The sequence below is a fragment of the Diadema antillarum genome, unplaced genomic scaffold (assembly GCF_040938485.1).
Source record: "Diadema antillarum isolate AM-2024a unplaced genomic scaffold, OU_Dant_1.0 seq00001770_RagTag, whole genome shotgun sequence".
NCBI classification, from domain to species: domain Eukaryota; kingdom Metazoa; phylum Echinodermata; class Echinoidea; order Diadematoida; family Diadematidae; genus Diadema; species Diadema antillarum.
In genome coordinates, this window is record NW_027272451.1 from 21,354 (window position 1) to 290,808 (window position 269,455).

The window sequence follows — 269,455 nt, forward strand, 5'->3', positions numbered from 1 at the left end:
CTTTTCAAACATACAGAGTTTAAAGAAATACAATAATGAGAATATAGATATCATTGAAAACAGAAAGTTCGTCTGTAATTATCAACTAAAAACGAAAGAATCATAATGCGTTGTCATTATCAAGTTATGGTCAATATGCCATTTGGAAGGTCATACCGAGTAGATTATTTCCGGGAGACAGTCTGGACAAAGACTAAAGATGATGACGACAATGGCCCAGGGAGTCCACGTGATGAACATGGCGACGATGATCAAACCCAGCGTTCGAATCCCTGATGAATTACAAAACATACATGCATTGAACAACTACGTTTAAGAAACACCTATAAAGAATGGGGCAGGTGTCGTGAAGATAAGTATATTATTAGATGGAGTCCCTAAGAAATCCTTATGTTTTGATCGGACGGCTCCACAGAGAAGAGGTAACAATCTATCGTTCCCGAAGGAGTGTGTCGAAGAAAGAAAAAAAAAGCAACAGTACCCGTCTATTCCAGTATGAAATTGACTGAACACAACCGCTGTCTTGAACAACGAAGAGTGATCATCTTGCATTCTTTGCACGGTTACAGCTCGTTATTCCGAATGTTCGTTTTTCCGAAGGCTTTTTAGTCCGAAGATTCGTTATTCCGAAGGATCATTTTTCTGAATTTCATTTTCGGATGAACGAATATTCGGAATAAGGAACCTTCGGAATAACGCCACAAATGTTCGGATTAACGAACCCTTTTTCATTTTCGGATTAATAAGTCTCTAGGTATAGGGAATTTGTGTGTTTCGGATTAACGTCCCTTCGGAATAACGAACCTTCGGAATAGTGAACCTTCGGAATAACGAACAGCACCCCTTTGTACGATGTTTGTTTTGTTTTTGTGAACGTGAATTTTGTGGCACTGCACGAAATTCGAATATAAACACTCTTCATCTTCGAAAATATTTTGAATCATATGCCTCATACCTTTTATTCGCAATTTGAATTCATTACACAAATGAAATGGAAAACAATAACTTAATTTAGTGAACCACAAACTAAATGAAATTAAGAAGGCATATTCAAGAAATTCACACCATTACAACATAAACTTGGAAAGATGAATTGTACGATGTTTGTTTTGTTCTTGTGAACGTGAATTTTGTGGCACTCAACGAAATTCGAATAAAGAATCATTAAAAAAAATCTTTTAAACACTCTTCATCTTCGAAAATATTTTGAATCATAATTATGCCTCATACCTTCCATTCGCGATTTGGATTCATTAAACAAATAAAATAGAAAAAAATAACTTAATTCATTGAATCACAAACTAAATAACATTAAGAAGGCATATTCAAGAAATTCACACCATTACAACATAAACTTGGAAAGATGAATTGTTTTGTTTTTTTTACTCACCTTTTCTGTTTTGCGACCCAATGTGCCTCCTTTGGGCGAATTCTTTAGAAGGTCTGTCGTCTGCGTTTTTCGTCCAGTCACACACGTTCTTAGTTTCGAGATGTTCCGCGCCTTTCCCCGTCTTGTTATCGAGAGATACAACGGAGACTTTCGAAAACTGGGGCCTCGCCTCGACCACGGCAACATTGCGATGGTTCCTTTTGCACGCTGTGACAAACCCATCATGATCCCTGGTGTTATGTGTGTAATTGATTTGAAGAGTGTGATTTTGAGGAGAAATTGGTGGGTCCTCCGTGTATTTCCCCAACGAGGGAGCGGCAAGTGATTTTGGCCGCTCTTTGTTGACCAGCGATATTTTTGCTGTGGACGAAATCGAATGTCTACCATGGAGCGCATTGGTTGGTTGTTTCACGACCATGGATGTTCCCTCCGTGGATGAGATGCTATAGATGTTTTCCCTGGTTACGCCTGCAACCGAGTGGGAGCGCGCTCTTAGCTCTGCGTCTCGCACACTCTTCATCGCAGGGAGCAAGGTGTTGACCGACTTTTCTGATGTCCATCTCCTTTTAAGACTCGAGGTTTTATCGACATCGTCAATGCAATCATCTTGATATGCCGGATTTATAAAGGTGTACTCGATGACGGAACCACGAGAAACTAAATCATCATCTGCCGCCTGCCTCGACGACGAAATGAGGTACCCAGATTTTGACGCTTCAGAATGATAAATTTCTTCGCCGAAGCTATCCCTAGCCATTTCTGATGGGGCAGGATTTTCGAGGCTGTCGGGCTTGGGGGAATTTTGAGTGGGCATCGGGAAAGAATCGGTACTTAGACGAGACGAGGACCGAATTTTGACGGCAGGTGTTCCATCACGGCAATCCGATTCAAACATGATATTTCTCTTTCTGCTCAACGAATGCCAAATAACCAGACAGATCTTGGCGTAGAGGAGGGTCGTAGCTGTGAATGGAATCCAGAAAAACAAGACGGGTGAGATTATGCTGAAGATGAGGCTCTCCACGTAATCGGGTAAGCAGTCGTCTGCGCCGGAAGTGGTGTTCGAGCCCAGCTTTGTGTCGTTCTCGGTCGATTCATAATAAATGGCATCCCACAACAACGTCGGAGGCAGCCAAATGAGAACAGGCACGAGGTACGCGATCGACACAAGGAGCAAAGCCCGCGACCGGCGACGCCAATGGGATCTGTGGTGGAACGGGTACACCAAGGCGACAAAGCGGTCGAGACTGATGATAGCAACGGAAACGACGCTGATGTGGCTAAATGCGTGGTCGCAGAAGGTGAAAACATCGCAAAAGACATCGCTGAACGGCCACCGCCCGGTAATGAACACCACCCCGAATAGAGGCATGTTGACGGCTCCGACAAGGAAATCGGCGAGCGCCAGACCTAGGATGAACTGGTTGTTGTAGGTTCGCAGCGAACGCGTCGTTGCGAACGCGATGATTACAAGCGCGTTTCCGACAACGGTGACGGCCACGACGACGCTGACGAAGGCAGCGACAGCGGCTCGTTGACCGGCGGAAAACTTGTTCATGACTGTCGGATCAACGTGTATTCTCGCCATTATGGCTCCTCTCACACCAGTTTATTTAAGAAAATCAATTATGCCTGCGATGTTTGCGCACGCCACGATAATTAGGAATGGCAATAAAACGGTTTCCCTGGTCAAAAAGGAAAAACATAATATTTGAGTACTTTGCACTTACGAGTAAAAATTGGGGTCAATATAAGAAAACTTATCTGGCTGGCTGCGTCGCGTGCGTGATTGCCGTTTTCTGGTGAAAGTGTCCATGAGCTGCAAACGTTTCTCGTCACACCAACAGTCGCCGGTTGATAAGCGTTAATGATTCATTCACTCTTCCCAGCAATTATCTCAGAGACGTGACGTCCCCGTGCACGATACAGAGTACACACCTGATTTCAACCGCAATCGAATTTGATGGAGTCACGAACGCTTTTCACCCTTGGAATTTATGATTGGTTTAGAAGAAAAAAAAAGAATATGTACAAAAAAAAAGTTTGTTTGCTGTCCTTGTCTTCTAGCGCAATGCGTGGTATTTGTTAAGTCCATCATCATCGGCGTTGGCGTTAATAAGTTACGAGGGCTCCTTCAGTCTGGAGAGGTGTGTATATATATAGTGATACTCATGCGCCTGTGATTTATCCACATGATTGGCTTCATCTCAGTGCCAACCCGAAATGAACTTCGCGGAGCGTCCACGGGAGAGAGAAAAAGGCGACGTCTGTAGATAAACTTTGCCTACATGGCGATGGTATATGAATGAAATGCATGGCATTTACTTCGGAATACAGATGAAGATTACATACTCGATTCCATTCCATTTGTATTCATATTCCTCAAATGAATCTACATCTAGTAATCACAATGATTACACCGCGTATTAGAAAATATCAGAGGAGTGTTCGAGTATAGAATTCAGTCATCTTCAGATGTCACAGTCCTCCCCCAATGTGAAAGGAGAAAAGTATTAGTGAGCTGCGTCAAGATAACTTTGCTTAGCATTTACACCTTGGCGATTCTTCTTTACTGCACTGGAGGGGAGATGAAACACCGAAAATGTGCGTTAATGCCATCACTTATGTCTTGTCCTGGGATAGAGCGGTGAAAGGGTTACTTAGTAGCCGATAAGTAGTACGTGCCGCTCGTGCAAATGGTATGACAATGCATAATGCCTCATCACGAAAGAATTGTGAGAAGCAAAAGCTTGCTAAAGGCAACGACTTTTTGCAAGAGAAGATATTTACTTCTCCGAACTTGCTGCGCATGCTCCAACCAAATTGCAATGGGGGACAAGAAAAATGATTCCTCCCTATCAAATGAATTTTCCTGACCTCATTTTTGGTAATCTCGTAGATCTCTTCAGAAAGATGTCCGTAAGTAAATGACAGATCAATTTCAGATGGCTCGAGAGTGGGATTCAGCAAATAAAGTCCGATTATCTGATGCACTTTGCAGACATGTGGGAATGGATATCAATTTGACGAGTTAAACGACACGGAAATCACAAGACGCAGTCCAACCTTGACAAGACTCAATTCAGTATGGGCAAGGGGAACCATGTTTCCAGAGCTCTCTGCTCTTATTTCTGATTTCTGAATTTGGAATCGTGGGTTTGTAATTCTCTCTCGAAGATCTGATCCAATGCTCTCAACTGGACTCATATGTATAAGTGTATTAACCGAGTGGTGTTCATTGATCTGTATCTCTCTCCCATAACCCGTCCTTGTAAAATATCGTGTGCATAACATTAATGGTCCTTGTATACGCAGCGTCTGCATGTTCTGTTCATTATTTTGTCTTTACGATTGGCCTGACATCGGAAGTAATTTCAATTCCATTAGAATGGGGCAACTTGTATTGAGTCACGACTCGTAAGTGGTATCACAGGGTGACAATCATTACGGTAAAGTATTGAATGCACTCTACAATCATAACATGCACTTGCGATGGCAATCAAATAACATTATCATTGCTGCCGTCAACCCTTAATTGACTGGTGAGTGACGGCATGAAAAAAAGGAGGATAAAGAGATAGAGAGAAAACGATATTTTAGATATAAAATGTATGTTATAAAGGAACAGGAGACAGAAAACAACGAAAAGAAAAAGGACTGACGGACGAGGAAGCACGTTGAAAATATTTGCGTACACTCGGTACACGACGCATCACCTCATCCTACCGTCTGTTCAGGTAATATGCCGCCAAGTTACATTATGACTTCATGTAGGCCTAAGACTTTACGTCGCAAAGTCAGAGTTAGCAATCTTTTCTTTAAAAAATAGACATGACGAGAATAGTTTCTGTAGCTTGTTCTGAAGGGCTCACTAAAATGTAGTTCACAATCTAACTTAATTCAAATGGAGCAGAAAGCAGTAAAGATAAGTTGTAATTTCTATCTCTGAAATGTTAACGGTTTCTGCTGTGAAAGTTTTTTTTTTCTTTTAAATCAAACTGACTTTTTATCGTTTTCTATTTCCATTCATCTTACTTATTCAAGTGAAAGAGTGCCCCATATAAAGATTTGTATAGCAGAAAAACTTCTCTGGCGAGAACGAGAAGAAGAAGGCTAATGATAAAACGTTTTCAGTCGTTCTCTGGTCTGTGATCGAGGCTAAATGGTTCGCGAGAACAAAGTTCAATAGAGAAGAAACTGCTTCAAAAGAGCTTTTGGGCATAATGAGATATAAAACTCGGTTATTATGCATCAAGTCAATATTTTCACTTTCTGTCTATCGATTATCTGTCAGCCTCTTTGAGAGGCTAGGTTCTTGCATTCTAGCATGCACTTGTTTTGACGAAAGGTCAATGTAATCAATCAAATAAAAAAAGAAAGAAGGAAGACACACAAACGGGCTGGCTTTGTAGATTTTTGTACATGCTTCGTCTGAAACAGGTTTAATAATTTGATTCAGAGCAGAAGATATTTATGTGTGTGTGTGTATGTGTGTGTTTGTGTGTGTGTTTGTGTGTGAGAGACAGAGACAGAGGCAGGCAGACAGACAGACAGACATTATAGAGAGAGAGATGGAGGGAGAGAGAATCTGAATATTATTGGTATTAGTCTTTCTAGAAATGGCAAATGAACAAGACAAAGTGTCGTTGTGTAAGCAGGTCGAAACGCGATTAAGTGAGCATAGAGTATTAAAGGAATGGCGACAATGATAATTTTCATAATTACTCGGATATCATTTTTTTTTTTTGGTTAAATCACGACTTAAATCAGAACATATTACGGAGTAGTATTGCAAATGAACATTCTTTTGTGCAGAGTCTCCAACGTAATACACATCGAAATAGGTAGTGAGACATTATTAATAGATATGTCACTCTATGAATTATGAGTCATTGACATATCATTTTTACTGCATTCTTGATCGTGTGTATGTATACATGTATATATATGTATATATATATATATATATATATATATATATATATATATATATATATATATATGTATATATATATATATATATATATATATATATACAGTATGTCCCAAAAAAAATTACAACGCGGCCTTCCGCAATGATATCTTTAAAAATAGTTAATGAATCTTAATAAAAATTCAGGGTATGAGACTATAACTCACTGCCCACATCTTACAGAAAACCCCATTCGATTTGCTTCAGTGGTCAAAGAGAAATACGGAATTTTGTAGAGGATATCGGGAATCTCTTCTGTCCAAGTTCTGTCTATTGTTCACACACAAGATCATCGAAATGCTAAACTCGGAAGAATCCGATTCATGACATGCTTTACAACAATCCACATTTCTCTGTGACCGATTAACCAAATTGAATGGGGTTTTCTGCAAAATAGAGCTAAGATGTTATACCTTAAGACTCTGAAGTAGCACATACACAGGTTAATCATAATAGGTGTTATCAATTCGAAAATCTGATTGTAATTTTTGGGGCGACTTACTGCAGTATGTCCCCAAAAAAATTACAATAAGATTTTCGCATTGGTAATGCCCAACATGATTAAATTTTTCAAATACTACTTCAGGGTCTTGAAATATAACATTTTAGCTCTATTTTGCAGAAATCCCTATTCGATTTGGTTATGCGGTCACAGAGAAATGTGGATTGTTGTAAAGCATGTCATGAATCAGATTCTTCCGCGTTTAGCATTTCGATGATCTTGTGTGTGAGCAATAGACAGAACTTGGACAGAAGAGATTCCCGACATCCTCTACAAAATTCCGTATTTCTCTTTGACCGCTGAAGCAAATCGAATGGGGTTTTCTGTAAGATGCGGGCAATGAGTTATAGTTCCATACCCTGAATTTTTATTAAGATTGATTCACTATTTTTAAATATATAATTGCGGAGGGCTCCGTTGTAATTTTTTTGGGGACATACTGTATATATATATGCTATAGTGAAAACTTTTAGCAAAGAAAATAGGTTTTCATCGGGATTCGAACCCGAGACCTCCGGATTACAAGACCAAACTAGGGCTTTCAATAGCTCAGTCGGTAGAGCACCGGTCTAGTAATCCGGATGTCTCGGGTTCGAATCCCGATGAAAACCCATTTTCTTTGCTCAGAGTTTTCACTATTTATCATTATTGTGATTTTGCTTCTGGTCAGTTTTCCCTTTCTTTGTTTCAATATATATTAAAAAAAATTAAAAAGCTGCATCGCTTCGGCGATCCCTCGCATTTATTTCCAAGTTGATTTACATCCTTTGGGTTTATGTCAGGTTAACGTGTTTGTGTGTGGCACACATACACACACGAAAGCTTCTGACCACACGAGCAAAGAGAATTAAGGGTTATGGGACGAATACCGACCTAGGGCTTTCAATAGCACAGTCGGTAGAGAACCGAAGAAAATGAAAACCCATTTTCTTTGCTCAAAGTTTTCCCTATTTATCATTTGTTTCTGGTCAGTTTTCTCTTTCTTTGTTTCAATATGTATATACATTTATCTATCTATCTATATCTATCTATATCTATCTATATATATATATATATATATATATATATATATATATATATTTATATATATATATATATATATATATATATATATATATATATATATATATATTTATACACTGTAAAAACATCGGTGTTAGATTTAACACCACGGGTGTTAAATCTAACACCGATCAAACTTTAATAAAGGACCACACCCACAGGTGTTAAAAATGCACTGTGATAGTGTTGAAAAGTTTTCACCTGACACTTCGTGGTGTTAATTTGACACTGTACTGGTGTTAATTCAAAAATGACACCACATGGTGTTGATTTGATATTTGCTGGTGTTAATATCAATGGTTTAACACCCGTCCAGCTTCAATAAGGGACCACACCAGCTGGTGTTACTTTGGTGTAAATTTATTTTCACATTTTTTCAAAAATCTAGTATTTTAATGTAAAAGTCTTGATCGTCTTGTTTAAATTAAAAATCAACAAGAAGTGCAGTTACTAAGAAACTCTTCAAAAACCAGTTTAAAATTTGGAAATGACACCCGTAGGTGTTAATTTAACACCATAAATGAGCATCGAAAATTTAACACCAGCTCGGTGTTCACTATTTAACACCGGACTTTTTGCAGTGTATATACATAAATATTTATGTATTCATATACATAATACATTTATTAACATATTTATTTATTTTATGCATTATATATTATATATGTATAATTCATGTAATACATGTATATGAGATTAAAACCTAAAATGGCATTAAAACACGCTCTTTCCTCGCCAGGATAAAGCGTTTTAATGCCATTTTAGGTTTTAATCTCATATACATAAAATGTATTATGTGTATATATGTATGTATATATGTATACATAACATATACATATATTAAATAGTGTTTCATTACAAAATGTGACTGGTTAATTGGTACCAAGTAACATTCATTAATTTTGTCATAGTTCACGGTCGTGAACTGTACCCTGATTCTTTCACTGAGAATCCTGTGTTAAAGACATCGGAATGAGCCATCTTTTCTTACGAATGCTATCGCTTTGCAATCGATACTTTTCTTTTCACGAGCAAATGATAGAATCGTCAAATGGTTAAGGAAGAGGAGCCAATGTGGTTTATCGATGCCGATAAAGACGGACACGGCACTATCGATTTGATTAGCCGATATTTCAAATGTGGTTGTTTATCTAGCCTAGCCAAATCAAAGTTATAAATTCGCTTCATTTACTACAACAAGTGGTACATGTACTTTTATGCACTATTCTAGACAATGAATGCACACTCCAAATATACTTAACGTCCCTGGTGCAATTCTATTTTCCCTCGGCCATCGGCCTCGGTGAAATGAAAATGCACTTGGGCTAATTATGCATTTGTCGTGCACATAATCGAGTGTAGCGCATTCAACTGTTCAAGGTCATATACTATTTATGAAATATAGCCTGTATCATTAAAACACCTACTCAATACTCCGTTGTGCCCTTCACGTAGATACAGGGATCTAATTGCATAGGTACAAGGGCATTAGCAACCCCCACACGTAAATCTTAGACTTTTAAATGGATCTTACAGGTTGTTGGGTTGGGGATTATTTTGTTTATCATTTATCTATTTATTTTAGGGAGTCCAAGTCTCCCCCCCCCCCCCCATCAGTCTCCAAGCACTATAAGTCCCATATCATATCTTCTTAAATGATTACAATGGAATGGCTATCGCGGAGAAGAATACACTAAATAATATTCTTTTATTCCTGAATTGTTACCAAAAAACAAAAATCTGTCATTACTGATAGCTACTGCTACTATTGTTATTATTAATGCTATCTTAAATTTACTATCAATATTGTTAATATTGCTTTATAACGATAGTAATAATGGATCAAATTCATCTAGATTGATAAAACAAAAGAAGATATAACTTGATACCATTTCTTTGCCTCTCCAATATATCCGATACCTCTAAACTCTGACCTTTAAATATGATGTTTGGAATTTTTACCCAATAACCTTAAACAATGTAAATCTATTCATTTATTTAAAAGACAGCTTAAAGATATGATGTTAACTCAGTATGTGTCCGAATATTAGAGAATGTTAAATTGCTATTTATCTGTTGTTTGGTTTTGTTCTTTTTTTTTTCCACCAGATTTCTATTCAGTGACTGGTTTAAAAGCGAGACATTACCATCTGAGAAGAACACATTGATTGAAGTTATTGCCTTCATGCTCATTGTATATGCGCTCTCAATATAAGAGAAGTTAACCCTTAGCTTCATTTGTTTAGTTACTCTTGTTGTTAAAGGGATCAGTGGTGGATCCAGATGGGGCACACCGGGCGCAAGCCCCCTCTTTATATTTTGTTAAAACAAAAGAAATGAAAAGAAAGAAAGGGGGAGGGGCCGCTGGCGTCCCCTTTCATTTTGTATATCTAAAGGCGCCTCCCCTACCGGAATTTATGGATCCGTCCCTGGGGATGGTATAGTATTGGTTGAGGTAAGAATTCGGTTTTCAACCTTATGCGAGATACTTACCTTATGCGAGAAACCACATTCTGCATGAAATGGTAAAAAGCGTACAATTCTAAGAGGAATTAAATGTTTATTTGATGAAATTGATTTTGAAATGGCAGACATCCAAACAGAAAGTAAAACACAGCGATCCTAAAAAAAAGGTGGGTCCCACCTTTTATCAGGATCACTTTGTTTTGGATATTTCAGCCAGTTCAAAACAGATTTTCATCAAATAAACTTTGAATTCCTCTTAGAATTATATGCTATTGCATATTTCATAAGGTGTTTAACATTATCTTAAAAAAAATCATCGAAAAACGTTGGAAACCTCAAGACCCATCTCAACCCAAAATGTACCATCCCTTAAAAGTACATGTAATTGCGTAATCATTTCAGTGCGTTTACTTGATTATTTTCTCCCTCGAATTTGTGCAATATAGGTTGATGGCCCTGTATGAAATCAAATGCATTCATCAATTTCTGGTCATGCATGCCCAAATAAAGTGACATCTATGGGAACGCCTGTTGGAGATTCACAAGGAGAAATAGCACCCGTCACTTTACCTTTCTCGTATAAGGTGATTATGACCTAAATCACTGCTAAATGCGTACATACTTAGTAATATGAAATCTTTAATCCCCTCTCTTTGTGCAGTGTAAGATTTGTAAGATTTGTATGATTTTATTGACTCTATCGACCCCCTCTCGAGGTATGAGAGTACAAATACATTTACAACATATGAATACAAAAATGTAAGTGATAATGTACATGTACATGTGAAAATAACAGATATAAATAAATATGTTTACAAAACAAGGCGTAAAGGACGTTTACTGTAAGTCACTGGGCGAGTCAACTATCGAGGCAACAGTGCACAGACAGACGCAGTATGGGTGCACGAGGTCGAAAAAATAATACAAATAAACGGAGAATATACCCCAATACAATGTATGGATTCGATGAATGCCCAAATATATTAAGTTGAACACATCACTGAAGTTTGAGGAAATACTATACAATCCACTAATACGATCTAAATCTGTCAAATTTTGGTTCGTGTTTGTCCGATTTTCCTCAAACTCCAATATGTTGAGCCGGTATTTCTGTCTTCACTGAATCTATGCACAAATTTGGGTAAATCCCCCCCCCCCCCCTCCCTTTTCTCCTATTACCAGTATCTATCCATATGACGAAGAAATGTTGACCCAATGCTCGGGTGCCCGAACTCTACCCGTTGCCTGTATATTACCCATGAGATGGCAGGAAGAGCCATTACTTTCAGCCCTATTATGAGTCCATCAATGCTAGTATTTCAAAATTCACGGCTTCTCAATTATTTTCATTTATATAAGCTGTGCGTCTTTTCATTTATATATGATCTTATAAATGGTTATCTGCCTCATTCACCTTCTAGATATTCAAATTCATGAAATTCTTCCGTCGAGAGGTAACCCGTTTTTATTCAATTGATTGGCAAATTGCCCTACATCGACGTAAATAAGCACTGAATTGATCAGTGTTTTAATAGTAGCCATGATAAAAAATCATGGGCGTCGAGTACGTACGCCCATGATTCTTTATCATGGCTACTTCTAGATATTGTTCATTATTTTGTATCTCATATAATGCCGGAAGTATTACAAGAACTATAATTAAGACTAATTACGGAAAGTTTTCTATGTCATCTGCTGGTGTATCTTTATGGAATGATCTGCCGTTACCCATACAGGATTGCAGTTCAACATACCCATTCCGTAGATCTTTTAAATCCCATTTGTATTTTTATGTGTGCTTTCGCCAATGTCACGGTTGAAGTATTATAGAGTAATATATATTTCCTTGGTTAGTGCAGTTATATTATTTTAGACCAATGCACATAATTATCAATTAACACTTATAGCAGAAGATGTATAACCATGTCAAGTTTTTAACTCCATTGTCATGTTTCATGTACATTGTATTTTCAAACCAGAGCTATTTATTGTACTGTACTTATTACCTTTTTAGAACCTTTGTATCAGACAGGTTGTCAGACTTGATGAGCAGTCATGCTATTTTCTGCAGTACCTTTTATCCTCCATTCATTCATGTGTCTTTTGTTATAAATTACTAGTATGCCATGTAGACATGAGAATACAGATGATAATAAGCTTCAACTTCAACTTCAACTTCTCTACTTTTCACTATTCAGGTATCCCCGTCTTTGTGCCCATTACATTAGTTTCTGTCTTGTTATATTCCCTGTGTGTTGTCCCCCTCAGCCAAGTGATATTGAAAATACGCCAAGTTAAAGTTGTTTATTTGTGTATGTGTGCATGTGTTTGTGTGTTTGTGTGTTTGTGTGTTTGTGTGTGTGTGTGTGTGTTGTTGTTGTTGTTGTTGTTGTTGTTGTTGTTGTTGTTGTTGTTGTTCTTTCAGTTAGACATAAGGGAGAACTTAAAGATATTAGTTGTACCAATATATCACTCAAAGACCGTTATCCCAGTCAAAGAAACTGCTTGTCGATGACGGTCTCATTCACCTGTGTCTTATAATACAATGCAGTGTATTTGCGTATATACACGTACATGTATACGTACGTCTATTTCTATAATTACTCTTATTTATATTTTGACGTAAATATTGCTGATTTTGTCATGATTCAACTTGTACAAGTGTAGAAATAAAACAAACTGCAACTGAAACTACCTTGAATATCAGAAATCCTGATACGAATTATTCACGCGTCGGTAACTGCTTTGTGTAATTATTTTCCTTTTGTCTATCAGATGGCATTTGAAGTGATGGTAGTTGTCATTATCATTATTTTTGTCATAAATGTAAGTTTACCTAAATGAATATTACACTAATATTGTCTTTTTAGAGGTGTAACATAATACTCCGCAGGAGGTACATTTTCCCTAAGATATTACACTCTCCAGAAGTGCGCAGCGAGGGGAAAATTGATTTGTCCTTTTCAAATTGTTGAACAGCTGATTCGATAAATTATCACTTTGTATAATGCATTTTCTTTTATTGATGGCAAAAAAGGTTTAATAATTGAATTGACTGGAAAAAAAAAATAACTCCCAGGTTACTGTCAAGTGTCATATGACGATAGACAAAGCAATATTTGTTATAATATATGGCCTACATGAATACACGTTTCATTCCAGCTCCGTCTGCAGCAAGTCAAATTTTTTAAAAAATCATATTACCTGATGTGGCATCACGATAGTCTATAACAATTTCAATCCTCACTGCACTAGTCACGTGAGTGTATTATGACCCATCACTGACGAGCATTTACGTAGACCATTAAATACTAGGTGTTACAAAAACATTTCCCACTTTTGATCCTTGATAATTCAAAAACTATATATCAGATAACACTAACATTGATATGAGCACAGGGGGTATTGGTGTGTATAGGAGTGTGTAGTTGACATCCAGACAACGGTCTTGGACAATGGCCAGGATTGGAATGGTCTATTACATATTCATGAGGAATTCCAGCTAGTCTTTATTCATTCTGAAATGTGGTGTATGCAAGCATATGGAAACATGTGTATACTTTTATCATGTGCATGCATTTCACCCATTGCCTTATTCTGTTCAAATGTATGCAAATTGGTTGCTTTTCTGCTTTTGTGTTTACGTCCCAAGCCCTTGAAAAAGACCGGTAACTCGGTCAAAAGCTCGGGAGAATAAAAGGCTATTAGTGAACATACTGCGACGTCTGCAAGCAGTCATTCCTCCGTCACACCTATACATAAAGATAATGCAGCACCCACAAGGTACGAGGCCAAGCCCACTTCACCTTATACACGTTGTATGTACTATTACACGTATACATGTGTGTGTGTGTGTGTGTGTGTGTGTATGTATTTTTGTATATTCTTACATAGGTTTAAAGGGGACCCAACCCCAAAGAGCAATGTGGATTGAGTGAAAGCAGCAACATTAGTAGAACACATGCATCAGTGATAGTTCAAGGAAAATCGGACAATCGATGCAAAAGTTATGAATTTTTAAAGTTTTGGTGTTGGAACTGCTGGATGAGGAGACTACTTCAGGTTTGATATGACGTACGAGTGGACAACAATATAAAGAAAATATAAAGGGGATTCCACAAAAATTCATTTTTCATGAAAATTACATATTCCATCAACTTGATACTGACATATGTTAAGGGTAGCAATTATTCCCCTTGCTTTCTGAAAGCGGTTAGTCAAGTGCTCTTTCATTATGCTAGAAAAGTGAATTTTTGTGGAATTCCCTTTTATGCTTTATTCATGTAATGATGTCTTATACCAAAGGCATGAATCACACGTTGTATTGTGAAGATACTTTAACTGCAGTCATGTCACGCTAGCACCATGCACACACACACACACACACACACACACAGAAACACTCGCGACATAAGAATTTCTACCTCCGAAACCAGTCCCTAATGCTTCTCCCATCCCCAGCACCCCCCCCCCCCCCCCCCCCCCCCCCCCAAAGAAAAAATTCCAGGCACTAACACTCACAAATAAGTCCTTGCATTGAACAACAAAACCGAAACTGAAATTTCATTTGACGGTTTGAGCATCCAGTACAACCGAATGACTGGCTATCAACTCATATCAGCATTCATCATTGTATTTCCTGGTTGAGAGTTGCTGGAAAAAAAAACCAATGCTTTGAAATAAAGATGTTCTTATCAAACCTTGGTGCACATATTATACTGTATTTGAGGAATGTCCAGTATGTGTGCCTGAACAAAATGTCGTTAATAGCTCTCTGGCAATCATTAAGGAATTCCTTCTTTCTTTCTTTCTTTCTTTTTTAATAGCTAGAGCTGTAAATACCTATGTAAGAGTTTAAATGTATGCTGGCAAGTGTAGCACCTATAATACTTGATTTCAAAAAGTCATTTCAACTACAGTATTGTCAAGTTGACACGAATGCCTTTGCAACAACAAAGACCACAGAAGCATGTCTAGAGACCGGATGTCCCTAAACCCAAAGCTAAAGAGTATGATATTCCACAGACTTACAAGAGTTCCAATTAATTTTCAATACCTAATTATTTCACAGAAACAACAAAACATAATGGATCACAGAAACACAACAGTTAGCTCAACATCTTAATTTATTTCCTTTTTCTATATACAAGTTTACATAAACAATCTGTACACATGAGCTTCAGAATGTTAGGTTTTTTTCATCAGTCGTACATCTAGCTTCAAACAAAACTAATGTGCGCCATGTACTGTCTAAAATACAGAGATTTTGTACACAACGTGAATAATATGCTAGTAAAATACACTCCTGCATTTTTTTTTAAAGTTATCATTTTTTTTTTCAAATTTTTTATTTTTGCCTTCTCCAAGCAAAATGTGGTGGATGGATAGTCTACACGCTTATAGTACAAGAACTCATCGCATTACATCAAAAGTGAAGATTGGTGTACAAAACGAGATGTAAGAGACGAAGTTGCTGAAGGGAATAGTCACATCAACACATAATGAATATCAAAGCCAAAATATGTATCATAAAGTATTTTTTTTTTTTTTAGATAAAGAATACACCATTGCTTTGCACTGGTTTCAAAATATTTCCAAAGAGAACATATTCACCTCTTATCACTTTTGTAAATAAATTCAGAGACACAACAGAACACAAGGTTCTTTTGATAATCGATACATACAAGTTCTTTCTTGATTGTATATAGTCTATGTTCCTTTTTATACAAAATGTACACTGTCAAAATTTATATTGATAAACCTTCACTGCCCAATTGTCAAAAATAGTTTTTACTCTGTTTTGTGTTACCACATTAGATAATCAAACACAGAATTCATAAATATAAACCTACATATATATTTCAAACACATTCCCTTCATTTTTAGGTTCTTCAATTCAATCAACTCCTATATACATTAATGCCTCACCTAATTTAAAAATAAGAAAAATCACAAGACAAAAAATTTGTAGCTATACATACACCCAATCTGCAAATTCAAATTTGTACAAGTCAGTATATATATTATCCATTGTCTGTGCCACACAACATCCAAAAACAAAACAATAGAGAAAACGAAAAATACAAACATGGCTGGTAACTTTTGTAAAACAACGATTTGTTCAGAACAGGCAACATAAGTTTAAGACAACCCAACTATACAGGTCATCAAATAAAAAAAAAAAAAAAAAACCACACACACACACTCTAAACTAATATGAAACAATGCACACAAACCATGTAGTATAATGTCAGTGAGTGGCTTTGTACACAAACTTACACTCTGTCTCACAGCCTGGCTAGAAAAAGTATATATTGTTCTCTTCATATGACTGTCTATGTATTTACACAGTTGGTTTAGCCGGATTACATATAGAGTTGTATTTAGGAAATGACCGTACAAGATTTCAGGGAGTAAACACCGCACCTCTTCAATTAAACCTTACATTAATTTCTACACACTACGAAATTGAACACTCTGGCTCTACATCTCAAGGAAAAAAAGAAAGAAGAGTTAAATGATAAAATCTATAGTCAAATTACTGAACAATGAGCCACACACGCAACAGATGATGTGTGAGATAGGCGATTATCATCTCGAACTCCTGCAGCCAAAGACCTAGTACACACAACAAATTGGATAAGGAAGTTGAGTATATGCTCTTCCCCATACCTAAAGGATAAAAAAAAAAGAAGACTAATAAAAGTGTCCACAACAACCACACAAGAACATGTCTGGTTTGCAAAATTTCCATTGTTTCTCTCTTCTTTTGTTTTTGACACGTAACTAACAAGCATTGAGCATCTTAATGCCATATGCATTTGATTTCTGTTTAAAAAGAAAAAAATCCCAACAACCTAAAAGATTAATTGTCAGATTCCATCCCTCCCCAATGCTTTCTCCTATTTTATAATGGAGAGTTCAAGGAGACATCTGTTTCATAGTAATAGACTGTTTGACTGATGCATTTACATTCTATGAATGTTTTGTGCACAAAAGTTGCCCTTAACCAAAAAGCATGCAGGAGACTTGCCCTACCTAGCAACAACTAAGCGAATTCCTGCCAAAGGAGCTTGATTGGAGGGAGCAGGTGAATGAAATGTTTCCTTGATTGGCTATACGAAAAGAAACATTCATGAATTGTAGTACGTTATACAAATGGTCTATTGTGCTGGGTATGTTATCCCGATCCCCTTCCCTCTCACACTGCTTCCTCACGCTTCAGCATGCTTTAGAAAGTAACATATTTTTCCTCTTTTCACGCAAGTAATCACTTAGGAATTAAGAGCATGCCCCTGCCTCAGCTTGGAAATCCCCAATTCATGATCATCGAACATTTTGGCTGTTTCATAGTTCACATCAAGATCAAATCCAACTTGTCATATGAAGGCTGCTGAGTCGAAATGTCAACTGCTCCACACACCCTAACAGCCCTGTGATCAAATTACGTAACAGTACAACTACATGAAAAATTGAAATTGATAATTGAAAGTCCATAAGGTGGATGGATGTCATATATCTTAGTCAGTGTGGTGGTCAATTACAAGAGTTGGAAAAAAGGAACATACAATGTAAGCATGCAGAGATGCAGAGCACAGAACGCATTCATCGTGTGGCAAACAATGCGTGACAAAATTGATGGCAATCAAAACAGACCACCATAAATAAAGAGTACTATTCCTGGACAGCACAAGAGATCACGGTCAAACAATAATTTACTACAGGATGTGACACACGTTCATTGACATAATTCGATAAAATTCCCTCCACACAAACAACCCATGAGTTACTGGCACGCTAAAAGCTCCCTGTACAGACGAATTGGGCTACACGTATTCTAGCAATGTTAAGTAATTTCTCGTTATGCCGCTGAGGTGAACTTGCTACTGACCATATCTGACTTGCATTACGACTACCACGGCAAATAATCAAGATCCGTTCCCCTTCCTTTCCATTCGTGACCTTTCCATTTACCTTCCTAGCTCTGAGGAATGACTAACATTATACAGATTTGTTTGGCCAACTATTTGAACAAAGTGAGATTCTGCACACTCGACCTAGTTGACAAAATCTTCTATAGTATACCCTGAGTTTTCTATTTAAACGTTTTCCATAATTGGTAAAATCAAAATGCAAAAAAAAAAAGTGTTTTCCATTGACAAATTGACAATATGAACATGAGCAATTTTGATGTTTCAAAAATCTGAAAGCATGAATGATGTGAATTTCTGTAATTTACAATGCCACGTTTGGGTTTACCCACTTCTCCATCCACGGAAACATCAAGTATGCTTCAGATATAAATGTATACTCTATGGTTGAAGTTTCTTCCTTGGCCAACTGATGATCCAGGAATTCAACACACTTCACCATGCATAACTTAATATCCTTATGAAACAATTCCCCCTAGCCTTTTCATGTGCTTTGTTTTTGTTTTTCTTGAACATGCCCTCATAGTCTGCGGGCACAAAACTGTAAACATGGCATAATCAGTCATTTTTAGACTTAACAAGGTGACATATTTGGGAAGGCTGAAGTTGTGACATTGGCTCTCAACCACTGGTTTTTGGTTTGTTCTGTTATTTTCCAATAGAGAACCTAAAACTCTCCTCATACTCGGATAAGAGTCTGTCACTTCCAGCTGCATCCTTTGTTGACATCGGGGGTGTAGGTACGCCTCATCATGGGTTGCCCACTCATCGACGGCTTCATGAAGCTGTAGCCCGGGTACATGCCCTGGTTGTGGATGGACTGCTGCCTCGTGGCTGCCATGTTCACCATCTGCATCTGCATAGCGGAGGGTTGCTCCATGAAGCCTGCATGGTTGCCGGCATGGAAGTTGTTGGACATCATGCGTGCCGGCATGCATCCGTTGATGGGGCCACGGGGGTGTCGCGGGGACGCTGGGTAGCCCCTGTAGTAGTTGTACTGGGACGCGTTGTACTGCTGCTGGACCGACTGCATCACATTGTGGTGGTTGGAGGGACTGTGGGTGGGGGGTCCCTGGAAGTGGCCATAGTGTTTGTAGTTTGGGTGCATGTGCATGGCCTGCGCCGCGGCACCCGGTGGCTGGGCGGCAGCAATCTGCTGCTGCATGTGTGGCAGGTGTTGGCCATAGTGTTGCTGCTGCTGGTGTTGTTGCTGCTGATGGTGAAGCAAGGCAGAGGAGTTCATCTGGTTGGCATGCTGCTGCTGCGACATCTGGTGCTGGTGGTGCTGCTGCAGCTGCTCTGCCCTCTGCTGCTGGATCGTGGCCACCCGTCTCTCTGGTCTCTGCATCTGCTGTACCATGGTTTCGTGCCTGGCCTCTTGCGCGTGAGACGTCATAGCATCCTGGCGGTGCTGCGAGAATGTCCCTTGGCGGTGGGGCGTCCTGGCATCTCTCCGCTGCTGCGTGACGATGTCGGATAACTGGGGCGTTATTGCTTGCCTCTGAGAAGTCATGTTGACATTGTCCATGATGTGAGGGGTCATGGCATCTTCTCGATGCGGGGTGGTGGTCTCCTGCCGCTGCACCACCATTGCCTCTTGCATATGAGGTGTCATTGTCTCTGAGCGGTGCGTAGACATGGCCTCTGTCATGTGATGGGACATAGTCTCCGGTCTATGTGGAGTGGCAGCATCTCGCCTCATTGTTTCCTGCATGTGCTGAGTCATGTCAGTCCTGTGCGGGGTGGTGGTGTCCCGCCTGGCATCTGCCATATGTGATGCCACACTCTCAGGTCTGTGCCCCATCATTTGATCCTGTATGTGGGGGTTCATAGCATCTGGTCTCAAGGCCGCCATCGGCTCTTGCCTCCGCTGGTGCATGGCCTCCTGCTGCATGTGAGCAGCCATATTGGTCTCTGGCAAGTGGGATGTCATGGAGTCGTGGCGGTGGCGAACCATTGCCTCTTGTCTGTGGGGTGTCATAGCGTCCGGTCTCTGCTGCGTGAGCACACTTTGCCTCTGCTGTGTCATTAGGTCTTGCCGCTGCTGCTGCTGCTGCTGCTGCTGGGGCTGAGCCTGGGGGACATGATGCTGGATGGCCGCTGACCCGTGACCCTGCATGGCTTCCATGCTGTGTTGTTGTTGCAGGTCTGGTCGAAGTTGTCCCATACGCTCTGCACCATGATGGCTCAGGTGATCAGTGCTTTGAGCAACCCGGTGATCAACAGCAGTTTGCTGCACAGCTGATGATTCCACACCCTGATGTTGCTGATGTTGTTGTTGCTGCTGCTGCTGTTGCTGCTGTTGGTGCTGCTGTTGCTGGATGAGTTCACCACCAGCTATGGATACCCTACGCTGTGGTGCTTGACGGTGGGCTTGGGAAACGGGAGGAGTGATATTCCTCTGCATGTGTACCTGAGAATTTTGAATGGGGGGAGTTTGTACAGGGGGCGGAGTTGGATTCTGAGGTGGGGTCAGGTTGGCTGTTGGCTTTGGTGATCTGGGAATAGTAAGAGGAGTATTAGGCAAAATATCATTGGTCAGCTGCTGAAGTTTGGCTAAGCTACTTGTGGATCCATTGCGGTTCTGGCCTTGCTGTCCACCCGCACCAAACATGACGTTATTGTTGGAGTTATTACCATTGTGGCCAGTGGGAGAACCAAGTGGTGGCTTCATGACACATGATGACTGGTGTTGGCCCATCGGTGAACAGACTTGAGGACTGCGCATCTGGGGGCTGCACACTGGAGCACTGTGCATTTGAGGACTGCATGACGTAGCTGAGGTAATGACTGGACTCTTCACTGGCGGCAAGCTCATGGCAGGGCTGCATGCCTGGTTCGTGCTCCGCGCAGGACTGCACGTCTGAACATAGGCCGGGCTGCACACCTGGTTGTTATTGAGTGCAGGACTGCATACCGATCCACTGTTCATAACGGGGCTACACACCTGTGCATTATTCAAACTAGGGCTGCACATGGCGCTGTTGTTCATTGCTGGACTACACATCTGGGCACCCATGGCCGGACTGCAGACTTGAGGGCTCTGCATGCTATTCAACTGGTGTGGACTATTCATTTTGCCGAGCTGTGGACTGTTCAAAGAGTTCCTCTGAGGGCTTATGCTAGGCACTGGTTGACCCATGCCAGGTCTGCCTGGCGGGCTCGTTTGCTTGGGGCTGTAACCCTGTGGCTGGGGTTGCGGTTGCTGTTGCTGTTGTGGGGGCTGACCCATGTTAGTACTGCACATATCCCCGTGAGGACTGCTCAAGTTGTGATGCATTTGTGGACTGCTTAAGCTACCCATACCCCTCACGCCTGCCATGCCTGGATTTCCCATCACATCTGTCTGGTCGATGCTAGGCGGGTCAGCAATCTCCATGCAGATGCTGTACCGCTTTGTTGGGTTGCTGCACGGGTGGTATCCCATCTGTGTGCTGTGTTGAGCCATGTCCCCTGAATGACCGTAGTCTGGCATTCCCATGGACTGCATGTTGTCATGCGGACTGCCACCCATCGGGTTCTGCAGGCTACCTTGGCAAGACTGCATGTTCTGGTGGTGCATTGGCATCTGTCCCTGAGAGCTCATCATTTGAGACTGCTGGTCTGCCTGGGCACTCTGAGCTGCCTCCATGTGCTGCTGGCCATCAAGGTGTACATTAGTGTCCATGCACTGTGCCTCCACTTGATGGGGAACCTGGGTCTCCATATGCGGAGGTGTCTGGTTCACAACTTGCTGGGCCTGCTGATTCAGGAGTTGTTGCTGCCCAGCCATCATCTGTGGGCCTGCATTCAGAACACCTGACACACTGTCAAGCATTTGGGATGTCGCATCAATGGTCTGTGTGGCATCCATGGGGGGCAAGGTGTCAATGACGGGTGGAGTTTCCATGGACTGGGGTGTTGGCATTGTGTTGGGGATGTCCATGATTTGCCTGTCGATAGCTTCCTGGGCTTCCATCTTGTTGGAACCTTCCACAGAAGACAAGGCAGAGTTGATGCAAGGAGGCGACGTGTCGAGGGATTGGGGCGTGTCCATGGGTGGAGGCACATCCACACCCGAGGTATCAGGTGGTAATGATGGAGCAAGGTGTTGGTCATCCAAGTTAAGAATGTCCATTTCATTACAATCACTCCTGGGCCTCATCTCCGATGACTCGCTACCGCTGAAATTCTGAAAGTCAGACTCTGAGGTGACTGGATACGGAGGGTTGTCACTCTCAGGCATGCACTGAACAGCTGCAATGTCATCCCTCACAGGACTGGAATCGATCTCAATAATGGATTCAATAGCCTCAGCTGTCTCCATGTCCTCCGCCTCAGTAGGTTCCATGATCTGTCGCGTGTCTGGCTGACTGTAACTACTGTCCATGTCACTCTGCATATGGCTGTGCTCAAGCTCTGCATTGTCCTCCATGTTGTCCTGGTGACTGTTGTCATCAGAAGTTTCTGCACATTGGTCACTGAGGGTACCATCGATCTGTTCCTTGGATATTTCTTCACCACTATTCTGTTCGTGGGGAGGCGTGTTTGGAGTTGAGTTTACACTCACTTCACTACCTTCAGGTCTGTTCTCATCAATCATCGTCAATTTATGAACCTCTTCATCAGACTTTGCATCCCTAATATCCTGTTCAGTACTAGCTGGCATTTCGTCATCAAAACGTTCTAGGACAGGACTGGGGTTATTGGACTTGGGGCTGACTACAGGTGAGTCAACCTTCGCAAGGGTTGGTGGTTCACTATGATCGAGCCCATCCTGCTCTCTGACTGAACTCTCCAAGGTTCTGGGTTCATCATCTGCCTCTTTCCTGTTGTCTTCCTCCTTTTCATCCTCTGATGCCGATGCAGAGGATGAGGAGGATGAAAATGAAAGATTGATTTCTTTTTCCTCACTCATACTTATCCGGGGCACAACAGTATTCTCTACATCTTCTACCACTGTCTTCTGAGTACTGAGTTTTTCAGGCATGTCATTTATGTCTGTATCATCATCACCATCACTGTCATCTTCTGTTTTATCAACGTCCTCCTCTTCCATACCTTTCTCTGCAATTGTGCACTGGATTTCCATTTGTTCATCAGCCTTTACATTCAGGTCCCTTGGGGGTTCCTCCTCATCCATCTTTTCAGTGTTATCTTCACTTTCAGTATCACTGCTCTCCGCCCGCTCATCATCACTACTCAACTCGGTATCAGCCTCTCTCCCCTTCTCTACCTCCTCTTCATCAAGGGCATGAGAATTGTCATCTAAATCACCGTCGGAGTCATCGTCATTGACAACGTTGCCAGTGGGTTCACCCGAATCTTCAGTCTTGCCGTCAGCATTATTCCACATTGGACCATTACTCTTGGCTGGTTCTTCCGTCACAGATGGCTCTTGGGTGTCATCGTCACTTTCGCTACTGCTGTCTGAGCTGCTGCTACTGGAGCATCCAAGACCGTTTACACATTCCTTTGCGTTGCTTGTGCTCTTTGAATCAGTCTCTGGCACAGGTTCCTTGCTCCCCTTGGTATCGGTGGCAACCGACACTGGCTTGGTGTTATTTGCATTTTCGTCTTCTTTTTGAGTTCCCGCTTTACCTTTTGCCAAGGTACGAAGTGCAAGATCGTCATCATCACTGTCACTGTCCGACGAGGAACTCATATCTATGGGGGTGTACTCCACACGCTTGCTCCTTTCAACCTTCAGAGGCGGTGGTTTCTTTGGTCGATTAACAGGTGTTGTCATGCTCAGCAGCCTCTTGAAGTCCTCCTCATCGTCAGATGACGAGCTCGTTTCATCAAAATCACTCAGAGACCCGGGTAAGGGTGCAGGGATTTGGGTGCTTGGCAAAGTGGAGGTCTTTGGTGTAGAAGGTGCAACAGGGGGAGGAGGAGGAGGAGCTAGCTGGGATTTTGGCTTTGGCTTTGGCTTCTTCTTCCTCTCCCACAGAGGCACTCGCTTTCGTCGTCTCCTGCGCTTCTTCACTGCTGGTGGCCCGTCTTCAGTTGGTTTTGCCCGCTGGAGCCCCCTAGGCCACCCTCGCCTTTGCTCTGTGGGGGTAGCGGGCTCTCCGTTTTTTGGACGCCCTCTACTGTTCGTGGTGGTCGACGTGGAACTGACGCTGGGCCCCGCTGCCTTGGAGTTGGCGGCTGTCAGGGGAGGCCTGCCCTTTGGACGTCCGAGCCTGGTCTGTGGCTTTGGGTCTTCAAAGTCACTGTCGGGGCTGCTCAAGCCACCGTTGACTTCCTGTACATGTTTGGCTTTGGTGTACAGCTTTCCTCCAGCTCCTTTGCCTCCTTTGGCTGCAACAGAACATAATCCATCGATACTCATATTGAATCCATACCAAATTTCATATGAAGACACAAATAGATGAATTCAACATCCCAATCATTGCACTTTGATATCTTTCAAAATGTGGGGGAAAAAAACTCTTCTTTAACACCAAAAGGACATTTGACTTCTGGAATAAATGCTGCACAGAAAAGAAGGGGTGACTTAAGGCAACTATTGTATCAAGGACAAAGGAAATTGTAAATATAGCCCATTTGCCATTTTTATTTCCAGTCTTCTAGTCTATATATGTATGCAAGCACAGTAAGTTGTGTCATTATTTCAAGAAGTCAAAGCTTTGTGTAATTCTCCTGAGTTGGATGGCACATTGAAAAGGTTGATTCATTCACATACAGAGGACAAGAAAAGTTAATATTTGTGTAATCAAAAGTGAGAGGAAGCAAAATACATTAAAGGCAAAGCTGCTGAAGAAATGCAAAGCTGGGATATACTTACAGAGAGCCTTTTTAGGGCCCTTCGTAGGTGCCGTCAGTTTGCTCTTCAGCACGTCCTTAGACTTTGAAGGCCCTCTGAGGGGTGACTTCATCTTGGATTTGGCAAGCTTGGGTGGGGACAGTTTGGCTTTGTCCATCTGGAAAACGGAAGAGACAAACTGAAGCATTATTCTAAGAGTAATTTGGTGGGCAACGCAAACTTAACCACACACACACACACACACACACAAATAGTTGTTCCTTGGTCTTTGCCAAACCTGCTGACAGTGAACCTGGTGCACGGGATGTGTGCTGTTTGCTTTGACTCATAAACTGATTTCCATCATGCATTTGAAACAAATGAGGGAACATTGCGAGTGACGTCAACGCTACTTACAGCAACAAGGTGCCTCAAGCTGGTATCCCACTCAAAATAGCACTGTATGAATGAATAACCCGTACTCGTGGCCAAATATGGCAAATCTACAATGACCTTTATTTCAGCTTTTCATTTACACTGCATGATTGACCCGAGAGTCTGCTGCATGCAGCATTGACAACAGCCCAGATGCACAGGAGTGTTGGAGTGAATGTAACAAGACAAATATTGTACCTTTTCTGTGGTGGGCATTCATAAAGTAAAATGTCATGTTAACTTTGCATGAAGCTAGAAGAGTCTGGTCGTATTTCCTGCAGTATTTCTTTTTGAAGTTGCCTTGCAGCTATTACAGAAAGGTCACAATTTTTTTGAATGTTGCCATGTTTGGTTCAGACAATGTGAATGGCCCATACATTTAAAACTGCATTCAGGCATTGGAGGTGCAAAGAATGTGAGTCATTCGAATACTGTATAACTGATGAGATAACTATGATTACAATGAACACTTTCAGTGCCGTAACTCGTTGTGGGCAAGTACAGACTAACGCCACTTCCCACTTACCTTGGAGTTCTTCTTGTTTTTCAGGGGCGACTTCAGCTTCTTCTTCAGAGTTGTTCTGAGCGTGGCACTCTTTGACCTCGCCAGCTCAAGGTCTGGTTTGAGAGAAGCTAGCCTGTCCCTCTCAACGATGGGATCCAGGGTGGGCGAGAGGACGCCCTCGCTCTTCTTCCGTTTGGGGAGAGGCTCGTCTGCTGCTGCCACCACGGACTCCAGGATGGGGATTTTCCGGCGTCGCTTCCGACCTCGTTTCCGCCTTGTGTACACCTGAGGAGGGGTGGGGGGGTTGAATTAATCGGTTCAAAGACCTGGTACTCATCAAAATCCTCCTAGTAAACAAAACAGGGCAATGAATGGCACTGATATTGGCAAATCTAGCTCAATTTCGACTTTCCTCACAGTATTTTTGCAATTGATCTGGGAAGTCACTGAGGCTAAAAAATTTTACTGCTTCTCATTCAAAAATCTTAAATTGTTATCAGAAGATTTTCTTGTTGCAAAATGTTTGATTAAAAGCAGGAATTTGAAAACTTTCAATTTTGGTATCACCTCAAAGTCACAACCTGAACCAGTCTATGAATATTTGCTCACTATGAGTCTCATTCATGTCAGCAGTACGGGGTAATTGATATCAACTCTACATTAGCTACAAGTTGTGAGATGTTGCTAATTTTCTTTAAAAAAAAATACATTCAAACAGTGACATCTAAGTTCACTTCATACATTTTGAAGGAGGGCATTTTAAAGTAAATGCCAATCTTTCCACACATAACAAACAATGTGCTGATGTGCATTCCTACAAATACACAAGTCATCCACTAATTCAGCTACTCAATGAGATACAGTGCAATTAGGAATGGCGAAATGATGTCAGACTTGAACATGTTCACATGGGCATTGGAAGGATGTTAACAACCACAAAATACACATCTGACAAAAGAGAGTTGTGCACTCCAGATGCATGCATAACACTAACATGTCTAGTGCCACTACAAGTTGTATACAATACTGTTCAACATAGCATAGCATACTAACAGATAGATGGTGATCTACAAGGAAACTAAAAAAACTATAAGGACAAAACTAAGAACAGGATCTAAACAATAAGAAAAAACAAGTTAATACATTGTTGAAAAAACATAGCAAAGACTTTTAAACAATTGTATCATCTAGCCATTAGGTGAGCTGAGATGTGAAATAAGCCTTATGCCTTACTAATATGCTAATGGGCCTTGGACATTTGTTGCCTTGACTATTGTTGTATTTTTTTTTTATGATACAGGAAAATACAAAAAATACACAATCGAATTATTCTGATGGAATTGAATTGGAAAGGAAGGCAGTGTAGAAAAGCATTCTGAAAGAGGGACTGGATCAGCCAAGGCTATTACTAATGGGGGACAAAAACACATGACCTTGGTACTGTGAAATGACCTTGGCATAGCACACATGCAGGGGAATCACCACAACGTACATGGACCAATAAAATAAACCCTCATTCGATTATTTTATTACTGAAAAATGTATACACTGATATGTTTTCACGCAGGGTGGAGTGCATCCATCTCAGGGATAAGGTGACGCAGATCAAAGTTTTTGAGCAAAAATGCAAAATACCCATGAAGTTTATTCACCCTTTACTAAGCCAGCATGCAAACCTGTCTCCCATTATAGTGCCATATTTAGATATCAAATGTGTCAAAAAAAAAGTTTGAAAAATATAAACGAATAAATAAAACTTTACACAAAAATGTCAGAGATGTTTCTTCACCCTGAACTAAAACCAGCATGCACACTTGTCTAAAAAAAAAATACATTCAATATTTGAAAACAAAAAACAAAAACACAGACCTCATTTCAGTCAAAAATTTTCCAATATAATATGAGAAACCATACACTTATAAGTCTGAAAACACATCAAGCCAACGGCTAAGTCATTTTCTTTTTCTACTTTTTGTGAACTGCCCCTCATTTCATTTTTGATGATATTTTACTAAACACGTAAATGAAAAGAGTCATGAAAGTCATCACATGCTAGATATTGCAAAAGCTTATTAATACCATACTTTTTTTCCCACGAACGTTAACCTCCAAACTCACATCTACTAAAGGATTACACATTGAACTACTACTAGGCAGGCATTCATCAACAAGAGCAAAGAAGGGTGGAGCAGATAAAAATTGGGATTTTATGTAGTCTGAAAGGACGTATGGGAGTTCTTCCGCATGGGCTTCCTCTGGCTTTTGGCCTGGAGAGGATGCTACATTGGGGAGGATCTATGTCGGGGCAACACAGATTCTACGAGCAAAGAAAAAACCGTGGCAGGGAATGCTACATGGGAGGAAACAGCACTCGGGGGGGAGGACGCAGTGATACTGATTGTCATGTCAAAACCAGCCAGAAGCCCTCCTCTCACCTCCTTGGTTAGATCAGGGGGAAAACTATCAAAAGTTTCCTCCAGCAGACGGGAGTGGTCTTTGAACTGCATTGGGGGCGGGGCAGTGTGAAAGAGGAAGAAGAAAGAGATGAACAAATGGTTGAACGTGTGTCTTTCTTTTGTGACTGTGTGTTTATGTGTGATGGTGTTTTTTTCAGAATATATTTCTTTCGATGTTTTGCCTTCATTTACATATTCATTAATTCGATGGAATTATTGTAGTTGATTTTGGTGTGACAGTGGACATGAAAATGTCTGATTTTTTTTTGTTTTTTGGTGTGAATGATCACACTGAGAATGGCTGTCTTATATAAATTGAATGAAATAACATGAAAACAATGGGTGAGGAAATATTCTTGTCTGTTGTAACTAAATGATGAAATTTTGTTACTTTGTATAGTAATACCAGTTTTGAGTTAATGTCTTTGGTATTGTTTGAATGGAATCGAGTAAATATGGGGGAAAAAGTGTAAGTGCGTGTGTGTGTGTGTGCGTGTGTGTGTGTGTGTGCGTGTGTGTGTGTGTGTGTGTGTGATGACTAGCATTTGCATGTGAGACACACAGAAGACTTCTAGTTTGTTTGACCACTGTTCTGAAAATTTTGCACATGGTTTCGTGTGAGACTGATCACAATACGCCCCACCCTTGTGTGAATGATGAAAATGCACAGGAGTGAGTACAGATACGGCACAAATGCAAGACTGTTTAACGAATACAGAAGTAAGCTGGAGAATGAAGAAAGATGAATCTAGGACAGCTGTCACTCTCGGGTGCGGACTGTATGCCGGAATCAAATCAAATTTGTCGTTAGCATTCATTCGTCAGACAACCAGCACAGACAACACAAATCGTCCCTTCTCAAGAGACAGTGTCTGTGTGCAGGGGTAAAAAAAAACCCACACAAATTGACATAGACTCATCAGTGGCCTGAAGGATTGGAGCTGGATGCATCTCGCAAAAAGTGGACAGCAGCGTCCCAAATTTGTTGGCTTTTCCCGCTTATAGATGTTTTCTGCAGCGTTTCCGTTAAAAACTGCATGGATCGCAGAAGAGATTTCGCAACCGTAATGAGAAATGACGGAAGCATAAGGGAACATCAAGCAAATGCGTAAAATATAAGCTCTGTAACCCCAAAGATGCAGGAGAAAATGCTGACTTTACTACAAGTAGTTTCTATCCTAGGAAGGAATAAAAAAGATGGTGAGAGCATAGTTGGTGAATCATTTTTGCTACACATGTAGAAATGACAGGGTATAGGGAATGAAATGAAGGTATGATTATCAACAGGCAAAGAGATGATCATAAACAGTGGCACGTAGGAGCTTTATCATCTACAAATCTTACACAGATCTATAACACAAGCCTGAGAGATTTTCTGCAAGCACTGCAAAACTTCACTTTCTTTAGTGTGCAAAATAAGGCTGGTGAAAGCAAAAATAATTTACCATACTTCTCGGTCAAAACTTAGTACAAAAGAATTTTTTCCTCAAACAAATAAACTTGCTGTGACTTTGAACATCTAAATCTGATGTAATTTTTACTTTTTTTTTCAATATGATCATTCAGTCTCATTCAGTCAAGATTACTGATGACACATTAATTTATTAAAAGGATCTGGGTTGAACTTTTCTTTTTTTCCTTTTTTTTTTTTTTTTTTGGGGGGGGGGGGGGGGGGGGAATTGAGTGTAACATTCAGCACAGAAGAAAATGATGTAGACACAATCTTAAGAGTCCAAGACATATTTTAGAAGTAAAGCTTACAAGATCGTAAGTTGGTCGCACAAAAGATGAAAAAAAAAAAATCTCTCGCTTGCATTTCCTTACAGAGAAGACAAATAGTTTCTTTCTCTTTAATACTGGCAATTGCAGATTTCTCTAGGTGGCAATTCAAAATGGATGCTCCCTCTCCAATGCAAGGTTATAAATGCCAGCTCATACAAAGCGCCCAAGCCAGCAACTATGTGGTTCTCATCCTTAAAAAATCAGTCTTCTGCGTACAACTTTAGTCGCTTTGAATATCCACCATTAACATAAGAAAAAAATATACATACACACAGTAATGTGAAAGTGTCTTACCTCAATATCAATTACAAAAAAAAAAAAAAAAAAAAAACACCTGGTAAAAAAACCATCCTTTCAGAACCAGGAGAGTTGGGGAATCCAGGAAAAAATATTTGGGCATCTTGTCATGAGGCCTTCACAGTTTTATTATTTTTTGCTTTTCCTCCCAATAAAGGAACAGCGCGAGATGTTATATGAAAACTTTGTGTCATGAAGAAGGCATCGATGTTGATTATCATTAATGACATCAATTCACATCAAACAATCACTTCTAAGACGACGACAGAGTTAATCACATATATTCTCGTTAAGACATAAAAAACACACTGATATTAGCTGAAAAGAGAATTTCCTCTAGATTTGGTAGAGGGTACAGAAGTTTACAAAGTATGCCCATGACGTAATCCAGACAAAAAAAACCCCAAAAAACAACCAAACAGTATTCTTTGCACATGCATTTCCTCCACTTGAATTTCCAAAGATTCAAATTTCCCCTTACTTCCCTCTCACATAAAAAAAAAATTGAAAAAAAAGAGAGATGAAATAGAGCAAATATGTATTCTTTTACCCAATAAAAACATAGTAGGTTACTTGATACTGTGTTGATGCTCCATGCTGATAGCTTTCTTATGTCCTTGATGGTCCCAAGTCAACTTCCCCATGCACATGCATTAGGAAAGGGAGGAGAGAACCAAGGGAGGGGGGAAGGTGGGGAACCCAGGAGGGAATATTTGAATTTGTCAAAAGCAGACAGGCAGAGGTACAACTGTCTATGCGAAGGGGTGGGGGTGGAGCAGTTTTTCCATTGCCACAGAAGACCGGCTTTTCGCTTGCAGGAGATAAATATCGATAGTTGCAGAGAGAATTTAATGTAAAGATTGGCGATGTATTCATACAGCAGGTGCTAGCTGCAATGTAACCGACTCCATCTGCCAGTGAGCTAGGGAGGGGAGGGAGAGAGCGACCTCGAGAGAGAAATAATGAATGCTACAGACTGCAGCCTTTGGCAGACTATGAGTGGTGGATGTGGTTGTCAGTGACACAGAAAGAGAGTAGAGAGCAAGAAACAGACAGAAGAAAAAAGAGAGTACAAGTGTGTGTCAAAATGCTAGAAATGAGTCTATACAGTTAGCTGACAACATAGACCCGTATGGCTGTGCTGAACCTCACCTGGTTAGTTAGTCTTGGAGGACAGTCACAGTCCTCCGCGTTGATGGAGTGGGGGTAAAGTAAGCAAGTAGACTGTTACGGGGAGGGTGGGCAGTGCAGGGTGGGGCAGGGACAGGGGCAGGGGCAGGGACAGGGGCAGGGGCAATCATGGGTTTGCATCAGGGGGAGAGAGAGAAAGGGGGAACAAGAAATGGTGATAGGAAATTATACGAGGGAATACTTTCAACACAAATTTCACTTTAATTTCTATAACTTCGGCAAATCAAATGGTGGCTGTTAGAAGCATGGAAATAAGGAGTAAAATCCTTGCATGTTCTTGCGGCAAAATATCACACAGGTTGAAACCTTACTTTCTGTCTTTATTCAACCAAAGTACAATGATCCAGGTTTTTCTGATTTAAACAGTGTTGTAAATCCTGACAGGACAACACCTGTGGCTTCAGTGTTGAAATACAGCATCTTTCATTTTCAAGAATCATCCTTGTCAATTACATACCTTTAGGCTTTTCCATCACAAACAAATGATAGAGCAGAGGTGAAAAATCACACATTTGGGAGGCTAAACTTTAATGTATTACACTGTTTATGATCACACTGTTTATGATCACACTATCTGCAAAATCCCCACCCATTTACAACTAGTATCTTTCAATCCCGACAAATTCACACTAAAAGATGGCTTTACACACTGTGACTGCTTAGAAATTCTAGAAACCTATTCTATTTCTGTGCTGCTGACAGTAATCTGATATTCATCACATATTTGCTCCATTATATAGATGTATATTGCAGTAAAGGTGAACTAGTGTATACTCTCAGTACAACGAAAAAACCTAGAGGGGAAAAAAAAAAAGAGAATCAATGTTCTTCTCTCATCCAGGATAATGTCAGAACAACTACATGCAACAATAAAAGGGGAAACTTTCTCCAAATTACCACAAATGTTTAGATGTGGAAAGCCTCCTTATAATTGCCATCCAGATTGCCAGGTAAGCCTATCTACAGATTAGCTCTGGTATCCAATTAGTTCGGTCAAATTTCTGATCAAAGTGCCAATAGGCAGAGTGGTGAGAAATTGAGGTATGACTGAACTTCTTTTTTAAGCCTCTTTGAAGGCAAAATGCTTGATTCAGCTGGAACAGACTGTGATTCATCTGGTAAAATCCATGACTGTACACAGGAAGTCTATACTACGTTTCACACCATGACATCATATCTTTTTCTTTTATTTTTCAGCAATGAGTCAAGTTTCTTTTTAAGATCAAACTAGCATCACACAATCAAGTTTAAATATCTCCATAAGCAATCTTCCTTGTGGAAAGCCAAATCATACCACAATCTAGTCATATCTAATCCATCATATTCAAGCAGCTATTTTTATGACATGCTTGTGCAGAACTTAACTCTCTTCTTCCATCCCACATCTTATTCTTTCTTTTTTTTTTTTTTATTAGAACAGATTTTTATAGAGAAATCCTTGCCAATGTATATGAGTAACAACTTCAAAAATTGGTCACTCACAGACACTAAGTTTCATGCAAACATCAATCAAGCGCAGGGTGTTGTTATCTCTCAATCTTCACTTTTGTGCTGGATGTACTCCGGATAGTAGTAAAGACACATTACTGCATCCAAGCCTTGCTTAGCTGTGTCTTTATTATTTTTACACAGTCTCTTCACCTAGTTTTTATCACCTCCTTGAGATTTTTTTTTTCCCTCTACAAAGAAGGAAGCGGGCAATTATGAGATGCACATTTAGCATCATCCCACACACCAGCTGCTCAAGTTGCTTCATAAACAAAAGGAAGTTAGCGCGCTGGAGAGGGTAGGCTCCTGCGGTTGAACTTCATCTGGATAGGCATGCATACACCAATGCCACTTAAAGGGTATGACATGACTCTACTTGAGATGAAAATAAAGTAGCATAATGACTAGCGATGACAGACACTGGCAATGTTTGGCCCCGTGTTTTCACTGTGCATCATGTTTGCAGCGAGAGTCTCTCTCTCTCTGCATGGTCCTTGTGTCTTTTGACAGGGTTCGCTTTGCCGCGGGCAGCGGAGGAAGAAACGGAGATCGTCGACGTCACACTCACCTTCTTCTTCTTCATCTTGGTCTTGACGGGGCTGGCGTCAGCCGCGTCCCTGGCGAAGATGTCTCGCGTGACCGTCAGCTTGTTCGGCGATGAGATGCGCGGAGAGAGGGAGCCCTGTCGTCTTTCTCGCTCCATGTCACTCACAAGGGCTCCCATCTTCTGGACCTGGCAGGAAAAGGAAAAGAAAAAAGAAATGACAAGTAGGTGACTTGAAGATGATTGCTGGTTTGTTGCTGCTTCTCACTGAAATAAAACGTCTTCCAAGACCTTCCATCTCACCAAGTCTTATTTCATCGCAATGCATTCCGCAAAACATATACTTCAGTACAGCATCACTTTTATGCAAGAAGAAGATAATGCATCGTGAGATTGTTATTCTGTATTTTCAATTCAACTGGGAATCAGTAGTGGGCATTTGCTATCACAGCTACCGATCTGATGTCACTCTCAGCGAATATGAATGAAAGTACTCAGAAGCCCACCTACCAAGCCTATCTCCTGAGGAGTGAGAGGAACCACTTTAAATTCCCCTTCACCTCCTGCCAAAGTTTGGAAGAATCTCACAGTGCACTTTCAAGAAGTTGGAGGAAAAAAAAAATAAGGGAAGACCCTTCAGTTTTTCCTTCCTTGTGAGTATCCAAGTTCAGGGGATTGACTCACAGACCAAATGGGGCCACCCTGGATCTGAACGGGCTCCAGTTTTACTCGTCACAAACCTAATTTAACTCAAGACGGCATAACTCAGGACAGCCTTTGGCTTGCAGCGTGCTTCAAGGAAAGGAAGCTGCCCTCACCTCTCTCTTCGCCTCGCGTTCCTCCTCCAAGACCGCTAGTCCGCTGACCACCAGCGGTGACCAGCGCAGCGACTCGTTGTCCAGCTCGATCCGCTTGTTCTTGCTCTGCTCCAGCTTGGTCAGGTGCCGCGTCAAGAGCTTCTTGCGTATCCTCAGCACGACCCTGGTTGCCATGGAGATAAAAAATACCCATCTTACAGTGGAGGTCGAGTGTTGATGTTAATAATGGCACGTTGACACTGACGGAAAACTAGTAAACATTAATGCATATTGAGGAAGTACACAGCATAATCTTGAGTCAAATGAATTTGCAGGAGAGTTTCCAAACATATATCGTGGGCAATGAGCATTGGACGATGAAAAAGAACAAGTAGACCACCAACCCAATGCTTGGTGAGCTAAACTTGAAAGAAGGACAAAGAGACACAGACATTTATGAATTTGATTGATGGTTAACAGAAGCAAGATCTTGTAGACAGAGACTGTCCATCTGACTCATAAACTGAGCTTGCAAACAAGTTTTGCGTGACCACACCCCTCAAAGAAATATTCACTGTCAAAAGTATTTAAAAAAAAACCACACACAGAAAAAAATCTGAGGTTGGCAAGCAATTACAGATAGGTGCACTCTTTGGCAAGATTTTAATTTCACTGGCATGCAACAATCACATTTGGGAATTTATCACATGTAGTTTACCCTGTAACTGTAATGAATCGTGTCTGTTTCAGAGACCGAGAAAGTGCACGAAGCCATGCCAATGAGTCTCTGACGATGAGAGCAATAATGAAGAACAGAGAAACGTTCTGGGTAGGTGACCTCCGCATCATTAAGTTTTGTGGGAAAAATTCATGTGTTCTCATTTACAGTGGCACTGGGTTGTGTGTCTTTCACTTCCTTCAAACGTGCCCGACAAATTAGCGCTGGTGATAAGAGTGTGTGATAGCTATCATTACAAGCGGATAACGAGCAACATTTGACGATTGCCTGATTTCACATCGAAACTCGGGAGGGGGGGGGGGGGGGGCAAATAAATCTGCCCACATTCGCAAATATTTCTAGAACATTCATTCTACTGCCTGGTGGTGCAAGACATGTCTGATATTTTGGGCTGTTTAGCTAATTTCTCAGTTCTCAATCAAACTAGTCTCCATGTGATCATTCTAAAGATGAATAAAAGCAACATGATACCTGTTCCTAAAATACAAACAAAAAAGGAAAAAAGGAAAGAGAGAGAGAGAGAGAGAGAGAGAGAAAACAAACAACAACACACGACACTTCTGGGAAGTGCATCTCTCTTCATAATTTGTTCCAGGAAATGATGCAGCAGTTTCCAAGACTTACCGGAAATAAATGTGTCACGCAATAATGTCAATGTCAAACAGCAATGGTTCCCTCAACACGCCCCCAAATAGTTGCAGAGAAAGTTAAAAACCCAACTTATCTTGCCTTTGTCAAGGCTTTTCAAATTTTGCCTCCCCCTCCTCCCAAACCACCACAAAAATACTGAGAGACGTTAGGAGCATACGTGGTATTTTTAGCTCACCCCATCTTGGATTTGTGACAGTGTTTCTCAAACAGTCTTCCCTACATTATCTGGTAATTAAAATGATTGTCAAATGTCTGAGGTGGTAGGAAAAAAAAGAGTTAACAAGAAAATCATGCCTCTAAAAACCTCAAGGATGAAATAATCTGGCCATATACCTGGAGCAAGCAGCATTGAGGAATGAAAAAAAAAAAAAAAAAGAGGAAAAATATCTGCCAAGAAGGTAGATTTTCGCTCCAAAACCGCACTCCCAAAGGTGGCTTACGGTGACCTTTTGCGAATATGATCTAATCTTTTTTATTTTCTCCTTCCACAAGCACCACACACGCAACCGTGTTATCAATACCTTCTACATGTTCCTCATGAGGCTATAGGGAAAAAAAAAACCTTATCGTAGTCCCTTGCATACAAAAAACTGCATGAGAAAAGTTATTACGCATTAATGTTGGCAATCTCCCTCTGTAATGCAGACTTCCTAGTCAGTTGTCCAAGAAATGGGCAATCGACTGGGAAAACATGTCAATCTTCATTTCAACACAATCATGTGATATTTGAAACATCTTGCAAAGGACTGGGGTGGGGTTGGAATGATACAGGGGCACTCCCAGGAATACGCACAACCTGTCAACCAATCACCCTCCAACACTTGTCCACTTCAATCTTACCGATGAGAGGGTAATTTCTGCCTAATCGCATCTGTTGCTTCCAACAAAGCACTGGAATTATTATCATGGGCCAATCCTCAAACGCAGTATGAACGAGTATTGACAACGAAACCACCTTCCACAGGCTCAATCGTCAATAGTTTGCTGGTTCACCTGTCATCTAGGTCTTAACATGAACACGGTTCATACTGCCAAAAATGTTGCATCTATCCAATGACACTGCCCAGAAAAAAATAAAAAGGGACAAACATTTACATATAAAGCACAATGTACCTACTGTGATAATATCAAGCTGTTTGTTGTGACTGGATAGACAAATGAATTCATCCTAATCCACAAATCCTTCATGCTCCTAGAAGCTCCTAGTTACTCTCCTCCTTCTACACCCTCCACCCTCGACCATAGCAAATCAAAGTTGTCAAAAAGAAAATAAATCTCATAAATGTGACTATCACTTACTTGTCTCCATGTCTTCTGAGCATCTTCAGGCTGGTGAGAGTGGCCGCGATGTCGTGGGGACACATCCCCGTAGACCTACTGATGGCTGTGAACGGGCGGAAGATGCGGGAATACGATGGGGGAGGGGGAGGAGGGGAGGGAAGAGAAAGGGGTGGGGAGAAAAGAATGGAGGACAAAGGTTGTGTCAATTCTGATGATATTATCATGCTGGCATAGCCCACAGTCGGTGACGGCAGGGTGACGGCCCACCGCCGACTCAATTGGACAACTGGCCGGTCGTGTGAGGCGAGCGACAAACACATCGAGCCTCTGTTGACTGGCTTCATGTCTTATTGATGCATGCACTCACTACTGTAAATTTGATCAGTTGTTCTCTGAGAACATCGCCGCACTTTGCAACCTATTCTTGGTTCCTCTCTTGCCATTTCACGAGGATGGCAAAGGCAAGCCGGAGATCTTATTCGTCCCTGGGAACTGCATCCCTGCAGCTCTGAAAGCGAAAATTAAATCTCGCCTAAAAAGGGGGATCATTAACAAAGGATTCTTTAATCTACCTCAAATGGCTAAAAAAATTAAATAAAATACTTGAAAAGCCAAACACATAACACACCCCGGTATGGCCTTGCTCAAATTACTGACAAGGCATTAACTCCACAGTTCTTTACCCTATCTGTTTTAAAATGAATTACTCCTTTATTTCAACACCTTGCCCACGTCATCTCCTCATCACGCACCTGACATGCACGCTGATATTTCATCTTCTTGAATATGCATCGCCCAATGATGAGTCTGTTGCCGAACACCAAAACAAAATTTTGACAATTCCGCAAATCAGCGCAGCTGTTTCCAGCATAACAACTGACTGCAAAGTGACACCTTGTCCAACAGAATGATTACGCTTCAAATCTGATGCCGCCCCCGGTATGGGGTTTGTCGTCTCAGCCAAACAATCATCACGCCGTACTGGAAAAGCAATACTCTTGTCATGTCAAGCACTTGTTGGAATGGTACTTCTAGGGTTACCATTGGCACGTCTCGGCATTGTATTGACCTTACAATCAGCCTCTAACTGATGATTTCATTTGAAAATGTTTTTGTGGTTACCCTTGACTTGGATAGACATTATTCATCAGCATACAACCAGTTCTCTCTAAAAAAAACACAAAAAAACACCACCACCACCACCAACAACAACAACAACAACAAACATGTTTCTCATGCAAAATGTTGTTTGTTTGTCGTTGTTGTTTTCTGGTGTGTTTTCTTTCAATCAGCCACAAACACTATTTCTGAGAAAGCAAAATCCTGTTGGCTACTTTGGCCTGCCAAGTCCCTTGAAATCTCTCTCCCTTCCCTATACTCCATTTCTACACCCCCCCCCCCACAAAAAAACCCTCCAAAACAAAAAGACAAAGAAACAAACAAAACAAAGCTATCCAATGCCCCAGCACACCATGCATGATGGTTACTGGCCAGCTCTGACCAGCTGACCAGTCATAGTCACCTTTGATGGTGAGCTTCTTGGAGTCCCTGTTCCGGTGCAGGTACTCCAGGATGACGCTGCGCCAGTAAGAGCTGTAGCTGACCTTGCCCAGGTCGGACAGGGGCTTCTCGGGCGTCCCCGTCTGGCCCTCCCGCCGCGACAAGAGGTAACCTGTTGACCGACAGCACAGGAGATGACCATGATTAGAATGTTGTATTTACTTTGTTTTGTTATGTGAATGGCACGACAGTGAGTCAGATACCCCTTAGACTTGTATATACATGTATATCTAAACTAATGACCTAGCAAACTATAAACGAAAATTTATCAAACTGCAGACGGAATGAAACCAGAATTTTTTACGGAGTGTACTGTAGTTAATAAATCTCGCACATTCCAGCATAATTCATTGAAGAAACAATGCAATTGGCATCACAGAAAGTGACACTCTTGCAAGAAACAGCAAACATACAAACCCATGATTAACTCACTGTATGGTTAAACAAAATGACATCAGCTTGAAATCTACAAAGTTCTGATGAACTCTCACTCGGCCCTTGACTTCAATATAACATTGCTCTACATCATAATGAATTTGCTTGGGGAGGGATCTTAGGCAATCATTGTGGAGACATTTGAAAAGCATCATATGACATTTTAAACAAAGAAAGAAAATCTACTTTCAGTATGAAATCTGAGCTGAAGGCTGTTTTCAAATCCACAAGTCTGCTTTTATCACTTGTCATCGACTGGTCAAACACCAGACATGGTCACAGTTACACTTCCTGGAGTTACCCATGGGTGAAATTAAGTGGAAATCAAGACTGCTTCATGAGAATGAGCTCCTGTCTGAAGGACTACAAATTCTCAACAAAGTACACTGTACTTCTCTGTCAGAGTCAATCACATCTCACCATAGTTCCTTGGGGTAGTGCTTTCCTGAGTTGGAGGGTCAAAATACCCCAATATCCCAAAGTACACAAGCATATACATGTATGTGCATATCGTGATTACTTCTGACTCAACACTGGCCTGACACATACTTAGAGTGCCTCTTTTTTAACAGATGTGACAAACTTCAAGTCCTGCATTTATTTGTAATCAGTTCCAGGGCTCTATATTTGATGGTAAGAGTTACATATTTTGCCAAACCTTTTGGACATCAGTATCATGCTAATCAAAACTGTTTTAGTCCTAGGGGGTGAGAACAAAAACTGGAATAAAAATTCAACTCATATCATAATAATGATGACAAGTGCAATTTTGGAGCCAAGAGCGGCGAACAGTCACTTACTGAAGTCGATGAGGAACCTGCCGTATCCTTTCCGTTGGTACATCGGAAGCGTCATGATGCAGGACACATTGTATCTCTGTTGACAATGCTTTTCCTGACAAGACAACGGGGGACAGCAGCACATTTGATTAGAAATTTCAGTCGAGCGCTCGCCAAGAGAGGAAGATCTGCTCCGGCGAAAAGCTTCATCACCTTGCACATCATCCTTGCTTATTAAATTTGGGACATCTCTTTCGAAGAGGCTGACAAGCTCCAATATTGACATAATCGTCACATATTCATCGGGCACGAAGCCCAGGAACTTGCATTCTCTCTCTCTCCTCCCTCTCTCTCTGTGAGAAAACTCTGCCTTCCATGCGGGCCGTCTGAACAGTACATGGGTTATGATGAAATGCATCACTAATTGAGCTGGATGCAACATAATGAAATAATAATCACTTGTCTTTGGAGCATTCTCAAGGTCTAGGCAAACAGATGTTACACTTACTGATACGGCTCAAAGAGGAGTGCTACTGCATGTCAATCTACATCAAAGTTTTCATGCGATAGTCCGCACTCTGTTGTTTCCCTGGCTAGTACGGGAACTAATGCACAACTACAAGGTCAATTTGTTTATTGATCACTTGTTGGGACGAAGGGACGCATGATAAGGTACGTGTAAAGAGCTCACAGGTTGATGCTAACTGTATTCTGTTATCTCAACAACACTTGATGGTGAGCTGCAGGCAGAATACCAGAAAGATTTCTGTCAGTTAGGCGTGATGCAGGGTGCTACAAACCCACTTTGCTGCTTGCCCAAGACAACTAAAACTCACTTTCAAGCTAGTCAGAAGAATGGGAACATGCCTGTGAATAGAATGAGGCCTTTGTCCTGTCAATACCCATTTTGGCACGAGGGGGGAAACATGTTTTGTAATGCCCTGCTGGATTAACCCATTACATGTATCAAACACCAATTTTACAACTAAGGAAAATCACAGAATGTTCCATTGGAATCTTTGCAAAGTGTATTTTCCAAGGTTTTTGACTCCTTCCTTCAACTACCTTTCAGGACATAAAATCTTTGTACAGCAGCACTAAACGATCTGTCACGGTTGCATTTCTTGATCTTTTCTAGCCCTCAAGCAGAACAGTTGTACTGCATCTTTCTCGAGACCGGTTGGTAGACCAGACTGAGTCTTAAAACAAAAGTAGGGTTGAGCATACGCCCCCTCAAGTACCTTGGAAAAGTAGCCAACAAGATGGCAGCCCTTGGTGTCATTGACGGTGAGGACATAGAACAGAAAGGGCTCCACGTCGTAGTACAGCGTCTTGTGGTCCAGGAACAGCTTGGCGAGCAGGCACAGGTTCTGGCAGTAGATCTTGCTGATGTTGCCGTCCACCTCGAAGACGGAGAGGTCCCCCTTGCGGTAGATCTCGTTGGCGGGAGGGTGATACCAGCCACACTTGGTCTGGATTTGTATGGGGTTGGGGGGTGGAGGGAGATGGATGGTTGGTAGTGGAGATTAACAGATTTGACACAAGGAGTGGAAGGAAAGCAACTGATGCAGAATATGATGTACATTTTGTCCATGCACAGACCAATGGAAATACTTTTTGAGATCACCTAAAAGTTCAGCCATCCAGTCAGTGGACTGGCTGTAATACTACTATTATCAATGGAAGCCACTATCTTGCTTATTTTGAATGATATGAAATGGCTTGCACTTATTTCTGGAAAATCATGTGGGGAGGATCAAGGCCCCTTTCAAGATGTGACAAGCACTATTCACCACACATACACACACACACACACACACACACACACAAAGGAGACATTATCACTCAACAACACAGTCCAGTTCTGTCATTAGTACAGGTCATCCATTCAATTATTTGTAAGATTTGCTGTGATCATAGGTACACTAAGGAAGTTGGGGAAAACTCACCATATGCCTAACAAGAATGCTTTTGCTCTTCATGTACTTCAGGCAGAATTCACACAGGTACAGCTTAGGTAACCTGGCATACTCCTGCGGATACGGTGAAGTGTACCACGTCTGGATCTCGTAGCGGCCAAACTCTATCGTCGATGGCGACTTGACGGGCGGCGGGGCATTGGGTACCCCAGGTACTTGGGTTTTCGAAGTGCTTGGTCCAGGGGTGTTTGACGTGCCCGCACTCGTGCTGGTGCTTGCCGTTGCCTCGGCGACAGCCGCCTGCTCAGCCTGTCTCGTTTCCTGGTGTCAGGTAAGAATAATATTGTTAATCCAGGGCCAATAATGAGAGTGATGTTTTGTCAACATTTCATGCCCTAATGCATACACCTGGATACCACAATGACTTTCTATCTAATATCTAGTGACTCAAAAGACAGATATTGCACTGTCGGTTCAAAATGTAAACCAACATGATTTTATTCCATGAAACATTTCAACAACACCTTGTGAACATGCTTATCAAAGGAAGATCCTTTGGACCACCAGTGCTAGTCTACTTGACATGACGGTCGGGGGGAGGCAGGGGAACAAATACTTCACACAAAGCAACATGCAATCTTGTGTCTTGTGTCAATTCCTTGAATATCTTCCAAATTATAAATCACACCTCATTGAGAAACTGACACTACATTGAATTTAGTTGGTCACTCTACTAACCTACATTTATATCCAGTACCATTGAGGGTGTTGATGTCATTAAAAAAAAAAATGTATCATGGGTAATGATTTCCTCTTTGGAACTTGAATGCACTGGGAACCAGACAGGCTCTTTATACTGCTCCACAGCTTTAGAATTTGCCCCCTTTTGCTTTTTCACCCTTGGATACCTTCTTCCTGTTAATAAAGACTATCCTTTTATCATAGAAAAAGAGTTTGAATGTTCATTTAACTCAAAGCCAAGTCTACTGAAGTGTACCTTCAGTCCCTGATGAAGGGGAGATGGCAGAGATTCAACTTCGCTTTATATGATTCCAATTTTTCTCACACAAAACATTCAAAGTGTCACACTTTGCAAGCCTAAGTGTTTGAGGAAACACCATTCCCTTTCAGCTGTTCCTAATTACTGGCATAAAAGCATCCTGGCATAATATGGTATTTTCTCTTTTTGTTGTCCTAAACACTAGGCAGTGTCTGCTAAAACATCTAGAGCTTGGCAATACTTCAACCTGGGAAGTGCATTCGCCTGGAGTGGGAAAAGAGCATGTACAGCTTAAATGTGACAATACAGGTCTGCCCTTCCGAACACAGGAGGTAAACAACGATAGCAACAGGAAGAAAAAAAGCTCACTGCAATCACAAATAATGACAGCATCTCAAGAACTATGAGAGCAGAAATGATGAAATAGACCAGATAATGACCAGACCCTTGGTTAGTCAACTCAGGGATGATATTTGTTTTCTTTTTAATGAAGAACTGAATGAATCTGAACACAGTGATACGACAAGGCATCAAGAAGTAGAATTATAATGACACTGTGAGAATTTTCACAGCAAAGGATAAATCTATTAGAGATTAAAACAACACCATGCATACTAATGTGCTGATAAGGTTTAGGCAAATGTATTCCCACATTGATCAATGATGAGACTGCGTGAACAGTAAAACAAATGATCCAGTCGATGACTCACAAAAGCAAACTAATTACACTAGTCTATCTGTGTTTATGTGTGCGTAAGTGTGTGCTTGTGTGTACTCCTCCATTCCAGATTTTCATTTCATTTCATTTCATTCATATAGATATTGGTTTTTGTAATTTTTTTCATGAACAAAATTTTGCAGAGAAAATACATACACAACATAAAATGAGACTGAGGGTACATTTTGATTTTGTGATATGAAATATTGTGATATAATACAGGTTTATCACAGTTAATGAGCGATACTATCTTCTGTTACAGAATGTTTGATGGGGTTGAAGAGGTTGACACAAAAGGCAAAGCTTGAGAGCGTGACAACCCCCTGAAAGAAATCTTGAATGTGCATGAGGGACTGGGGATGCATTTGAATGTGAACCTGAATCAGTTTAAGGGCTATTTTAGCCTGTTTAAGTATGTCTAATTACTATTGTTTGCACAAGGGTGAGGAATATCATTATGTAAGATGCTTCCACCACTTTTTGTCAAGCTACAGTGAAAGTCTGCCTGTCAGAGAAAAGAAAAAAAAAACCTACCAAACAAAGATAATGGGGAAGAATACCTTTGCTGAATTAAAAAAAGAGAGAATAAAATGCATGTAGTTAAATAAATAGAATTAAAAGAGATATATATAACTAGCTTTAGACAGAATCTCTATCATATAATTCCCCACACATGACAAGACAAAGCAAGCTAAATCAAATCAACACAAGTTCCTTTCAAACTGCTGTCCAAGTTTGTATTGCAATACCAACGTCAAAGTCACTGTTTTGTGGACACGAGGGACTGAGATCGAGAGGGAAAGATGCATAAGGGAAGAAAATGAGAGAAAGAGGGAGAGATGGAGAGAATGAGAGAGAGAGAGAGAAAGAAAGAGAGAGAGAGAGATACAGGAGGTGAGAGGGGAAGTGATCAGGATGTAGGATGAGCTTGCTACACAAATTGGAAGCCCAATGGGGAAAACCTGACCCCAAATACTGACTACAGCAGATAAGGGGACTGAACAACGACAAAAAAATGTGTATCATAGCATGTTCACACGGCTTGACAGCAGCTGTTTTGCGGGCTGTGCTCATGCTCGGGCAGCCCAGTGCTGGGGCGCGGTATTCAGTCGAATGAATGATTTACATCGTCGGGGGCCCCGAGAACCCGATATAATTCGCACGGGCGCGTGGGTGGATGCAGCAGCTCGTGTCTGCACAGGAAAGAGCGATGCAACGCAGACTAATCGCCGCTGGGTAACATGACACTGCAATACTAGATCAACAAGTTGGGATAGTTGTCTCAATTCTGTATCTTCTCCGGGAGACCTGGTTCCAAAAATATGTTCCCCATAGCCCCTTCCATGTGCGTATAGTTCTCACGAAAAGATGTAGTACCTGCCTTGGGACTTACGTAGACCTGCAAATGCAATGTAAAGCTACCATATACTGTATTTTTTATTTTGGTCAATGACAGAACAAAAACAAATCAAATGTGTGCATCCCTTTTCAAATAAGGATGCTACAGATGATAGGCTGTGAAACAAGACACTGAGAAGTAGCTTTCAATCTAAAGGCTTTGCATGTTTTTCAGTGACTCCCTGCCACAGTTCGAGAAGCTGTCCAGGCTAAATCCTACATAATTCCATGCAATTAGCGTCCAACTCGTATGTTTTGGTGCACTGAAAACTACAGCAGGCAGTAAAACTCATGGATATGCTTTGAAAAAAAGAAAAAGAAAAAAGAGAAGCATAAAGGAGAAACTTTTCATATCAATAATATTATCATATTTTAGCATTTGCTGCTCAGCAAATCTACCTAACAAAAATAAATTGGTAGAAGTGAATATAAAACAGAAGAAGCTAAGCATCACCTCCTATATCATGTTTTAGAAATCAAATTATTTACTATTTTACTAAATTGGAACACACCACCAGACCGTGATATTCAAATGGTGTTTTGAGAAAAATGGTTTGGAAAAAACATGATTCACATTGAAGGTCAGACTGGAAAAAAAAACAAAAACACCTGAATAGCTGGAAATGTGTTTGGAGACCAATTTACACGTTGTCCTTAGTAAGTGTGAAAGCATTCATTGTAACTCATTCCTCAGGCGACTATTCATGGGAACGATTATCAACGTTTCATTCATCTCCATTTCATATTTCCGTGAAGCTGTGGAGCTGTGGGTCAAGCTGTTAGCTAACCATCACTGTATTCAAATGATCCACTTGACGAACTGCGGGGAGGGAAAGAGAGAGTTTGATGCGTAATGACTTATGAGGTCAAGATGCCCTAGATAGTCTCTTGTTTTTGTTTTTTCTTCTTCATCTCCTTTTGCATCACTGTCATTCTGTCCAGTTCGCATCATCTCATATCACATATATGTAATGAAAAGCCTCTGCGTGAGTGCTAAGCAACGCTGCTGAAAGGCTCAAGAAGGTGTGTACGATACACAACAATCTGGAGCACCAGTGCTGTCGTCGGCTTACGTCACAGAGCTCTCTCTCTTTCCAGGGACTACCGTTTTAATCTCCATGGAGTTATCAATTCACAGAATCGCGACATTACCGACGCAACTCGTAAAATGCTAGAAATGTGCAAGGGCCTTTGATACGCTTGTTGACAGCCGTATGGTGCATCTGAAATAACAAGCCCTTTCCATTAGCGGTGGGGAAAAGGGGCACAGAATACCGAACACAATCGGCATGCAAAATCTGATGGGTATCACTGATTGAACCTAATTCGATGACAAGCTTAACGTTCCACTGCACTTGAGGGTGGCGATTTTTCATGCGGGCGCAATGGGAGAGAGTGGAATTGCTCTGCGCAACACTCGAATTACAAATTCTAGAGTGCATATATGACTAAACGGCAAGTGGCACGATTGTAGCACTGGAATAAAGAGGGAGGGTGGGGGGAGCTCCAATGGCTCAATTATCCATTCATTCGCCAACCCGCCCAGCATGGGTGGGCAATGGGAGATGGCCAAGTCTGACCCAGTTCTGGCCAAGTAGGTTTGAGTCGATGGGATGACTCAGATGGGCGAGAGGAGATGCTGACAAATGACACGCTGCGACTTTAAACAAATACATGACACTCCAGTCCTGAATGGTTTACGGGAGGACGCCCCTTAAAGGAAGTACTTTCTTCGCTGACAGTGGTAAGACTACACCGCCAGAGTCCGAACACGCAAAGCATGTGTATATTTCACATTCTTGAAAACAAGACAAATTCAATGAATTGTCCTTACAGTTCCCAGGCCACAGTTGGTTTCGCTTTCATGCGTTTACCACCAGGTACTCGAGTTTTCCTTACCCAGAAATGTAAACTTGCACTTAAAGGGAGGGTGTGCAATAAATGTTGTCAAAACTTCCCAAACCCTTCTGGTGTGAAGGGCATCAGTATGTTTCTGCAGTCTCCCATTTTTCATAGATCCATGTTTGTTTCATATGAAATATTCCTCATTGTCATTTAATACCTCCTCAGCCCTGAATTGAAAAACGCACGGCAGATATGTTGACATGAAGCAGGAAAAAGAACCTTTACACACACCAAAAAAAAACCCGACCCCAAACATACACACATTTAAAAAAAAGAAGAAGTTTTTCTTTGACACATGGTGATTCACATCCATCCCAATTTGACCTGCAAGTAACGGTGTCAGGGTTAGTGAGGTTGTCAAATTACAGGGGAAAACGGCAAGAAAACTTCCTCCATTTCCCCACGGGGAAAACTACCCTCTACCTTGATTCCTCTTTCTATTTCCACTGATTGAAAAACAAGCTAACAAATAAGCCTGAAGAACTACCAAACATTTTGTTCTGGCAAAGGAACACAGCAATTATTTGGTATTCTTGCTAATGTCTTCGTACCCAGGAGGTCTGAAAGTTATAGGGGTTCAACGAGACATTGCTCAAATTCCTGGACTAACTTTGAGCACAGGAATCTTGCCTGATTGTATAGAAAGGCAATACTACACTGGGGACATCAAAAGTTTTCCCTACAAGGGAGGAAAAGGTCATAAAAAAGAGAGATAAAAATATGAAAGATGAGAGCAAGATGAAAGAAAACAGTAATAACCATTACAAAATGACAGCAAACAATACCTACATGTAGGTCAGACAATTGGTATGTCAACTGCCTTTTAATGTGTCGGGGCAGGTTTGTAAATCCTAATTAGCCCAACATGGAATGGCTGCGGGAATTACACCACAGCCAAGCAGAGCAAATTTTCAGAATAGAGAAGATACAACAAAAGACTAGAGGATGTTCACAGCTCAACTCTAAAGAGAAAATCTTGAGTCATTATTTTTTCATCTATTTTTGTAAGAATTATTGAGATGAAATATCTGACAAATGATCCAATATCGTACCATACTTCACAGAGACACCCATCAAAATGCTGACATTGCCTCCAACCTGTATACATCCCTAGAACCAGAATTACTTACTGGGTAGGAATTAGAACGAATGGTATAAAATTTCCCTCAATGAGAAGGGAAAAGTTTGTCTGTCATTAATCATGAGAGTCGGGTAAAAATTAATAGCCTTGATATCCCAGTCTGGCCACACTTCACAGCACATTCTACGCTGACAATACAACGTTACCTTGACTATAACACTTTGTACCAATATCCATGTCACCTGCTATATTTGAGCAGAGGTAATAGTCTCGTATCCCATTACTCTTATTAAGCCCATTAACGAGGGATGCAACACCTTCATACTTTGGCAGCGCGCGGCCGCCTTGCCATAATTGCCGCGGCGAAAAATGCCCCAGTCTGTTTGCGGGACCACTGATGGCTTGCGCTGCTCGCCGGGGCAGAGTCGATCTATATGTGCGCAAATAATGAGCTGCACAGAAATGACAATCAAGCTTTCGACCCTGGTTGTCTCTCGTCCGACCCCCATCCCCACCCCCACCCCCACCCCCCTTTCCTCCGTCCCATTCTCCCCCTGCTTCTTCTCTCTTCTCATCCCTGGGGATTTCTCATACCCTGCATCACACAGCGCCATGGCAACAACCAATCTCCTTTTGGACTCGGCGCTCTCATTAACCTACCAACCTGGTGTTGGCATTACAGTATTGGATGTCTCTACTGCTTCCTCTTATTCTCCTTCCCCCCCCCCCCCCCCCCCCCCCCCCCCCAGCTGGCAGATGGCTTATTGTTTTGCTGGGCTGTGTGCGAAGAGACCACTCCAAAACTCCGCAGTGCCTTTTACTTTGGTCTATAACGTCTACGCTTCTGCATGAGGTAGACTACGAAAGCCTTCTCCTGATGCACTACATGAAATCTTGTAAAAGATCAATCCAGGGATTTTTAAAGTAAGACTGAGAGACAGACTAGCAGGCGATGCGGATTCACAATCTACAACTAAGAGCTGGTGGAGCACACAGCCACACAAGAAAATATTGTGTATGCATTAACAAATGTTTCTTCCGGCACAGTCATACAAATGTAAATTATACCCGAAATTTATGAGGGTCCCCCCCCCCCCCACCCCTTCTATCACTATCTGTGTAAAATTATGTTTGTAAACAATAAATGATAACTGGATCTATTCACGAAAGTGCAGATCTGCACATGGAATAAAAACAAATTAAAAAATGTTTAGTATCTAATTTTACTTCTGAAATCGAAACTGGTCGAGTCATTTTTTTTCCCATCTAAGATCTCTTTATCATTCTAACTACCAGCAACTCTGCTTCTTCCCAGAAAACATTCATATCAGAATAATGCACAGATAATCTTTATTACTATTCCAAAGAATGGCCTTCAGAGTTATTACAGAAAAAAAAAAAGGAATCAGGTTTTCCATCAAATCCACAAAATGCAAAAAACGACCTTGCTGTATCCACATTGAATGCAATCTCTCAACGGGTGAAATGTACATGGCATGGGGGGGGGGGGGGGGGGGGGGGGAAAGACATTCATTTAGACAGGCGGATGTATAACCATATCAGTATTGTAGAGAGTGAAAAAATGTTCAAGCTACAGTAAATACATGATTTTACTGCTACTCATGCAGATGATGTCTTTAAGTCACAAGACCACTTAAAAAAAAAAAGGATCTACGCAGTCTACTCAAGTTGCAGTCCCTTAAAATTTAAGGAACAGTATTGGAGATGATTCAATTGTTCCCAAGCCAAAAGCCTCTTCCCCCCTCCCTTCTCTGAAGCCAAGAAATCTATTGTTCTACAGATATCATTTTTGTGTGTGCGTGTTTCTTTGAGAAAGGTATCCCCCATCCCTTTCCCCACCTACGATTATGCCTCCTATAGGACATTGCTCTTCTCTGAATCTATATATAAAGTCTGGCGACAACAAATGCAACTGCTAATTTGCCCAGAGATGGAAAACTTTTTGACGTTTTCCTGAACATAGATATAGCATAATCTTTCCTGAAGTACTCAACCTCCATTGATCTGTGCTTTTTATTGGATGTGCATTTATAACCCATCAAGATCCTACTGCACCATTCAAAGCAAAGTACTCATATGTCTAGGACTGGAATAAACTTTTGAGGGGGAGGGGGAAGTCGTGATCCTGCAATCAAATCCTGATTAGCAAGGTACTGTATATAACATACATGCATCTATCCTGATAAACAGACAGACAGAAAGACAGACAGACAGACATACACACACACACACATGAATAAATCAATCGGTCACTCAAATGAAAACATAAAAAGGCAAATTTGATATAACAACTAGAAATGTCGCTACGGCGACTGATGCCTCCGCCATAATGCATGATTCTCCCAATAGGTGTATAGTACAATGTCTTCACAATGTGTGATGACAGTTTCACATAACTGGCAAAATATCGAAATAACAGGTTTGTCAGAAATATCTTGAATGTTGGCTTTCCACGAACTGGGTTTGCTATAATTGTCTATTAAAGAGTGCAGGTACACATATTTGGGGAATTGAAAATTTTTACTTGACTTCTGACCGACCTTATTATAACTTTATGCATTGAGTATAATTTTCAAGGTATGAAGAAAGAGTGTAATTACAGTACAAAATATATCTTTTTTTTTTTCATTTAAACTGGACCTTTGACCCTTAACCTTTGACCTTTGACCTTCTGGCTGGAAATTTCCAAGAGAATCTTCATTAAGTAATAAATGTACATATATTACATTTTAAAACTAATAATGCAATCATTGCATATGCTAGTATATGAGGGAAATAGTAACATTTTGAGGAGTTGACCTTGACCTTTGACCCCTGACTATTGACCCATGACTCCTAAATTCCCTAGATAATCCCTGCCAGTCAGTACATGCATATGTACCAAGTTCCATGAAGATACATTGAACCATTTGCGAGAAAAGTGATATTGCAACATTTTCACCTAACCTTTGACCTTTTGACCTTTGACCTTATGACATGAAACTCTCTCTGGAAAATCTTTACGCAGTAGTACATGTCTACACTAAGTTTCAAGAAAATAACTGCGGGCATTGCATAGATATGGGGGAAATAGCAACATTTTTAGCATTTGACCTTGACCTTTTGACCTTTGACCTCTTGTCAATGTCACTAAAATCTACTCAACTAATTGTCCCATCATACATCATCCTTGGATTAAGTTTGGTGAAAGCTGCTTCATCCAGTTTTGAGTTATCACGTAAACAGATAAATTTTAGGATTTGACCTTGATCTCTGACCTTTGACCTCTGTCCGATTTCACTGAAAAACTAATCAAGTAATTGTCCCATCATACATCATCTTCCAACAAAGTTTGGTGAAATTTGCTCCATCCAGTCTTGAGTTATCGCATAAAAGGATACAATTTCACGATTTGACCTTCACCTTTGACCTTTGACCTTCAGCCGATTTCACCCAAAATCTAATCAAATCATTGCCCCATCATACTTCATACTTGGACTAAGTGTGGTAAAATTCCAGCAAATATTACTCAAGTTATCGCGTAAACGAAAGCGGACGGACGTACGTACGGACGTACGTACAGACGTACGGACGGACGGACGGACAACCCGAAAACATAATGCCTCCGGCACCACTTCGTGGCGGAGACATAAAAACATCAGTGACACTGTGTAGTGCTGCACTTTTTGAAGGTGTTCTTTTTTTGTTGCTCCTTGTCCATATGGGAGGGAGCACAGCATTTTCAGCGCTGCATCATGATTTTGCTACAAATATGAATAATATCTCATCATGCACTTAAGATGATTAATTCAGAAATGATTACATCCAGTGGACAAAATGCGGAAAGTGATCTCATGATATTGCGTATCAAAATAAAGCCAAGACAGATCAAATGTAAAAAACAAAAACGCACACACACAAACCCCCCCCCCCCCCATGAAATATCATCAATTTTTTAGATGCTTTCATGTTTTTAAAACCTGTACCCCACTACAACATACAAGGCCTTCTGCTTGGAACAATGCAGAGCTGACAAGGACATTCTACTGCCGAAAGCAGCAGAGTACGCATTACATTAGAGTGCTGTTTGATCCAGATGATGTGAGAAAGAAAAGGAGAGGAGGAGGAATGGAGAGAGGAAAGTCTAATGGTGATGCAAAACAGTCTGCTCAGCTCTGACCAACTTGGAGGGATTTACCCAGTATGAGGCACTTGCCTCTTGAATATGCAAGTCACAGATAAAATTTCTTTTGCCCATGTCATCTGCAAACAAAACTCATCAGCTAAAAAAATGAAAGGGGGGGGGGGAATCTTGCTTAAGATTCAGCCATAGACCCAGTGAGTACCCCTCCCCCATCCCCACATTGCTTCCTCTAATTTGAGGAGCAAAATTTGATGGGAATATTTCCCAGATTGACTCACTGCAGAGAGGAGGAAACAGAAAACAACAACAGCCGTGGACCGACAGACACTAATCTCGCCCCTCCAGATACGATTTCAGAATTGGGCAGATCAGAAAACAGATTGTCGGGTAATCTTCCATGTTTTTAAAAGAAGGAATTGAAAGGTGGATTCGAAAAATTTTTACTTCCAGAAATTGAGGCAGATGAAAATGACTGTTGCCACGGCAACAGAAGGAGCTGTATCTAATTTTGCGATATTGCCAAGGGAGTGACGTCTTTGGTGGGAGGAGGAAGGTGGGGGGGGGGGGGGGAGACGGCAGGGGGATAGGAGACAGAAGTAAGGAGATTGGGGTGGAAGGCCCTGCCTCTTCCTATATGCTCTCCTGTGTTTTGACAAGCGTGTAAATTGCCTCTGAAGCGACTCGACGGTCCATTGGGCAGATGAAATTCGCATGGCGAACAGATGATCTAATAATATCAAGAGTCTTGCCTTTTGCAAAGTATAACCAAAAAAAGAGCGAAGTTCAAATCCCTTACAAAAGATCATCTAAATCTTAACCAACCCCCCCCCCCCAAAAAAAAAAAAAAAAAAAGGAGAAGAAGAAGAAAGAAGTGTTTTCTTTTTTAAAGTGCATGTATTTTATTTCTGGTAAAAGCAATAAACAAGATGTGAATGATGAGATTCATACTTTTCACAGAGATATCAAACTTTCCACACCCCTCCCCCCATCCCTTTACACAGGTGATGGAAAAGGGGAAGAGATATGGGAGAAAGGGAGAGGACTAAAGGAGACAGGATATATAGAAAATGCTAATTTTGTCTCGATGAATAAACATTGGTTTCCACTTTCATATCCCACTAGCAGTCTAGACAAGGATCAACGAGGATCTCGTACAAGTTTTTCATGGATACTCGAGCAATCCACATCTGAGTGTGATTGTAACATGCTATGGCCCCTGGCTGTTACTGAAATCTAGATACAGGGTCTATCTTGAAGAATTTATGCTCTCTGGATAGAACTGTGATGAGTGGATCTCTACCTGTCCATTTCTTGGTGTTTCTTCAGATCTAAGTAATTCCTTTAATTCTCTCATGTACAGAAAATGACAGCAGTCCCCATTCTGTCTTGCAGAAACGTACAGTATCCCATACAACTTTTTTGCTCAAAAGAAACATCTGGGCACCGTTTCATGAAAGTTGTCAGCGCTGACAAATTGTCACTCACTGACAATTGCCATAGTAACAGTTGGTGACAAGAGCGTCTCAACCGATCAAAACCAAGGATTTTACTGAAATTGTCAGAGACTGACAACTTGTCAGCGCTGACTAAATTGATGAAACACCTCCCTGGATGTCCAGTGACTAGACTATCACCAATCAGAGACTATACTGTAAAAGTGGATATTTTTGTGTGACTAATTCTTTGTGTTCACCCGGGTCAGAAGAGTTTCGCGTGTCTTTACTTCCGCAGAATCAAGACATCAACTTCTGGAGCATATGGCACGCAAAAATATTCACATGCTGTTATTTTCGAGCTAGTTTCTGGTTGCTCGAAATGCGCGAAAATTTCAACACCGACAATTTTTTCGCTTTTAGAGTATATGCTCGCTCTCAAATCCTACTCCTCCCGGATGTCATTTGATGCTTACTGCTGTGCAACAGGTATGGGAAAACACTGTTGGGGTTCAGTGGACAAAGCAACGGCGTGTGAATCCGAGGTCAGTGGTTCAAGCCCCCCTGGCTGTGGCATTTGTGCCCGTCATATGCCACGCGATTTATCATCATTGCCTAATCCTTTGGAAAAGACCTAGAGCTGTCATTCCTTGTAATTGCTTGCTTACAAACATCTATTGCTTCCATAGCAGCCACTTACAACAAATCAAAATACATGATACTATCAGTTGTTATGTGATAGATCAAAGAAGAGTGAGAAAATCTGTTGCCCAGTCATTTATAAAGCTGAAAAATTCTTTCTATGTACTTTGGTTGGTCTGAAGTTATACAGACAAAAGTTTTCTTTCACAACTAATGGAAGTGTTTGTGACAGTCTCACATCCTTGTAATGCAAATGCCTGCCTAGCCTTTATCGATTTTCTGTCCCTCTTACTGTTGGACTCTGTTACAGTCATAAAATTGTCTGTACATTTGATTAACTTTCAGTTTTGCTGTATTCAGTTTTCTTTTGTTTTGTTCTATTATCTTTTAAATGTTTGAGTACTCACATTGACTACGAGATCTCGAGAATAACATTCAACTCGAAGGACAAGAGTGGCACAATTAAAACTCGAACACGAATTGGTCAGTTGATATTCACGTATTGAGTGTTAGTGGTTAATGAATGGGTGAATAGTGGCAACATGCAATACGAACATCGGTGACAAAAACCAACACAGTGAATGAACACATGTTATTTTGGGGACATTGGCAGATTCACATTATCACATGGTGCACTTCCCTAATTACAGAAGAGTGTGTGTGAGAGAGAGCAAAGCAAAGGCTGTTTAAACTGGAACGATAGATATTGCAGACCAGTGTTCCAAGTACCATTCTTTCACACATAAATAAAATGTGTATATCAGTTTTATTATTTACAAGGCAGGTTGAGTAATCTGAACAGACCCCTTTTCAGATTCGGTTTACAAATTTGATGCACTGGTGACTTGGACTGGATAATAATTTCTCTGATGGTGCATTTGAATTCTGTGAGGGATAGCAATTTGTGATCCACTACCAAACAAACTATTGAACATTTTGCTGTTCCATACATGATGGAGAAAAGGCACGGGTTTCTCCTAATCATATCACTGCGTGAAAGCAGAATTGGTAATTTTCTTTATCAGTTTTCTGGAATGGAATGGCATTTCATCAACCAAATTGTACAATTCGTAGGGATCTAATCCAAGATCTTAAGAGTAAAGAATTTGCGGATGTCACGTAGCTGCTGTTGATGCCAAATACTGCTGTTCAAAGAGCCGCCTTTTGTCGATGAAATCATTTCCACGCTGTAATTTCCAAGAAAACCATCTCCTCGTCACGTCTTTTGGCCCGAAAAGACGGCAGCAAATTTTTGATTTGTCATCCTGATCCCCCACACAAAGGGGGTGAAGGGGGAGAAAAATACCAAAGTGAGCAAAAGACAGCTGGTTCCCTCGCACCTTCTCAGTTCTTGTTCTCGAAATAGAAGGGGGCATGGGCTGGGGGAAGTCGGGGCACAGTCGGCACTCGTTTTCAATAAGCCAATCAGCATCAATATCCTGATCATACGGAATTGATTTTGTGTACTTCTGCCAGGGTTTTCACCTTCTTACTTCTTTAGGATTTTCCCCCCTTCTCATGTTATTTCTTTTTTTCTCGATGTTTACTTCTTCATTCCAATCTCTATCTCTCCCCTTACTCTCAGAAGAGTATTCGTGCAGCAAATGATAATCTGAATCTGCCATGTATGTGAAATTGCGGATGCCGATGAGCCAGACTCTGACACGATCTACGTGTGTGGTGGCCCAAATCAGTACAGCTAGCCTGAGCCCCCAGTCTTTTTTACTCTAACCACCCCTTTTTTTCCCTCCTCACTTTCACATAGAATAACTGATATTTTCATTTTTTTAAAATTCTTTTTCTTTGTTTGTTGGGGGGGGGGGGGGTGGGGGAGGAGCCACGCAAACATACAAACACCATCACTGCCATGTATGCAGTTGCACAATCATCAAAGTTCCCTTTCCGGGTCAACTATTCAAATATGGCCTTGAATAATGTTTTGCGACTGTCCATGATCGTGCTCACTCACCAGATCTCCTGAAACAAACCAATCAACATTGTGGCGATTCCCGATCACTCTGTCACGCTTGTGACACTGTCTGTCTGGTTTCTTTTCTTCAACTCCATCAGGACAGGTAATTGTTGATTGTTCTCCCCCCTCCCCCCTCCCCCCTCCCCAGATTCTTTTACTCTGAAATAATGCTATCCAAGCAAAGGAGATTTGCAAATTCTCCCTGATGAATTTCTGATCCAGATAAGAGTGTAAAAGGACAGATTACCTTACAAGGATTTCCTAGACCATATATATATATATATATATATATATATATATGTATGTATTTTATATACGTCTGTAAGTAGCTGTCCTGTGGATCAACCCACACGCAATGTCTTTTCACCTATCGATAAATTTGAGGGGACATATGACTCCTCCGAAAAGTGGGATACCTTGACGGCAAGAATCCATTAGCGGGGATGTTGTCTGGCTCATCGGCATCAATTGCACTCACAAATTCTGTCCCCAACACAGAAAGGAGAGTGAAGGCTTGAAAGCATCGCGCAAATTTGCCATCGGAAAGATTGCGGGACCACCACCACCACAGACTGAGTGGGTCGGCTGATCTCCTGAACATGACTTGGGGCAGTGCCCTTGTTTGGGATGAGTGACCCTTGCAAAGATTTGTGTGCAAATGCAGTTGCCTCTTTCTCTACATCTCTTGCTTTCATTTGGACTTTTCTCTTTTTCTTCCCCGGCAAAATAGAAAAACAAATTTGTTTCACTATTTCGTACACAGCTGGGACAGCCTAGGTACGGCGGTCATGATTTACATTTTGTATTCCTTGTTCTTTTGTTCAGGGGAGTCTATTTGCTTTTGGATCTTCTCTTTTCAAAAATGAGTAGACATATTGACTATGACCTAAAAAAACCCAACAAAACAATACACTGTGCCCACACACATAAAGAACCCTAACAAAAACAAAATTTAAGCAATATGTTTCAGACATTTCAGCAGAAGGGTTTCGATTCTCATACTGATGGTTGATCGACACATGAAACTGTTGGGTGTTCACTCAAAAAAAATATGACTAAGACCCAGTCATCAGCTTTCACTACTTTTGTTGTTTGTTGTTTTTCATGTATTCATCTGCATGTTTAGCTCTCTAGCTCTTTTCCTGGAATTTTTCCCAAGTGTCAGTCATCATCTGGTAAATATTTTCGGGCAGGTTGGGCAGCTCCAGCAGGAATGCCAGTCAAAAAAGTCTTTTGTTTTATAGCATTTAAGGGTGCATTCATTAAATCACTTCTGGTGCAGAACTAAGGTTTTCAAATGAATTTCTGGGAGATTTGAGCAGTTGATTTTCAAATGCAAAGTTGTTTTGATTATGGAATTAGAAATGCCTTTCTGAAACGCCGAAAAAGTGCCATCTCAAATGTGTTGAGCAAGAAAAGTGTTTCCGTAGAGATGATGAATGCAACATGATTTTGAAACATGTTTATATCTCAGACCTACACATGCCAACTATATGACATCTGTTCCTTGAGTTAAACTACACAGTGACAAGTCCCCCTCCTTGACTTGCGATAGATATGATACACGTAACAACTCAAGAAATGCTATCTGAAAGGCCTTTGCAAATGCGTTTTGATAGTGGGTATTGAAACGTGTTTCAAACATTGGAAAGATGATAAATGCATCCTATTTTTCCTTGTGCTGACACTGGAAAAGTCTTGTGTTTTTTTTGTTTTTGTATTTTGTTTTGGTCTTTTCTCTAGTAAGAGCAGCTTATCGTGAGCAAACTGATTTGTCCAGCAAGAGGCAAAGCATGAGGGGCATTCTTTCACATCAATCAAAAGTTTTCAAGAAAAGAAAAAATAAATTGTATTTGTATGTTACTTGAGGATAAAATGCATATCATTTATTCTATGCAATCACAGATGCAATGGCTTGGATTAATTTTTCTGCCCACATGCCGGGTAGCATTACTTTAGCTGTTTGACTCTTTCTGTCAATACAGTGCTTTCTAATTGACTGATGCGTAAGGAAGGGATTACCTAAACAACATGCAGAGAGTTAATCGCAAAACATTCGCGGGGATGCGCTTTCAAGCCTTCTGGAGTTCAGGGTCTGGGGAGAAGAGATAGAAAAGTGGTGTGGGACTTACGCCCTCTGAAGTCGGTTTCGGTGGCATAATTACCAACATGGCCTGGTCCTGGGCTTGTTGGAACATTTCGATGTCGCGCTCCGTGACTCCGCTGGGGAGTTTGGGCTTGGGCGGCGTGGCTGGCGAATCTGAAAGGGATGAGAAGATTCAGACAGAAAGAAAGGAATCAAAAGTGGATCTCTGCACTCAAAGTTGTAGTATGGTGTAAACTGAAGCATAGCAAAACTATAGTACTCAACACAAAGGATTCATATTTTCCCTCAATGTGGTCATGCAAACTGCTCAAAACACACCTATAAAGATATTTCAGTATTTTACTATTAAAGACATTCTCAAATAGAAATCCTTGATGGTCTCTGTTGATCCAAACAGCATGAAATGGCAAAGTGTGAGGACTACTTTCTCATATTCTTCTTCCATCATTTTTTTTTTTTTTGTTCTCTCAAAAGTGCTATACGGTATTAGTCATATCATATTTATTGGATCTTGAACATATGAATTTCTTCTAGCAAATGATCAGAGATTATGGGCATGAACTACGACTGCTCTTCAAAGACTTCTCGGAGTTAGTCATATGAAATGAGTCATGTTCCCACAAAGGCATCATTGGGTGTGCGCAGTTGACATAACTTCCAATTTTTCTTTGTCTTGAAATGATATCATCTTTTTCACAGCATCTCCCTTCAGGACATAAAGCACACTGTGCCAAGTTTGACACTGACTTTGAAAACAGTGGAACTAAAAGAACCTTTTACTGATAACTGATTTGAACATTTGTGATGTTATGCCGAAGATTCATTTTTCCAACGGTTTGTAATTCCGACAAATGAAATAATCTTTGTTACTCTAAATCCGAAAATGATAGAAGGTCCGATATATTCCAGAGATTCGTTCATCAGAAAATGAAATAAGGTTGGTTACTCCAAAAACATAACGACTTTGGATCAACAAACCTTCCGAATGATGAACCTTATTTCACTTTTGGATTAACAACCTTTGAAATAACAATCCTTATTTCATCTTTGGATTAATGAACTTGAGAAATGAAGAACATTTTTTATCCATTTTCGGATTATTTAACCGTATTTCATTTTTGGATTAACTAACCTTCGGAATAATGAACTATAAACCTAAAGAGTAAATTCACCCAAAAGCACATATGCACTTAATGAGACATATCAAAGGAGGCACATGAAGTACAACATCTCAACAATTAATGTTTGGCATAGACATGGGGGGGGGGGGGTTGATGGGGGGATGGAGAAAGAAAGGATCTATTCAAAAGTATTTGAATACAGAGGCAATAATTCATGCACTTCTTCTGTTTCGAGAATTTCATCGTACTGTAATGCAAGAAATATTTGCACGAAAAAATTTTGTGAATTGAAACCGACGGTCTTTTTCGTGGCATGATTTTTTTTTGCGAATTGCCACTGGCATTCAATGCACGTGGTGTATCCGAGAACTCTTGTGTGCATCTTAATTTCACGAATCCTGGCTCTTGTGAAATTTGCGAAATTAAAATGCATGAAAAAATGTCTGGTTTTACGGCAAAGTAAACAAGGGCAGCATTTATTCATCTGCTGCATGCACAAGAATGTCTGGCCAACAGCAAGATGCAGAGCGTTTCATGACAAGAATATGCAGAGAGATGAGAGTGACGAAGGTCGAGAGAGATTTGTCTCCAAAGTGACGATAGCTTTGGTGATCAGCCGGTGTTAGAGGATGGTTGCACATGAAGGGAGAAACAAAGAAAGAGGCTTGGAAGAAAAGACGAAGCAAAGTGTGATTTGCAATATGGCTTCTCTGTCTCGGAGCATTTACTTACTGTTAGTGGGGTGATAGCTTCATTCATTCTCATATGGAATTATTCCATGATTCCTCATTAACTATGCTTACCTATAGAAAAAAAAATGATCAAAGACCAGAAATAGCCAACTTGCTCGACTAATTATTGACCATTGCTATATGCGTCTCATTTCATCAGTTTCTCATTTCTTCCAGAAGAGTCAAATGCTGCCTACTGGTTCCTGGCGGGATGCTAACGACAAGGCTAAAGGTCCAAAATAGCTGCAAAAGACTACACCTACACATGACCACACCGAGGGAGTCTTTTGAAAACCTGTGTTGCATCTATACTATCTTTTTCAGATTCTACTTATTCCATAAGTGCATGTGTGTGCCGGAGGTGAGGGCAGATCTAGAAATGAGACTGGGTACACAGACAGAAGTCAGTAATAGCAGGGTATGGAGACCGTAACAGTAGTACAAAAAGGACGACTTTCCTCTGGCAATGGTTGTGTCAATAGGCTATGCAGGGAGATAGATATGTGATTTGATAATGGCGGTGCAAGAATATATGGTGACATTTACTGATTCAACAAATGAGTGGGGGGTATCCTTTTTGCCCACGACGATTTGCTCTGCAGAAAATATCGCGGGTATGAAAGGGTGAAGAGGGAATGGGAACATCTCTGGGATGTCGTGGAATTGGATTCGGCAGTGTGCAAGAAACAAAATGGCAATTTAATCAATTGTTGTTCCTTCTTTCTTTTTTCTGAGTGGGTGAAATCGTTTGAGAGGATTCCACCGAGCTCTCAGTCCCAAGAAAGTATTATGCTGTTCAGGTTTCAGGGATAGTGAGACAGAGAGTGAGAGCTTTGTAACTGTGAAAAACGAATGAATAGATGAATATTGGGCAAAGACTTTTGAATCATCCTTATCTTTCTGTATCTTTCTACCACGACCTAATTGTCCACCCTTTCATATCTCAATCACCTCCTGCCTAATACACTCCACAGCATTCCTAAAATTGTATAACTACATAAGAGATAAAGAAGCCTGACAAATGTCTGGAATGGTTGATTCTGCTGCTTTCCCTTCACTCCTGGCTACTCAAGATATGCAAAAATGATAAAAAGAAGAAAAACACTTTAGGACACTTAAATATTACAGAACTGCCAACACGGATGTGGGCAAGTGGACTGAATACATGAAGTCAATAGTAGTATTACTGAAAAAAAAAAAGCACACACACACAAAAACAAACCACTTCCTGAGTGCAGTTATTTTCATTTGAAAGCTTTTATTTCCTTAAAACTACTCATTAATATGTTTTGAAATATCTCCTTACAGGAGCCATTGAACAATGTTTTCAGTTAAATCTGTGAATATAGGAACTTTGCCACCTTAAAAAGGTTGACATCGGCTTTAAGATAAGAAAAAGTGTATCCTTAAAGAGGTGCTTCTCTCAATAGTATCCAAAATCACAAAGCTGAAGCACGATTAGAATACCCCGGTTTTCTAACACATTTAAATTTCATGCATATTTTGTATTCATCCTTTTTTTTTACACAAAGGGGGTTCCTGGCAACCTGAAAGCTTACCTGACATAGCAACAACTAATATATGAAGGGTGGATTCCAAGTATTGAAGTTTATTCATTAGGAACAGGTTAATGAAAAAGCTTAATCAATGCTAGGACCCCAAAACATTTGAACAAGTGAACAATGTGTAACCAATTTCTCAAAGACAGTGCTGTTAAAATACACTGTTCAATAAACAGCTTTTAATATTGGTAGGATGACATCTGTTTAAAGATATCTTGAAATTGACGGCAAAGTTGGTTTCTTTTTTTTTCTTTTTTTAAGCCTTAAAGCGCCAGAGCATTTTTTAACAGACTGCACAACAGAAGTGTTCACTATGTTATCATTATCATTATTATCATAATTGTCAAAAATTTTGTGTGCTAGAGTGTTTTTCATTCATTGAAATAATTTTACGGCTCAGTCTGCTACTCGCACCATTGGTCTTTCTTTTAAACGAAAAAATCAGCCATCGTGATCGTCAAAGGGTACACATTGTAGTTATCATCTTTTACTGGGACAAGACAGAGATGCAAAAATTTTGTGGATATTTTCTCTGGTCATTTCAAATCAACAGTATGATCTGACATTAGAGGCAGAATCTTTGTCACGTTGGGACTGCTCCTCACCTGCCCTTATTGCTCACCTTATCTGTCGCTCACTGCATTAATTTGTATCTCTCTCTATCATCTTCCCCCCCCCCCCCCCCCCCGATCTATCTCTCTCTCTCTCTCTCTCACTATTGCCTTTGCCATGACTATCCAAACTCACTCCGGGAAGAGAGGCGACACCCATCATGCATCTGTCGGATTGAACATCAGGATTTCTCGGGTTACAGGTCTTCCACAGGGCTTGAAATTCAACAAGATTGGCTCAAAAGGTCACACATGTGAATAAGATTCTGTTTCTATCCCTCGCCATCCCCCCCCCCCCCACCCCCACCACCTCTCATTCTCGCTAAGGCTGGCTACAATCTATTTTTGCAGCCTTTTCTTCCCGCCAGTATCATGCAAAGCTATCATCTGAGGTTTCCTCAATGAAAAGAATGAATGGGTTGGAAGGGGGAGGGGGGACGAGAGGTGGGGGTGGGGGCTGGTGAGGGAGGGGGAGACAGTGTTGCAAAACTTGATTTGCCGAGAGTCGCAACCGTTTGATGAAAATGTCAGTGGCTTTTGCAAAGGTCAAGTGCATGAGAGAGGCGTGTGCATGTGTAGTTAGCAGTCATCTGACGGGCTTCTTTACATACAATTCCAGGATTTATCTAAATTTATCATGAAATCCTGGTCTCTTTCTCTTTAGATAAAGTGTGGTACTTTCCTCCTTTTTCTTCCTCTCCACCTTTCCTCGCTCCTTTCATAACACTCCTTCCCCTCTCTCTCACTCTTCTCTCTTTCCTCTTTTACTCTCTCTTTCTGGTTTGAATTCATTACCTATGCTATATGCACAATTATTAGATTTATGGCACAACTCAAATTATCTTGAAAGTGCAAAGAGTAAATCTAAGAATTTAGGATAAAGGATTGCTGTGCATGACCACATACAAACAAAATTATCCCCCCCCCCCATTCTGCTTGTTGAGGTGAGGTTTCATTAATTCATGACTACCAAGTTGATTCATTTCTATTGGTACAAAACTGTATCTATACAGATTCACATCTCAAACAGAGTTCCCCCATTGCATATAAATGTAAACATTTCATTGCTAGTGGTCGGGTCCGTATGTTAGCTGTTCACTATGCGTAAATGAATGAGGTGATTTAACGCAACCATACGCAACACGCGGAGGTCAAGCGGAATCACACTTTTGGTGTTCACCTACTGCACTTCCAGTAATGCCAAGTTACTGTGCAGCAGGTTTGGGCAGAGCATGTGTGCAGTAATTGCACCTCATTTTTTCCTTTTTATCATGACTAAACTTTGTCACTTCCTTCACAATGGAATGCATTTTCCGAGCTTATAACTTGAGATTTCTTTTCCCAACACGTAACAATTGGTGAGAAAATCTACAAAACTATGGTAGTTTAAGAGATAGTGCTCCAACTTTTCCGTGTACCATCAAGTACAGCTCACACTGTGCACTAGCACAGCTTTGTCACCACATTGATATGGAAATCAAATAGTGCTACCGCCGCTTGAGTTTTCACGGTTATATGTGATAGGGAGAATTGGGTTGCGGTGGAAGTGTGTTCAGGGGGGTAGCCCGAAACCACTGCAACCACCATCCCGTCCCATCTAGTCTAAAAGGAATGAGGGAACATGGTGAAAACCCTGCTTTACAAAGATCTGCTACATTACTGTCATCTTGAGAGATTTTGAAAAGGCTCAGTGATCTAACACACAAATACAATTGTAGGTGCATACACCCCATCCCACACATACAAAATAAGTACCAAACTAAATGACACATGTATACAGATTATCTGATGATAATGATTTACATAACGATGAAGACATAGAAAAGTTGCTGGTATATGGCAACTACCCCAGCTGTGAAAGGAAGAGAATCTGCGGTCATTTCCGTTCATCGCTTGGTCTAATCAAGATGTGCCAAATGATGGGTGTCACAACAAGTAAGAAACCAACAAATGCATCACTGGACAGATACATTCTTTCCTGATGAAAGCACAGGATAACAAAAAGGTGGTCCAATACCTTTAAGAGACAGAAATGGGCAGGCCAAGCCATTTTTTCAATGAAATTGTGCATGAGATAATATATCAGAGTCCTAGAATGTACAAAAGTAGAGTTGTTCATTCCAAAGAAGTCTAATTCCTCATGTGGAATTAATTAAAGATTTTTCCCTTCCCTTTTCTCTTTTTTACCCCCCCCCCCCCAATTCTGTATTATATCTGCACAGTACAGAATAAGGTATATTATACAAAAGTTCAGATTCATAATGTTTGGATGAACAAAGGGCTCCTTCAAAAATGAATACTGTAAAACGAGAAATGTTCCCGTGCATTTTAATTTCGCAAATTTCGCGAGCGCCAAGATTCGCGAAATTAAAATGCACGCGAAATTTCTTATCGACACTATATGCATTGAACGCAAGAGGCAATTCGCGAAAATTTCTTGCCACTAAAAAGGCCGTCGGCTCCAATTCGCGAAAATTTCGTGCCGCGAATATATCATGTTTTACAGTATACTGAGATTAAAGTGTGTACTGCTTTCATACCATTCACCGGGCATTTCTCTTTTAGATGTTAAAGATAAAATGCTTGCATCCGTGCATTCATTCATATGACCTTTCTTGAAAAAAACTCTCCTTTCACACCACTTGTTTGAACCTGTCTAACTACCCAACATTTTGTGTCATTTTGATAGTTCACTACGAAATTTACACTTTTCTTCTAAAATAGAAAGATGATGATGACTCATTTATTTTTGTGCATATATACACAACTGCTATTCAAGTTGGGTTATTCCTCGAACTCTATCCAAAATTGGTATTGAATATAAAGCTGTCAATATCTGTCAAATACATTTTGATTTCACTAAATCAATTACAGGCATCCTTCCATTTCTCTAGCAGCTCTGCGCCTAGAGGTCATCTTATAGTCTCCAAACGTGTATCTCCATACATAACACCACTAATTCTACATCTTATGCTGAAAGCACAGGCTACCTTTGTTGGCACGTTCAACCAGGGTGATTGAAGAAGGGAACCGATTGAACAGGCTTATTCTCTTGTCACTTCAATTCAGCTTCATCGCATTTCATGCCAGAAAGTGATCTTACCGGATAACCAGTTCATTGTAATGAGATGATACACAAAACAACAAATACAAACAAACAAACAAACAAACAGACAGACAGACAAACAAAAACCACCATACCATTTCTGGAGATGTGTTCTATCAGAAGTGACGTTCACCAGAGAGACTTCACAACTAACATTCAACGTTTCATTGAATGAGAACAAATTTCACTGCGCTTGCAGTGTTAGGAAACATGTGTGTTTATATCAATTCAATTTGCTAATCATATTCAGCATTGTTCACTATTGATGCACATGAAATGACTGTTGGCTGCAAGTGCCTCACTTGTCAGAATACACCCACAAAATGGTAATCTCACAGAGCAATTTTGACAGTTAATCCAATTTTTCTTTGATTCTTTCAGACAACCAAACAGCAATGCCAATAAAGAAGATGACACTATCATTAAAAAAAAAAAAAACATTGCTGCAGCCCCTCTTGCAATATGCTGCCTCCCATCTGATGGCCATATCTTGGATACTACTCCTTAAATGTTTATTACAAATCACTGGCCTTGACAAAGTATACAGAAGCACACGATCTAATCCGGGAAGCCTTGTTAAAGCCTGACAAGTCTCATTCTAAAGACTATGAAATCCACCTGCCCTTGACATTGTGTACAGAAACACAGGATTTCATCCAAGAAAGCCTCATTACAGCCTGAAAAGTCTCATTCTTTAAGACTATGAAATCCAACTACCCTGGACAGCTTTCAAATGCTCCCTTCCCCCCCCCCCCCCCAACACCACCAAGATGTCATCAAGCACAGCTACTAGGAGCGAGGGGCAAATGCAAACAGCCCTGGCACACGCGACCCTCTGCGCCCTGCCCGCCCCACCCAGTAGCCCCTGCAAATCAACGACACCGTGACCCATTTTCTCCCCTGCGAGGTACCACATCGCGGACGACATGACATGACGTCTAAATTTAGGTTCATCCTGGTGGCCAGTGCTTCCTGCAACCTGTTCTACGCCCCGAGCCGCGTGCTCTGTGTGGCTGACGGATTGAGAGCCTCGTGCAGCAAATGGGGTTCTGTGCTTGCTGCAAGTATAACTGAGTGTTATGATGCTTTTGTTGTGTTTACCAAGGAACTCCAGGGTGTCAAACTACCACCGGAGCCAGATCTGGGGGAGAAATGACTTCAAATGTCCAACTGTCTTTCGCATCACTATGAAGAAGACACAGTATGTTTTCCTACTCTTGCTAGCTTTCAAATTTGCAAAAGTAATGGTGAAGTTAAAATAAACATAAAAAAAGGAGTAATAATTACACTAGTCCCATACATCCTTAAATCGCCACCTCTTCTTTGTCAGGCATGACCATACGCACACCTGCCATGCGCTTCTCTTGTTTTCTCTTCTAAACTTTGCTAATGGACATAATAAAGATTGCTTTCATAAGAACCAAAAACATTCAGATGATTTATCTCTTATTTTGTTTACATTCTATCCAGACTAGTACTAGGATTTTGTCCGAACTATTATATTTGAATCAAGTACTTGATATGAACAGTACTAGTATTAATCCCTTCTCCATCATTATTCCCCTCTCCTCCCTCTCCCCCCCCCCCCCCTCCCCAAATAAAGAGGTATTCCCTTTCTTCATAAGACACTTTAAAGAATCAAAAGCAGAAAAATATCAATAGTTTATTTTGAAAGCTCTTACACTTGTGACTAATACATTGTACTTCACACATTGTACTTTACGCCATTTAACCAGTGTCAGCAACAGCTGTACAAAAAGCACAGGCAATATATTGTGCATGCTGCAAATAACAATGGTCATAGGAGCTTGGGGGGGGCAGATTTTACGTTGGCTCCCATGTTATCCAGTTTGGCATGGTCTACAAAGCAACACACTGAGCAGTGATGGGACTTTGGGGGACGGCCACTTTACCCTTCTCCTCTTTTCTCATAGGAATATCATGGGGGAATACTAGATTTCATACTAGATTGATGTTCTGTCAGGGCCAATCTAAATCTCATCCAAAAGGTATCAAATCAAAAATGCTCCTCCATCCCTCTCCCCCACAACAAAAAGGAAAGAAAAAAGAATGGATGCACAATAATGTGCTACTGCTAAAATATTCCCAATAACAGAAGTCCCCCCCCCCCCCCTCTCCTTAGTGATTGCATAAACCGCTTGCTCTTTCACTGAACATCTGAAGAAAGCATCACATGCTGGCCGCAATGTCATCTTCAGTTTTGATCAGGTGGGTATGCGGTCCAAATGTTTGGATGTTATCAACCTTGAACATACTAGTGTAGTTCAAACAGATGGAAAACCAACTTGCATACAGTAGACTACAGACAGCTATGGAGGAGATATTGTTCAAATCATTAAGCATTCATTCATTCATTTTCATCTTTAAGTATATGATTGATCAAATAAATACTGCTGAGATATTGTTTGAATCATTATGCATTCATTCATTTTCATCTTTTAGGTATATGATTGATTGAATAAATACTGCCGTTGCACAGTGACAATGAAAGAGAGCGCATAGTCCCACACATTAAAGCCTGTGTGCCTCACAACTACTGTAATGCTCATCAGCAGTGAGTGTAGCTCTACCCTACGTGCATTCAACAAAATCACAAATATCAACTACACATCTGAAAGATGCAAGCTTCCACTGATGTAAAACCTATCTAATGTGAATGCAGAGAGACACATAATACATTAGCAATTTCAGCAATAATATTGCCCTAATTTCGTTAACTTCTATAGCGCACACACAAAAAACGGATTAAAAAAAAATCCAAAACCCTTCATCACTGATACTAATTCCTATCCATTAATCTCTGCTTGAGAGAGCAGAATATGTACACCTGCAGCTTGAAGAGAAAACTACTCCACCTTTTCTGGTCATATCATGATCTTGCTTTCAATTCTAATATGATATAGTTCCTCATTCTTGGAATGTGTATTACATAATCTCATCACAACTTAATGGCGAGTAATGACGATGGCATAAGGCCATGTTGTCATTTTTAGAGATTGTGCTCGACTGACCCGAACAATCGCAAGAATGGATTACAGCTTTCCACATTCCTGCTAATGTAAAAGCTTCATTCTGTGTCCGTATCATCTTCATGTGCGTGCATAACTGCAGAATCGTACAGTCAGTGGGAATGGATATCCCTAAACCGATCCTGGTTGTAAAACAAACCCTGGTCACAAAGCAATCCTGACTGTGCAAAGGTGTGTTTCTGTTGGCATTAATTCAAAAGTTCAAAAGCAGCATTTGAGTACGAAAGGAAACAATGAGGGGACACACTTAATGCCTACTAATGAGACCTGCCATTATGGCGTGGGGTGTTGTCCACCACAGGCAAGTGAATATATCCAACAATAATTGCTTTCGGTCGTGTGATGCAAGCAAAGTACATGTACACACATAGATAGAGATACACTGCAGTGTATATGAAAGACATCCCAGAATCCGATCGGGTGTGAGCCAAATGACCTGAAGAATCTATAAAGTGCTTTGCATCCTTTCTTTCTCGTGCACACATGGACGCACATTATGTACACATCCGTGGCTAAACTGGGTGAAAGCACTGTTAGCCTGTCAGAGATTCTATTAACGTGATTGAGCTATAGATGCCAGTTTGAAGCCGACGTGTGGAGTGGAAAACTGGAAAGAGAAAGGAAGTGAGGGAGTAGTGGGAGAGAGACAGGGGATGGGGGAAGGAAGGACAGAGAAGAAGAAGAAGAAGAGATGGAGAGAGTAGATAGAGAGAAGGAAAGATGCAGGAAGGCCAGAGACAAGGCAAGGAGGTGGAGGCTGGAGGGATAAAACAGAGCAGGTTACAGATGAGAACAAGGCAGGAAAAGCAATGGACCGCAACAGACAGAAAAGGAGAAACAAGATATTAGGAATTACAATGTGGGATGGGAGAGATAAGAATGGGGTGAATGAACTCTACTACAGAGAATTACAGAATATATAGTGCAGTCAAACATTGGATGAGGGGAGTGGAAAAGACAAGTTAAAAAAAATGCCACATATGATACAAGGTGCAAAGAGTGGTCTGAGATGAAGAGATAAGCATGCACACAGGAGAAACCACACAACCTAAAATAGAAACAGAATGAAGAAGAGCTCTGGTCTTCAATATGGCACACATCGCATCGGTCAATCACTCTGCCATACGTCCAAATAACATTTGATACAATAGAGGGGAATTTCAGACTTCAACCCCCACTGCACTCCATTTATGACCTCTAGTCTGATTTGTGGATTACCGGTACCTCTCATTATATCTTTGACCTCATGACATCACATATCAAGAGCAACATCATGAAATATTAAGAAAATTTGATGAAATCAATTTTTTAATGAAATGTATGCATTCCATCAACTTGTTGCTGACATATGTTTAGAGTAATATCATTCCCCCTGCTTTCTGAAAGTGGTAAGTCAAGTGCTCTTTCATTGTGTTAGAAAAGAGAAAATATGTTGAATTTTCTTTATATTTTCCTTATATTTTTTTTTTTCAAATGAGATGTCATCAACTGTGGTAGCGTTCTCATCAGCGATGGCTGTACCAAAACTTTACAAACTCATAACTTTGGAACAGGTTACCTCATTTTCCTCAAACTTTCACTGATGTATTCTACTAATAATGCTGCATCAACTCAATTCACATAAGTATGTATATTTGGGTTTCATTCCCCTTTAACAACTCTTGCTAGTCCTGGCAGAACACATACTTGTACAATGAGCTAAATGAAAAAACCAATCAGCAGACTTTGGGCTAGGGCCCATGGTCAGACAAAGGAGTTTGTAGGTCTTGAGTTGCTAAAAACCCCAACAACAAAGAGCCCCAGCAATTTAGACCATGAGCATTCATATTCACTGCTACAGATGTCGCCACTGCAATCATAAGATTATGGTACACAGACAAAGGGCCATTCAACTATCCCCGTTCCACTTCACTGATTCACTGATCTTCAAAGTCCAATATGGAAATGGGACTCTTCTATCACCCGATCCAAACCATTGATCAGCTCTCAACTTGCTTTTGATTTTTGGGTTGCCAGTCCGAAATAACTTTTTTCCTGTACCTCTAGCTCAACTTCTCACTGTACATACAGAACCCTACCATCATGAACTTGCCCCCATATGTCATGTATATTGTATTCTAACCATTGAGGGTTGGTAATTTCTTGTTAGTCAAGTGCCCAAAGTAATGGGCACACACTCTCAATCCACAGCAATCATCAAAAGTTGACCCTGAACAGTACATGTAACATGAGCATTCAGTTTGACCCGTGTAATCGTGAGACTGACTTAGGAAAAACATCCATTGTCCTGAGGACGTGATCCAATGCATTCAGGGAAACTGAAAGAACATATTGAAGAAATGCATTCATCCACTCAGGGTGAGATGCGTTGGAAGTTTGAGCCAAAAGTTGACAGAGTGCTATTGTGATACTAATGAAACCATCTTGGGCACACACAAAGACAGCTTGAAGAGGGCAAGTATCAGCACTTTTTATAACTGTATCAAATTTTCATGCACATACACATGACAAATGCACATTTAAGAAGGGGCCTCGCAGACAACAGCATTGGTCAATACTGTACAATATGGAATAACAATGCCAGAACTATGGCACGTGTACCCTAAAATATCTTTGTAATAACTTCCTGTGTAAACAAATCCCCCGCAAACAAAAGAGCACTCTGTGAAATCTCGGGACTGACCACAAGGCCATCAGCATCCAAGCGCCAAGCATCAGACCTCTCTCTGCTCATCACCCACACACCCCATCCATGGATTTTGGTCGTGTGCATGGTGGAGAGGGTAGACGCTGGTTTCATTTCCACTTTGGCCATCATCTCAATGAGACACCTTCTCAAGTATGATGGATGCAGAGAAACTCTCAGAACACTTCGGAAAATCCAAGAGCATGATGCACTCCCTTTGGATATATATTAAAAAAAACAACAACAAAATTATGGACATTAAGACCCTTCACTGCAGAAAATGCTTGGGTACATGAGCACCAATAATTGTTTCCTTGTCTGTTCTGTTATACAAAGGCATTTCTTCTCTTTCTTTGTATCACTTTTTTTTTTCCATCAGGGACAGACAGACAGACATTTGTCATCTGCCCTCCGCCTGTCCCTTGAACTCCATTCTCCGTCTGTCTGTGTCTGTGTCAACAATGGGCGTTGAACGGCCAGGGGAATAAATAACAATAACCTCTCCGGCGGTGAAATCAAGTGTGATGGAACGCCAGGATGTGACGTCAACTCACTTATCGCACCGAATCGCGCCTTAATGGCAGGTGAGGGGTCCGTCTGCTCGGAGCCCAAACAGACACCAATTCAAGCGTCAAACTAGCAAATCAGCTCTGCCCTCCGCAGTGAATGGTTCTCGCAAGCGAAAAATACAACGAAACAACCTAAAAACAAAACAAAACACATACATACATATAATATATATATGGGTGTGTGTGTGTGTGTGTGTGTGTGTCTGTGCGTCTGTCAAAATGGAGAAGGAAATGGACAAGGATTTTGTGCAGCATACAAACTGTCAGAGTAAATCAAGTGTCATTCTACATTGCTTTGTTTTAAGCGAAACTGCAATATGATCTCTCATTGTGTCCTTTTTGAAAGGGTAATAGGACACTTCAGAGAAAGAATGAATAACATAGTGACTGCTGAAACATACTGTATCATGTATGCTAGATGAATAGAAGTATCAATCCTGAAGATGAAATGGTGAAGTTCTGTTAAACTGTGTGGCTGATCAAACAGAATGTCCACACTTAAAGAACCCATAATTCCTAGTTTCATATCCATTCTTGTTTTTTAACAGTAAAGAAAGTATTCTCTTTCAAAAGATTGATGGCTGATACTTCACAACATCTAAATGAATAAATGAAAAAGAGCCTAATAATATGATTAGAGCTTTCAGGCCATGAATTGGATGACCCTTGCAAAAGAAACTGATGTCTGTACTACGAGAATCTCTATGAGTGGGTGTGTACGTCTGTATGTCTGTTCATGGGTCTGTTATATTTCATTAATTGCAACTCTGCCAGATGTAAAATTCAGCCGATGTCCCTTGCTCTCAAATCCAATCCCATGAAACTTAGATGACAATCCTTTCCAAATATAGCCGCTAAATGACAAACAGCCATGATCATGGCGATGCAGCTGGTGCTGTTCTGATCGCCGACACCGAATAAGGAGCAGCCCAAACAACAAAAGTTATCATTTCCCCCAAATCAGCATGTGTTCAAACTGCGTAGAGAAAGAGAGATGTTCAAATTCGACATCAAAATCCTTCCATCCCACAAAACCACTTAAACAAATTCTTCCCGCGGGATACAAACCTGAAACCACGCAGACTCAATCAATATCTCTTAGAGGAGATGAAGTGATATGTGTGCAAAGCAGCCAGCGCCAGGGAGACAGGAGAGGACATAAATTACAATAAGTGGGACTATGTCAATATACCCTACTAGGCATTCACTTTATCCTCTGTGGCCAGTGTGCTTGTAAATGACGCAAACTGAAAATTGCAAAGTACCGATTGATGACTTTCAGTGCTAAAATATTTTTTGAAGGAAAAAAAGTAGAATTTTGATACACGACTTCATTTCAGTGACATGGAGTGCTTTGTTTATTTATTTTGTATCTATCTCGGGAGGAGGGGGAGGAAGCTTTAAGAAATGATGTCTCATGAATTCAGCGAAGCAAATGAAAGCCATCATCCAATCTTCTACAGGGAAGCACACACATATGGCAATTTACTGTCACTGTGCTGAAGATTTTTCACACATGATAGATATCAGTAACTGATTGCGTTGGTTCTCGAAGCTGTTAAAAGCTACGCAATAAAAACGTGTTACAGCAAAGAGAAGTTTAGTGAGCTCTGGCTTAGTCACGCTTTGTTGAATCATCCTCTGACATCTCAAATGACTGTGTACTAGTATCAAGAACTTTTGAACATATGGCACAAAGACAGCTGAGTGTTAACCTATGTCTATCGTTGTAAGTACAATAGTATCATTGACTGAGCAAATTTCTGAATGAAATCAAATTTCTTTGGTGAGGCATTGCTGCTGAGTAACAGTTAAAAAGAAATTATGTGATCACTTGAAAAAAAAAACCACTTCAGACCTATGCAAGACAATTTGGAAATCAATGCCACTAAAGAAACATAAAATTTCCTGGAGAAATTATACTAAATTTGTTAATTTACCTCTTCAATATCTGGGCAAAATTTCTGATAAATTCTTGAGAGCTGCAACCTTAAGTTAAGAATTTCAAACACTGCATAATGGAAGGAATTGCATTATGCTCTTAATGAGAAATCAGCAACATCAATCCGCAGAACACAGGCAGCAAATAAAAAATATCTATATACAAGTACCCTAGATCTGTACTTCTCAACCAGTGGGCGGCAGCAGCAGGATGCAATGTCTTCCCAAACTAAAATAAAAAGATATTTGTGTTCGATCCAACTGGGCCTAAAAAAAAATATTGTAGTGGCCAAAGTGGGCCTTGGGTTAAAAAATAAAAAGGTTAAGAAGCACGGTCGTAGATGTACCAGGAGCATCTACTACAAATTTCCACAAACTTAGAATTTGCACAACACCAGGTGTTAGCTCCAATTTACAATCAACCATAATCCTAGGTACCAACAACCGTATGCATGAGAAATTGTGAACCAATTAATTTTCAATCTAGCTTGGCCTACAACAAATTGTCAACAAACAGGACTTAGCAAACAACTTCTGCAGCCCCCTCTTTTTCGAAACAGAAGGGACGATAAAAAATAAATAAAAGAGGAGAGATGGACAAATACATGACAAATCCTACTCTTTTTGCTTCCAACATCACTACTTTCTCTTTTTTCCTTTGTCATCTTCCCACAAGTCTACATTTGTAAAGGATACATGGGATACGGGGGCACTCAGTGATTTTGCAGCTAAGGTACAATAAACTGGCTGACATCCCCCACTCCCCCCCCCCCCACCCACCCACACACAATTCATCTCTTCCATCCTAAGATCTCCCACTCCATCTCAGCTTCCAAGAATACCTGATGGATGACACTGGACCCCGAACGCCAGTTGGAGCGCATTGCATAATAGAAATATGCCAAGCGGATCTGCGATGCCCTATGCCTCCATTTTTCGTTGTTGTCGGTGTCGGCGTTTTGAATGGCATTAAGTTGCAAGTGCTACGGCTCACAATAAATTATATCATATTCAATCATCACAAAGCACAGAGACACATCCACTTCTCCACACAAACACAAACACGCACACACACACACACACATGCACACAAACACACACATGCTCAGAAAACTACATCTCCAGGCAGCCTACTAATGCTTGCTAACAATTTTTTTTTCATGGGAAAATTACTTTTACGTCTTAATATCGCCAAGACGACGGAGAATCCTCACATTCTCTGATGAGATTCCTTTTTGTTTTGTTGTGTACCTTTTACATAATCTGAATTTCAGAGTATCACAATGTCATCAGGCACAGGCGCATTTTGCTAGTACGTCATTTGGTGCATAGAAAGTGATGCGGTGGAAAATCACTGCCCTTTGAAATCTGATGCTATTAATATCTTTTGTGGACAAAGGTGACTCAGTGCTGAGTGCCTATGATGCAAGTTGTCAATACCAATTGCTGTTTTGGTTATTTCTTTTTATCCTACGTTGCTTGGTAGCGTAATAGCAGGAAAATTGAATGTGCTTCACAAATTTCTCTATTTCATTTCTGCGACTTCTTTGTACTGATGTACTTGCGCACATGCGCGTGTGCACGGACATGCCCAACAAAGCACACTCGCAAGGGATCGACTGGCTGCGTGAGGTAAACGGATGCACGGTGCAGGAGAATCAATTCCCACGATGAAGTGATTTTGAGCGAAAGCAGGAAATGAACAGAAATAACAGAATATTAGCAAGTGAAAATTTGAGTAAACTCAAACAACTATTAAGAGGATGAAGCCAATTCCCATTAACGATGACCAACAATGTTATCCCACGCACCCTTCAAAACATTTGGGATTCTCACATGACAGTGAAGCTGCTTGTTTTGTATTCTTATTTAGTTTCACAATTGAAAATCATCACTTATTTATCACATATATGCGGATGTACTCATTCTCTACAACCCCTAAGAAACACTTAAGATATTTTGTTCTTGTACATCTTTAAAAAAAAAGGAATCAACCTCTTCCTGCAAACTTACAAAATGAAAATTGGAAGTCTTTGCCCATTGTTTGCATTTTAAGGCAAATGGGGAATAGTCTACAAAGGAAAAGGCCTTAACTGCTAACCAGGTCATCTTTTACAAACAGACTTCAAGATACCATGTTTTATACATGATGCACAGGAATTAAAATCGAGGAGCAACATTCTGATGATATGATCAAATTGTGCTCATATTTTTCACTTACCAGCTGCTGTTTTGATGGTTACATCAAAAATACCTACAAACTCTCAGGGTTGACTCTCTTTTGACGCTCATAATTTCATTTGTTCAAGAATCTGAGATACCAGAAGTTCTTTATTATCACTTCCTCTTGCAACTTATTCTAATTATGTAGGAAACAAGATAGAGAGGGAGCAATAAAAATGTGGTCAAAATGATACAAAAAAGTAAAACTGAAACACTGCAAATGGCATGCTATGCTTCTGGTCCTGGTTATTGACCTGCAGAAGAAAACAACTCTGGGAGCAGCAAAAAAACTGACAAGACCCTTCAAAGCAAGTAACGAGTTGACCATTTGGACCTACACACACACACACACACACACACACAAATGACCATACCACTGACGGTAATTGGAAGTGCAGGTTACGCATGACAACACGGATTCCAAGTGTGGAGCCCCCCATTGCATGATGTCTCTCTTTCCTGACAAATCAATCACACTTTGTTTGAAAATCATATGCTTTATGCTTTTAGCGGGAGTGCATTACCCTACACTTCTTTCCTGCATTCCTCCTGTATCGTTTTTCTTCTCCTCTTCTCCTCCTCTCTCTCCCCTCCCCCTCCCCCCCCCATCATTTTGTCCTGATTTTTTTCTGTACTGGATATGAAATGCAGCGTTATTCCCCATGAGCTGCTGCTGACCAGGATGTAGCAGTTGAATGCTCTCTGTCAATTCAGGAACCAGTCAAGGGGGGGGGGGGGGGGGGGACACAATTCTCACACCCAAGTGATTAAAGACCTAGTTCCATGGGGCTGTGAACCAAACATCACACAAGAGACGCTCTCTCTCTCTCTCTCTCTATTTGGCCGGTTGTGCAGAAAAAGGGCACAATCCATGAGCCCCGTACTCTTTCAGGATTCTCGACTCTCTCTCACCTGGGCAGACTGCACCCAGACACAGGAGATGGAGAGGAGAGGTGGAAGGGGAATGGACAGACAGACATACAGGGAGAAAGACGTACAGAGGGACGGACAAAGATGCAGAGAGACTTCAACCAAGACTGAAGCACCCCCACAGCCCAGTTCTACCCCGGTGCGGTAAACACCGTGTGCAAACACGGTGCAGGTCAACTGCAGCACGCAGAAACAGGAAGGAAGGGCAAATTGTTGGGGGCTACATGACGAGGGGGAGACGACAGGGCGACAGGGGGACAGGGGGACAGGGCAGGCGAGGAGACAAGACATCACAATTTGGCACTGGGTAACCAGTAAGCGGAGGTATCCGTCCAATGTTGTGATCAGCAAGAGAGAGAGAAAAAAAAAATCAGAGAGGGGGGGATACAGGTACGACCCTTGACCACAGAGAGACATTCTCCCATTTACGCAATACGCCACAGGCTGTAAACGAATATTGCAAGTCATGTTTTGGGCGATGTCCGGAAATCTTGTTTAATTTCACGAAAGCTACCTCAGACTGGTATGGTGTTGAAACTCAAAGGCAATGGGATTCAAGCACGCCAATATCACAGACGCAAACGCTATTTATCATTTGTCATTACGAAGCATTACAGGGCTGACTCTATTACGGTGGGGGTAAACTGCAACTCATCAGGGCTGTCTTGAAGTCCTGGAGTGGCAGATTCTCTTGATCTGACATAGGAAATATTTTCCCGTCACTTCTAGTTTCAGCCCAATGTTAACTTTTTTTTTTAATGGGATTTGATCTTGCTCTACTCCAGAGTTAGGTGTTTGTTCTTTCCAGAGCACCCGTTGCTAAAATGCAGACTGGAATGCAAAAACTTCCATTTGGCAGAACAAGTAATTGACTTTGTTGCAGAAAGATTAGAGAAAGTTAAAAACAGCTTAAATATACTCAACTGGATTATAACCAGTATGAGGTGGAAGCAAGACAACAGTGGTGTTAGAACTTACGCATAGGTATGCAATGTAAACACACACGCAGAGCACACACTTGACACATACACATACATAAAGAGGAAAAAAACACTAGCAGATCCTGAGAGACCAAGAGAAGAGAGAGAAGGAAAAAAGTCTTGGCTTTGCAGGTTTCATGCACCATGACAGGCAAGCAGGCAAGGTGTGCAGTGGGTAAGGTACTGGGTGGAGGGTATATGAAAGTGGGTTTGGTAAGAACTGAAAAAAAAAAGAAGGCGTGGAGGATGTTTCAGTGAGAAGTCAGCGGGCTATATGAGATGCACTGCAAGCAATCCTGCAAAAGATTTCTTACCACCAGCCTTGGCGCCCTTCTTCCCTTTCAGCTCTTTCTCCGGCTTCAGGAGCGGGGCGAGGCCGTCGATCTCGCTCGAGTCTTTCGACAACTTTTTCTTTAGCTTCCCGGGCTTCTTGTGAATGACCGCCCACCGCGAGGAGAGCTTCACGCCCTTTTTCTTTTTCTTGGTTCCCATTGCACGCGCTTTCTTCACAATTTTGGATGCACTCGCTGAGAGTCCTCCCTTCATCTTTTTCGACTTCATGCTCTTTGGTGTGAGATGCCCCTTGACAGGGGTGGTTTCAGTTGACAGCGGTGGGGATGGAGACACAGAAGGCGATTCGGACGCTTTCGAGAGCGCCGGACTCTCCTCCGCGGCCGGCACTTTGAAGTCCTCCTCGGATTGCGGGAACAGGAGTGGGTGTGTTTTCCTCGATCTCTTTGGTGCCGCGTACACGGGCGGTAAGCCCCGCTTGCGGGGGGAGGCCGGCGCAACATACAGGTGCGACAGCCCGTCGAACAACCCTTTCAACTGCATGTTACCCGTCCGCATCATCTGGGAGTGCGGCGAGGAGGAGTTTGAGTGTGACCTGGTGTCCTCCGACGCTTGCGTTGCAAGTTTCTTAAGAGACGGTGACAATGACGGAGGTGAATCTTTGGCATCTTTGGTGTGTTTTTTGACATCATCTTTTGCCGTCCTTACATTTTTCCCTTCTTTTTCTCCCCCTCCCGCCCCTCCTGCGGCAGCTGCTGCTGCTCCTCCTCCTCCATTGCTATCCCCCTCCTTGAAGTTCTCACCTTCACTCGCATTATCCTTGCTCTTCGCTTTCCTATCCTTATCCTTGTTCACCACTTCCTCTTTTGATTTCACTTTGGCTGGAAACACGGCGTCCTTGTCACTCTCACTCTTGTGCTTGACCTTGGGTCTGAACGGCCTGATGGCGTAAAACGCAGAGGACTGCGAGGAGCTGCGCGATTTCCGGCGGTTAGTGGGGGTGAAAAACCTACTCAAACCATCTATGAGCCCTTGGGCTTGTACCTTTCATAAATGTCCCCAGTGGGGATGCCCCCAAGTGGGGCGGAGACAATACCACTCTCATCCAGAGAGAGTAGTGGTGTCTCGCTAGGAGTCCTATCTCGGGAAGAGGATGGGTTGTCCCCTTCCAGTTGGTGGTGGTGATTGGAGGGTGTCCTACCGGTGCTATCTGCTGAACCCTGACTGTCCGTGCTTGCATGTTGGCTCCTGGCACCTCCACCTTTGGGACCTCTCCGAGAGGCGGCGGTCAGCTTCTTTGTGGCAAAGGACCTGTTGTGAGTCAAGACAGACAGACAAAACAGTTAAAACAGAAACAAAGATCTGACTGAAAAACAAAATCAAGATTACTTTTAGGTTTGACACCCTTCATTGTTATTAATCAATAGTGGAAATAAAAATGCAACTGATGACAGTATAGGCACAAGTCCCACACAATTACCACTTATGTTTTCATCATGTTGATGTATTCTTGCGATCAGGGACAGATGGTGTACTAGCATATTCAGATACAATCTACTTTGTACAGTACAAAATCATTATTTCATTGTGATTTTCTGGTTTAAAAAAAATGAATTAAGAAAGTCATGCTGGACTGCGGTGACTGTATCATGCCAAGATTACATGATTCAAGTGTCCTGGGAACCTCCAAGTCAGCAGCATATGGCCAGGATAAGCTTATTGTGCAGTTGTTGTAAAGGGCAACAAATGCCACAAAGTATAGCACAAGTTTTTACATCCATACACCACTACCACGTACATTAGGCTACATACATTTATCAGCTCTTGAAACTCTCATGGTACCACTCCTACAAATTGCCCTTACCATCTTATACAGCACAGTTGAAAATGGTAATGGTAATGAGTTATAAAATCAAGTTCCCCCCCCTACACCATCATCACCACTACCACCACCATCAACAGTTGTTTAAAGGCAGCCAGTGAGTATCAGAGTGGCATGCATTTAAATCTAAACAATGCAAATGCAAATTGGGATACTGCATGTAAACCTTACAGTAAAAATATCAAAAACTTTTGAAAATAATTTTTAAAAAGTTATAGAAAAAGAATGGGTGCAGAAGAGTATATGTATCTGTATGACATTTCATGGCACTCTCATTAATAGACTATACAAAATATATATGAATGCATTTCGCTTGATGAATGGTTTACTGGGCAAATAAACCTGTACTTTTGGGTTCATCTCTTATGTACCAGATGATACATGATCATCAATAATACAAATACACAACCATAAATGACAGTTTTTCTTACACGCATTCTGTGCATCACCTCAGCCTATGGCCTATAATATGAAACTATGCAAGCACTCTCTACTTTTATGGGTGTGTATAAATTGCAGAACATAAATTCCATTTGCAATCATGCACCACTGTGCAGTACAAGATAAAGCGTATCACAATATTCTGAGCACACTGTAATAAAACATGCCAGTGGCAATACAGAGAAGCTACTCAGATGGATTCATTTTTAACACGGAGGCCGCCCAGCAAACATTCAATTTTCGACAGCTACCCTACACCAGCCTGCACCTCCTACTCGGCACACATTAATCAAACAGTCAAGTCACATGACATCCATCTGACATTTATCAAATATGCTGGCCTCATATCCATTTTCCCTTGTATCCATTCATTGGCATGCATTCTCACTCCAATGGGCATACCAGCAGGAGAGCCCGCAGACGTAGCTCTACGGCAGTGTTCACACCACTGGCACTTCTCATGAAGGTTCATTCATGGCATGGTAATGTATCTCATGTGCGTGCTCTGCATTTACGTGCCTGCCCTTCTGTTAAACGCATTACGAAAAAAGTGTCAGCCACGCTGCCTTAATGGCACAATATGCTTCTCCTCCTCCGGGACTCATCTTTCACGATCTTTCAGCATTTTGAATCTTTGAAGAAAACACTGAATACGAGGCATTCTGGGGTTCAACTTTTATCACACAAATGTGTACATGATATGATTGACATTCTATCCAGGAATCAAAATCTTTCATTTAATAAAACATAACAATTAGGATTTTTTAGAGTACAAGAGACCAATTTCACGGGAACTTTAAAGATAATTCAAAGTTAATTTTAAAGGGGTATTTACTCTCTCAAAAACTATATCAACACAACCAATCTGAAAGAAATATTTGCACTTTGAAGCATCATTGTACCTTTAGATTTGTTTGAGTTTGCACATAACTGATTACTTTGCAAGAACAACGGCAGAAAAAAAAACCCAATGATTGAATATCAAATCATGCACTTCTACATACATGGTGCATTTCAATGGTTCTTTGAGTATACTGATTATGCTCCTATCACAAAAGGGACCAAAGTAAATGGGACAAAAAGGAACCAATCAAAACTTTGAAAAACTCCTACATTCTATTGATCTCTGATTCTGCAATTTTCAAAAGCATTCCTTTAAATTCACACAGCCATCAGGGCTGCAAAAAAAAAAAAAAAAAACTAATAATGATATCAATTCCACATGCTTCAAATGTCAAAAGAAAAAAAGATTTTGAAGAGCAGTTTTTCCCACTGATGTAAACAACGCACTTATCAATAATGGTTGCCATATATTATGCACCATGTGTCACAAGCTAAATCTCCCTTAAGCTGATCTAGCGCTGCTGCAAAGATGGGTCTTTGAGAGGTCTTTCCCCCATTTGCATCCTGTCATCTGTCACAGGAGAGACACCTTATTTCATCCAGATTCACATCAACCTCGCTTGCTCTTTCTATCCATCAGCCTAAGACGCGGGCGACCATGACACAAAACACGGCAATGGCTATGATGACAATTAAAGAAATATTACATATAACAATGATAACAATGATGATGATAAATGATAATAATAATAAATAATAATAATAATAATAATAATAATAATAATAATAATAATAATAATAATAATAATCATAGAATAATAATAACAATAATAATAATAATGATAGATAACAACAACATCAAATCTCCACGGAAAAAACAGGAGAGAGAGAGGGAGAAAGTGAGAACAGGGGGGTGTTTCATCAAACGTTTGTCAGCGCTGACAATTTCAGCAAAATCCTTGGTTTTGATTGGCTGAGATGCTCTAGGTCACTGACTGTTACTATGGTGATTAAAGTTGTCAGCGCTGACAAACGTTGATGAAACACCCCCAGGTGATCAAAACTGTAATAGCAGTGGAATACCTCTTCTCTATGATGTTCATCAAAAATTTCAATTTGATCATTGGTATTGCATCATTTTATAACGAGATCTTTAAGGACGTATGAGCATAACACAGGACATTACCTAATTCATTGAAGATCCTGCCATAAAGATGGACAAACTAGGATGCCCCCACAGAAGCTGCTGGGTAAACATACAGTGTAGCTAAAGCCCCACTCTACTCTGCTAACTCTAAAATTCCCTCATCCCTGCCATACACTCTTTAACACTTCCTCTAAACACCACCGGGCATGTCTCAAGGTCAGGATTATTGGATGGGGTCCTAGACTGTTCAAGTCCTGCGGAAAGTGGAATCGCACACATGACAGCATACTGTCAGGGTCACTGATGGAAACCAGACTGGCGTGGAAAAAAAAACCTGTGTTCGGACAAAGCCAGGTAGGGTTGTGCCTCCGCCACAATCCAGCGAGCTACTAGCATTCCTCTGCTTTTAATAGTGAGTGGAATTAGATCGTATCCACATTTCCTTGGAGGAGAGTGTAACCCCAGTGACAGATTTACACTGCTGAATTTTGCAGATTTACAACGGAGAAAAAGAAAGTGAAAATGTGTCAGAAGAGTTTTGAGAGACATCGAACAACTATCACGATGATACAATTTTTTTTAAAAAGTTTTTCTTTTTCCCCACCCATTTCAGTTTGAGGTGTACTCCTGGCTTTCTTACAGCACCTGTATTCATTCTTTAGAAAAAGCCTTTTTCCTTAAAAACCCATGCAGTGTCAAGTAAAATGTTCAAAAGCTATCGTTCAGGGGGATAGAACATCATGGCTTGGGAAAGAATAAGACTGGGGTAAACTATATGTGATGCCCTAGGATTTCACTCTAACTGCTGCAAGAGGCTTACTAATTCTATCAGGAAAGATCCCGAGAGGACCAAACAGTAAAGAGCATCATTTGCAATTTGCACTGCAACACGATTTTCCTCCACTCAATCAGAGTCCTCGCTTTTAATGGTGTGCTTGTACTACACAGCCTCAGGTACTCTTGCTGTTGAAGTACTGAGGATCAGGGTAGCTGCACACTTGCATGATGCAGACTCTTTAACCCTTTCTGTGCCAGGACTTTGGACAGGGTGTACAATGTTATGGAGTTTCCTGTGCCAATCAACACTCAGAGCACCCAAAGGGTGACATGTGGGTGATCAACTTTGTCATGACTGTTACTTTAAAATGTTACTGACATTGTATGGTCACATTTTGTTGCAGCAACCGAAAGAATTAATTTTCTGTCACACGCTTTTATTCACTACGCCACATTGGAGCAAACTTTTGAATTGTCCCATGTAGCATGAAACACTCCTGAAGCAGAGCCAAACGATCGATACAGTGGCGCGATCAATAAACTCTAACTTTCCCCCGTCCCATTCATGTATGCCGTCTATCCTATTCCACGATGGAATCTGCTGCAGGAGTTACGATGTATCATCATTTTTGGCTGCGAGAATGGAATTGGGGAGACGGCGTAATTTGTCGCAGGGGAGGTTCACGTGTGGAAAATGATTTGCCTCAATTCGATCCGTGATTTGAAGTTGATGACACAAGAATTTCACCCGAACGAGTCCCATCACAGAAACAAAATGGTTTGCCGGCGGTCTCACATGCCTCATCAGCATTTGTTGAGACTGAACTCTGCCGATATCATGGTGTACACAAAGATTTCGGCACATTGTAATGGAAAGTGTTCTTGCTCAGTAATAAACTAGGTTAAAGTAGAATCCTCTTTCCCCAACATTACGAGGAAAAAAAAAATAATTGGCATAGATTGTTGGCAATATTTATGGAAATGACATCCTGCCTCAGCAGTTACCAAACATTATCTTCAAACTGCAGGGAGAAGGGAGGAAGCTGGATGAATCAAATTTGACGCTGAGCCCTGTATCCCCAGGCACTCTTCGAAATCCTCCTATTGAGGTTGATTGATATAATGACATATTGGCTATCACACATTCGCTCAGATCTGACACGAGGGCATTGGAGCAATATGAGCGCTATACGCAATTTCACTGCTAGCTTCTCGGATTGTGGGGAATAGGAAAAATCATCTCATTTTTCTTCTTCCTCCACAGTCAATGAAATATGAATATTGCATATATCCAGAAGACGATAAACGGAGACTATTGAAACCTTGCCACTGCTCAATTTATCTATTTTTATTAGCATTATTCAGTATTTTATTCAAGCTCAACTATCCTGCACTCTCAGATTGTATGAGATATTTAAGCAGTATGCCCCCTCCTTTTTTTTGGGGGGGGGGGGAGGGAAGGGTTGAGGGTTGGGGAGTAGCTTGTTATGTTTTGTTTAACAATCAAATGCTGCCAACCAAATTTAGAACATGAAAAACAATGCAGGTAGGGGATTTCCAAACAGCTTCCCGTTTGCGGCACAAGCTCTTGTGAGTCATGAGTTCCCTGGCATGGGTGAAAATAAAGTTGCCCTCAGAGATCCTTCGGCGATCCATCAGCGTGGCACGGCAAGCATGTTTTTGTCTCTGCCAGCTATAACACACCCTCTGGAGCAGAGCATATCGGTGGCTGACGACAGGTTGATTCTAACTGCTGGGGGGAAAGCCCCTCCCAAGTAAGTTACACTTTCATAAATTAGGAAGAGGGGTGGTGAGTTGTGGTTAGAAAGAGGATATTGTGGTAATATCCCCCCCCCCCCCTTTCGTTCTATCCCTCTTTAGCACAAGAACCATAGTGCAAGACCAGAACACACATGTACATGTAAACAGAAGTAAACAAAGGAAGGTGTTTACCAATTGGCACAGCTTTGAGAACCCGATTGTGGCTACAAATGACATGATTTTCATGTGCAGCTATTGTAATCAATTTAGAGATATTTGACATTTCCTAATGCCCTTGATTCCATATTCCATTCTCCTGCTTATGGAAGTACCTTCTTCTCAAAAGAGTGTTTTATCTCTGACAGTTACGACAAAGGATAAATGTTATGTACCAATAGATTTTCCTTTAATGTCAATGAGAAGTCAAATTAATGTCACTTCTGTCAACTTGCAAAAACTTCCAGGGAACTAAATCCCTGCATGGAAACTGTCTACTCACAGACAACACAAGTAGCTAATATGTCTTAGCTATAATCTAGAGTCACACGAAGGCACTTTCCATACAGTAATCTGAAAGTGAGAAGACCCTTGCGAAAAATGTCCACACCGACCTTTTCCCCAATCCCAATTTGGAGGGGGGGGGGGGGGGGGGGATCTGGATTCCGGCCACTTTAGCCCATGAGGCTCTGCAGCAGGATCCTGCGCTACCCACCACGATGCTCACAACACCTGTGCCAATTTGTTTGTACAGATCGCCGCTTAGCCTCCCAGAATCTCACGGGCGAAAGCGAGAGCTGAGATGGCAATCACAGAAAGACAGTTTTTGCGCACAAAGTAATTGGTGCCCTTGGCCTTTCTCTGCTTCTCCCCCTCCATCCCCCCTCCATCACCCACTGCCTTCCCCCAACCCTTTATTTCCTCTCTCTACCCTCCCCCATCCTAACCCCCTTCCCCGCCTCTCTTCCTCAGTCTGCCTCCTCTATCTCGCTCTGTATTTTTCATCCTCTCCTCCCTTCCTCTCTCTTTTGCTCTCTCTCTCTCTCTCTAACTCTTTGAAAATACCACAACGAATACGATGAACTTTTTCTTTAATTGGGCTAGGAGTGGGGAAGCTCTGTGGGTTCTGCATCGTTTCCTGGGGGTTAATTACTGTCCAGGATGCAGGGGCTACAACGGTTCCCACCTCACATACTGGATAGCTTCCTTCACGACAAGAGGAAGGGGGTTGGGAGGGGAAACACGGGCCATTGTCATTACCATACATAATGTTTGTTTTGTCTACCCGAGGTAAATTGTGCTTTCCTTGTGTAACCTGTCATTGCATTCCCCTTATAACGCCAAGAAAACTGCAAAATGAGCCGTCAGACTGAAAAAGGAGAGAAACTTGATTCATGATTGTTCGCATAGTTATGAAGTCTGATGTGTGAAATGACCTCCTAAAAGTTGTTTTCAAATGAAAACTTATCATTTTTTATGAAGCCTATTACAATGGACCTATATTATCTTTAAATAAGTAATCTGCAAAATTGGATGAATGTAAACTTCAAAACCGATTTTCTTCCACTGTTTCCACTGCTAATGATCTGACAAGTTTAATGTCATTGTTTATTTGTTTGGCTTGGTTCTTTCTCTCTTTTGTTTTGTTTCGTAAATACTGTTGATTTCTTGTATTTTGTTGAAGTTGTTGAAGTGCTTTGAGTCTGTATAGGAAAGGCGCTATATAAATATTGGTTATTATTATCATTATTACTATTACTATTACTATTACTATTATTATTGAAACTTACAGATTTAGTGGTAGGCTTTCGCACCCATTTTTGTATTCTTTATAAAATAAATTAAACAAAAATCATACATCGTTACAGTTTTAGAGAATTCAAAGAGAGCATAAACCCCTAAGTCAATGCTTGGCAAGTGCATCACACATTCATTCCAAAGGTGACGAGTCACATACAGGTATATTATTTAAGAGAAATACTGTACGCCACACTATAATTCTAGCAAGTCTCACTGGAAGCACATTGTGATTTACTCCAAAGTTTATGCCAATGTCCGATAGTCTCTCCCAAATTTCGGTTAAAGGTGCAATTGTAAAGTCAGACTACCGTGTGTCATGTTTTTAATATAACTTTATTGGTTGCACACCCATCAGCAATCGAATTGTTCAATGAATTTCCTTCAATTCCCTATGAAATGTTATGGCTTCCTTCCTGCTGCTATAAGCATGAATCAAGTCCAGTTACACTGGAGAAAAAAACAACAACAAAAACAGATGGAAATGAGTGGCAAAAGAACTGATACCAAGCAGTCCTTGAAAAGCGGAGAAATATCCAGCTACAAGATTAGACAGCAACATTTGACGAGATTCCAGATCTGAATATGCATGTCCAAAGTGGGATAGCAAATAGCAGCCAAGCATTCCCTTTGAGTTGACTGTATACAACAAATTAGAGGCAAAGGGTGTTAAATCACAAACATGACACCTATCTGGACACCACAGTGTTCAGTGAGACATTTGATAGAAACGAATGCAAAGTGGCTAACATGCAATAAAGTCAATAAAAGTCACTTAACACGGTAACTCCTGTGGGCGTCTAGGCATGAAAGCGTTACCAAGTGGAGATGTGCCTATGTATGTACATGGTGATGAATTATTAACCAGTCACAAATATATCACTACCAGGAAACTTGGGTGCTGGTAGTCAAATAAACATGATGTCTTCTTTGCCTTTATCAGCTGAGTAAATCATTACTGGCCTTCTTATCATGATCAAATGACAGGCCATGGAGTCAGTGCTTATATTTTACACCTGTTCAGTCACTCTAATCACAACAAAATACTGTATACGCCACATTTTACAAGGTTTCAATTTTCGCAAATTTTGCAAGTTGCATGTTATTTGCAAATTTAAAAAACACACAAAAATTATCAACTTTGATCGCGACATTAATGTGATGTGCACATATGCATTTCTACGTGCAGTTCTGTACTCCACAATCACTACTTTAACCAATTTGCAAAATTGTCAGGAAGTCCCGATTCGCGAAATATGACTCGCTAAATATATGGCGTATACAGAACTGTATGAATTGAAATTTTCATGATAGGTTTATTTTTGTGAATTATGCAAATCACCTTTGACCTGCTAAAATAACAATGCGCAAATATAAAACATATGAAAAAATCATGAAAAAAAAATCAAGTAATGCCAGTGCTAAATTGGGCACAACTAGTGACTACTCTAAGTCTAGGATGCTGCGTGGGTTATGACATAGCGATATCTGGGATATAACGACAGGCAGATAGAGTGCTTCCAATGTAGAACATACTACTGTAAAAAGTGGATATTTTCGCATGAACATTTTTTTGTGCTCTGCCAAGTACGATGAACTTCCCATGTTTTTAACTCCGCATAATCAAGACATTAAATAATGGTACATATAACAAGCAAAAATATTTGCATGCTTTTATTTTCCCACTAGTTTCTGGTTGCATGAAATCCGCGAAAAAATTTCCACATGGTGAAAAATTCCACTTTTATGATACTTGTCTATCTAAGAGGAATCAATGAGTAAAAACATTTAGTACTAGTATTGCTGCTTGTAATTCATTCTTATTCACATCATGAAAGATGAAGTAATGATTATGAGACCCTCGCACCGTGAAATAAACAACATGCCAAGATGTCCGACAACAAGAATTTTCGCGAAAATATCTGTATGCAAAAACTTCAGCTCGAACAGTTATCCAATTCAACTAACTCCTACAATCAATCAGTTAAAATAACCATTTTGATGCTACCCTCATGGCTAGACTAGCATTTCACACTTTCAAAAAGCTTCGGCTAACATTTTTGTCTTGTGCCTTGAAAATTCCTACTCCTCTTTCCATGAAATGTGGATTTGAGTAATCACTTCTCATCAGCCACTCACCCAGATGAACGAAATTATGCCCAGTCTATAAATAGTAACCCCACAGGAAGAGGACTGACACACTCAAAACCAACAGGAGGAACATTGTGGCTAAAAACAGACACATTTTTTTTTTTTTTTTTGCTATGGACGTGCTGGGGAGTTGAGTGCATATTTATACACACACACGACCATTTCGAGGACTCTCCATGATTCTAAATATACTTCCCATGAAATTGTGAGTTCAGAGTGGGGAATTTGGGACAAAGTCGGAGTTAGCTTTTAAAGTTCATGTTAACTAGCTAGCGTGTGGTCTTTTCCACATGAGCAATTCCAAAAGTAACCTGTCCTCATATGATCACAGGTAGTCAATAAAGTCTCTCACGGATAATGCTTGATGGATATAATAATGAGAGGGAAAACAGAAGATACTGTAAAACGAGGAATTTTCGCGTGCATTTTAATTTCGCGAATTTCGCGAGCGCCGAAATTCGCGAAATTAAAATGCACACGAAAGTTTTTGTCTACACTACATGCATTGAACGCCAGTGGCAATTCGTGAAAATTTCATGCCATGAAAAAGGCTCTCGGCTCCAATTCGCGAAAATTTCATGCCGCGAATATATCATGTTTTACAGTAACCAGAATCAGGTATCCAAAGCTTTCACAGTGTAAAACAATACCAAACATGTCTTATGCACACCGGTCATTCTGAATAACTTAATTCCTGAGAAATCAAAAAATTCACACATCAATCTCTGCATACTCTGATCAAAATAATGAATTTATGACTTCTAGAAGAAAAAAACCCCTGTAATTTGAAACTTCAGTCAATACATTAATATTACAAATGGTAATGGATTTTACTATATTTTGTTTTATTGATGGACTCGTCATTCATTAAAACCTTCCTTTAACTCATACATTCTCTGCAAAGCCTCTAAAGCACAATGCTTATCTTCTATTTTCATTTACTTATTCACGGAGGTATTATATATATATATCTACACACCTACACATCTATTCCATCATCATTTCTGGGGGGCGTTTCATGAAGGAATTTGTCAGATAAAATGTCCGAAAAGTCAATTATATCCGACAAGTTCAGAGAAATCAGCCAATCAGACTAAAGAATTTCTCAAAACTTGTCGGATATAATTGACTTGTCAGATATTTTATCCGACAAGATCCTTCATGAAATGCCCCCCTGGTCAATTAATCATTCATTCTTTTTTATTCATCAGGATTTACTAAGAATTCATTTCCTTTCAAAGGGGGCGAGTTCCCGGGTTTTGTCTCTTTCATGTTCATATCAAGTGCTGAAATCAATTTGTTGGAAAAGCATCTCCCTTTTCATCACTGTTAATAATTGATTCCCTTTAAATGCAACCTATGGCTAGTTAACACTTGACTGCTTCCCACAAGCTGGGCTGGTTACTGTGCAGCTCTATTAATAAATCACTGACAATGCATTCCGGTTGCCATTTCAACACCTGCCCTTAGTCTATGCTCTGCATGCCTACTTTCCATTCGCAATCAAAGCTCTCGCGCTGATGAGCCGCCATACCTCATCATTGCGTTTTCTTCTTTATCCTCCCACATCGCTGCATACCCCGCGTTTCAATTTTGACAACTCATCACTAGTCTACCACTTCAGCCACCTGTTGGTCCCTCGGTATCGCGGTGCCATGACCGGGAAGAAAGCATAGAGTTTGCGCAGCCATACTAGTCCAGTCTTAACTGGGCCTGTGTGGTCTTAGGCATCAGGCAACGCACTCTGCGGCTGGCATATAATCCGCTCACAACCACCGGGGGATGTGGCGATATCATCCACTATGAAGTAATACACGGAGATAACTCTTCCCCCACGCCGCGCGGGAGCAAAGCAGCCAAATGTCACGCGACAATTGAGGGAGTCAACATCCGCTCATGCAAAGATTCCAGCGAGTCGCACTCAATCGCTGCGCCCAGAATACATGGCACATCAGGGGCATTTAAATCACAGAATCGTTTTAAATCTCAACAATCACACTGCTATTCATACCCGAAAATACCACTTTACAGCTTTTCCATGGTGGTAGAACTGTGCACACTCTTCTCAAATCACAAGTCAATCTATGTGACACTATATCTCAGTGAATATCTCTACTACTGTATATGCCATATATTTTGTGGGTTTTTTACTTTTGCAAATTTCACTAGTCGAGTGCTATTCAAGAATTTTAAAACACATAGAATCATCAACTCTGATCCCGACATGAATGTGATGTTCACACTTACATGTCTCTATCAATAACTGTACACCACAATCGTGAATTCAATCACTCGCTAACATGATATTTAGCCCCGATTTGTTAAAAATTAGACTCGCTAAATATATGGAGTATACAGTACTTGAGAGTACATTCTGCCTCTTTAAATCCGTCTACAAACCCGAACTTACTCTGCACTGATCTGTAATTCCTGACTTGCCATTCCAAAAATGTCAATGTTTTAGCTCTTGCTCAGCTTGAGAGACCAGCAATCAAAAAGTTTGACATGTGTAAAGTACACAAAATATCATGTGACATACAAGTTCAAACCTCACAAGTTGGCGACAATCATTAATGAATGGACACTGATTTCAAGTGTGCGACAAGGGTTCTATTTGCTTTCTACTTGCTTCCTTTCTGAGCCAAATTCTTATTACTGTATTCCGAAATTCATTCGGGGGGGGGGGGGGGGGGGGAGGGAGAAAATAGGGCAAGCCAAAGCCTGATTTATAAACTTATTCTATGCAATCTGTAGTTCTACTGAAGACCATCTGTCTTGATCATTACTTATGAGAGTAAGCCCTACCTTGAGTGGCAATAACCTCAACATAACACCCGTTTAGTTTGGATACAAACTAGGTCAGAAAACTCACTGGTTACTCAAGTTACTGTGCAAACCATGGCGCGGCTAGAGTGAGCACTCTTATTCAGCTCTTCTGCTGATTTGTGTGCGCTATTAATAGCGGGCTGGCTCGCCTGCACTCGGCAACGTATGCGGAAGTGGCAATTAAACCTGCGATGCCAACAACATGCGCACACAAATGCACGTACGCACACATCAGTGGGTCCATCGACTTGATGAAGCCTGTGCCCTTGGTGGGTGGGAGGAATCTTTATGTGGGAGTGCCCAGTCGGAGATGACCTTGTTATTCCCCCGAGGCAGAACGAATGGACCTTCCATCCATTGTCACATTTTCGCTGGACCCCACCGTTGCGTGACGGGACATTGGATGCTGAGCACGCAGTGTGCGCATATGACATCACTGTCACTATTTTGTTAATGTTCTGACACTTCTCAATTTGCTAATTAACAACAAATCAACATTTCTCTCAACATTACTTTCAAGATAATACATGAGAAGTTTTACAACTGCCAGAGAGCACAGAAATACACTTAGACAGCAACAGCAGGATACTTACGATGCAGGACCATTCTTCATGGCCCTCATCTTGAGCCGATTGGCCTTGTTGATTTTGGCCTGGTACTGCTTCCGGAATAACTTGTTGGCAGGTCGGCCCGGCCCAGGTCTCCCTGGACCAGGCCTCCCTGGCCCGGGCCTCCCCAGTCCTGGCCTTCCTGGCCCTGGCCTGCCAGGACCCAGCCGTCCCGTCCCAGGGCCCTTGCCTGTCCTGCATGGCTTACACCGCCATGAACCTAATCAAAGGCAAGTTTGGAGAGGGGGAAATAAATGAAAACAGGAAATAAAAGAGAAAACGAAGAGATAATACTACCAGTGCATTTATATGCATTCAATTTGATCTTTAAATTTGATGGAATCCAACTTCAATCTCAACAGAATACTTAGTGTCGTTATACACGAGGCTAAAGGCACATTATAAATTTGCTGACCAAAACACAAAGAAGTATGAGTTAAGTTCTCACCATTTTTACATTAGGCAGCTTTAGATTTTCGCAAAGGGGACATTCAGAGGGAAAAAGCATGTTCTGAGCATGCGCAGAAGCGCGCGTCAAATTGATTTATTTTTAGCTTGCATCATCTGAGTTTTTCACTACGCGTTCTGAGCTATTTTTACGTCCGTACAATTTGCGACATAGGGAGCTACTTCATGCACTGATCATATGGGGGCGCCATTTTATCTTTTATACGTTGCGTCCCAGCGTAATCTAAAGCTACTTTTCAGCACGACGAAGGGGAGAGGAGAACGTCCAGCTCAAGCGTCGTCTCAAGCGTCCGCGCTGCAAATCTAAAGCTCCCTATTATGTCAATCAAAGCATAATCATCAGGACTATTTTTGCGAAAAGAAAGCACATAATGAATAAATTAGAATAACTTTAATAAAAATGAGGGAGCTAATGATAAACAAAGTTCGAAGATTGTGAGTAATTTTCTCATATAGAAATTTCATTTCTACCTTTCATTTTCTGTCATTGAGTGGTATTTCCCAAGAATGTCTCAAAATATCCCTTGCATTGTTTGCCTACATAAGCATAAAAAGGTCTATTCACGAATAGAATTAGACTTTCTGAAAAAAAAAATCAAAATGATTTCTCCTGCAGTCCTCGACTATTTAAAACACATCATATATATCTCCACATTTGCAGCATGTATCTGAGATTCAATGCACAATGCAGGATATCATTTCCTATCATTTGACTATCATTTTGCAAATCAATGCCTTCAATCTGTGCATTCAAACTTTTCAGGACCACATATCAAAGGAAAGGAAATACTGTCCAAAAGGCATTTCTAAACACTCCTGATCTACTTCCCTCTCGCCGCTCTTGACCGACATCACAAAAGATTACGAGGAACGCGCAATGTCACCACGCAGTAACTTGCTCAATCAACTCTACTTGATGATCTCTTCTTAAATGGCAAATTTGACCCAATGAAATTACAGGTGCTTGATTTGAAGGCCCGCCTGTCTCGAACCTTGCTTCACGGAGAAGGCTGCATGTATTGCGCCTGAACTACAATAATTAGGGTCCCCATGGCAACATGTCAGATGCTCGCAAAAAAAAAAAAAAAAAAAAATTGATTGCTGACGGGCTATTTAGTTACTGCAAATGTCGTAGGTGGCAGTTGCTGTACAGAGCTTTTTTAAACCAGCTCTTTCTCATGTGTGACGTGCATGGGTTTATTGTAGGAGATTGATACCAATTGTTACTAGCGTGATATTCATAACTACCTCTCTTGGAGAAGTCTGTGCCTTTAAATATCTTCTCTTTTTTTTTTTACATATATGGTGCCATACAAATGCTGTGAATCATCACCATAATCATCATAACACAAACCTTTCGGGATGCGTTTCAAGGGTGGCTTGAGGCAACTGGCGTGGAACCCAAGATTGCAGGTTTCGCACACTAGTAAATCCTGAAAGAAAAACAAAACAAATCAGGATAATTTCAGTAGTGGCATCACTTTTCTCCAAGTTAAAATTGAAAAAAGAAAAAATGTTCTATTGATTAATCACACTGAGGCACCCCAAACAGGTGCTTTCCTTAAGCTGAAGAGATTAATCAAGCTCAGATTTTTCCAACGTATACAAAACAAAACCCTAACAGTCAAGATTTTGTTGACCTTTGTATAGGATGCTTAAGACATTTACACATTTTTGAAGAGGTATTGTACACGTTCATTTTGACCTTCAGTACGTTCCAGGAAGTAATGACCCACTCATCTGGCTTTTCTCAACCTTGTTTCTAGTTTGTTTTTGTTTGTTTTTTCCTTCTTTTTCTCCGGTCACGGTCTCAAGACCTTTATATAAACAAGGGGATGCAGCATTTCTCTCATACCCACCCCCCTCTTTCTCAGTTCACAAAAGTCTCTATCATTTTTTTTTTTCCAAAACAAATGGCAGTTCAATGCCATCCAGTCACAACTATTACAAAGCAATATGATTCGAAGAAATCTTAACACTGACCTCCATTATGGAAAAACACTTACAAGTTGCAACTCTCTATATTATGGTTTCAGGAATGAACGGTCGATTGAAGCATGGGTATGCTAGTGGCATGAAATATAATTTATGAAATTATGCTGAAAATTGGACGAGGTACCCCTCTTTTTCAAATTTGTTGGTCTTGACATGATTTGTAGGTCACAGTGACAGAGAAAAACAATAACAAAACAAACAAACAAGGGTATCTGCAGCCAACACTTTCGGCAGGATAACTGAAATAATACTTAAGATTTCAAAAAAACAATACTATGCAATTCTAGAAATCAGTATCTTTGCTATTGCAACACGTATTATGCACAATAAGATGATTGATTTCATCGCTTTTATTCTCGTAATTCTATTTTTTCTTACATCACTAACATACTCATGGTTACTACATGGATTTATTATTCTTAATCATTATCACATGCATCACATGCAGTGCCACTGGTAATTACAGCAATTAAAAGGAAAAAGTAGCAGGAGCAGCACCAGTTATTCACTATCATGGTCAATAATATCACTATCAAGATTATGATCACTATTGCAAAATATTCAATTGCCATAAAGACAAAGCATATTTTTTGACAGACACATTAGCCCATGCCTTTGCACTGATAATTATGACCATACGAGTCATTGATAAAATTTCTCAAACCCCCCCCCCCAAAAAAAAAGAAAGCAAAACAAAACAAAAACAAAACTAGCATATCTCATGTCGCATCCCGTGTTATCTTGATCAGGCTAGGCAGGCAATTCTGCCAGTTTTACCGTGTTGTCACGCTTATTGCAGATTGCACATGTTTTGCACTCGGCACACTGCCAACGACTGTGTCGGATGCGCTCCATCAGCGCCGATGAATACTTGAGACATGTCGGGTGACCTGTGCAACAGACAGAGAGAAGGCGGAGAGAAGGAGAGAAAAGTGTCAAGCGTGAATCATACATGTGTGTGTGTGTGTGTGTGTGTGTGGGTCCAAGAATTCCTCCATGGAAATCCCAACACATCATCTGGCGAGAGAAGCGGATGATCATCCAAGAACCACACCGTGGTCACACCTATCATCAACTGATACAATTGGAGCAAATATTCCGTGTTGAGAAATATCCTAGAGGTGAAAGCACTTCTGTACACCAGTTCATTTCTCCATGAGGAAAAAACAAACAAACAAACAGACAAACAAATAAAAATATACATCAAACGAAAATATCAATATATTTATCTAAATACTTCTGTTCCGGACAAAAATGATGAGCTAGACACCAATACAGTACTTTTAAAAATCTATTTTCCATTTCAAGGATGGCCATAACAACTTACAAGCATACATATACTATTGAGAAAGTAAAAGGTTTATGGTCCATGAGGAATTATCACACAAGTTCAATCATTCACCATTGTAGGTCAACCCATAGACCCTACAGGTACTGTGTCAAACGACAGAGAAAAAGTCCAGAAACCCCATCCCTTCATTTGTGTTTTTCTGCCTCCGCCATAAAGTGTCGCCGGAAGCATTTTAGTTTCTGGGTTGTCTGTTCATCTGTCCAACCTTTCTTAGATCCGTCCAGAATTGCTTTTGTGGATGACATAACTCAAGAACCATTTAAGGTATCCAAATGAAACTTGGCATATGTAGGGCCTTTACTATGAGTGGACGAAGCTGCGCATACATGTATCAACTTGTGGGGACACATGCTAAAGGTCAAAGGTCATGAGTCAAGGTCATATTCCTAAATTTCATTTGTTCTTGGCTATACTGCAAAAGGAAATTATCAAACCCACACAGCATGAATCACAGTGACCTCATAGAAAATACGATGAACATTTGAGTGGATGTACGATAATCCACAGGGCCCAACATTACCATTTTCCTTCACTTGTCTGTCTTACTTTATTGACATGTACCCGTACATCTCGAAATGTATGCATTCTCATCCTTGTCAAATGACTGATAGTTGGAATGTAAGTCACCTTGACCATGAAAGTTACCTCTTCAACATTACTCTTCTGGTTAATATAGTAGTCATCAGACAGCCATTGAGAATTTGAGCAGCTTCCTGAATTTTTCTGCAATTACAGTGGCTACAATACCAAAAATTGCTATAAAAATTTTCTCTTTGAACACTATCTCCCATCTCTTCCGCTACCCCCTTATTCTTTTATTTTTTTCTTTCTTCCTCGCCACGTCCCCCCCCCCCCTTCTCCCAAACAAGCTTACAAATCACATCACTATTACTCCACACTTAATATCTGATAAATCATCTTTGCCCACAGGCAACAGTGTGAGAAGGCTGCTGACGTGAATAGTTGGGCTGAGGAGGAACTCTGTGGAAAGTCACAGGCGACTTGTGCCGTTCACACCTTGCGACAGCAAACAGTGATCTCTCATTTGGGATTGCTGAATGGCAAGTATCACGTGACAGCCCACTGTGTGTAAAAAGACTTCATCACCACTCATTATGTTCATAGTTCACCGGATTTCTATACCCACGTCATCAGTGGGGCGTGAGTATCTGCACAATCATGTTTTAGCTGATGGTAATTTGATCCATCATTAATATCATAGCTGGTCTGCTTTTTCTTCTTGCTGTTGTTGTTGTTGGTGGTGGTGGTTCTTAAAAAGGGCAGTAGCTTTTTGCCTCAGGTGGTGTTAGAACAGATATCGACCCTACCATCTCCCGAACCCGACTCCAGCACTGCACACGGTGACGACACACCAACACGTCTCATGTACATCCTTCATCACTGTGCCCCATGTGCACACGCACGTACTGGGAGTCATCTGACCGGTTGCCATGGAGGGCCGTACACAGACGATATCCATTCAATCAGGCCAGTGGATGCATTTCATTACTCTCGCGAAGGCCAATTTTGCACAGACTCGATAGTGCCGCTAGATAATCTGCCTAATTAAAACAGCGTGATTGGAATACCAACACACTCCTACATCGCAAATGTCATTAACTAATCATGTCTATTATTTCCCCGACATAGAGAGGTCTAGCTAATCAACAGATGCACACACACGCATAAATAAATACAGTAATGCCAATGTTACATCCATTATCTACTGTCCCGACCTTACATGCAGTCACAGTATTATATATACAATTGTACACGAGTAGCCCATATAGAAGGTCAGCATGGGCATCGACTACATGCATGTTGTACTTCATTTTGCAATATTTTTCTATTATCATGAATTCACAGGTAATAAGTTTCTTGTTGCTTCTTTTCCAAATGTCCTCACTAGTGTAAGTATAAAAATGATGAGGAAAAAGAGTCTTCAATAACTGGCCCTTCATGGAATTATGCACATAGGCCCTATATAAGTGCTTTTTTTTTTTCAAGACACCATTCACCTGCATATGACAGTAGTGAAACGTAGAAACGCTTAGATTAATATTACTCCAAATTACAAATGACCGTCATACATGTACAAAAGCTGTAACATGGAATTCACATCTTGGAATAGTCTGCTCTGGCACAGACGGCATCTCCTGAAGTCTTCTCACCAATAAATTTGACCAATGACATGCTTCTCAATTCTGCTATTGGCCGAGATATCAAAGGGTACTAGCATCACTGAAGTGTATACATGTATACACGTATATACACACACAAAAAAGTTCATTTACCCCACTTGCTGGGTAAGAAGACCCAAACTTTCTCAGGAAGGTTACAGTAGTATTGTGCCCTGCCGCTTCATTGTCTGCTTCAGTATTCGGTGATAGAATCATGAAGCAAGCAAATGGTATAAATACTTCAGTATTCAAATAAGCAGCTTTTGAAATGGAGGGGGGGGGGTGGGGGAAGTCCTTCAAATATTGTCATGTCAAGAGAAGAAATTTGAGGTGACATTCTACTACTCTCAAGCAATGAAACCATACCTTAACAGACTACGAACTGCTTGAAAACAGTGCCGCATTTGCATTACCATGGCAACCTCAACAGTCCATGCCAGGTTTCTACGGAATGCAGGAAGTTTGAGAATGTGCCAGGAAATACGTTCGTGTTCATATCCAGTGGGCACGATTACATTCGACTAGAAACATATCTCCTGCAATCAACAATATTGTGCGACGACACATCTTATGACCCATGACAAGCGAGCGCTTCTATGTGGTTCACAGCCGAAATGTACCCCTGATTGTTTTCGGACCCAGAGGTGTTCTCTAGAGCTTGACACAGACTTGTGTTCCAGACTCGACCCCAGAGAGTCTAGGGTAACATTTCATCATCGCCGACTGGAGGTTATTCTGTGTCATGCATCTTATGAGACGGTTTTCAAAAGTCTTCTTTGGAGGGTAACCCCCGCCCCCCTTTCCAATCTGTGATATAGGTAAGCTTTGGTAAATGCATTTACATTTTCAGGAGACACTTGTCTCATGTTTCTTCGTGGATGATATAAATCTGTTAAGTTGATGGACAAGAGATAAAAAAAGTGCACAAGAATAAAACCTCACTGAGCTTTTTCGCATTAAGAATTTCTGGAAGTCTGTTAGGCCAACAATTTGTTTGTATGTATCTAAACCTCGCCTGCATTAATTCCATTTAATGTCTTTCTGGTTGAGTGTGATTGTGACAGAAAAGAAGTATTGGGTACTTCAATTACTGAGAAGGGCTTTTTACACTTGTAAATTTTTGCTTAGTCCCGTGGGGTGGGGCTAAGGGGGGGCCTTAGCCCCACCATTGGTACGGGACTATCCTTAGCCCTCTTTCTGTTTACACTCGTTTTTGTCAAAGTGGGCTAGCCCCACCGATAGTCCGGTACTATCTGGCCCTGCAAAATAGCAGGGTTAGCACCGCAATTGCGGTGCCAAGCAAGTGAGTGTAAACAGAATGAAAAAATAATCCTGGGCTAAGCGACGGAGACGAAGTCCGACCCTCACTGACCAATCAGAAACGAGGTAATCAAGCGCTGCCGGTGCGTGCGTGTATGTGTACAGTACACAGCGTAATCATGAATATTCATGTGGTTTGGAAAGTCCGGGGCTAAGAAATACGAGTGTAAAAAGGTAAGTTTTCTCCTTAGCCCCGGACAAGAGATAGTACGGGACTAATTGGCCAGTGTAAAAAGCTGAAAAAATTGGTACGGGACTAACGATAGTCTTGGGTCAGAGAAAGTCCGGGGTTAAGAAACACAAGTGTAAAAAGGGCTGTAGTTTCTTAGGGATGCATTCACCTTTATGAACATAATAAGCACAGCGATTATGAGAAGAAAAGTATGAAATACAGTCAACCTTACATGAGTTAACAAGCACTGGACAGCAGAAAATCTGTCGACATACACAAATGTCGACAAGCATGGAGGTCAACATGGCAACACAAATACAAGAAAACTTTGGGACCCTTTCAATACATTAACTGATACATTTTGTCAACTTTCGTGATGTCAACTTACACAAGGTTTACTCTATGTGATTGTATACTCCTGTTCTTCCCGTTTGTAGGCGATCTTGCAAAACGTCACACGATCCGCCATACATTTTGAAAACAGACAACACTGGATAGCTAATGATGTGTTTTGTATGCTGGGGTTGGTGGATATCTCTTTATCTTTTCATCAAGAAGAACATAATACTCAGAGAGAATATGATGGTCCGTGAATACAGTGTCACAGGACAAACAGGGAAAGTTGCGTGTTATTCCGACAATCTGTGAGAAATGGAAAACCGTTAGACAGGAGGTGATGCAATGAGTCACCTGAAACTGATGGTCCATCAACAAAAAACGCCAGGTGAGGGAGAGTTTGAGCAAAACAGATGTTTTTCTGAGGAAGTCCTTTGTATGTGGGTACGTCACCTGACAATCTCTCCCATGGCCATTGCGTAAGATTCGTCTCCCTCATGTGACAGCCCCATATTGTGCATTCTACTGCTAAATTGTTATGGGCAGGGTGCTCCTAATGCCATACCTTTATGGAAAATATTTTACTAACAAGTCAAGTAGCAGACATCAAGCTTCTTCTGGTATGGTACAATGTGCCTGGTTGATGCTGTGTGCTATTTTAACACAAATTCACCCATATGAAGGAAGTCATTGTTTGTTATTTTAGGATAAAAGAAAAAGTGCCCAGCATTTTCAGGTCTTTTTAATTTTTTTTTTTTTTTAATGTACACAGCAAAAGCAAGTCACATCAGAACCATGAGACCAGATAGGCTGCCATAATCATACTAAATGGAGGCCATATACTGACATTTAAAATTGTCACAACTTTGTCATGATTTTGCCAACTTTACTCAGATTACTTTCTGTATCTTTTGATCTCTTGTTTTCATTTACAGCCTTTTAATTTGAATAAAACTACAACTTTCTCTGAAGTAAACACTCATTTTGATGCTGCAAAAAGTAATAAACCCCGGCCTCACGAGTGTTTTCTCCCCACTGTACAGGCTAAAGCCCACCAGGCCAGGTCCTCCTGGAAGCTTTACTGCAAATATCCACGAGGCATATCATATCAGTGTCAGCGATTTAAGGTCCATCATCACTCAATTCTCTGGTTACAAAAGATATCAACCTGTCTAGACCCATGACAGGGCAAACAGCTCCTCATGCTACAGTGCACTAATGGCTCCCACACTAGTCTCAGCTGCAGCACACAGCCACCAGTTGGCATTCTACAAGAAGAGTACACACACACACCATCAACAACACAAATACTAAGTTATTGTGAGGTTCAACTATACATTTACCTCACCTGGGTAGCTATTAATGAGTGTGTACCTACAGATACCCTGTGCAAATGTAGAACATACTCAATACTTGTTTTACCTCAACATGTTTGAACACACCCATACCTGCAAAGCATTTATTGATTTATTGTTGATTTCAGACAGTGCTACATTAGTTCTAAATTACAAATATGACTTACAAATGTAGTCATAATTGTAGCTATTGTTTATCCTTATTGCAAGTCATGCAAACTGAAAATATTTATGAGTGTCAATCTCAATAAAGATTAAAATACTTAATCTTTGTACTGCAGTTCAGAGCATAAAATAAGAAGTGCTCTTGTCGAAGCTGTAAAAATGAGAGTGAAGTCTTGATCACGGAGACTAGGCCTGAGGCGTGGTGTTTAGAACCAAGGCCAAAGTCCAACAATCATAGGCAAATATTGATTGTTTTTTCATTCTGTTATGCCACTTGGGGAGAAAAAATGTTATATTGATCAACCTAAAGTGTACTACCACAACAAAATGGCTGATCTCTGTTGGAATCATTACATGGATGGCTGAGGTGAAATAGCGTGTGTACACGTTTTGGAGGGTAAATGTTTGACGAAGGGGCTGTCATCATCGCCCTCTTGCAGATGTCACTGCGTGGGACTAAAGAGTGCAACCGGATTGAGTGAAAGGGGGGGGGGGGTTGTGTGATTCAAACACATTTCACGTATGATGAACTCCCCACCAATTGAGAGCAATAAAGGAGCACGGGTGGTGTGAGGCAATTGTGATCTGTCATCGTGACAGGACTAAAAATATTGTCAATGAGCGCATGATTGATTAAAATTGAGGCATCACTTGATTCCTACGTGTTTACAATATGTTGTACCGTATGACAACACTGAGAGTCATCAATGAGTGTTCTATCTAAATGGAGGCATCACGTTTTCTACATGTTTACAATATATTGTGTCATAACACGACATGCTGCGTTGTAAAACCAGAAGCATTCGCAGCATGAAACTTTCACAAACTGGTGACTGGCCCTCAAAAAAAAAAAAAAAAAAAAACTTTCACATGCATTTTACTTTCACAAATATTGGCTCGTTGCGATATTCGCCTCAGTTTCATGCACACGAAAATTTTTGGTTTTACACTAAGTTATTCAAATTTTTATTTCAGCTATAGATACATTCATTTTTACGTATGTGTTTATCATTTATTCATTTTTTCCCATTATCCTCACATATGATCTCCCCTCTGTCAGTCTGATGCGCATATTCGTCCAACAGATAACCACAATACAGCAAAAGGAAAAAAGACAAATCGACACAGGCAGATACGAATATGCGGAACGAGGGAGGGCAAAAAAAAATCATCTGAATTAAGAGGAAAGAATGAGCAGATGAAGAGGGACAGGAGGGCATCATGCCCTTGAACACTGCAATACAATATCCCTCCTGACTCCTAGCACCAGCAGACAGCAATAGGGTGGGTTGTGACGAATATCTCGAGGCTACTACCCTTGACAGGACTACATCAAGTACAATATATCCATCTCCGAGGCCTCCCTCCCCCCCCCCCCCCCCTTGAAGAAAGTGCTGAACATGAGTTCTTGGAGATGTCAATGACAGGAGAACAGGGCGACCCTGGGATGACACTAGTCTCACAGCTAAACTCCAGACTAGCGATAACTGCAAATCAAAGAGAAAGGTCTCCAAGAAAGAACGATGATGGTGATGAAACTGTCAGCTTTAATCGAGCCGATAAAAATCTTCACCTACGTCATCATACTCACTGCTGTTAGCATGGAACTTGTTTCTAAATTTGACTCACTGGATTTTTCATCCTGTTTTCTTTTAGGCTTCAAATCATCATATTTTCACAACCTCCAATGTGTGGGATGGTTGCTTGTGTATCCGCAATTTTATTTATTTACTATCTTTGGTGGAAGAAAATCCACACAGTATATCACTATGACACACACCCTAAAAATGTATACATTTGTACATATGCGACAGAATTTATATGAAGACATTGAATCTCAATGTTTTAAGGGTACACCAGTTCACAGCAGGAAAAAAATACTCACCACTGTTAAGAAATTTTTCCATCAAGAAGGTTTAGTATTATGTCTTGATTTAGGACATACAGGCTCTATAAAGCAGTAAATACACAATAAGACTTGAAAGAGCTTTAGTCGTGACATGCTTTGGTGTTTACAAACAGTTGATCACCAGTAATCTTTACATTGTTTGCTAAGCTTTCATGATACTTCAAAACTTTTACTCTTTATAAATGTCATCTCCTTCACTCCAGCAATTACACACAAAAATATAAGAAATTTAAGGAATATACATTAGAAAACACATATAGGCCCAACTTATACTAATTTGTGACAGAAGATGGGAAAGTTCATTGTACATTGTACTTCCACTGAAAGAACAGCTGATTGAACCCATATGTCACACTTTGCAATAGAAAGAGAAACCTCATTATGATTATCTGCTGTCATGAAAATGGCAGAGGTGCTACACATTGAGTGTACCAGCATCAAACTCCAACCCATTAAAAAAAACCTCATAATCATCTGAGGTGAAGAGATATCTTCTCTTTCTGATAGATCTGTCAGTAATACACACTTCCCCACATTTGATTTGATGCGCTCAGCGGTCTAGAAAGTAGACTGCGTGCTGTTTATATAGGAGAGAATTGATGTTTCTGCAGGTACACCCATAACCTTGCAATACAGAGCAAAGGTCTAACAAGGTCAATAAAATACTGGTTACATGCTTCACCACAATGCTGTCCTTGCCACTGCACTTCTTCACAAGGGTCCTACAGGGGTCTGCTGAGTATTCTAAGTGTGTGTAATTCGCACTGCATATGATATCATATCATGGCTGATAATCCTCATTAAGGTTGAGCAACTAGAATGCAAATGTGTGTAAAGTTCATAGATTGCAGGTTAAGTACACATAATGAGATTATGGCCAATTCTTTCCCACCTGATAAAATTCTTTCACATCACTTCTGGTGATAATAAGTTAACAGTCTTTACAATAAACTCGACTGATGTCCTCATTTCATATCAGCAGAAGTATGGAAAATCTAAATCTAATATCAGTACACACTTAATTCTTTCTGTGTCGACGAGTCAAATGCAAACAAACACACATACCTATGAATAGGAAATAATCGTGGCACACAGAGGGATAATACAGGGATGTTATATTCTGCGATCCTACACAGTAATGTGATACTAAAATAGAGAAAATGATCAGAAAAAGTGCCATGTCTAAAAGAACTGAAAATCAGTGATATTTTTCTAAGCTGAAGAGCGCTGCCTCCTTGCCAACTTGTGGGCAGAAAGTAAGTAAACAGCACACAAACGGTAACAGAATAAACACTAGACTCAAACCGAAACCTGTCTTCTGAACAAAATCTCAGGTAGAAGAAGGAAGTGATATTTATACAGCTACAGCTTTGTACAGTGTATGGTGGATGACAAAAAATGACAGTCTTAATGTGGAAGCATTCTGTATACAGGGAATACCACTGACTGCTCTTCTAAACGTTTATCTAGCCTGGAATCTCATAGGAACTTGTGAATGAGTTAATCGTATAATGACAGACAGCATGATTCAATGTCGGTCGAACATGCTCTGATTGCAGAATATGTAGCATTTCAAACCTATGTATGACTTGCCTTTTTTTTTTATAGGATATCAGAGGTCTGTATTGAAAGATACAGTAGTCCATTCTATTGCTCTAGTTGTCTATGTACATCATTGAGGAAGAAATCTTACCAGCTTATCATTCACTGTGTTCTGAGGAAAAAGAAGCACAAATATGCCCTCTACTTGAGTTTTCCTCAGAAATCCTTAAGAAGAGAATTCCTGAGAAATGACTAATTTGCAAAAGAGCACTAATGTACATCAGCCACACAAGTCATGTGTTGTATCTGTCAGAGCACAGGATGAGGTTCAGTTTCAATCACTATCAAGCACTCATCCAAAAGGTATCGCTTTGCCACTTACATATACAATTGTATGTCTACAGTACAAAGGCCAGCAAAGATACATTCCCAACTGTCGGCTATTTTTTATGATAGATGTTTTGATTATTTAGCCTCTTCTTAGCTGCTGCTGATGTACAGTACTTCTCTATCTGATTAGTGAAGTTCTCCTTTTCAGACTTCAAACTGTATACTCCCCCCCCCCCCAATAAAAAAAAGAGCAAAGCTCCCACACCCCCACTTTAATAATATCACCCTTTTCTCATCATGCTCAATGAACAACATGGTCCAATAATTAATGCATAATTTTCGCGGGCATCAAATGCCACAAATTACTTGTACGCACATCACTCTGACCACACAGCTTTACTACCGTGATCATAATCACATTCCAACCCACCCTTGTCAAGTTCAGCTCATGGTGCTCATCCGCACATTCCCCGCGTAATCGCCATCGCGATCTCCCACCTCTTCCACAGCTGCCTACATTGTCCTCCATTGAGGGGTATGCAACATGCACGCAGAAAAGTTTCATTTCTCCTCTACCCTTTCCTCTCCCCACCCCCCCCCCCCATCTGTTTGTCTGTCTGTTTCGTTCTGCCTCTCATCTCTTTCTCTCTCTCCTTCTGACTGTCTGCCTGTTTGTCTGTCTGTCTGTCTGTCTGTATCTCACTCTGTCTGTCTGTATGTTTTTTTCCTCATGGGAATATTTACCAAGGCTGGCTTGCTCTCTGGTTTGCACTTGGCCCTCATCTGTCATCACTGTGCATACTGAGGACTGATCTCTTCTGCATGTGGTCCATTTTAGGCCAACTCTTCCTTCAATTTATCTTTCCCCCTACATGACCCTTTCCCCCCTTTCTTTATATTTCTCCTCTTCCCTCTCTGTCATTCCCATTCTCCCTTTCTTTCCCTGAATTCCTCTTTTTCTATCTCTCTCTCTCTCTCTTTCCTACCTTTACACCACATACAGCTACAGACATTTCGAGACATGCCTGAGCAAGTTTTGAGAGTTTGGAAGTCGTGCCCCCTCCCTATGCAAGAAATACTATGGTTTCATCACTGTGCACATTTGGAATTCTGAATTTTTCCTCAAACTACGTGTTCACAATTGCTAAACAAGGATAGAAGGCATACCACATTGCATGACCTAGTTTTGAAACTTTGTACAGCACTTTCAGATGTATCTGTGTAGTGTATTCACATTTGAATTAGCCTGGTACTCGTGTACACCACAGTAATTTGTGGCACCACTCTCATTGGCAAAATACCATAGAAATGGATACCATGGTAATTCACTCGGTAACAATCTCACGTAAAAGATACTATTATCTCTGGCAAGCACAGCGCATGTGCATATTCTCTATGGGGACAATACAGGAAGTGCATCAGGTCATGTGACAAATACGCCGCTGTACGATTGGTGGTACAGTATTTCCTGACATGATTCACACTCAAATCTCGCATGGGTATTTCGTGCGAGGTTTGAATTTCCACTGTAAATACCATGGTATTTTGCAATCTATTTCATGGTCTATTCCAGAAATCAATTTGCAAAATATCAAGATATTTCATTGTAATTGTGAATTATGCATCCTGTAATCCTTTACACAACTGGCATGATCACTAATTAGGATGCGTGTGATCCCAGACTGTCTAGATTTTATTGAAACATAGTGTTTACCTCTTAGCCTTTCCACATTTATTTTGGCAAAAAATCTAGACCAGAGCACTTGACACGTCTGGCAAGTGTGTCTCTCAGTCTAATGTCACATACTGCCAATCCACGACACAGTGGAGATACCTGATACTTCCTTTTTCTTTCACACGATTATTCCTGCTTTGAAAATCTCCTCTTGGTATTGTTTCATCACGGTATGATATGAATGAATTAAATGGCAAGATTCATCAACACGAAATACATTATCAATCTGAACTCTTAAGTTGTAGAAAGCTTTAAACGGAAAAAAAAAATCCTCAATAGTGCAAAGTTTAAAATTGTGCATTCTGCAGTCATCTGGCAATCATAATGGCATTTGTTACAAAAGAAGTTTTTTTTTTTTCAATGTATTTCTAAAGTTTCAATTTCATGACTTGAAATTGTTTGTATAGCACATTGATAATTCAGCCTTACAAAAAAAAAATTATATCTTTACTCGTTAAACAGGTACTCTCCTAGCACAGAATTAGAGAGAAAGTAGTGACTGGACAGAAGTTATTCAACTTGATCCTGGATTTGAGCCTTCCAAGCGCATATGGGTCTGTAAATCACCTCACTGCAACACAGAGCAGACTCCGCTGACTCACTGGCCTACATTTAACGTCTGGCCCACTGTAGAGAACTGTGCAACAGATTTATGGAGGACGTTTAGAGGCAGAGTTTTACCAATCTTCACCCTGGCATTCTGGTCTCACTCAGCTCTTCATCTAAAGGTTTACGCCGCACATAAATCTCGCTATTGGAAATGAGATTATGAGGCATTCCACTGTCATTTTATCTGTCATCAGCGGGTCCTGGCAAGATTTGTAAACATTCTCCAGAAGTCAAATTCTAGTTTGGCATGCACGAATATTTGTTACAGACCTTTGATATGGTGACCAGCCGGCAAAAAAAAAAGAAGAAAAAAAAAGTTCAGTTCATTTAAAATTCTTTTCCTTGACTTTCTTTTGTCAAAACCAACTGAAAAACAACAACAAACAAACAGATTTGCGAGTGTGTGCATAAGCAGGGGAGGGGTTATTGCCACCAATACCCAGTGTGTTGGGAAACGAGGGAACAGAAAACAAAACAAGATCACAAGATGTGTGAGACAGTAAAAGTCATATGACAAATTTCCTCACAATTCTTTCAACATTCAGAACAGTTTGGGGAATCACACAGAAACAGTAAGGAAAATTCCTCACATTCTAAGAATTACATTGTCTGTAAAATTGTTGTCTTTGGTGTGTGTGTGTGTGTGTGTGTGTGTGTGTGTGTGTGTGTGTGTGTGTGTTTTTGTTTTTGTTTTTTTCAAGAATAGCACGTTTTGCAATCCTTTGAACTGTCAAGAAAATCGTTTGAAATGGAAACGAATGTTACTCATTATTGTTGGTACATTTTAGCTCTCTTTTTTTTTTCATTTACAGCACTGTTCCGTTCCTGGAGCTTTGACTTGTGATCTTGCAAGGGGGGGGGGGGGGGGGGGGAGGGAGGGGTGTAAGCAAAGATCATTTCAGCCCAATATCTTGTAATTGACCATGGAATAAGTACTCTAGATATGCACGAACTTACACAACAAAACAAAAAGCTAATGCTTTTAAACAAAAGTAAATGACAATTACACTACATAATTGTAGACCACTTTGGCTCTAAGGTTATCAAGATTCGATTGTCTGGTTTAATCTGTTAACGGTCATATAGTCACCTGTTATCATAAGATCAGTCATGCATCACTATGGATACTACACTGCAATAAGCAAGACTGGTGAATATTGACAGAAAAACCCCTCCATGTCATCCTCATTCATTCCATTTAAAGGCATAATTTACCATTTGCAGATGAAACAAAGACCCAGCATTAGTGCTTTAAAATAGTTCTAAAATGTAAGATAGGGACAGAAACAACCACTGTAAAAATTTGAATCGTTAAAAATCGATGTTAAGTATTGTTAAATATAGAAAATGTGAACAAGAGTTACGATAAAAATGTTTCTACACTGAACCGTCTACAGTTACGGTTTATTGAGAGAAATACAAATATCTAGTTATATTTTAGACTTTATTGCAAAAATCTTATATGATAGGATGTTTTGTGGTACAACAGACCTACACATATGCATTAAATATCATATCTTGATTTTTTTTTTTTTTTAAATCAATGTTCCCAAAGGTAAACAGGACCTTTAAGTTACAGATACCACAGTAATGGTAATGCTACTTTTTTTTATTATTTCATGTATGAGGAAAAAAAAAATGAGGAGTTTCCCAACACATGATGCCACACTCAATTAAACAGGACGGCTCCAACGAGATGACTCAAGGATGCAAAACTTTGTGAAACTTTTCACCGAACGTCGCTTTTGCTCTCCTGCTTTCCTATTCAAAACATTTAATTTACCAGGGTTCGTTTTCCTCCCATGAGAAGAAAAGAGAGAAGTCAATGGCAACCACAGCTTATAACCATTATGTGTATTTAAGGACTGTTTGTTCAAAACCTTTGCAATGAACAATACTTCTAGCTATTGTAACAAGAGTGACAGCCAACAATATGTTCATTGTACTTCTAACATGAACATCAATGTTAAACTGCATAGTGGGTGAATTTCTATCAAGATATGCACCACCATTCACAATAACAAGCCATGTGGCCAGGCAGGAGGTAGAACAACAACAACTGCAGCTGAAGATAAGAAGAGCAGCATGCACTGCACAGCTGCAAAGGTACATTTCCACTTTTTCATCGTGAGTACGTCCCGACAGGGTACTGCATGTGTTGCGCTACAGTGGACGCTCATCTTTTAGAAGCTTGCTCCAGTCTGAAGAGCGCACCTTGGCATGGGCCCCCAAGGGGGAATGTATCACATGCCCAACTGGCTGCCAACTGCTTGCTTCAGTGAGCAATGAGCAACAGAGACGTCAGTACGTATACTAAACACACTATACACGGAAATGATGAGTGTGGGACTGAGAAGTGGGACCAAGAGGGTCTGTGCAATGGCAAAACAAGAAGATTTTGACACCACTTTATCACACTTGCTTGAACATCTCTTTATATAAGATCTCATAATCTCCATACAGAATCACATCAAATGTGTTTGTTTTTTTTTCTTCTTGAAAACCTTTACAGGTTGCTAAGAAATCATGGGGTGAAATGAGGTGAAGTGCTCTATATGTTTTAAAATAGTTTGGTTCTAATGCAGTATACATTTACGTGGGGCGATCTTTGATTTCTAAAACAGGTATTATGCAACTTATCTATTTTTTTTTTTTTTTTAGCAAGCATGTGAAGAGCTATGGCCATTATCACTGGAGATATTTCTGGAGTACAGTTTTTCAAAAGTATGACATAATTTGGTTAAGATTTATTTCTGTGTTGTCATTTTGATTTTTTTTTTTCCATTACAGTTGTGTGTTACTATTATAAAGCAGTCCTACGATGCAAGTGTTGTCTTATGCATTTTGTGTTTACGTATCATGTAGTTAGACCTGAGCGTAATTGTGGAAGTATTATCTAGCACAGACATTCGCACATCTGCATGATTTGCTTCTGGAATAGAAGAAATTTGTTCTCATCAAACACATGTGCCAAGACATGATATTTCCTCCTACACACACATATAACAACCGGCAAGTGTGCAGAACATGGAGTTGCCGTATAGTTCCACTATTTCTGACTTTTTTTCGACTGTGGTTTGTACCATTATACTCCTGTTGACTCAGGGAGAAGTACAGTTGTATGTTTCAATGGTTATTTGGAATAACATGTCCTTGAATCCCTTTGAACTGAATTCATTTCCAACCTTCGATCACAATCTCCTCGTCACATGACATTCCAATTATTGTTGTGAAAAAGGGCAGAATGAGGAAGTTCATCCAAGCTTTAATACTGTGTTGCCACAACTATGTTTTGGGTCACGGAATCCAATGAATGTGCATGGAACAAATAATTCTGTTGTTACTCTTATAACTCCCTGTTTTGTTTTGTTTTGTTTTTGTTTTGTTTTTTGTCAATCCTTTTATACAGGGGGTTTGAACAAACATTATCACAGGGGATGGCTAGTAACTGATCAGTGGGAGTCAGTGGGAATGCTGGGGGATGATTGCTCCAATCCTTGTGGGATTCATTTAAGAGTACATTATATATCTATTGTTGTGTGAAAATTATTTGCTTCAGAATGGTCTCATATTCAAGTACTGTGCAGTTTAATGTTTCCAGGTTAGCATGCCTGTACAGTGACGGGGCATTAAACTGCACATTACTTGAATATGAGACCGTTCTGAAGCAAATAATTTTCACACGACAACAGATATAAGATATACTCTTAAATGAATCCTACAAGAATTGGAACAATCATCCCCCAGCATTCCCACTGATCAGTTACTAGCCATCCCCTTTAATCTTGCCTTACTGTTTGTTATTTCTAAGGACTGGAAACACACAGAATTGCTTAGAAATATGCAGGAAATTTTGGCATGTACATTCATTCTAAAGCGAACTTCTGTAGGAAACCTTTTTTCTTTAACTTTTCCTCGTATCTATTTCTTGCCAAGTAAATGTCTCTGCAGTGCCTACTACATCTCACTCCAACACAGCACTTTATAAAATTCAATACTTAAAGGATCATGTTTAAGAACTACATGGTCTCGAGTCAACATTAATTGCCAAAGTGACTGCCTCATAAATCATAATATCAATTGCCGTTACCATTCTGGACTTCAAGATGTATAAGGTGTGGGGATAAACAAGAAGAAAGCCATTACATGAGACTTGTAGTAACTTCTGATTAATACCAACTCAGGTAAGATCAACATGGGCCTGCTGAATAGTTCTGGCCAAATAAGAATATAGCAGAAATCATATTTTCACCACATTTCAATTACTCTGAAACACAGTTAATTTTCATCGATTTAAAAAAAAAAAAGGAGAAAAAATTGTTAAATCCCTCCAAAATTGCATTGAAACTTCAGTTACACTTCAATCAAATTTCAATATGATTCTCAATGTATTCTTTGTTGTCAGGTGAGCATTTTTTTAAACCAATATTATTCTTGAGATGCTTGTGATTTCTGGCTGAGGTTTTATCAGTATCTCTTTCCTCCTCATCACCATCACTATCAATATCTATTCTAATCATTCCATATTAAAGTGATTTCAAATAACATCACAAGCCCATTCCTGCATAAAAGTTGAAGTCAAACACACAAGTAGGAAAATCAAATATAAGTCTTGTGAATGCTCCAATTCTGATTGGCCATTACCCTACTTTGCATGTTTGATCTTCTGATGTATGTTTGATTGCAGCTTTTTATGCAACAGGGCATAGCTGTATACTAACCCATTTTTTTCCTACTCATCCAACCTGTTCCTGTGGGACCAGTAGATACCCAGTTTTTCCATTTTTTTCCTGATCAGAACATACAATTTCTTGGTCTTGGTCTTGTTCTTTTTTTTTTTTTTTTTGCTAGCCATAGCCATGTTTGTTTGTTTTTTCTTTTTTTTCCACCAGTCATGCATGTTGCACGACCAGTGAATTTGGTAATTCCTGAAAAGTTACTGGCCCAAAGTGATTTTTACTAGAACCATCAGACCAGCACCAGTGTTAAACATTGCTTTACCACTTCCCACCCCCCCCCCCCCCCCCCCCCCCCCCCACCTCAAGTCCGAAGTATTCTCTTACCACTGTTCCCACACTCTGCACAAGAGATGAGCTCCTCTGGCTTGCCTTCCCTGTTACAGTCAGTAGTGCCATGGCACGACCTACAAACTAGTATAGGCTCTGCAATGGGTCGCTCATCCTGGAAAGCGAAAGAGAGGAAAAAATACAGTAAATACCAAAACAAATAGGTACAATCACATCTAGTGACGACATAAGGGAGGATGAACACAAGTATAATTCTAGGAAAAGATGGAGAGGTCATTGAAAATTTCAATAAAGTTGGGCACATAGTCCAAAAGTTACCTACATCCATTTGAATAAGTGTAAAGTTATTGAACATAACATTCTAGGGGCGAGTAAAAATAGTTCTTATTTGTGTGGACATAGAGCGCTGTTGTTTGCATGCTATTGATCTTTATTGTGCATGGAATGTAACTACTGTCATTTTTTTCCCTCCTCACAAAGCACAAAATGTCACAGCTCCACCCACAATGTACATAAGTTGTATCAATATTCATTATCTCTGCCACATTTCTCAAGACATCTGTGAATGATCCCTTTTACACATCACAAGATGTGATCAAAACAAATCACCGGCTTTGTTTTCTGTACAACATAGATGTCTACTCAATGCACAGTCACACAACAATAAACACTAAACTGAGGTATATACCCCCTTATGACATACTGTAAAACAAGGAATTTTCGCGTGCATTTTAATTTTGTGAATTTCGCGAGTGCCAAAATTCGCGAAATTAAAATGCACGTGAAAGTTTTTGTCTACACTACATGCATTGAACGTCAGTGGCAATTCGCGAAAATTTCACGCCACGAAAAAGGCTGTCGGCTCCAATTCGCGAAAATTTCATTCCGCGAATATATCATGTTTTACAGTAATGCTAGATGACACTGCAACTGTCATGATTTTCTTTGTGACTGTCTGCTTTTATCAAGTTTCCATGGATCTGTTGCTCTGCTTTTCAAAATGACATTCACGAAGTTTACTCCATAAAATAAATTTCTCTGTACTGTCCCATCAAAAATATCACATGAAATCCTATGTATTGTAAATGTAATGCTGATGCACTCATCAAGAACTAAGGTATAAAGGATAACAGGAAAAGCTTGTTCATACCTTCAATCTGTTTCTATATAATATCACTTGTTTCTAAACTTAAACATTGACAAGATCATCACATCAAGGCATCTTAAGTGAGAAAAAAACTCTGCAGAGAAAAGTGATAAATGAATGATTCATCACTCAAGGTCAAAAGTATCAAATTACTACAGCAAGTGCAAAGGTGCATAAAAAACAAGAGGATTTGAGAAGCCAAGGGTAATGTAATTTTTATATTTCACAGCCCAGAAGCAGCTTGCCATGAATTTCAAGTATAGCCATCCCTTTGAATGATTCTGGATATTCATCTCAACATACTGCGCCTCGGGGACATTTTACGACATGGAGATTCTATGAGGATTATCACCGGCAATTAGATTGGCATGGATATTCGCGCTGTCTCCAGAGTCACAGGCAGATTTCAAGTACACGGGAATTGTGCTGATCAATAGCACTCGCACGCCGATTATACCTGCTCCAAAATGGAAATTCAATTTCTTGAATAATCCCCAAAACCCAAAGACGAGGGGAAGAAAAAGGGGAGAAGCAGAAAGGATGGCTCTCGGAGAAACCTTTTATCGTTTCTTGTTCTTTCCTCTCCTGCTTCGCATAATCACTCCCACATCATTTTGGCCTACATCCATCATGCTATCCCCCTGCCACTCTTCAGACACAAATGTAGTCTCTTTTCGGAGGCCTCGGGATACTTCCGCACTCAACAACATCCCCGCTATTCCTCTTCCTCTCGCCTCGCACGCCCCCACACCACAGACAGTAATTACAGAGTATCAGTGCACCTCTCTGTGCCCATAGTTTTGACAATAATGGCATATACTCTTGGTCGTGACAAAACCTTGACGTTATGGGGGTAAAATACCCGAAAGCAAAGCTCAATTTACATGATAGACATGATTCTTTTCTCTCTTGTAACTCCAGTGTATATGTCCTGGAAATAGCCAGGATGAAGCTACTGTTTCACCGTCTTTGTGTGCATATATCGGACTGTATACGCCGCATATTTTGCAATGTTTTTACTTTCAGGAATTTCACGCGTCAGTTGCTATTCGTGAATGCAAAAACACACAAAAATGTCAACTCTGATCCCTACATGAATGTGACACGCACACACACACATTTCTTTATTTAGTACTGTACTCCAAGGTTGCGAATTTAATCATTCGTGAAATTATCGGGAAGTCCCAATACGCAAGAAATTACACAGGTCTCTTAAATATATGACATACAATAATTCAAAAAAGATATCATACAGACACAGATACACACAGAGACTCACACAAACAAACAGTCCTTCATGCTTTCACATTCTCATGTATTATTCTTGTTGGTAGTTTTTTTGTATAATAATCCGGTGTCCAATGCGATATTCTGTACGAGTTTCAGCTTCTTACTCTTCCACATAATTCAGGATATTATTGTTGCTGATTAGAGAAAAGCTTTGTACAGTACATGTCGTCTGAGAAATTGGACATTGTCGTTACTGCCCTCTTTCCTGAAATACAAATATCTGAATGTTGCAGTCACTGGCCAAATCCCGCCTGGAGAATCTTCTTTTTTTTTTTTCTTCCTCTCAGTTAGAAAAGAATTGCCTTTTGCCAGTGGTCTGAGGTCTTGTGCTCACACATCAGAAACTTTGAATGAACACAGGTAAATACATGGTAATCACAATACAGCTCAGACATCAAAGGAATGATATCGCATTATACACAGCATTACTAATGTGCACTGCAATAAAGGATTCTACATCCTTCCCCACTGGCATATATGAAACATGCACTGTAACTACTTGGCAAATGTCAGCTATTAAAACATCACAATCTCTTTACTTATCCTGATATAGTGTGCCATCAGTTTCAATGGAAACCAAGAACAGTTTGCAACTGAATCTTGGTAACACGCACCTTTGATGGTAGCTGAAAATAAATATTTTACGAGCTCTCAATTTTCTTTGCACACACAGAAATTCATAATAAAGCCATCTTGCTTTCACTGGAGTGGGTAACTTCAACTACAATGTAAAGAAAGCAACTTGAAACAGTTTTTGAAAAGTCTATTCAAACAAGCTGACCTATCATTTTGACTAACCTTCATCTTACCATTAGATACAATAACTTGCCACTGAATGATCATATATCAAAAGATGTACTGAATTGACTTCCTTGATTTCATTTCCTCTAGATCGCATTCTACCCCATTTGTTTCCCTTGCCTATCTAACCTATAGGCTACCATACTAGGAATTAGTCAATGGAGAAAGGCTCTGTTGCAATATCAAGTCATCTCAGGCTTACTGCTGTATGTGTGCACACACTACATTCCTTTTAATGGAAGTATTTGATGTCCAATCTTACAGCAGGATGTATAATATGTAGACGCAGGGGGAAAAAAAATCGCTGGTATTTCACAGGTGGTAAACCTCTGACATGAATGTTTGGGAATTCATCTCATCACAGCCCAAAGTCTCTAGACAGAGACGAGTTTCATCATTTTCCTTTTCTTTTCTATTGAAGCCGGCTAATGTTTTGCATACAACTTGGCACGATTATAGACATTTAGATACAGGCAAACAAACCACGTAAATTACGATTAGCCACTCTTCAGTAAAGCTTGCGAGAAAATGACAGGAGTGCTAACTGCAGAATTGTCACTTACCCCCCTGACATCTCAACATGATAGGCGGGGCTGTGAAGTGTAGACTAGATTCACCCACTATCACATTGGGGTCATGTGCTTTTATGCGCTTTCCAGAAAACTGGAAGTCATACAAAGGCAACTCAAAGGCGGACGAAGGTCCCTGCTACACACATACAAATGTATCTGCACATCTTTACAATCAGTACATTTGTAAATACTGTTCAGTCCATCCATCAACCGTTAAAGTACTTAATGATCTTGTGAATGAGTAAACACGCTCGTACACCATGTAAACTACTACTCTCTGCTTGGCTGTTTTCAACTTCTCTTCCATTAAAAAAAAAAAAAAATTATTTATTTTTTTAAACGTCAGGGGTCATTGCAGACAATTGCCTACTGTGAGCTGGCTTATTCTTGGGGCGCAACATTTCTGCACCTACTGTATCAAACAACTGCATTAACTTTTACATTTGTGTCAGACACTAAATAATGAAAATGAAAAATGAGCAAAGAAAAGAGGAATCCCATATTCTTTGCTCATTTTTCACTTAAATGCTTTTTTTTACACCGTTCTGGTCAGTTTCCCTTTGTTTGCATTTATAGAATCTATGTATAAAGGCCAAGTAAAAAAGAAAGTAGTTTCCCCTACAAATTTTCGGAGTGAAGTGATGCAGGAGGTCCTAGCTCTTTGATGTCTTACTACTTTTTATCTGAAGCCGCTGCACAGCGCAAGGCACTCGCATAGCTTTGCATTGCCTCATACAATGATTTTTAAACATGCATTTTACTAACCCTAAACATTTCAATACCGAAACTGCTTGCATCTGAGTCTCTAAAGTCAGGTTAAAGTTGAATGATTACCAATATTTTTTATGCTTTCTCCAGCGTTTTCTACACATATCAGAACAACTTTACAGTGCTGCTGCTGTGTGTGTGTGTGTGTGTGTGTGTGTGTGTGTGAATGTGTACATATCATACCATGACCAACTACATGTAGGTAGGGACCGAACAACTGACTGCTCACGTACAGTGAGGCCCCGAGCTTCAATTCAAACCCTCCAGTTATTCCATAGTGTGTATTAAATGTGTCTCATAGTGTGTCTTAAATGTGTCTCAGAGTGTCTTCTACTGGACTTTATAGACTCAAATGCAAGGTGTGTTTGGGTTGTGAAATATTTAGGGTAAGTTCATACATGTTTGAAAATCATTCGAGGTGCAAAACAGCACTAGCATCCTAGATTTTCCTCAAACTTTAACAGATGTGTTCTATTGATAATGCAGCATTCTATCAATTCACATGTAAAAGGTGAACTAGTCCTTTAAAAGTACGATGTTGTATAAGAAAGTTGAAGAATTACAAGTGTTTTTGTGTGAATGAAGCATTGTGCTATAGGCTTCTGAAATGATTTATTGTGTTGAAATGCCTAATCTCCTATCAACATATATATTCCAAAGTGGATTTTCTAGAATATGAGTTTGTCTGGTTACCAGGATTTGTAAAGTGTCAGTGATGGGCTTGACAAAATAATGTTAATATAATCATATCATTAGAAAGGTCAGGAGGCCAGAGAATTTCAAATTTCCACTATTAGAAAATTGATGTCAGACAACTTTATTAGGCTTGCATAATGACAGGTTATATATATATGTAATGACAAAATTGGGTAATACTTTGGTAGACATACAATACTGGCATACAGCATAGTTCAGTATCTCACTAGTGTGACAGAGCTTAAAGGCGGCATGCCACACAGATTGAATGGTCACGCCCAAATGTCATTGATTGAATATTATCGCCTGATATGAGATCATCATCACAGCTATGATGCTTTCCAGTGATGGAATAAGTGGATCTCCCGACCTCCTTTCAACTCTAATTGATCTCATTGTGGTCTTACAAGCAGAGAAAATAGAGCACTTAGAAGATGTTTTATATTCTTCCCCCTCCCCTCTTTAGCTACCTGTCTGCCTAATACCTAGATCTATCTGCCTGCCTACACAATAGCTATCTCTTATTTACAGTCCCTTTGTCAGCACGGTGTATTGCGCTGCAATTTGTATAGGATGTTCGCAGGGCCCTGCCAACTTTGTAATTCATGCTGCAGGAGTAGCTTCGTGAAAGCTGCAAAGCGCGGAAGAACTGCCAGGCGCGTTCTATTTCAACGGGAGGCATGCTGCCTACTTGGGAGTTCAAAGATGCATTCAAAAGAGGGTTTAATCAGGTTCTATTGCTGGATCAATCATGTAAATGATAGGGGAAAGGGGGGGGGGGTGAGGAGGAGGGAAAACGTAGCTGGAATACCTTCTGGAGCTCTGATGAAATTGAATGTTTTGGAATGGAATCAGGTTGGCTTTCTCTTCCACGTGCAACAGTGCCCTGAAGCCAAGCGATAGCCTTGGAGTAAACGTCAACACCACTAATGAGATATTATCTCACAGGGCCTCGGTGTTCTCATTCAATTTAAGGTGCCATTCACTCTGACTCTGCCTTGAAACCATGAATCTCAAAGAGGAAGAGACGTTCGTTTCGTTTGCAAATTACCGAGGCACACTCTACAAACCCACATTTAGGCTTGGTTGGGGCAATGGAGAACTGCTGTTGGGCAAGTGGCACATTTAAGAAACATTTGACCGACCAGCTAACCTTCATTTTGTATAACAATACACTACTCTCTTCTTTTTCAAGTACATGTGTATTCCACACTTGTGATGTAGACAGAAAAATAATCCCAGCTGTACAAACAAACAAACAAACAAACAAAAATCAAATTTGTCAGTGTCTGGGTTTTTGTTGTGATGATTTGTGTCTCTTTCAACAATACAGATAAATCTTAAAACATCTCCAAGCATCATTACTTTTGTGTATTATCTTTGAATAATGTACAGTAGGCCTACATCCAAGATACATTCCAGAAATGCAAACTGACCACTTTATACACTATGCAGCATGTATGATTTTTATTTTTTTATTTTTCATATATTTCTGAGAAAAGCCTTACTTGGTAATCGTGGGTTTCTCCCCTTGGCTTACATTTTGAAGGATCCCCCCCCCCCTTCAATAATTTATTTGGATACAGATACAGTAACAAGGTCACAGCCTGTGATCTGACAGCGCACTGGGGAGTCAGGACAAGATCACAGTCAAAGGCAGCTGCTACACACCAACAAGGGAAATGTGAAGAAGGTATCTTTACTCTCCTACCCCCCCCCCCCCATTTATCCAATAAATATTTCATACCAAGTAAAAAGAATAAGAAGCATGTGTATATATATAGGCAGAGCCAGAGGTTAGGTAGGCATAGCAGCCAAATCTTCCGTGAATGAGTCCAATGATGTGGCCTCTCGTATGGCCCCATGTCAAACACTGTGGATCAGCTCCTTCAATCGGCCAGCCGAGTGGAGGCAAAGCAGTTTAACTCCATGCACATAGAACATCTATAGTGAGCATGCATTTGAGAGGAAAAAAAAAATGGGGGAAGTAGCAGTTCCATGAGGTGCTAATAGTCCGTCTGAGGGGCAGCCTCTATCTTGCAGACTAATCGGGTGCAATCTCCCCGGAATGGCTGACAGAATCTTGGAATCGGACCATTCGTGCCCAGCAAAATGTCCCCCCTAATTCTCCCTTCCGTTCAGAAATTGCGACGGATATTAAATGTTATGGTGTCTCATTGTGCAGGAAGGTTGCGCTGTCAAGGAATGAGCCACAGGACACAGGTAAAGCATACTACAGGAGACTTCCAGACTATAAACATTCCAAAGTTCACCATCAGTAGCAACAATCATTGAGCTCTATACAGAAATATCTCGCATCATTTACAACATACTGTGACGATAAACTGTAGAAGAATATTTTCATATGAAAGAAAAGGGCCTAGATGGTGAAATAAAAATGTGACTAAAATTATCAGATTATTTATGTAAAATGATTTCAGTCAATTTTTTTTTCATTATCATAAAATAAATTTTTGCACTGTATCTCCACTCACTCTCAAGAAGACATGTGACGAAGTGTGTGGTCAGTTTCTTCTAGGTCTTATCAATGATACGGGTGCTGTTCGTTATTCCGAAGGTTCGCTATTCCGAAGGGTCGCTAATCTGAAGGGTCGTTAATCCGAAACACGCAATTCCCTATACCTAAGAGGTTCGTTAATCCGAAAATGAAAAAGGGTTCGTTAATCCGAAAATTTGTTTCGTTATTCCGAAGGTTCGTTATTCCGAAGATTGGTTAATCCGAAAACGAAATTCGGAACAATGAACCTTCGGAATAACGAATCTTAGGAATAAAGAGCCTTCGGAATAACGAACCTTCGGAATAACGAGCTGTAGCCAATGATACATGCGGGTACTTCAATCTTTAGAAAGACAACTGGTAATTTCCTGTTCAAGCTTTTCAAGTTGATTAGAAAAATATGATGGATCAGCCATTTTTTCTTGAATCCTTGTCAAAATGAATATCAATTTCTCAGTCTGTCATCATATGCTCTTAAATTAGTTAGTAGCAACACTTGACGCATCACCATACTGAAAATTTGGACTTATTTTCCAATTGCAAAGCAAGTGCCTTAGGAGGAACTGTAAGTGTATTTAAAGTATTCCCAAATATTTCACAAGAGCAAATCAATCATTCTTCAGACAAACTGATATCTGCCACAAATACAAAATGTATGTGTACCGGTAGTTTGACCCCTGCATACACCTTGCTAGTTCAATGCTTTGGAAGGGGGGGGGGGGTGGTGGGTAGAGGGAAACTCTCTTTTAATAAGACATTTTCTATGTCATCAATGATTGAATGCAGGAAGGTATACATCATAAATCCCCCAGTGAGTGGCATTAGCTTACTTAAATACAAGTAAACATAACATAAAACAAATAAACTTTCAGCAAAACAGCAAGGAAAATGTGCTGGAATACCACAACACATAATCTTCCCATTTTTCAAATCTGCCTGTATTCCAAGTGTCCCCATCCTAACAATGACTAGACAGAAAATAGTAAGACAGGAAAAAGTACCTTAACAATCTTCCGGGAGCCAAGTCTTATAGGGAAACCCCCTTGAAGGGGATTCCCTATACTTGGGATTTTCCCTGCAGCACTGAACTCAACAAGATCAATTTTCTGCTGGTGAGGATGGATGTACAATATGTTACCCAAGTGTCAATCCTTGCATTTACCAACTAGCATTCTGAAGCTACTGTACAGTTTGTAATTGTATGTGTTGTACTTCCTGCTTCAATGATGTGTATTGAAGCAGGGGCTTATCAACCATTTTTCATTACAAAGAATTTCTTATATCACTTATTCTGTTTTGTACTCTTTAACCCATATCCGCCTACTGCATTACACTCTGTAAACGCCATTCGTATCGAGCCACTACAGACAAATATTTGCACTCAAAACATTCTTTAACTTTACATCTCTTTCAATGGCACAACAAATAAAGGAAAGTTGACAAATTATGTATCAAAAGAAAGAGCATGAAATTGCCTTTATTATGATAAAAATTTCCATGCATTTTGACCAATCAGAAAAATATACCAGCTGACAGAAGTCAGATACGATTCATTAAAATATGAATAATAAATATAATATTTGATATCTATTCATAAATCAAAAATATTTTCTTCCTTTTCATGTAGATTTGAATATCATTTTCAAAATATTCAAAGCAAGAGCTTTACAGTGATATATAATACATGCATATTGTGATCTTTTAAGTAGGAATAATTGGAGAAGTAAAAATGTAATGCCATCGCTCTGTTTGTGACAAATGGGTATTTTCCATACATGTAAAAATATCATTGACTGATGTAAAGAGACTGTTCTTTACAACCTTCTCTGAAATGAGATACCACATCCATCCCAATCAAGGCATATCACTTCAGGAGAAATAATATCGATTTGTGACCAAAATATCACACATATACATGTATTTTTATGAACACATGTCATAATTACAAATGTAAAATTGACGTCAAAATGACGTTAAAAAATTACGTCATTTCAGCGGCAAGCTCGACTACGGAATTTTCTGTACTTCGATGATTGCAGCGTTCGCGGCTTTTACGGGAAATCCCGTAGATCAGCAGATATGGGTTAAGATTTAACCTTGACCATAACTCTGGAATAACAACATCAGACCTGTTTATTATCTTTTCTTAATTCCCAAGAATACTCATTTAAAGTAACAACAAAAATTTGAATCAAGCAAACCAATCCTGGTTTAAAACCATCAAAATTATCAGCGAATAGCTTGTGACATTCATGATTGCAAACAATTTTGTAGATGGGTCTTTAGATGGGCCTAACGTGAAAGTCTTTACTTATTTTCATATTAAGCTTACTTTGTGCAGATCTGTGCTGAACTCCAACCAGGGATTAATCGTCTTACATTACACCAAATTTGACTTAATTCTTGCACGTGCTTGTGCCAGCTTTGCTTATTTTTTTGTTCGTTAAAAAGTTTATTTCACTCTCATTTTCTATGTTCAAGATCACAATGATAGGATAGAATCAAAGAAAAATAACAGTACAGGTTTGTTTTTTTGTCATTGGACAGTTTGTTTTTTGTCATTGGACAAAAAAAAAAGAATATAAAGGAATGTGAACTTTTTCAAAGCCATGGGTTTGAAACGCAAATGGAAACTAGAAATGTCGCTAAGGCGACTGCTATGCCTCCGCCATAATGCATGATTCTCCTAATAGGTCTATAGTACATGTGGACAATGCATAATTACATTTTCACAATATTGGCAAAATATTGAAATTTCATGTTTGTCACAAATGTGTTGAATGTTCACCTTCCTTTACCTAGGTTTAATTAGATGAATAGGAGAGCATGTATTTGGGGATTCAAGGACTTTAACTTGACTTTGACCCATTCATAAGTGTATGAATACTGTAATTTTCAAGGTATGGAGAAAAAGTGTAATTTCTGTATTGAAAAGTACACTGTTACCATTTTCTTTTGGCCTTTGACCCTAAAATTCATAGGATAATCACTGTCAGGCAGAACATGCATAAATATGTAGTAAGTTTCAAGATAACTTGAGCCACTTCTGAGATATGGAGGAAAAAGTTAGTTCAGCACTTTCCCTTGATCTTTGACCTTTTGACCTTTGAGGCAAACCCCTGCCCCCCCCCAAAAAAAAAAAGAGAAAAAGAAACTTTCCAGATAATCTAGGTTATACATGCATACACCAAGTGTAAAAAAAAAAAAATTGCTGGCATTACATAAATATGAGGGAAATAGTAACAATTTGAAGTGTTGCACTTGACCTTTGACCCCTGACCTTTGACCCTATGAACCCTAGATTCTCTAGATAATAACTGCCAGTCAGTACATGTTTATATACTATGTTCCATGAAGATACCTTGAACAATTTCCAAGGTACGGAGAAAAAAAGCGAAGTTTTGATATTTTAACTTGACCTTCTGACCTTTGACCTTTGACCTCATGACCCAAAACTTTCACCAGAGAATCTTAATTGGGTAATACATGTATACACTAAGTTTCAAGAAAATATCTTCAGGCATTGCATAGATATGGAAGAAATAGTGAAATTTTACGTATTTGACCTTGACCTTTTGACCTTTGACCTTGACCATGTGCACCCAAAAGTTGATAGGCACAACTTCACCCCCTAATACACATACATGCCAAGTTTCATTAGGATACCTTAAAAGGTTTTGATAGTTACCCTGTCCACAAAATTTATTACGGACGGACGGAAGGACGGACGGAAGGACGGACGGACGGACGGACGGAAGGACGGACGAACGGACGGACGGACAACCCGAAAACATAATGCCTCCGGCACCACTTCGTGGCCGAGGCATAAAAAAAATATCTACAGAAAAAAATTAACATAAAAGAGAATACATCAATTGTATCAACATTTTCTGTAATAAATAGTAAATGACAAATTTTGAAACTTTGAGTATTCATGGTTCTTTAGGTATTACAACAGAATTTTGTATAACACATTTTATTAGTGTGCAATATTCATGATTCTCCTTTTAAAAAGTACATAAAAAACTTGAAACAATACACTGGGCATATACAATGTATGTATCATAAAGATTATTGTTGACTCATCTGATTTTGTTGATTTGTTCCTTACTTTACCTCATTCTTTGCATTCAAATTATATCCAAGCAAAATGAAATAAATTATTAATTATCAACATGATTAATGATTTCTCAACAAGATTTATAACTTTGAAATGATCTAGGCACATAAGGACCCATAAAAAAAACCAAATTTAACACAAACAATATCTAAGACCAACTTTTAGTTACCATGGCAGCAGTGAGTCAACAACCAATAAGCACTGAACATATTTAGTTGTTGCTGTTCAAACTTAAAGGCATAATTTACCATTTGCAGATGAAACAAAAAATCCAGGGCATTTTAGTGCTCAAAAATACTTCTAAAATGTGAGTGGGGGATAGAAACAACCAATGTAAAAAAAGTTAATCAGTATAATCATTGCTAATTATTGTTAAATGTAAAGAATGTGTAACAGAAGCTTTTATACAATTGTGTCTAGACTAAACCATCTACAGGTATGGTTAAGTGAGAAAAATAGTAGTATCTCCTTATATCTTAGGCTTTATCGCAAAATTTTTACATGGTAGGATGTTTTGTGATACAACTGACCTACACATATGCATCAAATGTGATAACTCGAACATTTTTGAAATCACCATTCCCAATGGTAAAAAGGACCTTTAAATCAAGAGTTAACTTGGAATAACTGCAAATCTCCTGAAATGGAGATTAGAGGGGGCCCCTTGTCTTGGCCATCAGTTTGGCAATCACCACAGTCTAGAGAGACTTTTGGATTCAGAAAGGAATATGGCCAAGAGCCAGGGCACAATTCAAACAGCATCAATGCGAGTGTCAATGTTGCACTTTATGCGTCACTTTGTGTTACCGATTCCAAGGCCGAGGCCCAGGCCTCTTCCCTGCATAATTCAGCAGGCTTTCCTTTGTATGCACAAAGATTGCTCTTCAACTAGGCACATGCAGCCAATGCAATCCCTAACTGGTGAATACACAGCACTTTACTTCGTCAAAAAACAAAAAAATGCTTATGAAGTGCAGGGGGTATGCCACTATTCAGCCCACTAATACCACCATCTTTGCACCCCCCCCCCACCACCACCACCACCACTGCCAAAGTAACTGCCACCATTACAAGAGAGAATTTGAGGTGTAAATCAATTTCGTTGAGATCTCGTGACACTTCTGGCTAGAGGCCAAGGGTAAGTGCTGGGAGGAGAAACAGTGTTATGGCAATAAATCATTACAGGCGCTTGGATTATTAAGGCAGACGTGCCAAACTTGGTAAAAAGAGGGCACGGTGGGGTGCATACAACAAATTGTTGAATGTGCTGCATCTTTAATGTATGAGAAACCTAGTACTCATTTGGTGAGGCTGATATTGTGGGGTTGCACATGAACTTATTGACATAACTCCTAATACAAATTGTGCACAACGTAAAGAGACTTGTCGAGTTGGTTTATTTTGGATTTTGGAGAGGATGACACCCATGTACGTGTCAGTGCTCACTTCCAGTGGATGCGAGTGTATCAAATAGGCATCTAATTGGGGAGTTTCCCCCCGCGGGCATGGGATTACTAGAATAACACAAGTTGTATCTTGATAGAGTAGCAAGTCAACCTGCAAAATTTAAATAGGGGCAATTCGTGAAAACATGCAGGCATTCCACTGCGACTTTGGACTCGCTCATGAGACAACCCTTTTTGTATGATGCCCTGAGCACATTGACAAAATCTTTTTTAACATGCGCTCTCTTATCTAGGATTAAAAAATAAGGCAAGGCAATGGCAAATAAGGGGAAAATGGCTTTTTATTGTATGTTCTAAATAGTATTAACAGAACATCACTTGCTCATTAAAGGGCCATAGGGAGATTCACACATAACCACAAATGATTGCATTGTTATGTGACTACACATACTTCCCAATTTTTTGGCCTACAGCAACCAATGCTAGGAGTAAAGAATTCTGCTATTAAATGCAGCTTTGTTAAAATGAAGCAACCTTTGGCTTCCGCAATAATTCAGGAGCAATAAAAAAATGGACTTTGCATTATTCTCTACTTGATTACCGGTACAAATACAATGTATTTCTTGAAATATTGATGCATATGTGGTAATTCACTATGATGTAGTAACTCAAGGAGGGTCTGTTACTGGGACAAAGTCATAAAGCAACTTTACCACAGCCATGTTTTTCATCCTCCATGAAATTTCACATACAAAGATTATATAATGCTATTGAAAATAAAACTGAAGTATTCTGGATGTCACATTTCATACTGTGCAAAAATAATTTAGACAGCATACATCGTATGTCAAGCCACAGCATCTAAGAGATAATTCGCTGTTGATTTCAGAATCTACGAAACATGTGTTTGGCATTTTGTTAGATAACTATAATATCAAAGTAACATGCATGATATAAAGTGAAAATTGTCTCTCTGTAAGAATGCATTGCATACAACATTACATACAAGCAGAAAAAAGAAGAATGGTTTCTTTGTGTACAATGACATATTTTGCTGGAAAAAAAAAAAACTACAAATGAGGATTAAAATATCACCTGTTCAAGGAAGAGAACAACCACATCATCAACATCATATTCCCATATTACAGGCTGGTGCCACTGTTATGCATACCACTCAAAGACCTAATGCCAGCTCAGAATATGTGTAGTAAAAGTAGTATAGGTGGGTGTGTATGTGTGTGTTTCTGTGTATGTGTATGTGTGATATGAAGTAGGAGACCACAGTGGTACAGCTATATGGCTAAGGCTACGATGTATTGATAGGCAACAATGAAATTGCGTGGAGATCAGGGGGCTCGGCTTTGGAGGGCGACTACCTTTGAAGTGGCTGATTCGGGGAACATCGGAAGCCAAGGGCTACTCCGCACAGCAACCCTCTTCCTGCCAAGATTGGAGAGCAAAAGTGGGGGGGGGGGGGGGGGGGGGGAGCTGTCTGTCACTCCAGTCTAAGACACTATTTAGAATCGGAAGTTTCAACCTCCGTGTTTGTCAGATCTGATTTGGCTTTGTCGGAGGGGGCCTCATGGCACAATTCTAGCCCACATGTTGGGACGTCTGCACCACAAGAAGGCTGTTGTGGGCGGATGTCTCATCAACGATTAGCAACTCACATACAGTTGTAGTGCAGAGTGCAAAGACAAGGTGTCCTGTCCAAAAGCTGTTGCGACTATATCTGCTACTTCATGTGGAACATACCGTGCATAACTACTCAAACAAATATATGAAGGGGAACAATATAGGATAGGGTATGCATTCACAAAGATGTTTGTTTTGAGGACAGAACTTTTTTTTCTCTCTCTCTTTTCTTACTCCCTCCTCCTCTCTCTTTCTGCAGATCAGAGGCTGCAAACGTACAGAACAGAGACCTTTTTTTTTTTTTTAATGTGTGATCCCAACTTTTCCTGCACAAAAGAACTGCTGCATCTACTAATGGAAGAGACATCATGTTCAAAGTTTTCCATTTGTTCTTGCTCAGCCGTATCGGGTCAGACTGGGCCAGTTCGTAGACTTGGCATCCCCGTATATACATAGAGACTCTTGAGGGGACGAGAAGCCCCTTGGATTGAAAAGCAGAATGACTGGGGGAAAAAAAAAAATGAAATAACACGACCAGCTGCCTTCGCATGCCACACTTCTGTCACAAGCAGTCCTCCCTCTGTGGTGTGGCAGCACTCTATTTCGGCCCATCCCAGGATACACACTCGGCTGCGCGCTGCCTGCTACAGGCCAAATGCAAACATGGTGTACCGCAAAACTACGTCTTAATACCCGCCGCGCAATCAATATTGCACCTTCAATTGCTGGTCTTCAAAGAATGGCTGGTGTCGGGTTGCAAGCCCTCCAGTTCGGTTCAAGCCATTGCTTGTGCAACCGGTTCCCACAACTGTGTTGTGTGGTGTGCTCATGGGGGCGGGAAGGAGTTTGGGGGTGGGGGTGGGGAAAGAGAGTTAGAGTGATTTCTGCATTCTATGTTGATTAACTGTACTCACTTCCTGGGGTTCAGAAAAAAAAAAATCTGCCATCATTGTACAAAGGCTACTTCTAGCATGGCTTCACCAAACACTGGCGAGTCATATAGCATCAGCTGAGAACCACAGATGTATCAACAGTGCGCAAAGTCTGCGGTATCACTGCCCTTCTCCATGTCACATGACAATATTCATGACTAGTCCCTTTCATGTTTTGCTTCTTACATCCCTCAGCACAAGGAGTGACCTCTGCTACTTCTGCATTTACCCTCTACTGAAGCATTGTAATGTTTGGACACCAATCACAGGTAGCCATCCTTATTTGTAAAACACTGCTATTGGGTCTCGCTCAGAAATAAGCTAATTGTGGCGCCAAATGAAAAGTCGCTGAGTAATTTCTACACAAGCTGACTCACTTTCAGAAGAATATCCGTGTTATGAATTACAACACCCTCAACTTGCCAACTGGTAAATGTTTCTCTGCTTTCAAAGGAACAAATTGTGTCATCTCACGTCTTGCCTCATCAAACCAGAAGGTAATTTGAGCTGAGCTGTGAAATAGGCCTAAGTTGTTGTGATAACAAATGCAGTATTGATACAAATTTCTTTATACATCTTTGAAAGTTCATGGAACAAATTATCAATACATCATACCCCCCCCCCCCCAATTTGTTCGAAAAAGAATGATTCTCAAAGAAGGCAGCAAGTTGCACTGACCACTATTGCCTGAAATTTGAAACTGAATGCAACTTAAAACAATAAAACAAAGTCACTGGGCACAATCCCATACAATCATATCATCATAGAAGTAAAATAAGTCTGGTCCTCTCAAGCAATCAATTGATAGTGATTTCCAATAGGCAACGAAATACAAATCAACAGTCTAATTTGCACTACAAAGAACAGTAACAACACTGTAGCCTTTTTTTACTCCTCTCTGCCACGAGAGAGAGAAGAGAATGCACAAATTTGCCAGAGTGGTGTGCAAGCCACAGGACTGACTGGCTGAGGTGACCTCAATGTTGTTTTAGTGAGGACACAAATTAAAGGGGCACTTCCTGGGTCAGCAGGCAAGTACCCCACTGAGCAAATGCCCTGTTCTAACTGGCTGGGGAGAGGGGGGAGGGGGAGAATAGAAGCACAGCATGAGAGAGAGGGCACACTGAATGCTGAAATTCTCAGAAGACAACAGGGAATGGAGGAGAAGAGGGGGAAGGGAGAGAATGGAGAAGGGGGTAGGCCTCTAAGGAGAGACAAGAGATAGGTGAGAAAGAGAGGAGAGAATCACAAAAGAAGGTATCATAAAATCATGAAAAGCAGATAAAAACTAGAAATGTCGCTTTGGCGACTGGTATGCCTCCGCCATAATGCATGATTTTCCCAATAGGTCTAGATAGTACGTGTGGACACTGTGTGATTACATTTTCACAAAATTGGCAAAATATTGGAATGACAAGTTTGTCACAAATGTGTTCAATGTTCACCTTCCTTGACGTAGGTTTAATTGGATGAATAGGAGAGCATGTATCTAGGGATTTAAGGACTTTAACTCGACTCTGACCCATTCATACATTTAGGCATAGAGTAATTTTCAAGGTACAGGTGTGGAGAAAAAGTGCAATTTCTGAATTGAATAGTAAATTGTTACCATTTTCATCTGGCCCTTGACCCTAAAATTCATAAGATAATTACTTTCAGGTAGAACATGCATAATATGTACTAAGTTTCAAGGTAACTTGAGCCACTTCCGAGATATGGAGGAAAAAGTTAGTTCAGCACTTTCACTTGATCTTTGACCTTTTGACCTTTGAGGCAAAAAGAGAAAAAAAAAAACTTTCCAGAGAATTTCTATTAGGCTACACACGCATACACCAAGTGTAAAAAAATAACCCTGCTGGCATTGCATAAATATGAGGGTAATAGTAAAATCTTGAAGTCTTGCACTTGACTTTTGAACCCTGACCTTTGACCCCATGAACCCTACATTCTCTAGATAATCACTTCCAGTCAGTACATGTATGTTCCATGAAGATACCTTGAACAATTTTCCAAGGTACGGAGCAAAAAAAAGAAGTTTGAATATTTTTACTTGACCTTTTGACCTTTGACCTTTGACCTCATGACCCAAACTTTCACCAGAGAATCTTAATTGGGTAATACATGTATACACTAAGTTTCAAGAAAATATCTTCAGGCATTCAATAGATATGGTGGAAATAGTGAAATTTTGTGTATTTGACCCCGACCTTTTGACCTTTGACCTTTGACCTCATGACCCAAACTTTCACCAGAGAATCTTAATTGGGTAATACATATATACACAAAGTTTCAAGAAAATCTCTTCAAGCATTCAATAGATATGGTGGAAATAGTGAAATTTTATGTATTTGACCCTGACCTTTTGACCTTTGACCTCACGACCCAAACTTTCACCAGAGAATCTTAATTGGGTAAAACATGTATACACTACGTTTCAAGAAAATATCTTCAGGCATTCAATAGATATGGTGGAAATAGTGAAATTTTATGTATTTGACCTTGACCTTTTGACCTTTGACCTTGAGCATGTGCACCCAAAAGTTGATAGGCACAACTTCACCCCCTAATACACATACATGCCAAGTTTCATTAGGATACCTCAACAGGTTTCGATACTTACCTTGTCCACAAAATTCATTACGGACGGACAGACGGACGGACGGACAACCCGAAAACATAATGCCTCCGGCACCATTTCGTGGCGGAGGCATAAACAATTGTTGGGAATACACATAATGGGCATGAATAACTTCAAGTGAATGTCAGATGTAAGAGAAAAATGGTTTACAGTGTATGTCACTTTTCATAGTTAGTATTTTATAACATTCTTACACTCTGCATGAATGTACTAGTTAACGCTGTAGAAGTTTTTGCTACATGGTCAAAATATTAGAAGCCACCAGCCCGAGTCACTGACATGTACATCTTGGACTTCCAGTTCTTGTTTCTATTGATCTCTTTTTCACTCATTTGGTGCTAGTATTTCTCTAAAGGAAATATGTTAATTCATGTTGGCTCTGCACAAAAGCAGATAAAAGGTTGGAAATATACACTGATATGTATCGTATTTGGATGCATAGATAACATCATCATGAATACTCACAACAAGAGGTTCCAATGTCATTGTTTGATTGTTCCATGAATGTAAGTTAGTAACTTAGAAGATCTGAGACCTCTACAGCAAAGCAGTAACATGCACACTGGTTAGGCAGGAAGAGAGAGAGAGGTGGGGGGGGGGGGGTGATACAACAATGGCAATTTTTCCACACACACACAAAGTACTGGCTGTGAAGGTCAAACAAAGCTTTTGGCAGTGACCCCTGTGTTTTTAAGTTCGGGCTCTTTGTGTGCAGTGGGTGGTGCATCTGTGCCAAACACATGGGCCAAATTCAGCCTCGCTGCTACTCAACAGTGTCCCTCTCCTGTCAGCCTTCTTACAAAGGATTTGGCACAAAACACTCCAGAGAGCAGCACGGAGGAGGACAGATCTGACTACTAGTACTATCACTTCTTTTATTCCACCATCAGTAGTTTTTTTTAAGAAAGTACAATGTATCTCCTCTTAGGGACTCCAGATAATGGGCCTGGTAGGAATAATTATGCTTTTATGACATGATTAAAAGGACTATTTGGGTAAACATATCTTCCTTTAATCATGCTGAAATGAAAACAATAATGGCAATGATAATAAAATAATTCTTGAAGAGCCCATATCACAATCTATAAGAAGCCTCTATGCGCTTTAAACGATAAGGGCACAGCGAAGAAAATGACGGAAAGCACGATGAAAGGTAGAACACTTCACTGTAAAAAAAAACCCAACATGTTTATATAACATTGATCTGATAAAAAAAAACACAAACATTTTCCTGTAAAATATAATGACATGATTTCCTGGAAAATATATCACCAATACAACAAACACACTGCAACCTAACATGTGAAACCTAAACGTCATACAACTGAAAAACTGATAATGCTTGCATAAACGTTGGCGGCCCATGTATGTTGTGAGCACTGCCAACATTCCCGTACAAAAATCGCGGAGATTCCATAGAGCAAACAGGGAGATATTTGTGTTATGCAGTCTCAATAGGCACATCATACATGTATATTCCAAAGCAGGGAGAGTTTTGTACAACTGTACGTACTCTTGACAATAAATGAAGAGCTTTTGAAGTTTTCAGGGAGCCCCCTGCAATCTAAGGGGAAACTTGGCAGCTCTGAATTGTAGAAACAATGATGCAGATCTTGTCATTCACCATGCAAATCGGTCTTAACCTGTTGAGGACAAGTTCCGAGTATACTCTGGCAGGTGTCTATGAGAAATGCGTGTTGCAGGAAAATCAGTCCGTCCTCAACAGGTTAATGTACGACACAACAGAGCTTGGGTACACCATATCCAACCTTGGTAGTACAATGTAGCTTATTTATTTATTTGTAATCCATTCATTTATTTAGTATTCTTCACCCAGGGCAGCCTTAAATACACTGTTATTCATGGGGCCCTGCAACAAAATAACAAAGTATCAATTAATTCAACATATACAAAGTAACAAATCAAGGACATCCTGTTGTCCATAGCAATATATAAACTATGGCAATACTGTGTGTAAACAGTGCGAAGTATTTTTCTTTGATAGTAATAATGCACAAATTCATTACATTATTTGAAATGGGATGATACCCTTCACACACAGAGATATGGAGTTGACCTATTTTTACTCCAAGAGAATCTGATTTATGCTCTTACTAATGCTTGAAGGGAGGTAGCATTTTGGACTTAAAGTGGGCACCTGATTCCAGCTCATGGGCATTCCCACAAGGCAAGGGCAGTCATGGAATCATAAGCCACCAGTTGCGATACCCTTACTTTTAAACCATGCACAAACTATTGCCTACTGTATTGGCAAAATCTCTTGCCAAAGTTACTGTAAAACACGATATATTCACGGCATGAATTTTTCGCTAATTGGAGCAGACAGCCATTTTTGCGGCATTAAATTTTCGCAAACTGCCACTGGCATTCAATGCATATAGTGTAGACAAGAACTTTCGCGTGCATTTTAATTTCGCGAATTTCGCGAGCGCCGAGATTCGCGAAATTAAAATGCACGCGAACATTCCTCGTTTTACAGTACCCTGACCCCTGCCAGATCACATCAAAACAAACAAACAAACAGTACTACCATACTCAATTGACGTCTACAAAAGCAAGTCGTTCTTAATATAGGCCTACAGTAGATACAGAAAAGTAGAGAAAATGAAGAAAATACAGGTGCACATCTATTTCAAAAACATTCACAGACCTGTTGTTTTTTCTGAGGATCTATTGAAAAAAAAAAGTTGTATTATAGTCAAAATATACTTGTATGGAAAAATCTGCAAGATTTCTTGCTGTCATAGAAGCATGCTTAAGAAGATAACTCTTCCTTTGTTTTGTTCTTTCTTGTTTTGTTTTGGGGTTTTTTGGCCACCAGTGTACATTATGTGCTGATTAAATTGATCCCCACTGACTTCACATCCACATACAGAAGCCTACAGGTGTGAACACAAACTTTAACAGCAAGTGACACAGAACTAATTGCAAAATATGGATACATGATTTTAGCATGGTATAATGTACAGTACCATTTGGGATATAATTCACATAGTGGCTACATACAACTGAATTCTTCTTCATTTTTTCATCATCAAATGAAGAAAATCAGAGATTCCTACTCTAAAGAATGAAGAAAAAGAATGTTTTTCACAAGTATCTGGGAAAATGGAAGTAGGATGCAATGTTTAAAATAACTTTGTAGAGGTAAATGATTCCTTCTTTTTTTCATATAGCTCAAGCATATAGTATGACAATCGCATAATTTCTTTGAAGCAACTTAAAATTAGCATTCACTCTTTCAATGGCCTTCACTTGACGGGATGTTGTAGAGTTTCAATGTCTGCCTTCCCTATTTTCCCCCTTGGTAGTGCTACACACACGTACGGGTCTGTTACAAGTATTGCGGCATTTGAGCCCCCCACAACGACTTCCTTATTGGGTAACTTGTCATCAGACGGGCTTGTTGGTCCCAGGATTTGGATTGTTGTTACTGGTGGTCACGTTTGTGGGAGATGTTTATCACGACAGAGGGTAATTTGCTCTGAACAAATACTTCCTCATCCTTCCACTAGAAATCCGGGATGGTTCACAGAAGTGTGATGTAAGTATAGCTTTGATTTAGGTTTCCTCTCCCTTTGAAAACAAAAAAACAACAACAACAAAGAAAGGGGAATATCAAGTCTAAAACAAAGTGAACGACAAGAGTTGTGATCATTCTAATAATCATTGTACCCATGGTATATGAAGCCACATGCACACGAAACCTCAATGCTGGACAATATAACTTCTATGGCTTTGAACGTGCTCAGAACACCAGCAGGGTTGCCAGATTATGCAAGCTAAGGGGTGAAGGCAAAAGTATTTTGCAACATCCTGTCCCGGTATGAATTCCTTCAGATTTAGTCCTTGAGGATGGAAAGGCACATAATGTCAAAGGCATGCCCAGTGCTGTCATACACAAGACATTCTGTGAAAAAAAAGAAAGTTATTAACTTAAGTCAGTAGCATGTTGTTTACCGGGTATAGAGTCATTATACAGGTAATCAATTTAACAAGTTCTTAATATCACAGCAATCCAACACTGATGCCAGTTTACAGCAGTAGATTGTTTTGTCATTTGAATTTCTGCAACGGGCAAACATTTGTTTCCTAATTTTCTACTATCTCATAATAGCAATGGTCACACTGGCAAAACTTCTTGAAGTTCAAGTTCTCGAAATTTTGCCAGTGTGATTGCAAACTTCAAAAAATTCTTGTGCACTTCTTGCAAAAACTTCCCACTGAAACTTAAGGAAAATTTCCCAAACCTGTGCAAATCTTCTCAAAGTCAGTACAGTTTGAACACACACAGCTGAAACTTTTTAAAGTTTGTCGCGCAATTAGTCTAATTTCTGCTTGCAGTGCCTCCAAAGCGCAAGATCCTTGGGATGTACATTGTATGTGTCTGCGTTGTTTACATTACAATCATCAGCTGCCTGATAACACAAGCTTTCTTCTTTGATGCACAAGTGTACGAGTGACCCAAACTTTAAGAAATGAAACATCAAGAAGTTTAACCACCAGTCTGAATGGATGAGCAAACTTCGTGAAAAGTTATTGAATTTTAAGTTTTGCCAGTGTGACTGCGGCTATTGTCTCGTGTTACACCACTTTCCCTCAAAATAACTCTTTGCATGAAAGTTCTCCTTCAACGAGGGATACTACGTATGCAGTGTATTTGGTGTAGTGATGCGAATAAACTCAATCTTGAAATTCCAAATGTTGTTCAGTGCACAAGCAGGGTTTTTTTTCACAATGAGCGTATTTCTACTGAGAGCACCTCGCATCACCTCGCATCACCGCGAATTTTGCCTCCCACATCATCTCGTATTTTACGACCACTTGAGCAGTTTCTACTGAGCGATAAATTATGTAGTGACGCAAGGTGACGTGCTAAATGCCGTAAATCCGGAAGTCACGTATTTTTAGGTCACAGATCGGGTCGCACTGCCTCAGCCATTTTGTGGTAGGCCACTGAATTTTGTTTAGTCTTTCCGTCCAAAATACCCCTCACCAACATTTCCTGCCACTTGGTTATTACGAATCGTTGCAGGTCGAGGGTCCAATTAATGCTCTCCCGGGGCTCCGACATACTAACATTAGTATTCCAGCGAAAACGAATTAGGGAATCTACAACTTCGAGATGATACGATATTTATGGGAAAATGAACTCAGTGTAAAAATCAGAGTATACAGTATGATACTAAGTAGGTTGTTGGGCACGCAAACAATAGACGATGAATGCACGCAATTCACAACATGTACCACCTCATGTATAGTAGGAATTGGTACTGACGCGTGCGAAACTACGCGAGATACGGTTGCTGTGTACACAAGTGTCGGAGTGTGCGATGAACCGATTTGAAAAGCGCAAGGCGAAAGCTCCCAATAATTCCAGACTTCCGGTACACCGCGAATTTCGCTACCCGGTGTGTTTCTACTGAGAATCGTCCCTCGCATCACCGCGCATCGACCACCTCAAAAGGTGAACAACTGAGCACCTCGCATCACCGCGCATCGACCACTACCCGATCTGTTTCTACTGAGGAAAAGTTCGAGGTGTCACCGCGCATCGACCACTACCCGATCTGTTTCTACTGAGGAAAAGTTCGAGGTGTCACCGCGCATCGACCACTACCCGATCTGTTTCTACTGAGGAAAAGTTCGAGGTGTCACCGCGCATCGCCGCGCATCACCACGTATCACCGCGAATCACCTCGCATCGCCTCACATCACCTCGAATTTTCATCGCTCAGTAGAAACACGCTCGATGAAGCGCTAGCATGGACTGGTTTCCTCCCTACTTATTTTTTTTTCTTTAAATTTAGACATCATCTGACATAGCTGAAGAAAACCTACTATGAATAGACCCCGAATCAATTCCAGAAAGATTCACCAGGAAAGAGGAATACTCTACAACAGGCACCGCTAAAAGCATGTGTATGGCTTGACAGGGATTCCCTCATTAGCAGGAGACTATTTTAACCTTTTTATGCCTGCCTGGAGACTTGGCCAACAAGGAATGAGTTTCTGCAGATATAGGCCAAAGTTCCTTGGTTCTTTTTTTAGGAATAAAATACCTCTCCTTCCTACACCTTCCTAAAGTTATCATTCTCCTCGGGAACTTCAAAATCAAAATCAGAACTGGATGTTTCCATTGAATTCCAAAACACAAAACTCAGTATTAAAAAAGCAGATGATCAGAATGGAAGAAGTTCTATTGAGATGGGACTTTAAATACAGAAAGAACGCAATGGAAGTTCTCATGCTTTTACTTAAAACTTTGGATTTTTCCAATGAGTTCACCATATTGGCTACAGTCACCCATGCATTATCAGCTCACAGAGTCTCTCCCACTGGAACAAATATGTGCACAAAACACATGTTGAAAAAATAATGCATTTGGTCAAATATTCAGCCTCTACACTCCTTTCCATAAACTGTCATTACTACAATATATTAAGATATACTGAAACAAAGCCCCACCCCCCCCCAAAAAAAATAGGCGAACAAATGTTTTTCTAGATGATTTAATGTCAAAAGAGGATATTTAGAGCAAATATATGTGCTTACAGTAGGTAAATGGAAGACTTGTGAGGCCTCCACATTATTATCTCTGCTCTCTGCAATATACCATACAATTTATACTAATTATAGACACATCAAAATCGTTATAGTAGGTCATTTGATAATGTCTCTTGCATCACACTTTCTAGTTGCTTTTGCAGAGATATCTACAGAACTTGGGGTCCTCTTTCGCTAACTTCAATCCACTTCCTCTACCACAGAGAATGCACGAGAATGTAATGTCCTTGACAAATTGTAATCCTAGCCTTCCAGGAAATTATCTCAGAAATCTCAAACATGGTGACTGTTATTTTTGTTTTTGTTTTTGTTTTTAGGTACAGTGACTCACTGATACTCGTGCAATAGCAAATGCATTTTTCATACACATAAAAACAACTGTAAACCTGTGAGGTACAAGCTTTGCATGACAGTGTTGGCATGATACTGCATCTTCATTTCACATGGCGTAGTACCTAGGGATATATACAATGTACACTGTCAATTCAGACTATCATTACAGAGACATTGTAATCATGACAGATAACTAATACCCTGATATTGTGTTATCATAGGGGTACGAGTACGCTCTTACATTCATTTCTCGGCATGCAGCCAACAACCTGGCTACAACAGCAGTCTGGACGAGAGGCACTCCCGAGGCTGACAAAAGCCTTTGATTGGGGTCATCCTTATATTGCTACATACAGCGCAATTTGATATTGGGCGCTGAAGAATGTGGGGCAAACATTTTTTAGCGGAGTGGGACCTCTTTAGACATTTCCCTAAACACATTGCCAGCAAAGGGCATGCAATGAAAATTGGATGTAGGTCTGCTCTAGAGGAAGGAGACTATTGTAGGGCAGCTCCATCTTTCTATCACGTTTCCTCTCTTAAATTTGACACACAGTGTACAGCCCATTCAAGCTTTAGGAGAATGAGGTGATGGGAAAGGGGGAAGGGGAAGAGGGAAGGGGAAGGGAGAGGGAAGGGGAAGGGGGAGGGAGAGAGGGAGGGGTAGGCCATCAGATAATATTTCCTATAAACGTGTATGCATAACAGCAGAAGCCGACAGATGTCCACAAGGTGAAAGTCGCTCTACACACTGAAAAGAGGAGTAACAAATCATCGTGACGGGGACGGAGGAGGCATAAAAATGCTGCTAGGCACTGAGGGTATGATGGCGGCATGTCCGCTGATATCTCCACACAGCTAGCCATATCCCTCCCCCCCCCATCCCCCCCCCCCCCTCTCCCCACAAGCGACAGCACCAATGATCTGTATCATGGGGATACAGTCTCCCTTCGCACAATTGGCCTCAGCTGGCAACACTAGCCGGGCCATTAACTCGATTTATCTTCGGATCAAGTGTGTCCACATTGAATTAGGGTTATCAAGTAAAGACACTGCCTTAACGATCTGCCATGATTTATCTCAGGCACAACCATTATGTTTCTTGAGGAATGAAAACACTGGATTGCACTGCTGCAGCAAGTGAATGTCACATCTATACATACTTCATGCTAAGTTTGGTAAATGTCACACATTCACTTTTGGCTCAGGTTATTTATGTGGTAACAAACACCATACGGCTACAGAGAATGCAAAGCATACAAGTACATACAGTACCAACAATGATATTTGCTTATACTATCACCATTTCTGATAGTAAGGCAAGGAGAGTACAGATTGGACTGACAACTTGTCAGGAATAAGGTAAACTGGAATAACGTGCGGTAACATTCATGTACTTGTAATTCAATACAGCTGCCGACAAAAAACGAGGATGTATTTACGCACACACTGTGAAACCAGCAAGAAATCATACATACAATTGACTTTTTGTTTTGCCGTCTTTCGTAAGTGACACGATAGACTGGAAGATTACACGAATTTGGCAACTCCCCTAGTCTTCATCTACAGAGAGAGGGGGCAGATGGGAAGAGTTAGGTATGGCATTGTTGCGGAAGGAATCGGAGCAGGCAAAGAAAACAGGACGGGGAGGCCAGCAGTATTCCAGCTTGGTAAATCCCATCTCACTTATTTCAGCACCACGATGAGAGGGCAACTGATTGAGGGGGAGAGGAGAGTGTTCTTCCCCTCTTGCTGGGTTAGGCCGCTGACCCCAGAGTGGCAGAATGCTACCCCCTGCTGATTGGAGGGGTCACCACGGTAACGCGATATCATGGCATAATAGGATGTCACTGCACCATTAGAGTAAACAGTGTGTCTTGCTGAGGTTCCACAAATTGTCCCTCTGCATGTTGTTCAAGTTTAACCTTCCCTGTATTTGTGCCACTGTGTATTTATGTGCGGTAGGTATGATGGGATGCAGGCTGGCAAGATTTAGAGAGTGCAGTTCCACAAGGACGTGTGAGAAGAGGCGAGCCTGCCCTTTGTGATTAACCTCATGTTTCATCAACAACTTAAACAACTTATGTACTGGTGTGTGCGAATCACACCACAAGTAATACCACAAGTAGTTTAGTCATTCTCGCAGTGTTTAACTGTTGTTTTTTCTTAATCTGTGCCAGCAATATGTTCATTTATGATATCACCAGGATATTAGGGGCTGTTCCTGAAAGGGTGAAATCAGCTAGTGAAACTTTCAACCAAACCATTGAGAAGGGTTGTGACATTTATACTCACTATACAGCTACTGTATATTATAAGACTGATGCATGCTACTTTCTGTTTACACTGCAATGCATATGACCATCAACAACCTTTGACTATAATGTGTACAACAGTTGTTGTCGTTTTTATCTGTAAGGGACATATTTAGATTTTGGGTGGTTCTACACTGTAGTTTCAGAATCTGCGTATCATCTGAAGTTCTCTCTCAAATATATGATTTATAAATAACCTGATATTGTAATAATGAACTGAGTTTAACAATTGCACCAAGAGAGTTAATTACATTAATTTACAGTAAGAAAAGGAGAAAAGGACGGTATAAAAATATGTGCGTATTGTTACATTTGGTTAACCATGATTGCTGGCAATTTAGGAAATGGAATTTTGGTTTACCATAATTAAAGGAAGTTAGGGGAGATGGGATTTTCATTTGAAGTCACAAATATGATGATCTATTCAAACCACTGCATATTTATCAAACCAAGGAAGAAAATGATCACTGAAAATACGCAATGCGGCAATTACACCGTTTAAAACCAATTTGCCCTTAAGTGCAATGCTTTCTATGCAGTCTGAAACACAAATTTTCACCTGACCTTGCACTATGTGAAAGTACTATTCAAGCTGTTTATGGTTCCTTTTTTTTTTTAGTGTGCTATAAAAAATGACACTGACTACCATACATCTGCACTATAGGCTAAGCATTGCAAAGTGCAATGTAACACCCAAATTCAATTTCCAATCCAGTGACTGATCATGACATTTGAAAAATAATCAGTTTTAGCTGACATTTACTTTGACACCTGAAATGAAAAGCAGTTTTTGAATCCCCATTTTAAATCATACATAGGTGTAAGGAAATCTGCTATGAAGAAAGATTTGTTCTTTCTCCTGTCAATGACCACAGAAGACACCTTCCAAATTTATGAAGGTGAGAACTTTTGATGTGCACCATTTCATGTTTCTGTTGATGTCCGGCTGTACTGTATTCTTGATTAAAATCATGTCAAATTCAGTACACCTTTGTCATCGGAATCTTCATCAAATAAATACCAACCAATGCGCCAGCTAAACAGCTGCTGCTGCTGCTAAACTGAACAACAGCTACTACAAAAACTATCGCCTTCATTCACTGTATAATTCTCTCTTCATTTTAAACATCATTCTCACTTGTCCCAACATGGGCCTACATTTTGGCAGCATTCCTGAATACGTGCCTGATGTGACTTGTCTCTCAACCGTCCCCGGGCATGTACAGTAGCAAAAAGGCTTCTGTATAATGTGCTGTGGCACTCTTTGAGTAAACCATGTTTCACAGATTTGAACACAGGAGAGTCTCCAGATCTCCTGGATGAATCATCCTAGACTCATTTACATGCCAGCATGTTGACAGTGCTTGTGCTCACATACCAGACTGTATGTATGCGTCAACTTGGGGGGGGGGGGGGGGGGGGGGAGAGAGAATCACAATTCAGAAAACATCGCCAGCAGCTGCCTTTGAAACAAAGCCACAATTTTCTTTTCTACAGTGCATGAATTCTTTGATACAATGAAAATGCTGACAATCTCCCTACGATGTAGCATTCTGTGGATTTAGACCAAAGGTTGCCAACAAATGTGTAGGCCCCTATACAAAAGTACATACACCCAAGCTTCTGTCTGTCCAGAACATTCAACCACATAAAACAGATGCTGCCTCCCAACTACTTGATGCATTCAAATTCAAATCTTTGCGTAAAGCACACAAAAATGAGCAAAATAAAGCATCCATGGCATTATACAATCAAACAACTATCCATGGAAAGGATGCAAATGCTGCAGTTGGTTTACTGAAGAAATTGATGCCTTTTACACATAAATACAGCACATGATTTTATCAGTCAATACACCTCATGGTAAAGACTACCGATAGACAGAGCTCTCTTTGATAGAGATGGCAAAAACAACAATCACATCATTCAGGTCTTCTTTGTAACAAGGTCAAGACTCTGTAACCATGACCATCGGAAAGATCAGCAAGAGGACAAGTACACAATTTGATAGCAATGTTGGCACATCGCACCTACTATTCTCCTTATCTAAGACAGTTGTCAGAACGCTGCCAAGACTAACAAGAAATTTCCCGACATTTGGGCATCCTATAACTGCAGAGTGATAAATCAAACATTGAACTTAAAAAGAGTCCAATGAAGCATGAGGATGAAGAAGACTTACACTAGTCAACTCCAGATTATGCCCATTTGATGCTGCACTAGAAACAAACAAACAAGCAAGTGTGGCCACACAGAATACTGACATCATGGGACTTTCAGATGACATGTTGCATGTGTGTCCTTTGCTTTAATGACCATCTTTTCATAAAACTCTGTGTAAGTGTGAAATGCCAAATTTCCTCCATAGAAAAGAGAACAACGACAAACTTTGTGCCAATACTCATCACAGAATGTCTGCTCAATTGTCCATTGAATTCTAGGTTAAGCAGTTTGTGTACATTTGTGGGATACTGTACTGTCTTTGCAATAGTTCTATCTACAATGTTTCTTATAATATGTACAGTCTTCAATCACATTACAAAAATTTGATGTTTACTACTCACTCTACCTAGTACTGTACATAGATGGTATGTCAACCTTTTTTCTTCAATAACAGGGAAAAACTGCTAAATTATGATTTCATATGTATCTGAACACACTTTAGTTAAGATATTCAAAAAAGAGAAAGGTGAAATTAAGAATGACTGAAGGATACAAGTACATTTATTTACATCTGATTTGGCAAAGATGCTTAGAGAAGTGGTCATGACATAAAAGGTGCACTGGAGCTTCAACTGCATTTGCAAGCAGTAAATGGGGGAGAAAAAATGCACTTGCCATTATTTCCCCCGGAGATACAGTGCTTTGCAACATACCGGCTTCAGGAAGCCTTGCATGCAAAGAATGCAAAGCCAAACTAACTCGCCGGGCTTTCTCGCCGAAGAATGCAATGCATACGGCGAAGATGACTGCAGGGGAGGAAAGCAATAGAGTACACAGATCAACCGCAGCCATTGAGTCAAGTCATTAGCATTTTCATATCGATGCTAACCGTAGGACACTGCACACACACACAAGCATCTCGCCTTCGCACACAGACACACACTCACACTTGCTCCCTCTCTTCTTCCTCCCAATTTTGTTTTTCCCTCCCCCATACTTTCTTTCTTTCTCCTCCTCCTCTCTCCCTCTCTCTGCCTCACACACACACACACACACACACATACTTGTACACACATACACATATATACACACACATATACACGCAGACCTACACATACACAATCACACACACACACACACACTGCATGGAGGGAGAACTCGTTCACTTCGGATGACAGATTCAACACCGCGAGGGATGAGGAGCCGAGCGCTCATCCCACGCACTGGCTCGAGTCCCCACAGAGGAGGATGCCAATAATGCCCAATTGAGCATGCCAAATGTCTGGCATCATGAACAGCCCAAACGAGATGCTAGCACTAATCCACACCATCCCATCAGAGCGAAAGTGTCGCGTTAACAGCCAGCGCCTCTTTTCATTCCAGCACTCGCTCGGCATAAATTGTGAGGCATCCGCGACACGACAGGAAGTCCGCAGACTATTCTCCCGCAGACACAGGAGCTGCTGGAGAAAATATGATTACACATCCTCCCATGCCCCTCAAACAGCAGGAAGTTTGCATTTGAACCCTCTAGAATATCAACATGACTCCTCCATTTTACTGGTGGGCTACTGATAGTAGACTGGAAGAGACCAGGCATTCATGCATTTTGAGAGTGAGCACTAATTAAATCATCACCTAGAAACAATCCTGTTAGGACATCACTCAAGTACAGTAACCCAGTTACTGTCAAAAATCTTACATCAGATGATTTTTTAGCTTTGTTCTTCGCATTGTGAGAAACAAAGTGTAAAATGATTATAATAAAAGATAATTTAAATTATCACACATCTAGACAAGTTTGAGGATAACACTTTTTGGAACAGTCAAAAATACCAACTTGCATATAATGCAGACAGGACATTATCAACTTGCCATTTTAAATGACTTCACTTCCTATTATTGTACCAATTACCTACAGTAATAATAAAATCTTATAAATTTTTGCTCTATTAAGCCACTTGTGCTCTGATTTCAAATTTTCTCCCTTCTGATGCAACCAGAAAATCAGAGATGTAACATGTACATACTCGTGGATACATTTAACAGAATGTATTTAAGCTCTTGCCTATGGACTGTGTAAGGGCAGCAGAGCAACACAGCATTACTCCACAATTAGCAAGCGCAACATAGCAGATCTAATCAAGTGCAAGCTACAGCGATCCCTTCTTCGTTTCCATGAGGTTGTGGTTAATCTCATCAGCATCCCGAAGCTGCCCCCAGGTAATGGGGGAATGATGGATGCTGGGATTTTATCTCCTCATCAACTCCATACCAAACTCATCCCCTTCTCTTATCCACACACTGATGCAGTATTCATCTGACCTTACTTTTTCTTTCTCTCTCTTTCTCTGTCTCATCTTTTTATTTTGAGCTCGACTCATAAAAATGAAACACCCACGTGAAATAAGTGTCTTTGATATCATATATGATGATATATTAATAATAATGTCTTATTCACCCATGGTAGCCTCTTCAATGTTAGCACTGTTTCCCAGTGGACCCTGCCAGTATCAACCCCAGCATTGCCAGGTATCCAATTTTATTAGTTGCATAAAAGTAGCTTTGCATACAAAATGACATCATCTTTACAAAATAGATGAAACCTTGTCAGTTTTATCGTCAAAATGAATTATTGCATGATATCTAGACATGATAAAGACGATATTTTGTAGAATATCATTGATAAAAAACAAAAACAAAAACAAAAACAAAAACAAAAACAGAACAAAACATACAAGATCAGAATAAGCAGTTCTGCCAGATCATGGCCACATAAAGTGCAATCCCATTATAGCCTTGACTGAATTAGGTCACTAATAGCCTACTTTCAGAACATGAACCCAAGACCCTCCATTCAAGTCCTGGCCTTGATGAGATTTGGTCTTTCACCTCAGCCCATACTTCACTTGTCATACTTTTACCTAGTATAAAGGTCAATGCACTTTCATAAATAACGCACAATTTATACCGTAAAACGAGGAATGTTCGCGAGCATTTTAATTTTGCGAGAGCCAAGATTTATAAAATGCACGCGAAAGTTCTTGTCTATACTAATGCACTGAATGTTAGAGGCAACTGGCGAAAATTTCATGCGGCGAAAAAGGTCGTCGGCTTCAATTGTTGTACAGTATTCTATATGACAGACAAATATAGGATTAGTCATCAGAATGATGATCCCTGATTGTCAAAGGACTGCGTATCACAAAATTACAGCAATTATTTCCTGACCTATTTGATACAAAGAAAATCCTACGATGTAACCTTGACCTCTCCCCCTTACCTTGTTCAAAGTTGCACAAATCTTCTGCATATGGAATGACCTTCGGCCTAAAATCTTCTTGAATGTTCTCCACAAATTTAATGAGTGAATTGCCCTCTCTGACTTCACTCTCATAACAGCTTGATAATAAAGATTTGATTAATTCAGATTTCAAGTTATCACATCACTCTGAAAATGAGACCCAGACAGACGAACTTCCTCTGGAATAAACAGACAAGCCTAACAAAAGATGCAGAAAACAACTTTGGTGTATAAACAATAAGCAACTACTTGTATATATGCATCTTTTAGTTCCAGTGATTACATTTCTCAGGAAAGTGCCGATTCACATCAATATGTTTAACACTTCATGTCTGGACATATTTATATCTACCAAACTATCGTTTGGAAGGGGGGAACACAAAAGTGATACAATTTGTGTATTTGGACCCAATTTCACTGCAAGCACATTTTCAATTCTCCTCTAAAGTTGCAATGAATACATTTTACAATTCACTTCTCTCTCCTATCTCCATGATTTTCCAACATTCAACTCCTCCCTCTTCCTCTTCCCTTCTATTTCATCTTTCCCCTTCTAACAATGTCCAAAAATCTTACTTGATTCTCACTCTATTCTTCCTTACCACTCTCTCTGTTCCTTTCTCTACCGTCTCCACTAGTGCAATTTCAACTTCTAGCCCATTACAGTCCCCCACTCTTCACTTTTTGCCCTCCTTACAATCCCCATTATATGTCGCTTCCCTCTTCAATTCTCCTCTTTCTAGGCTCTTCTACCAAACAACGATCCGGTTAAGGACTACATACACATGGTGTCACCGCAAATCTTTCTCATTCATTTACTTCACCATGCAAACCTTCAAACAACACATTTTACAATATTACAAAATGACCAAAACATTCTCATCAGATGGCCTGCTGGCCCACTATCAAAAGGTAACCCAAAATCAGATGAAAAACTGGTGAATTTGCATATATATATATTCATTTTTTTCCTCTTTGACACTCTGCAACAAATGCGACATAAAGTGTACACGATATGCAGGACCTACGCTTTACTTTTGTATCACGCTTGAGCTTGTATACCCCCATCACTCAACACTGATATCATCACCAGCAATATGCATGCCTACACAGAGCCTTCCCTGCACCTCAGAGATCCTGAAGTTTTGACATTCACAGGAAAGTCTGATGGCATATGTGACATCCGATAACATTACCTGACATTTTTACTTTCCCCACAGGAAAAGCCCTCTTCTCGATGAAGTCATTAGCATACAGGATGAAGTTACGTCTACTCACGTCATAACTTCATTCAGTGAAAAGTGGCTTGTGAGCTTTCTTGGTCTGAGTCTACTGTACAATTGTCCATACAGGCTCTTTGTCAATGAAATATTTTGTTGCTGTTGTTGCAACTGGTTGGAAAAGGTTTGATCTCCTTCAAAAACTTTTCAAGACCCAATACATTTTGGCAGTAAGCACCAGGTAATAAACATCAAAACAGGTGTACAGGGATCCTTGTGTGACTGAAAATACTTAAGCACACAGTTATTAAAGTAAAAAACAAAACAAAAACAAAACCCCCAAATCAGATGAGAACGAAGACACAGTTGGACATTGGTGGCTCAATTGCGACTGAAAACACTGCAGCATACTAAAGTATGAAAAAATTCGCTTTCACTCTCATAAGTGAAAAAAATATGACTGTGCTTTTATACTGTTCACAGGATGGTCGATTCCAACACTGCTACCTACATTTTGTATGTGAAAAATTGAGTTCGGTAAATTGGGCCACTCACATGTTTTTCCATTTATATCCTAATCAAATGCAATACAGTAGCATTTTCAGAGCCTTGTTTAATCGCAATAGAAGTGACACCTGTTCATTAACTGTTAAACAATGCTCTTTTGACATGAAAGATCCACAGATATTCAAAACATCAAACAGAGACTCATGTTATAAGGGACAGTCACTTTCATAAGGTCTCTGACTAAAAAAAAACCAAAAAAAAAAAAAAAAACCAACAACAACAAAAACACTCACCTGCATACTGTTCCGTGTGTCGTCTCCCTGAAGTTTGTTTACCTTATCATTTTGGTCTGGCAATTTGAACAACCTGCCATCTTTAGTCAGTTTCTCCTGCGCAGTTCCCTTTTTGGCGGCAAGTCGCAACTTGCTGCTCAAGTCACTATTTAGTGTTTGCATCCACACTATACGTTTGGCGGATGTACTTCTCCACGCTCTTCAGCGTGGAGCCTCCTTCCTGCAGTGCCTGGATAGCACTCTGGATAAGGCGCAGATAGTCCGTGCTGTTGGTGAGGTTCCCCAGGATCTTGGTGTTCGACATGACGGTGCCGCGGACAGCATGCCGGCCACCGCCCCGCGTGCCCGGGGAGAAGTCAGGGTCGCGGTACGACGCGACCCCCTTGTTCATCACCTTCAGGACATTGCCGTCGCGCACGCCACAGCTCCAGTTGCTGCTTGATGAGAGTCTGGTCCAGGCCGCTGTGGCCGTGGCGGACCGCGTGGCAGATGCGCTCCTCATTGGGCCGCTGCTTCTGCTTACGGATCTTGCGTATGGCCTCGAGGATCCACTGTGTATAGTTTTGGGCTCGCCAGGCAGGAATCACTGTCTTTCATCATTCTGCCGCAACATCATACTGTGCTGAGATCTACCCAGAGATGTCCATGATAATCCACTATATATAATCCTCAGAGTTGAGTCATCTTCTCTCTGCAATGAAACCAATGAAGATCATTAAGGTACAAGAATGTTTTGGTAAACACATGTTACTTAATCATCAGTGTTGTGCACTCTCTATGCTCTCCATCACTGCCCAATGCAGCCCTTAGGCTGCGAAAGAGCACTTAATTCTGTGACCTACAATTAACATGACACTAGCATTGCCACCTGCATTTATAGTCATTCAAATCATCTCAAAATATGACAATCCTTTACACTACACAACCTTCTAAAACAGTGACAAACAAAATCGAAACCCTCCAAACTAGCCAAAAGAAACATCAGAGACTGATTGAGAGTACAATATGATTATAGTACTATTTCATAATTTCATGTATTATGCTATGGCAAACAATATCGCATCAATAGCAATTTATGCACAGATATGTCTTTTAATTCACAGACATTGTTCAAAGTCGGATGCATTGAGCTGTATCTGTACGAAGTGTACATTGGGTTCAGGACAAGACTGAAAGTCACTTCTTTAAAAATTTGCAGTTAGTAATGACCTTGATTTGTTGAGGACTTACAGAATTGACAAAATTCCTGAAATCTGCAAATGGAGAAAGTCCCTGCATTTATCAAACTTTAGCCTTTTCTTTTTTTCTCACGAGCCATTAACATCACATGGAAAGATGATGATTGCTCATACAAGTCATAAATCTCACACAAAGCTACGTATGGTAGTTGATAAAATAAGTATTTGTATCAATTCATAAAATCTAAATCACTTTTCCACAAATTCCAGGAAGTGTAGTCTCATGTATGCAGTGATTTATGAGACATCTTCAACTTAAATAGTACAATTGCACTACATTGTAGGGATGTTCTGATTGCAAATCTGTGTTACAGTTTATGACAAATTTTCTCCACATAATACCCACACACTGCACCAACATTGTGCAATGCCACATTTCCAAGTAGCAGCATATTTTCGGGTAGGAAGTGCCAATACTTTGCTTCGCTCCTACGTCGCTAATTGATTGAACACACCCACAGAATAGGCTCATTTCCTCAATACGCCGAATTCCTTCTTGTAGGTGGGGTGTCTACCGACACGCTCCATTCATAATTGCGTCACATATCTCATGTCATCACATCCTCCTTGGATTTGACTGTTTCTTCGCTCCTAACGAACTTCACATGGATGACAGTCGAGCTTCCTGGCACCGCGCCAGCTGCCACTTGCACACGCAAGAAAATATCAAACTTGATTAGAGGCTCTGTCGTTATTTCTGATTACATCACCTGTAGGCAATTTCAGACATCTGTAAAACTGAAGCTAGTGTGATTATCAGCTACTGCTGTTTGGGTATCAGAAAGGTTATCACATCCAATCAGTGATGCCCTCCAACAATCGATAATTTCCTATTTGCAGTCACATACTGACACATCAATGCTCTTACGTATATTTTTATGCCTCAATCTATATAATTTCAAGGTTGAGGTTCTCTTTGCCGAGCACTTCAAACTCTCTGACATTGAGATGGGCATTTGTTATCAGACCATCAAAAAGCACATGTCTTTAAAAAATATTTATGTTTGAAGAAAACAGCATGTTTACCCACTCCCCCCCCCCAGAAAAAAAGTATTTCTAGGATTTCCTTTCTACTTTCTATGTATGAATAAGGCTTCCAAAAGCTGTCTTTGTACAGAATGTATTTGAGATTCATGAGTCAAAATGTAAAATTAGAACTTGGCTAATGCCAGTTTGCCACATTGAATTTAAATGCCATGATGAGAGTGGCCTAAATGAAAGAACCCCCATATATTAATGACTACTATTTCATTAAGTAGGGGGGTATACTATAATCACTTTTATTCAATGACTTTGTATTTAGCTTAAATTCCTACTTGCAGGAAAAGGAATGGCATCTGTGGATTACATTTTTGACACTGCCGACATTTGCAAGGTTTCATCTCTTTTGAGTGATGACAGAGTTTTTCCAGATGTTGTGCTATTTAAGCCCATTTTGTAGTAATTACTCTAATATGTACATTTAATCTAGAGCTTTTATAATAGTCGTAACCCCTATTGCTCGTCCTACTGATTTTACATGCAATACTTATACCAATCTGATTTTTAACCTTGCTGCAATATTCCGGGCCCTGTTGCATAAGAGTTGAGACCAAACATAACTCCGAAAACCAAACACAAGTCTCTGAATACTCAATTCTGATTGGCTGATATCTGATAATATATTTGCTTGTATCTTTTTATGCAACAGGGACCAGGTGTATGCAACATCTATCAATTTGGCTATACTGATGCACATGGGCAACACTCTTGTTTTCAGCGAACAAATTTTGTGGTGACTGCAGTGGAACAGAACTCCCCCACACTGCAAAGGTAATCATTGTTATTCACCCCCACCAACTTGTGGGAGGGGAGGGGGGTGTGGAGGACAAAGAATGGGGGTCAAAATCTAACCCTCCCATTAGCCCCATGAATGCCAGACAATGCCCAAAGAGCAGCATGTTGACAAAGGTTCCAGGTGGAAAAGGGAGAGTGACTGTTAACACTCGCCGCTCTAAGCCCAAAGAAAAATCAAGTCACACAGAAGAGAATCGACATTATGTATTTATGTAACCCTTCTACCACAATAAGCGCGGGCAAATCTTTCAATAATGCGAGGGGTGTAGCAACTGGACCATGTATACACCAAACAAAAGGCTTCTAGATGTTTAGAGCAGGGAGCATTGGCGGGGCACCGATATTAATAGGAGCACAAAGACTTCCAACCCAAGGATACGGCATAAAAAGTAGGAGAGAGAAAGGAGATCAGACAAAACTTTACACTGCAACGCTGGAGTTACATTGTACATCTTGTTAAAAGACCTGAATAGTCAGTCATCTGCTGTTTCAGCAATCGACAATTTGGGTGAATAAGTGTGAATAAATGCCACACAAATCCCATACTCCTTTCCTTTCCTGGCGCTTTGTTATTTTAGCCACAGCTCAAAGGGTGACTCTGTTGTCAACAAAATACAGATGTATTCTCAGCTTCACTGACAATTGATTTCATTGGCGGGTTGTCAATCTGAGGACACACGAAGACTCACTTTTACATAATGCTCCAGATGTATAATAGTAGATTCAATCACTTTCTATCTCTACAATTGATACGATCTTCAGCAAAAGTGCTGACATTACTTCTTCGTGCAAGAATTGCAACTGCATTTTCCACATTTTGTTTTTCTTTCTTTCTTTCTTTCTTTCTTTCTTTGTCATTAGGACTGGTTTTCGCTACAGACCAATTCGGATTGGGTACTGCTTTTTATGGTAATTACCAACGGGGTGGGGGTGCCTAACAAAAGGTAATTTATGCACTCGCATAGCAATGCACCTGGCTAATTGCATAACCCATTGACAATGTTTGTTTTTTTTTATCTTCTTTGGAAGCCCCCCCCAGTTATGGCCACCATAAGTTAGAGAGCTCTGAAATTGGATTCATCTACCGAGTATTGGTACAGTTCTAGATTACATGCAATATGTTCTGCAAAACATGGCAGTCTTACTGAAGCTTTTGGCTTGACATACAGTATGAGAAACAAGGCAATACAGATACTAGAACTACAATGTACTGTCTCAAAGAAGGTACTCATGTACGTACAGATAATTACAGCATATTTTCAAGCATGTATTTTATAAGTACTAGAAAATCTATCTATTCAGCGGCAACTTTGGAACAACAAAAAATATATCAAATATATCAATTTTTTTTTTTTTAATCAATTTTTGATACTCGGCAAACATTTTTTATACAATTTGTACTTTGAATGACTCAAGATAAAGTGCACATACACAAATATGTACATGTGGGACCGAATGACCCACATAAGTACTACACTGTGTAAGAACACCTTTGCCCTTGCATAACAAATAATAATCTTGATGCATATGTGTACTTCAAAATTTAAAAATCATTTCAAAGATAAACCACTTCCTTTAGAATTATACATCAACACTGTTTTCTAAGTTAAACTGTTAGAATGCATATTCACTTATTCACTAGAATTCCCATCGACCCCACAAATTAAAATTAATATCTTAGGCAAATCTTCCATGAAATCTTTAAAATCTATTTTCATATTTTGTTTTGTTTTGCCTTTAGCAAACAATATAATTCACTTGGGCTGACATAGGAAAGGGCAGTTGGCTCGACTGTGAACATGTTCATGTCTTTTTTGTTGCTATCGAGAAAGTTATTGGCCCTTTAGCTACATACTTTTTCTTCTTTAAGTGACTGGTATCTATGGAAGGGAAAATATTTCTCTGCTGCTACAAAAGAAAAATGCATAGCAGAGTATATCATACTCCCTGTTCTATAAACACTTACAACATACAAATGTATGGGAAGATAAAAGCATCTATTAACAAATATTCTGCCACTCTCATAAGAATTAAACCTATTGTACCTCAGTCATGATAAAACACACTCTGAATTACAGCCCAACTACAGTTGTGTATATACTTTAAAAATGTAAAAAAACAAACAAACATATGTCTGAAATACAGATGACATAAGTAAATGATACCGACAAACATTTGTGGTAACCCTAAAGAGTTTTTAAATAATCAAATCCAAGCTTTCTTTCAAATTCATCAGAGCCAAATTAGAAAGCTAAGAAGTATCTTGTTCATGTTCATCATGACTGGACATCTGTACTTGTATTTATGTCATTTCTCTTCAGGAAATATCAATATCTGCCTGATCTCGAAAGCAAAAGTCATAACACTTGGAATCACTATTGTATGATTGATGCATAACCAGGAACTCGTACCAAGTACGATCTACATGTACATTTATATATGACCATTTCTAACAATGCCAATTGACTGCTTTGCAACTTTAATGTTCCAGATTCCCAGAAAACTGCAATTAAGAAATCTGTCTCCGCTGAGATGCATCGAGAATAAATTGTTTTGATGGGACTCTCCGTTCATATACACGTACACATGTACAGGGTGTACGTAGGCCTGGAAGGACACACTCGCAATTACCCAATCATGTCTGCCTAATTACCGCATGCTACAACTGTAGAAGATCCACGAGGCCACACCAGAGGAATTCATATTTTCTGATGGCAATACGATCAAAGAAAAAAAGAATGAGTGTGCATATCAAACCACCACAGTTTTCCTTTTTTTTTTCTTAATTTTTATAGCAGAAAATGGAAAGCATACTGCGACAATGTATCTGACATTAACATTAATACCTGATGCTCTATGCTCATCTTCATACACATATCATCCCGAAGGTCATATACACACAACATCACAAATGTGTTCCCACTGGCTTAACCCACTGAAGACTAGTCCCAAGTATTGACCGATTCGGGTTCGTTGAGGGCAGCAGACATTTTACGGCACAGGGCGCAGCCATAGTGGGTGTATCAGCCGACCCCCCCTGCTCTCCCCCACCCCGGGGAAACATGTTTATCACGCACTTGTAACAAAGGTTCGCGCACTAAGCAAGCATTCGCGCACTCAGTACGAGACGCCTATTGGCTAAAGCAGTTTTTCATTCTGCGCGCGTGCTAATGTACGGAGAGGGGTGGGGGAGTGCGGAGGGGGGGTCGGCTGATACACCTACTATGGCTGCGCCCATGCCAAAAATACACATAGCGCGACACAGAATCGGTCAATACTCCAGGAGGTCTCTATGGGAAACATGTGTTAAATAGCAAAATCAGCTCATCCTCAACGGGTTAATCTGGCCTGCGTAGGTCAGGTATCTGAGTAATGTCAGAACAAATTTCCTCATATTTCACTAGCCATACTGTGAGATCTGATTGTCTTGGAAAAGCAGACTCTTATGTATACTACAATGTATGTGCATGTACAGCAGCAACTACCCAGGACAGGACTGCTGATTCATTTTCTACTCATTTTAATTGCTCTATTTGTCAAGCAGAGCAGAAATTTATTCTCCAATGACAGCCACACATTTGCAGCCAGATTTCATGTACCTGGCCAATTTTTTTTTATGCAGGTTCAGCAAAAGACACCAACCCCTTTTCACTTCTTATGTTTTTAAAACATAGTTTACACATCATGAACATCACCAAAAAATTGATTAATTCTATTCACTGTACTTGCAGGGGAAAGCATTCTATAGTTTAGAAGGACCAAACGTGTAACTGGGTTTTAATGGGAAAACAATTCAAACAAAACAAAACTTTCAATGCATTTTAAAAGTTACGTGCTTGAAAAAAATTATGCACTTTGAAAGTGATCATGAGAATTTTGATGTAAGTTCTACAGTCCCACACATCCTTATTTGTGTTTGGTTCATGAACGTACAATTGTGTACATGTATATTGTTATTAGAGGTATTTTACAAGACAAGCTGTCTTTGTTAAAATAATCCACAGTAATTAGTAGCAGGGTTTTGTTTTTTTTTTTCTACACAAGCAACAGTGTGAAATAGTTTCTTGCCAAGTAAATGACTGCTGCATGATACATTGCATATTAATCTATTTCGGTCAAAGGACAACACTCAAGCAGAGAAATAATGATATTCATCTGCTTATCGCAATTGCACGATAAATCTATAGTTCCCTGCTCAGGGATTACTGTACTACATACAAATTGTAGTACACATACAAGGCTGATCTGAGTCCCAAGATTTTACGCTATGCATTTAGCTTATATACAACAGTCAAGATCATATGAATTTTGATGCGCATAATATCCTGCTGATGAAGAGAGGTACTCTGCTTTAGAACACGGCACTTCTATTATTGCTGTGAGACTACCAATATCCTTTCACACACATTAGTACACAATAGGCTCAGTAGGCTTCACTGATTTAATACACTGATACCCATAGAGACTTCACACTTCATTGTACAGCCATGCATACATGCACAGGCTGCAAGCTGACAGGGTACAGCGACCAGCACAGCAGGCTGGATCTATTAACAATGCCAGGTCATTTGAACGATAGCAGGTAAACATCATCACTCAAAGGCACTAGCGCTAAATGGTCAGGCAGTAATGACTAAACCAAATAAAAAGTGCCTCCAAGGTCATAGATAATTCACTGAAATCAACGCTACAATCACTCCTGATCATTACATGCACCAAGCGCCAACAAGCCTTGCACAGACTCCCTAAGATTCATGTAATTAGCCACAGCATGTTGGGGCCATCTGTGACTGTGCATGAGGAGTACACAGAAATGCCGCTCAGGCATTCCACTTATTATACACATGACATATTGAACTGTGCGGAATTTGTAACATGAACAGAGTGAACATTACACAAACATGTGAGCTACGACCCAGGATAATCGCATCCAGCATATGCCTCACATCCCACACACACTAGTTCACAAAAAAAGGCCTGCAGCTATGCACGGAGCACATTACGAACAGCTTTGTGAAAAATCATAAACGTGTCAGAAATCACTCATATGTGTATACAATACCTTCCAGTAACTTGTTGTCATGTAACACTCACATTCACTCCTGTATGGCATCCATTGCAGTTAGCAGTTAATACGTTTGTGTACTCTGACCCTATGTGTGAAACAAAGGTCACGTTTGCATTTACTGCTGTCTGCTGCCAGCAACTCTCTCCCACAACTGTGTGTGTGTATGCATTACACACACGGTGTGTGTGTCGGTACAAGTGTGTGAGTGTGAGAGTGTGTGCTATGTAAATGTGAGCGATGTGTATAACTGTCACTACCTTGAAATGCCCACACACAAACTGTATGCACTCAACCAATACAAGGGTACACCAGGCTCACATTGCTCCAATAATAGTACACTTCTCTTGCACTGGAGTGCAGCTTGTCTGTGGTTTCAGGGGGAACACTTCCGATTTTGTCACTGAAGACCAGTGGGTGATTGGGGCATTGGCTGCTGTGACTGAGCACACTGGGCCCCTGGGTACAGCCACAGTGGTGAGGTATAGTCAACAAAGCGGGGTAGTGGAGAGAACAAATGAATGTTTAACAAAAAAAGGGGGAAAAGGATACAAAAGCCAGTGAGAAAGTCAGCCACATGAGGAGACTGTGGTGTGTATACGAATGGGGTAAAATCAGTTCATCGCAATGGAAAGGGGGGGGGGGGGGGGGAGTTGGCGGGGAACTGACAGAAATGAAACTGCATTAATCCCCCCCCCCCCCTCCCCCATTGATTTACCCACTTTTCGGCAAAGTCAATCAATCACTGAATAGAATATGACAGCACTGATGGAAGTGTCAGAATCTGTTACCAATAAAATTAATTTGCATTAACATACCACGTGACTGTGTTTATGACATCAAACACACGACAATCAAAATGGTCACCTTCAGAAAAAACATGGCACTAGCACTTGACTTTACAGGAATATCATGACGATGCGATCTTTTACACTAAAACTCCCTGCAGGATATCTTCGCAGCATGTATGATAATGAACTGAAACATATTGACCAAAGAAGACCAAGGACCACTTTTTATTTCATCCTAAACTAATTTTAGATCTACTAACTGTAAAAGTGGATATTTTTGAGTAATTTTTCACACTCGGTCGAGTTAGATAAATTTCCTGTGTTTTTAATTCCGAGGGATGAAGACATCAATTACTGGAACATATGGCAAGCAAAAATATTGGCATGCTTTTATTTCCCCGCTAGTTTGTGGTTGTGCAAAATGCAAAAAATTTTCCACACTGCGACAATTTCCACTCATACAATATGTGCGCACTGAATATTCATGAAAAGAGCCATAATGCAAGATCTAGAAAACAATGACACCAGTATTGATGTTCAGTTTCTTCTCTTTTTTTTGGGGGGGGGGGGCGAGGGAGAAATAAATTCTGATATGACTCACTACAGACAGATACATTTCTTACCTTGAAAACTGGTGTAACAATGGGAAATAATACCTGTGAAATTTTAGAAATCTTTTGTTCTCTTTCGAATAATCAATTAATGGTCTACTAGAGAAGATATAGGATAACTACTTGCAAATTCTTTACGTACTCATAAATTAAATGCATCTCTCGACAATATTTTAGTCATTATTTCAGTAATCCTTTCACTCTCCTCTCATAAGAACAGAGGAGAGTCCCAATATCTGCTCTCTACCTCCCTACCTCTCTCTCTCTTTCTCTCTCCATTTCTTTGAGGAACTTGTATTAAACTGTTCGACACATTGGTTTACAAATTGCCTTTTCAAAGTCACCAGAACTTGATTCATATAGGCCTATGTAGCTACAAGATCGATTTGAAGAAAATAAAATCTGAAACTGTGACGTATGAGCAAACAACTCAACAGAAATCTCAAGCAATATCTACTCTATAAATAATGATAAAGATAATAATGATGATGATAATAATAATAATAATACACGTATTATGTTCATTATTATTATTATTGTTATCATTATCATTATCATATCATTATCATTATTTGCTGTAATTATTTTCATTATCACAAGAAGAAGATGAAAATAAGAAGGAAAAAGAAGAACAATTACACAGTGATAATAGTCATAACGTCTTCACCACTTGAATATTCGGAAATCTGCTGGTTACTCAAAAGAAGCTTTTATAGGCAGAGGTTTGAGATGTCACTTGTCTTGTTAGTTACACGGTTATACATGTACATGATGTTACCAAGTTCAAATTTTCCACAAAAAAAAATTATATATATATATATATATATATATATATATATATATAGCCTCTATGACTCTATCAAAATTATATTCAGTACCATATTCTTTAGCATCTCTCATAACAGTAAGAGTACCCAATGAAAAGTAACTAAGGAAATAATACTTCTGGTCATCTACTCAGAGAAGAACATTAGCACTTTGGAACAGATGCTGACTATCAAACTATTTGATAGCATGTTACATGATGCACTGGTACTGACATTGAAATGATCATGAATCCTATAAAGCAGTAGGACAAATGAAGATAAGATTCCTAGTGACTGGTGCTTTCATTTGGAAAGTCACTTTTTTTAAAGATGATTTCTAATTAAATTTAAAAAAAAAACTTACATATTGCCTTTCCACAGTTGAAAAGAATCTGATTTATATCCTCATGAGATGATGTTTTAACTATTATGTGGCACAATGGGATATCCCTTATGCTTCATTAGACCACAGAAATGGGACTTTCCCATCTCCCTGATTAGATGGTTTTAGTGCTCAATGATGAATTTAAAAAATTGTTGCATTTCATAAAATTGCATTTAATTGATTCTCTAATTCATCATTATGCCACCTAACATATCTTTATTTTTTTTGAAGAAAAAAAAAAGAAGAAAGAAATTGACTCATGGGACTTTGTATATTGATATGGGGTTGCTAAAACATGTCCACATTTGCTCAAGACAAATTGTGGTTAAGAATACACTGGCATTTTGAGAAACTGCAGTGTATTCTGTAGTGGAAACTTGCATAGTGTATGCTGGTGCATTGTGGCATGGCCACACCGAGACATTCAGCTGGGCGAGTATATGAAGATCGCCCTCTCTTGGCAAATGACAGGTTTCTTCTGTAAGTCTAGGGCTTCAACCCAGATCAGCCTCCTACATTTTTTCCCCTGTATGTATGTCACTGACACTTTAAAAATCACACACTATTATATGCTTTACAAGTTCAAGAAAACTCATCAAATCCAAGAACATGAGAAAATCTCTAAAAGAGTAACTGAACACATAAAAAAAACTGTGTGTGTCTAACACTCTGTTTTCCCCAAATGTATAATGCAATACTAACTCAGGATTGCAAACAGTTCTCTTATGCCTACTGTATGAAAGGAATGAAATGATGAAGTTTGTTTGTTTGTTTGTTTTTTAAGTCATGCTATTGCAACATACATTTAGATACAAAAACTTGACATAACTGGTAAAGTTACAACTACCTGTATGTGTCCCCACCCACACTTGTCGCTTCTACCAATCATAACTGATTCTTTTTCTGTTTAATAATATCACATATATCAAGAATTTTTCTTCATCACATGACATATAAAATGGCATGGTTCACTTGCATCATGTCCAGCCCAGCCAAATTAACGCAAAGAAAGAGCAAACATCTTAGCACAGTTCACAGAAAGCAAAATTTTGGCCTTCGGCACTTGCCCTGCAACCCTAGCAAAGTTAAGTACATCATTCCGCAGTGACATACACAATTTTCTTGTTCTGCTGTCTCATCTGTAAATACAATGCATAAGGGCAGTTACACTGTAGCACATACAGTATCTCTCTTTGGGAAACAGTAGAAATGCTTTGGTGATTAGGACACCACTGACATCAGCTATCAAAGATAAAGAATGTCATATGAATTCTAGATTCCTCTTTATCACGTGCACTCAACAGATGCTTGTTTTGCACAGACACACGTCTTGCTGTGATAATTCATGAAATGCTGCTTGATCAGGAATATGAAAGATGGTAGAAAATATATCAAGAACTCTTTTTAAACTGTGGTGGCTTAATTTAACAAGATAATAAACTTTGTGGACTGAGCCATAAGACAATGTTCAAATGCATGGGAATATGCTTTCAAGGGCAATTCCAAGTTTAGTAACATTACATTTAAGCAAATTTACATACATTGTACAATGTGTATTTATTTTTACTACTAAATCACCACTTATTCCTTTCAAGTCAAAATCATGTAAAAAACATGTTCATCCTTCCCAGGTTTATGATATAGAAAAGAATGAATACAATTCAACAAATATTAGAGTTGCCATAGCAACTTAAAAGGTTAGTTAGTAATGTCAAAAAAGGACATGACCAAAGAAAAAAAAATCAATGTCTTGTGACAAAAAGTTTGCAAAAGTGTTAAGTTACTACAAACATAGTGTAGCATTGATTTCAAGTACTGTATCATGACAAATGTTTCCGCAAATACTTTTAGCTAGACCCCCAAAAGCACGGTTAGTAACATCAAAATTTGTCCAGAGTGATTTTAATAACTTTCATAGGCTAACTGAAACTTACAGTTTGTAAAACGTAATGGGGGAAAACCAGCAATATACTGAAAAAGAGGTGTACTTGGATGTGAAGTCTACATATTCTCTATGGATGCTTGAGATTGTAATTCAGGTCTCTTTACCCTAAAGGAAGTAACAGTTAAAAAATGATTTCTTCTTGTGTGTGTTGGTTTTTTTTTTCAGCAGCTGAGCACTACATTATCAGAATCAGAAGTGAAATGCACAAGTGCATGTGAAGAACATGCCAATGACACTGTGTTTCCACTTCAGCTCTAGGAATTCCAACTGAGGTATCATGTGAATTGCTGGGGAGCACTGACAGTAAAATTGCTCTTTCGGCTATAGAATTTATTCAAAACCACTATGACCACACCCAAACATAAACTGTTTTGTATGAAAGTGCTCTAAGTTTATGCAACAGTTTTGTTGTCAGAACACTACCTTTGTGATGTTTTCGTCTGATTATCAAGAGTCCTGTCAAAAACACCTGCCTTATAGGCCGTGTTTATACTTCCCCTTTTTGGGTCAAAATCAGCATTTTGATACACGTTTAGTTAAAAACACGATTGCATCCTTTCTCACTTTGATATAAACGCCGTTTCAAAACGTTTCAAAACGTTTCAAAACGCACAAATATGTGCGTTTAGGATCTGCGTTTCTGAGTAATCACGTTTCATGGGGAGGCATAAACGCAAACCACATATACATGTAAACACGTTTAAATGATGTCATCTCCATCGCCTGTCCGGTTCATGTACAGTATAAATGCGCGCACCAGGCCACGGCAGCCAACCTTTCGATTACTGTACTTTGCAATGTACAATCTGTAAGTGTTAATCCCTAAAGCTCTCTGTTGGTACATGTTCCACACTATGCACTGTACGTACACAGACACGTGCATGAAGAGCCACTACCATACAATCCGATTTTATCAACAATGTGTCGATAAAATCAATACTCGTGTTTCCTATCATTGTCTACAGTCCATACATACAGATGTACTATGTGTATTAGTAAAATAATCGAAATTATATTAGACATGCTACGGAACGTGAACAATCCACACACTCATTCCAGAACTTCCGAAAAAGCACGCGCCCCAATTTGACCTTCCTCTGCTGAGGTCAACGAAGCTATTGTAAATGCTCTTTCCAAGCTCGAAGAAAGTGAGCATAAACAGTGCTCCCGTGAATACGTTTTGAATCAGCCTTTTGAATCGGCGTTTCAAAATGCTGATTCTGCCTTCGCATATTGAGCATAAACACACCCTAAATTCTCTGTGGGTTTCATATGTTATTTTTGCAAACTCTACTAGGACAGAAAATAATGGTCACATAAGAAACAACTCAGTTAAAATTCAATATTTAGGAAACTAATTTGTTTGCAGCTACAATTGTACATAGGACCATAACATGTGTACAATATACAACCGGTACATATAAACACTTTCCTGCCAACTCACTTCTCCTTTGTGTATAATTGCATTTGGAAGTTGATTTTCATTGCTCTATCATTTAAAATCAATGAATGGCCAGTATACCCAAGTGAAACAACTTTTCAAATGAGGGACTTGATACTTTTTAAGTTTATCAATTTTCTAAAGATTGTTTTCCCCTATTACTTTTGTCGCATATTGGATACATTTGTAAAGATATTATGCAAATTTAGTCAGAAAGAACGGCAACTCATGATGAGTTTGGTAATTCATCACATAATTGGAGGCAGATGTTTGTTTTGCCTGAAATTCAAAAGGGGATAATACAACTATCTTCTACAGCAAGAAAAAAAAAAAAATCCAATTGCCCCATTCCATCTCATCAAATATTGTAATGTACATTATAACTTTTCAATGTGGAATACAATGAGGATCGGGCATTGACAGATGTTGTGTGTGCAAGTACAATGTACAGTTGTAATGTGTCCCAAACAGATGACAGACCCAGAGAGAAAATATGTACAGTTGTACCAACATTTTGTTTTGTTTTGTTTTGTTATGTGATAATAATTCTACAGCAGCTGCAAACGTAATAACAACTTAGCAATAATTAGTCAAATACACAGACCATTATTGAACTTGTACACTTGTAGAATCTTCATCTTGTACAGAAATATACAGTAGCCATGAAAATCTAGATACCATAAAAATTATAGAGACCAGTTGTCATTACCTCAAAACATACCCCTTGATTTGCATATGATAAATTAATTAACATTATGAAAAGCACATTTGGTCATTTAATAAGTTACTGACTGAACATGTATTTGTTTATATTTCTCAAGAGAAATTCTACACTTAAAAGAAAAAGTAAATCATTGCCAAATAGGTACCAAGTAACACCCAATTTGTGCGGAAGATTTTTTTTTCTTTATGCATTTATTTGGAAAAAAAAAGGGAAAAGTACCTTTAGTTATAATTCCAATAACTGATGATTCACAGGAAAGTAACAACCTCTAACTAGACTTTAAATCCTGTATCTTAAAAAGCTGCATTTCTGTCTGGCATTGTAGCATGACCAAACTTGCCTACATGGTAATTTTGTTTTGATTTTGAGTGAGCATCCCTATTAAAATCAAGCCCTGAGTAAAGAAGAAAGAATGACCCTGATATCAAGATTAGAGATACTGGTGATATCAAATGCTTGCAGCTGCTCCGATGACACCCACTGAACGATTGGGAAAAAAAAAATCACAGTCACATAAATGTCAGTAAGTCATAAGATATGATACTTTACAGGACCATTGAAATACTACGCAAAACAAGCAGTTTTTGTGTTATCTTGAATGTGATGTTGATTACTTGTATAAACATTGATATACAATGTGTACAAGAAGGTGTAGGTATCGAATGCCAATTATGCCAAGCTATTCCTGCGTAACAAAACTCGTCATAAACAATCTACTACTGCAAATCCCCTAGACAGGAATGTTTACATACCTTAGAATATATGCATGTAATCTTTATTAGTGTGTGTGTGTGTGTGTGTGTGTGCGCGCTTGTTTGTGTGTGTGTGTCTACATGTATAAAACAAAGAATAAACAAAATAATGATTTTCTATGTGCACAATATTGCATTCACACTAGTAATAGAGCTTTATCATTGTACAAACAGGATGGCAAGAACAATTTCCAAAACATTCAAACTGCTGTACACTGAATATTTTTTGGCACCTACAGTGTACATGTACAAATGTTACATTAATAGTAGTCCTATACAAGAGTACACTGTAGGTCTGACCTTTGATACAACATTTTCAGACGAAAACAACAGACAAACCTATTCCTTACATACTACAGTGTACAAGCTCTACAAGTAAGCATGGCCAGGGCCCCATTTCATAAAAGATGTTAGGATAGCAACTCTTGCTGGAATGGCAACTTTCCACAGCAGCGGCCAATTCACGAAATTGGATTCTTGTCATTACTATGACAATTACCAATCCAGCAAGAGTTGCTATCATATCCACTTTTCATGAAATGGGGTCCAGAAGCCCACATTCCACTGAACAAAACTGCATCAACAGCTAACAGGTTGAAGAATGGTAAATGTATGTAGGTCATGTGACTGTGCATTAATTTTATGCAACATGCACTCAGTGTAGCAGTCACACACCACAGTACACTAAAAAAAGTCCATAAACAGCACGCTCGACCACTATGCACAATATATCATTGTCAACATGTCACTACATCGCAGAAAGCAATGGTAGAATTTCCATCACAACGAACACCAAGTAGCAATCTATAAATTTTTTTCTGTAAAATTTGCTGCTGTCAGTCAATTAAAGATCCAAAATGCGTACAACTTTTGAGTTCAACAGATGGATATGGATAGTCCCACCTATAGGATGCAGAATGGTGAAACCCAAATGACTGCATTCACAACTAACTGTCACATTTTAAAAATTTTAAAGCAGACAGTGTGTTCAAGAGTAGACCTGTCATAAAGCCCAAATATAAGTCAATGTACTGTGTAGGTCTGTACAGTGTATATTGCATTGCCATGTGTCAGCCAAAACAAAGACGATAGGACCTAGCCTGTCAGATAGGGTCAAGTGTTCAGAATTCACACAGGAAAATAACACATTAAAAAAAAAACCCACATCAAGGTTCGACCTCCCGTGCCAAAATTCGACCACACGCAAAAGCATAGGTTTTACATGCAGCTGGCGGTAAAATTTTGGATGGCACTATGTCTATGGTTGAATTTTAAGGAATTATTTTGGTGGGCTACTACTGTTTAAACAAAAATCAATGGATGATTGGGTCTTTGTGTCAGGTACCACTGACCAGTTATCCCACAAAGCCAAGAAAGGTGATGTCGTTGAGTTTGCGATAGTATGGTTGGGTGTCCAGTACATCGACACCCTAATGTTTTTCTATTTAATAGAAAATTAAAATATCTAACAATTTGCCTGAAATTTTGCTCACATATAAAGAAAATACTCTTAATAGTCTTAATTCACAAGCGTGCATTAAAATGTGATTTGCAATGCGATAACTGCTTTGAATGCGTGGGGTGTTATTTTGACACACTCTGCTGTGCACACCATAATTTTGAAACCAACACCCCTACCCTAGGCTCTACTGACAAAACTGTACGTGTGAAATGCACGTAATGCTTTTCCAATGTGCATTTATAATCTAGAGTATCATTGTTTGGCTGTTGATCTTGTTTATTATCACTAATCAGGTTTTTCAGTAATATTTGGACATCTTCAAATCCCCTGCGAAGAATGCAAAACCACTGCATGCACGTAGTCTCGTGCGTGAATGTTTGTTCTGTACGCGCAATACTATAGAGTAAAATATCCCGTTTGCGGCAGTTTAAGCATTGTTAAGGGTTTTTCCAACTTGTAAACAAATCCGGCAAATTATTTTCAACCATTTCATATATCATAGACAAGATTATTCATGAACGCAATTGTTTTCATAAAAGAAATTTACCATTGACCAACGCAGTTTTCATGATTTACCAGGGCAAAACCCGGCACAATTTTCACCGATAAGGGCGATATGCGACGTAGTATTTCTGCTTGCGGCACGATGTACCATCCCTATGCAATTCGCGCGTGCTCCGCGATCTTTAGCTGAACGCCTTCACATGTCTCGCGAACATTGCGTAAGCGCCAATTCCCATTGCAAAAGCACGTGAAAATAGCGGGCGTACATGCATTGGCCGCAAACAAGATCGCAATTCTGGCGGTGTTGTTGATGTCTTTCTCGTGTTTTTCTGAATTTTTTCGATGGTAACGTCCACTTTCCGAACAAAAATGGCGGCCTACATCGGCTCGCGAAAGTTCTATTTGATGTGAGGATATGTTTTCAAAATCCACGAGCATCGGGAAAACGACAAAAAATCAAGTTTCTTGGACCATTATTTCTTAATTGTTATGTTAAGAAGTAACGAAAATTTTATTTTGGATGCGATATGTTGTCATTTAGGTGAGAAAATTTCACTTTCGTCAGAGATCGTGCCCATTTTATCGGTTGGTTTTTGTTGATTGCTAGTGTGTTAGTATATGTGTAATGTGCATGTAACAGTGCAATGCTGTGTTTAGCGGTATATTACCGTGTATGTTGTACCTGCCGCGAACGGCTGCACGGCCGCTTACTGCCGCAGTTACTCTCAGTTCGGGAAACCCACTCACAAGGGGGGCCCCTCCTTATAAGTAACCCGTCCCCCTTATAAGTAACCCCGTCCCCCTTATAAGTAACCCCCGGGGCACCCCTTATAAGGAGTCTCCACGCTTTTTTGCAATGCAACGCGAAAATGAAAGGACTGCGGCAATTCGCTTGATTATGTCCATAAAGCTTCACAAGTTTCCTAGTTACTCACGAAATTTGAGCAAAATCGGTTTGAGGCATCATATCTAAAATCATGGATTTAAATGCGATGTCAAACGACCCATGCGAATGCTGTAATGCGAGCGATTACTGGCGCGAGTGTCGCCAGGCGCGGCGGCGCGGCAATGCTTGAGTGCAGACGTGGCGACATCTAGTCGCCACGTCTGCACTCAAGCATTGCCGCGCCGCCGCGCCTGGCGACACTCGCGCCAGTAATCGCTCGCATTACAGCATTCGCATGGGTCGTTTGACATCGCATTTAAATCCATGATTTTAGATATGATGCCTCAAACCGATTTTGCTCAAATTTCGTGAGTAACTAGGAAACTTGTGAAGCTTTATGGACATAATCAAGCGAATTGCCGCAGTCCTTTCATTTTCGCGTTGCATTGCAAAAAAGCGTGGAGACTCCTTATAAGGGGTGCCCCGGGGGTTACTTATAAGGGGGACGGGTTACTTATAAGGAGGGGCCCCCCTTGTGAGTGGGTTTCCCGAACTGCTCTAGAGGGGTGTCAATACTGTCGGTTTCAATGTATAGTGTCGATGTGTTGGACACCTACCATGTATATCACAGAAAAATGTTAGACTCTACAAATTACAATATTTACAATTTTAGAATTTCAAATTAATGTTAGAGTAGAATCTGTATCACATCAGTGTCATCAGCCTAAAACAGGCTGGAGCTCTGACACTGCCTCTGATTCAACATACAAAGTCTTGCGTTCGTTACTTTCAGATTCAATACCTTTACCCATTTATAAGGCCTCTAACCTGTTACTAGATCTCATTTGTCTACAAACAAATGTACCCACTGCCACTGGCACTGAGCTGCACTGGGTATTGGAAAGTCAAGGTCGAGTGTCAGTGCAGTAGGCCCTACATCGCATCAGTGCCAGTGCAATGCCAATAATACAGTGCAGTGCCTCTGGCAGTGATGTCTTGCAACTCGAGCAAGCAAGCAGAAGCATCTAACAATTTTACGCAATTTGCAAATTCCCTCTTCACAACATTACAGTCCAATGTACAACAATCTGCCTATTAATTTTACGCCGATCACTAAACATAATTCAAACATCATGTTCGTGCGAAACCTCTCAGGCTTAACGTTACTTAGCTTAGTTGAGTGACATGACTTCACCAATCAATATGGCGGACTACTACACAGTGAAACACATACGAGGCCTCTTTCTAGGCAGTAGGTCTACACATTTAACGCGAGACAATGATATCGTGTTGTGTTTAATCGATGTCCATCTTTCATCATCAACTAATCTAAATGTGAGTCTAGGGCCTATCACATAACCACTCGTGACATCCTAAAGCACTATCGGGTTTTTATAGGCGTAATTCAATGACACGTTTTAACGACCTTTGAAAACCTGATATCCACCCTAGAGATAGGGAAATTATCACTGCTGTGCGAAAAAAACAAAGCAGCGAAACGCAACGGTTCGCTGAGTTGTGAATGACTGAAAATTGCACTTACATTTTGGCTATTGTTTTATGGATGTGCGTGACCTCGGACACCCTTTGTAAGATTCCCTCTGTTTATTCATACAGTTTTGGTCAGATAACAAACTTTCCAACGAGAGTATCAACATCCACACGACGGCAATCAAGCATGAAAAAGTGATGCGATAATCAATCCCAGTTCACCAACTCTTCCTGACATTATTCACTTGTGTCCTGCCTGAGAGCTGCTGCTGTGCGAAAATATATTAGGATGTAGGTTGGGAGAATTTGTCAACATGACTTGAACATGAGAGAAAGAGCACTCCTATCTAGAGTTCACATGACAAATCAGTATCAAGTAGGCATTACATGATTTCATCTGTAACCTTTCAGTTTAGAAAATTGTTGAAGATCTATTCATAACTTTTCTTTCTCTCACCAATATGAGATGAAAGATACCCCTTGAATCGATATTCTCCCTACATCAATGGATACCACCATTCCAAGTAACGGGTAATCCGATTGGTCATTTGCCAATTACTCGTCGTGTTGATTGGATAAGGTGATAAGGTTGCGCACTCGCCAGCCTTGTTTCATTCATAATTTGCTTGACACGGGTCCACTGCACGGACGGGTCTAGCTTGAAATTTGGAACACGTTCGTATTGACCACTGGTAATGACCACAATACCTCATTTCGGGGATCGATAACAGAATTCATTAGACTTTAGAGACAAAAGTGATTTATGGACACAGAAAAACAGCTTTCTAACAGTGTGGAGGTAAACAAATATAGAGAAAACCTTTGTGGCAGTAATGTCGCTGAGTGGCTGTCCAATATTTCCGGAAACAGCAGCAGCAGCAGCAACAACAACAACCCGGAACACTCAATGACTAAATGAATATCATATAGAATTTATGGCATAGTTTATTCAGATTTGTACACACTGAAAAGTTCTTTATTTTTGTTTTGTTTTTTCCCAGAATGAAATTTAAAGTGCGAAACTAACTAAAGCCGCGTAAAGGAACATTCGTGAAGTCAAGTTTTGATGGCTAGTAGGGCCTACAAGTCATTACGTACAAGTATCCGAAAAACGCTATGTATAGTGCAATATGAAAGGGATGCATTTGTTACCAGCAAAGAGCACGGGATGTATATGTGGAGGTGGATGTTATGGTAGTAGATGATTAATAGGGCCTACATATTTTAAAGGCATGCATAATTTACCATTTGCAGAGGAAACAAAAACCCAGCTTTAGTGCTTCAAAATTGTTATACTATGTGAGCTAGGGATAGAAACCACCAATCCAACATTAAGTACATGTATAATGAAATATACAAAATTTGAACAATAGTCATAATAAAATTGTTTCTAGACTAAACTTACAAGTATTGTTTATTGCAAAAAAAATAGTGATATCTCCTTATATCTTAGGTTTTACTGTGAAATTTTTATATGGTAGGATTTTTGTAATACAACTGACCCGCACATACCATGCATCAATGTGATAACTTGAACATTTTTAAATCACTGCTCCCAATGGTAAACAATACCTTTAGAGGGATGGTACAGTTTCGGTTGAGATGGACTTCATGTTTCGAACGTTTTTTTTTATGTTGATTTTTTTTAAAGATAATGAGAAAGTTAGTATAACCATTGAAATAATGAAAGAGCATATAATTCTAAGAGGAATTCAAAGTTTATTTGATGAAAATTGGTTCTGAAATGGCCGAAATATCTAAAACAAAGCAAAGGTGGGACCTAATAAGATCGCTTTGTTTTTTGATATCTCAGCCATTTCAAAACCGATTTTCATCAAATAAACTTTTAATTCCTCTTAGAATTGTATATGCTATATTATGGTAACCACTGTGAAGGAATACAAGATGATGGACTGGTACGGCAGAACAGTATGATATCTTCAGTCTCACTTGCCGTTCCCACCAAATAACAGCATTGGTCGCAAACATAAGATAAAATTAGGTGAAGATGTCGACAATTCCCAACTGTCGATCCCACGCATTCATTTTTGCGCAGAAATACTGTACCTCAAATCCGGTGCGGTTATTAATCTATCTATAACAGCAAACCTTTCCCCGTGAACGTCAACAATATCATAATAGTTCAGTCATTCGACAAAACACGACCTCGATGATACAGGTTTTTCTTTTAGATTCCATGACAGAAAATTAGATTTAGTGAGGTCTGAGGATTTGTTGGTATGGTCAACGGTCATTGTGATGAGGGCATGGCATCAATCACCAAGATTTTCTTCCTTTTTTTTTTTTTTTTCTTTTTGCTCATCTTCGCGGTTCGCGCCCTCATGATAAGAAACACGAAGCATGTGCAGCAATCACGCATGGTTGGTGGTCAGGAGTGTTGACTCCGTGTCACAAAATGTTATGATTTCTGTGGTTGATGGCTGTCCGCCGTGACGAGGGCAACTTCCGGTGGTGTCAGCAACAAGTCCGCGGGAGAACATCAGCATGGGAGAGCCAGGAGCATTCGGGAATGGGGAATTCCCTATACGTTTGCCTTTGCGAGACCCGAAAAGGCCGACTTTCTGGAATGACGGAGAATGATGCGGAGCGTTCTGCTGATTAGCAGATTGTCCATATTGATTGAGGCTTTGAAGGAGGAAAAGGAATGCCAAGTAGGCTATAGTGGGTCAGCATCTTACGGCTCGAAGGGGAATATAGGATAGATCCTAATCAGTGACACCAAGACAAATGCCGTGATAAGAGTCCGCGACCAGTTGAGATCTGCGGGTTCCTGCACGGATTACTGAGTCCAGCAGGGAGGTGAGACGAACTCTCACCTCCCAGGGAGACCCAGGTACACCAGTGCTTCTCAATTAACGTTCTCTAACCCGAGGACCACTTTAGCTCATGCAATTTATTTATTTATTTATTTATTTATTTATTTATCTATTTGGGGGCAGAAGATCGACAAAGGATCTATTTTAATTCAATTTTCGGCCCACAGCGTGGCCCACCAGTGGCCGCATCAGGGCCCACCCTGTTGAGAAGCAATTCTCTTGTGAAGACTCATACAGGACACCAGTGCCGTATTGTGGAAGTGCGCCCTCACACAGTCACGCAGACTGGCGAAACATGATAGTGGTGAAGATATCAAAAATTGGTCGAGATGCTCACATTCGGCGGAGAGTATAAAATTTTGCATAAAGGGGTATTTGGGGGGCGCTGATTTTAATAAAAAAAAGTGAATTGATGTTTCTGTTATCATTATAATTCAACGGAAGCGAGGGTGTTATTTTTTTAAGTGTTTTTTTTTGTTATTATTTAGCATTGTCATAACTAATTACATAATATATTCATTGTCCTGGATAGGTTTGGCAAAAGAAAACATGCAATAAAGAAGGATTCACACCTAGATTTTTGAAGCTTTAATATTGTTGATCCATATGTATAGCATTAAGTTTTTATTAATTTTGATTACCAAGTTTTGGGCAGAAGATAAAGTCAAGAGGCAAACAGTGCACTGATGTCTATGAATTACGCAGTGCAACCCCATAGGAGATACAGGGCCTATAATGGTCCCGTGCGATTAAAAGAAAAATCACTGTTGTTTAGTAATCTAAACTTCTTTTAGCTATCATTGCCTCAAGTTGCCTCACACAACTTGTTATGTTTTTTATGCCTCCGCCACGTAGTGGTGCCGGAGGCATTATGTTTTCGGGTTGTCCGTCCTTCCGTCCGTCCGTAATGAATTTTGTGGACAGCGTAACTAAAAAACCTTTTGAGGTATCCTAATGGAACTTGGCATGTATGTGCATTAGGGGGTAAAGTTATGCCTATCAACTTTTGGGTGCACATGCTCAAGGTCAAAGGTCAAAAGGTCAAGGTCACTATGCTCAAAATTTCACTATTTCCCCCATATCTATGCAATGCCTGAAGATACTTTCTTGAAACTTAGTGTATACATGTATTATCCAATTAAGATTATCTGGTGAAAGTTTGGGGTCATGAGGTCAAAGGTCAAAGGTCAAAAGGTCAAGTAAAAATGTTAAAATTTCACTTTTTTCTCCATATCTTGGAAATGGTTCAAGGTATCTTCATGGAACATAGTATATATGCATGTACTGACTGGCTATGATTATCTAGGGAATTTTAGGTTCATGGGTCAAAGGTCAGGAGTCAAAGGTCAAGGGCAACACTTCAAAATTTTACTATTTCCCTCATATTTATGCACTGCCTGCAGGGTTTTCTTTTTTTTTTAACTTGGGGGTGTATGCATGTATAACCCAATAGAGATCCTCTGGGAAGTTTTTTTTTTCCCAAAAAAAGGTCAAAGGTCAAAGGTCAGAGATCAAGTGAAAGTGCTGAACTTTACTTCTTCCTCCATATCTCGGAAGTGGCTCAAGTTATCTTGAAACTTAGTAAATATTTATGCATGCTCTGCCTGACAGTGATTCTCTTATGAATTTTAGGGTCAAAGGTCAAGGTCAAAGGCCAGATGAAAATGGTAACAATTTACTATTCAATACAGAAATTGCACTTTTTCTCCTTACCTTGAAAATTACTCAATGCATAAACTTATGAAAGGGTCAAAGTCAAGTAAAAGTCTGAAATCCCCAAATACATGCTCTCCCATTCATCCAATCAAACCTAGGTCAAGGAGGGTGAACATTCAACACGTTTGTGACAAACATCATTTTGATATTTTGCCAATTTTGTGAAAATATAATCACACCTTGTCCACATACTACAGACCTATTAGGAGAATCATGCATGTACGGCGGAGGCATACCAGTCGCCATGCTTTTTTTTTTCCCACACCTCAAGTGGCACCAGAAAAAAAAAACCAACAACACTTGGTTACATTTTTTTTATTATTATTATTTGTTTGCTTATCAGCTGAAGAAACCCGGAAGTGGCAGCAGAAAGTTGCGCTGAAGGTCTTTTCTTTTTAATTTAGCAATGGACATTTTTTCATTTAGTTATTTACCGATGGACATAACTAGATCTTAGATAAAAAAATCATAACTTTTGAATAGAATGATATTAGTGATTTTCCTCAAACCTCACCAAGCCTGTTCTGTTAACTTTTGTATTCACTGAATCAACATTTATATTTGGGGTACAATGCTAGACATAAACAAAAGACCACCATAGCGAGAAATCTCTATCATAACCGAGTCATCTCCTTCATAATTCTTTTTAATGTATTCCACAATGCTTCTCAAGACAAAGAATAATTCATCAACTTGTGTACGTACATACGCGTGCCAACTTTAAAATGAACCACATATAATTTTATCACAAAGAGCTAAAACAGAACTCCGACAATATCTAAAAGAATGACAAAGAAAGATCGGCTTTTGCGCCTGTTAGATTGGGCTAGAATTTAACTAGTTTTCCGCACACTGTTCTCTCACAAATTGAAATACAGTGTATCATAATATTATAGAGTATTTCATTCATATATTTTGTAATCATTATTCTCCCCGCTTCTCAACCGGTGGGCTACGATGTCGGGAAAAAAAAGAAGAAAGATCAAGTATTCATGGAAGATTCATACTTGATCTTATTTGGCCTCGAAGAAAATTCTAGGTCTCAAAATAGAAGCCAAAGTGGGACCCGAGTTGAAAAAAAAGTTGGTCTGATACCATTGGCGTAAATCCCGGGGGAGATGGGGGGGGGGGATAAACCCCCCCCCCCCCCTGAAATGGAGGAGGGGGGGATGGCCTGTACAATCATCCCCCCCCCCTGAATTTTGAGGGGAAAAAATGGAGGAAGCAGAAATGTGATTGTATCAATTTTGTACGCCGGCCTTCAGACAGGTACAGAGCTGAACCGTATTCTATCTTGTAGGAAAATGTATACATAATTTTTTCAAGCGCTCGCTCGCTTCGCTCGCTCGCGAAGAAAGTAACATCGACATACACTGTAAGGTATGGCTCAGACGTTGACAACGTCAAATAGTATAGGCCTACATGTCAACATGCTATGACGCGAGTAACTGGGGATCATCTGCAAGATATGTACGAAAACATACAAACAAATAATAACAAAAACGATATCGCCATAATTGATTCCCTCCATTTCCTGAATCATTCCTGAGAAACGACAGTGACTGATGACTCAGTCAGGATACATCTATGGGCATACCAAGGGAAGATCAGGGATGTTGAATCTATTGGGGGGGGGGGGGGCAAAGGGGCATTTGCCCCGCCCCAACGGAAGTGGTTAGACAGACAAATCATTTATTCCCCAAGCAATTACCGAGATGAAGACAAATCTCGAACTTTCTTAATGGAAAATTGTCCAAATATCGCCAGAACTATATGCACCAGATCGTTGTATTGCAATCATAAACATGCAAAAGGTCCGCTATACAGGATCCCTTTCGATAAACTTTGTACACTTTTGACATAGACGTATATTTCCCTAATTTATCAAAGAGTGTGCAGCAGATCTTTCACGTAACAAAAGCAACCTAATATGTAGAGGTGTCGATGGGGGGGGGGGGGATGGTTCCCCCATAAAAGTGGGACAAACAAAAGCGAAAAATATAGCTGCAAACGGCAGTTTTTGGAGTGTAAAATTTTAAAATTCTAAAGTCGCTCGCTCCGCTCGCTCGCATTTAACCGCTATGCCATTCTCCTGATGTTGCTGCCAGTGATTGACAGCAGGTGCGCCCGGTGCGCCACCCTTAATTTCCAAAGCGAAAAATATAGCTACAAACGGCAGTTTTTGGACTGTAAAATGTAAAAATTTTGAAGCTCGCTCGCTTCGCTCGCTCGCATTTAATCGTTATTCCATTCTCCTGATGTTGCTGCCAGTAATTGCCAGCAGTTTTCGCCCGGTACGCCCCTTAATTTCCAAAGCGTAAAATACAGCTACAAACGGCAGTTTTTGGACTGTCACATGTCAAAATTTTCAAGCTCGCTCGCTTCGCTCGCTCGCGTTAAATCATTATGCCATTCTCCTGATGTTGCTGCCAGTAATTGCCAACAGTTTTCGCCCTGTGCGCCCCCTTAATTTCCAAAGCGAAAAAATACAGCCACAAACGACAGTTTTGGGGACTGGAAAATGTCAAAATTTTCAAGCTCACTCGCTTCGCTCGCTCGCATTTAATCGTTATGCCATTCTCCTGATGTTGCTGCCAGTAATTGCCAGCAGTTTTCGCCCGGTGCGCCCCCCTTAATTTCCAAAGTGAAAAAATACAGCCACAAAGGACAGTTTTTGGGACTGTAGAATATCAAAATTTTCAAGCTCACTCGCTTCGCTCGCTCGCATTTAATCGTTATGCCATTCTCCTGATGTTGCTGCCAGTAATTGCCAGCAGTTGCGCCCGGTGTGCCCCCTTAATTTCCAAAGCGAAAAAAATACAGCCACAAGCGGCAGTCTTTGGACTGTAAAATGTCAAAATTTTCAAGCTCGCTCGCTCCGCTCGCTCGCATTTAATCGTTATGCCATTCTCCTGATGTTGCTGCCAGTGATTGACAGCAGTAGCGCCCGGTGTGCCCTCCCCCTTAATTTCCAAAGCGAAGAATATAGGTACAAACGGCAGTTTTTGGACTGAAAAATGTCAAAATTTTCAATGCAAAAAGATTTCATCGTGGGAGGGGGAAACCCCCCTACCATACCCCCCCCCCTCACTTGCTTCGCTCCCTCACATAACCGCTCCTCTTAAGATCAAATCCTGTCTACGCCGATGATAGGCCCCATTATTTAGTAGGCCTTCACAGTGATGTCGCACAGGCGGAGCAAGAGCTGAAATACCACGATTTTGTCATTCAATAATATATTGTGAATATTTCATTTTCTTATTGTTTTTTTAAAGAAAAGAAAGCAAAATTTTCACCAAAAGTGAGCACCAGATCGCTGAATTTGAGGTCTGATAATGCAAAATCTTCCTCGTGTGGGAGAGGGATACCCGCCCCCCCCCCCCATACACACCCTTTCCCCGTTCGGTCGTTCCGCTCCCTCTCACAGATATTTCAAGAGAAAAAAAAAATGTTTTCATACTTTTAAGGTCTGATTTTCCGCCGAAAGTCATCTGACAAGCAAAAAAAAAAGCAACAAGAACAAAAAGTCTTCATATTGTTGCTGCCACTTTTCTCCCACTTCGTATTTCATGCAAAAGAGTGGGACATCCGATCCCTGTAAAGTGTGTGTTTGTGTGGGGGGCACCAAGCTTCTCCCCCCCCCCCCCCCCCCCAAAGGCTGCGCCGGTCCGGTTATGGGCTTGTAATCGTGGTGATGGTGACCATCCCCCCCCCCCCCCCCCCCCCCCCACTCCTCAGTACGGATTTACGCCGTTGTCTGATACAGCTGTAGGGCCTGCTGGAGGAAATAAAAAAGAAGGAAAAAAAAAAGAAAATCTTTTGCAGGGCCATCTCTAAGCTCAATCCAAGCGAACAAGAAGAAACGTAGGCCCTACTCGTATGCTACTTTTGTAAACGATTTTCATCTTTATTTTTTCTATTTTTCTATTTTTTATTTATCATTATCGTTATTGTTGTTATTATTTTACAGTATATTATTATTATCATTATTATTATTATTTTATAGTATACTGGAGTACTTCCTACCACGGCTTTTGTGTGCACGAAAAGGTGCCGCACGCACACTACAGACGCACACGTACACGGACACAAGCGGTGATTGTGAGTGTTCGCGCGACAGAATGGTAAATATCATTTCTCGCACCGAAGGTGGATTTGTCACAACACCCGGTCCAAACACAAAGCCTTGCTCCACTCATGTAATTGCTGTCATGGCGGTGCGTGGTGGGAGAACGAAATGATCTCACTTCGATAATTGAAACAAAAACATCAACCACCTTACATCGTTTCCGCGCTTTGGTAAGTCAGCAGGAACGTTTTTGTTTAAGTCATCAGTCAAAAGCCTTTTGTCGGAGGGAACTGTAGCTTGATATGAACATTTTGCTCATCTAGGTTATTGAGAATGTCGTGGTTATTCAGGGCCCAGGGGTTATGATCATGATCACAGTCTCGTTCGTACGTAGTTGACGTAGCTCCTTGATAGCGTGCATTGCCGAACGCCAATAACACGTAAAAAACGCTTTTGATACCGCGGTTTGTATTATGTGTGCGTGTGCGTGCGTGGGATGTAGCATGCATGGTATGACCATGGGTTCAGCGGGCCTGCTGCACGCGGCGCAGCATGGAGTTGATACTAACGTTATGCACTTGTCAATTGTAGTCCCGGCCCCTGGGTACCCGGGGATGGCCGGGACTTGCATCACACTTGCAATTTTGGGATGTTACACCACCCGGCCAAGTCCCGGCCAAGTCTCCGACCGGTCGGGCAAAATTTTCACGGAAATCCCCCGCTAACTCCCCGTCAGGCCGGGCAAAATTGAAGTTGAAATCCCCGGCCAATTCCCCGACAGTCCGGGCAATATATGTGCCGAAATCCCCGGCCAAGTCCCCGACAAGCCGGGTATATTTGCATAGAAATCCCCGGCCAAGTCCCGACCCTCAAGGCCCGGCCAAGTTACCCTCAAGGCCCGGTCACACTGCCCAAAAGTCGCGTAAGTTTGCATGAATCACGCAAGAAATTTGGTTGTGCGTGCTTGTCCGTTGAGAATTTTTGCTGATTTACGCGATGAAAATCACCGAAAATCACTGAAAAAAAAATATTGGCGTAGGCCTATGTATCTCTAACAGAACACGCAAATAAACGCATGTAATACTTACGAAATACTGATCGATGAATCACTAATGTATCACTAACATTTAACAACTCACGTATGATTGTGGCGCTATAATTTTGCGTGATCTTTCCGTAGTTCTTGCGCAATTCATCGGTGATTTTACATTGCGTAAATCAGCGAAAATGGTCAAATTCTCGACGGACAAGCACGCAAATTCAAATTTCTTACATAATTTTAATATGCGATTACGCAACTTTTGCACATGGAATCGTGTAAAGCGCCGATCCGGCGCACATCCGCGGACAATACGATCGAAGGTTCCACGTCAGAAAAATTCATGAAATGCGCAAATCGCGCCTGTTTCGCGCTAGGCTCTATTTTCTTACGTGATTCATGCGTTTACGCAACTTTTGGGCAATGTTACCGAGTCCTCAATAGCGGGGAATTGCTAGTCAAGCGAAATAATTTATGGTCACATTACTGTACTGGAAATGGTACAAGTCATGGTCAACTCTCAAGCAAAATCTGGCTCAATCCCAGCAAAAATTCCTGCCCCAAATGCCTGCCATTTGGTTGGAGCGAATTTCCCCCGACAAGCCCCGGTTTATTCCCCATCCACCGGGGCAAAATAAGTGAATCTCCCCCGACAAAGCCCGGCCCATTCCACGACCCACCGGGGCAAAATAATTGAATTTCCCCCGACAACACCCCGGTACATCCCCGGCCCACCGGGGCAAATTAAGTGAATTTCCCCCTACAAAACCCGGTCTATTCCCGACCCACCCGGGCGAAAAAAATGCTGAAATCCCCGCTCAACTTGGTTGCAAGTCCCGGCCATCCCCGGGTACCCATGGGCCGGGACTACAATTGACAAGTGCATTAGATCTGTTTAGATCTACCTATTATTGTTAGATCTAACTCCAGGATTACCTAGGCCTAAATAACTATGCATGAATCTAATTGCGGCTATTGTTTAATTTTATTGTAAGACTTGGGTACGGTAAACTTAGAAAACTTTTCTGACATTCATGTGTTACTGCTTTTGGGTGCCCCCCCCCCCAAAAAAAAAAAAAAAAAAATCACAACCGATTGTGCTGTCTTACCTGCTTACTGCCAGCCAAGAATCCTACCAGACAAATCAGTTGATGGTTATGTACTCTCGGCTTGGATGGCATGCAGTTGAAAACGTGTGAATGAACAAGCCTCTTGCTCTGCTCTGATTGTACTACCTATAAAATGACGCACAGGTCTGAGTACGTCAGTCAGAATTGTGTGCATAAGGTAACTATGGAATGCTTAACATAGGCTTAATTCCATACGGTAGTTACCGCATGCACACTATATTCCGACTGACGCACAAAAAGACATGTGCGTCATCTGTTTTATAGAATGGGTAATTTTCTTGCGAAAACCCATTTTTCTATCGTGTTACCCGATGACAAATTTACTGGATGCATTTCCTTTTGGCCTGCCGTAGACAAGAGCCCGAAAACCATGCATCAGTTTTTACTGGACGCATGGCCAACCATGCATCAGTAAAAACTGATGCATGGTTGTTTTAGCCAATAGGCGTCTCGTACTGAGTGCGCGAACGCTTGCTTAATGCGCGAACCTTTATTACAAGTGCGCGTACTCTCTTGCTACAAGTGCACGGTAACATGTTTACCACTGTGACTCAGCCTGCGGCCAGTATAAATAAACACATAGCTCTCGACCAATGAGATCGCAGGATTCTCGCTACCCATTCTATAATATTTTTTATATCATGCATGTCATGAGCCTGGCTTAGACCCTGTTTACAGTGCGAGGCTCGGCCGCGGCCGAGCCTGCCTTCATTTCAGTGTAAACGCGCAAAAGGCAAAATGCGGGGCCAAAATTGGCCGCGCATTTGGCCACGCTCAGGAGGTGGTCTCGGCCGTGGCCGAGCCTGGCCTTTTCTCAGTGTAAACACATACTGGGCCAAATGCGCGGCCAATTTTAGTCTGGCTTCCAAACCCTCTGCCCGTACTATTTCGCTATTCAGGATATTAACCCCCTCAACGTCAAAAACTAGTATAGTTTATGGTGGTTTTGTCCTGCAAAGGATTTTTCCTTTGGCAAAGGTCTTTGCCTGAACGGCGACTTGGTCGCCACTGAATCCAGTTGGCAAAGGGTCTGAAAACCAGACTATACCAAATTGCATTTGTTTACAAGCAGAGCGCCACTACGACAAAATATTGAAAGGTTTGAATTAAAAGCGCGGCCGAGCCCGGCAGTGTAAACGGACAAAATTGCGGGGCTCGGCCGCGGCTTGGCCCAGCCCTGCACTGTAAACGTGGTCTTAGTTTCAAGGGTTATGTACTCATGCGCAGCTAGTACGCTAGGATGCTAGTGCCGTTTCCCACCATAAATGATTTTCAAATGTGTACAAACTTGCCTCAAATATTTCACAACCTTAGAAACTAACCCCGTGGCGCTGTAACCAGTAACAGTGCCCCAACGACTTCTAAATAAAAAGTTCTATGTGCAGTTTGTTGAAGTAAATCTAAATGGCAGTGTATTGCGACGCTTGCAATTTTTTCAATCATTCATCGTTCAAATATGACCAAACGCCGCATATTGTAATAATAGCATATTGCTATGGTTCCGAAGATCATAAATGGCTATGTATCCCTAACTAATTAGATACCTCTGAAAACAAGTTGAACTGTCATAATCTTTGAGACAATCTCCAGGATCCCCATTCTCAACCGATTTGCCATTTTGGAAAGAATCATGGAAGGATATTCAACTGCGCATGCGCAAAGTAGTATTTCCCCCTTCCCCCCCCCCCCCATATGTACGTATACAGGTATAATATAAATGTGTGCTACGTTTTATCCATGCACGCTTAATGCATGATCCACAAGAACTGGGCTGTTTGAGCTTGCGCCGTTTAACCAGTTCAACAATACAAAGTGATTCGAGACTAAAAGCTCAGATAAAATCTTTCACTGGGCTCTTATATAGCAGATCATATTTTAGATCTCGTCTAACATTACGGCTACAAATTTTAATACAAAACCCTGTATTTTGGTCTGTGGTCACCCTGGTACTATTAAAAGCCATATCATTATCAGGAGATACATCAGAAACAATAGGGTTGCCCTGTGACCCCGACACGAACGTGTTGGGGTCGCTGGTGTGGTTAAACCTTGCATTTGAGTCTCCAAAGTTGTTTCTATCATATCTACAGTGTGTTTAGCAGTGAAATGAGATTACATGTAGAACTAGTAGATCAACTCATTTGTTCTTACTCTTTGTTCCCAAGCATTCTGAGTCTGAGAACAGCAAAGTTTGAAAGATGTCACAGTACGGAGCAAGGAAGGACCCGCCCTGGTCACATGTTGGAGTGTCTGGTGCAGCAGCAGGATTGAGTATGTCAATGTTTTTTTTCCAGTCAGTCTCTGAAATTAGGGATGCTTCACCAAGTTGTTGGTCATATAATAGCAAGGATGGTAATGTTTTATGTCATGAATTATTCTTTTCTGTCTTTTCAATTAGTTACATTACCTTATTATGTTATAGATATACAGAGCACTATGATGGAGTTATTGCTTGGTGGCTACTAATGTTACATATTTTTACAACGATCCGTGAGTGCAGTGCAGGATAGGATATCCTACCATGTACAGTTGCACACTCGTGTCAGAGATGTTACAAGTCATTGGGGTCTTTGAATGATTTTAAAAAGGTAAACAAGTTTTCAAGTAAACTTAAGTCCATTTGTGTCTCTTTCCCCTGTCTAGGTCAAACCCTCTTGCAGCAGAACCAATCCTTACTTGGCGCTCAGCCTGGAGTTGGGGGCACGCCTACCACGAACATCTATGGCCAGAGTTTGGTGGCCAATGCTGGGCTTGGGGGTGCCGGCTCCACCACCACCTACCCCATGCAGAACCAGGCCATTCAGCAGAGGCAGACACTTGCCTTGCAACAGCAGGTGAGAATACTGGCCACCAAACCCAGATTTGTGCCATTTGGTACAGTGTAGGCTGTTGCTTCAAGTCCTGTAAGGCAAGAAATTTTTGTGGCTTGAAATTTTTTGCAAATTGCCACTGGCATTCAATACATATCGTCGCTGGGGTGACAAGACCTTGTATCTGCAAAATGTCAAATGTTCGGGAGAGCCAAAAAAACATGCTGGCCAAAGCACTATAGCGAATGGGAAAGCCTTTCCTTTGACATGCTGTGGGGGCTTCATTTTTGGAGTAAGACAGTTGGGATTTGGACAGGACATCACTTAACCCATTATTTGACTATTTATTCAAAAAAGTCATTTTCACCAAAATTTCAGATACAAGGTCTTGTCACCCCAGCAACAATAGTGTAGACAAGAACTTCCGCGTGCATTTTCATTTTGTGAATCTTGGCTCTTACGAAATTTTGCAAAATTGAAATGCACGTAAAATTTTCTGGTTTAATAGTACATGTTCTAACCTCACAAAGCTGGTGAGTTGGTATGGGTCGAAACTATACCTATATTATTTTCTCTAAACTAAGTATATCTGCATTTATTTAACTCTGTGTTCCGTGATGTAAACCTACTGTGTGCCGCATTAGTCTTAATTTTTAAAGCCATGCAACTTTTTATAGAAGTGTCTATGCTGGAAAAACAGTGCAGGAAAGTTGTAGAGAAATTGCAAGCTTTACTGTGATGTGAATGCTATGACAAGTCCATCGCTATGATGCTTTCAATGTTGTGTGGCACATTGGGATTTGTCAAACAGTTAGTGCATGGTTTTGCTTTTGAGCAAAATATACAAAGTATATACAAAGTTGCAAGCCGTTCACTGAGTCGGGCATGCAAAAGTGGGGCACAAAGAGTTAACAGAAGCTCTTGTCAATTTCTCTCATACTGCATGTATGTTTATCGACATACCAAGTTCTGCATTCTAACTCATGCAAGTGGTATTCATTCAACCAGTCTTGTATGAATGACTTCATTGACTTGTGGGCAGGCATTAAATATGATTCTTCCAAGTATGTTGACATTCTCCTTCCTACTCCAAACAGCAAGCTGCCGCCGCCCAGAATGCCGCTGCTGCGGCTGCTGCTGCAGGGGCAGGGGCTGGAGGAGGGGGTGCCCCCCAGCTCACAGTCAGCTACCCTACTACCAGGGGAACCCAGGGAGGCCAGCCACGACAAAGAGTCTTCACTGGAACAGTGACAAAACTCCATGACACCTTTGGCTTTGTCGATGAGGACGTCTTTTTCCAGACCAAGTGAGTCTCCCATCTTTATCAACTTGTTGTGTCATTGATCTAGCATGGAGGGGTTTGTCAAAATGAACTTTGTACTTTATAAAAAATAGAATGAAGCAGATCTTGTGTACTGCAGTGTCAACACATACCAAACATAGCTTGTGCTTGAGTGCATTCAAACAAACATGCAGAAGCATACGTGTACTGTTCATGCATGAAGCGCTCTACAAGTGTTAAACACACAGAAGCTTTATTTATTATTATTATTATTCATACGGCATTTCAGATGTGTACTTGGGTAAACACAAAACACATTTGATTCAGCATAACAAAGATAAGATAAATTATAACACAGAGACAAAGCTTTTGATGGTTTTCTTACAAAGAAATACTGAGATAGGGCTTGTGAGAAGATGCAGTTGAGTTGTATGTTGTCATAATGTGGGTGTGTTTGATTGCCATGACTCGGAGCTAAATTTGGAAAAGAAAAGTCACTCTGGTGGCAAGCAAGTGGCAAAAGGGCACAAATGCTGTACAGTGCTTGAAGTGGAATGCACATGGTTGTAACTGATGGCAAGGTATGCTTAGTGGTTGCCACAAGCCACAGCTGATGAAGCAAGCACTAGCAACCCTTCAGAAGTCTTTGATGATGATTTGCTTGGTTGCTGCATCACAAGTGCTTGACAACTCACATTCACTCCCCACCCTTTGTGACCACTTTGTTTTGCATTCAGGTTTTTGCACATATCTCAAGTCTGCCTTTCACTCATAGAACCTGTGAAGATATTTAAATGTGCAAAACCAGTAATGTACAAATGCTCCGTGCTTCCATGCAGTGATATATGGGGATAACATCTACAGTATATCAAGTTGCATGGATCCTTAACTTCACTACATGTGTACTAAGAGTGTGTAAAATTTGTACCTCATCCTTCATCTCAGCAGATCGCAAACTGATACCATATACGAGTGCTCTTGTGCAATATCCTAGTAGTTACCTGTCATTGTGTGCTTGTGAAGCAGTGTCATGTCACTTGGTACCAGATATATTGCTTATACTCTTTAGCAGTACGTGTGCAGTAACTTCAAGCAGTTGACATGACAAACACACTTGCGGTATGGAAAATAAAAATAAAACACAACTTCACCTTTCGATGCTTATTTCTGCCTTAAAAACACAGCACTGTGAAGGGAAGCATGCCAAAGATAGGGGACCGAGTGCTAGTGGAGGCGACGTACAATGCAAGCATGCCCTTCAAGTGGAACGCCACCCGCATCCAGATGCTCAACAGCCAGATGGAGCAGCAGCTGCCCCAGCCTCAGCAGCACCATGGGCATGCCATGAAGATGCAGCAGTTGAAGGTATGTGGGCTCAGGGTGAACATGGATGGGATTTAGGAAAACTTTGGTGGGTTTAGGTGAAGATGGGTAGGCTTTTGTTATGTCGTGTGGAATTTGGATGAAGCTAGGATGGTTACCGGTAGGGGTGAAAGTGGGTGAGTTGAGGATGAGGATGGACTCAAGGTGAATATGAGTGGGCTTAAGGTGATTGTGAGTGGATATTGGGTGCAGTTAATAGGCTTGGGGGGAATGTGGGTGAGTATGGGGTGTAAGTGGATATGTGTAGGGTGAATGTGGGTGATAATGGGGTGTAGGTGGGTGGGTTTAGGGTGAATACATCTATTTGACAAGCAGTCAATCTGGTCTGGATTATTTGGTTGACAACTATCACAGTCATGATACGTAAATCCTGACTTGTCTAGTATGAACATGAATATGGGAATATCAAGTTTATATTCTATCATTTATTGTGTTGCATCATGGCAAATAAAATCATGAAACTCCCCCTTTGAACCATCAGCATTTGATGTATGGACTAGCCTGTGCTATGTCTGTACAAGGGACTGGCTTTTTGCTGTGTTTCTTGAAAATGTTTGAAATCAAACATGGATTAAAGATCAGCCTCGATTGATGGATTCTAATGATTTGAAAGCCAATTCATACATACACTGTTTGTTTTCAGAAGTATTTGATAGCTCTGTTGCAAAAGAGCGGCACATGTGTTTTAACAGAGACTTTATTGTCCCCGCCGAACGAGTTCGAGCAGGGGACTATGAAACGGGCTCCGTACGTGTGTGTGTCCGTCCGTCTGTCCGTCCGTATGTCCGTCCGTCCGTCCGTCTGTGCGTCCGTGTGTGATCAAAATGTTCAATTTGCCACTTCTCTGTCATTTATGAGCCAATTTTGATTCTGTTTGCTTTATGTGATAGCACTGCATGGAAGCTTTGAAACTTCTACACAGAATTTCAGTTGTGACCTTTGACCTTGACCTTTGACCTATATTGTACATTTTGCTTCAAAATGCTACTCCTTCGCCATTTCTAACCCGATTTCGATTCCGTTTGCTTTGTGTGATGGCACTAGGTGAGGGCTTCAAAACTTCTACACAGAATTTTGACCTTTGACTTCTTTGACCTTTGACCTTGATTTTTTACCTATATTGTACATTTTGCTTCAAAATGCTACTCCTTCGCCATTTCTAACCCGATTTCAATTCCGTTTGCTTTGTGTGATGGCACTAGGTGAGGGCTTCAAAACTTCTAGACAGAATTTTGACCTTTGACTTCTATGACTTTTGACCTTGATTTTTGACCTATATTGTACATTGGCTACAAAATGCTACTCCTTCGCCATTTCTAACCCGATTTCAATTCCGTTTGCTTTATGTGATGGCACTAGGTGAGGGCTTCAAAACTTCTACGCAGAATTTTGACCTTTGACCTTGATTTTTGACCTATATTGTACATTTTGCTACAAAATGCTACTCCTTGCCATTTCTAACCCAATTTCGATTCCGTTTGCTTTAAGTGATGGCACTAGGTGAGGGCTTCAAACTTCTACACAGAATTTTGACCTTTGACTTCTTTGACCTTTGACCTTGATTTTTGACCTATTGTACATTTTGCTACAAAATGCTACTCCTTCGCCATTTCTAACCCGATTTCGATTCTGTTTGCTTTATGTGATGGCACTAGGTGAGGGCTTCAAAACTTCTACACAGAATTTTGACCTTTGACTTCTTTGACCTTTGACCTTGATTTTTAACCTATATTGTACATTTTGCTACTGAATGCTACTTCCGGCCGGGACATATATTACGCACCGCGTAATTTCTACTTTTCCTTGTTCAATCATGTCTTGAATATTTTTTTATTCATGCAGCAAATGCAGCAGCCTAGTCAGAGGATTGACCAAAGCATTTCACAGCAGTTCAAAATGCTCAAGGTAAGAACTAAATCTTTTGAAACTCTTCACACCATATATTTCAGTCATTGTATCAAAATAATGATGCACTTGAAGCATTGTCTCACATGTCCTGTTCAGCATCATTGTGAAAAACACAGAATAACATTAGACTGATTGTGTGAAACATTTCCACTTGTAATGTGATAGCACACAAGAGCACAGTAATTTGGATGCATTGCGTATTTACTGCTGCACTCTTTCGTTACCAGTCAGAGTCATGATAACATTAAGAAAAAATGTTCTAGGCATGTGGAAGAATCTGAAAGGTGAAATGTTCATTTTAAGATTAACCAGTCAGTGTTATTTTTTTTTTCCTCTTGAAGTAATCTAGCAACAATTTCTTTCCAAATACCAATTGACTATGAATCCTCTCATAGGCTTGTGATATTGATGCAAATCCAATGCTTTTGATATCCCCTTGGACCTTCCTCTCCATACAGCAAAGCCAGCAGCCCCTTCTGAAGGCCCCACAGCAAACCAGCATGATGCCTTCAAGCGCTGCACCCCCAGGGCTTCTGGGTAACCCACCCCCCTTGTTGCAGCAGCCACCCCAGTCCGTGGTCCAGCAACCCGCCCTGTTGCAGCAGAGCACCCAGTCCATGCAAAACCTAGCTGGTGAGTGACGTCAAGACTTTGTATAGCACAAAATGCCTCATTGATATCATTTTGCTGACATTTCTAGGTGCCTTACGTAAACTACAGGGGAATTGTGTCATACTTGCCCTTTTACCAGGGTGAAGTGAGGATGGATAGACCTCGTCACAGGGTTTGCAACCTACCTGTTTTTTTGTTTGTTTAATTGCTTGTTTGTTTGTTTGTTTGTTTGTTTGTTTGTTTTTGCAGTAATGATAGTGGGATTTTTACCACTGTGAATGGACTGTAATTCTTTTCAGATATTGCGCCTCCATTCTATATCCTATCTTGCTTCAGAACAAAGCAAAAGGCCTGATATAAGCAGCATCAGATTTGCTCAACTGGTCTCAGTTGTGTTTAAATATTTGAAATAGTATTCAATGCCAGATAGATGTGGTATGCCAGCTTCATTTCAACCCCTTTTTTCATTTCTTCTACATACCTGTTTGTCCATCAGGTGCTTATGCCCAAGCCAGCAGGGCCAGCCAGTTGGGACAGCAGGCCATGGGCAGGAGGGATTTCGGGTCTGTAGGACGGGACCGGGAGCGGGAACGGGACCGTGAGCGTGAGCGGGACCGAGCCCAGCGAGAGAGAGAGCGTGAAAGGGAGCGGGAGCAGCGGGAACGAGATCGTGAGCGGGACAGGGAGCGCAGAGAACGGGAAAGGCAGCGTGAAAGGGAGAGATCCCCAGTGCGGCGAAGGTCACGTTCCCCAAGACGCTCAAGGTCTCCACGGCGCTCCCCACGCAGAACTAAGAGGGTGGTTCAGCGCTATGTGGTGCAGATACCCAGATTTGCCCTTGATATGTAAGTTCGAGATTTGACATGCTTTATCCCCATTGTACCTCTGTCTCAGCATTGCCTACAATGAGACATCTGTGACACAAATGAACATTTTCAGCTTGAAAGTTTGTGCACATTTCTTTTCCTGTCTGATGATGTAGCTCTATTTTCTGATTTCTTCTTGTTTTCATTTCCCCCTGTTTTCATCCCCCGACATGGTAGTAATGATTATAAAATGGGTTCAAGAATGCAGCCAATAGGAAGCGCTGAAATGAGTGACGTGTGCCTTGGTTACTCAGTCCCATTGCACTGCGTGTTAAATCCTATTGCTGATCGTCTGTGCGCGCGGCGGCTCCTTTGAATTGCATGCATACGCGCTGTCAATCCTGTAAACAACTTCTAGTGGTAGTTCGGGCTGCCGGCCGGCCGGCCTTTCTCCCTTGTGCACAACATGTGTGGCACAGGTTTGGCGTACGTATACTAGTACTCTACTTACGTACACTTTGTACAGTACAGTAGACCAAGCGTTGTGGGACCGGACGCGTACATGGAGTCACTTTGAAGGGCAAATCCAACGATTTAGCAGGTTAATTCTCACGCCGTTTTCAGAGTATGTTGTCTAGTAGACCTATATGAGGAGTCTATATCAAGTCTTGAAGGTAAAGGGTGCATATTCTATGTAAAATAAGTAAGTTTTCATGCGGGAACTTAAGTGACCGGAAACCCAACCCCCCCATCATACTGTATGTGCGGGATTTCCGAGTGCGACGTGCGTAAATGTTTGGGACGAACATCTTCGGACGTCTTGACCAACAAAGGTACGTGAAAAACGCTGAAAAATGCTGTTAGTTTTCGAATTTTCGACCCGTTTTATAAAACAAATGATGCACAGGATTATTTCGTGGCGTTAGTGGAGGCGTAGCTCACTCTCGGGTATTTACAATGTAGTGCAACATGCACTCGGCTTCGCCTCGTGCATGTTTCACAATTGTAAATACCCTCGAGTGCACTATACGCCTACACTAACGCACTCTATCCTGTGCATCATTTGTATACTATCACATGATTCACAGTACTTTTTTGGGGTTCTCAGTCCACTTAGCATTTCTTCCCATGAAATGAACAGCTGTTGTACTTGAGATTTGTGTCAGAGGAAGTTAATGGAAGGCTATATCAAGCCAGCTTCTATTAGGAGTATCCACAACACAGAGCAAATGAAAACTGCAAACCTATCAGCATCTCATGACATCGATGTGAATGGTTGAGCACTTCTTTTGTGTTCTTTTTCCTCCATGCATCCACCAACCACCTTCCTCAGCCCCAAAGCTGATGTCATTGAGCTCCACAAGCGCTACATGAGCATGTACATCCCCAGTGACTTCTTCATGGCTGACTTCACCTGGCAGGGCGTGTTCCCCATCCACCGGCCAATGAATGTGGCCCAGCCGTGCAACTTTCACATCATGCACAAGGAGGCCACGCCTCCCCAGGGTGCCGCCACTGTGATCGACCCGCCAGACGCTGACTACTTCTATTGTGCCAAGGTTTGTGAGCGTTTCCTACTGGATTTGTGTAGTGTTTCTTACTCACTTTGTCTAGTGTTTCCTACTTGATTTTTGTAGAATTTTTCACTTGATCTGTGTGGTGTTTTTCACTTGATTTGTGTAGTCATATGTAGAGATCAGCCAAGGAGTTTCATCCCCTTCACCACCAAGTGGAAAAGATACATGGATCAGCTTGTAGCTGTCTTCAATTCTTTCAGAAGTGAAGCTTATTGTCATTTACTGGTTTATCAAGCTTACAATATGCCAATAAATTTTTTTTTTCTGACTTCCTTGTTTTTTCGAAGGTTAAAAATGAAACTTTTTTGATCAAAATGGTCTGCATTAACTATTCATGTATCAAAGCAGTATGAGCATGAATGTACCAAGCCTTCAGTTCACACTTCCAAGCTGTGCCAGCATCTAAGTGTGATTGAAAATGATTGTTACAGGAATGCATACTCTTTTAGTGTTTGGTCAGTAAGTGTTGAATAGGATTATTGCTTAGTGGAAACCATCTTCCTGAACATTTGTTGTTGTTGTTTTTTTTTTTTTTGGGGGGGGGGGCAGGGAATCAATCCAAGCATATTTACATGCTTGTATTGTCTGGTGGTTGCGTTGAGTTCGCAGATAGTTTAAGCAATTGTATGAAGTAAGGTGTCTATAGAAAGCTCATCTTCCTTACCCCCTTCTTCCAGGTGATGTTGATGACCTCTGTGTCTCAGGAAGAGCTCCACGAGCGGTGCTGTGCCCGCGCCCAGGACTCCGCCGAGGTGCGGGAGAACTTCCAGCATCCGACGCGCCTCATCAACTTCCTGGTCGGCCAGAAGGGCAAGAACGAGGTGATGGCCATCGGCGGGCCCTGGTCCCCCTCCATGGACGGGGCCGACCCGGTCAACGACAGCTCGGTGCTCATCAAGACGGCCATCCGCACCACCAAAGCGCTGACCGGCATTGACCTCAGTTCCTGCACCCAGTGGTGAGTTCCCAGGTCTAGGGGGGCTTCAGTGAGGGGGCGGGGTATGTTTAAGAAAGTGGTGGAGAATAATTGGGTGTTATTTTCTTATGGGAAGACAAAGGGGAGATTCCATTGTGATGAAATGCAAGGAATTTCTGCAAGATATAAAGAGAGAGCGAGAGAGATAAAAAGATAAAAAGAGAAGGAGAAATAAAGCACAAAAATTAAGGTGAGTGTATGTAGTGAGTTGCATGTGTGTGTTGTCTGTTGATTCTATTGAGATGCAACAGAATTTTTCATGTGAAAGTGGATATGTCAACGTATTCATTGACGAAGAATTTTGTGAACCCTGATTTGCCCAACAGGTGTCTAGTGGAAAGGAATTTGCCTAGCAGAGCGAGTTGTAAAATAGTGGAGCAGCACAATAGTCATTGGTTTCTAATGTCTATCGTATGATTTTGATGAAAGCATTTTGTATAGACCCTTACGTGGCCTCATGGGATGTTCTTGTCGAGCCAACTCGTTTTAGCTAGGTGAAATGAGTTGAATTGTTTGTTAGTGTCTTTGTTTGTGTGGAAGATGTTGTGGGGTATTTGTACCAAAGAATTACTGTATCACATGATTCTTTGGGTCTATAGCATGTGAGCATTGTGTCAATGAAACTTGTCCAGAGGTCAGAGGTCAGATGTCAGCCCCATCTTGCCTTAAAATCAGACTGTTTGCTGCTCTCATTCTACTTCCGAGTAGGTCTGATGATGGAAAGAAGATACCGTGATCTTGGTTCTTGGACAGGTTCTGTGCAGTGCATTTGTTTGTTTAGTTCTGTGTTATTATCTACACTCAAAGTGACAATCAGAATGACCCCCTTCTTCTCCTGTGCCTTTCTGAAGGGAAACCAAAAGTGTAACACCTTTTGGACATAAAACATTTAAAAACTTTGAAGTTATCCCAACCTCTATCATCTTAGTCACACCTTCACAATTTAAAATCAGTCAAACGCAAAACAAAACAAAACCAACAGATGGGATGTCAAATGGCCTTTCTTATGTAGAGCTATACTCCCATCAAAGAGTCTCAAGAATGATCTTGGATGAAATAAGAAAATGTAATTCATTGGTAGTATCTTGATACTGTGATCATTTTATATCAGTTGGTTTATACAGGGGAAGTTTGTAAATTCACTTAGAAAATGCATTATTGCCAAGATTATTTGTGTTTCCGCTCTTCCAGAAGAGTTGACACTGTGATGGTCAATAGCACAATCAGGGTACTCAAATGCATTTAACAGGGAACAAATGAAAAAAACCTTGAAAATGCTTTTAAATGCATTGCATGTATACATGTATTGAATGGATTAAAATAAGAGCACTAAATACTACAGTCCTCATCACTCATCCGGATAAGGGATTTGGCCGGACATGGGAGACTCAAAGTTTAATACATGCAGCTGCCTACCCAATGGTAGCAACTCTTTGTTATTATCAGCGCCAAACTTTGGGGAAGTGAATGTCTGAATGCATGTAATTTCGGTGAAAATTTGATCTGAATAATTATTATTATTTTTTTTTTTTAAATCACAGCGGAATCGCATCCAGACTTCTGGGCAATTAATCTGCAGTAATAGTAACTAAGAGAAGGTCATCCATGGTGTTTACATATTTGATTATTGATGTCTAAGCATGCTACATGTGAATTTTGAAGTTCTGTTTAAAGTGAGAAAACTGTGATTGGGTACCCTGATTGTGCTTATCACCCGATTCATAAAATCTTCTTCCCATCTTCCTCTTCCCGACCTCCCCCCCCCCCCCCCCACCCCACCCCACCCTTCTAGTAGATGATTGAAGAGATAAGATAGATCATAATTCTCAGTTGCTTCTTATGTGTATTGCTACATCCTGATGACTTTAATAGATTTGTAGATTTGTGCTGCTCTGCTATCTAGGAAACAAAATGTGAAGCTCTGCGTTGATGGACACATGTCTCAATTGTACTAATACCTGCTGTGCTGACTAACAATTGTGATCAAGCTACAAACAAAGCAGTAAAAGGTACACTGTCATCTAAGCAACATAATTGAATCCAATCTAGAAGAGTGAAACACAGGTAGTCAATCCACAGTGGACTGATTGGCCAAGGATCATTCTTTTTGCTTTCTTCCATCATGGGTTCTTGCTTGTTACTTGTCACCAATATTTTAGCTTAGAATGCAGGAAATATAGACCGCAAGATTGACACATCAGTTGTTTGGTTGTTGTTTTTATGTGGGGGTGGGGGTGGGTATAGAATGGTGCTGTCTAGTTGCAGATTTGATTTTCTGGAGTTTGATGGAACTGACTTGGGCAACCTCAAAAATGAGCAAAATCACAGTGCATGCACAAATGCACTTACAGATCCATTTAGACCCTTTTTTCCCTTTTTTTTTCTGGTATTGGGATATAAAAACAGTTATAAAGCTACAAACCCTTTAGCTGACATATGTCATCGTAGTCATTATACAAAGTGGCTACTTTTCTGCTGTTTTCACTTCCCAGCATGCTACACTTAAGCTGACTTTAAAAAAAATGGTAGCTGTGGTAGATTCTTTGCCCTAACTTGAACTTTACTTCCTCTGCACACCTGCTCATATGATACGCATAGAAATTGGCTTCTAATATTGCTGCTCCGACGTCCAGGTACATCTTAAGTTGTGCTGTCCATCTAGAGCCTTCATGTTGTGTTGTGCTGCTTCTTCATCTCCCATCTTTACGTTTCTCAGAGAGAGTGCCACATTCCTGCATCATAGTCTAGTCGTGTACGCCGGTGCAGAAGCACGGCAAGTTGAAAAGTTGGGTGTCGTGACATTATTCATGGGACGTTGAGCGAGTGTTTGTATTGTTGTCGAGTGTGGTATTTAGGCTGAGTGTACGATAGTATCTGTCTGTGTGTTGTGAGGTTCTCACGTGGATATATACTTGTGCAGATGAGAGTGAATGCTTTCCACTTTGCAGATTGACCAGCCGAGACGAGAAAAGGTAATCTGATTGTTACCAGTGTACAATGTTTCTATTCTCTTTCAGGGGAACAAAGCTCTTTCTTGCCTTTCCTCTTGGTACCTCCTCCTTTGTTTTTATGTTTTGTTGGATGTGTATGTAATTTCAGTGCCACCATCACCCTTGTAATCCAGTGCTTTACCACAAACTGTCTCTCAACCTTCTCTTCCAACAAACTTCTCTTCTCCTGACAAAGAACACTCCACTCCTCCCTTCTCGTATTTGTTTTCAGTCCTCCAACTAATAATTGTTTGAAGTTGAGGTTGCATGTACTTATTTTTTTTTTTCTTCCCTTCTGCAAACTGGAGTGGAAAGATCTGGAAGACACTGTCTAAGAGCTTGGCCATGATATTTGTTTGTCTGTGCTAGTGTCTCTTCAACTTGGTGAGATGCTGGTTAAGCCCCCCCTAACATGAGATGGAGAAGATCCTAGGAGAAAACAGAATTTCGTGGCTGAGAAAGTGTCTCCAGGTCCTTGATCTTGTGAGAGACTGTCGGCCTGTGTAACAGGGATGCAATTAACATATCTTAATCAGTTCTACTAGACAGTATGTTGACACTTTCATTTCTGTACCAAATATACCTTTGTATTATGTTTGCCAAGAATACATCATAACATGACAGAAACTCCATCTTGTTAACTTGAAACCCATCCAGGATGATAAGACCACATTAGTAGTGGCCAGACATCCATTTCCTTTTTTTTTTCTTGAAAGAACATTTCCTTTGGGAATGGGGGGAAATGAAAAGAGGGAAAAGAAGGTGAAATGTGTCATTGTTGTGATTCGAAAAATGTACTCTGGCATGTTCCCAACTTTTAAACGCCTCCCCAGGTACCGGTTCCTGGAACTGCGCTATCACCGACCCGAGGAGAACCACAAGGGGCGGGTCATCCCGGCGCGAGTGGAAACTGTCGTAATTTTCGTGCCCGACGTGTGGCACATTTTACCCACGAAGGTTGAATGGGAGAGTGTCGTGGAGCTCTACAAAAAGATGCTTGGCGAGAAATTGGTGGCCGTCGACAACAAGGATAAGAAACCGGAGGACAACTCCACAACTCAGGCACTCACGGCATACTTTTATTTCATTTTTGTTTTCGGTTTTTTTTTTAATGAAAAACTTTCATTCACATGTTTAGTTGTCAACATGGTCACACAGCATTACACACTGTCTGCTGAGTAAGATTCTTTTTTTTTTTTTTTAAATTCATTTACACTCATTCACTTTATAAAATTCACAGTGTCAGTTTAAGATCAACAGTTAACATCATCATGACATTATTGGTTTTTTTTTTTTTTGCATTGTTTTAAGTATAAGTTTGATGTGAGCCACTTGGAACTTGGAGGTTGCTTTTCATTTTCAGATAAGTTTCTAATCCTTTGCCCTGGATGTTGGTTCCTTACAATCTGCTAGTCTTCACTCAAGGTGCTCTGTATTTGGTGGAGACCAAATTATATATACATCTATACATAATGCTTTCTCCTTTTGTACTGTTTAGATATACATACAAACACCACAAATGCAATCTTCCCGGGATTACTTCAGTGGCAACTACACCTCCAAGAAAACTGGGAACAATCACACACACTGCATAGACATGGTCATCATAGGCTAAAATTCCTTGTACTCATTTAATAGCAGTGTCTCTTTATTTCCGACAGTTCCCCGAGTTGGTGAGTTATTCGTTTCGGGTGTGCAGTTGCCCCCCACACCATGGAAAGCTCAAAACCAAATCATCAACTGGCTGTGCTTATTCATTTTTTTTTTTTTTCAAAATATGTGTTCTATGTTAAAAGATCCTGAGAGAATGGCTTAAGTTATACAGAATGGGAATATACAGAGAATACTTTGCAAATATTTGAACACAACAAAGGAGCAGTGACTGAATAAAGAATACAGCATACTCATCCATATTCATTTTGTGGTATTCACGCACCCAGCCAACTATACTTCCAATCTTCCAGACCATCCCAAAACATGAACATAACTCTTGATGTGGTCATGGCTTAGTTTGAATCTACTCCCATGTCGATCAGCAAAAAAAAATATCCAGTCCTTTACATAGGTGCGGTGTGCAGCATGTACGTTTCTGTATGTGCTTGTGCATTTGTGTGTGTGTGCGTGTGTGTGTGTGTATGTGTGTGTGTGCAATCGTCCTTTTTTTTCTCTCTGTTTTTCCCTCATGTGGCAGGCTGCTCTATGCATGTATTTCAGAAAGTCAAGGAAATGAACAATTTTGTTTTTTCTTTGGTCATTGTGCAGCATTGTCACAAAAAATAAAATGAAATACTCGTGGCTATCTGTGAACAAAGTTTAGGGTTGTATGTTCAAAACAAAATCAGTCTGCATGGAGTAACATTTTCAAAAACATTTTGTAACACTTCCTGTCAGAGAAAGAAGCAAACCAAATGTGACACTTGCACGCTGTGGTATAAACACAAATTTCTTTGCATGCAATCACTCAGATTTGTACAATTTTGGGTTTTATTCATATTTTTTATTGCCAATATGAGTTTTTCGTAAATCGTCTAGGGTCAAATGAGTCCATGTGATTGCTGGTGATTGGGAACTTTTGATGGCCCTGCTAAAACTTTAGTCACTCCATGGTAACATTGACAGTAATCTCTTATCCCTGTGTGTAATAGGAAGAGACATGTGTTGATACCTGGTTTGTATGTATGTGTGTGTGTTTGTAGGTGTGTGCATGTAAATGTAAGTGTAGTATGCTGCACAAGTTGGGTGCGTGGTGCATGTCTTTGTTTGTGAGTCTGCGCCTTTGCCGTGTAGGCGAGGCGTAACTGCGCATGCGTCATGATTTTAACACCGTGTACCGCTTGTTGTTTGCGTCTGCCCAATGTAGGAGGAGCCAGCGAAGGAGGTGGAGGAGTTCGAGGAGGAGGAGAAGCAAGTTCCGACCAACTGGAAGGATCTCGATCCCAAGAACATGAAAGTATGAGGGGAAACAAAAGCCATACTCTCTCGCAAACCTTACTCTTTTTTTTTAAACAAAGATTTTTTTGGGTTTTTTTTATTGCTTTTGTTTTTGTTTTGAAGGTGGGTATTTGGTATACAAATAGTGAATGGTCACGAGTGCAATGTGCACCTCATCTTTCACCGAGTGCGAAATCTTGTTCCATTGCACGAGTAAAGACCGTACAGTATTTGATTTATACAACGTCCAAGTAGATCTTTTTGGTCTAAGTAGGCCTAGAAGTCTATATATGTATGAAAAATATAGCCATACTTACATGTGGATCCACTGCGATTCTCTTTCTGGCTTGTGCAATCAGTGTAGATACAGGTCACAGCTATACTAGCGCTCATACACACGTACACTAGCACTACGCACCGAACTAGGCCTATGTACGCGCATGCATGTACCGCACACGTACACTGCGCTAGCTGCATGCGATCCTCAATATGCAACACATAGTACACGCAGTACCGCACAATTTCTCGAACCGTGGAATAGAACGAAAAAATCAAACCAAAATTGCACGGCGCGTTGAATGGAGTACTTATTGAATATCACGTCACCAACAATCCTCCAATCAAATTACAAGAATCTACTTGGACGTTGTATAATATCAGATATCTCAGTGTGAAAAAATCTCATCGGTGTGCTCATGGTTTTAATTCACATCTTCATTTCTAGCAGTGCTGAAGAATCTCTCTCTGATAAATTTTGTTGAAAATATGTTTTAAAATATATATCATACACATTAGAGGATGTGGCCAGAAAGTTGTTTACCCTGCCCTTTCACAACAAATATATCTGTGGACTGGTCCAAGGTGCTTCAATCTTTCAAAAGGTTGTAACAAGTATATGTATTGTATTATTGCATTGTATTATTATTATTGTAACAAGGACTATGATATAATAGTGGAATCTTGTAGAAAAGAACTACATAGTTTCAAATCTTGATCTCTTTCATGCGTGCATTGGTGGCAAACTTACCTGGTTTTGTGTGGATTTTTCAGATGTGATATGTCAAAAAACAGGTTTGCATATTGCCCTGATGATATCCACTCCTTATTCACTTGTGTATGTAACTTGTTGACAACGAGTCCTGAGTATACTCGGGCAAGTGTCTATGGGAAATGCATGTTGTTGCAAAATCAGCCTGTCCCTCAACGGGTTAAGGGTATACTTCATTGTTCTTATATTGACTTATCTGACTAAGTGTGCATCACACAACGATGATGAATGTAAACTTTTAATTCATTTATGGAAGAGTCGAATTGATGACTGAGAAATTATGTCATATCCAGAAGGCGATCTTTGCCAGATGATGAAAGAGCATTCTTAAAAAACCATCTTGTCAACAAATCGTTGTCTCGTGCTGCACAGGTCAACGAACTGCGGCAAGAGCTGGAGATTCGGGGCCTCAACTCCAAGGGACTCAAGTCGCAGCTCATCGCCCGCCTGACCAAGACGCTCAAGACGGAGCAGGAGAACGAAGATGCCGAGGCGGAAGCCATGGAAACGGAGGCGGGCGGGGACGAGGGCGGAGACGAGTCCGGCGCCAACGCCCAGGCCCGGGAGGAGGAAAAAAGAGAGGATGAGGAGGACAGGGAGAGGAAGGAGAAAGATGATAAGGACAAGATGGATCGGGAGAAGGATGGCGAGAAGAAGAAGGAAGTGGTGAGGTTACAGTCTTCAAGTGCAGTTCCCTTATGTTACTGTAGAACCAGAAACATTCATGAATTGGAACTTACACTAATTTCCTTTATCGCGGCATTAAAGTTTCGTGAATCACCATTGGCATTCAATGCATTGTGTAGTCTGGCACTTTTGTGTGCATTATACTTTCACAAATCTAGACTGCCTTTATCTTTGTCTAATGAGAACATATTGACTGTGATACTCCAGCAGAAGCATGGAAGAAAATCATGGTATAAATGGGAAATGGAAATGGAATGAAATGGAATGAAATGAAATGGAATGAAATGAAATGAAATGAAATGAAACAAAACAAAATAAAACAAAAAATAGTGACATTTAATATGCAGAACGAGTGAGGATTAATAAGATTGTTTCAGTTTGAATTTGAAACCAAATAGGAAAATTCTGGAACAGTTTGAATTAACCAAATAGGAAAATTCTGGAACAGTTCAGGGCCCTATTTCACTATCATGGAAACTATGCCAAGCCACATAATGAACCCACAGTTGAGACAAATTCAAATTGGGAAGGATACATAGACATTCAAGATGTATTCTGCAACGTCGAAAGCTCAGCACTAGATATCGTTCCCAAATGGCTTACTGAAACAGTTCCTTACTTCTGAGGCTTGATATTGATCCCAAAATTGTCCCTAAAATCAGTTGAATTGAACTTGGGATTGATTTTAACGCTTAGTAAAACAGCCCCCTTAACACACTCAGTTAAATGCAATGTGTGTCCTGTGCATGATACGTTCCGTCCAACGCTGTTGATTGACGTGTGGTGTATCCTGACATCGTAGGACCTAACTGCTTTTGTATGTGAGCGTGTGTGTGTGTGTGTGTGTGTGTGTGTGAGTGACATGTTGCCTCTGTCGTCATGCTAACCACTTTCTCCGTCTTTGGGTTCGCAGGAGGAGGAAAAGAGACGGCTGAGGGAGAGGGAGAAGCGCGACCTGGAGGTGCGCTACACCCTCCCGGACACGCCCACCATCCTGGTACACCCATCAGCCATTGCCAAGAGTGGAAAGTTTGACTGCACCCTCCAGTCGCTGAGCGTGCTCCTTGACTACCGTGTGGAAGATAACAAGGAGCATTCCTTTGAGGTAAGCTATAGCTGGTGTTTCCTCCTGCATCTTTTTTTCTCCTTTTTTTTCTCACTTCCATGAACTGACTGCTCTGATGATGCTTGCGGTATTGATGAGCTCACTTGATTGGACACATTTGACAGCGTATTTACTTGTATTTGTGTTCACAGGTTGTACTGTGCTTTGCTATGTTTCCCATTGTTTGCATTTTAGTCTGGATATGTAGGTAGTGGTGAAATTTCACATTGCCCCCCCCCCCCCCAAAATAAAAAACAAAAAACAAAAAACAAACAAACAAACAAACAAATATAAACAAAATATGCTCCAGCCAATTCGTTTGTTCAAAGATTATGTGTGTGTGTGCTAGGTTGTATATAATTTTGTGTTAGTGTGTCCATGTTTGTGTGTGTTTGTATGAAAGCCTTCACATTTCCTTCTTCCAACCATCCTCATGTCGGTAGGTATCCCTGTTTGCCGAGCTCTTCAACGAGATGCTCCAGAGAGACTTTGCCTTCAACATCTTCAAGGCCATCTACAAGGCCCCGGAGAAGAAGGAGGAGAAGAAGGATGAAAAGAAGGTAGGAGATTTACCAACAAGTGGCCTGAAGACGTATTCTTTGTGGAAGTTTAGCTTCCCACGGTTAAAGTACTGTATGATGTTCCACCTGTAATTACCATTTATACAGGTGCAATGCAATGGTAATGCATGTCAAGTTTAGTTGGTGTGGTACCTAGATTTGTTCGTTATTGCTCTTGATCTATGTTCCATGTATTTCTCAACATTTTCCTGTCCTTTCTGTTTACTGTATTGATCCCGATCTCCGGTCTTTGTTGTTAGGTCAAATCTAACAAAGCAAAACAAGCACAAAAACTCACAGTCCATCATAACTCTGTTGTATATGAAGAAACTAAATGCCATAGCAATTTTCATACTGGACTGCTTCTGTCCATGGCAGTCAAGGCAAGTACTCTTGCCCAATATCCTTTGTGTGCAATGGGTCCTTTTATCCTTTGACACCATCAGCTGACAGTGATATTCCAAGAAAAAACTCCCATTACCAGGTTCATCTGCTCACAATTGTCTCTTGCCTCTGTGCCGTAAAACAGTCAGACTGTGATGTATTATTGCAAAGTCATGAATGATATGTGTAGAGAAGTGTCATTGTGAGCAAGAGCACCAGTCACGGCAGGAATTGTTATTTTGATGGAGCTGGTGATGTCCTCTTCTGTGCAGAAAAAAAAACAAAACCAGGAATATGTTAATGAATGCTTGTCCCTTGTGCAAGTGAACATGTAGAAATGACCTTCACCTGTACGTTCCCCGCCACACAATGCACGATGGCACACACACACACACACACACACATACACACATGCACATGTGCACACGCACACATGCAATCTGCAGAAAGACAAAGACAAGAAGGACGAGAAGGACCGCAAGGATGACAAGAAAGAAGACAAGAAGGAGGACCGAGAGGAGTCGAAGTCGAAGAGGCGCAAGACGGACGACCGGGACGGAGACAGAGACGACGACCGAGACAGGGTTGGTTAAAAAAAAGCGTTCGCGAGATGGTTTAGACAGCAAAAGTGGGCACCATTTATCAAAGACACTCTCTTAAACGATGTTTCCAGGTAGAAACAATATGAGATGCATTGTCCTCCATGCTGCAAATATCTCCAATATTTTGTATGTATACGACGAAAAACAACCTATGCTACTTGACATGATTGTTGAATGCTTCATAAAGATCTGTGAGTGATCATATTTCTCATACTTTGTTCTTTTCCTAAAAAGTTGTGTTGCATATAACTGTTCTATGAAAGAAAAAAAGTTTATTAGCATGGTAATTTTAGTCATGGACATCATATGTATGTACTGGTGGCACCATTTCCAAAACTGTTTTGTGATTGATTGCTGTTGTTTTTTTCATCCAGTTGAACATCATTACAGTCTGTAATCAGTGCATATGCTGCCCAATGTAGCACCTCTGTGTAGCTGTGGAAAGTGAATGAATTTTTCTTTTTCAACGAAGGTTGAAGCAATGTGTGTGCAGTAGTCACAGATATCATTTCATATTTTATTGGCCATTGCCAATGCCAGTGGCAGAATGAAGAAATGGTGATTGACTGTAGAGTGATTATCTTGATTTGCCTACTAAGTGTCACGTTGCTAAACATTGGTGTATGGCATCATACAGTGAGCTTCACTTTAGACACCCTTAATACATACTGATGTGCAAGATTGATGAGTACTGTGATATTACTGACGTAATGTATTATTGTCGTGTCGCTTCGCCCCGGAAGGATGATGACCGAAATGACAAGCGAGACGATGATCGGGACGACGACAAAGACGGAGATGGGGACGAGAATGAAGGGAAGAGCAACGGTGATGAAGACGATGACGGTGAGTTTTGCTGGACTACACATTTGCCTCGATGATGTTACTTTTTGGAGAACACCATACATTTCAGTTTTTCATTGGAAATATGATGGTGATACAAGGTCTGCTGGCTTTGCCACCTCTTTTTGAGCCTGCCAGGGGAGCTGATGTATTTTCTTACAAACTTAAAGAAAAATTATGACACTTTCAAGATGCATACCCTGTCATGCTTGCCTCGTATTTGTACAGCTTTAGTATATTTGCACATTTTAGTCAATTGAATGTCATTAGTAGATTTGTCCACTCATGGTATATGTTCATTTTATTGAGGAAAAAGAAAGAGGGAGGGGAAAAAGCCTCCTCGAAGTATATGTGTTAAAAAGCAGGGTGTTGAAAACTGCAGAAATTTCACACAACTACCATTTTCATTGTAATTGTTTATTTCCTGAAATGATGACACCAAAATAAAGTTTAATGTTCTTCCAAATCATATCATGTGTAGAGATACTGTATCATGCTGAAGTCAACATCACCATTCATGTTGGCCCTGCCAGTCAGTTTGACATTCCTACTCAGTAACTCTTATCTGACTTTTATCATGCTACCCCTTCCCCCATCCCCCCCACCCCCACCCTTTCCCAATTCCCAATCCATTCTATCAACACAGACGACAGGAAGAGAGGGGACCGGAAGGGCGATGATGACAAGCACAAGACGCGCCGGAGCAAGATGGAGACGCTGGACCCGCAGCTCCTGCTCTCCTGCATCTACTTCGATCAGAACCACTGCGGCTACATCCTGGAGAGGGATCTGGAGGAGATTGTGTACACCATTGGGCTACATCTCTCCCGGGCCCAGGTAGGTCATACTGAGCTTTTACCGAATTTTTCATCCTCTGGCCTCTATCCCAAGTCTCCGTGTGCAAACAATTCTATGCTTTCCTTCTTCAATCACTGCCTTTATTTCATGTCACTGCCTTCAGAGGTACTGTCCTATCATTTTGTAACTTTTTTTTGTTTCTTCAATCCTTTTTTTGGTCTTCAACAGGTGTCGCTACTTTCACTCACTATTTCTCATGAATGTGTTTTCATACTTGCACGATTTCTGTCCAAGTATGTGATGATATTCTCTGTTGCTACTCAGTTACTCTTCTATTGTTACTGTAAAGTATTATCTCAAAGTCCTTTGAAATGCGATATCATTGGAATTTAGTGGGTAACGCATGAGTTAAGGTTTGTTTCTACCTGTGATTTGCTTCATTTGCATCACAAATGTTGCTTCAGACTGTCTCTCACCTCTTAATGCCACATTCTTCTTGTGAGCATTACATTGAGTGTATTTGTCTTTGTTTTATGCCCCTGTTCTCCTACAGTACCCCTTTTATATCGAAAACGCTTTTGTTTTTGCTGTTGTCATATGAAGTTACAGGTAAAAGCAGTGGTATGTGTACATTAAAAGACAGAGATTAGTAGAGTTACCCAGCCCACCAATCTTTGTGGGAAATATTCACCATGCACAAAAAGATGGCTTGTTTGTCCATTCAGAGAATTGTAAGCAGGCACAAGATATTGATCAGTGACTTGATTGCTCATATACCCTTCTGGTCTTGTCTGTTGCCACTGACAGGTACGCAAGTTGCTGCAAAAGGTGGTGGCGAGGGACTGCTGGAACTACCGAAAGTTGACGGACGGACTGAAGAAAGAGAAGGAGGAGCTCTCCAAGGCGGACATCAACGGGATGCCATCCGATGAGGATCTGAGTAAAGGTACGCCCGGGGATCAGATGGGCAACAAGCATACCCATGCCCAAGTGGTCACTGACCTGCGGAAATGGGAGGAGGGGGGATTGTAGGGTATAAAACTGCATGTTGGTTTGAAAATGCATGTATGTTGAGTAGAACGACACATGCAGTGTTACATTGGTACTATCTATCAGTTGGATAGGCGAGTCAGGGTTGGTGTGATCTAACTTGTTTACAGAGCAACAAGAGGAAATGTGTACAAGGATGACCATGTGTGTCGATAGCATATTGTAGGAACATGTCACTTTTTATTGAAAAGGAAAGATAACCTTCTGAAGAGTGAAGTTGACTGGCTCTTATCACTCAGGATTATAATTTCAACTCGAATAGGAATATAATATATTTTTATTCCATGTAGCGCAAGGGAGAATTACATCATACAGTGACACGACTAGTCAGACACTTAACACAATGTTTTTGTAACCTCAAATTACCTCATCAATTGCTGCTTCCCTACCAACAGGCAACCAGATCATTCAGGAGAAGACGGCCATGACCAAGAAGGTGTCAAAGGTCGCGGTCACCGACGGCGCCAACATGGTCAAGTACGGCGGCACTGTGATCGACATCGGCAACCTGCTCAACCAGGTGCAGCGGGCCGACCAGGAGCGCTCGGCTGCCCAGAAGAAGATTGACCTCCTCGAGAAGGAGATAGGTGAGTGGGTCTGTGCTTCTCGAGGGGTGCAGATGATTTGTTCGTTAACCCCTTTGAAACGTTGAGTCTTTTGTTGTGTCTGTAGATGGTAGATTCCTGGTGGTGTTGTACAGCCGTGCTTCTCAACGTTGATTAACCCGAGGCCCACTTTGGCCTGTACAATCTTATTTATTAAGGCCCACTTAGATCGAATACTAACCTTTTCTATTCTATTTTTGGGAGACATCCCACCCCACCTGCAAGAGTTTTGGGGCTCACTGGTTCGGAAGCATGGTTGTACAGCGATCTTGAATGTATTTCAGTGGACTTTGGCAGACAAAAATGTTACACGTCATAACCCTAATAAAGATGGGGGGGGGGGGATCTCGAGAGTCACAGAGTTCATGATGTGTAATTTCTTTCTTTTACAATACCTCGTAGTGTCAAATGAGAGGAAGAAAGAAAGCAAGGAGGGGAAACAGAAGAAAATGTCACATGTGCGTGTACAAGCTATGGCTCTGTTAAATGAAATACAATAAGGAATGGATTATTGGTCTTAGAATAAGGCAAACTAATGCAGATCGTAGAATTAGGCAAACTAATGCAGGTCTTAGAATTAGGCAAACTAATGCAAGTCTTCGAATTAGGCAAACTAATGTAGACATGAGCTGACTGTGATGGCTTGTATGCTCATTTTCCCACACAACAGAGGAACTCAAGAGCAAGGCCTCGACGACTGAGGCCACGGTCACCAACGTCAGCGGCGAGCTCCAGGACGTGCAGAAGCGCCTCTCGACGTCGGAGCGCGCCCTCGTCAGTTCGACGTCCCGCAACAAGCGCCTGATCGACGTTGTTGGCACGGCCCAGAAGAACCTGGACGAGATCATGCTCAAGTTCAACGAGGTCCTCGAGGAGGCCATGCTCCCGCTCAAGCCGTCGACACCGACACCCACGGCGTCCTCAGAAGAGAAGGTGAAGGTGAAAGAGGAGAAGACCAAGGTCGAGCCCAAGGTCGAGCCCAAGGTCGAGAAAGTCAAAGTGGAACCCAAGTCATAGAAGTAGATGGTTACAGCTTATTTGGGGGGATTTTTTTGTTTTTGTTTTTTCATATGTGTGTTTGTGTGGTTTATGTGCTTAAAAAACAGCATTGCGCTTAAAAATATGGATAAGCAATCTATTGATGGTTGAGCTGTTTGTCCTTTTTCTGAGGATGCACATGTCAAGTTTTATTAAATGTTCATCCTTACCACACGTCTCTCTCTTGTGTGTCATGCTGTTTTGGACAAAAAGCTATATCAGAAGATGTTAGAAGGTCTGTCAAGTGAAGAGTGAAAATCGTCCTACAGTGGACTCCCTCGGACTGGCAGTTTTCTTTCATTATATTGAAATTTCGTTATAACCAAACAAATAAACAATAAAAATCCATAAAGTGGATAATGTTGCGGCCTGAATTTCTACTCCGTTGTAACCAGAATTTTGTTATAACTGCGTTAGTTATAACAGGAGTGCTCTGTAATTGACTATAGGCTGTGGCATCTTGCAACTGTACAGTGACTTGAGACATTGAGCGTATTCTCTGTTTATTATTTTTTTTTTTTTTCAAAGTTCTTAAATGCTCTGCTTCAGATCTTGTGAATGTACAAATTAGGTTCCAGATATTTTTTTTTTATAGTTTGACAGACCATGACTCAAACAATGCAAGTGATGTGAAAGGCTATTTGCCGCCAAAGAAATCAATAGTTTTACACTCTTATAGTTTCGGGAAAGTTGCATTTTTTATTTGGCTTCCGTGCCGTAGCTGATATGTTTTGTTAAGAGTCAAACGATGTGTATTATTCATACAATGGGCTTTGTACAGAGGTAGCTTTTATTCTATGTAAGCTGTTGCAGTCTGCTTGTGCTCTGAAGTAGTTTCTTCCAACTCAGTGCAGTCGCTGTTGTGCATGTAAATACAGCAGACTAGAAGTGACATGTTCTGTCTTTCCTGTATCTTTCTTTCTCCTCTTTCGCATCAAGATGTGTAAGCGAGTTGATGGTGAGTGCATGTCACAATGGCCCTCTATCAACGTATATACCACTTGAAGTACGTACATGCCCACCTAATGGCCACTTTTTGGAGCATGAATAACTTTGCCTTATATTCCTTTGTGAGTTGAGGACTTGCATAATTTTGTGATCTGTTATTGTCTCAGGACCTACTGTAAATACAGCTCTACTGCAAGAGTGACTTTACAACTGAAAAATAAAAATGGTAACAATTTCCAAGCTTTTTTGACTTTACAGCTTGTTGCAATTGGCAATTCTGAGTATTTCAAATTCCTATTATAGTAAATTCAGTATGCAATATCTCTTTCTTTTTTTTCCCCTTGAGGAAGACCTCTGACTCAAATTATGAATAATGTAGAGGTAGAATTTTTCACTCATGGATCTACTTGAGCTCCTGTGGATTTGACTCATTGGATTTTTACTGTACTATCTCTTACACTGAGAAGGTCCTGTCATAGCAGCTTATTTTGGAAACAGACACTTCATTCACCTTGTAACATGTTTTAATCGATGAAAAGCATTCATCAGCTGGCCCATCTAATCATGTTGGGGCGAGATGGAATCTCGCTCGGTGCAACACAAGCTTGTCACATAACTACAGTTCACTTTAGAATATTTCTGTTGAATATTCAAGCAGTACACATGTTTTCTTCTTTCCTAAGGAAAAATACTAAATGCAGAAGAATTCCATTTTCTCAATATTAACAAAGAAAAAAAACCCACACCAACAAATGTAATGAGATCTTGCCATAAAGACCCAGGCCTTCTGTGGCAAAACATAATAAGATTACTCAAGTTATCTGATTAGACTATGGGAGAGGATTGTCTCCTTCTTTGAGACAAGACACTGACTGTAAATAATGATAAATTTGGTGATGCAAAGAAGTTTTGGAAGTGTGATAACCTAGTGGATAGCAATCTTGCACGTCAATATACTAGAACGACAGAGGGTTATTTCATACCAATCATGCAATGTAAAATGGCATGTAAATAAAGTGGATGTGGTAAGTGCGCACTTCTGTGAAAAACCTCGACGTCAGTAGTGTTCTATTGGTTTGTCGGAAAACTCCTGTTTTGAGCTCTGCATAAGGAAGCTTTTTCTAGCCTTTGTTGAAGATTACAAAGACGGTGTAATTTGGGTTCTTTTATTTAAAGATGGCCTTTGCCATCACTACGAAATGTGGTTTATTTGTTGACAATTCACTTTATGTAATGCAATGTGTTTACTACAGTCTGCTGCGTACAAACCACCAAAGGACTTTTGAAAATATTTGATGTCTAGTGTTTGCTTCTAAATATAAACCTGCTTTTTATCCTTTTTTGAAACCATGATTACAGTGGAAGGTCATTGTCCATGATAGGAAACTTGACAGCTCACTGTTGTGTACTCTTGTCTGCAATACACTGATTGTTTTTTTTTTTGTTTTTTTTTCATATATAAGTTTTGGTGTTCGGTTTCTCCATATGCACAAATTAAGGTGATGGGAAAGGTATTAAGTGTTAATTGCTGTATTTTGTACTGACCTTTGCATTTGTGTTCAAAAGGAAAGATTGTTTCATTTTGCGAGAACTGCATTGTGTTGTAAGGTCAGTTGTAACCTTCCAACTATTCTGCAGAATCCTTACGAGAGTTACTCGCTCTTGGAACAGATAATATTCCCTCTCACAGGATGTTAGCAGGCTATTTCCCTGTGTTTTGCCATCTCTTCTTGCCCGACCAACGCAAGAAATGGTAATACAGGAAATTTATTTGTATTACAATTTGAATCTTGAGCAGATTTCTTCTACTAGCACCCATCTGTGAAAATGTGTGAATTATGTACCTATGATCCCCAGCGCATTTTGATCTTGTCTTGAAGTCTCGTTGGAACTTTGTAATGAGCATGTTTTGTGACAGTTTGAATTGTCTGAGCAGAGTTTGTCAAAACATCCCTGAGAAAACACAAACGAAAATTAGGTATGTTCGATATCCATGTTGTGTGATTTTGACCACTCCAGGGGCAGTCATTCTTTCTCAGGTTTTACATGCCTGTAACATATGTACATTCTTTCTCCCTGCAAGCCTCACCCCCCCCCCCCCCCACCCCCCCATCCCCAATTTGAAACTTGGCTTATAATGAACGGACGATATGGAAATAACATGAGACCTACAGCTGAGATTGCATCAGAGCTTTTTAAAGTGAGTCAGAATGTTGGAATACATTGACATGTGTGTAAATATTGTACATAAGTCAACAATTTCTTTTTTTTTCCAAGACATATGATACAATCAAGGGGGAAGTTTGTTAAGGTGATGAACAGTCCAGCCAAAGCACTTGAGAATGATTTGCGAGTTCAGATTAAATTCACTTCTCATGGAAGTATTGAAGAACCAACACCAATCGTGATTGTGTCACCATTATTCTGACCCTACCTTTGTGCTTTTCATTGTTACCATTTTCTGTTTGCAAGTGTGTGATTGCATGTGATGAATGTTGATAGCTAGTCAACTAGAATTTGTATTGACAGTTGTCATAAAGTCCATAATCAGACTATACCTTACATTTCTTTTTCACTACATTGGGATATTGGAATTCAATACTCCCATCGGCACCACCTGTTGGGCTTCAGTGTAAAGTAAGAAATTCCGTGTGCATTTTAATTTGGCAAATCTTGGCTCTCATGAAATTTGCAAAATTAAAATGCATCCAAAAATTTCTTGTTTTACAGTATTCTTATCCTAGTTTATTGAACTTGGGCATTTTTCTGTAAGATATGTTTTGAAATTTTCAAACATCATACTGTACTTTGAAACAATGCACATGCTAATGGGTGGTTGTCAATCAGTGTAATTGGTAGTGTCATAGTACTAGTAACGGAAAATGAGGAGAAAGAATATGAATTTGAGCACAGCATTACACACGCCTTAGTACCTGGGCAGTGAACATGTATCAAGTGTTATTTGTGGTGAGTGATGGGTGGTTAGAGGAGACCTTACATATTTTTATCTTTATTTTTCTCTTTTTTTTTCTTTTTTTTTTGATGGGGGGAGGGTTCAGATTCTGGTGTGTATGCTCAGTTGCAAGGAAATTAACCTGTGGAGGACGGACTGGTTTTGCTTTAACATGCACATCCCATAGACACCTGTCTGAGTACAGTGTATTCTTGGGACTCATCTTCAGCGGGTTAATGTTTGTCCAGGTTTATCAACATAGGAGAAACAAATGTGGACGTGTGGAATGCATGCATGTAGAACAAGCTTTCTGGGCAAAATTGATTTCCATTACACTAAAAAAAAAGTTTGTGTATGTGATGATGAGATTCTAGTTGCCATTGCTTGATCAAGACAATTTGTGAGGAAGGCCTTTTGTCCCTTAAGAAAAAAACAAAGCAAAACAACCCCTCCCCCTATTAAAAAGAAACAAAAAATGTGAAATTTCCTTGTGAAATGGAGGCAAAAAGAATTATCGTCTGATGTAATGTAAAGTCACTTTCAAATTATTATCTGGAACACTGATTGGTTTGCAGTGTGAAAGTGAGAGATGGTTTGGAGAGGAGCCTAAGATGATGTGGTTTGAAGAGATTGGTTGTGTGAACGACACGTGTATCAGAAGTCCTTTTATTCATTCAGACTGCATAGTCCTGGGCAACCACCAGGAAATGAATAGACTTGAACCGTAGAAATGCAAACCAATAGCGCTATCATACACTCATACACACCATAAGTGTGGATAAGGTCCGTGAGAAAGTAAGAGATGGTTGAAGGAGGACCCTGAAGTCCGGCATTAATGCGATGATGTAGTTGGAAGTGATTGGCCGTGTGAACGACATGCGTACGAGAAGTCCTATTATTCATTTAGACTGCCTAGTCGTGGGCAACCACCGGGACAATGAATAGACTTGAACTGTAGAAATGAAAGTTCCTCTCTGATTGAAAAGAAAAAGGTGAAGTGCGTGCATTAGTTCTCTTTCGAAAGCCAGAGAAATGAGGGAAGAGGGAAGGCAAACTGTTGTTATAAAAGTGACATCATTTTGCAAATTGAGTATGCCATGGCCCATGGGCATGGAGTGTCAAACAGGCCAACATTCCAACATTCTGAAACAGTTGAAAATACCTGTGATCACGTGAAGCTTTTTCAACCAATCACCTGGGGATAAACATAAATTCTTTATCCAAAATAGAATACATGCCTTTTTCTCCCAGCTTCCAGTGGCCCGTTGCATGAAACTTACCATTGAATTTCAATGGTAACTACCGTCAAAATTAGGCGTCACAGCCAATCAGCATCAAGGATTACAAAATTTACCGCTAATTTGAAGATTTACCGCTAGAAAGGAGCGGTAAGGGTTTTATGCAACAGGGCCCAGATCCCCCGTTCGCTTCAGTCAGTTCTCCCAGGGATCATTTTTAAATTCCCCTGGCGCGCGCGCGTACCCAGTATCGAAGCGCAATCGCGGTCATTGTGCGTGTGCGCCACTGGTGTGTGCTGGGCTCGTCGGTGCGCGATTGTCAACTCATTGATGCATTTTGCTGTGAATACTTGCATCGGGGAGATTCAACGCCGCGGAAGACCGCTAGCCCTCTCGACCGGTCCTTAGGCGCTTGTAAACCTAGGTCCTACGACCACGTGCTGCATCGAATGAATGCAGTTTCATACATGCTTTTACCACTAATTAGCTAATTTGACAGTCTCACAGGTGACTTGATAGCGCCTAGCTAGGGCCTGATGTAGCCACATACTGATGACCAACGTGCAACGAATCTCGTCGTCAGAGAGGTTGTGACTGCTGTTTATCCACGACTAGAGGGAGAGTTTAGCTTCCGCGAAGTGAACCAGGCCCAGGCCAGCTCAAGAATCCCATAAACTCTGTACCTTGGCCCCATTTGTATAGGATTGATTATCACAGATATCGAGGCCTGGTGTTGATCTTAAAATCATCGAGCATCAAGTAATTTTATGACCATGGCAGATACAGATAACGGCGAACCTGAAACCAAGAAAACCCGTCACGAAGTCAGGTAAAAAAAGCTAAAACAAAAACAAAAAACAACCCAGTTTCTAGTAATTCTATGTCAGATCCGATGTAACACTCAGTTAGATCTCGTTAGAACTCTCACTGTAGTGTAGGTACATTTTCCAAGCAGCAATCTTATTAATTTACTAAATATTTAACAGTGAACGGTTAGACTCTGTCTTCCTAACTTTGATTAGGCCCTATCTTTGATTTTGGTCTAGATCTGTAGCAGTTACCTAATAAGTTCTAATTAAGCTACGTTAAAAAAGATTAGATACTGGTAGCGGCCAGGCATTCTATTGTACATGAAGTAGGTCTATAGGCCTACAGTTCGATAAGTTCATTGCTTAGAAACGTTCAGCGTAACTGACATTTGTTCCGTTCACATTTCTCGATACACGTTCACTTTGGCATATCATATTGTATACGATTAACGTTTTTAATGCCTGACATAAGTTCACGAAGTTGAATAAGCAAATATGTTAGCTTGTACATTTTTCCAACCATTTTGTACATTTCATGATTTTGTATGAACTCTACTTTCGCCACATACTTTTACATTCTCTATCGTCCCCATCTCTCCTTCAATGACTTCATCTTTCGAGAAGCTCACTAGCCTGGGGGGAGCTACTGTAAAAGCTCAACTTTCTCTGCTTCTCCCTCCTCCACAATCAATCTCTCTCCGCTCTGATCTCTCTGTCTTTCCCACTCTGTCTCCTCTCTCTGTGGGTCATTGATCATCTCTGCTGGTTTTCCTAAAACAATCACTTTCTCTATCCTGTGTTATTTCTACAAATTCTTTAATGATGATTTGCGAGCCTCTGCTCGCTAGAGTGTCAGACAGTGGATACAAATTCTTAGTATTGAAACAAACATTAATTCTCTGGGGTGGCTCGTCAACGGACACCACCTGACGTCCACTCACTCTTCTTACTTTTTAGGCTGCCACTGTAATGTGCATAAATAAGACTGCCCATAAATAACCTCAAGTCAAAACAAGGTAATCGCTTGTCAATACTGACCACTGCTTTGTAACCTTTCTTGACCCACTGCCTTGTTTTCCTGCCTGACATCAGAGAGGTGAGTCACCTCTCTGCTGTTCTACATGTTCATGTATAAATACTGATTGCTCTTTGTGCTGTGATATGGTAAATATATGAACTACTGACATGGTCACACTATAATTCTGTCAATTTACATGCTTTCGTTTCAAGATGACGATATGAAAATAATCACTGGCAGAGTGACACATGTCGTTGTAGGCAGTGTTTATATGAACATTGATATCGCCTGCCGAAAGGCAACATCGAAATTAAGAGAATTAAAGCATTATAATCATGCATAGTGCAATTGAAATGTGGAAGGTAATGCTTACTTGACAGACATTAATCATGAAACACACGGTGAAATGAGTGTCCAACACAAATGTCCTGTTTATGACTGAGTCTTTTTATCGCTTGCGATTATAACGTGCTCGGGTAAAGTCCGGCTGTCGTGGTTGACGAAGACTAACTGTAATCAGTAGGACGTGGCGTGGATGAAGAGAATCGGGATGATTGATGGTCGATGTCGATGTCAAGATTGTCAGCTATCAACGGTCGCTCGACAGAACAGTGAGTTGCCTGGAGGTGTCGTGTTGATAGTTGGCAAGCGCAAGATGGCCAGCGGCAGCAGCGGGTCGTGCCGGTAGAAGCCGATGTGTTCGAGGTCGAGCCAAATAGGCAGAGGACAATCGAGATTTTATGGCGCGTAGCGGTCGATGAGGCAACGGTCTGCGAGTCGTGTCGTATCTTGGCGTTGTGAGAGTTGAGCGATTCATATCACGGTGTGTCATATCGTGTCGAAGCAACAGCTGTTGAGCGATTTGTATCGTGTTGAGAGTTCGAGTGATTCGAATGGCATTGTGCGGTTGAAGGCGGGTCGTTGCAGATGGGTGTTGATGCGGCGCTTAGGTCATCGTTGACGTCGATCGTGCGTGCCTGCCGAAGGAACCGTCGAGTCGTAAGGTGGGTGAAGTAGACGGCGGGTGGCGGGCGGCATCATGGCAGACGAAAACATGCAGCGTGCTCATTGCGATGGCATGTTCGAAGTCGATTGGCGTTGGCATGGTGGGCGATGTCGTTGCGACTGCGTTGCGAAGTGCAGAACTTGTGCCGGCGTTCTAGTGGCAGGGTCGTAATTGTCGGATCGATGTCGGCTAGTAATGGGCTTGATGAATTTCCCCGGCAGTAGGCTTAACATGGTCCGTGAAACCAGTTGAGTCGGGGAGTAGCCCATGAGATGCGTGGTCGACTATCGAAAAGGTGTGTCGGTAATTATGATGATGCGTGAGCGAGATAGAGGGAAAGTCCTTAGGTCAATGAATTGACGGTAGACCGTGGGCTGAGCTGAGCGACTGCATGTGGCAGTGGGCCGGTGACGTGACCAGAAAAAGGAGCGATCCCGTTGAACGTTCCATGTGGTGGTGAGCGGGTTTATTAAAGCCTTAGGAGGCTATGCCATGTCTACCTCAGACGCCTCAGGTTATCTAACTCATTTCCTGTTAATCATTATTTAAATGGCATTATTTAGAGACTGCAGACTGCCAGACTAATTTGATAGATTCTGAATACAAGCAGTGTGCTTTTAATAGCACAATTCCTTGGTCTGCAATAATAGTGAATTGTTCGTCGTTGTTCCCCTTGTAAGATTTTCTTTTCTTTTCTTTTTTTTTTGATGAGGAAAGTTATGTCAAATAAAGTTCATTGTTATTCAATATATAGTGAATTTAATTTCATCTACCAGTAGATATTGATTAGTGTCAACCTTTCCTTATGTGAGCCAGGAAAATTGTAATTGAAATTTGCTGTGGTAGGAAATTTATCAAAAATGTCTTTCTTCTTCTTCCAAAATTGTACTGAAATCTAGAATAATTCTGATGTCATTCCTACTGGTTTTCATAATGTGGGCTGTCTCAGCGTATGTGGAAGGTTTTGTAACCATTGATGATTGAGATTCACAGGTACAGTACAAAACATGTGGGTGAAAGCAACAATTAGTGAAAGAACTATGTTTGTGAGAGCAATGTTTGGAATGAGACAACACCTATGGTAACCAGCCAAGGCAGTAAACCTGCTTTTGATAATCCTCTTGCTTGTTATAAATGAATGTCCAGACTGATGGATCAACAGTACTTTTGTGTCTACTTTATCATCATGTGCATACAGTAGCTAGTACCATAGAAGAAAGCTCTCTCTCTTACATTTTAAAGGACAAGTCCACCTTGAGTTAATGCAGCAATGCTAGTAGAACATATCAGTGAAAGTTTGGGGAAAATTGGATAATCTGTTCAAAAGTAATGAATTTTAAAGTATCTGTGCAGTCACTGCTGGTTGATAAGACTACTACAGCTTGTGATGTCACATGTGTAGAACGATATTAAAGGAATATTTAAAGAGAATTTCACAAAATTGTATTCTTTGCGAAAAGAGCACATTCCCTCAACTTGTCACTGACTTATGTTAAGGGTAATATTATTCCCCCTTGCCTTCTGAAAGAGGTAAGTCAAGTGTTCATTTATTATGCAAGAGAAGTGAAAATATGTTTAATTTTCTTTATATTTTCTGTATATCGTTCTACACATTTGACATCACAAGCTGTAGTAGTCTTCTAATCCAGCAGTGACGGAGAAGAAATTGCAATAATTAATAACTTTTGAACAGATTGTCCGATTTTCCTCAAATTTTCACTGATGTGGTCTACTGATATTGCTACGTTCACTCAATCCGCATAGATGAAGGTGGACTTTTCCTTTGAATTTGCATGTATGCCAAATGTTGCACTTGGCCTATAAATACAAATTGTAAGCAGTTGTGCTAATGCAAGAGTGGTTCTTGATGAGAACGCCATCTAAGGTGGTGTCCATATATTACAAAGCTTGGGCTCATCTGCCTTACCTTTTGCTTCACCTTTGATTATACAAGTGAATGTAGTAGCTACATTGTAACATCTGCAATTTGCTGTAAAAATGCTCCCAAATGTCATAACCCATATGAACTTGTTCACATGATGTTTATCATTGATTTAACCTTCCTCCATATCTTGAAAGTAACTCAAGGTATCATCATGAAACTTATTACATGTTTATGCATGTTCTACCTAACAGTGATTCTCTTTAGAACTTTAAGGTCAAAGTTCAAGGGTCAAAGGCCAGATTTATATATGCTAATATTTTAGCATTTGATACTGAAATTACGTTTTTTCCCCATACCTTTAAAATAACTCAATGCATTGTCAAGACATTGTACTGTAGACCTATCAGGAGAACTATGCATTATGGCGGAGGCATACCAGTCGCCGTAGCAACATTTCTAGTTCAAATATTGATTTCTAAAATTTTGCCCTAGATGAAGAAAAGCGGAATGTATTAGATTTTAATGATAAAATTAGACCAGCATAACAGTTTAATATGTGAAGTTGCATGCAGTGTGGTTTAGATTTTGCTGTTCCTAATTATACCAAACATGTGGAGCAGTTCTGTTAGTCTGTGACCGTTCTACACAAACTTTATTTTCACAGTCCTAGCAAGCACTTGCTTGCATATGTGACCGGCGACAACGGTTTCAGGCAAAAGTCGGGAATTTTGAAAATTCATTTTTTCACTGAATCACATTGCCCATTTCCTAAGCTTTGCATTGATATAAAACACTTGTATACTTCGGCACCATAAGTGGGCATAGAAAGAGAAACAAAATGCACTTTTTAAGTTGTTAGCCTGACAAAATTGCGAGAAAACAAGCTTTGAAGATTCACCTCTTTCTCAAAGACAGTGTCCGAACGGTGATGCGAGGGGAGAATCACCCATCCGTACGATGGTGCCAATCGATGTTAAGCTCCGCCTCTAGCAACCACATCGCCTTCTGATTGGCTCACTGAGAGAGTCAAATTTCCCGGGCACCTTCCTCGGAGATCAGCGTATGGAGCCGAAAAACAATGCATTTCGCTCGGGTTTGTTTACCAGTACGTCTTCCAAGATGGCGAATACGATAATTGCACGTATGGTGTACATGTACATGTGTATGGTGCACGCATTACGCAATGGCATCCACACGCAATGACCGTGTGCATGTAACAGGAGCGGTGGCGAATCCACACATTTACAAATCGCGTTTTCATTGTTGTTGATTTGTCTTTATCATTGGCGACCCTTTTGAAGGCAGAAAATTGCTAGTGCTGGCAATTGCCATGCTTCCTGTTTGTTTTGCTTTTACAAGACATGCATATGTTGCTTTGTTCGGTGGTGCTAATTAAATTAAAACAAACAAACAAACGACTCATTAGTTTGGTGCGATCTTGACGTGTAGTATTTGAATATAATTGGTCACATGTGACCGCTCCTTTCCTCTCATCTACCTTCCATTAAGTCACTCTGCTGTCATAATTTTTACAACATGTACAAGCAGACAAATTTGAGAATATTTAGTTTTCTTTTCACACGGTTATGTCATGCTACATGATTTTTGTTTCACTTCCGTTGTTGAACATTGCAGTAGAATAGTTTGGATAGAAAGCCAAATGAAGAGCACGCACTACAGAGCGAGCGTATAATAGAAACCACTATAGCAAGAACAATGGAGCATGTAATCGTGCACGCGTGGACAAAGCATTCCCCAAACACTGCAACTGGTGTCTCCGAAAGCCGAATTATGTAAATGTATGCGACGCACCAGCCAATCGCATGCGAGACCCTGCAACACTGGGGATATTGGCGCGGCGTTCGAAAGAAGCTCGAAACTGACGAATGCGATCCAACATAGGGTGCTTAAAATTCCATTTTCGATAGGAAAAACATAGTCTTATGCTATGAAATTTAGTGTAGATGTAGAAAACATATCAAAGATTTGATTTCTGCGAACAACCTAAATTGACAAAAATAATGGTCAAAATCTTTGTACCCCACCTAGGAGGGAATTTGCTCTTGCGACTTTTGCCTGAAACCGTTGTCGCGGGTCACATATTGCTGTCAGTCTCTTCCGATTGGGTGTAGACTTATTTGTACTAATGCACTCATAAACAAAAGTTTTAAGATTTCAGTCGGTTTCCTTTTTTATTTTTCTTAGTTTTTTATCAGTGAGAATGTACAGTAATTTCAGTATCTAGAAGTAAAATAGTGTCTCTGTACATGTACTGTAGTATCCATGGTACAGTAGTCTCTGCATAATTGGGTAGTGTCTTGCAGAGCACTTCTTACACGAGGGATGGTATAGCATTGGTTGAGGTGAGGATTTGTGAGATACTATGTAAGAATCACTTGAATATGAAATGTTAAAGAGCATACAATTCTAAGGAAAATTCAAAGTTAAATTGATGTAAATCAGTTTTGAAATTTCTGAGATATCCAAAAACGAAATAAAACAAAGCAATGCTAATAAATGTTAGGTCCCATCTTTTATTAGGATCAATTGTTTTGGATATCTTAGCCATTTCAAAAACAATTTTTATCCGTAAAACTTTGAATTCCTCATAGAATTATATGTTTTCCCATATTTCATAAGAGGTTTCTCATTATCTAAACAAATCATCAAAAAAAAGTTGAAAACCTGAAGCCCCATCTCAACCAAAACTGTGCCATTCCTTTAACAAGAGAGCATGTTTCATTCATGTCACAGGTACCACACAGTGATTATGCACAGTTATCTGCCACAAACACAGCACATTATGTTACTAAAGCCACAGCTCTTCTGTTTGGCACTTGTAAAAGACTGAAATCAAGCATTAGCCTTTGCGGAAATCCAGTTTCCCGCATGCAAGAGCAGTCCTCTGCATCATATCTTTTTTTAGCAATCTACATAGCCCTAACATCTTCTAAACCAAGGCACTCATAAAGCTAAATGCACATGCTGCTAAACATATGTGATATACATGTATGCAGCTAGACTCCTATGCTGGGCATGCAGCCACATACATTTGTACTGCAATAAAATCTGCTGTCCTCATAGTTTTGATAATGACCGGAAGTTTGTTTTTCCACTAACAGCCTGAAAAAAGGTCAGAGTCTCAGTGGAAATAGCTTAGAAATAGTGTGTCACTGTGTGCCTAGTTAGGGTAGTGAGTGTAGTATTGGGGCAAGGTTGTGTACTTGGCATGCATAAATGAGTGTGTACTGTAAAAGTGGAAATTTTCGGGCATTTCGCGCAACCAGAAACTAGCGCGAAAATAAAGGCACGCTAATATTTTTACATGCTATATGTTGCAGTGGTTGATGTCTTGATTCCGCGGAATTAAAAACACGAGAAACTCTTCTCACCCGGCCAAGCGCGAAAAATTAGTTGCGCGAAATATCCACTTTTACAGTACTTTGTAATGATATTGCGAATTGATCATACACCGCACATCAAAAATAAACTTAAACCTAGGTGATTTGTAGTCTCTCAGTACCTCGGTTTCTTCAAAATTCTGTTTATACCCATTGTAAAGATTTTCTATGGGGAAACTATGTACTAAGATAGACCTGGGTCCCATTTCATAAAACTTGTTATCAGTGACAACTGCCACATTTCTATGACAAATTTGCTCTAAGCCAATCAGGTGCAAGGATTTTAGTAGCTTATAACAACTATGACAACTTAAGTCTCTGATAACAAGTTTTATGAAACAGGGCCCTGGTTTGTGTTGATTTTTTTTTGTCCTATTTAACAGAAATGCCTACCCAATTATCAATTAAAACATGCATTGGAACGATTTTACCCAATAAAGGGATGGTACCCATTGTGCAGAGATTACTGTAATACTGACGAAAACTTATCTGCAAGCACTAAATGTATGTCTTATCAACCACAATTCCCCGTCCCCTACCTATTCACAATATTCCTTTGTTGCCAGGCTTGCATTTTGTTTACACACTGACCTGTGTGAAATAGATGCCTATACAATATTCTGTTCTTATTGCTTTGAATAGGCCTTGGAATGTGCAAATGGCCCCATAGGTTTCTCTATTTGAGTTGGACTGAGTTGCAACGAGTTGCAACTGAATAAAAGACTACACCTGCCCGTGCCTGGAAATGAGGTGCCGGTAGTAGTGGGGCCTACTATGCCATAGACACACAACACATACACACACACACCCACCCTTACACTCACACGTGATACACTGAATGTAAAGGGACGCCCTGCATGAACAGTCCTGGCAGCGTGCATGCAGGTGGGTATATAGTGGGTCGGCGATGATCCAAATTCCCTCTTTCCCTGACACGCCGGCAAACGGAGAGGTTGTTGTGGAATCTGAGCAGGCGGGTGCTGCTGAAGTTGTGGTAGTGTGTAGGGCTGTGCAGCTGAGCTCTCAACTGGTAGTGGTATACTCCTGAAATATTTTTCTTCCAATTGCTGGACTTAATTTCTTGGGACTCGCACAATGGCCTCTGCAAGGTACAGTAACTTATTCACGACACCCTCCAGTAGTGGAAATGTTTGTGTGTCTGTATCATAGTTGACAAGTAAACATATTTCATACATGCCATAGTTTTATCTGTTTATCTTTTCATACACTCGGGCTGACGTCAAATAATGTGATTGGATAGTCATGGTGCCACACAGCCTAGTTGATAGGAAATGAACTAGATTCAAAGTTCAATTTGCTGTAATTTACTCTAATTATATCATAATTATTAGTCTTTACTGATAATTGGCAGGGAAGGAATAACATTCAAAATTCAAATTTGTGGTATATATGATGCCAAGATGAGAGATGGAGAGAAAATGGGAGTGTGAATGGCAGGTATGGCATAAATCACTACAGGTTTTGAACACAGTTTCATCTGTTACAACAGCATAAATCTTTTTCTTTGTCTTAAAATATACGGATAATGAGGAGCAACATGAAATGATGCATGCCAGTGAAAGTGGATGCCGTATACAATATCTCACGAAATATGACTTGAAAGGCAATTTTGGGAATGCTTAAAGTAGTGATTGAGAATCACACAGACAGAATAAGAAGTAATTTGTAAGAGTACCAGTCAACTTGCAAATTTGGCGAGAATGCACAATTTAATGCAATCTAATATCTCTGTGATTCTACTACCATGGTAGTTTGTGACAGAGGCATGAGGGCTTTGTATGTTGTAAGATTGCAGTCTTGCTCTGGTATGTTCAGTGCCTCTGGACATTTTGAGGGTATGGATACAGGCATGATAGAGACCTGTGGATCCATGCTATATCATTGGTGACAGATTGACCACTGGCTGTGCTCGTGGCACCGTGCACTCTTGCCCTTGTATGAGACTAGGAGTGCACCCAAAGGTCAAATGTGATTAGAGCTACTTCTCGGTAATTGATTGATTTCCCCAATCTCCAGGCACCGATAATCAAACAGCTCCCCCTGATCATGCCGAGCTCTAGCTTGCCTCTATCTTCTTCCAGTCCCTTCATCAAAGGTTCAGAATGTGCTGCGGAAGAGCCTGAGGGGTTGAATATTGTGCATTGTCATGAGGGGTACCCAAAAAACAGCCGATAATCATACATTGTAATGTAATACGTCTTAGACTTCGTCCAGTCTGGAATTGATTAAAAAAAGAAAAAAAAGAATGGTATTTATTTGCACTTTTGGTTAACCGTCTGTCATTTGTAGCAGATGGTAAGAGCTTGTTGCATGTTCGTAAGTAAAATTGTATCTTGATACAAGTGCCCAAATGCAGGATGTCTTTTTTTGCCTTCTTTTTGCAAAAATTAGGTAGTTTTTGTCCTGGAGGGCAAAACAGGAAAAAACAAAACAAAACAAACAGCAACAACATATGGCTGTTTGGGGCTGCTTGAATTTCTGAATGTTAGTGCTGTATATTTATTTCATTTTAATTTTAACGTAGTGATCCAACCTAGCTTAACTTTCAGCTAATCAGAATCCTTTGCGTAGGAAGAATTCTGTTTGACTTTTGTGTTTGATTTCCCGCGAGACCCACATTGTGTTTGATTATCATGTTTGATATTTGGTCTTTGATTCAAGAAGTCCTTGAAGAGTCCGATGCGATTCTAAGAGTTTTTTAAAACTGTGTCATTCCATCTTGTTTTTTTCCTCTCTTACAGCGAAGGAGCACTTTTTGGCATTGGCAATCCTCTTCTGGATATTTCAGCAAATGCTAACGAGGAATTTCTCAAAAAGTAAGTCAGGGACGTTAAAGTTGCAGCACGATCTTCAAGTGCATGTATCAGTTTTATGCTATGCTCACATTACATAGCTTGATGATATTGCAGGTGAATATGGTTTAGTAGTATCATTTTATGTTATGCTCATTAAAGAAGATATATAGCAGTTGAGAACGGTCCATAGTATCATATGATGTGTGTGTATGCTCGGAAAAAAACGTACCAGGAGTGATAGGAAAATGTGCAGGTATTATTGCATGTGAAATAAGTCAGCTATTCTGATGATAGTAGTTGATACTGCAGTGATTTCAGTCCAAAACTTACACTACAACAAAAGTGAGGTGTATTTTCAAGAAATTAAATCACAGAGTTGTGCATTCATTAAATTTTTTGGACAATTGTCTTGGAAGCTGAACTTATTATTAGCAGTCCCCCCCCCCCCCCCCCCCCCCCCATTTGAAGTACTGACCTAATAGTCAGTCCATTAAACCAATTCTGTATTGTGACTTAAATGAAAGGTTACCAATTTTTTTTTACAAAAGAAACATTGGATTGCATTTCCACTTTTGTCCTGTGTGTGTCAGAGATATTGAATATATTAATGTGAATAGATATGGCCATGTGTAGCGTGTACATAAAGTTATTTAATTTAGCAAATATAGCAAATTATATCCGGCCCTGCCTGCATAACCAATTTGATACATGCTTCCACCAGGTATGACCTGAAAGCCAACAATGCAATTCTGGCCGAGGAGAAGCATTTACCCATGTACAAGGACATGGAGACAACTTTTGATGTTGAATACATTCCAGGTGGTGCTACACAGAACAGCTTCAGGGTTGCCCAGGTAAGAGTCTGTGGACCAACATGATTATGAATATAGTGGGACTGAGGAGGGATTTTGCATACAAATAGTGTGTGTAAACAGCAGGTGTGCAAGGTCAAGTGAAAATTCTAAAATTTCACTTTTATTTTCCTAGATTTTGAAAGTGGTTCAAAGTATTCTCATGAAAATTGGTGTGATACCCGATAGTGTTTATTTGCCAGCCATGCGAAATGTTGTCTAACATTGGCAAGATGTAATGTAGACCTTCATGTATATTGGGAGAATAATGTGATATAGCGGATGCACACCAGTCGCCACAGACTGGTTTTTCCTAATATTGCTCTGTGTGTATCATGTGTTTCTGTGTGTTTATTTGCCAGTCATGCGAAATGTTGTCTAACATTGGCAAGATGTACTGTAGACCTTCATGTAGATTTGGAGAATAATGTGATATAGCGGATGCACACCAGTCGCCACAGACTAGTATTTCCTAATATTGCTCTGTGTGTATTATGTGTTTGTGTGTGCTGGTGTCCGTTTGTACTGTTGGTCTCTCACTTTTTGTGTCCATTGATCATGGTAATGCACAGTGGTAGATCATGCCTGACACTATACACTTTATGTGAGATCAGCACCATCAACTTTCAAGTCAATCTGTTGCAGATGATGTATTAAGGAAGGACCACCAAAAAAAAAAAAGCGAAAACTCACTATTTGTTTTTGATTTTGTACATGTTCATCCTGATGTAATTGTACATAGATCTACAGGTAAATATGTGGCTGAGAATATTGACAAGAATAGAATTATAGGCATATTAGTGAACAAATGAGCTTATTCATTGCTGCCTGCTGGAAACTTCAGACAGTGGCAATGACAGTTTTTGATTGTGACTTGTGTGTCTGGTTTGAACTGGTTTGGTTTGTCATCTTATTGATTAAAAAAACAAACCAGCAACTACCTATTGCATTCAGATCTCATGATATTAATCAATAGCAGGAATGCAATATACATTTTCAAGTCCAAAGAATGTTGTTGGCAAATGGCTAGTGCATCGCCATGCATCCTTTCCTGTGTCGTGATTTAAAGGGGGAAAAATAAATCTCTATAGCACTTTCCAGTGGCCTACTTTTGTCATGCACTGCCTGCATGGAACAAGGGAAGGTGTGTTGGCCGACTGTGAGTGTCGTTAAAGGCAGTAGTCTGTGCATCCTGATGATAAGGCCGGCTGTCTGCCACGGTATATGTCCTGTTCCATGGGCAGATTGCACCCAAGCCGTCCGGCTGATGGCACATCCAGGCTTGCCCAAGAAGCAAGGTAGCTACGAGCTGTCCCCGGGCGACAGTCGTTCTCTTGCCTTGTGCCGACTGGCTAGTCACATTCCATGTGCGCACTGCGTTATTCGTGATCGTCTGGATGACACCTCAAGTGTTTATCGCACGAAGATAGAAAGCTGTCATTGTATAAGAAATAACAGTTGAGATATACCAGGTAGACCTATATAATCCTCAAGGAGGAAACAAAAAGTATCACATTATGCTGTGATGTATGAAAGTGTGTGTTTTTTTCCCCATGGGGAAAAAAGGCATTTATCTGCACAATTTAGAAGATGTACTCATAATGTTGATGGTATGCTGTGATCTGTAAGTAGAGGTAGGGTTAATGTTAAACAAAAAAAAGGAAGATTCATTCTAGGGTGGATTTGTGAAGGTTTTGAGGGAAGTCTGTGTGCTGAGATATAAAGACTAAACTGATGCCTTTTTTTTTTTTGATATGCTTTTATTACAAGGTTTAGGGGATGTTTGAGCAACTGCATGTATCGTTCACAAGTATAGTATGTATGTGAACAGCCGCAGCAGCTCTGAAATGATTGCAAAGAAAGAGCTCTGGGCATTACACAGATAACTTGATGAGAGCGTGAAGAAAGTAACTCCCCTTTCAGTAACTCATGCATTTTTGGCCAGCTTCTGGTCTGAGCTAAATTTTGCAGGCATTCAGGTTGGGGGGGGGGGGGGGGGATTTGTCACTGATTGAACAATACTTGTTTATCATGTCCACATACCGTAGTCCATAAACTGCAAGTGTGAACCATAAGATCTGTCACAGTTTAACATTTTTTTCATGTAGTGAATTCAAATTTCAAATCACAAGCTACATGTTGTACACTTTTACTGCTGTATCTGATCAACCATCTGACTGTTTTTCATCAGGTACCAGCCTGTTTGTTCATCAATCATTCATTATTTGCTCATGAGAGATTCAAAATAACTTGATAAGGTGCTTTGTGTGTTATCTCTGATCATATGCAGCTGGAAGTGTTATGATTTTTTTCTTTTTTTTTTTTTTTTGGGGGGGGGGGGAGAGAATGTTTCCATGAGTTGAATGTTTTGTGAGTATGGGTCACAGTCATAGTGTAGACTCTGACATTTCACATAGTGACTTCATATCTTTTCAAGGTGCTGCAAACCTGTTTGACCGCTTTCCAAGGGCAGGTGCCGTAATCCCGTTGTTGGGCAGGCAATTTGATGGATTATTGCATGTTATGAGAATGGGACCCATGCCTAGGGCCTCATTTGGGCGAGTCGGAGAAGGGGAGTCCAAAGGCTGATGTTGACTCTGAACACCACACACTATTTGAGGTGTCGCCACAAACATTCATCTGAATGCAACGGAAATCCTTGTCAATGATTTGTCAACAAAGACAAACTACGACTAATGGGATTTTGAGATATGATCTCATCAAAACATTACCATTCAAAGATCAAGCAGAAACATGTGATAAGACTTAGTAGTTGTCAGCCGCTTGCCAGATGTAGAACATTTAAACACAGGTCAGACATGTCTGAACAAGTTGTTTTGAAAAAGCAGAGAGCACTGGGTGAAGTCAAGCCCATTGATGTGAGCTGTCCGTGATTTATCTTCCTATCAAGAATTAAACATAACAAGCTATGTGCATAGTCTGTTTAATGAAAATTCATCAATGAGACCCATTGATATTGGCAAATCGAAATGTGAAAATGGGTTGAATTATTGCCCTGGCATTTACACTAGAATGAAGACGAACAAAGTGTTTTCTGCTGGTGAAACTTATATGGATATCTTTATTATTATTATTTGCTAAGTTCTAGGTACTTGCCTAGCAACTTCTGCAAAAATTACTAATGTTGGAAAATATATACCTGCTTTGTTTTTCCTTCCATTTTGCTACTTAATTTCCTTATACAGAAAGCATGCAAACAGATGTTAGGGGCTAGTTTGGTTGATCTTAGGGTAGTATTTGTGGAAGTGAGCATCTTTCAGGCATTTGTAATGCTGAGGAATACAATTAGTAGATAATGACATTTTTAGCCTGTTGAGGACGAGTCCTGAGTATACTCGGGCAAGTGTCTATGGGAAATGTGTATTGTAGCAAAATCAGCCCGTCCTCAACAAGTTACAAAGTGTTCACTTGAGCGTTCTTTTCAAGAAGGATGTGTTTTTATTCCCCCTCCCCCCTCCACCCCATTCTCAATCAGTGGATTCTTGACCAGCCGGGAGTCAGCACCTTCTTCGGCTGCATTGGGGACGACGACTTCGGCAAGCGTCTGAGCGAGGGAATGCAGAAAGCGGGCAGCACGGCAAGGTACCTCATCAACAAGGAGATTCCCACCGGGTCCTGTGCCTGTCTCATCACCGGTAGCAACAGGTAGGGAGGAGGAAAGGTTAAGGCACTCTGTGGATGTGAAGTTTGAGCACAACTGTTCAATATGTTGATCATCCATGTCATTGATATCATATGATGTGGGTTTTTGGTACCCTGGGGTAGCAAATAGAAATCTGCCATTTTGTTGAATTTTTGTAATTTTTATGATTTTGTTGGTTTCGACATTGTAGCTTGGGTAGAAAATCAAAATATAGGTGAAAGTAAATTTTAGTGCTGTCTGGAAGAAAGTTTTGTTACAGCAATGAGTTTCAGCAGTGCAGCAGCGTCAGGACATCACCGCTCATCATACACACTGCAACATACATCAGTGATCTCAGTGTCACACACAGACAGCAGCACCGCACTACATATGCATTACCAGTCCACTGAAGATGTGAAATAAGTGATAAATGGAGATTTAATTTGTGGGTTAAAATGATCTCATTCTGAATTGCTGTGCAAAATTGTTATTATATATTTCCAAAAAGGTATTCAAATGGTGTTATTATTGTTGTTGCAGTTGTTGCAGTCGTTGTTGTTGTTGTTGTTATTGTTATTATAATTATCATCATTATCATTATTATCATTATTGTTATTACTATTACTGTTATTGATAATATATATTGAAACTATAGTAAAAATAATTAGAACATAGCTTATTTGGCATTGGAATTGTTATTACCAACTGCTGAAATTTGGCCACCGCAATGGCAGTGTGTAACTGTGCATCTTACAAGCACAATGCCATAACTCAGGGTATGACAGTACCCTGGGGTACAATGTGGTGCATCATTTATATAATGATGTCGCGCAGGGGATGCAGTCTTGTTCAAAGAAACGTGGTCACCATGGCAGCCTTTTTGGCAGGGGGTACTGAGGGCCAAAACCCTGTAAATTTCAATCACAATCTCTGTGTGCAAGTTGAATGTGTAAATTCTCTTGTGTGCAGATATTATTAGAGGTAAAGAACAATACATTATATAACTGTTTGCGAGGCCCCTGAAGAGGTTGTTACAGCACATTTAATGCATACAGTAAAGGGGATGCTAGGGAAAAGCTTAATCAAGATTGGGTTTGTCTTGGAGCTCAAGCTTAGGTAACCATCAAGCACCCCCCCCCCCCCCCCCCTTTGTGTGTAAGATGTGGTCTTTTCTGCCCAAATGCTGTACCCGATATGCACTCCCAAAGACCAGGTGACCTGCATTGTAAATTAGATAAAGGCCAGAATTCAAGGTAAAGGGACCAATGTCTTTGGATTCCCGACAGCCAGCACTTCAAGTTTTATACACTTGCCCTGTTCAGCCAATTAGAATCTTTTTGGAGCTCATTTTAGAGGTGAGCGGTCCCAGATGTGCTGAGTTGGCAGTAAATTCACTGTTGACAGGAGCAAAGGTCGCAACAAACACTGTGCGAACCTCGATGGTGCTCATACACTTACTGGCCTCTGTTTACGTTAGCATTTGTGGTATATCTTTGTTTGTCAAAGAGCTTTGCTCAGTGAATTCTGGTTGCCTTGAGCTCAGGAAATAGTACAATCTCCGTTTAATTGCGTGGGATTGATGAGAGCAGATTTCACCCAGCTAGCCAAGAGTACTTGATATGAAGAGAAAAAGAGAAAGGGGGTGGGAATGCTCATATTTTTTGTGATTGTTTCTTTAGATTTTATTCAATGACAGAAATTCCTAACTTCAACTCGTATCCTCGTATCCTATTATGCAGAGACTGCAATGTTCTGACAATTTTATTTGACTAAGAAGAATTATTTCCTGCAAGGCTTGATTTGACCCATAAGGTTTGAAGAAGAAAATTTTGTATTATCAAGAGTAGTTGAGACAGTAGTCATAAAACCTGTACATATGAATCAGATCTACATACGTATCTGATCTCAATGAAGGTGCTATAGACTGATGTGAACTGTTTCTTTGTAGTCCTCAATAAGATGAAGTGAATGGTAGCGTCATATGACAAGATCTTTACGATGAAAAATAGCCAGGAAAATGAAATTGATTGAACTGATGCAGAATGGTGCTTTAAGGACCATCACTCATATTTTGTAGTTTTGTAATCCACTTAATTACAATTGTAGTTGAGTACATTGTAATATCAGCTAGGTATACTCCTAGCTCATATGGGTGCACTGCTCTGTGTTACGGAGTTTAACTTGGACTAACGAACCATCATGACCACCGAAAATACCCAGACTCTCAAACAAGGTGTTTGGTCGATGTTGGTCATCTTGTCGAACTCTTTATTTACATATTCCTCCGCAGAGCAATAAAGTGCCCAGGAATGATAGTACAATGCACATGTATCTATAACATCTGATACAAAGAGAATTGTTGTAGAGTAAAATTGTTATATTAAACCTCCCTCTTTCTCTCACTCTGGATGACTGGTTCCAGATCGCTGTGCGCGAATCTTGCCGCCGCCAACCACTACAAGAAGGATCATCTCATGCTTCCCGAGAACTGGGCGTATGTTGAAAAATGCCGAGTCATTTACTCCGCTGTGAGTCCGAGATCCTCTCTGCATTTCGTAGATAATGGTGGTGGTTAACTGTCGATGGTGATAACGGTGATGTGATCATGATTGATGATGGTCCAGAAGAGAAAATGTAAAATATGACAGCAGTGGTTAAGACAAAGAAATATGATGAAGAAGAGCAGGAAGAAAAGTTAATTACCATTCATTTATTAATGTATTCATGTTTTCTTTACAAAATACAGGGTAGGCACATACAGTTTGCCAACTGCTTTACAATGGCACCCTGTATATGTACGAAAATAGATTGACAAATAGTAATATCATTCACACAACTACAATGAAATACCATGAAAAAGAGAAAGGCTTATCATGATGCTGATGATCAAGTAGATGATAATAGTAATGTCATATTGTGAAATTAATGATGAAGATGAAGAGAAAAAAAGATGATTGTGATATTGATGATATTAATGACAAGGGGTGTGTCAAGGAATGTGATGTGCAGAGTTAGGAGATAAGTGGGAGTGATGGTGCTGGGCAATTCCGCGGTTAGTAACGTTACATTTGAACAAATTTAGATATTTGTTTTTACTACAAAATTACCATTTATTCATTTCAAGTCAAAATTATGTCAAAAACATATTCATCCTTCCCATGTTTATGATACAGAAAAGAATGAATACAATCCAAGAAATATTAGAATTGCTATGGCAACTTAAAGGGCTGGTTAGTAACGTTACGAAAAAAGGACATGGCAAAAAAATCAATGTCTTGTAACAAAAAGTGTGCAAAAATTCAAGTTACTTCAAACAAAGTGTTGCATTAATTTCAATTATTGCATTATGACAAATGTTCATGCAAATTTTTTTAGCAGTTCCACCGATAATTTTTTAGTTAGACCCCCAAAAGCATGGTTAGTAACGTTACGGTTAGTAACGTTACATTTGTCCGGAGTAATTCCGCAGGTCATTTCACCTTTTTGTAATTGACAAAATGTCACATGACTTCTGGAGTATTTAAATGTATTCATCTTTTACCTTTTAGCAAAGCTTTGAGGAAAAAATTTCAAAGGAACCCACTGTAATTTGCATTTAAGTGAATTTCAGCATCCCCAGTCCCACATGTACATTTTAGATGATGGTTTTAGATCTCGCAAAATCAATAAATACGAAAAATAAAATCTACTGAATTTGAAAGACCTTAATGATTGATGAACATCCATGGCATTAGTTGATACCTAAATCAAGGAGTAAGATAAAGAGGCACATTTCTTTTATCCATGTCATGTCCACCTAACTGCGGAATTGCCCTGCTGGTCATTGAGATAATAGTTATGAGGAATACAAAGACTGGTAGCATTTATCACAAATGTCTGTTGTTCCCTTCTGCTTTGTAGAGATATGATTGCATCATTTTGTAGTACATATCAAGTGTTATGGTATAAAAGGAGTCATTGATCCCCTTGCTTGTTTTGTTTGCAAGTGTTCAAAGACTGTGTATATTTTACATCTTTAAAACTTACAAGTCTGTTATATGTTTGTTTGTTATATGTTTGATTGCAATGCCCAATTTCTCTCGAAAGCCAATTCAATATGGAAGCCCAGCAATCAATCATTGGACCTATGTATTTCTTAGAGATTATATGCTGTGATATCATTCACCCATTGTGCGTGTGTCCTCATCATGAACTTTGATACAACCTTTCATGTCCAGGGTTTCCATTTAACCGTCGCTCCAGATGCCATGATAGAGCTTGGTAAGCACGCCGCCGAGAAGAACAAGATCTTCTGCACCAATCTCTCGGCACCGTTTCTCAGCCAGTTCTTCAAGGAGCCCCAAATGCAGCTGATGCCCTACGTCGACTACCTCTTTGGCAACGAGACGGTGAGCTGTTCATAAGTCCTTCTGCCAGGCAACTGTAGACCTGTATGGTTTGGGAGATGTTCTTCGTGTTAATGTCTATTTCCGCCATGACTGGGGGGCTTCAGTATGTCTAACAATAGTTAATTAATGCATTGAAATATACTGTAGCAATGTGCCAGATCATTGCATAACCCATTACATCATATTTTTTCTTTTTATTTTGGAACCCCCCCCCCCCCCCCTTTATGGCTGACTAAAAGTGAATAGTTCTATAAGCCAGTTCGTAGTTCTGCTTTGTGCATGACCAGAAAAAGGTCAGTTGTACCAACAGCCATGTTGGTTTTTAAAATCACAGAGATGAGCATCGGTGATGTAATGATTATTCATGTAATCTTTATAAGTGGTGCTTGCCAACAAATCTGCCTCACAGAAAGCCAGGTATTTGTCAATTTTGACACAGAAAAAAAAAACTGTTCATGCATTCAGTGCAAAATAAGGAAACGAATGCTTTAAAAAAAAAAGTGTTCATTGATGGGCCATTCTGGTCACCTGGTCTATGCACGTTCATTCTTCGTTTGAACATAAACTCCATAAATTAATATGTCGGGCAAGCTTGTAGGCTTTATTTTGCTTTTAGGCTTTATTTTGCTTTGAAAACGAATGAAGTGCATAAGCAACTGAAAAAGAATAAAGAACCGTTATTTAAACCAATGTGCACATGGACTAATAACGAGCTGGCTTATGGTGATAAAATACGCCAAACCAAAATGGAGAGTTGGCATCTTAAGTTTATATTGAGTGTATGTGGCCATTAACCTGTTGAGGACGAGTCCCGAGTATACTCGGGCAAGTGTCTATTGGAAATACGTGTTCTTGTAAAATCAGCCCGTCCTCAACGAGTTAAGTAAGCATATAAATGCCTTGAGGCAAATGACCAACAGCGGGTCAGTTCCCCTTTCAGAGGACTAAGTGATAAAGACGAGCATGACACATTAGTGTTAGATCTTAGATAACAGCCATTGAGGATAAATTGCCAATTACAACTTCTTCTTTTTTTTCTTCTCCAAAGTATTAGAAAATAATTCAACACCACTGAGGAAGGTAATGTCTGTGAAATAAATCCTAAACTGAAAGTGAAATGTCAGACGTTTGCAAGGCAGTGCATGTTGTGTAACGGAAATCCATGCGTCGTCATCATGTCCTCCATCTTTCGAGACGGACTATTAAGCGATACATTTAAAGGGTTTCTTGGCTCAGTTTGTGGTGGTATGCTGTGAAGAAATTGAGGCTTCTATTCTGCACTTGCTCTCAATCCTCCAAGAGCAGGCAATCTTATAATGTGTAGATCAATGCACATGGACATTTTGCACTGTTGAAACAAGCAAGACAGCTGATATGATTACCAATCTTAACAATTATTGTGACCATTTGGTTATTATACCCCCATCAAAAAGGGAAAAAAAAGGGGGGGGGGGTTCAAGAATCTGTGGTCTGTCAGGCGGGTGGTCTGCAAGTATTGCAGATCAAACTGCTTCTACTCCAGATTTGAAGCGATTCCAAAGAAATTTGGCACCCATGTTGAGCTCAATGTGAAGTTGTGCAAGATACAATTTTCCACAGTAACAGAAAGTATGTTGCCATGGTAACAGTACGTTATGTCTTCCAAATCAGGTAAAAGGCCTCCAGATTGAACTACTTCTCCAGTTTCTTAGCAATTCACAAGGAAATTGGCACACATGATAAAGTTGACATAAAGATAAACTTGACATAAACTTGTACAAGACACATTTCAAGATTACTGGCAATTTTGTTGCCATAGTAACAGGGCATTATGTTCCCCCCCCCCCCGAATCAGGGGGGAAAACATTGCAGATGGAACTTTCTCATTTTGTGTGTGTGTGTGTGTGTGTGTGTGTGTGTGTGTGTGTGTGTGATTCAGAAGAGATTTGGCACACAATTTTATAAGAGTAGTGGAAAGTACATCGCCATTGTTACAGTGCAATTATGGCCCCGAAATTTTTATTTACAGCTTATGTGAAGTTACTGGTTATCATTATTCTTGGTAGTAGTAATCCAGTATAGAATTGTTGTGCAGGGGACGTTAATCACCTGTAGTGATATTTTTAGTTGTGTTTGGTAATGAGAAAACAACCTTGGAAAGGGTTCATTAGTCTACAGTGGTAATTATAGTCATTTAAAAAAAAAAAATTGATAGTGTCTTAACTTGCAAAAACCAAAACCAAAACTACAACATATGAAAAGACTGTAACTTTATCATCCAGCACAACATTGTATGTAATTCAATGTGGCAATTCTCTTCATGGCTCTGCCCATGATATTGTTGCCAGAAAAGCGAAATGTGTGTTCATGTTTAATTTGCACTTATATGGCGGATATATGCTGTAGAGATGTGTTAGATTGCACAAGTTGATTCCACAAGAGATCAGGCGATGTCATATTATAGAAAGTTGGCATGAGAGTGACGAATGTTGACAGGACTGAAGGACTTAGTTCGTCCATGTGATTGAGAGTTGCCTTGGAATGTCGAGTTAGTTTCAGAGGATATGTAAATGCGGAAGACTCGTCTGCCACATTTTCATATGGAGTGTCTGTAAAAGCCTGAAATATTGAATTCTGGAATTCATGAGCGGGTAATTAAAGCAAGACATATTAGGAAAAGGAACTGAAATATTGATATGAGAGCAAGAATATCAGACAAAACAGAAACATGCAGAAAGAAACATGGAAACCCAAGTGAAACAAGTAGACAAATTCTGCAGCTTCTAGAGTCATGGAATATCAATTTGTCTTCAGTTGGGGGGGGGGGGGGGGGACCCTTCTGTGGATATACCAAAGACACATCTCATTCTACTTTCTTTCTTATGTCAGAATTCTTCAGTATATTCCATCAGGTAGAGGCTTGTGGAACACTTGGTTTACAAAGGAGAATTGTGAAGAAAATACAGAATAGCCGAGAGTACATATTATAGACTTTTAATTGCAAACTCTGATAGTCGCAAGTATGGATGTGTATGATTTATATGTTATGAGATCAGATGCATAATACTGTATCAAATATTCAGCATGATCTTGAAAATGCAATGATAATAAATAATGATAATACATCATATATTTGTAACACGCTTAATACACTGTTTCTAAGCACAGGTGGGAAGCGACAAAAGGAAGGAAAAGGAAAAATTAAAACAGGTGATAACAAACATGTCAAAAATACAAATGACATATGTCACACGATGAGACAGAGAGGGGAAGATGTATGGTATACGCCATATATTTCGCAAATTTTTCTGCAAATCGGGACTCCCCAATAATTTCGTGAGTGGTTTAATTCGTGATCATGTAGCACAGTACCAAAAGGAAAACTGTATGGGTGCACGTCACATTTATGTCGGTATGAGAGTCAATATTTTCGCATGTTTGTAAATTTGCGAATAGCATCCCACTAACAAAATTCATAAAAATAAAAATCTCACAAAATATTTGTTGTATACAGTAGCTCATAAAAGATGTCTGAAGTGAAGTGGAGAGGACGAAGCAATCACTCGACGCAGGTTTTGCTTCACTTGATAATTGCTGGAAATTGGTTCCCAGCAGGACTAAACGTTGTGACAAGGAAGTAGAGGGAGAGATAATAGTAGCAGAGAGAGAAAACGGTAATGTGAAGAGGTGAATAGTGACAGAGGATTGATGGGTGGAGAGTTTAAGGGTAAGTTCACCCAAACATATGTGTGGATTGAGTGAATGTAGCAAACTGTTGCAGTCTTCTCATTCAGTGATGGCTTCTCCAAAACTTTGAACCTCGTATCTCTTGAATGGATTGGCCGAGTTTCCTCAAATTTTCACTGATGTGTTCCGTCTGATATTGCTGCATTCACTCAATCCACACATATGTTTGGGTGAACTTGTCCTTCAAGAGAGCGAGAGAGAGAGAGAGAGAGAAAGAAATTGGGAGTTCTTTTGTCCAGAGATACCAGTTTTCAGGTAAAAGCCTGAATTCAGACCCTGGTTGTATCAGAGTTCAAGCCCTTTCCTGTGCATAGTAGCCCCTCTCTTTCATTCTAACTGGCATCCCTGCTTGCTGTAAATTAGTTCTTAGCAGAGCTAGGATAGTAAAGGAGGGAGATAGGAAGACAGTGCAAAAGTTAATGTCAAAATCAAACTATCTTTTACACACACCATAGAAATTTGTCACAAATCATGACGAAGGATTCATTATTTTCAACAAGATCAAGTATCCTATGCAGTATTTCTGATTTCCTCCTCTTCCTCCTCCTTCTCTCGCAGGAAGCAGCGGTCTTTGCAAAGGAACAAGAGATGGGGGTAAGTATCATGTCACTATTTCAGTCTTGTGATTAGGGAGCTTTAAATTTTCGCGACGGAGATGCTCAGAGGGAAAAAAAAAAACCTATTCTGAGCATGCGCAGAATCGCGTATCAAAGTCCATCTATTTATAGCTGGCGTCATCTGAGTTTTCACTACGCGCTCTGTGCTATTTTTACGTCCGCTCATTTCACGACGTAGAGAGCTACTTCATGAACCGATCACATGGGGGCGCCATTTTATTCTTTATAGGTTGCGTCTCCGCCTAGTTTATAGCTACTTTTCAACACGACGCAGGGAGAGAGGAGAACGTCCAGCTCAAGCGTCGTCTCAAGCGTCCACGCCGCAAATCTAAAGCTCCCTGTTGTAGAAAAAGTAGAGAATTGTCTTCTGTACAGGCAGTTGCTGGCTCATGCTCCTTGAAAGGTTTGACTATGAACCAGCATTTAAATTGTAGCCTTCACAATCACCTGATTAGTAAAATTTTTGAAAATGAAATCCCTTCAAAATGTATGGCATATACAGTACTCTTATTTTGGCTTTAATAACTGAATTGATTCATGTCTGTGACATTGAAATGAGCATGTGGATGTCAGAAAGTGTCACGTATCAGAATATGCAGAAAGATTCAGATATGAGATGAACGTGATGAAGTGTCTCAAAACCGCCCAAATTTGAGAAGAGTATTTGGGAAATCTACCCTGTAAAGCTTTCCAAAGTCATAACTGATAGACTGCTTGTCTACATTGTGTTCTACTTGAAAGGTGTCACTGGGTGCGTTCGAGCGCTCTAAAGCGAACCAAAGCGAACTGAACCAAAGCGTACCATACCGAACTGTGCCAGATTTGAAGCGTTCGAGCGCTCTGTAGAGAAAGCATACCTCACCAGTTGTTTTTAGAAAAGGTCACGCATTTTGTAGCAAGAATGTCATCCACCTGGCGCTTGAACTACTTACAGCTGTCCCGAACAAAGAGAATGAACTCTTTGCGTTATGACGTATATGCATGATACATGCATTCTCACCTGCGAACTTTTGGTACGCTTTTGGTATGCTTTTGGAGCACATCGGGAAGTGGTCCACTTCTGGCTCGGCACAGTGCGGTACGGTACACTTTAGGAGCGTTCCAGCGCTACTCTGGCATTGGTACGTTACGGTACAGTTCACTTTAAGAGAGCGCTCGAACGCACCCACTCTTAAATATTACATTCATTGCATTTCTGCGTGTACTATGTGTGGAGAATGTTAACCAGTCCATTGTCTTTTATTATCTGTCAGACTGAGGACCTTGGGGAGATAGCTCTGAAGGCAGCTGCTCTGCCCAAGGAAAGCAAGGCGAGGGAGAGAGTTGTTGTCATAACTCAGGGAGACAAACCGACCATCATAGCCAGTGGTAAGTTCATCTTTTTTTTTTTCTGTCTCCCTCTCTCTCGCATTAAAACCACTATTTAACCCTAAAAAGGCCGGGGGAGGGTTTGAATGAACCCCCCCTTGACATTGTTTGTGACTATTCCACCGCATGAAATTTTTTGACCGCGCCGTCCGCTGACTTTTTACTTTCATGTCTCGCACATCTTTTGACACCATTTTTGCGAAAATCGCGCGTTCCGTTACGACGCTTTTATACAATTGGACATGCCTGTCAGACCGAAAATGGCTCAAAAACGTGATTTTGTGTATAAAGTCTATGCAAACAGAGTTTTCTCTAGATAGATATGATTATTGTCCCCGCCGAACGAGTTCGAGCAGGGGACTATGAAACGGGCTCCGTACGTGTGTGTGTCCGTGTGTCCGTCCGTCCGTCCGTCCGTGTGTCCGTCCGTGTGTCCGTGTGTGCGTCCGTGTGTGATCAAAATCTTCAATTTGCTACTTCTCTGTCATTTATGAGCCAATTTTGATTCTGTTTGCTTTATATGATAGCACTACAAGGGAGCTTTGAAACTTCTACACAGAATTTCAGTCGTGACCTTTGACCTTGACCTTTGACCTATATTGTACATTTTGCTACAAAATGCTACTCCTTCGCCATTTCTAACCCGATTTCGATTCCGTTTGCTTTATATGATGGCACTAGGTGAGGGCTTCAAAACTTCTACACAGAATTTTGACCTTTGACCTTGATTTTTGACCTATATTGTACATTTTGCTACAAAATGCTACTCCTTCGCCATTTCTAACCCGATTTCGATTCCGTTTGCTTTATGTGATGGCACTAGGTGAGGGCTTCAAAACTTTTACACAGAATTTTGACCTTTGACCTTGATTTTTGACCTATATTGTACATTTTGCTACAAAATGCTACTCCTTCGCCATTTCTAACCCGATTTCGATTCCGTTTGCTTTATGTGATGGCACTAGGTGAGGGCTTCAAAACTTCTACACAGAATTTTGACCTTTGCCTTCTTTGACCTTTGACCTTGATTTTTGACCTATATTGTACATTTTGCTACAAAATGCTACTCCTTCGCCATTTCTAACCCGATTTCGATTCCGTTTGCTTTATGTGATGGCACTAGGTGAGGGCTTCAAAACTTCTACACAGAATTTTGACCTTTGCCTTCTTTGACCTTGATTTTTGACCTGTATTGTACATTGGCTACAAAATGCTACTCCTTCGCCATTTCTAACCCGATTTCGATTCCGTTTGCTTTATGTGATGGCACTAGGTGAGGGCTTCAAAACTTTACACAGAATTTTGACCTTTGCCTTCTTTGACCTTTGACCTTGATTTTTGACCTGTATTGTACATTGGCTATAAAATGCTACTCCTTCGCCATTTCGAACCCGATTTCGATTCCGTTTGCTTTATGTGATGGCACTAGGTGAGGGCTTCAAAACTTTTACACAGAATTTTGACCTTTGACATCTTTGACCTTTGACCTTGATTTTTTACCTATATTGCACATTTTGCTACAAAATGCTACTTCCGGCGGGGACATATATTACGCACCGCGTAATTTCTACTTTTCCTTGTTTTCACTTTCATATGCTGAAATCAATTAATTTTAGCATAATTATGCTTGAAGTAGGTTCTGTCATAAATTTTGCGAAAACAAATGATAAAACAAAAGGTTGAAAAACTAGGTAATACATAAGAAAGTCATGAAACAATAAAATACATAAGAAATTGATTTTGATACCAGATTTTCTTTTGAGTACATTGTTGGGAATGCTACAAAGGATGTTATCACCAAAAATTAGGATTCTAGGAGCTTTACTTTCCGATTTAGAGCAAAATGTATGATTTTATGCATATATAAGCATGATTATGATGAAAATTTATATTTCTTTTTGTATAATTTGGTAGAATATGCCACAGGTAATACATGTGCGAATTTTTGTGGCGATTGGGAGATGCATATGTATTATTCAGTTGTATCGCCAAACACCCTACTGTACAACATTTTGCAATAGAGCCACAAATATAAGGAGATACTGCTAATTTACTCAATAAACCGTCATGGTGACAGCTTATTTTAGAAACTATTCACTTTTTTGTACCTTCAACAAACATTTAACATTTTCATGTTGGTTATTTTTATCCCTAACTCACATTTTAGAACTATTTCGAAGCACTAAAGTTTTTTGTTTTTTGTTTTTTGTTTTTTGTTTTGTTTTGTTTTTTAATCTGCAAATGTCAGAATGGGCTTTAGTGGCGGGATTCCAAAATGAAGGCATGGACCCACTACACACATAACTACATGGACCCACTACTCACTACACTACATAATGAAAGTCTTTCTTTGATCCCATCATCACCACTGCCACCTGATTTTGTGCATCTTAATAATGTTTGGACAATGACGATTGCATAATTGAGCAGTGTCACTGACAAAAGAACCATTTCCCTCATTCCAGTCTTATTTGGCTGAGATGCCTTTTCAGACTTGACTGCCTTTGAATAAACACTAGTAAGTGATGGGGAGCAGCAAACCTGAAAACATGACAAATTTTCTGTCTCAAAATTAGTGATTACTGAACTGGACACTTGTGGACACGCACGTAACGTCGGATAATGGTAGGACATACATGTCGTCTACGGTTACTGTCCACGTTTACTCTGAAGCAATGTGCGAAAAATGGGGACAATTGTATCACAAATCACAATCACCCTGCAATAATAACTGCTTTCTCTGTGAAGTATGTGAATTTTGCAAGTGAAATAGCATGAGCGATGTTTTCCCAATGGGCACTACAACTGCACATGCATTTTTATGCCTCCGCAACGAAGTGGCCGGAGGCATTATGTTTTCGGGTCGTCCGTCCGTCCGTCCGTCCGTACGTCCGTACGTCCGTACGTCCGTAGGTCCGTACGTCCGTCCGTCCCGTTTTGTTTTTGTCAATATCTCAAGAACCGTGTGGTGGTTTTACATCAAACTTGGTATGAGGGTATATCCTTGGGGGATAATACTTTGTGTGGATTTTAGGGTCACAGGGTCAAAGGTCACAGGTTATTTTGTGAAAAAATTGAAATTTCATGTTTTTCTCCATATCTCGCAAATGGTTCAAGGTATCTTCATGAAATTTAGTATATATGCTTGTACCGATGGGCAGTGATTATCTAGGGAAGTTGGGGGTCATGGGTCAAAGGTCAAGGTCGTCAAAGGTCAAGGTCAACTCCTCAAAATATCACTACTTTCCATAAAATGCAGTATGCCTGAAGGTTTTTTTTTTTTTAACTTGATGTATGGCATGTATTACCCAATATATATTTTTGGGGAAGTTTCTTGCCAAAAGGTCAAAGGTCAAAGGTCAAGTGAAAGTGCTAAATTGCACTTTTTCCTCCATATCTCAAAAGTAACTCAAGGTATCATCATGAAACTTACATATTTATGCATGTTCAACCTAACAGTGATTCTCTTTGGAACTGTGAGGTCAAAGGTCAAAGGCCAGGTTTAGATAATGTCATTTAATATTTTGCCAATTGTGTGAAACTGTCATCACACATTGTCAAGACATTGTACTATAGACCTATTAGGAGAACCATGCATTATGGCGGAGGCATATCAGTAGCCGTAGCGATATATCTAGTTATCTTCTGCATGTGTAGTTTGTAGATTTCACACAGTGCCGTCTTGTTCTTGTCAAGGCTGGCCGTCCGTGGTAATGATGAGATCAAAGCAGGGAAGTATGTTTAGAATGTTTTTGTGACACTTTTGACAGAAACAGGTGCATGAATTAACTAACAAACCACGAAGTACCAAGTCATCAAGTGGAACTTTGAAATTGAAAGACACAAGGGCTTGCTACTGAGGGCGGCCCAAATCTGTGGTGTCTTTACGAGAACTGGTGAACCAATGATGACAATTTGTGAGACCCGTTAAATGTTACTTGTAATAGAACAATGCTCTGAAATGCTAAGCATTCCTTTCAATATCTGATATACCACAGAGAAGTAGTAAACAACTCTTAGTCTTTTTTGTTGAGTCTGGTGAATGACTGATAATTTTTCTTACGTCTTCTCTTCATACAGGAGGGAAAATCACAGAATACCCGATTCTTCCCGTCAAAGCAGAAGACATCTTAGACACCAATGGAGCTGGAGATGCCTTTGTAGGAGGTAAGGTGCTCCTCCACCCCTACCCTGTTTCATCTCCCTCCTCTCTCTTCATCTTTGTTGTTCATTGCGATCTTTCTCTTTCAGTTGACAAGCACTTGACTCATCCTGTTGTGTATGTGGCTCTTTCTGTCATTTTCCATTGTAGGTTTATCATGCATCCACATATATCTTAATGAACGTGTTCAACTCCATGAATGTCATTGTAAATTTGTGGTACGTTTAGCTCGCCAGAGTGGAATGGTCCAAGCGAGCTTTTGCAATCGCTCACCGTCTGGCGTCCAGCATCCGTCTTGCATTATGCATCAACATTTTCACATTTTCTTCATCTTCTCTGAAAACTGGTGGCTGGATTTTGGCCAAACTTGCTTGGTAGGAATCATACAGTTGCAGTTTGTAGAAATGATGGTGATGCCCCGGGACCTCCCGGGCAGGGCCCCAAATGCCACCCCAATTTAGCAAAAAAGTTTCATGATTTTTTACAGTCTTATCTTTAGGAAAACCAGGGGTTTGCTTTTGACCAGTCTTGGCAGGAATCATCAAGGGAATGAAAAAAGAAAATTTTGAAAGTAATTTCAGGGATCAAGAGTTATCATTTGTTACCGTCACATGTCCATGCACGAGTATGGATATGTCTCACCATTTATAATTTTGCACAGTTTAGCAAACCATCATTGCGCACTTGTTTAAATCCAGTCAATTGTATTTTTAAAAAAAATTGACAATAATAGAAATGAATGTATGAATAAAAAGCAAAAATGTAAGCAAAACAAGATGAAGAATGAAGCAAAATCTTAAAAGGATTAGTGTCAAATGTTTCGGGCTGTACGCTACAGTCCGAAAACTGTAAACTAGCATATAATACAGCAGGTCAGTCCATGCGTGTTTGATATGACGTACTATAAATTTCCCCCACTTCTGTGGGGCTTTCCCCTCTTTCTCTGTCCCCTCCCACCAGGCTTCCTCTCCCAGCTGGCACAGGGTAAGGACATCGAGAGGTGTGTGCAGTGCGGCCACTACGCAGCAAACTACATTATACAGCAGTCGGGCACCACCATGGTGGACAAAGCCAACTTTGAATGAACTCGAATGTACATTCCCCGTTTTAGTTCATGTGACATATTTTCGTCGACTTTTCTCCCCTGCCCTTCCCACTTACTCAGAAACCAGATATTTTCACGTGCTTGAAACTTTCGCAAATTGTGCATGAAACTTTTGCAAATTTAGCGAGGAGCCGTGTTAAGCGAAAGTAACATGGACGCAACATTTTTTTTTTTTTTGTCTACACAATCCACTACTTGTAGTATACTCATATTTTTTTAATGGTCAGCAATTTGCGAAAGTTTCAAGCCACAAATGTTTCTGGTTTTACAGTTCTGTTGTTTATTTTGTTGGGTAAGTAAATCGCTACACATGTCTCCCCTACAGCTTAATGGTTTAGGTGACAGATGAAAAGTATTGGAAGTAAGGCATATTAGTTTGGTCATGTTTTGGTGTGTGTTTCTGGCCAGATTGTAGTTAGTGTGATGTCCGGGTGAGAGTGGCTCATTCTCGTTTGTTACTCAATGTGTGTTTTAGATACATAGGCTACCTTCCCCCCCCCCCCCCCCCCCCCTTTTTCCTTTTTTTTTTGGGGGGGGGGGGGTAGTATAATTCTATACTAACTTTCTCTGTAGAATTGAATGTCCATGTTGGCTGTGCAGAGAAATGTGAGATATGATCTGTGTATACTAAAGAAAAAGATTCTAGTACTGTCAATTTTTACTTTTTTATGCAGAAAGCAGTCATCTCTGCCATTGATTGATTTTAAAAAAAATGGAAAGTGTGAAAGAAATGGATACACCAGAGGAGTCTAAAATCTGGAGCTCTTTATATGCCCAAAGAATGCATTGTTTATGCACTGGATGGCATTCTTATCAACTGGTACCATATATGTGTTTTTGTGTTTGTGTTTTGTGCTTTTTTTCTTCATGAATTCCTCAGCTTTGTTCTGAAATTCTTTGCTGAAAGAAATGAAATGTGTGAGTAGACAATCCCCAAATTCATCACCTGCAGGCAATTGATAAATGATCCGAAACTGTATGTGAAGTTGTTGAATACTATTACACACACTTGGAGAGATGTATTGTTAGATTTCAGCAATTTTTTTGTGATGTATTGAAAACTCTGTATGTTCTCTGTAATGTCCAAACAGCGCAAAATTATTCTATGCACTCAAAAGTGTTCCTACCATGTACTGTTTGTTTTTTTCTGTGTTAAAACATGGAATGGGACTGAGTGAAAATGGCTAAGCTGTACTTTTATTTGTACAGGTTCAATATCATTGTACTTCATAATGTGTTCATGATGATGATATCATTTGTCAGGATGGATGAAATTTATTCAGGTTTTGTCATTCGTAATAGATTTATATCAGGGATACCCTTCAACTTAAACCTTTGATTCAAACCCATGATGAATTGTGCTGTAGTACAGTACTGTGGCTGGAGGGAAGATATGAGAAACTACAAGTGAAATCGTCCATATCTTATTATATTCGCTTAATTCTATTCTTTTGTCATTTCATTCTTTTTTGTTTGTTTTGTTTTTAAGAATTATGATCCTTGTAGTGTAATCTGTATTATACATATACACTTTTGTTCTTGTTTTATTCTTGTTTATTTGTTTTTCTCAGGTGTCGATTTTTAAAAGTTGTCACTCTCTTCCCTTCTGCCGAATATGAGCAGTGTTATTTCACAACGAAATAAAGTGCACTGAACAGTACCAGGTATGCTGTTTGCTCTTGAGTCTTCGTTTCTGTCATTGTGGATATTGGAACTTTTAACCCGTCAAGGGCGGGCTGAGTTTGCTACATCAGGCATTTCACCGATAGACACCTGTTCGAGTATACGCGGGACTGGTCCTCAGCGGGTTAAACGAGCACTATAGACCTTTCTCTCCCAAGCTACTACATTGAAATGATGACATACCGTCAATTTTGCATTGCAGAGATCTAAAATTGCAGTGAAAACATTCAACCTTGGACTGTAGAGATCCCTCAATTGGTTGTAATGAGACCATGTATACTTGGTTCTTCACATCAAATGAGCAAAATTACATGTAGTGTGAAATACCAGGCCATGCTGACTCCATTCAGGCTAAATCGCTTGTATGGTTGGATATCTGTTATCAATGAAATATGTTGAGAAATGTGTGAAGCGTCTATATGCAAAAACTGATTTACCCATTTTTATCAATTTGAGATATTTCAGATTAAATCTGCTGAATAACAAAAGAAAAAACAACAATAAGTAGTGTAATTTCATAAACATTTTTAAAGCTATTTCTTGTTATGTAACAAGTGTTGTATGATTTGGAAGGATTTTTTTCTTTATTTGATGATGACCTTGCTTTATGATGTTTAAAAATGGCGCATACTGTACAATGTATCAGATTTTTGCATTTAAACTCTTCACATGTACACGCCCGAAAATATCAGACATATCAGTCACATTGGTGACAGCTACAATGCACACTAGATGACGTCTCGCCCTCACAACTCTCACAACTCACAACTGGTGATCAATTATTGGTCAGTGATTTAGCACCCCCTTCCTTTTAAAAGCCCATCTTAAATCATTCATGACAGAGAACATTCAAGATACTCCTTGCTACTGCACGTTTAACAGTGAATTCAAAAGAAAACGTAAGAGAAGACTCGTTTACATGTTCTATGGAGACACGAGGTGAGATGTCACCAACCCATCTAATGTGCATAATACATTGTATGTGATTCAAGATCAGCACAGGGGTATATCACAGAAGTCGACACCTTCCATTTCTAGTTCTGATTTTCGTGAAACATCTGCTGTTCTTTTCTAGTTTACTTTTTGTGTAAAAGTAAACTGCACCGTGGAGTGGGGTTATTGTCCCCGCCGAACGAGTTCGAGCAGGGGACTATGAAACGGGCTCCGTACGTGTGTGTGTCCGTGTGTCCGTCCGTCCGTGTGTCCGTCCGTCCGTCCGTGTGTGATCAAAATCTTCAATTTGCTACTTCTCTGTCATTTATGAGCCAATTTTGATTCTGTTTGCTTTATATGATAGCACTACATGGGAGCTTTGAAACTTCTACACAGAATTTCAGTCGTGACCTTTGACCTTGACCTTTGACCTATATTGTACATTTTGCTACAAAATGCTACTCCTTCGCCATTTCTAGCCCGATTTCGATTCCGTTTGCTTTATGTGATGGCACTAGGTGAGGGCTTCAAAACTTCTACACAGAATTTTGACCTTTGACTTCTTTGACCTTTGACCTTGATTTTTTGACCTATATTGTACATTTTGCTACAAAATGCTACTCCTTCGCCATTTCTAACCCGATTTCGATTCCGTTTGCTTTATGTGATGGCACTAGGTGAGGGCTTCAAAACTTCTACACAGAATTTTGACCTTTGACTTCTTTGACCTTTGACCTTGATTTTTGACCTATATTGTACATTTTGCTACGAAATGCTACTCCTTCGCCATTTCTAACCCGATTTCGATTCTGTTTGCTTTATGTGATGGCACTAGGTGAGGGCTTCAAAACTTCTACACAGAATTTTGACCTTTGACTTCTTTGACCTTTGACCTTGATTTTTTACCTATATTGCACATTTTGTTACAAAATGCTACTTCCGGCGGGGACATATGTTACGCACCGCGTAATTTCTACTTTTCCTTGTTCCATTTTAACCTAGATTGTTGCTCAGCACTCGGATTTTTAAAGGGGCATTCCAGATTTTCATGATTTCACATCATGTAGTACATAAATCGACAGCTCAATGTATAAATTTGTGGAATTTATTGTGGTCCTTCAGCAGACAAACCAATACTCTGAAAAATTCAAACAAATTACACTGAACAGTGATGATGACATAGAGCCTCACATATTTCAGTAATGTAGCAGTGTAATTCCATTACAATACCGCTTGCCGAACAAGTTCACCTATGCAGAATCTATGCATGCCTTCTTCTTTTGTTCTGCTTCCTTGAGCCCCAACTCATGCATCCTTATGGCGAGGCTGCCATGTCATCATCCTCGTTCATTGTAATTTGTTATAAATTTTAAAAACATTCTCATTCTTCATCTCAATCACTATAAATTCTGAAATCCTTAGTATGACTACTTCATAGTTCAAATGTGAAAGTCTGAAAAGTTATCCGAAGGTCTCCTTTAATTAAGTCAAGTGTATAAAAAGAAATAAATAATATGACAGGAGAAAACGGGTACCGATAGATGAAAACACAGATAGAATAGAGCAATACATTGATCAATGAGATTCAGCAAAACTGGAAAATTATTGGTTTGTTGTTTGGTGCATTCACTATGAATGAAAGGAAGCAGAATCATCTAAGGTTCTACATTAAAGAAAATGTTGGAAGGGTAGGGATTTGATTATTATTGATGCGTCTATAGTGGATTTAATAGTCTTGAAGTCTTAATCTTTCTTGGTGCATTTTATTGTGGGCAAAATATTCATTAAGTCTTTTATAACCCATGTAGTAAGCGATCAAGTCTGAGGTAATTGTGCTGCAAAAATATTGTTTTCTTCTTGGAATTGGCAATTCAGAATGTTACCGAATGTCTTGAATTGAAAAATTCAGCGGAACTGGTAGAATCTTATTGACTGTCCACAAAATAATACATGTACTACAAAATTTGTGTCATTATGAGACAGTCAGGAACGTCAATCTTCTAAAAAAAATTTGCCATATTAAAAATCAGTCAAATTTAGTAATCAGCAAGATTTAAAATGATATCGCTACAAATTCCGACAATTGTTTACATGTACGACCAAAATAGGGCTCAAAACGAAAGAGAATATTCACCCAAACTGAACACCAATGATGAAGTGGAAAATTGTTTTCAAACGATACAGCGCCAAAACAAAAAGTATGTGCTGTATGTTTGTTTGTTTGCTTTTCTTTCTTTCTTTCTTGGTATGGGGGACTTGATACCTGGCCGTACTGCGAATCGTCAATAGGCTCCTCTGGGGGAACGGTGCAAAAAACTGAAGAGGTTATCCAGCTGAAATTGGACATACCATTACGTCAGGACACGGAGTGATGACGCCATAATATACCTGATGCGCATAACGATGACATAACAGTGCTTACTTGTGACGTAACAGTAACTGATGGAAACTTTCACGCGCGTTCTGCACATGTCCTATTCCTTCCAACTGAGCAAGCTTAGCTTATCGCGCAACACACATCCATGATAACAAAGAAAGATGGTAACAAGAAAAAGAACAGAAAGGAACGTCGTAAATTATATATTTTATAAATTTTGTATAGGAAAACGGGGTGCATTTTTAGGATTTTTAACTAACACGACGTACTGCCATCAGTCAAGATGTTTACCTCCGCTTTGCTTTTGATGACACTTACGAAGTCGACAGGAAAAAGGAACTCGTCACCAGCTTGTAACGGAGCTGACAGGTTTGTGTCGCATTCTGTATTTTTCTTGGAGTACAATCATCCAGTGTACCACGAGCGCACCTGGTCTCGCTAGTTTCGTTCTTCATGTCAAATGCAGTGATTTTATGCTAGTGTCAATGTGTTTTGTTTTGTTTTGTTAGGTTTTTGTTCTTGTTTTTGTTTGTTTGTTTTTTCTTTCTTGTCGGTCCAATGGCCATTTTTCATTTGTATAGAAACCGTAACATTTGTTTTGACGATTTTGACAGCCAGTAATCTTTAGGTTTTGCCTCACAATTTATTTTCCAAACTTTCTATGGGTACGAGTTCAATGTACGTCAGACGTTATAATTAGTGGAGACAACAGCAGGAACATCAACCGAAAAATACAAAACTTGAAAATTGATGAGTGCTGCAGGAAGAAAAAGTACCCGTACGTGCACATTTTAAGTTCTGTTTGTGTCATTAACATGTACTAACAGACGCCCTGCTTTCCCTCGACGACGAGCCAGCCTCGGGGAAGAAGAAGGGCGATCGAAGGCTGACAGATCGCTACTGTCGAGCAGACGACGGGACGGCTTGTCACCATGCCTCCCGCAGGAATCCCTCTACGGCGAGCGATCCAGCAGGATATCGCAGTCGACGAGGACAGCCTCGGAGCATTTCTGCGGCTCACTGCACGCGATGCACGAGTGCGACCACGCCGGATTACTTCTCGTCAACGGGTCCTCTTCTCCGAATGCGACGACGCGAAACAACACGTGCGCGACGTCCGTTGTGACCCATAGCCCGACTTACGAACCCGAAATCGGAATGACAGATAATGCTGGTGAGGGTGTTCACTCGAAACAAGACAATGGCGATGGCAGAGGTCATGGTCACCGTAAAAATCGTTCAGAGTACATAGTAAAGCAAAGTACGAAAATACACCCTGACAAGGACCACTTGGCCGCGCTCCTCGACGAAATCGCAGAGAAGAGAACCCGGCAGAAGCAAATAATGGATCAGGTGGCCACATTGGATAGGATTAGGCGGCGGTACGAGCGAGCGGTCGGCCAGAATCGGCAGCGTATCGACGAGTCGAGACGACGTCGCTCGAAACTCGACACGCTCGCCAAGTCGCGCGTCGACCTCCGCTGGAAGGAGATCGTCGACCTCGAGGCGGAGAAATCGGACATGGACGCCAAGCTTGAGAGGATGGACGATGCCGGTACGGAACTGGCAATGCGGAAGGAGGAAAAACATCGATGCCTCCTGGAGATTATCGACAATGCACCAGCGGTCTATCACAAGGAGAGCAGTCAACTTGAAGAGCGCCATCTACGTGAGCAAACGCGCTTCAACGTCACTTTGGGCCTTGTCATTGCACTCTCTGTTGCCATTATTGTTTTGCACACCATGAAATTTGGGATAACGGAAAACTAGGGGCGGCATCCTGTATCTTTCCTTTGAAAGCAAACCCTAATCCAACAGGTGCGAATAATAGCTACATTATGTCATCTAAGGTCGCCGCTACGGGCAATTATTTACAGTAGGGAACAGCTCTTCAAGTTTTACAGAGGAAAGTTTTTGTGATACTCATTCCCGCAGTGTTTGAGAGGGTATCCTGATTTCTCTGATTCAATAGACTTGAATACGCCGAGATTTCTGTCATTCGTGTTGTAGTTCAATGACAAAGAAAATAACAGAGAGAATACGTCCTAAGTGCACAATCGATCTCAATTCGTGAATCTGACTTGAAGAGAGCATCAAGAAGAAGATATAATGTCTATCACAACTTTATTGTGAATAAAGTCATGAATCTGTGCACATAACGGCTCTGGACTTTACAGGTATCGTTTTGATGTGTCTTGTAGATCACATGATTCAAAATTAAATCAATGCGATTATGGCATAACAACTTTTGCTTTTAAGGTATCACGATAGATACAGGCCCCTACTGTAAATCACTGTGATAAACCTAGTAAAGTAAATGTCTCAACTATCACAGTGATTGATTGCACGTATTTCGGACGGGTCACACACAAACAAAAATATACACATTATTTTATTTATTTTATATGCTTTTCTTGTTTTGGATTCACCATACAATCATTAATAATGAAGATTTAAACTCTAGTTGCTGTATTTTCGTGTTGACTATATTATTCAAGTGCTTTCGAAATAAGGTATACCGTGCATAAAATAGAGTAGAGTAGAGTAGAGTAGAGTAGAGTAGAGTAGAGTAGAGTAGAGTAGAGTAGATATAAGAGAGTGATTAAGAGAGAAAAATATTGAACATGACGGACAGGCTTAGTTGATTTTCCTGACAAGTGCGTTGGAAGAATGGAACTTTTTGAGAATTACCTGTGTACATGGAGTCTCAGAGCAAAACGATAAAAAATATGCATTAAGAGACTGGGGCCCTGATTTATGAAGGGTTAAAATTGATTATATAGTTGATTTCAACTGTAAGTCTATGGCAGCCTGTGTGGTAAGGAAATTTAAAGTCAAGTTTATCTTTTGATAAAACGGGGCCCGGGTCACAAAGCCACTTAAATACTGCGCAAGCCTTCACTATAAATACTGTAAAATTCCGGACAGTCGTTTTGAGCGTCCTGGGCCCTGTTGCATAAAACCCTTACCGCTAGACTTACCGCTCCTTTCTAGCGGTAAGTCTTCAAATTAGCGGTAAATCTTATAATCCTTGATGCTGATTGGCTATGACGCCTAATTTTGACGGTAGTTACCATTGAAATTCAACGGTAAGTTTTATGCAACAGGCCCCTGGACTAATTATAAACGTAGCAGCAGCTAACGGCTTACGCGACATACCAACAAGAAACTAGATTCAAAGTACTAACTTGTATTTGTTAATAATGACGCTAAGCATCGTCTTGTACCAAAGCTTCGAGAAAACTAGCTTGAAAACAGTAATAGACCATCCTCAGGAGGGCCCCTTACCACCTCCCCCCCCCCCCCCTCCCCACATACACACGCTGCTCTTCACGTGGACTATTAGTTATTCGTGGAATTTGGGAGAGCTGGCTCAGTAATGAAGTTATGGTAACCCAGGTAGACGTTAACCGATTCGCTTGTGTTTTATACCTTCTTCTTTTCGTGTCTTTTTATCTTCTCAGTGTCAATTCGTATCTTCAGGTGAGCTCTCACTCGCCAACTGTCCAGAATGCTCTAACAAAGTTTTGTAGAACGAGGAAAGGGTGCGTAGGTGTTTGCTTAAAGGAGTAATCACTTGGAAGCGATTGCCGATTTGTACGAAGTCAGGAAAATGAAGGCGGCAAAGCAGACGTCACAGTTTGATATTGTATATGTGAACGTGTATATGGAATATTATGACCTTTTGAATTCCCGTACAAGACGCACTTTAAACATCTAAAAACATAGCCTCAGTTACATGTCTGTGATGTTGCCTCTGTAGGTCTCTATTGTGTCATAAAAAATTAAACTGTTGTTGTTGTTACTGCATTATTATTATCATTATTATCATTATCATTATCATCATCATCATCATCATCATCTTCATGGTAATAATAATAATGATGATGATGATAATAATAATAATAATAACAGTAACATTATTATTATAATTATTATTGATGTTGTTGTAATTAGTATTATCAACATTGTTAGTATTATTATGCAATAGTAGTAGTAAGTAGTATAGTAGTAGTAGTAGTAGTAGTAGTAGTAGTAGTAGTAGAAGAAGTATAAAGCAGTAGTAGTATCTCATTATTACCGATATTGTTTTCGTTATCTTTGATATTACTATCATGAGGGCATTACTTGACTTCTTTTTCGAAATTCGAACTCCGGTGTGTTGAAAGAAGACATTTTTTTTTTCGTTGGTGTATGGAGCCAAGTCTAAGAAAAGTTCATTGCAAGAGAACGTAATGAGCGACAATCACGCGCATGAAAGTATAAGTGAATACAGCATAGTGATGCTTAAAGGGATGGTACAGTTTCGGTTGAGATGGGGCTACAGGTTTCCAACGTTTGATGATTTTTTTTTTATGATTTTTTTTTTTTTTACATGAGAAACCTCTTATGAAATATGAAAGAGCATATAATTGTAAGAGGAATTCAAAGTTTATTTGATGAAAAGGGGTTTTGAAATGGCAGAGATATCCAAAACAAAGCAATTCTGATAAGAGATGGGACCCACCTATTATTAGGATCGCTTTGTTTTACTTTGTTCTTGGATATCTCAGTCATTTCAAAACTGATTTTCATCAAATAAACTTTGAAGTCTTCTTGGAATTGTATACTCTCTAACATTTCATGAAGTGGTTTCTAAGTATCATGCAAAAGTTAAAGACTGAATCCACACCTCAACCAAAACTATACTATCCCTTTAAGCGACGTCAAATTGCATAATAATGCGGCCTGTTTGGATCATATACGAAGAGTATGGTTGCAGCTTTTTAACCATGGGCTCGATTTTACTCATTTTTGCTGTTCATGTAAACGTATTTGATTTCAAGTGACTGTACTTTTCATGAAAGTAATAGCGCTCTCTGAAAAGGCGAATGCTCCTTTAACGCACGATAGCTCGTGCAGGTGCTTGACACTTACCGCTTAGGACGAAAGCCGACTCGTCGGTTACGGAAACGCGATAGGGACATGATTACACCACGAAGAAGACATCGGCGCGTGATATCATGATTTGAGCCAATGTGCTCACACCTGCCGACAAATTACGTATACCCCTCCCCCTCCCCGTCCCTAAACCCTTTACCCCCTTTCCTGAAAAACAACGGGCAGAATAACAGGTGACATCACAAGAGGTATGTTCACAAATCTTGCCCATATGACGAGTCGCCTTTGCTGTCAACATGAAAATGTTGTTCTGCCCGCCACATCCGACGCCGCTGCGAGAGACATAATGTACTAGCCGGGGTCTCTTGGCAGGAAGAGGGGTAAATGAGAGAACGTCAACACTATTAATGAACTACGACTTCTGGTAGACCATAATCCACCGGGTCGATGCCCAAAGGAAGAGCAAAATCCATTCTGTGATCATCTGTCAACGTCAGAAAAAAAAAGGCGAAATGAAATGAAATGAATTGAAATGAAAATGATATTAATAACCACTATTTATATAGCGCCTTTTCAATTCAGACTCAAAAGCACTTAAACAATTTCAACAAAATACAAGAAATCATACAAAACAAATGAAATAGAATGAAATGAATGAAATGATGTGTGTTGTGAATCAAACGAAAATTTAAAAATCCAAAACAACAACAAAAAATTCTGAAAAGTGCATGAATAGGCCTACCAAGTCATGTTTGATACATTTATGTAGCAGTATTCAGTAGTCACGTAGGAAATCAAAACAAATATACAACGATTGATTAACTGTAAAAAAAAAAAGCCCAACCAATCCCATCATTCATTGTTCTGAATCAAAGCAGAGATTAAATTTGTCCGAGCGATTGAAACATCAATTCATTAGCAATAACAACGCAACAACAAGTATTATCATGCAATAGCAATGTCTTCAATCATGTTGCATTACGTAAAGTATATCCTTTCAGAAAGTCGCATGCGCCTGTAACTCAAACAAATGAATAGGACAGAAGAATACTTCACTTTCTTGCCGGATTATATCAGCAAATCGGCAAATATGCACGATAAAGGTGAGCCTTTAGGAGGAGACAATTCAGTCGCTTTGATGAATCGGTCATTTGCATGTACTGTATACCTATACATGTTCCCACGCCAGTCACGCCAGTGTTGCTAAGCATTAAATTTGGCGACTTTAACGTCACTTTTGATTACAAAAAAAGAAGAGGAAGAAATTGAACATTGAAAGGATTGATATCATGACATTCTTCTGAAGTATGAACTTGGTCATGGGCAAAGCATGCAAGCACGAAATTGATTGTTACCAAAAAAAGTGACTATGATAATACGAAGTATTCTCTGATGATGATATCATGATAATGTTGCCATGCAACCATTGCTTCTTTTATCGCTTCTTTATATTTTAACCAACTGGACTACTTGGAGTAATGATGATGTGATAAATTATCAGTAATATCATATTGCTATATCATTATTGTTGTTACCTCCACTATTAATAAATAACCTAGATTTGTATAACAAAATATTCACGAGCAGTGGACATTAGTTTCTGAAGTTATACACAACCCTTAACTTACATAATATGAGCTCCTCGGAATTCAAATGTATCAGGTCGTACGAGATGATTATGTTCTTTTGACAACGGTAATTGACAGCAATTGTCAGCGAGTGTGGGGGGGGGGGGGGGGGACCAAGAAGGCTATATAATTATTCTGGAGAAACAGTAAACATACAACACGTTGCAGCTCAGTTTGTAGAGTTATATAGATGTACTCAACTATTGTGTATTTTGAGTACACGTATTTTCATACCAACCTTTAGCAAGGGATGATGTATATCACTGGTGTCAGAATCACCAATTCCGCTCAAAAAGTCAATTCTCTTTTTTTTTTACTTTGCTTAGCAACAACTCTTTATGATTTAAAAGAAAAGACGATGAAGACGGAGTCATTTCCAAAAATATATATATTTTTCGTGACAGTCTCGGCGTGACGAACGCTGTCGCCACTACGCGCCAATTTCCTTTGTCCCTGTCGACAGTCCAAAGAGGATTTATCCTAACGGTGCATCGAAACCAATTACAGAAGACAACGAGCCTTCTATTCGTCCTCCTCCCAGCTGAAACCATCCCAGGCCCAAAGAGAAGAGAAGAGAAATATATGACATCTTTTCTCCTCCCCTCGTATACCACAACGCGGATTGATCACCGTGTTCCAAAGGAGCCGGACAAAGGCCGATTGAACAGGTGAAATCATGCGGTCTCGTTGGTCGCAATTCTTCGGGTATTGTATAATCGCGTCACAATTGCATCTCGGGGTTTTGATACGAGGGGCGTCAATTATTGTCCGAGTTAAAGTCTGTGCTAGTTTTTATTTGAAGTTGAGGTGGGAAGGCGCAAACAGAATTACCTCCATTGAGAACGAATGATTATATTTTTTTTTTCAACGTCCATGTACTATTCTGCACAAAATAATGTCGTCGAGACGCATTAGAGCATAGACTGCAAACAATATATTGTATAGTTTGAATATACCATGTACACGGTATCAATGGAATCATTGTTGTCCCTGACGTCCCTCATATATACCCGAAAGCTTCTCCAATGATGGCAAAAACTATCCCATGGGGAAAAATGGGCTAAAGCCCTTTCAAGTAAGCAGCTTAGGGTTGTCAAACAGGATAAACGATGCCTTAGCTAGGTGCCCATTGTTGCTTTCATTATATGAAAAGTGTTAAGTGGTCTTTTGTTAAAAGTATATCATTATCAGAGAGACCAATCAGACAAGTTCTCATGCAGCAACGGTTGACAGCATTTTGCAGCTGCGATAGAGGCAGCGTTGCTGGGGTGTGATTATAACTTTGCGGCTTTGAGCAAACCACCTTTGTAAATCGAATGAAATGATACATACCGCGTTTTTCCAAGAACTCGTTTAGAAACAGTACGGACCATTTTTGCCTCCCAATATTGATAATTATCTCGACCTCTCACTGTACAATACGCTGTCAGAAATTTTGCGGTGTATCTCATAACGATATTCATGTTTTCCCTCTCCACATAACGACGACAGATTTCAAGATACCTGGGTGTTTTGGGTTTTTTTTTTTTGCCACTGTGTTTCCTCTTTAAAGGTATAATTCACTTCCTATCCAAATTAATTGATACTTATCTTACATGAATAGGTCTGTTTGGGACACATATATTGAAAAAATGATTGATCAAAACTTGTTTCCGATAATTGGAAACAATGTCACTTCATATTCCGCCGCAACCGGCTATCACTGTACTGCCCTCTTTCTGATTTTTTAAAAGAATATGATTAAAGTCATTTTAAATTTGTTATTGTTTTGTTTTGTCTTTTGTGTGTGTGAGCACTTCATTAAAAAATTGTTTTAGTACTTTTTTATTTATCTTTTCTTTTAGATTTATGAGTGAAAAGATGAAACAACGCTTACATAATCGCCACGGATAGTCCGGTTTACTTACATATACAAACTTTATGCAAACTTTAAAATATGTATGCATCTATATAAAAAGGTTGATCCAAAAAAACTCGTCCGATTATTGTCCGACATAGCAAAAGCATATGATTGCAAATTGGATTCCGATAAACCTTTCAATTATTTAGGGAAAAGTGAACTGAAAATCACATTTCTATGCACACTAAAGTTAAAACTGAAATAATATACATTTTAATGCATCCGTAAACTCGATGTAAATTCGTTTGAATGAAACAGACGAATTAATTTGGTTTTAAAAACAAACAAAGAATACACCGTGTATTCGGGCAGAAAATATTTCGTTGCTAGATTATGATACATGCTGTTGTATCCATGTAGTGTGTGGGCCCTGTTTTTAAGTTCTGCCAACAAAACTGGACTTCCGGAGTTTATTTTCCTGGGATGTGCCAAAAATTAATCTCTATTTTGATGGATGCTTGTGAGCTGATGTTCACGCTTCAATCCCTTATGTAAGTTCTCACACTATTTCAGTGGGGCGCCCTCCAAAGTCGCTTTCCGCTATCACTAGTGACCTTGAGGTCACCGCTTTCGCCCTGTCCTTTTCCAGAACTTCTGGCCACACAGTCGTGACACATGCACACGAAGACAATAAAGCAAAAGATACATGAATAGATAAAACAAAACAGAGCTAAATAAGCTGTGAGTCGTCTTGTAGTCATAGTAGCCTTTAAAGGTTTCTTGTTCTTGCTTCACTGGTGAATACGTAATCAGTAGGCGAGTGCCAACAATGTTCGTAACATTGTGTCCATCATAATGGACAAGAACATAGAAGCCAGAGTACGACCATCGTCTTTCTCGTGAAGAAGCCGGAGCTTTGGGGCGAGGGCGACGGACGGAGACCCGACAAATGCGCGAGACACGTGCCCTTGCTGCCAACGGTGATCTAACATTTCGCGCGAAATTTGGGTCGAGTTTACATCGGGTTATCGCAGAACGTTGAATGTTGTCTCACATTGGCTATTGTGACAGATTCCATGTCTTTTGTTCCCCTTTTTTTCTCTCTATATGGTGCCTTTGGACCACAATAATATGGTTGCTCATACTTCTAAAGGTCTACGGGTCATCGGTCCCTAGGATAGACCTGATCAGGCCAAAAATGAGTCTTAAGACAGCCTGAACCCCGTGCACCACATCGTTTATTTTACTACCTTCACGAGCAATGACCCGTAGGTCGAAAGACCAGTCCCTCATCAGACTACCGGTAGTTGGTCCAGACGTCATAGCAATTTCATCGATGTCATTGTACTCTCCTCAGGTGACGAAATCCGATAAAGATAGAAATTTAGCAAATAAAAGAAGAAGAAGAAGAAGAAACACACCCATGGATATATATAATCTCATGTTCAGGGTAGATGATAAAGCAGTACACTGTTAAATCATAAAATCAATGGATAAAAATATGTGTGTGTATATATATATATATATATATTTAATTCAATGATAATAGTGTAAGTTTAATCAAATATGAAGATTAGTTATACTTGGAATAACACATTTTGAAAAAAAAAAAGATAACGAATGTGTGATCGTAAGAACCAATACATGAAGGTCTGAGTTTAGCTTGTACTTGTGCTACATTGTACTATGAACTTTATGCAAATGAGAATATTATATTAGTTCGGGAGATATACTAACACTGGACGCAGTACAAAATGTCTCTGAAGGAATTTCGGAATTTATGATATAAAGCAACTAATGAGCAAAACATAATGTGATACAAATGCAAAGTAAATGAATGAAAATATATGAGTATATATATATATATATATATATATATATATATATATATATGGTTAAGAGTTGTTTTTGAATATTTAAAATCAAGTCAGTCATCAGTTAGAGCAAAATAAAACATTTCCAGTGATACCTCTTGTGTTACATCACAAGGAACATTCTTGAAGTTATCCCATCTTATCGTCGTTTTCATGTTGTTTTTTAGTTAATTGCAAATATCTCAAGTTACGAGTGGGGTTTTGCGATCATACTATTCATTTGTTTCAGCGTTCATCGTGTTCATTATCCAGACTGATGAATTGTGGAACGAGCACAGGAGCACAAACGTTCAAAATAATTTTTCCTCACAATTATTATCTCTCAGTTTTGGCAGGGGATATACGTTATTCCGAGGGTTCGTTTATCCGGAAATGAAATAAGTTTGTCATTCCAAGCACACAAATCCCGTACACCTAGATGTTTGTAAACCCGAAATGAAATAGGTTTCGTTAATCCAGCCATTTGTGGCATTGTTTCCGATGATGCGTTAATCTAAAATCACGGTTAATCTGAAACCACCAAGCTTTTAGCAAACTATTTATGCTCCCAGTCTTTTGTCCTTGCCCGCAGCATCAAGTTATTAAAGTTATTTCATGGTACCGATACATCTTTTAATAATATAGCATTTTTGTTATTCAAACACTGCGAGATTTGTATGCAGTATGGTTTGTGCGATATCTATGTGGTTCATTAGTTTATTACTCATCGATTTTTTGTACTGGTGTAATTTTAGTTGGTCAAGACAAACATATCCGTTCTCCGTGTAAAATTATATGCCTATGAACTCGGGAACCTACAGTTTTACAAGCTTTAAAGCTTTTATGTAGGCCCCATCATATTTCTTATACTTACTAGTGACATTTTCACACGATATGACCATGTACATTTGTGTCAAGTATATTTTCTTTTTCTTTTTCTTCTACAATCAAAAGACATGATTGTATATATTTTGTATTCTTGTTTTGTTGTCAATAATTTTGTAATCTCATCATTGAGAAAATGGAAATATGAAATAAATTTGAACGGAACTGAACTGAACTGAACTGAAATGAGGTTTGTTAATCCGAAAATGAAAGAAAGTGCCTACTCAGGAACCTTCGGAAAGAGGCCAGACATTCTGGTCGTCGATTTTTTTTTTTTAAATCGACTGGCGAAAACTGTAACTTTCGTACACGTCCTAAAATGGGTCTTTATTTGTTAAATCCGAGCTTGTTTGCATAGCAATCAGAAGATGTTACAGACTTGGCGAGCTGCCCGTTAAGATTGGTTGAATAGTGAATGGAAAAGTACCGTTTGATCTACCCCTCCCTTCCCCCCTCCCTTCCCCCCTCCCCCATCATTACAACTTTTCAACTGTAGAACCCAGCTGACGGAAGAGATGATAAGATATGGGAGAGAGAACTTAGCTGGATAGATAGTCAGAAAGAGAGAGGGGAGAGAGAGAGAGAGAGAGAGAGAGAGAGGAGAAGAGATGTAAAGAAAGGAAGAGGCATGGAGAGCGAGATAGCTTGAGAGAGAGGGAGAGGGTGAATAAGGAGAGAAGAGCGGTACCGCCCAATGACAACTCGGGGTGACAGGCGAACCATTATTCCCGTCGTGAGAGTGTTAGTCATGGGATTGGTCAGTAGTTTTGTCGCCGCCACACCTGATTGGTTACCAACAATGCAGCGAGGCGTGGCCTAAAGGGGGGTTTCCGTTCCGGTCGACCAACACTTTTGCCCATTGACAAAGTGCGCATCCAAGCGAGTTGGGGGAAGCCACCAGTACTCGGAGCAACAAGCACCTCTCTGTTTAGGGATTGACCTTAAATCCTGGTATTGTTGAATCCTTGACTGACACGACAGCTTACTATTATTCATTTAAAGAGGCGACACGATATAGGGTATCAAGTCTGTTCCCCTTCTTCCAGTTCTTTTATTTTGTTTTTGTTGCTCGTCTAGTCCATTGAAATAAAAAAACAAAAACGATTATTCTCTGTATATTCAGATAACAGAAGGTAGATATGTCGACTCGCCAACTCGAGAGTTAAGCAGACAGTCCAGTCGATATGTCTGCATCTTACCCCCTTGTAACATTATCCCCCTTTTCTCTTTATAATAATATTTCTGTCGTCATAGTTTGGTTTGTCATGATATGCTACTTATATCGTTTAAGTGTGCTTGTCTGCACATATCCCGATTTCCTCTTTAAGTGTATTTTCAATCTAAGGTCATAACTCTCTCTATAATTATTAGCTATACTGTATCAGAACTCAAATTTGAGGGCGTATATCATGCGTGATTTGAAGGGCCCTCGTGTTTGTTGATGCATATTATTATCGCTTCCATTATACTTGCTCTGTGGCCATTAATAAAGCCAACACATGCATATTTCATTACTGGTTATGCTATGGTGGTAGCTCCATTTTTATACACGGTCCACGTGCCCCTAGTGAGAAGATGCCTCTATTACCAAATAAGTTAACTCGGTTTTCGATCAAACATGTTAAAAATCGTGTTGTCAGAGCATCAATGGTTTCAGTTTTAGGGATCTGGCATATCATCGAAAAAGAAAGAGGAAAGAGGAAGGAGAAAGAGAGAGAAAAAAAAGGGAGCGTAAACAAATTTGAAATGAAGATAGCAGCCGAGAGGAGAAATGGAGAATAAATGGGTGGAAGGAGTAGGGTGGTAAGAAAACACAAACACACACACAAAAAAAACCAACCAACAAACAAGAACAAAACAAACAGAGCACCTGTTCATTCCGTTTCGTCGAAATATACAACTTTAAGGGCCGATCGATTTTTAGCGTAAATGTCATCTCATAAAAATCATCGATCGTAAAAGCCGGGGTGCCCAAATATTTTGCAGGAGCGTGAAGAGACGATTCGATATCAAGGTGGCATTGTGCAAAACACAAGACAAAAACAGCTGTGGTATTTATTGCAACAATAACCCTGTCCATTGTAAATTATACCTTCTGGGGCTGTGGTATGCGTAATCGTCTGCCATCCATTTCTTCTATTATCATCCAGACAAAGCGAAGAATTGGAAGAATTAGCGCCATCCCCGCAAACAACAGGGGTACATTGTTTCCCTTATCTTCAACACCCTTTTGTTACACAATGGTATTAAAAAATACACCCAATGACAATTCATTGTTGTAAAAAGTAGCGTAGTCAACATCTCGCAGCAGCCGTTTACTCAATTTTATTGATTTTACACCTTTACTTATATACTTTCCTGTCTGTTTTAATTCACACTGATTGTTATGCATGTATCCAAGTTAATATATTGGGAACCTATGTGATGCAACAGGCACACATTACATTCTAAACGTTACCAATGACGTCGTCCACAAAGCTTGCCCGATGTTTACGATGAGGCCGGCCGAGGTTGAATCAAGAAGTCTGACAACCCAGGACTCGAACTACATGTTTTACATTTTTATTGCAAAAAAAGTTGAATTCTCGGTCAGTTTTGTTGTTCTTGTTGTTGTTGTTCAAATCAGTGGAAAACGATGAGGTGCTGATATCATCAGTTCACTTACTTGCCTATTCATATAAACTGTTCGAGCGCTGTTGTGCAAACATTAGCTACTTTTGTTACATTTCATAACTTCGTTATTTCTAATCCGATTTTGAAAATTCATTTCTGGTCCAAAATTGTCCTTTACATTTTCTTGTTTAGAGGCAGAACAAGCCTCGGGCATTTATTTTCGTTGTCAAGGGCAACCTATTCCGAGATCTTTTTTCATAATTTCTTTATTGAATGAAGACTTTACTATTGCTTTCTTTTTGATGGGTAATTTTAGCTCATTTTCCCTTTTTTTATTGGGACAACCACGCAAAGATCGAACGAAAATACCTGCTGACAATGATAATTTTGTTCCTCTCCTGGCGTGGAGGAATGTAAACCATTTGCTGAAATCTAAATAGCTTTTAGTTCAACCTTTAATCCTCCGTGCCAGGTCTCCGTCAAATTCCACAGTAACCGTAGGACAACTTTGCGGTTTGTTTAACATCCACAATTAAGTGCTTTAAGAACACACTCGAGACATTTCACAAATACACACACACACACACACACACACACACAAATTGCAGGGTTGGCTTTTGAAATAGTACTACGATTTGTATCCTATTGTTGCTTTGTTCTCCTTCCACCCCTTTTCTAACAACGCTTCCCCATTACATTTCATCACACATTCGACCTTTAACCCCCCCGCGTCCCACCTCCGTATTGCTCTTGTGAAACAACATTTACTACACTGTTTTGTTTTGTTTTTCAACGAAAACATTTTCTGCAAATCCTTTGATAGCCCTTTCTAGTACAGTTGTATTGTCAAAAAGACATCAAAAGTGATGAGGGTAGCTTACGGAGTCTGCAAATGGCGGGGATGGGGGGGGGGAGGGAGGGGTTAGGACATATCGTATCCATGTCTCCCAACCCTCCGGGGCGTAAGATATAGCCTTGTGAAGGTTATGTTTGCTCATCTGGACGTGGCTCGAATAAGATCCACTTTACTTCTTAGCATCGCCGATAATTGTCACGAAAAAGAGACATACAGTCTTCTTCCTGTTTGTTTCCCTTCGTGTCCCCCTCTGGATCAGACAGACCAATCCATTAAAGCTGATAAAAATCTGTCAACCTTTGCTTAATTCGTTTTATTAACAACATCATTCATCTGAGCACAATCGCCCTCTCCCTCCTCTCGCCTTCGTTTCTTCCTTACTCTCAACATCTTCATCTCTTAAAGGGGTGATTCAGTTTTGGCCGAGTTGGGGCTTCAGCAGGTTTCAGACATTCATTTTTGTGAGGTAATGACAAACTTCTTATAGGAAATACGAAAGATCATACATAAGTGGAACTCAAAGTTTATTTGACGAAAATCGGTTCCGAAACGGCCGAGATATCCAAAAACAAAAAGGTCCTAATTAAAGGTGGGACCGACCTTTTATTAGAACCAGTTTGTTTCACTTTTTTTGTTGGGATATCTCAACCGTTCAAAAACTGAATTTCATCAAATAAACTTTAAATTCCTTGTAGAATTGTACGCTCTTTCATATTTCATAAGTGGTTTTTAATTATCTCGCAAAAGGTAAAATTCTTAATTTCCCGTCTCAAGCAAAACTTTACCATCCCTTTAACTCCCTCTTCTCATTCTCTTTCTTTCTTTCTTTTACGTTTTCTCACCCTCACTCTCTCGTTTTTATCATTTCTCTAGATCTTTTCCTGCTATGTTTTTATACTCATCTTTTTCTCTCTCGCTTACAGCTTCTTCTTTCCACTTTCCGTTCTTCTGCAGTCTCAACGCCGAGCCCCTCTCTCCCCCTCTCTCCGTCTTCCCTTACTTTACACGAAACGGTGTTTAACAAACAATACAGGCTATTCTGGATTTCCAAGAATTCGTGAATGACCCGGTTCGTGTGTTATCCCCCCCCCCCCCAGCTCTTTTTCAGCACAGCGCATAGCGCATGCATATTATGGCAGGTCCGTCTCTCGATGATTCTGACAGTATCAATATTCATATCACCCCGCTGATCGTATGGACGCGGTGTAACCTCGAGTCTCGTCTGCCAGCTGTGCTTAAACATTTTCCTCGGCGAGACCAGAGCAATAGGATAGTTTTACAAAGTAGAATTTTCTCCCCCATCCCCACCCCCTCTTTAGCTCAAAGTAAAAAAAAATAACAACCAAAAACAAACAAACAAAAAATAAAACCATGCACAACAACAACAGTAAAGAAAAAAAAAAGGAAGAGATCACATCATCGTGTGTACATGCAACATCACGGTTTTTCCAGGTCTACGGCTATGATATCATAGCGCCGTCTAAGTGGAACTCGATGCCGGATGCTTCATTTCCTAACAAAATTGAGAGAGAGAACATGAGAGAAAGAGAGAGAGAGAAAGGGAGAGATGGGGAGGGGCAGGGGAGAGAGAGAGGGAGAGAAGGGGGTTGGCAGGGTTGGGCTATACTGCTTTCCCATTGAGTGTGGTGCGCGCACCTGTATCACTCACAAACGCTGTTTCACACCAGTGACATCAATTAGTTAATTGATGATGATGACCGTCAACTGGCTTCGAGTGAACTTTTGCTTCATCTGACGCGATGCGAAGCCGAGCATGAAGTGATTGCCGTTGAGTGAGAAGACAGAGAAAGAAAAAAAAAGAGAGAGGGGAGAGATTAACTATGTTTTTGGCTGGCGCTTAGGATCCTGTTCTGTCCACCGAGATTTAGGATAGACGAACGGGCTCATGCGAGCATATTAAAAAGTCCGCCGTTACGGTAAGCCGTTTTAGTTCCAAATCGGCAGCAGTACTCCACGCACGCTCGGGAGGTAGGGTTCGCTGGGCGACCGTTTCCCTCTACACTCATTCAAGACCAGACGGCAGAAGAGCGTGTACGCTTCGCAAATATTTACACCTGGACTCGGGTTCACGTGAAAAACGACATACCAGCGTACCGAGTTTTCTCGTGTATACATTTTTTTCCCGGTCATTTTAAGGACAAACAACTAAGTATTAATTCCAACTTTGTTCGAATTGCGGGGGCGCGTGGTTGTTTGTGACTTAGCAGTGTTATCTGTGTGTGAGTCTGAATGTACTCATGTGAAAACGTTTTTCTTTTGAGGAGACCAAGCCCGAGCAATATGACATCGTCTACAATCGTCTCGCCATTGTTTTTCTTTTTGCTGAGCGTGTTACCAGTTCTAGGACGTTACATATCCCCCATGGACCGGATTTTGTCGCAGAAGGTAAGTGGGTCCTATGATTATTCTATCCATATTATCCCTTTTTTATTGCGGGTATTCTTATAAATCATGACGGTATACCACTTCTACAATAACAGCAAATCAAAAGCAATGCGGGTCACAGAGATATCTAAGAAATTGGCTTTAGAGTGTCCTATTTTCTACAATACAAAAAGTATTCATAAGCGATATAAATGGGCTAGTTATTTCATGTTAATCGATAAGAGAAGTTTACGTTTCGGCCGTATTAAAGTGATAACGTTTTGAAACTACGTAGAATGGTATCACCGGTTTAAAGGTCAAATCCGCCACCCCCCCCCCCAAAAAAAAAGGAAACATCGATTTCAAGTTGATATTTCAGGCTCTGTAATGTTGATTTTTAGACATCGAAATCGAACGGTGTGACACTGGGCATTGCTAGGTCTATTTTTTTCCCCAGCGAAATCACGATACAATCGTGAAAAATGCGTTACCCTCTTTCAGATATGTATGCAATACAAAACAAATTTGTATCAATTTTATGAATATATGACTTTTGATAAGCTTAGGTGTATATTTGGGTTCAAGGTACATGATGTACTAGATTTAGCCGGCATTGAGACCTTTTTTTTTTTTTTGAAAGGCAGTCAGATTATGCGAGACCTTGATGTGATATATTCGTATCTACTTATCAAAGGAGGACCAGTCTATTTTTCTTTCCAGGAAATTTGAGATATATCTGCAACTCGTTCAATGCACTATGGATGTGGTTTTGTTGTGACATGTTCTTTTTTTCGGTTTACCAAGCTAACCACCCCGCTCTCCTCCCCGCTCTCCTCCCCGCTGGAAGCCCAGCAGAATTTGAGCCAAATTGTTAGTGATGACATGGGGTCCGAACGAATTGCAACTGTGTATTTGAACTGTTTTTCTTTTTCTTTTTTTTTTTAGATAATGAAATGAACTGATTGTATGTCATTGCAACGAACTAATATTCACAAACCGCTGGTATGCATTCCTAAAAGAGCCAACTTCTACAGGAAAGGGATAGAATCCCAGATATGCTACATACAATGCATATCCGTGTGTGTGTGTGTGTGTGTGTGTGTGTGTGTGTGTGTGTGTGTGTGTGTGCGTGTGTGTGTGTGTGTGTGTGTGATCTAGACCTGTATACATCTACAGTTGATACAGGAGTCGACACTAACTTTTTACTCTTCTGTGGTGGCCCGTTCCGACCACTAAGATCTTTAGATTTGAAATTTTGATTGCCCGAGAAAGAAATGTGTTTTAGCCTGATATAAAGCAAACATAATACTACATGTTGTATCTTAGTTGCCTGATCGGGCCACAAAGAGATGACCTTTTGGTAAATTTGATGTTCCGACATCAATTTTTAGTAGCTCCTGACCACAGGGCCACCGCTAAAGTCGAGCCCTGATATATATATATATATATATATATATATATATATATATATATATATATATATATATACATGCACTTACTCCCTCTTGTTCTCAGCGGCAGGCATGATTTCAAACTGTGTCATTGATACGATGAGTGTGTCGAGGTTTGTGTAGCAGATAGTTCTAAAATTGTATCTCAGTATGACATACGAATTGCCACCGCGAATCCCGGACGGACCTGTCCGATTCACACCCTTTGCTGTTACCGCGACGAGTAATTTGCATACGCCATACCGCTACATACACATTATAGACAGAGATTAGCAGTAATAGAGGTCAATATTGTTGCCGTAGATTTCGTTTCCGATGATACGTAGTTGAATAACTCACTTTCATGAAACGCAGAGATGCAAGTGCAGAACAATTCTCGTGGAATTTCAAAACATTACCATTTTTTCCCACGAGTCGAAAGACATTCCCTCATAAAAAAAGGAAAAAAAAAGTATATATATATATATATATATATATATGTATGTATATATATATATATATATATATATATATATATATATATGACTGGCATTACAAAATCGACAACAAAATAGCAAATTCCTCAAAACCAGACTGAAATTGCCTCTGACGTAACAGAATGTAATCTCGGTACACCGCAATTGTCGAAAAACCGTGAATGTTTTTCGTATCGTCGCAAAATCGGCTATAAGTCGAAGAGAAATTCTTCCCCGGTTGAATGTAAACACTGTCGTGTTGACTATATTGTGTAAGTCGAAATGCACGTAAACCGAAAGGCTTTCACTGATCTCTTTTGGATTCGACTTAGGTGAGGTTCACTGTATATCACAGATAATCATTTTCCTTAAACAAATGTTTGTGGTTTAACTTGGAAAAATTGATAGACCGTTGTTTATGATAGGTATTTGAGGATAATAGTCGCGATATTCATAGTGCTTAAAACACTAGGGTCTAACAAATGGCTTCCAAATGAGTTTTTTTTTTTTGATGCGAAAGTGATTTATTGTATCCTCGTTATTTCTACGAAAGTTTAGTAACATTTGAAACTGAAAAATGCAAAACTTTGTGTTAATTTTTTGTGTTTTTGATTGCTTGCTTCTTTTTGTTTGTTTGTTTGTTTGACTTCATGAATTCATCAATTCCTATACCCTACATTTTTGTAGTTTGGTTTCTTCATCTTTTATCACGAATTTGTATTATTTCCTTGTTGGTCTTTTATAAAGTACAGATATATGCATTTGATTTTCATTGAAAAATTGAATTGAAATATTTATTTCATTTAAGCCCTATGATGTACTATATGCATATTGATTATGGTTGCTTTCGATTGCACTTTATTTTCAAAGCCTCTAAATCACTATGCATTTGTAGCAACATTTTCAAGCGATAAATGTGCTTAGATATCATTTTAGAGGGCGAACAATATTTTAAAACTAATTCCTGTTTCTCTTTCAAGTTTTGTGACACATGTATTTTGTATATAATAACTGTCGTTCCATCTGATCTTTCTACGTTATAAAATATTCCGTGAAAATCAGAGAGTTCCATTTTCATAAGACAAGATAATAACTACATCTAATGCAAATCTATGATTCTTGATGTTTTATGGCTATTGATTGACAAATTTGCCTTCACAGATGTAAATACGCACCGATTATCGATTGATACATAAGACCCATTGCGGTGTAACATTACAAGCCCATGCATGGTGTTACAGTGCGTTTCGCATGATGGCATGATAGTCGTTGAGAAAGTTGGAATGATTGGGGGGGGGGGGGTAACAAATCGAAAGAATGTGTACTTTTCGCAACGATGACATTCTGTGGAATTATCTGTATACGTTTCTTTATGTAGTGTTGTACTGTGACGTCACGAATTGTTATCTTCTCATCCAGTGATCCGAAACTAAAAATTTATAACTTTTGAAGGGATTGTCCGAATTTCCTTGAACTTCACTGACGTGATTTACTAATATTTCTGCATTCACTAAATTTATATATACATGTATGTGGGTTTAATAACATTCCACTTGAACTCGCACCTATTCAGCTTAGGTTCAGTATTTTCTGTATGTGTATGTGTGTTGTGTGTGTATGTGTGTACTCAAGTGCACCTTCTTACGCCGTTTCCGTCTTTGAGCTATGTTTGTGTGAAGAGTATAGTAAGCATGCAAGTCAGCGGTCATGATTGTTATTGTATTTTTTTTTCTCCACTACAACTATATACTCATTATACTATGCTGGATAGGATATCAAAACAACATTTCATTCTACACGACGTACATGTCTGTGCGCAGGTACACAACGCGGACCGTGCAATGTTGACATGTGACTTGACTTTCAAAACAAGAACGAGCAATTACTTGGAAGTACAACAACTGAGAAAAATGACCTAAGAATGGCCTACTGTATATAATTATACTGCTCTATAATAGCCACAACGGAAATTCGTATGGTGATGCTGCGGTGTATAAATGTGGGAATATCCATGCGCTGGTTAGATACACCGTAAGAATGCGACAACGCGACACCTATTGTCTTCTCACTAGCGCGCGTCGTATCTGTGGTTAAATGATTGACAGCTATATGAAAGCACACTGCATACCTCTGTTGCTCGATTCCCCTTTCCTATTCTACCAAGCGCACGTCCGATTGTTATTAAAGTTTGCTGGCTGGGAATTAATACTTTGCCCAATTCAGAACTCATCTTTTCAAAATATGTGAGCTGCTGTTCTTTGTCTTCACCTTTCAAGATGTAATCACCAGTAGTGCCTTTCTGAAAGCGATTCTAACATGTATTCTTTTATTTCTTTGTTTAAGAAAGTGCTGCGAACAAGTCGTTCTAGGAACTGATATAGAAAATAATCGCATTTACACATGTTTTATTTTACTTCAGAGTTATTTGTGGCCTGCTTCTAAAATTTCATTAAAAAAAGAATCATAACGTGTAAATAATACGCATAAACAAAACAAATAAAAAGAAGGTGTAATATTTGCTATATTTGCTTTGAAATGTCTGCACACGTCTAGTGAAATGACTGACCAAAAAAATCCGCTGGCTGTAATCACAGGCGCCCTGCCCGGTGATACATCATCGCAAAAATAAAAATGACGGCTGGATAATAACCTTGACTCGGTGGCTGCACTTGGCGTTATCATTAGACTCCTTTCAGGCCGCGCATGATTTTTTTTTTTTCATAAACAAGACGTATATTATTTGTTATTGTCGCATAGCTTGAGAAGTATGTAAACAACATAGAGAGGGGCTTAGAACGCATTAAGGCATAAAGACGTACCTAGATAAATCATCATCCACGCTATGTGAAAAGCAGAGCTATTGACTATGACGTTCGTCTTTTTGGTTCAGTTCATGTGGTTTCTTTTTCTTGGTTGTAACGCATCGATAACTAATAACTGTAGATACTGTCCCAAAATATTGTTGTGCATGCCGTGAATGTTGGATTGTAACTGTGATGTAGGCCTATATAACCCAACAGGTATATGAAATGTGGTAATCGATCAGCCATCCGCCGGAATAGCGTTAAAATTCATCATTGTTGTTATTATTATTATCATTATTATTATTATCTATATTTATATTTATTATTATTGTTACTATTATTATTATTATTATCATTATTATCATTATTGCTGTGGTTGTTATAATAGTAGGCCCTATAGTATAGTAGTAGTAGCAGCAGTAGTAGAAATAGTAGTTAAAATAGTATACAGCTGTAGTATAATCATCATTATCATTATTTGTATTGTTGTTATCATTATCATTACTTTCATTGATACAATATAATGCATTAATCAAATCGGCCGTTTGATATCGGACTTGAATGTTCGGTAAGGAGATACTAAAAATTGTGTGTCTGTGAATTTTAGACATTCCCTAGTCGGAGGAAGGGTATTTTTACGTCAGAATTACGAAGGCAAAATCATAGCGTATTTCGGTGTACAAATGTATCACTTCCGCAAGAACTATATAAATATGACAACGCAAAAGTAAAATATATTAAAAAAAAATAAATGAACGCCTGAAGGTAGACTATCCCCAAGTTGGCAATCTGCGGATGAGAATTTCGTAATAGATCGGCCAGCCGTGATTGAAATTCGGGGTATACTATAGCTCGTGATTGAACGCGGCGCTAAATATCCATTCATAAATCCCACAATCACCCTTGTTTATAAATCTCTATATCCATTTTACGTGCGTCACTATAGCTAAGTATTCGGGGTTGAGGCCAATGCAAGACCGAAGATTCTAATGTGAGAACAAACAAAACACAAAATGACCGACTACGCGGTCTTACGTGTCCACGAATTACACCCTGATATGCTGACCATGCAAGCGAAGGCGGCCATCCTGTGTTAAAAACTTTTGGGATATACATGTAGCTTATTTACACTGTATGCATTGGTTTGCCCATAAAACATATTTGCCGTATATATGATATAACTATATATATATATATATATATATATATATATATATATATATATATATATATATCTTTTTTACATTCTTTGGAGGAATTTGAAGTTATTGTCGTACTCAGATAAACCTGACGCCCCCTGTTAGTACACGATCTAGATCACAAAGATATTCCTCTATTACCTATCACAACTTGTTGGACATAGTAAACGATACAGAGCGAATGGTTCGACCTATTAGTAGGTGATGGTCTACAGGTTCAGACAGGCATAACTTATGGGATTACAACTTCACGGTATCGTTACCCTTTAACGCGGGTCGCAATACAACTCTATTTTTGCTACATTTGGAGCTATATTGCCCGGGGGGGGGGGGGGGAGGGGTAGTTGCAGAATCTTCAATAGGGAGGATTAGTTCTTATAACGCGCGCTGTATACTGGGATCATTCCGCACTTCTGCACTTTTCTAGAATGATTTGGAGTAACGATATATCCCGGTGACTGTATTATGGTCAGTTGTCTTATTCGACCTGGCATAAGGCAGGCTTGTTTACCTGTGGGCATAATGCCATTACGAAGTGTTAAAACATTTTTGATGGTCTTGCATGGAGACTATTTACCCAAACTATATGTATAGTTATACCTGGGAAGTGATGGGAAAAGATGAAATGTGATTATGCTGTAATATGATATTATAGGAATACTCATAGCCAAAAGTGTAAATATTCAATATGAATGACAGACGCCATTCTAGGAACGACTGCCACAGCAAGGGTAGACAAAGAATAAACAAACAGCAGTATCATTGGTACTATCAACGACAATGTCGAACTTTTTACTTGAATGTACAATGTAGGCCTGCATTCTTTCTTGTTTGTTGGTTTTGTGCAAAGGGGCTTTTGGTAGTCTCTCCAA

At 40.2% G+C, this 269,455-nt stretch overlaps 3 protein-coding genes and 1 pseudogene across 4 annotated transcripts in view; 2 read left to right on the top strand and 2 right to left on the bottom strand.

Annotated features, from left to right (window-relative positions):
* The window catches only part of LOC139712188 (muscarinic acetylcholine receptor M5-like), an 11,722-nt gene extending 8,744 nt beyond the window's left edge, over positions 1-2,978 (bottom strand). The window contains exons 1-2 of the mRNA XM_071624027.1: positions 1,391-2,978; positions 157-272 (exon numbers count right to left, since the gene is read on the bottom strand). Coding sequence (XP_071480128.1) covers positions 157-272; positions 1,391-2,978 — 1,704 coding nt within the window. The remainder of the gene's footprint in view (positions 1-156; positions 273-1,390) is intronic.
* Positions 2,979-17,248: 14,270 nt separating this feature from the next.
* On the bottom strand, positions 17,249-168,264 carry LOC139712186 (uncharacterized; annotated as a pseudogene).
* A 12,717-nt stretch (positions 168,265-180,981) lies between these two features.
* Positions 180,982-207,707, top strand: LOC139712185 (cell division cycle and apoptosis regulator protein 1-like). The gene is made up of 20 exons (XM_071624024.1): positions 180,982-181,082; positions 181,455-181,645; positions 182,719-182,927; positions 184,088-184,268; positions 186,129-186,191; positions 186,653-186,827; positions 187,303-187,651; positions 188,946-189,171; positions 189,867-190,147; positions 193,989-194,217; positions 196,016-196,105; positions 197,507-197,800; positions 198,735-198,926; positions 199,370-199,486; positions 200,317-200,454; positions 201,216-201,318; positions 201,962-202,152; positions 202,921-203,059; positions 203,559-203,750; positions 204,439-207,707. Exons 1-20 carry the CDS (start codon positions 181,010-181,012, stop codon positions 204,783-204,785), a joined length of 3,780 nt encoding a protein of 1,259 aa, XP_071480125.1. The 5' UTR covers positions 180,982-181,009; the 3' UTR covers positions 204,786-207,707.
* A 2,641-nt stretch (positions 207,708-210,348) lies between these two features.
* Positions 210,349-241,153, top strand: LOC139712187 (uncharacterized). Of its 2 annotated transcripts, none has more exons than XM_071624025.1 (10): positions 210,349-210,774; positions 220,827-220,901; positions 221,602-221,734; positions 225,228-225,397; positions 227,797-227,902; positions 229,592-229,762; positions 234,047-234,082; positions 235,359-235,473; positions 239,554-239,640; positions 240,596-241,153. In XM_071624025.1, exons 1-10 carry the CDS (start codon positions 210,713-210,715, stop codon positions 240,718-240,720), a joined length of 1,080 nt encoding a protein of 359 aa, XP_071480126.1. In that variant the 5' UTR covers positions 210,349-210,712; the 3' UTR covers positions 240,721-241,153. The 2 variants fall into 2 exon arrangements, with proteins under 2 accessions (XP_071480126.1, XP_071480127.1); XM_071624026.1 differs by lacking the exon at positions 210,349-210,774 and adding an exon at positions 219,005-219,173.
* Positions 241,154-269,455: the final 28,302 nt, after the last annotated feature.

Excerpts from the sequence above, each read along its gene's own strand:
- LOC139712185 (XM_071624024.1), top strand. The coding sequence starts at position 181,010 with ATGTCACAGTACGGAGCAAGGAAGGACCCGCCCTGGTCACATGTTGGA. Across the intron at positions 187,652-188,945 it reads CCCAGATTTGCCCTTGATAT|CCCCAAAGCTGATGTCATTG; the intron begins GTAAGTTCGAGA and ends CACCTTCCTCAG. Across the intron at positions 194,218-196,015 it reads AGGACAACTCCACAACTCAG|GAGGAGCCAGCGAAGGAGGT; the intron begins GCACTCACGGCA and ends TGCCCAATGTAG.
- LOC139712187 (XM_071624025.1), top strand. The coding sequence starts at position 210,713 with ATGACCATGGCAGATACAGATAACGGCGAACCTGAAACCAAGAAAACC. Across the intron at positions 221,735-225,227 it reads ACAGCTTCAGGGTTGCCCAG|TGGATTCTTGACCAGCCGGG; the intron begins GTAAGAGTCTGT and ends ATTCTCAATCAG. Across the intron at positions 235,474-239,553 it reads ACCGACCATCATAGCCAGTG|GAGGGAAAATCACAGAATAC; the intron begins GTAAGTTCATCT and ends CTCTTCATACAG.